Raw genomic sequence first — 243,221 nt, 5'->3', positions numbered from 1 at the left:
TAGAGCTTTGGGATGTTAAGTTTGATAAAAGAAGCCATTCTGTTCACTGTCTGGCTATTTACATTACAGCCTGGCCTCAGCTTGAGCTAATCTTTTGTTAGAGTTTCCAGGGGCTGTTTTTTTTGGAGGGGGGCATAGAGGACAGATAACAAAAAGCAGCCTCTCTTGCAGAAGCAATGCTTTCATATCTAAATCTGAGCTGCTTGCATGTGGATTAAGTAAGTGTGAAGCAGGCCCCCCATGTCTGCATGGGCAGTTATTCTGTGGCACATGAAAATACACTAATAAAAAAGACACTAATAAAAAGTTGCATTTTGGGTCATGCAACCTTGGAAGTGCTAATGTATATGGTGAGATCCATTTGGCTTTGCCTTTTGCCAAAGAGCTTTAGGAACATCTCTTCCACTCTTTGCTTCCTTTGACCATGACCACAGAGTGTGAACAAGACCCCTGTTATCGCAGGATGTAGCGATAGCTGCCAGAGACCTGCAGTGAGCGCAGCTGCAGTGACAGGCAGAAGTTTCTGCGAACAGCCAGGTGAGCAGAGCTGCACGTAATGATGCCACATGAATCTGTGACAAATTTAAGCCCAAGTCAGGCTTGCCCTATAGCTATGGGCTCACTCTCTGCTTCATTCTGCTTTATTCTGCTTTAGACACACGTTTCATGCTCTGCTGCTAATGGCCGTTTCTGTAACACCGAGCCCTGGAACACTTCTCAGCTCCCACACTGTTAGGGCCCTAGGGTACCCCCAGAAAGGGCACGTGCAGGAGCTGCCACCTCCCCAGCAGCTCTTCAGCATCATCCAGCACATCCCACCAGGTCTGTGCGGACATGGATACATTGAGAGGCTTTGCAGCTTGTGTGCTGGTGGGGCACGAACATAAAACACCTCCACTTCTTGCCACGCAGGCCTCCCTGCCTGTCCCCTAGCCCATTAGATAACATCTCCCCATATCCTCTGCATCTGACAACTTATTAAATCACAGAATCACAGAATCATAGCATCATTAAGGTTGGAAAAGACATCCAAGATCATCTGGTCCAACCAAACAGTGCTTTTGATGAGGATGGTGCAGCCCAGCTTTTTGTTTGAGGCTAGAGTGGAGACTTTTTATTTCTACATCTGCAGTCCCATATATTAGGATGAATCAAATGTAAAGCAATGTCTTTCCACTCACCTGCTTAAAACCAGATTGGTCGCAAAAATATCTGTCTTAAATTCCAGATAAAGCATCAGCCAGTGTTTTGGATCCATTTTGTGACTGTGCAGAATAATCTACTCTTTCACTAGAACAGTTAAAGGAGATTTAGAGGGAGGAAAGAGCATGGTGACTTCCAAGGGAAGAGTGAGTGATTCAGTGCAAAAAGGGTAAATTTCATCTGCACATTCTTAACTGCGAGGACATTCTGCACATCTCAGGAGTGCACTAAGTGGTGCAGTAAACCAGTAAATTAGAAGAATGTAAATTCTTTAGTAGGAATTGCACGCAAGGGAAAAATGCTTCCTCATGCTCATATTTGTTTTCATGAAAATAATGTACACTCTTCCTAAAATCATACTGGCACAGAGCTGAGTAAGACATCAAAACCAGTAATAGATATTACACTGGACTAAGAAATGGCAATGACACAATTATCTTTCGTGTTTCTGATGATCACTGTGATAAAGCGAGGAGCTAGCATATTTAGAGCCTGGCACCGAGCACGGAGCATTGTAGCTCCTTTCCCCTCTCACTCTGTCTGTCTTATTTATCTCTCATTAAACTAAATTGTATTCTTATTGGCTGACTGACCTCTGATATTGTTATTAATTGATTTATATAGTGCCTTTTGCAAGCCTCAAGGCACTTCAGAGAATTGCAAAAATATATGGGGATCACTTCGCCAGTCACCTAAGTGCAGCCACCTTTCGGATGGGAACAGTAGCCATTACAACGGCACTGGAAATATTTGGGGTTAGGAGGCAAAGAAGACAGATGGAGCCCTCATTCCTGCAATCCTACTGCCCAGGAGCTGTCTCGAAATCAGACTGGAAGTACAGGAAATCTTTAAGAAAAATGACCAATTCTGGCAAATGATGAGTGACAGAACACAAGCAAAACCAAGCGTGAGGCAGAATATTTTGCTGGTGAATTTGGTGCCTATTGGAGCTCTGGTGAGGCCTTCATTTTCTTCTGGGGGTCCTGATGGCCACAGAAACCTCACAGGCATTGTTCCCACAGAGCTGCACAGTGTAAATATTCCTCACAGCACAGTCTGACTGCCCAGCCCATGCAGAGACACAGCTTTCATCCCAAAAGGTGTCCTTCTGCCAACCCCACCGGGAAGCAGGCCTACTGCAGGTGCTGGCACAAGCAAACACCACTTGCAGGTGTGATGGCTGAAGAGGTGCTAAGATCTGGGCCCACAGCTTTGCGTGCAGGTGCTTCCTCCCATCTCCATGCCAGAAGCTTGGAAAACTGACAGAGATTTCTGTCTGGATACCGTGTTTAGTTCAAGCATCGACAGTGTGTGATGGCTGCTAGTGCCATTTTGTAGTGGGTTTACGTGGCAACATTTTGGTAGCAGGGGGGCCATGGGGGTGAAAAAAAAAAAAAAAAAAAAAAGCTAGTGAACAGCAGCCGGGAGAGAGGAATGAGAAGCAGCCCTGCAGGCCCCCAGCTCAGTGCAGCAGGATGGCAGGAGGTGCTCCAGGCATGCAGCAGCAGTTCCCCTGCGGGCTGTGGAGAGGCCCCTGGTGGAGCAGGCTGTCCCCCTGCAGCCCATGGGTCCCACATGGAGCAGATCTCCACGCTGCAGCCCCCCCGTGCGTGGAGGAGCCCCCGGTGGAGCAGGTGGATGTGGCCTGGAGGAGGCTGCGGCCCATGGAGAGCCCCCACAGGAGCAGGGGGTCTGGGGGGAGCTGCCATCCATGGGGACCCGTGCTGGAGCCATTTGCTCCTGGGGGATGGACCCCATGGTACGGAGCCATGTGGGAGCAGTGCTTGAAGAGCTGCTGCCTGTGGGAAGCCCCCGCAGGCTCAGTTTGGGAAGGACGGCATCCCGTGGGAGGGACCCCACGGGGAGCAGCGGCAGAGAGGGACCGTGAGGGAGTGGTGGAGATGAAGCGTTAGGGACTGGCCACAGCCCCCATTCTCCATTCCCTTGCACTGCTTGGGTGGAGGAGATGGAAGAGGGTGTATGGGGGGAAGGCATTTTTGGTTTCTTTCTTTTGTTTCTCACTTCTCTAGCTTGTTAGTAATAGGTAAACATCTTACTATCTCCCTACTCTGAGTCTGTTTTGCCAGTCACTATAATTGTTGAGTGTTTTCCCTGTCCTTATCTCACCCCTTGAGCCCTTTGCATCGTATTTTCTCCCCCTTTCCCTTTGAGGAGGGAGACTGAGAGAGCAGCTGTAGTGGAGCTCGGCTGCCTACCCAAGTAAACACACCACACATTTATATGTTTTCTTGATCCCCACACCATTTTGAGTATTCTTGGCTGCATTAGGCACAGTACCACCAGCAGCTCAAGAGAGGTGACCCTTCTCCTCTACTCAGAACTGGAGTATTGTGTCCAGTTACGGGTTCCCCAATACAGGAGAGACATTAGGCTACTGGAGGGAGTCCATTGGAGGCCATGAAGATGATGAAGGGATGGCAGCAACTCTCCTATGAGGAGAGGCTGAGAGAACTGGGACTGCTCAGCCTGGAGAAGAGAAGGCTCAGGGGGGAGCTTACCAGTGTCTGTAAATACCTGAAGGGAGGTGCCAAGAGGACAGAGCCAGGCTCTGTTCAGTGGTACCCAGTGCCAAGACAAGAGGCCATGGGCACAAACTGGCCCACAGGAGGCTCCCTCTGAACACCAGGCAGCACTTTAAGTGTGGGTGATGGAGCAATGGCACAGGTTGCCCAGAGAGGCTGTGGATCTCCTCCTTGGAGACTTTCAAAAGCCGCCTGGACATGGGCCTGGGCACCCTGCTCTGGGTGGCCATGACTGAGCCATGGTGGACCAGATAACCTCCAGAGGTCCCTTCCAACCTCAGCGGTTCTGAGATTCTGTGAGCGATGAAGAGAAAGTTTACAATAGGCTAACATGCATGTAGTGGTAGTGGGTGGCCACCAAGAAAGGATGGATCTCACACACCAAAAAAACAGCACCAACCTCCTCCACAGAAGGACAACCCAGTCCTCCCTGTGGGGGTGGCACTCAGCACCTTTCCTCACTCGGCACCGTGACCATACCACAGCTTCAGTCCCTGCACACATCAGTGCCACTTTTTCAAATGTGGGGAGACAGCACTTATGCAGCATAAGGTCTTGAGCATTCACAATAAACATTTTTAAGATTTTTGCCTCAATTATGGATGAGAGGGCTCTGTGTTTTTTCAGATATTATAGTTTTGTCTTCATTTGAAACATTTGAATGCCTCTAATTAAAAAAAAAAAAAAAAAAAAAGGAAGTCTTTCTGAAGGTGCAAACACAGCAAAGAATATCAGAAATATCTTTGTAATGTTAAGTCATTAAAGACACTTAGACCTGAGTGAAATGCACTGTATGTATCTGAAGGTTTTGTACCCTTTCCCATTAAAATGAACCCTGAATATGAAAAAGTGCACCCCTCTTCAAAACAGAATTAATTTCACTGGCTACATTAACAAGCAGGTCTGCACTCGTCTTATCTTTCAAGAATTGTATGCCTGATTGCATTTATGTTCTCATTTAGCATCTCAAAATGGGCACTTTCTTTCAAGAAGGGTTAGTGCATGACTCACCCGCTTAGTTAATCTGACTAATTAGCATACTGTCGCCCATTAACAGCATTAGAACAACAACTGTAGCTCTCACTACCTCAGTGTCTGGAAAACAGACCTCTTCTAGTTTGCAAGGACATTTGTTGCTCCCTGTCTTTTGTTAACCATGGGGTTATTTATCACACCAACATAGGATTTGCTTACAACTTTGGAAGGAGTGATATAATTCTTAATATCCTGCAAGACCTCACAGCTCATAATCTTTCCTGGTGACTTATTGGAAATTATTCTAAAATTAAGTCCTCGACTCTGCAAGAAACCTCTCTGGAATCCAAGCTGCTCTCATGCATCTCTTCAAACTCCACTGAAAAAAAAATGATGGTGGAAATTAAAGAAGTTATTCTTATGTGTGGTGATTTCCAGTAAGTGTATTGATATTAAAACCTTTTGTACCTCAACCAGACACTGTGGTCCTGAACTTATTTTCCACTGATACTCTAGGTGTACCAAGCCATACTCAGAGGCATTCATGTTAGGATGGAAGTAAGATTTGTTGGTCTTTAGAAGAGCAGCCCTCAGGGAAGCATGCACTGCAAGGCAGGAACATTTTTATTCAAGGAGGTGATGCTGGGAACAGCAGGTTAAAAGACTGAATGAGTGAGGCCAAGATAGCGACTGCCAAAGTTCCTTAGGACAAGTGCTGAGTGCCCAAGGTGCTCTAGGAGATTTACACACCTAATTTTCCACTCTCCCATTGAGCCTGCCTCCAAATAGGCTGAAAAAATGTAGGACCAAGATAGGTGTGAATTTCTATTATTTATCTCCAAGGGTTGTTCTCAGGAAGCCTAATTATGACCACTTAAATGCCAGGACAGTTAATCATTTCACTGCGGATCACCATCCCAGAAATACCTATCTAGCTGCTTCCCCAGTGTCACCAGCAGGCAAGTGAAAGACTCTGGTACAACAAGGGAAATATTTCACCTCCCTTGCTCTTAGCATGCAGCTGTCTCCTTTCTGTTACTCGGGAATTGCACAGAGCCAAAGCTGATGATGGCCTTGCTCTGCCTTAGAGCCAGTGCCAGTGGGGTGTGGTCAGAGGTTTTTTAGGTAGCTCTCACCTCCTCCTTGCCACCAGTGAGGATCAGCAGACGTAATACATGAAAATGAAGGCGTACATAATACTGCAGGCCTTAGTGACCTGAAGTGTTAGGGGGTTTTTCCTGAGATAGAGACACTGCTGTTTCATGACAGCAAATCCATTATTTAGAGATGCTCGTGGTGGACAACTGCAGAGCTCACTCTGAACAAAGCTCCCACCTGCTCTGAGCAGAAGCTGAGCAACAAATCCCCTGACCAAAAGCCTCCTGCAGAGCGTGGGTGCCCACTCCGGTGGTGTTGCCATGCCACAGACCCTGCTGCAACTGGTGCTAAAAAGCGAGAGCTCCTAGCAGAGACAGAACAGCACCAGCACAGCTCAGGAAGCCCAGCCTGGCTTCCAAAGCACCCCTGATGGGATAGACAACGATTTTGTCCAACTTACATTAGCAGCTAAACTAGTTTCAGGACCAGTGGAGAGCAATATTGCTTTGGCTTCCTAGAATAGGAGGAGCCAGGCACCAGCCAGGACGCTGAGCTGCTGTGCACAAGGCAAAGCCCTTACTCTGCTCCGCAAAAACAGTCCCCAGGGTGTAGATAGTTGGAGCACCACCACCTCCTCCTTGTGAAATGCCTTGTTCTTCAGGCATCAGCTTGCTGTAGAAACTGATGCTTTTGTTTAGGGACCATCACCCCAGAATGGTGCAAAGGGAAAGACAGGGGTGGAAGCAGCCACAGGATGAAGAAGTCTCTGTGCACCAGCTGCATTGTCCCCACCCAGCCATGCCACAAAACAGCAGTGCTACATCCTCTTTATCATTTACCCCCAGTCTTTACTGTAAGTAAAAGTGAAGTTTTACTGCAAAGGAACAATAAAGAGAACTCTTCCTCTTTACTACTTTTGTTATTTTCCTCATTATGAACTTGACTCAGCACTTAAAATTTTCCTAGTTCTGCATTTAGCACAAGTTCAAGTCTAAATAACTATATAAAAGAGATCAAAATAGTGGTTGTTAGACTGTGTTTTACCAAAATAAAGTCTTGTTAATGCAGGAGCTGATGTGCTTCTTCTGGACTTGAGCTTGTTCAGAAGGTGGAGTCACCAAACTCTCAATGGTACCAGGTGACTTAAAAACTTGCACTGGATTAAATAGCTCCTTAGACTCCTTTCATAATATTAATCCATTACTTTAGCATTAAGAAGGAATGTTTGTATTTTGTGTTGCCTTTCTTTGCAATTTTGAACCAATTTCAGAGCAATATGATTCATTCTGCTTAATTTGTCTCTCCTGCTTGAGATTTTGATTCATTAAGTGTTTCCCTGGAAAGAACAGCTTTGAACTTGTGCTCAGCGAAGAGCTGTGGTGTTGCTCCTTCTCCTACCTTTTGCATAGGTGGAAAGTGATGGCTGCTAATTAGCACCGGCAGAGCAGGCAATCACTGGGTGCCTGCTGCCTGCCTGATGTAGGAGGCATGGTGATTGATAGAAGAAGAGCAATGGGGTTGAAGGCTCCTGCAGACAGAGGCAGCAAGGAGGTTCTACAAACAAGGAGCACAGCTGGGGTGCCAGAGGACTGAGGGCAAATTAAAGCCCAGCAGGGGTTGCAGGTGGGGGAGCAGTGAGCCTTTTCCCTTCCTCTCCCCACTCACCTCCTGCTGCTCTGTCCTTGCCCTGTCCTGCTCCCATCATATCTGGTGGGACTGCAGCCACCACGGGCTCCTCATGGCCCTCCAGAAGGCACCAGCAGCAAGCACTGATGTGTCCTGCCATCCAGTGTGCCCGGGTGCAGAGCCACCAGGAGAAATAGTATCATGCTATTAGTTACTTAGCACGTGATCTGGGTCTGCTGGAAGGAATACTGCTCAAGAGCTGGACTCCTGGGTGTGAAGCACGCACTTCAGATCATCTTTGAATCGTGGACTGTATGTGTTCAACCTTGTATTTATGTGGAACAGAATTTATTTACACAGCACATAAAATGATAGAAGATGGGAACTGAATACTGGAGAGGCTTAACGTGCTCTTGGGGTTCTTTTTGCATGAGTGAAGCATCTATATTATTTACATATAATTATTAATGATGGGACAGCCACAAAGATAAGTGACTCAGTGGAGGCCGAGCAATTTCTCAAAAGCAATGGATTGATAGAAAATATCTCCACTTCATCTTTAGCATGTGACTGTAAAGCACAGGTTGGCAATGTGACAGTCATTCCTCTTATTGATCCATTACATATCCATCTTTCTCAGAGAGTTTTGATGTTAGAAATATTATCCACAGCTTTAGTGAAGACCTGAAATCTTTAATCACCAAGTAGGTACTTCAAAAACTTAAAATTTATTTGGGTTTCAAACTCTTTGTCTTATGATTCCACCAGGGTACCACTAGAACCATGAGCTTCGGATCCCTTTTTATCCCTCTCTGACCCAAGGAGTCCCATATGACTGCAATACAAACATGAACCATGTTTGTGGCTACAGAAGAGAGGAGAGAACTCTGCTGAAAAGCCTCCACTTTATTTAGAGATGAGAGGTGTTCAGATCACAGCTTAGTGATGCTAGACTTTAAGTAAGTTTACTGCACGTATGAAGACTTGCACCTCTGACTAAAAGGGGAAGTGCAAAGGGGCTATATGGCTATACGACTGTTGACACATTACAGGGCACAAGAATGTGCTTACCTTATTGTACTGACACCTGTCAGTGTCCCTTCTAAATCCCCGCCTGCCCATCCACTTAAGACCACATACGTGCCAACAGCTCTGGAAAAGTCAGGTTAAGCATGCAGGCAGGAGTTTGCAGTCTAACTCATCTGTGAAAAACTGAGAAGGAAGATATTATTCTCTTCTATTACACTTAGTGTTATATTACCAAAAATATTGAATTAGAACTTTATTTAGATAGAATTATTAATTGTCACATGGGTCTTCAGCTCATTATATCAGTGCATCCAATTATCTTCAATTCACAATCCAGTTGGCTTATAACAGATGATCACAAGGACTTCATTATACATCCTCAAATTCTCTCTTGAGATGTCTGTATTCCCCAGACAAAGGTGACTTTAGCTAAAGAATTACTAAAATTTGGGCTGTTGAGATAGTCACAGAAAGTTTATTGGGATTGGTATCTCTCTCTTCTGCAAGGATGGCACAGGCTCAAGAGGGTGAGCAGAATACAAGCACAGTCCTACTCCTGCCTCAGAAAAAAAAAAAAAAAAAGAAAAAAATAAAAAGGGAAAGAACAGGGCAGTGCTGGATTGGAGCCAAGGTGTTGCCACTCTCTCTTCTTCCAGAGGATAGAGATGGTGCTCCTGGAAAGGTTTCTTCACCTCAACATGAGCTTGGTCTAATGATCTCACACTCTCCAACCTGACTTTTGAGGCGTAAGCAGGACACAGAGTGGGACCGTGCTGTTTTGCTGGTCTCAGTGATCTGATGGTTTAGACAGGCCCTTATGCCAAGGGCCAGTCCTGACCTGCTTTGTTGAGAACCCAAAAGAACAACATTGAAATTGGGATGCTGAAATCTTATTATCACATCTGTTGGCTGAAGACTATTTTGAGTTGTTTTTATTACACTGATATTTAATCCAACACATTTATAGAGTCATCGTAAACAGGAAGGGATTTGGAAAGGCCATCTATCTACTCATCAGCTGTACCTAATCTTTCCTGAGCAGTTTCTAACCAGGCCCTAACCCCAACAATGATGATGCCAGCATCTGCCTAGATAATGTATAATATTGGCTCATTGCTGTTGCTCTCAGACATTTCCTAATACTGAAAGTAAATCTCTCATGATGCATTGTAGACTCTTTACTACTTGTTGACAGGTTATGTTTGACCTCTTTGAGGTTATTCCTGCCCGCTTCGCTATTTATGTTTCTAAAAATGGTTAATTTGTCTGCTTTCATTTCTCTACTCTTTAGATTGAACAAGCCCAGTTCATTTGTCAGTGAGTCCAGATGAGAGAAAAGGAAAATGGCTGGATCCAGCTCCCTTCACCTGCGTCTTTCTATAAGGGCTTGAAGTGTTGAAAACATTTTGACACCATTCTCCAGCTGACACCACACCTGCACTGAGCAGAGGAAGAAAACTTCATGTATGTTGAAGACAAAATGCCTTATTTTATACAGGCCAGTACAATGTTTAACTTTTTGACTTAACTTTAGATCCAAGATCTTCCCCGTGGCTTTTATGCCTTGTCAGTTATTCCCTTTCTTATGGTTTTGGAGTACAAATTTTCCTTGATAAGAGTAGGGTTTTTCCTTATGAAGTTATACAGTGTTTTGTTCTTATCACATTCCCCAAAATGCCAGGTACAGTCTGGATCCTAATTCTGCCCTTTAGAGCGTTTGCAGCTCCCTCAGCTTGCTGTCTGCTGCAAACTTAGCAAGTATGCTCTTTATTTCACCAACAGTGTTGTTACTGAAATTTATTCTGAATGAATATTCAACTCAGTATTACCAGATCCATGACAGACCTCTGGGACATTCCCCCTTGAACCAGGCTCGAGTTTGACAGTGAACCATTAATAAGCATATCCTTTAGGTTTCAAAATGGATTAGCACTGACTTATCTAGACTATATTTCCCTTACATACTCAAGGGGATTCCATATGCAGCCATTACAAAAGCTTCGGCAAAGTTGTGATTTATGGACTCTATTCCTTCTTTGCTAATACAAAAGTCTTGTTATCCCGTCATAGAAGGAAATTAGGCTGGTTTAGTACAATTTGTATACTTGAATAACCCAATTTGTCTTTGCAGCTAGTTTGATTACTTGTTCTATAAGTCTCTGGCTCTTCCTTTCCCTGCTTTCTAAAGATAAACCTTGTATTTATCATTTTCCAGGCTTATCCCATGTAACTTACCTGCTACGTGTTTCATTACTTGTTTTCCTCTCTAGGTTATTCAGAAGGTGAGATTTGGTCAGCCTCTCTGCAGTACTCTTTTAAGCTGACACACTCTTATGGCCTGCGTGATGTGTGTTACAAATGGCTCCAGAAGAGCACTCCCCCAGTGCTAACTACTCTTATTTCAGTGAAAATACTGTGGACAAACACTTGTGGATAAACTACCACCATACTTGCCTCAGTCTCCACAACCACAGCACCACCATTGACTTGTCAGCACTGCTTTGGTTAGCCACAACCTGAAGCAGTCTGGAGTAATTTTGTTCCTCAACTTAAACAGCCACAAACTCCAAATTTCAAACAAAGTCATCTCTGGGGTATGACACTTCTCAGATCTTGATTTAATTTAAGAAAAGTCATGCCCCTAATCTAGCACAAACAACTCCAGCTTGCAAACAATAGCAGAGTTGGGTTTCACAGTCTGCTTCAGTTCTCCTTCTAACTCACAGTTGTTCCCCATACACGGTGCTGGGGAGCAGGCCTGTGTAGTGGAGGGGAAAAGCAGTGAAGCAGGACAGTGAACAGGTGACAAACCAAGTCTCAGGCAGGAAGACTGGGAATACAAAAGTACAGTCCTGCATGTAGATGTCAGTCCATAATACTCTTACCATGAAGCCCCTGCTCATCCAGAGGAGCACGTCAGGTACCAGTACTGAGGATCCTCCCCTTCCTTCCAGCCCTTATGTCACCCATCCTGGTTTCTTCCACCTCATTGGCCCTGTGAAGCACAATGTTGGCAAGATAAGCAGGGTGGAAACCCCAGGAAGGGTGTTGGGAGATGACGGATGAGGCAGCTGTGAAAACAGTGTAATCAGAGTTGTGCAGAGTAGGAAAGAGGGAATATGCATGTGACTGGACAGCACAAAAAGTAGTTCTTGGCCATTCTACTTTCGGAAAGTCCTAACAGTGACCTCAAAATTCCTGATGTGCAAATAACCACCAAAAGATAACAAAAAAAAAAAAAAGTTTTTCTATCCAAAATCATTAGTTTGATACCATTTGAATATTCTGTGCCAATATTCAAACTTAACAGGCAAACTGCAAAGAGAATCATTTTGGAAAAACAAACTTAGTTCTTTGTTCTATGTTGAAAAGGGAAGTGAGTTAGTCATAAAGTTGCACAATCTGTGCCCCAGTGTAGGAGTTTTGCAGAACAATCCATATGGGCCTTTCTCAACTTTTTTTTGTGTGTGCGTGTTTTTGTTGTTGTTGTTGTTTGTTTGTTTTTTCTCTCCCCAAATACCATTTAATTGTTTGATCAATATTTCAAATGTTGTGCCAAATCACTCTTTTGCCTTTGGGGAGGAGGGGAGGAGTAGGGGGTTGGTGCTTTGTAGACCTAGATGGAAGCTTGATTTGGTTTAACTGCAAATCAAAGCAAATGTTCTTGATTTAAAACAGATCTTGTACTTAAGAGAGTCATGTCTTCAAGATGATGAAGCAGAGTTAGAACTGAGCATTGATCATTTTCACTTTGTGATGTAAATGCATCTTCTGTTATGTGTCTCGTCAAGGGGCAATAAACATTCGTTACATATAGCTTTCCTCCCCTCCATATCTTCCCCCAACATTTTTTTAACTTTTTTTTTTTTTTTTTTTTTTTTAGTGGGGAAGAGGAAGACATCATCTATGTTGCTTAAGAAGCTGTAGAGGCCAAAAGACTATTTATTTATTCCTGCTTGTTCTACAGTTACTGTTCTCATAGCTCATCAGAGGGTGTGAGCTACTTAATTACATTTCACCTTCATAGAGTGTTTTATTTCAAAGAACAGCATGAGAATGTTAATGCTCAAAGTATGGCTAACTGGGTTATTTACCAAATAATAAAAAATGGGATAAATGTTCAATTTTCTCAAGTTTCTTTCTTCTTTCACCTTTGAAGGACATTTCAGACACTGTTACTCCAGATTTGCAAGAAACTGTAACCAAACTCTCAGAATTTGGGACTGTAACTACCCAGCCAGATTTCCACATTCTTCACAGAATCACAGAGTTGTCTAGGTTGGAAGAGACCTCAAAATCATTGAGTCCAACCTCTGACCTAACACTAACAAGTCCTCCACTAAACCATATTGCTAAGTTCAACATCTAAACGTCTTTTAAAGACCTCCAGGGATGGTGACTCCACCACTTCCCTGGACAGCCCATTCCAATGCCTCACAACCCTCTCAGTAAAGAAGTTCTTCCTAATATCCAACCTAAAACACCCCTGGCACAACTTTAGATCATTCCCCCTCATCCTGTCACCAGGCACGTGGGAGAATAGACCAACCCCCACCTCGCTACAGCCTCCTTTAAGGTACCTGTAGAGAGCGATAAGGTCACCCCTGAGCCTCCTTTTCTCCAGGCTGAACAAGCCCAGCTCCCTCAGCCGCTCCTCGTAGGACTTGTTCTCCAGGCCCCTCACCAGCTTCATTGACCTTCTCTGGACTCGCTCGAGCACCTCGATGTCCTTCTTGTAGCGAGGGGCCCAAAACTGAACACAGTACTCGAGGTGCGGCCTCACCAGAGCCGAGTACAGGGGGACGATCACCTCCCTAGCCCTGCTGGCCACACTGCTTCTTATGCAAGCCAGGCTGCTGTTGGCCTTCTTGGCCACCTGAGCACACTGCTGGCTCATATTCAGCCAACTATCCACCAATACTCCCAGGTCCTTCTCTGCCAGACAGCTTTCCAACCACTCATCTCCCAGCCTGTAGCTCTGCTTGGGATTGTTGTGCCCCAGGTGCAGAGCGCTCTCCAGAAACCTCCTAGACTGCTTTCTCTGGGCTGTGTTATGCTTCCAGGATGTATCTGAGAAGTTGAAGTCCCCCACAAGAACAAGCGCTGACAATTTCACAACTTCTGTCAGTTAGAACAGAATTGTAGAACTCCTCATCAGTCTCCTCATCCTGGTTTGGTGGTCTATAACAGACCCCCACCAGGATGCTTCCCTTGTTGGCCATTCTCGCTGATCCTAACACATAGGGACTCAACCTTATCATTCCCAGCCTCACATTTCGCTACATCAAAACTCTCTCTAATATAGAGCGCCACACCACCACCCCTTCCATGCTGCCTGTCCCTTCGGAAGAGCCTATAGCCAGACATTTCAGCACTCCAGTCATGAGAGTGGTCCCACCACCTTTCTATGATGGCAACCAAGTTGTACCCTGCCTGCAACGCGATGGCTTCCAGCTCCTCCTGTTTGTTACCCATGCTGCGTGCATTAGTGTAGATGCACTTCAGCTGGGCCATTGCCTTCTCTCCCAGCCTTGCCATTGTTACCCCTGGCACAGACCAACCCCCACCTCGCTACAGCCTCCTTTGAGGTACCTGTAGAGAGTAATAAGGTCGCCCCTGAGCCTCCTTTTCTCCAGGAGTTCCAAAGCTTCCTCAAGTTCAAAGTTCAGTTCCAAAACTTCCTCTAGGCCTTTCCTGGCTACTTGATTAATAATTTAAAAGCCATCTACAACAAACACTGGCTTGAAAATACTCCTGGGGAAGAGATCTGCTATGAACCATCTGGGACTCAACCTCTCTTCAACGCTGGGGTGGCCACTGGCTCAGCATGGCTGGTGAGCTCAGGCTCCTTGTCCCGTGGGTTTTGTGGCCCACCTGGGCTCCCTCTGATGGCACAGTATGGATCAAAACCCTCAGAACACCATATTGTACAGGGATGCTCCTGCCACCTGCCCTGCCTACTGCAACAGGAGTGGAGCTGATGGTGGCTATCAGAGGCTTTGTGATTGCCTATGGATATATCTGCATGAGAGGACTTTCCCAATCCCTCCAGTAGCACCAGTGCTTCGGGATTGAGCACTTCCTTTCTGTGGGACTGCACTTCATGACCTGAGGAACACCAAGCCTGCAGAACTGGGTTGAGACAGCTCTTTCCCCGTCACTGATAAAACCCTGCAGTCACCGCCGCAATCTTGCTCTTAACTCTGGCAGCATCATTACTGTGTGTCAGAGGTGATGAGTTAGAAAGGGCAAACCCTCTCACTGTAGGCGTATCATTTCTGGTTGTTTTGTTTTGTTTTGTTTCACTTCATTTTCATAAGTACCAGCACAACCCGGCTTGTCACAGAGGTGTCTTGGGGAAGGAACTGGTGGCTGGTGCCCAGGCAGCTCCTGTGGTATCCCTCATGCAAGTTCCACTGTTATCTTAATGTGGTATCCAAATTATCTTGGAAACAGAATCAGAATGAACATGGTTGGTGTAGATGCATGTGGGCAAAATCATCGTCTTTCACCATGGCAAGTTGGAGGTGATCATCAAATCATTAAGGCTGGAAAAGACCTTCATGATCATCTGGTCCAAACATCCCCCTACTACCCATATCACCCACTAAACCATGTCCCTAAGCTCCAGGTCCAACATTTCCTTAAACACCGCCGGGGGCTGATTTATATATATATATAAACTTATCCACCATACTAGGTGGCCTACAGCTGTGTAAGTGAAGGCAAGCAGAAAACACGCTGCAACCACCGCGACCATCTAAGCCCTGAGGAGCACCACATGGGCCCAGCAGTCTGTGACTGGATGCAGGGCCCAGGGCCTTTCATCTTTTCAGAGACTCCAACCACGAGGAAGCCCCTGCACTTTCATTGCTCACCTGAGGTAACACAGTGTTATCTGAGGTACGTAAAGCTTCATCAGATTTTTAAAAATTCTTGGTATATTTAAATTGCTTTTATTTTTTTAAATCGAAACTTTAAGCTATTTCATAAGTTTAAAAAAAAATCTAAGACAAGAGCTGAATATTTTGAAATTATTAATAAATATTTTACATTTTTGAAAGGCTTGAGTGCTATAATTTACTAACTAATTTTATCTGCTTCAAAGGTAGTCTTAAGTAAAAATTACAAAAGAATTGAATAATAACTCGAAAATCAGTAATGTTTCATGACAATTACCTATGACTCAAAGTTGTTTCAGTGGAAATATTATCATATATGTAATAAATAAATTGCATTCATACTAACCAGACACTGTCTCAGAAATATTGGTTATCCAAATGGTGCAGGCAATGATCACAGGGAAAAAAAAAAAAAAAAAAAAAAAAAGACTTCCAATAATCAGACTAAGCCAAAGAAAACTGAGAAAGAAGAGAGACCATACCAAATTAAAAAGTAGAGAAAGACATAAGGAATGAAATATATCCCATACAAATGCCATATTTCAAGGGCTGAAGTCCTCACATCCAGAATCTCTGCTTCAGACCAGTGAGGAATGACTGAGGGATATAACCAGGGGGTTCCAGAAGAGTTAATTTCTGTCTTTCTAGCAGATTATAATTTCATTTTTACAGAACTGTCAAATTCTTCAAATTCTTCTGTGTCGACAAAATATATTTCTGTTTAGCTGAATCATGCAGAACAATCCCAATATGTCTTCTTTTCAGGGCTGGTTTTTGCAGCCAGCGCTTTTATGGGACTTAGATGAGTTTTTGGTGATTCATAGTACTTAAACTACTCAAGAGCACTTTTTCAATTGGAAAATTCACTTGAAGTAAATGCATCATCAGCATGATTGTCCATGCATGAAAGAACTACAAGCAAAACAATGAGCACCATTTTTTAAAACCTACACTTAAGCCAAGAAAAACAGTTATCATGAACTATTAAAAGACCTTATTTTTCAGTTTCCATGAATCTCTCATGGAAAACATGGGTTATCCTTGTCTCTGCATCACTATGCTGAGAATCCTAAATTGCAAATGAAAAAAATATAATGTGCACATTGTTTTGGAGTCGTTAACATGATACATAGCAACATAAATTACATTATCTACCACAGATTTAGCTGATACTGATTTAGCCTTATTCTTACAGCATTCTTTTCTAAGAAGAACCTTGTAAGATCTAGGCATTGAATACTCATATTGTTCTTTACTGTGCTTTCAGAATACTAAATAAGCTGATATTCAAAATTTAAGGATTAATGGAAGATGCACTGCTATCTGCCAGGCACTCTGTGGGTTTGAAGAACATGTCAGTTGGTTATTCAAATGAAAGTGGACTTCTGTGTTTTTGACATTTATCTTAAGGAAAAAATTCTGCAGGTGCTGTGTGTGCATGTGCCTATATTACATTTTCACAGATGATTTGACAGTGGTACTTCCAAAACATTTTTACTCCTAATAGCATCAATGCAATCTCTCACTCTTACTCCATCGTGGCAGTGTTTATTTATTTATTCACTTAAATAGATTTATATGATACATAATGAAGGTCTAGCCACAACTCTGTATGCTTTTGATATACAGCAAAATATGTTCAAACTGGTGAAAACCTGTAAAAACAGCAGCATCCATTAAATCAGAAAACAGTCATATAAAAATAAAACAAAAACTATTCCACCTTTTTTTTTTTCTTTGGCTGATTGTTGTCCCTCCCTCTCTCCCCCCTCCCTTCTCCCCCCCCCCCCCAAATAATAAATATTCCTGTGGCAAAGTCCTCAGCAGACGCTTTCTACAAGAAAAGACTGGGATAGGTGATTGGATGGCTGATGTTTTTGGCTGCATAAGTAAGAACACTCTCAGATTTTGCTTCTCATAGCCAGCATTACCTGGAAGTCAGACATATGAGAATTAGCTAAAAAATAATGAGAGCAGACACGAAGACAGGCAGTGATGCTGTTTACCAGGATACTTTCATTTACTTTATTTAAGGAGATATGGGAGATAAATATGGGTGGTAACTTTCAATGTGCAAACCAAAGTAATGCATAATTTTAGTCCTAAACTATTTTTTATAATACACACACATCAGCATAAACCCAAAATAAACTGAATTGCTGAAATAAATAAATTGCTGTAGTTGTTTGAGTCTAAGGGATTCACATGGTTATAAATTACTCCTACTATACCTTAAATTATTTTCTTAATTTCTCTCTGCCTCGGTTGTCTTTCACTTTGGTTACAGAAATCCTCCTATCTTTCATTTATTCTTATTACTTCTCTTCAGTCAGCTGAAATTGCCTGTCACTGTGATCACTGCACTACTTGTTTTGAACACAAAGAGGAACTCTCCCTTGTTTATCAGCTTTGACTTCTTGACTTTGCCTCCACAGAACTGGTCAGTGCCTCTAACTTGCCCTGTTCTCACAACCCTTTGCATTCTACTGCTAACAGTACTTTCTATGCAAAATATTCTCCTTTCTCCAGTTCATTAAGCCACTCACCTACCAAATCTCTCCTAAAAAAATCACTGCTTTCACTATGGCCAGAGGAACGCGTTAATAACACATGTATATTTTAATAACACTTCCCGGTCCCTCTGAAATAATCAAGGGCAAATAGCCCTTATGGCTTTCTGCTCCACTGAGCTCTCATCTCCCCTGCATCCTTCCCGCAGCTGCGTGTCGGGATGTGTCCAGCGTGCTTCGCTTGGCTCTGACCTGCTCTGCTCCTACACACACGCAGCTCTGTCTCAAATGTACCACAGCCCCTTGTCTCTGGGTTTCAGCCCGTAAACTGTATAATCATGAGAGGTGTTTATATCTTCTTGTAGACCTGAGCATGTTCTAAGCACTGAGGAGACAATATTAATGTGCGCTGCATGCCTGTTACAGAACCAGACTGAATTCCTTGCATTTAACTCTCTTAACTACGCAGATTCATTTGTCTTCCAAATAAACTGTACTTTGTAAAGTTTTGCAGCATTACTTCTGCTAGGAGGTGCCTTTCATTACTTTGGAGCCAATATAATTTATTTAACCATCTAATAAAATTGATATTACAGAGTAAAGAATTGGGCCTGTGATCCTCCCATAAACGTTCTGTGAAAACCTCAACCACTTTTCTATCAATTTATCATGGTAACACAGTTTTATAGGTATGAGTTAAATATTTGTCTGAGTTTTCTCTTGTAGTTGTTTCCTTATTAGAGTAATCATTTTCAAGATGAGTATGATCCTGGAAATACCCAAAGAAGCCCTGCATCAAACAACCATTTTAGCATTTCTCTCTGAAAAGGTATTTTCTCCCACAAAACTAGCACTCACCAAATTTTTGAGGCCTGGTTGTTCCAAGTGAATCCTGTTGTTACTACAATATGTTTTGTTTCAAAGAGTCACAAAATGCTTATTGGGTAATTTTTAACAAAACATTTAATTATTATTAAATACAGAGATCAGAGTGCAGACCTTAGGAGGAACAACCTAACTAACTTCCCTAGAAACTTAGATAAAACAGAAGCTGCTAACTCACATCCCATAGATGGTCAAAGTATGTATCTAAATAAAGACTAAGAGTGAAAATGCCATATTATAGACAATTGACACTTTCAACATCCAAAAAATGGAGATAAATATTTTTTTTAGGGGTAAAAACCTAGTTTTGCCAAGGACAAGTCTTATCAAACACAGTTTCCTTTTCCCGTACAGTAAGTGGCCACTTGAACAGGAAAGCACCCCAGACAACACTCCTTGTATTTTTGTGTGTTTTTACATGCACTCAGATGATATTCCTGGGGGGGGGAGAAAGCAAATATGATATAATATATATGAGACGTACATATATTGCTTGAGACACCTGAAAGACTTATCAGCGGTGCGGTGTGGTGTGGTGTGGGGACTCTGGAGTGTGTAATTGGAAGTGCTCACCAGGGCTGTGCAGCGGCTGCTGGAGCTGCTCACTCCTGACGATGGGCAACTGGCTGCCCTGAGATGCTGCTCCTGCTGCTCAGGGAAGCACCTGCACAGAGATAATTACTGGTAACCTAGCATATGGAAAATTTCAAACATTTCTATCTAATAAAAGTATAGCCATCTCTGGTAACTACATTTTTTAAAGAATTAGTTTCTAATAGGTTATTTTCTAAAGCTGTATGTAGGCAGCAAAATTAATTACAGAATTTCTGAGGATCCAGCAGCTTCCATTTACCATTTGTGCAGCTAGATAACTTCCTAGGTTCCTATAAATTAATTTAGAAATGTAACACTAAACAATGATTTTGAAAATCTTTTGACAGATAATTAACCAATGACCACAGAAAGCACAGTTTAGAGTAACAGGGAAGTCAAAGCCACTCTGGAAGTAGTGTTCATGTTTAAAGCTCTCACTTCTCAGGCTGTTCAATGAGCAAGGCTGACAGTGAGTAAGTGACCGACAGCTGTCCATCACTGAGACACCAGAACTGGTCAGAAGTTTCAGTTTTCACTTACCACGTCCTGATATTTCAATATTAGAGGTGAGGCAGGCTCAAGCTAAGAAAAAAAAAAAAGCATTTGTGCCCCTACCTACCATAACGTTGTGATTTTTTCTGAGTGAACCCCAGTTACAATCAGGGTTTTATTAACTACACAGACAGCAGTCATTATGCTCTCCTAAAACAGCTAGTCCTTCTGCTACTCCAGATTTAAAAAAAAATAAATAATCATACATTGCAAGAGGAGCTGCAGAAGGAAGAGAACTTTTTTTTTTTTTTTTTTCCTAATATGGAAACTATAAAAGCAGTTCTTGAAGTTGTTATTAGCAATTCCCTAAATATCTGTAAGTAACAACTTTTGTGGGCCCAAGAAAAATGGCGTTGAGACAAGACTGAGGGCAACATTATTTTGGTCTCGGTTCTAAGTTTTTGAGGAGGTCAGGACCCCTGATGTAAGGGGGTCTTGCACTATTTTATTTTGTTCTATTAATATCTGTCCTTATCACTAAGTCACAACTGTGACTTTGAACCAGGAGGTATCAAGAGATGGGCTAACTGAGGGTAATAAGCTAACCCAACAAGTAACAATAACTTCTGCTGTTAAGGAAAATAAAATTAAAGACCCTGCAACTCCAAAACAGGACATAAGCAGCTATAAAGAACGTGTATCTCACCGTAATAACTTTTCAACAGTTTTCATCAGTAACCCAACGTTAGAGTCATTCTGACTGAGAGACGTACTGTTCTCTGATGAAATCTTGAACATTATACTCCAGTTATGCTCCAGTATAAGAATGAATCCTGTCTCTGAAATAACTAAGATACTTTACAGTTTGCCCAGAAATTTAATTTAGGGATTAGTGAACCCTGTTTTGCCTAACACGAATAATTTACCTCACTTTTGTCCACTCAGAAGTGATTTTATCTTAACACTAATGAAACCAAAGAGTTTCACTTTTGTCACTTAACAGAATCTATTCACTGAGTAATCTTGGAATGAGCAGTGACTTATAACTGAGGATTTAAAATCCAAATTAAACCTTGCTCTTTCTTCTCATTACCATTTGTAGCTTAGACCTTCAGCTCGGGGAAAAGTACATGAATATGCTGCTAATTTGTTTAATTGAATTAGTATTCTAATATTACACCAAAATAATCTCAAATGGAAAATAATATTTAACCTCTTTGCAATACTTGGTAAGCTTTATTTCATTAAGGAGGCTGTGGCATCTGTAATGGTACCACTAGGTTCCTCCTTACATTCAGAGCAAGTTACAGTTCACTGTAACTGCAGTGAAAAGTTAGCCCACCTTTTGAGGACATTTGGCTATATTAAAAATCAGCTATTGTAACAAGTCTCTGACTCATCATAAGAGACTGGTGTTAGTGCACATTCTGTGTAGTAGGAAACTCTAAGGCAATCTAGGAGGTGAATCCCAACATTTGTATGTAAGCATTCTGAGAATTAAAAAATACGCCAGAAGCCCGCTGTTACAATGGGAGTAAAATAAGATATTCCTAAACCGAACCTTTCCTATAAGAAACAAAGATATAAGTATCATTGTTAGTAATACTAACAATTCATGAGTATTTAATGAGAAATTAAAGTGATGTCATGATAATCTAACACTTTACAAAACTAATTTCTAATAATTCTAGTCATTTTTCTGGGTTAAAATGAAAAGGTCTCCCATTAAAATTCTATTAAAAATCTGCTGATATTATTATTACTATTTATCACATTATAGGGAAGATAGCATCAAAGAAATGCATGTAACCAATCCAAAAAAAGAGATGAATGAGAGGAAAAGACATCTTTTTCCAAGAATATCTCAAAGTACATCACGGCAACTTTATTTTGTGCTTTGCACTGATTGTCTTGTAGCTGTACACTCATTATTTTCAAGTCATTAGGTTCATTAAACTAACTTTACTTATGACTAGTTCGATAAATTCAGTAACTTCATATAGTTGACGAAGATGTGGAACGTTTTATAAGGTATGAATATCTATTTTAAAAGAAATGAGATTCAATTCATTTCATGGTAGCTTTTCAAGGAGCTAACTTTTAAATTGTTTTAGTCGGTGGTAAGAGATGGAAAGACTGTCCCCTTGTGGATAGGAATGTGAGGAAAGCTATAGTGCAGTCCACTGACAGCAATGGTAACCTTGGGCATTAGGCAGATCATTAAGAAATTAATTAGAATTCAGCCTTGTATATTGCTCATAAATCAACACTCGAAAGTGCAAAATTTCTGGAGATACTTTTTAATTTAAATAGGTTGGCATGACAGACAACACAGGGTACAGAATGAGCTAACGTAACATCACCGCTAACACCATCAGTCCACGCTACCACCTAAACCTAGCTGCTTCAGGCAGCGCAGCATTACCCTCCTCTGGAGAAGGCAGTTTTGTGGACAGCTTCAGAGCAGAGAACTGGAGAAGGCTCCACCATAAAAGACAAAGTCTTCAGGTATATCTCTAAACTAATGTGCTGCACACACGGGCGTGTCATGCATCATGTCAGCGCATCAGTCTACATGGCAGAGCACTCACCAGCCTTGTCCTCGCTTCTGCAGCCCCTCCAGCAGCTCTTGGCATGGCTCTGTTCAGTTATTCTTGATTCTCAGGAGGATTTGCCTGGAGGCCCTTAGCACACCACTGAACCGAGGTGCTAGGTAGGCACTGATCCAGAAACCAAAGTGAAAGGCCCCACCGTCCTGCTCTTCTGGGCTGCTCTGTAGAAGCACTTTTAGTCACTCTGACCACTTAGCAGAAGAACTTGTGGTCTTACAGATTCCTCACTTTTGGCCAGTGCTGCTCCTGGCAAGCTATAGATCTAGCACAGGTGGATTAAATTCTTCTGCTTCTGGGCAAATTTGCTGTAATGCAGCAAGGTAGTTTTACTGCAGGATGGCAGGGGAATTCCCTGCCGATCCCTGCCAGACAGGAGGTGGAGGGAGTGAAGTGGTATTGATTCATAGCTGACTGGAGACATAGCTGGTGTTGCAAACGTTAAATTATCCATAAATCATAGAATCATGTTACAGATTCCCTATACACATCACCGTCTCTGGTCCATGAGAGCTACCAGAAGATGCTAGAACCCCACCATAGTTCAGATCTGGGACAATCAACAGTAGCTTCACATCTCTGAATGAAGAAGCAGAACTTTACAAAATTGCTTAGATAGTAGGGGATGTTTCTCATAGGAAGTATTTTGGTTCTTGAAGCCCAGTTTTCCCCTATTGCTGGCAGTTATAACATCCTTTATAGGCTCATCATGTTCCGTCTACCAAGATTTCTCCTGCTTACCTCAGCTGAAAGAATGTTCTGTAATATCATTAGAAACCTCATATTTTTTAGTTCAGCCATTCATGGTCACTGTGGATCTGCTCGTTCTATTACCCTTTTGTTTAAACAGTTTTTTTGTTTGTTTGTTTCATCCTTATTGTTTAATCCCCGATAGACAGTAATCCTGTTCTCCTCAAGTCTTCACTTTGTTGAACAAGTCACATACTTGCAGCTTTATTGCACTGCAAGAGCTCTACAAATGCTTTCATCATATGACCATGCCAGATGAAAGTATCCCATAAAGACTTTTCCCAGAAATGTCATTCAAGAATGTCTTATCAACGCACAGTATTTTTCTGTCCCCCATGGAAACACTTGGACAGATACTTTCTTTGGCACTGGTGGCTTTTTGCAGTCATGTCTCAGAAATGACTCCTGAAAAGGCCAGATAACTCAGCAGTTGTTTTTATCAGTCATTTCCTGCTGATTATTTGCTAATCACAGCAGAAATTCTCATTCTTTTAGCAATCACAGGAACTGCATGCATCGAGAAACAAGCTGTTGCTCCCCTTTAGAAATCTGCTACCACAAAGTCCTAAAGGTTTGTGGCGAACCAGTTTGATTCTGGCTAGCAGAGATACAGGTTTGTATGTGGTTCAGAGAGGGCTGATGGGGCCTTTGATAAGAAGACTTCCCAAACTGTGCTTTATTAATTTGTGTGCTTCATTAATTTGTCCTCCACAAAAAAAGTGAGTATGTTGAATCTGATGTTCGGTGGTATGTGAATTGATTGCAGGTTGCTTGAAGGGGTGAAGATGAAAATGTCTGAGGAGTTATTACAGGCTTAGATAAAGACAAATATTTGTAAACAGCACTTTTAGTCCAGGGCATGTCCCACTCCTCATCTATCACACCCGTGTGCGCATCAGCAAGTGGCTAAGGGCCTTGCTATTAGCACAGTATGTATGGGAGTTGAAACGTCCAGATGTAAACAGCAAATCCACGTGGTAGATAGATGTTTGATCTTTATACCACAAGCCGCCGTGACAGACAAATCAAAAGTGAAAGAGAGGAAATTCTTTAAACGTTATTTCCTCTGTCTCTAACGCTAGGAAGCAAAGACAAACCAGACAGTTTATTTCTGCGCTTCATTGAGGAAGTGTTACGGGGCATTGTGAAAGTTCCTTCTTTCATCCCCTGTGATGAAACCACATGGCAAAACAAATCACAATAACTCTCCAGAATTTCATAATGCTCTTTCAAGGCTGCGTGGCACCGGCAGGAGCTTTAACACAGCCCTGCTCCTCGCGGTGGAGGCACCACCACCCCAATGGCCGGCACCTCGACCCGTCAGAGGAGCCTTTTGGGGGCACGGGGGGCACCCCCGGCCCCTCAGCCCGACCTCCCCGCCTCTCCCGGCCCTCCTCCCGGCCCGGCTCGGCCCCCAGCCGCTGACGGCCTCGGCGGGCGGAGGGACGCCGGTGCCCGCCCCCGTGGCGGCGCCGAGCTGCGGCCGCGGCCCCCGCACGGCCCGGCCGTGCCATGGCGGTGCTGGGGCAGGGGCAGCCGGCGCTGCTGGTCAAAGTGGTGATGGCCGGCGAGTCCTGCGTGGGGAAGACCTCCATCGTGCGGAGCTACACGGAGCCCGGCGCGCCCGCCTGCTCCTCCTCCTACCTGGCCACGATCGGTGAGTGCCCGCCCGCCCGGTTATTAAAGCGGAGCCACCGCTGTAGGCGGCAGCAGTTGGCGCTGGTAGACCCAGGGGATTTGGGGTTGTGTCCCCATGCTGCCAGCCCTATACCCCCACAGAAGCAGGGTGCCAGGAGCCATCCCTTGCCACCGTGGTCCCGGCTCACAGCGCCTGTGGAGCAGCAAAGTTGGCACTCCTCATGCTGCAAGTGGTCATCGGCGCGAAGGCTTGCATGGGGCTGCAGTGGTTTTGTTTTTTACAGAAATTTTACGGGTCCCTTGAGCAGGAAATTTTTGTTTTTAAAAGTCTTCGTGTCCATATTTTATTTTTTTAACCCAGTTTCTGCGTTCTTTAATAGAAAGTTAAAGTGTGCACAAGAAAAGTTTTCTTCCCATATTTCAAACATGCACAGCTCTATATATTTTTCAGTGTGGGAAGGGTTTGCTTAACTCAATAAATAATAGGTAGTATCTGTGGCAGCATTTGGTCCTATTTTGTAACAGGGAATACTGGACTTACATGAAATTACTTGATTTGCCCACATGAGCACTGGCGAAGCTAAACCCACCCTTTATTTTCCTGCATCTTCTTGCAAAGCATCTTCTGAAACCAACACTGACAAAAAGGGAAGGATGCAACTAGCAGAAATGTAGTGAAATTGATCCTTATAACTTACAGGAGGTTTAACAAGAAAGAGTCTCAAGGAATGTCCATGAGAAATATCATGGACATCATAAACATCAGCTTTCTAAATCCATTTTCTATTGGAACTTAGATACCTAACCATGAGATTGTAATTCTGATACAGATTTTTTTGTACTCTTAATCCAATCTATCACAGAGTCAAAAACCCCAGCATATCATGACACTAAGAATATATTTCCCCAGTTGTGGGTTGAAGGACTATAAAGAATAGCAAAGATAAAACAGCTTTGTAACCATTATGGACCAAGATTAACCTTATTTAGTTTTATAGTAATAAAACTTCTTCCTGAAACTTATTCCTGAGTTAAAAACTTCTAAAGCATGTATTTTATCTGAAATATAAATGAATCACCCAAATTTCGTATTTGTTAATTCCACGTGATTTTTCAAGTTATTTCTGAGACATGGCATCCCACTTAATTCTATTTTATGAACCATGTTAGAGTATGGACTTTTAAAATTAATATGATTGTGGGTGAGGGCTATCGAAGTGGTGATGTTGAAGGTGGAAGTTCCTGGCTCACAAGGACAGCTACAACCAAGAAAATCGAGTCTTTGCATCATGGTTGTGGTCAGTAATGGTGTAAAGGAAGAAGACGCATCGCAACATTTCAGATTTTTTTGTTCATGATGTCTTCTTCCTCTTTTTCTATGCTATCAAAATAACTGTTTTCACTTGCATGCCTGTTTCACACAAGCTCAGCCAAATGAACCCTATCTGTCATGCAGCCTGTTGAACGCTCGTCTGATGTTAATTGATACTTCACCCTACCTGTCCAGCTGGAACGCTGGTTAGAGTAGAGGGAAGATTATCCAGGTTGTTCCGTTTCTCAGCCATCTGAGTTTCCTGACAAAATCGTATGTCACCTCCTTCCTGAGCAACAGAGGGTCATACTCACAGAAGTTAAAGGTTGTCGTGGAGCTGCAGAGTCTCATTTCTTTGTCATCATGATTCACGGGTTTGTATTACTAGAAAAAAAAAACAAAAACTACTGTTACTGCAGGGAAACAACATTTCTGGTAGGCTGCAGTAGTGAAATTTTCTAAAATAATGTATTTTATGAAATGAAACAAAAAATGTATCCACAGTAAATTTTCATTGAAAGCAGTTTATGTGGCACTTAAATGCTCAAGGATGGGTGCCCTTCCTCCTCCTCAATTATGCAGTTTGGGTAAATTATAAGCAGTTATAGTTTTCTAATTAAACTTATATGCATCATAAGGCAGATGCATTGTATTATGAATAGTAGGCAATGGTAGACTATAAAGAATAAATGGTTTTGTTTAAACAATGGCATTGCATATAACGGCACAGGGAAAGTTTATGAACAAAAACAAACCCTCTTGTATACAAGTGAACAGGATTGTGATCTCACCAGTTGTAAGGTTTTTATTTTGCTGGATTATAGTGGCTGTGGTCCCACAGGCACAGATTTCCTGTGGGAAAAAACTTCTGTAGAGCTGTGAGTCACTCCAGACTTTCATAGTTGAAAGTGGTTCAACTCCCATTTTAGGATTAAAAAAAAAAAAAGATAATTTCATTTTGAAGTTTTCTTCAAAACACAACTTTTGCTTATATTAAAATGAAAAATGCTCATATTAAAAAAATAAATAAATAAAGATTTGTTATGCCTAAAATACAAGACCTAAGAATGAAATTGCAAATTGAAGTGATTTATGCATTTGTTTTCAATGCACTATGACAGCCAGTTCTGACATGTGTGGATACCCCAATTCTTACTTTACAAGGAAACAAAGTAGAGTTTATCAACAGAAATGAATTACATTGAAGGTAAACACGTTATGTTTATCTCAATGGGAGCTTGGGAGTTGATACCAGCTCCTTATCTCTTCCCAGAGAAAGCTGAAGATGCTGTATGACTGGCTAGGAGCTGCACCGGGGTGTACGCTGCTGTCTCTTTGAGTTGCTCAAACTCACATTTTAATATGTATAAATGTATTTTTGAGCTTTTTATGTCAGGACCTTGCCAGCTATATTGGGATGAAAAGTGTTTTGTAATTTTGTAGGCCAGCTGCAGAAGACGTCTCTGAGGAGGACTTTTGCACATGGTCAAAGACTGTTTCGTAGATGCTGAGGGAGAACATGGGCAATTCACAGCTGAATTCCTACGTGGACAACTATTTTAATGCTTCTTAGACCTAGTTGTCTTCAAGGTCTCTCGGTCCTAATACGTCCACATTTATTATTTTGCAAGTAAAGAAAAGAAATAAATCTCATGGCTATAAAACTTACACGCATATAAAACTTGGAAATAACAACTAGAATTTGAGCTTGTACCCCGTGTACCCATTCTTGGTTTTATTTGACAGCTTAGAAGAAGCAAGTACAAGCTGTTGCATTCAAATAACGTTCATCTCAAGAGCAGTAATCAATGCTAGCTTCGTTATGTTGATCATATTGTATAGTACACGGGCCTAAAAGCATCTGAAATCTGTGAGCTGTCTTTGGCATTTTATTTCTCATTTTTCTTTTTTGTCTTTTCAATTTGCTAAGTTTGCATGAAATTTCATATAAAGACATGAGCAATTCATGCATGCAGAACATATTGACTTCTGTTTTTCACTAACATTCATTGACCTTTTAGGTCAATAAATTTTGAAGTTGACTTAAGAAGTCAATATGCCTTATTTTAATTTAGATTAAGTTTTAGTCTGATTCAGCACTCTGCTTCCCTTTTTATAAATAATAAAAAAAAAATCTTATATCAATTTATTATTAAAGTGTATGTCAAATAAAAACTGTTTCTTATGGGTCTGGGAATCCCTAGGTGGAGTGTAATTTTTTGCACCATTTGAAAGTGACTTTCCAGCCTCCTAGTAAGTGCCTTGTCCCTCTCAAGTGCTCTAACATCAATTGTAGAAAGTGATACAGATAATTAAACAAAACCATGTGAATTTCAGGAGCAAATGTTTTCTGTAACATTTAAATTTCAACTGACATGAGCACATGAGCAAATCTGGCTTAAATTACCTTTCCAGACATCATTATTAATTCCATCAAGGAAGCTTTGTGTAATATTAATTACAGATACCAATTATATTATTTCATCTTCCCTTGCTATTGAAGCTTCAATAAAAATTCATCAAGTGAAGGACATGATTATCATAATAATTTTAAACTCTTTTGCCACATGCACATGAAAATGTTACTACCATTGGAATCTTGCATGTGAACATGTACTCTGCAAAGATTTGCACAAAATGCATTCAGAAATAAAAAGAAGGGAACATTTCCTTCACTGCATTGATATTTTATTACCATGAATGCTTTCCTTTTGTATTGACCTTGTGGATTCCTGGCCATGGAGAATGCAGTTGGGCCAGCTACCACAATGCTACCTTACCTTTACTTAATGTAATTGACTTAATGTAATTGCCTGGTTAATTTTCAGGGAGAAAAAAAAAAAAAAAAAAGTAAAGAGAAATCAGTGAAATGTATTTCAAATTTCAGCAGGATAGTGAGGAAATACATCACTCCAAGGTAGCAGGTGATAGCAAACAGATTCTAATGTTAAGTTTGGAGCTTCATCAAGGCATGAATCCAGGTGTGATTTCCCACACTTGTCATCCTAATTTGATAATATAATAAAGCACTATAAATTATAAGGAAAGTATCTTTGAGGAAGGACATGTAATGTATGTAGAGACAATATTCATCAGTGATTTCAAGTGCTAGTGGCTGGTTTTAGCATTAACACTCTGGATTCGAGATACACAGAGATAAAGACTACAGAGACAATTGTTGATTTGAATGAAATCCAGTGTATGCTTGTCTTCGCATTTAACTGATGCAAATAATTTCTATTCCTGTTCATGTAACCCTAGATTATTTTTTTTTAGGGATTTGGGACTGAAGACTGAGAAATGGTATTGTGCGTGTAACAGCTTTGTAAGCTTTTGTTTCTAACTATATATAGCCTTTTTGATGAAACTGGAAACAACTGAAATCACCGATGTATTTGCCAAGTATTATTGTGCATAAACCATGCAACTGCTGTCCTAGCATTTGTCTAGTAATGGAAATAAGCACATGTCATTTCAGAATATCTGCACCTTTGCTTTGACCTGCCCCTCCATTGTATTTATTGGCACATGGTTGTCTTCACCACTGAATAATTTCCTTTTGCAGCTTCCATTTTGAATGTATATGGTTAGTTTTTCTTCGTTTGATAGAGTTCCTTTTCACCTTCCATTCAAAATTGCATGATTACTAGAGCTAAGAAACATTCTTCAAAAGCAAATCCACGTTACAAGAAATGTTACAGATTTTCTTCTTTCTTCTAGGCATTGATTTTAAAGTAAAGCCTATAACGCTTAATGATACAAGAGTGAAACTTCAAATATGGTAAGTTTTAATTTATATCACAAATGAAAGCCAATTAAATTGCATTATCACATGAAAAATCTCATCTGCTTTTATGTGCATGCCTGCATTTAAGTGCAACTGTTATGTAGCAGGTCATTTTAAAATTTTAATTTCGGATAGGGGAGCATATTTTTTGCGTTAACTAAACTTTTTTTTTTTGCATTAACTTTCTTTTTAACTAAAGTAAGATAAAAAGAGAGTTGTTGCTAGATTGCTTTAGCAATAAAACTTTGCTGTTAACAGCATGCACACAATGCAGATCTACAAACCATATTAAGTATATTTAATTGTATGGGAACATTGAGGGAAGTGACAAAGCAAGAAAATGTTATGTTTCATTACCCAACAAATGCAGGCTCAAATGACTGAAAACTATTCAGACGAATCTTTGGGAGCTTACACTCCTTTTTTGTTTGTTTGTTTTTGAGGCTTTTCTAAATGGTATATAGGAATGCAGACAGCTATGTCTACAGGCATCCAATACAGACAGTTATCTATAGTTATCAGTATTTAATTCTAAGGAGTAACTCTGTATCTGAATTATCTGACCAGTGTTAGATATTCAGTTACTCCATCTCAGCTTCTAATACAAAAGTTTTGAAGGCTTGTTGGCAGCTTTCTTAAGGCATATTTGTGTGTAGGAATCCCTGCATCCCAGTATATTACATTTCTTTCCAAATACCTGTCTTCCATCTAAACCAGATCACTTTCTGTGTCGCAGTTTACAAAGTACTAGTCAGAGTGTAGGATACCATCTGACACCTGCAGTGCTTGTACTTCAGATTTTATTTATTTTTTTGCCACCTGAATTGAACTCATCTTGCTGATTAACTATGTACAAGGTAGTGAACTTGAACTGTGTATAAAGTGGTGAGTTTGAAGTTACACTCAGACTTCAGCCACTGGGTTAGCTTTCCTAGTAGGGCTGTGTTACTCAACCTAAACTTCAGTGTATTTCTTTGACTGCTGAACATACTTGAAACCTGGCATCCAGATTTCCTCCCATCCTTATATTCACTTGTTCCTTTCATACATAGTTCAAAATTTATTCAACTTTGGAAAATAAAGCGATTTTTCTCAAAGGGAGGGGTTCTACAGTTTATTCATTGATTTTAAATTTATTTATGCATTTTTTGGTGACTTTTTATGGTTTCTTTCAGGGATACTGCTGGCCAGGAACGTTTCCATACACTTAGTACTAGCTATTTTCGTGGAGCACAAGGCTTTGTGCTTGTATATGACATCACAAATATGGACAGTTTTCAAGGCATCACAAGCTGGATGAAAGATATCCATGAGGTAAATATATTTCACAGTAGTTGACCTTTTAATGAAGGTAGTTAATGAATTACTGCAGTTAATGTTTTAAATGAATGCACAAAATTTATTGTTGTTCCTGGAGCTGTATGTTTCTAACCACAATTTCTTATATTTAATTCAGCACATGGTATGATAGTAAGCTTAATGTTATGTGAAACTGAAGGACCGTGTAGATTATCCAGAGCAACCCGTTGCTGATACAGGAGTGTTTTCTGAAATACATTTAAAACACATCTTCAAATCCAGTTTCACATACACTATGTTACAGTGCTCTTGTCACCAGTGTGGCTGTTCACAAGACCTACAAGCCAAGCTCCATGAGTTTCTCCCAGGATTTTAATTAGCTTCAATGTCAAAATTCCATATAATAATCAGTGATTGCCCTTTCCTAATTTCATTACTTGTTATGTCATCACCTCATTCCAAAAATCATATTAAGCAAATCAAATGAAACATCCTGTTTTTCCTTGCTGTATATTCCCATGTGAGAATGGGAGGAAATGGGAGAGAGCAGGGTCAGTCCTTTTTTGGTGCAGCGAACTGTTGGTTTAGTTCATCTGCTTGTGGTACTGCAGCCAGAAAAGTCTGTTTGCATGTGACATAGGAAGGGATTCAGCAGCGCATGACTGCCAGGCAGGGAGCATGTTCCTACAAACTTGCCTGCATGTGAAAGTTTGCTCCTGTTGTGCTGCTTCTGGAGCTTGTTAGACCCCTCTGAGCTTCACTCCACCTCACTAATGTGGTGAAAAATTAACACAGCAAAAACAGTTGTGTAGTTTTCCGCTGTGTTAGTGATCTTAAGAGGTTCATAGAAAGGTCTGGCAGTTTATGGAGTTGTCATAAGGGAGAGGAATAGGAAGGCCGGGAGAAGAATGTGTGGGAACAAGGTCAGGAAGGAGTTAAGGAGGAAATTGTCAGGCATCAGATCACTGAGCTGCCTGTAAACCAGTACTGGGAGCCTGTATTCACAGAATCACTGAATTATGGAATGCCTTGGGTCGGAAGGGACCTTAAAGATCACCTTGCTACAACTCCACTGCCATGGGCAGGGATGCCTCCCAGTGGACCAGGTTGCCCAGGGCCTCATCCATCCTTGAACACTTTGAACGCCTCCAGGGATGGGGCATCCACAACATTTCCAGGCAGACTGTTCCAGTGCCTCACTACCTTCTGAGCGAAGAATTTCCTCCTAATTTCCATATAATTTAAATCTTCCCTTCTTTAATTTAAAACCATTCCCCCTTTTCCTGCCATTAGTGGCCTGAGTAATATTGCTCAGTCCCTCTTGATGTGTGCTATTGGGTAGAGATAGGTCTATTTTCTATGTATTGACACAAAAAGTTTATAGTTAGTATGGCTGCGTAAGAATCCAAACAAGATAATGCTCTTTGTTGATTAAAATCAAGTAAACATTTAGGCAGTTTTTTTTTATAATACTTACAGCCTCTGCAAACTGGTAGGAATATGACACGATGGATGGATGGACGGTTGGATGGATGGATGGATGGATGGATGGATGGATGGATGGATGGATGGATGGATGGAAGGAAGAGCTCATCTTGGAAAAGCAGGCTCTGAAAGAAAAACATCAAAGACATCCTTTTCTCTTGTCACACCTTCAGTATACAGATGAATTAATGACCTATGTATGGTCATATATCCCATAATACGTACTTAGGGTATCTTATACTGTTGGTAGGACATTGCATTTACATTGCTTCAGTATTAAGAACATAACTATCTATGATGACCTGGTACAATATTATCCTTGACCTTATGGCTAGCTTAGAAGTCTTACTGTCAACAGAGTGTAACTTCAATAATGTTTTACGAAGGAGACTTGATGAAAATATCCTAAGTGGCTTGTCTGCACACACTTCCAACATATTTTATCATTATGTTAAGAAAAGTGTCTTCCCTTCTGTTAGGCAAACCAACAAAAGTAACAACTGGATACATGACTGGTAGTACAGTTTTATGATGAGCTATGATTTAACTGAGCATACGGTCTGATAGTAGACTTACTGTTACCTGGAGCTGGAAGTGTAGATTATCCATGAGCCAGCAACATGCCCTTGTGGCCAAGAAGGTCAATGGTATCCTGGGCTGCATTCAGAAGGTGAAGGGAGGTGATCCTGCCCCTCTACTTAGCCGTGGTGAGGTCTCACCTGGAGTATTGCATCCAGTTGTGGGCTCCCCAGTACAAGAGGGACATGGAACTGCTGAAGCAAGTCCAGAGGAGGGCTATGAAGACAATGAGAGGCCTGGAGTACCTGTTGTATGAGGACAGGCTGAGAGAACTGGGCCTGTTTAGCCTGAAAAAGAGAAGACTGAGGGCAGACCTCATCAATGTGTATAATTATCTGAGGGGAGAGTGTCGAGAAGATGGAGCCGGTCTCTTTTCAGTTGTGCCCAGCGACTGGATGAGAAGCAACAGGCACAAACCGAAGCACAGGAAATTCTGGCTGAATATGAGAGGGCACTTTGCTGTGAGGGTTACAGCACTGGAACAGATTGCCCAGAGGGGTTTTGGAGTCTCCTTCTCTGGAGATACTCAAAATCAGCCTGGATGCCATCCTGCACAACGTGCTGTAGGTGATCCTGCTCAGCAGAGGTTTGGACTAGATAATCTTCAGAGGTCTCTTCCAACCTCAGCCATTCTGTGATTCTGTGATATACATGTATATATACATATCTATATATATGTATGAAATATTTATCTAACTTCATACTTCCTTCAAAGGGGTCATTTTGCCCTGTCGCCTTTAATTAGATCAACAAGATAGTTGATTCACAGGGGGAGGGAAGGATGGGACTAGCACTTGTAGCCACAGTACTTCAGTGGTAAAGCTTAGATCTGCTTGAGTCCATCTGGAAATCACACCTGCATGAGCCTGCTTTCTGTTCATGACACGTAAAAGTTTTCATGTAAACATGCTAAAGCTATTAATAATTACATTGTTTAATCTTACCCCCAAAATTACTTCCTTATTTTAAAATAAAAAATATATATATATCAAACAATTTCTAGGAATGTAAATTGCATGATTGATTGTACCAATCTTAAAACTAGCAGTTAGTGAGTGTTGTAATGGAGCTAGATAATAATAAAAAATAATTTAATCATAGTGTAGTATCAATTTCTGAACTGTATTGGTGTAAATGTGTGGGACTTTTCATTGTAAAAGAAGTGTTTCTAAGCAATAACTGTTACAACATAGGGCATATCATGAAAATTAATTACTTGCTGGAGGATATCAACATTCCTTGAATTTGCTTTGGTCTGTACATGCAAACCAGTATTTAATTCCCCACAGATGCCCAGTATCAAAGTGGCTGTTACTACAGCATCCTTAAAAATGTGCAAGGGTAAAAAAATAAATAATAAAAAAGGAAACAGGTACAGGTTTTGTTAAAAGACAGATTGTTAGGTAAAGTTTATACCTGAACCAATCAAACAGGATTTTTGAGGTGATTCAGTTATTACAATTGCACTCTTGCTTTTTAATTCTTTGTACATAGAGCTTTTAAATTGAAGGATTTTTAAAAATCTGTTCAGTGTGCTAAGCCATTTTTATTTTCAACTGCTGTAAAAATCTAAGCAGTTTAGCATTCTTAGAAACTCCACTGATTTTAGAAAAACTGGTCAGTCAGTGCTATTGCAATCAGATTGCTAGTAATGTTATCATTGTATTTAAATTATTTTAAGTTTGGAATACAGCAACTCTCCTATTAAAAATGAATTATTGTTTAAGGAAATTCAAGACATAACTATAGTTTTGTACCTGTATTGTTCTAACATTTGTGCTCAGTACTAGAGCAGAACTAAGTAACAGGATTGTATATAAAAAGGTTACTAGAATAATATAGTCACAACTGAGCATTGTAGGACTTCATTGACAAATCCAGTACAGGTATATTGGATTTGTAGTGCACTCCTTAGGAGCATGATCATTGCAGGAAAATTACTTTAGAACCTGCAACCATTCTTTATTCATAGGTGATACCATATTTATTGTGTTGTTTTTTTCCTCTAGACTGCTGAGTTCAGAAAGGCTGATTCTATTTGGCTGTTAAAAATCAAATACAAGTAACTGTGTACCAAATCCATTTGTAGAAAGCAGTTCTTTTCAGGATGTGTTGAAGAAGATCCCAGTTAACATAACAGCAAAAAAATTACTCCCAGTAGTAAATCCTTAAAAAGGTTCTCTGAGAGCATCTGGATCTCTGGAGATGTGTAAAATTCAGTTCCACAGGTCCTTGAGCAACCTCACCACATGACTTCAAAGTTGGGCCAGTTCTGAGCACGGGGTTAGACCAGATGACTTCCAGAAGTCCTTACCAACCTGAATCACTCCATGAGTCACACATGGGGTATGGGTCACCAGAAACTTTGACATAGATGGCAGGCCCTGGTTTTCTTTGTGCTAGTTTCCTGATGTGGCCATGAAGATGGCATTACCAATTCCTAACAATTACCTTTATGCTGGAAATCATGTGCAAGAACTGGTTGATGTAATCTGGTGTTTTTGTAATACACTAGCTTTCTTCTTGTGGTATCTGAAATAAGTGACCCCTCAACCAGGATATTGGATGTATGGGTGTGGTGGGTTGCTGCTGATTCAACATAGTGCCCTTTTCTGGTTCTGTGCAATGTGATGCATCTGAGAGTTAGGATCTTGGAAAGTATATCTGCATCATATTTAAATAAAAGCTCCACAGCAAAATGCTTTGCAAATGTAAATTAGTTTGACTTCAAATTGCTCTGAGTTTTTCTTCTTCAGATGGGAAAGCCTGGTGCCAAAAGGATTGAATTCGTAGATGGGTTTGTTGTTACAACTCTGATTAGAACTGAAAATTTCTTGTCCTTGTCATTTTGCTAAATTGCTCTATCTCTAATCTCAGATTGGTTTGAGGATAAATTGGTTTATGTCCAATGAAGTCTAAGTTTGTTAATAGATAAACCAATTCCACCACTTGTACAATTCCACCAAAAAAACAGAAATGAGGCATTTGTAATTGAGGTCAAAGCATGGCCCTTGGAAAAATATGTGGAAAGAGTTATCTGTAAGAATCATAATTTGAACACTGCAAGTGATGCTGTCAAAGAGAATGTGGGGACAGTGTATTCTTAACAAATTATTCTTCATTAGTAAAAGGGGTAAGTTCTTGATATCGTTGTCTATTAAGTAGGAGGAAGAAACTTCCTTGCTTTATGACCTTCCCCAGCTCTGCCTTCATCTTGCTGTGTGCTGATCTCATCTTCATATCTGAAAAATTACATTAATGCTACTCATTTTCCTTACATACAAACTAATGAAGCATTACTATAGTGTTTTTATCAGATCTGGGTTCTGTTTCACTGTTTGGACCTGCAAGCAAACTTCCATTTCCCTTTCAAGCTGTAATCAGTGATTATCAAAACAGTGCAGCCCTGTACAGCTATGCTGTGGCAACATGGTGGAAGGACAAGGTGGTGATTCTGAGAAAAAAGTAATATTTCACCAGGTAGATACAAGGAGTCAGGATGAGCTTCAGATTAATAATGTTCAGCATGCTGCAGGGGGCAGGCTGAGGCCACCCATTCACGGTAGGGTCTGTGCTCACCATTTAAGTGAAGGGATGGTCTCCCAGTAGGCTGCAAGTACACATGTGATGCCGTTCTCTTTCCAAACAGGTGTTTGTGCTACTTTTGACGTATAAATTCACAACAAGTCTGTGAAAAGTTTCTCTGCAGAATGAGAAAAAGTGCAGAAAAACATCGGGGGAAAAAGAATACATACAAAAAGAATGAGCAAGGCATTCTCCATATTGCACTCTTGGTTTCTCTTACTACCTACATAGGCAAGGTGACTCAGAATATGCATTTACCAGGTTGAACACACAGGTTAGGTAAAAGGTAAGCAGTCCTGTAGTTATTTAGGGCCAGGGATGGATGGCTGCTGCTGGAGCAGGCTGCATGAGCACACGATGGTGTTACCTGATGTGAGCCGTGTTCCTAGTCCGGTCTGTGGCACCACTGAGATTGTGGCTATGGTGCTGCTCCCTCATGTGGCCACCCAACACAGCAGCTGGCAAGCAGCAGCCTGACTCCAGCTTTTGCCAAAACCTGGTGACTCCAAACTCTTCCAAACTAGTCAAAACACTTGGTTGTTCAATAAATCTCACAACTTCAAATTTTGGAGAAAAATAGGGTGTTGGTGTAGCCTTTTTGGACATTAAATACACATATATATATATATATAGGCTAGGTTTTCTCCAAGTTTGTACTTTTTTAATTTGAATTTTCAGTGGAATATAAACTTTGAAATGTTAAAAGCAGAATAAAAACTGAGAGTCAACCAAAACTCTGGATGTATTTTTGAAATACCAAGGCAAAACACTTTTTTTTTCACTGCTCAAAAAAAGAAATTTGCTCTTTTTTTTTTTCTTCTTTTTGCCTTGATTAAATTTTGATAGTACTTTTCCATGACATGGGAGAAATGCTTCCTGACGACGTTAGCTGGCTTACATAATAGCATCTTAACAACTGTAAAATAATCATCCTCTTTTTAGCTATAGATTTTGCATTTGCAAGGCTTATTCCTACGCTATAAATAAAAGAGGATGAAAATACACAGTGAGCTTTTAGAAGCACTGAAGAGCCACATTTTTGGCCGATGGAAATCAGTGTACCTCTGCAGTTTTTATGCCAACTGAGCACATGGTCAAGCTTCTGCCTACTCATATTGAGGTATTTTTTTAAGACTTCATCTGCACAATCAGTTTTCAAAATTTAAAATGAAGGTAATTTTGGTTTATACCCTTTAGTTTTCTAAAATGAAGAAACTTCAAGATGTTAACTTTAAAAAAAATCCAGTCAAAGTGAAAATTCATAATGAAATTGTATTAATGTAGAAATATAGTTATTTATGAAAGTAAATACTGAAAGGCCTGGCATTTAGACCCTTCAGATGTTTTTATTATTTGAAATTGTATAGAAAGAACATTTCCACTTTAAAAAGTTGTGCTGTTTGTGCAGAAATACACAACAGGATGGATTTCATGTTTTTGTACAGAAAGGATGCTAGCATTTTCTTTTGACCTTTTGCTTCAGAGTGAAGTCAAATGTCACTGGTAAAACCCTCAGCTGCATACAGCCTTCTTTCAAATAAAAAGTTGATTACATGATGAGATTAAATTGTCTATTTACCCTATTTTAAGGACTGATGTATGCAATTTTATGTAGGAGAACCATTCACCTTAATGAGTAAAGCTCCAGCGCATTCTGGAACAGCCAACATTTTGGTCTATTAATCCAGGTTAGACTGATTCATTATTTTTGGCCTGTACTTTATACTCTTATGATGAGCTTACTTCATTTTAATACTGCATTGTCTTGAACATCAGCTGTGGTTATGAAATGAGATTAGCTGACTCTAAAATGAGAGTGAATTAAAAAAGTGAAATGGTGTTCCTTAATAATAAATTGTGCCCACTGCTGTACTCTTCAAATGAGGCAACTTAGTTGTAAAAGAGAGGGAAAAAAAAAAGACAAAAAATAACGATTCTGTCATCCTTTAATGAATAGAGATTTTTCTTTAAATTTCTCTATTGGGGGTACTTGTGTCCATGTGCAGTTGTGAGTGCTCAGGGGAAGAGGGTTGTCTGTGCCTGTTTTTGTCTTATGGTACAGATTCTGAGAATCGTGGTTGTGAATGCTCGAAGTGTTTGGCTTCTTCTGATACCGGAATTGTAGTGCAGCTGTAATGATGAATTATCAGTGTTCTCTTGTTGTTGCTTATTTGGAGATGAGGCATCTTCTGTCACATTGGGTAGGTGAATATACTTGCATATATACCTGTTCCTTTCAGTCTTTCCACAGAAAAAATTTCAAGCTATGAGCTTGTTTTAATCCTCTCTGAAAGAGATAGAGACACCCTACAGCTTTATTAGTATTATAAAAATTAAGAATTTATTAGAGATCAGAGATTTAATCAGCATCCTTGTAGAGAGATCTGTAGCATGAGATCAAACTATTTCAATCATCAGAGGAGCTGTGAGAGCATTTACTTTCAGAATATGTCATGGGATCAGATCACATGTGCATTGCCCCTAGACTAAGACCCTCAGCTTCCTCCATTTAAACATCAAAAGTGGTTTTAAATACTGTGTTTTTCACAACAATTGTCAGTTTGCAATTTCCACATTCTGTTGCTGAACTGTTCCGTTTCCCTGTCATTATTCCAGTCATGTAGAGTTACAATGGCTTATCTTAAAATAACACTGATGTAAAGCATCCAGAGTCATCATGTACGTAACTGGATTAGTGGAACGAAGGATGGAGACAAGGTCAAAAAGCTAGATTTTTCTTCCTTCTGAAATCAATGAGGTTTTAAAATTTTTACTTCATTAAAAATCTATTGCCTTCTTCTGAGTGTCTTGGAATAATCAAACTTTTATGTTGAGTTTGAGCACCTTGAATGTAATTTTACTGTCTGTGTGCAAAAGTGAAGTACAGAGAGGTGCTCTTTCAGGTGCAGCAAATTCTTTCCTTTTTTCCCTTTGAGTGCCAGATGTAGACCTGACTAACATGCTAATCCATGAACCCGTTACTTCAGGGAGGGCAGTGTCTGTGACTTTGGGGCATTTCCAGTCACTTTAAAACCTCAAGATCAAGCATTCATCAGAAGACAGCACCCACGCACCATATACTTTATACCATATTGAAAGATGTTCCAAGTTATGCCCTGTGCTTGTAAACGGCTTTTCTCTGCTCTGTGCAGTCTTGATGTTTTCCTCAGAATCCTGTGAACTCATGAAAAATGTTTCCACAGATGAAAAGGTCAGGACAGAATTTAGCCTTTACTTTCAAGGGAATAGTGTTGAAGGTTAGTGTGAGTTGAAGGTGAAAGGTTTACGTTGTTTGCTTTTTTCCTAACATGACACTTACTAATGCTGGTTCTCTTTCAGAAAGCAGGTGATGAAGTGGACGTAATACTGTTGGGCAACAAGTGTGATAAGGAGTCTGAACGTGTAGTTCCAAAACGTAAAGGAGAAAAGGTATCATTGATCATTGGTGCTTTCTTCCACTGAGTATCTTAGTATGTGACTATGAACTACTGCACTGAAAGTGATATAAGGCTCCTGGGTTCCAAAAACTCTGTTAGAAATAGCTCCAGAAGAACAATGTTATTGGTTGTGTTTTGTGTTTTTTTTTTTGTTTTTTTTTTAATATACGTACAGAAATTCATTAAAGATCTCCTAGTTGCTCTCTTCAGAATACTCATTCTTATTTTAAAAGTTAAAATGAACTTAAATAGTTTCAGGCATTATGGTAGAAATTGTATTTTTCAAATTATATTTACAAAGATTTTAGAATCTACATTTCCAGAGCACTGTTGTAATGTGGAATGCTAAAATATAATGCATAGTACATTCTGCATCATTTTTATAGTACCTGATGTACTTATCAATGATTTTTTGCTACAGTCTGACTGTAAAGAGCTATTCTGGCAGCCCGTGCACTGTGATCTTCATTGTTTATAAATAGCTCTAAATAATACTGTACGGATACATTTAGGGGACATCCAGCTACCCTCCTAGTTCTAAGTGCGTGGGTTGTACAGCTGAGATTATAGTTTAATTATAGTATAATGTAGTTTAAACTATAGAAGAACTGGTAAGTGGGGAGTACTGTTTTAAAGGTGATGGCAAATGACCATCACTGAGAACCTGTGAGGAAATCCAGGAGGCATGCAGTGGCAGAAGAAACTGTGCTGCTGACTTAATGTTGCAGTTTAGTTTGGAGTATATACCAGTAATTTTTCCAACTGAAAATTGTAGTCATCTGTTGTACGTATGTTGGAACAAACCCTTCTACTATGCATTTAGGCACAGTGAGTCAGCAGGTTATACTGTGTTTGAGGAAAAGAACACTGATAATTTCTTGCCAATTATATAATTACAGATTAAGAAACTTTAAAAAATAGCATAAGGTATACTGTATCTGTGTACACGGAATAAGGTTGCTGAAAAATACATGTATACTCTAACTCAAGGAATGCACTGTCAGAAGTCTGAAGGCTCACTGGATGCATGTGCACAAGAGGGCAGTATTAGGGTTTTGCATATGGTATTAACAATGACTTTTTCTGACTTCTGCATCCTTAACGATGCAATCAAAATTTCTCTTAATGCAGTCTTTTTGTTGAGAAACAAGTCATTACCCCCTCACCACTGTGTCTGCTTTCCAGATTTCTCCTGTGTTCTGAGGCAGCTCTTCAGTTATACTATTTTTCTTTTAATGTGATGTTAAAATGCTAGAGAATCTGACTGAGCTAGCTGGAGAAAGATTGCATTAGCAGAGGGTAAGCTAATATCCTTCTCTCATTCCAAGGAAGGAAATACCATATTAAGAGGGGAAAATGGTTTAATGCAAACTCTGCCACATAATAATTCGCACTTATATATTTCATATTGCCCTGTGAGTATAAGCTGTAAGCATTGTTCTGCTCAGAATCTTGCACAGATCAAAGGATTCTCTGGGAATTTTACCATGGATTTTGGCATTTCCGTAACAAGCTGTCATAACTGAGTGGTCATGGTATGCCCGTGTAAAAACTAATTTAATACAGAGAAATTATATTTTTAAAGCTTGTTTTTGTAATTGTATCATTTTGGTCACTCATAAATTGACATACTTAAATTTAACACTATGAAGTATTTTCTTAGATTAATAACTTTTATTTATTCATTTTGAGAAAAGTTTGAATTCAACCTTTTTGGGGCTCCTCCTCCAATTCCCCTCTTCCCCAAACCAATACCATTATTTTTCTCTTTGAAAAATAAGTAAAAAAGATGAAAGTTACATAATTTGGTAGAATGTGCCCATTTTTCTTGTCACATCTTTCTAACAGAAATAGACAACTGTGTTTGCTTGTTTGTTTTGCTTTTTGCTCTTCATGTGCCTGACTTCAAAATTGATTTTACAGGTAAATATGCATGAAAAAAAATACTCCACAGTGCTAGGAATATTACAGACAAATCTCTGTGATTCAACACTAAGAAATCATAGCAGCATTTTACTAGGAATTACCATATTTTTAGTTAAAAGAAATTAGCAGTTGGAATTAAACTTAGCTTTGGAAAAGATACTGGCAATTAGTTATTTGCTTGTTTGTTTATTTATTTATTTTGTGAGACATAAGCTTATTTCACTTGAGATCTCCAAACTGTTTTCAAGGATGATATAAAATAATGTTTCCAAGTAGCATTATCACCGTCAGTTTGGTATTTAGTTTTATTTACAGATCTATTCAAGATATTTCTGAAGGTTAAAAAAAAAAAAAAAAAGGTAATTCTTAGAGTGTGCCTTTCCAGGTTGTTTGAGGTAGATTAGCCAAAGCTTATACTTACTGCTGCATTAATACTGGACTGATGGTGTGGTTTTCTTTTTTTTTCATTTATGTACATTTGTAGACAACTTGCTTGCCACTATACTTAGTAGAATTGGAATAATACATACATTAATGCATACATTTGTGGAGTCTCCCTCTTTGGAGATACTCAAAAGCCATTTGGACATGGTCCTGTGCAACCTACTCTAGATGGCCCTGCTTCAGCAAGGAGGTTTGACCAGATGACCTCTAGAGGTCCCTTCCAACCTCAGCCATTCTGTGATTCTCTGATTAATCTTCTCTATTTGGTGTTCTTTGTTCATTCTTCTTGATTTATTAAGTCCTTATCCAACCATTTAAAGGACAAGGAGGTGATCTGAAATGTTCAACAGAGGGCAAATCCTCTGAGCCACCCTGATTGCCTTTTATGATACCAGGAAATGAGGATGTGGATAAGGGAATAGCAGTGGTTTTGATATATTTTGAATTTAATAAGGCTTTTGTCACTTCCTCACGTGGCATTCTCACTTGGAAGCTAGGAAATGTGGGCTAGATGCAAAAGGTAGTAATTGAGGGTGATTGGTAGTAACGAGCAGAGTACATCACAGGTCTGTGGTGGGACTCTGGTTGTTCAACATCTACATCAGTGATCTGATGACAGAAGGAGATTCACATGTGATGTGAGATTTAGGGTTGTGACCGGCACACCAAATGGTAGAACTTCAATTCTCTAGGACCCTGATGAAATTCAGTACAGAGAAGTACAAAGGTTGCCACCTGGAAGGGAATAGTCGCAGGCATCAGTACAAGCAGGGAGTGATTGCCTGAATTACAGCCCTGCTGCAGAGCACTGACAGCGTATAATGAACAGAGCTCAAATAAAAGTCAGTGGTATCCTCGCATTGCAAAAAAAGCATGCTAGACTACAGTTAGGAGGATAATGGATGGCAGATCTGGAGAAATTATTACCCCTGTCTTTTTAGTGCTGGCAAGACCACATGGAATGTTGTGTCAGTTTGGGCTCCCCCGTTTCAAGAATGATGCTGAGATAGTGGAGAAGGTCAGACAAATAACTGAGGTCCAGTGGAAGCAATGCATGAGAGCTGAGGGAGCTGGGTAAAGAGGATGCTGAGGAGCAGTTACTGGTCTACAGCAATTGACGTGTAGTTAAAAGGGCGGCTGAAAAGGACTCTTCTGAATACTGGCAGACTGAAGCAAATGGCAATGGACACAGATCTTGGCTTGGGAAGTTCAGGTTGGAGATGAGGAGAACCAATTTCACTAAAAGGGTGGTCTAGTCATGGAAGAGCGTCCCAGAAAACTTGCAGAATCTCCATCCTTGGGGGATTTCAAGGGTCAGATAAGCAAAGCTATGGTTGACCCTGTGTTATATGGGCAGTAGTCCCATTTCATGTGGGGTTATCTTTCCAAGTGATTTCTGTGATTCAACGATTCAAATGGTGTGCATTTACCAGTGTTTCTACATAGGTAGACTCTAGATGTCTATTACATGACACAAGAAAGAGTAAAGGGATATTTAATAGTAGAACCCATGTACTTTATAAATTTTGAAGCAGTCTTCCCCATTTTATTAGCCCAGCATTTTAACTACCTGTGTTTTTCCTTATGAACCATAATGAATCATTGTTTACCATTGACACTTGCTAACAGTAATGTGATCTTAATTTTTTGTTAATTTTTTGTTGTTAATTTTTTGTTGCTGCAGTATCTAAAACTGTTCATTGCAGTCAGCAGGAGTTTCGAATCTCTCATGAAGCAGTCTGTTTTAAGAAACAGAAATGTTCTTCATTTTCAAAATTATATTTCATTACAGTATTTTGGAAAATAAACCATTTGCTAACCTTTTTCCACCTTTAAAATAGTCTTTATTATATCATTACTAAAATTCTGCACTTCAATTCTTACGCCTTCATGCCTTATTTTTGAATTTTTGTAAGTTAGCTCTAGAGCCCATTGAAAACAATCATAACTGCCAGTATTAGACTTTTTATCTTAATGAAGAACATTACAAATAAATTAAGTGGTCAGTAATTACAGGATTTTGTATACATTATAAGCAGTAGGAGTATTTTCTTTCACTGGGATTGCCTTCTCCAGATGTGTAGTGAGAGATTTTTCATTGCAAAGGGAATAAAATAGGCCTCCTACTACGTTTTTTGTTTTTTTTTTCTGGCAGATATTCTCAACTTAGCCTCCTCCCATGGTCAGCTGTTTTTCTCCATGTATTTGGCAGTATAAATTAGAAGAAGTTCAGGACCTTAAAAAGCTATGAATTTTGTAGTTCATTTTTCCTCATGCCAATATGTATCCATCCAGCTGTAAGCGAGGTATGCTGGAATTAAGGTGACACAAGTAAATTAAATAAAATTAACCAACATAATATCTGTACTGTAGATTTATTCTAAGTATTTTCTTGGTTCTCCTATTACCATAATATATTTTCACATACACATCAGTTCTTTGTATGTCTGTTATCTGTGTGCTTTTCTGCCTCTTTAGTGAAATGCTACATCTCTTTTTTTATTTCATCATGACTGTTTTTATACATATTTGTCACATTTTTATCTATCCTTTTCTGCAGGCATTCCATTAATTTCCTCTAAATAATTGCCTAGGAGATGATTCATTTTCCAAATCAGTCAAAACATTGAGAAGAGACCCACTACAGTTTGTTCTTATTTACAAGATAGATTGAAAAGTTGTTTTGAAAATAGAGAAATTTAAGAAGACTGATTTAAGACTTACCTGAAATTTATGAAATGAGAATGAATACAGTGTACTTCACTGAGCTGACATTTGCTTAATATTTATATAACATGTTAGAAACTGTCAGAAGCATTTACATATCTATTGCTATTGGCATCAGTAAATATTTTATTTTTTCCTAAAGACTCTTTATCCTGTTGCCTACATTTGTTTTTCAGCTTGCTTGGGAACATGGGATTCACTTTTTTGAAACCAGTGCCAAAGATAACGTGAACATTGAGGATGCATTTTCACTCTTGACTAAGGAGATACTGGAAAAGGTAGGCTGAGCAGAAAGAAAAGGGGAGATCGGGTAAACAAGATTGTAAACACAGGATAGCTTTAGCGAAGCACAACCAGGACTGTTTTTGCATTATGTAGTTGTATTTGGGGGGATCCTGTAACTGTAGACATATGGGGAGGATATGGGGAAGAAGAATTGTGGGAGGAGAGAACAGAAGAAGAAGGAAACATGTACAATATTGTTCAAGGAGAAGATGGAAATTCAGGAAATCTGCATTAGTGGTTTTCCTTCCCACCGTTTCCTTCAAGAGAAGCATTAATACTGGAGGGGGGGGTTACACTGTAGTTCCACTTCTGTACCAGGAAGATCCATTTTTTTCTGTAGGTTTCCTCAGAATGTGCATACTGTGAAGAGGTCACATGTAGATGGACAAAGCAGACCTTTTATGTACAGCAATCAAATGTTTTATCCAAAGATCATAGCTGTTTGTTTGGATAATTTACACTAGTGCTTTTGAAGATCTTAGAACTTAAAAGATTTGAGTTAATTAGTGGTAGAATCAATATTGTAGCTGTCAGAGTTGGCATCTCTAACCACTTAGCTTGTGTTGGTGTAAAGGTCCTTGCTACTCAGAGTTGCCATACAAAACTCTTTTGTAGGACTGAATTATTGTTAATTAGCTATGAAAATGTTTTGCATTGCAATTTATTTTTAGACAGTAGAATATTATTTTAGACATTAATGGATGTTCTTCATGCAATGCATTATCATTGCCATTCATCACCAATATTAGTTATACAAAACTAGCCTTCCATTCCGAATACTCTTGAAGGCATAATAAAGATAAATGAGCAAAATTACTGACAAAGTCACAAGTTGCAGTGTTTTGATTAAATAGCCATAGGGGATGGTCAGAATAATAGCTCAGGGCTGCACTGCTTCTAAATCAAGGTCCTGTCCTACTATACAATAACACAAGCTGTTGGTGTTTTTTTTGTTTGTTTGTTTTTGTTTTGTTTTGTTTTTAAAATACATTATTTTGACTCCCTTAGCATGAAAATGAAACGCAACTGCCAAATATCATTTAGAAGAGGAGAATGGCAGGTCTTTGAATAGCTGACAAAAAGTCTCAAGATATCTTTGAATTTCTTGTGAATGAAAAAGACACTTTCTACTGTAAATAAATAGTATATTTGTTAGTATGCAGCATGAAAGATACAAAGCAATAGCTATGATCATAACTGCTGCAAAGACAAATATCTGCAAAGCTAACATTTCTGCATATTGCATTTGGATAAGATCTGAGACAGTTCTCTGCAGCATGCAGAAAAGGTGTTTGGGTATTTCTCACTCCAAGATTGTCTACATTCATTATACTTTAGTTGTAATTTTAGTATTCCTACTAATCTTCATGAAAATCCACGGCTATTATAGTGTGGACATGCAAACAAATTCAGACCATTGTACTCCAGCATGGCTTGAATTAGAACTGCTTGAAAATACAATTGTACAGTCTGTGTACACGTGTTTGGAAAATATCTCCATGAGAATTTGTCAAGTTTGTCTGTAGTAACATTTTGCTCCATCTAGAAATGTTTGCAATCCCTGATGGGGCCTCACTTGCCATTACTTTGGTGTGTCATTTGTTATTTGTAGTGAAAGACATTTGTTGATTTAAACAAGGACTCCTTTAGCCCAATTGGTTTTGCCACTGGCCTGATAAGAAAGAATTCACAGGGAAAAAATAAATAAATCTACCATACAGTCTCATCACGGTTTTCAGGTTCAACAAAATAATTTGCTTGTTCACAAAACTGTGAAATCTGAATGTACTACTTGAATTTTAACTTCCTCTAACTGATGAAATTTTGGAGAAGGAAAAATGTGCTAGGAGGTGTGACTAGTAGCTGTGAAAAATGACATGATAGCTGCCAGTCTGAGATTTCAGTCATACATCCATTCTGCAATGCTAAAAAACATAGTTGCTGATTGTAAAAAGGAGATAAATCATTGCACAGTATTTTGGCCCAAGACACATATACCTGAGGTAGCATCGTATTGGGCCTTGCTTACTTCTGTGGTAGGACCATCTGTCCCAGACTGATGAGATGCTTCAGTGGAAGCATGCCGTTGCTTTACCAGAAAACTTGTTTGAAGGAGCTCTCTTAAAAAGTCTAGTATGGCCATGTCTTTTGGAAGTGGGCTTAGGCCATTCAGAAGTAAGACAGGCAGGCAGGCAGACAATAGACCATTTTCAGATCCATTGTAATAGGCTACATTAATCTTGGGAAATCTAGGATTTTCTGTATACATTCTTGTTCACCATCTACAATCTAGGCATTTCTTTATTAACTAGTTATATAGCAAATACACATGTAGATGGGGAAGATCAATGTCTGGAAATGTAGAGGTCATATAGAAGTAATGAGCTTCTTGATTCTCTTGAAATTTAGAACAAGTTGCAGTTCGAAGGAGTTCCCAATTAAATTTATATATATATATACATTAAAATGTGACAGACCTAAAGGGCAGATTTATATTGTCATTATTTTGTCCTACATTTTCCTATTCGTAGAGTGTGGATTTAAGCCTACAGACTACTTACATAAGACCATGCTATGTCTTCTTTTGTGGCTTTACTTTTATGTGGTTTAGGGGAGGGAGAAGACTTCCATGTCCCAGTGATTCATATAGCTAAAGCACTGGTCAACTTTTCAGATATTTATAATCCATGAAAAACATTCTCTGATGAGTTTCAAACCCACAGCTCTAATTTGCATGGAAAATCTCATTAAAACAATCAGATATTATTTGAAAGCTTACGTTGGTTCCAGGTGTGGAGTCATGACATATTTTTGAGAATAGTTAACTCAGTTTTCAATCGTTCTCAGTTAATAAACATAAAAACATAGAGTCATAGAAACATAGAACAGCTTGGATTGGAAGGGACCTTAAAGATCATCTAGTTCCAAACCCCAAATAATAACTGATTTGATTGTATTGGAAAGGCTGTAGTGGAAACAAATGTTAATGGCACTTACAACTTATTCCAGAGGTTTGCTTAGACATGTTGACAAATAACTTTTATTGTTATTATTCACAATTCTTGCAAGTTTAAGATTTGCCTAAACCTGCTTATTAATTGATGACAGCTGTTCCTTAACAGTGCTTCAGGTTGCCAGTGAACTATTTGTACCTGTGAGTCAGTCCTCAAAAAACAACCAAACCCCCCAAATACCACCCAGAATGCAGTTAGCGTTTGCGCTTTTGTGTTGTTTGGTTTCATGGCTGATGAGCAGTACTCTCTACAACTAGCTTTTAAAAAAATGTAACAAGCCTTTGTGTTTCTGTCTTTGTGGGTGTGGTGGTTGGTATTTTTCTAAACTAGGAGCAGAAGGATGGAAACTGTATTCAACAAAAAGAAAAGAAAAAAAATGCAGTTCTGGCTCTTTTCTGAAGACTGCTATAAAACTATCTGAAACTTATGTTCTGCCTACATCCCAAAATCGATCAACTGCTAAGATTGTTTTAATGTTATATTAAATAAATACATATCTTCTGAGCACAAAACAGCCAAAACCCATTTAAGAACTTTCCTTGTGCTGTTGAGGTTAACACGGTAAGTGTAACAGTTAGATGTAATTTGAGATGAATATTCAAAGATGGTGGGCCTCAACTCTATTCTTCCTTGATCTCTTTAGTTTCCTTTCCAAGGCAACAAGATTTTTGAGATTATACTTCCTTGAAAATAAGGTGCTGGGTGAAGGAGAGTCAGAGCACTCTGTAGAAAGAAGGTCTTCGGCAATAGTTCATACAGTATTAGACAGAGGTAACTACACAGAGAGAGACTGAAAAATGCTTTGACCAGCTACTCCAGCTGGAGCTCGCATTGTAGATATCAAATATAATTCAGTGCAGGACACAAATCCATAGGAAATCAGGCTTCATTATTGCTGAGATTCTGGGAATTGTTAGTGTGTCCTAAAGATCCCTGTGTCTCAAGCAGTGCACATTCAGTGTTTACTTATTATCCTTAGTCATGCATGAAGCCCAAGGCTTTATTTACCCTTTATTTATCTTGTACTGACCACAGAATATTAATTTCTTTGTGAGGTTTTTCATAATGCTCTTAATGCTGTATTCGAGATCTATTTTAGATTTTTATCTTCCTAACCTTCTTAGTAACAGTAGGTAGTATATTCAGCATTGCACACATGGGAACCATGGTACAGATATTAAAGCAAAAAGGATAAATGGTACCAACTCACATAGCATTGGAGCAATGTAAGGACTAATTTTGCTCTACACCTACTTTAATTCAAAAAGGTCTGTTCTGAACATCGAATGAGCCAGATATTCTTCTGGAAACAGTAACATGTAATTAGGTCATGTGAATCAAATGTTGAGTCTTAATCTCTGGATCTTAATCATAATGTTTGAGCATATAGGATGAGATTCATCTTAGTGAGCAACCTTAGGCAGTTGAAATGACTAGTCTGATGTAGTCTAGAATCATGGAGTCACGGAAAGGGTTGGGTTGGAAGGGACCATAAAGATCCCCTAGGTCCAACACCCCTGCCATGGGCAGGGACACCTCCCACTAGACCAGGTTGCTCAAAGGCCAAATCATCTATATTCAATGGAATGAAATACGTCTTCAGATATAATTGTGTTCTGGAGGTGCCTTTCTATCTACATTGAGGACTTTGTAGAGGACTCTGTATCACAACCTTTATGGTTTCATATGATTGAAGTTAAATTCAAGTAAACCAAAGTAAAGTTACACAGTTGGCTTACTTCTGGAATTTGTTGCTTCTGCAAGATCATGACTTTGCAACCTGATTGCTCTCTTAAATAGGGCTTTTGATGTTGGATGATATTAATCCTTACACAGATATCAGTAGGGTTGGGGTTTCTTAGAGTAACAGCATAGTTGTCTTCTTAAGCTTGTGAAATAATTGCAGTACAATGTTGTTAGAGTCTATGTGTTATTAACAGAAGAGGGAGATAGAGATCCACACTTTGCCAGTGGATTAGATGTGTCCTGGACATTGTGGAATAGTAGGATTTGGGAACAAGGACTTCCATTCCCATCTCTTGAAGGTGTTCTGCAGCAGTGGAATCCCATTGTGTCTTATCCTCCCTTGGTCCTCTCCTACTTCTGTCCCTGCCCCAACACTGATTACTCTCCCTGCTAACGTATCTCCAGCTCTTGCTGATACTGCTTGTGCCCTTCCTGTTGGGAGATGACTGTTCTGAATTTTGAACAAGCAATTTCAAATCTAGAATTGCAGAAAAGACAGGTTAAAGAGACAGTAGGACAGATCTTAACAACTGAGCTCTCTCTTTCGGCTGTGTAGGTGCGGAAGTCCCATGAAGTTCATTGCACAAGGTCCTCTGCTATGCTTTGCCAATCTTTGTCAGAATTTCAAGAAGTTACAGTAATAGTAACTTCAATTGCAGTCCCTTCTGTGTATCACAGAATCACAGAATCATCTAGGCTGGAAGAGACCTCCAAGCTCACTTAGTCCAACCTCTAACCTAACACTAACCAGTCCTCCACTAAACCATATCACTAAGCTCTACATCTAAACGTCTTTTAAAGACCTCCAGTGATGGTGACTCCACCACTTCCCTGGGCAGCACATTCCAATGCCTAACAACCCTCCCAGTAAAGAAGTTTTTCTTAATATCCAACCAAACCCCCTCCTCCCCTCCCCCCGGCGCAATTTTAGCCCATTCCCCCTTGTCCTTGTTTCTCTAAAGCCAATAGTTTTCCAGCAGACACACTAGAGGCAATGAAATGTTGAAAAATGTTATCATTCTTCAAACCCATGGTGAACCCCGTCTCCAAAATACCTAAATAAGCATAAAAATATCAAGAACTGGTGCCAAGAGTAGGGGAATCCAACTTGTTTTAGCACTGTTAATCTGAGCAGATTTCCAGCAAGGTCAGGTACTGTAAGTCAGTGAGTGGTACAACCTCTGCTTAGAGTGAGTGAGGAGAGACAGATGGCTGCGGGCAGCACCTGATTATGCCTGATTTTCTCCACTGATTCAGCAGTGAGCTCAAAACACTTAAACAGATGCCTGTCTGTTGGGTGAGACATGTCTGCTATGGTATTTAGCAGGAAAAACTAGTATTTTGTACCAGTAGGTTTCAATGTCTTACTGAAATCACTGTGGAGTAGAATGGCGTCTGTTTCTTTGGTGGTATGTTCGAAAGTTTGTTCTGCCCAAGATGCTGCAGCAGAACCTTGAGCTTCTTGATACCACTTTGGTTATTCTCACCTTTTCACTGTTTTCTGCTGTTTGTTGGCTGCCTTGTAGGGAAGTGAGTTTCAACAGGCTGAGCTGAAATGTGATCTAGGAGGATGTATTGAGAGGGAGGGAGCCCAGAGCAAGGAATGTTGCTTGCCTTGTTCTCTGAGATGGGGGAAATTTGCATACCTGCCCTCCTTAATTTGAGGAGGGTGCCGCACCTCTCACAGAGATTGACTGGATCTCAGCACTACGCAGGACTACTGTCTCTGCTTCAGCTCCTCATGCAGGACTCGTATCTCTTCGGGTTATGAATATGTACTTTTAAAATGTGTGCCTAGCACATTTGCTTAAATGAATCCCAAGCTTGTCTGCTTGATGAAGATCTTTTACGAGTCTTATCAAACTGAAGTGATCCTTAAAGTCTTCAACATTTCAATGACTTTTAAAACAAAATTGTCACCTCTTCTTTATTGGTGGAGAGGCCATTCTTGTCTTTCTGTCCTGGATAATTTGTTGATTAACTACTATCAGGTAATGATTTTACAGGTGGTATGAACAATTTCATTGTGAAATAGGTTTCAACATTATTAATCACCTGAGGATCCTTGCTGTACATATTACTGGCCACCCAAAAGTACTATCCAGCAGTACAGTATTTGCAAATAAGCATTTTCAGTGTTTAAGGAATATGCAAATCACTGCCCTTTAACTGAAAGCATGAAGTTAGATAGAACCCTCAACGCTTCAAAATTATCTGTTTCCTCTAAAGTTAAATAAGTGAAACTTGAATAGTAGAATTGTTCAAATATTTACTTTTCTGGAACACTCTTACTACCTAGACTGATTTTTTTCTTGCAAAGAGAAAGGTGTAAAATGAAACCTCCTTAGCTGTTATCTTCCAGATCTTTTTTTCTCCCTATCTTATCTCTGAACCAGAGTGGTGTCATGTTCTTGAGGTGACAAGTTTATGGTTAGTTACATTAGTTTCTGCCTTGCTCCTTCTTTTGAAAAGGATTTCATACTTTACAGTCTACACATGAAAACTCTCAAATACATTCTCCACCTAGCACAAGACCTAATCGCCACTGTGTGTATTCAAGCAACCTACATAGCAGAAAACAACAAAAAAAAATCATGCATCTTCTCTGGAATTTTAGTTAGTGTTAAATATTCTCAGCTATAGGGGAATAGTACTTATTTTAATATGAGGAAACTTTTTTTTCCCCCTCATTTTGATTCAATTAAATAATTTTAGGTGGACTTTTCTGGATATGGTCAGCCTGCTCTGTGACACTGTATGTGGAATTTCTGGATTGTAAATCATGATTGCCATTGTCTTACATGATGCGATTTTTTTTCTTCTTCCTTTTTTTCCTGTTCTTTGAATTTCATGAATTCCAGCTCAGATATCTGTCCTTTCTGGAACCTTCTTGTTATTGTGAGAAATGGTTGTTTATGGCTGTTGAGTTTGGTTTGAGAGAGGAATGCAGTGATTCCAGTGGTTGCGCTTACTTCTCTGTATATCATTATACACTGGGTAAACCTGCCAAGAAGCATACAGCAGAATGGCAAATAGAAAAGTTTGGACTTTTCTTTTTTCAAAGCATGTGACAGTAATCTCAATGTCTTTGTCCATGAGTTCAGGATTCAATATTCATATTTTTAGAGTCCAAAGTTGCAACATTTACTAGTACTCTATTGCACAACTGGTTTTGATTGTTTCTCTGGTCAGCACTAATTATCTAGTTAAGTTTATTGCCGAAAGGAAGAGTGCTGGTTTTGCTGATTTTATTTTTTTAAATCTGCTTTTGCAATCTGTAAATAAATGTTTTACAAGGGTGGAGTGCTATTTTGATACTTCGATCCTGATAAAGACTAGGTTGCTTCCATTTGGAGCCATTTCTGTTTGTGTTTTTTTTTTGTTTTTTTTTTTTTTTTAAAAAAAGCAGAAGTAACAAAGTAGAGAACTGTAGTGAATTTCATAAACCAGTTCAATACCATTTTTGACAAATAATAATCTATGCCTTTTTCTAATGAGTACTGTTGATCCATATTTCCCTATTCCTTTCAATTGGATTTTTGCACCTCATGCTCAATACTTCAAAGATTAGGGTAGTTAACACCAAATCAGTGAAAATTAGTGCAGTCAACAGAAGAACCTGTACCTCTTAAACAATTCACGTGAGTAAAAATTTACAGGATCAGCTCATATGGTATGTAGTGTCTCCTCAAAAGATGTTTTCTATCCTCTGTCACCTTCAGAATAAGAAGAGACCTTTGAGGCAGCTATAGAATTTAAATACATCGAGCTGTGACTTGCATGGGCATCAGTCTCCCTCTAATTTATTAGAAAACTCCAATCTTTTATTTAAACATTTAAAGGAAAAATATATCTAGTGACCCCATCGAGTCTTTTGCATATTAAAATATGTGAAAATTCAAGTTTTTCAACTATTGTACTGCAGTTATCTTAATTAAATGTTTGCTTTTATTTGTTTTACAGAAGTCCTGTGTATTATATGACTTAGATGTTGTGGATCTAAATGAAAGTAAGAAGAGAACCTGCTGTGCATTCTGAAATATTGTTTATTATTTCATTTCCTCTTCAGAAAATATTAACTATTGCAAAGGAACATAAAAGGTTGTAAAAGGGAGCCTGTAATCACAGAACACAGTATTTAAGCATCTTTTTTATTACACGAATGTTGCTGCCAAATGTTTTGACACATTTATAATATATTTTCATAGTTTTAATATAAAGTTAAAACAATTATCTGACTTTGGAATTATTAGATGCATCTCAGGAGGACTGCATTTGCATACAAATGTTTGTACAAATGAAATCTAAGTGCACTAATTTTCTTGTATTAAAATCATTTACCTTAACATTTTTTGTGTTATTTATATCAGATTCGTAATGTAATGAACATTGACATCACACAGACAAGCTTTTGGTATAAGGACTCACTTATGCTATTCACAAGACAACATCTTTTCAGGCAGCTGATATTTAGTGTAGTCTCCTAAGATAATTTTCTGGAAATTTTTGGCTTGGCTTCTTTTCTGTCCATTTCAGAAATGTATGTGTTACTTGAAAACCCTTGAACAGGGAGGCTGCAAAGATGAGGGCTGAGATAAAAGAATAAACAATTTCTGTATGTTGCAGAACCTTCTTTGGAAAGCAGAAAACACGGAACAATTGAATGAATCCAGTAATAATTATCTTGCCTTATTGTTCTGTTGAATAATTTATGCAGGTTTTAGCAGCATACCTTTATTTCCAAGTTCTTTTGTCGTAAATGATCACTATATTAAAAGGGTACGCAGTGTTTGTTTGATGTGAGGTATTTATGTTATTTTCTTAAAGTATAAATACATCAGGAATCTGATCCTGCTCATGTGGATCTGTGTACACTGGTGTATAATAGCTTTAATTTCAGGGGAGGATACCACATTTTAGTTAAATTTGAATGAGGGCAGAATCATGCCACTTTCTTTTTCTTTAATTAAACGCAAACCGAACACAAATCAAACCTTCTGCAGACACACAAAGCAAATGCTAGCTGGGAAATCTGAAGAACTGTTGGGATTATATTGTCTTTTTTTTGTTGTTGTTGTTCTGGGAGATGGTACTCTTGATGATTATTAAATGTAATTGTTCTACCACCATTTGTGAATGGATAATATTGGTGTGCAAGGTTGTGTGATGAGCCATCCCAGTACATCCGGGAGTACAAACTCCATCAGTTTACAGTTGTGGAATGCCACTACCCTTCTAAAAGGGCTTCTTTTTTGAAGGCTGTCTTCAGATTGTCTCCAATCAAATTTGGTATCGAGACAGGGAGCTTAAATGGAAATTGCTTTCTGAAGCACATGGGATCTAGTATGCGTACTGTTAAGTTACTGTGCCACCAGGCAGTTTAATAGGCTTGCAGAAGGGGCATGAAAGACAAGAAGATTTACGTATTTACAGCTGCTCCTAAGACAACTCTTCATGGCCTGTCGCTAAACCTAGTATTTAGAGCAAAATCTGAAAACAAAGAACAAAGGATAATCCCTGCCTTAGTTACAGCCAGGGCAGATGAAGAAAATAGTGCTGGAAGGGATTTTGAAAGGCTGTCTAGTTCCTCCTCTTATCTCAAGTGCGGATCAGCTGTCCCTGCTGTATTGCAGGAAAATGTTTAAAGACCTGCAGTGACGGGGATTTTGGTCCCTCTGAGTAATGTACAATCCTTACTGAACTGGTTTTGCAAGCAGGAAGTTTCCTAATACCTAACCTAACTGGTAGACATGGAAAGCAGGTTCGTTCTCTCTTTCCTCTTTACGTACATGAAATACCTCTGTCTGCCCTCTCTCTCCTCTTCAGGCCAATGAACACCAGTCCCTTTGACCTTTCCTTGTAGGATGGGTTTCCTAAATCTTTTGCAATTTTTGTTGCTCTCCTCTTTATTTTTGAGCTGGTTTTCAACTATCCTGGAGTGCAGGACTGAAAACTGAGCAAACTATTCCAGTTTAAGTAACAATGGCTGGAGAGATCAAAATGATTATTTCATTATCTTATCTTTGATACTCCTACTTCTGCATTCCAGCATCAGCATAATGTAAGACAGCCTAACGTTGCTAACTGTTCAGCTTGTGATCCGTAATCTCTCCTCGGAAGAACTGCTTTTCCATCCTGGTATTTATGCAGTTGATTATTCCTCTGGATGTGTAGAACCTTCTGTTTCTCCTTATTCAGTGGCATTTCAGCTTCTCTAATTTGCCAGCATCCGTCTGAATTGTAATGCTGTATGCCAGCATAGCTGGAGCCTCTTCCTGTAGATACAGTCTTTGCATGTGAATAAGTACATTCTGTTTAGTCATCCGAGATATTGATGAAAATGCCGAGTAGCTCTGGATTCAAGATGGATCTCCATGAAATCCCATTCAATACATCCTTTCAGCTTGGGAGTACCAATTATTTCCCAATCATTTTGCACTCAAATGATGTATTTCTCTAAACCATTTTTTTTCCCATTCATTTAAGAGCAACTTATATGAAACCCTATGATGCTCACTTTTTCCAGCCTATCCATGACCATGAAGCCTGTTACCATCTGGAAGAAGTGGGCTAGATTGATCTGCTCTTGCTTGTTACTGACAAACCCATGCTGCTACTTATATCTTTATATCTTTATATCTTTATATCTTTATATCTTTATATCTTTATATCTATGTATCTATCTTAATATTTTATGTCTTTACTTTCAATATGCTTAAAAATGGTTGGATTGCCTGTCCAAATCAGTGTTTTTTTTGTTTGTTTCTGGAACCTCCCTCATTCTTTATTCTCAGAGATAAAACAAGCTGCAGCTCTAACACTGCTTGAAACATAAGGGAATTTCATCAGGTCCAGTCTATCCAAAAAGCTTTAACTTATCTAAGTATTTTGCAGGTAGTTTCTTCATTTTCCTTGCCTAAGCTTTTAGTCCTTTGCCAATGGTGCTAGCAGTGAAATCACATCTGCTTTCTTGAATTGAAGACCAAGGTTAAAAAATAACATTAGGAATACCGGTGTCTCAGCATCATCAGTGATTGGGTGATGATGATTAAATAGATTTCTCCTTCTGTGGAATAACAGAACAGTTTTTTCCTTAGTCTTCTCACTTTGCCATTTTCCAGCTTCCTTGCTATCTTTTAATTCCAATGGTTTAACATTTTGGGACTTTATCTTTCTGTGTTGTCCGTACATGTTCTATATGTAATTTGACCTACTTCTTACTTCTTTCATGTCACTGAAGATCATATGATTCAGCCAAGCTAGTCTGTTATTTCACTTCCTCACCTTCCTGTGTGTTTACCAAATTCTGCAGTGTTGCCTTCAGCAGTGCACCTTTGAAAAAACTCTTACGCTGTCCTGAACTCACACAAATTTTGCTACTGGTTCTCCATGTTTAGGTCTCTATTTAATTCCTCCTCCTTTTCCTAACAGTGCAAACAAATACATAGAAGGGGATCAGATTGATCTGTAGGGTTTTATTTGTTTGCTTTTCTGTATAATAGGAATTCCTTCTATACGTTATGCTTTCTTATAGCGTTTTCTATTACTTGTGGCTTAGGTACTATCCAGTCGGTGGCCCACCTTAGGGAGGTGCAGATAGTTAGGTTCCCAGGCAACAAAAAATGTTTCCAGGATGCTCAGATCTCCTTACAATACCCCGCACAAGCAAAGATTGTTTGGATTATACCACTGAGGCAGGAACTGCATTCTCTTTGAAAATGTGAGATGCACAGGTGTCACCTGTACCAAATATATTATTTCAACTTCCCCCCTCACCTGAAAGAAAGGTAGGTATTTAGCATCTGATTCTGAAATGATCACTGCATCTCCTGTCGTTTTCCACTGGACTTGTAAATATTTATTCTGAAAATTAGACCATTCATATAAAGGCAAGTCACATGTGGGAAGAAGGAATGCCAATTCATGGGGGAGTTTAAAGAAATGCTGACTAGAATGGCTTCAGATGAGGCATACTGTATAAGGCTCAGAATTTTATTTGGTGTATGCATTCTACAGTGTAAAGCAAACTAGCAGATTCATACTAAAATTAGTGTGTTTTTTTTTACATACACATCCAGTTCAAATGTTAGCATAGATATGAATTGATGATGATCTGAAATGCTTTAAAAATCATTTTATTAGCAATGGAATAAATATACTGGGGATTTTGCAGCCTGCTGCGTAAATGTGTTGATAAATCAACATGAGACCCAATCAATTCAAAATGCATTTAAGACTAGTTTTAGGAATTATTCTGAGTCCCCCTGCCTATGCTTATGCTTTTATGGCTACAATTTCCTGTAGACATTAAAAAAAAAATGAATGCCACCTGAAACACCCATGCAGAAAAATTATGATATTGCATAACTGAGGTCCTGATCCTGAAGCAGATTTGCTAACTTTAATTTCTCTAGAGGTCTGATGGCTTCATTAGTATTTTGCGCAGGAGGAGACTTTAGTAAGAGATCATACTAAAGGACTGAGGCATCGCTAAACATCAGAGAAATGATTATATCTAAAGTGTTAATTATACATAAGGTACAGTTAAAGTACGAAATAGTCTGCGATTCGCATGTTCTTGTGATTTGAATACTGTGTGTGCAATAATATCTTTCAAAAAGGTTCAGCTATAGTACAGATAGGACACATTACAAAGTCAATTTAAGAGCTCAAGTGAGACATTTAAATAATAATAGGCTTTGTGATGTCTCTTTGCCTGGAAATAACTAAATGAAATTTAGATAGGATCTAGAAATTGCACTTAAAAAAATGTGTCTTGCTCCAATGGAATGGGTTAGAGGAGGCTATACTTCCACTGGTGAGGGAAAACACAAACAGGGTTATATTTGAAGACAGGCTTAAAAGACGTGTGACTACACCGAAGAAGAAGGAACGATTTTTTAATGAAAAATCAGCAGTAACTGTTTCAGGTGTGAAAGACATGTTTCTTCCCAGATAGCAGAACTGCATGATGCCTGGGAGCAGCATACGCCGCGAGGCCATATCTATCCTGGAATTAATGCTGGCTAGGATTGCGTTTAGAAACACATCTCGACAGACTAGTGCTCCAGGTCCTGGTGAATCCCAGTCTGACCTGATCTGCTTTACCTTGCACACTGCGTCCAGTAACCTCATCAAACCTGAACAAGTCAAAACCATTCTTTGGCTTTCCATGTTTCAACAGCAGTGCTTTTAGCTATTATATCACTTTGCACTTCAATAGCTCAGTTCACTGAAGTAGTTCAAAGCATTCTGCAAACTTCATAAAGAGGAATCGACTTTGAAAAAAAAAAAAAAAAAATCATCCACATTGTCTTTTAAAGCTAGCAGTTCTGGTAAGTAGGATCTAACAGCACCATGACTGAGTTCAGAGAATGAAGGTTTTTCATAGGGCTGGGAAATCCCAGAGCCAGACTGCATAGCTGAAGTACGGGCCCACATCAGTATGCAGTTCAAAGCAACCCAGACCCATTTAAAGCAAGCTAACTTGGGCTTGTGTCATCCTCTTTGGCTTCCACAGTCCATTTGAGGCCTGTTTGCAGCAGACCAGAACAAGAGCGGATCTGTCTCGGCCCTCCTCGTGCTGGCACCCGGCGCCACAAAGTAGGCAGCAGCGGTCAGCCCCTTACTAAGGGGCATGAGGAGGCACGGGCGGCTGGACGGCTGCTTGCCACGGCTCCTCACGAGCTCACCGAGCCATCCTGGAGAGAGGTGCCACGGGAGATGGATCCCACAGAGGGACCTCAGCTGGGGATGCCTGCTGTCGTCCTGCAAATCACTGGGAGGCGCCGTTTCTAGTCAGCGGTACAGCCTCACCTAGAGCCATTGAATGTATACGTATGGATAGCCTTAAATACAGTGTTTTACTGCCGTGAAATAGCTTTGACACAAAAGTGAACAAAGTAAACTTGAACACAGCACAGGGCAGCCACCTGTGAGTTACTCGCTCCTGTTTAAGTACCCTCGGTTTCTGTTGGGGATCCTGCATGGCGATAAAAAACGGTGACAGAGAGCGCTTTGTGAGACCTCCTCACGTAAGCCACCTTGCAAGGAGAACCAGCAGCTGGTTTTCGGTTTCCCTATGGCCTGAAGAGCATCAAATAGGGAATATGTTTAATAGTTGCACGTGCAGTAATAGCGGAACAGAGAAACCAAAGATGCTCCTTCCACTGCTCTTCATACCTGCAATATCCGTTTGGTTCATGGGTGAAAACTAAACATAGCAATCAAGGTTGGCTTGTGGTTGGGTTTTTCTGAGGGTAGGGTGGATCTCACAGGTCAATTTCCTAAATTTCCCGAGCAGCCAGGCGACGAGGGGCAGCGCTCCTTAAACGAGAGCCCTGAAACGCGCTTCATCTGCTAGCCCCGAGCGTGCAGGGGGCTTTCCACCAGCCCCAAGGAGGCCACAACCTGCGCTGGGATCGCCCGAAAACACTCCCCCACACCCCAAACCCCCCCCCACACGCACTCCCGGGGCTGCGCCTCGGGGGAGCGCCCGGAGGGTGGAGCGAGAGGGCTGGCCTGGGCTCGGCTGGGCTCAGCTCGGCGGCGGCGATCCGCGCTCCCCGCCGTGCGGCCGGGCCGGCACTTTTTCCTTTCCTTTCCCTTCCTTTCCTTTCCTTTTCGGAGCGGGGAGGAGCGGCAGCTGCGCAGGCGTTGCTCGCACCCTGTTGATTAGTCAGTGCCGGGATGGCGCTTCCTGGGCCAGGCGCGGCGGCGGCGGCGGCAGCGGGCGGCCCCAGCCGGTGCCGAGGGGCGGCGGGAGCAGCGGCAGCCTCCCGGCCGGCCTCCCCCTTCCCCTAGCCCGGCATGTCCCGCATCAAGCGGAGCTGAGCGAGGCGAGCTCCGTCCCCCGTCCCCCCTTCCTTTTTCCCTTCCCGTCCCGCCGGCGCTGCCCGCCCTGCTCCGGGTGGGAAGATGGACCCCGGCCCCTGCCCGGGCTTCAGCCTGAAGGACGTCAAGTGGAGCGCGGTGGCCGTGCCCTTGGACCTGCTCGTCAGCACCTACCGCCTGCCGCAGCTCGCCCGGCTGGACAGCGGTGTGTGGGGCGCCGGGGTCGGGAGCGGGCACCGGGAGCGGGAGCTGGCACCGAGATGGCCGGGGGGGAGCAGCGGGGGGCAGCGGTGCCCGGCAGCCGCCGTGCTGCAGGGGGGATGCTGCAGGGGGGCGGCAGATCCCGCACCGAGGGAGGCTGTGAAGCAGCAGGGGCGGCGTGAGGAGCCCCCGGGAACTTTCTGTCGGCGGTGCTGTGGCTGCCCACCTGCAGTTCCCAAGTCTGCGTGTGTCTCTCTCGCTGCTCCAGGACGTAAGGCAGCAGCCCGGGTGCTTGCCTTAGGAAGCAGCCCGGCCGGGGGGCTAGGGGGCTCTCCCCAAAAACTCAGACGGCCGCTTGGCGATATCACTGCGTGGCGGCTCCCCGAAACCGCTCCGGCCCTCCCGTCTGTGCGGGAAAGCTGACGATAACTCAAAACCGAGATTTTTGGCCGGGTTTGGTAATGGGGTACCCGATGGAGTGGCCCTGGAGGTGCCCGCTGCCGTGGGTCGGTTCCCTGATAAAGTTTTCTCTTCGTTTGCAAAGTGACAGGAGAGTGTGGGCATTGTCCCCTGTCACTGCCCGCTGTGCCAGCGAGCCCTGGGCTGGTTTATTGCCTACCTGCAGCTCCCGTCACCCGCTGGCGATCCCAGCCAGGGCTTTGGTGACTTTGTCCCTGGGTTGTGCAGTACTGGTGTTTCCTCAGAGCTGGTGCTCGGGAGCAGGTTAAAGGAAGGCGTCTTTGCCATCTCAACTGCAGCCGGCTGTTTTGGCACGCCGGTGAGCTTGTGCTGTCCGGTGATAGCGGCCAAGCTGCCGTATCAAGGAGGACCTCCTGGTAAAACCTCCTGTCACTGGAAGCAGCTAAGATGGCCTCCAGTCACTGCACTTCAGGCTGTCAATTCGCTTGAGATTCCTGGCAGTGATTCAGGCTTTGACAGGGTGTATGTGTATTGATGACTTATTAATTTCCCTCTCTGTGTCTTAGACTTCTTCCCAGTCTCCCCACTCCTCTTGAATCCCTTCATTGGGAGGGACCTGGAAGAGCCTTGTGTGGGTTTTGAGGAGAGGAATTTCTCCCCTCTGCCCCTTTCATGGGCTTTTTTTTTTTTTTTTTTTTTTTTTGGGGGGGGGGGTGGTCTAGTGTCAGCCCTGGTGAGAGGAATGTGTCTGAACCGAGACACGATGTTGCTGAGCTTGTGCACAGGCTGTTTGCTCCTGGTGTGCCACACTTAAAGCACGCTTAGCTTTCTTTGGCTGTGTCCTGGGATGGCCAGACGGGTGGCAGCTGTTGGTGAGCTGTCCTGTGAATAAAGTTCGACCCTATGCTAAGCCCTGCTAGGATAGAGCATGGAGCTAGTGTGGCAGAAGGGCTTTGGGCTGGAGCTGGCCGAGGTGTGGCCAGTTCTGAGCACGGGCAGAGGTTCCCGGGTCTGCTTTTACCTACTTGTACAGACATACCTTTATAACCCAAGGGACTACAGACAGCAGACAAATCAATACTTCGTAGAGAACATAGGCGCCGTGGTCTCGGTGGTGCGAAGGGGATGCTTTTCCCATTTCCAAAGGAGGCTGTCTGGCAATAAGAGGCAGCAGCCACGAGTCAGCGCATAGGGTCCCAAAGGAGACAAGTTGGGAATTGCTTGGTGCAGTCCTGAAGGAAACACACGTCAAATCCATTCCAGGTGCATGTCATCCAATGCTTTGGCAGGTTAGGGCCACCCCTATTAACAAAGTAGGGTCTTCTGCGGCTTTTGTCGGGGTACAGCCCTGGTCTCCACCTTTAAGCACTGAATTCCTGCTGAGACCAGCGGAAGCTGCAAGTTCAGTGCTGTTGGAAGTCAAACCACCTGTAGATGTCTGTCTTCAGTCACCTTTCGGCGGTGTGGCTGGCTGCCCTGTCTGCAGCAGCAGGTTGTTTCGAGACTGGTTATTTCAGTCATGGTGAGGTTTTGTGACAGTCAGAACTTATTTCTTGTGGAGGACCAGGGTGTAGACAGGGACTGAAAAACTGGAGATGTATTTTCTTAAGAAGAGGCCAGCCTTGCTGTGGTGTTTCCGTACTTAATGGAGTTTAGCAGTGTAGGGGTAATGTTCTTGGATAATATGCACGCAAGATCTCCATTTTTTCACCGTTGCCTCACCTTCAGGCCTTTCAGCCTGAAGGGGGAGGATGGGTATGATGAATGCAGTTTCATACTTCGAGTCTGGATGTGCAGCTCCTGGAAGAATGCCCTTAAGTAGTTCAGTTTGATTTCTTGACAGAATGAAGTTATGAAATATTTATGTGCACTAAATTTGGTCCTCTGCTAAGAAGGGAGGATTTTTCTTGATGATATGGGGTAAGGGAGGAATGGGAGGAAGTATTCTCTTGTGCTACATGAAGGTACAGTTGGAAGTAATTAGGCAGCAGTGCCTACCTATCTGTATAAATGATAAATACGTGAACTGTTTTTCAGGTGAAATTTTAGGACTGTACAGTTGGATTCCAGGTTATTCTTTTGGATGCCAAGCTAAGTTTCTGAGATGGCCATTTTGAAGACGGCCTGTGCCTCCAAGTTTGTTTTAATCAGCTTTGTGTTTCGCTATTTTGCTGGTGAATACCGTTACGTTAATTGGGCAAAGAGAGTACAGAATGAAAATTCTGTCACTCCTGAGAGGAAGCAAATATTTTTCCAACATATAAACAACTTAAATATTTCCAGGGGACAGCTCAAACACAAAGCTGCTGAAAGAGTACTAAGCACCATCCGAAAGAAAATGAATGAACTTTATGTAACACTGTAATTCAGACAGGGCTGCTGCAGATGAAAAGAAGCAAGATCCAAAGAGTGAGAGGCGAGCGAGCTTTGTGCTGTGTTTTTCCTGCCCTCTTCCCCCGGCTGCCCCGAGTTGCATTGTCACAGCGCAGTCCCACCCCAGTGACACTGAGAGGCTTGTGTCCAGGGTCAGTGGGGAAAGGATTTCACTCTGGGATCCCACAGCAAAAAGAGCTCTTGTCCGAGCTCTTGGCCATTGCAGGAGGGCAGAAGGTGCATGTAGCTGGTCCCTGGGAAGGCATGGACCTGGGTGCAGGCTTGGGCTGGCTGTCTTCAGGATGTTGGCAGGAAAGGCAAAAAGTGAAAACGTGACTGTTTTTTGGTAATTTGTAATGCCGAAATGATGCTGGCTATGATTATCTCAAGGCTTTAAATTTCTGATGATTATTTTTCTAAGGATAACTTTGGAGGGAAAAAGAGAAATGCTATCACAGTTAAGATCTGGAAAATGTCGTTTGCACAGAGCTGACCTTCAGGCCGAACTTTTCTTTGTAAGCTCCCTGCTTCAGGCTCCAAGAGTCTGTTTTCTTGTACTTGGTGGTATTCCCTTTCACCCTGCCACTGCTGCTGTTTCTGTAAGTAGTTGAAAAGCAGACTTTGCTAGAAGATAGTTTTGACCCACAGATTGGCTACGAAGAGTTCAGGCCTTGTGTATGGAGACTAAAGTTTATGGGATTAAGAGGGCATCCTCTGGTATTTTATTTTTTTCACAAGGCTTAAATGTATTTGTACATGCCCTAAAAATGTGCTTGGGAAACCAGTGCTGTAGGGATCAGACGCTGTGGCACTCAGCTGCCTAGGGGAAGACCTCAGCTCATGGAGAAGTGATTCCCTGCTGTGCACTATGAAAAAATGATGGTGAATTTTTCTGGAAGGGAGACTGAGCATCACTGCGAGCCATTAAGACTCAGGAGGAAATTCTTTTCTCTGCGGCATAAATGTGTGCTTGCTTTAAGACAAAATGACAGAAATAGTGGCTATTAAAAAAAAAAAAAAAAAAGGAAAGATCTATACAATAGGTGACAATCTATTTTTTAAAAAGTGGCTTCTTTTTCTTACCCCTCACTAAACTCTTGCAAAGATCAGTGCTGGGGTGAATAGTGAGTTTGTGCTGCTTGCCACAAAGAGATTGTATTTACTGTAGGTATTCAGGTTCCCTTTTTCTCTCCTTTCACTGTGATATCTGTCTACTCCAAGCATTTTCAGTGGCTCGTTGTTCCCTGCAGCATGTTATTGTAGGGCTTATTCCAGTTCTAAATATCTTGAAACCGAGCACCCTTGCAGCTTATCAAAGACATCGTACTACAGAGGACAGCTTGGCTGTGCACATAATGAAAATTTCATATTGCGTCACTCCACAAACGCGGGTTATCTGTGCAGCTGAACAATGCTTGGAAACTACAAAGAATCTTATTCTTTTAAGGTCTGGGTGCTGCTGTCCGTGCTCTGATTGTCTTGAATGACCTCCTTCTTTCGAGAAGCTGTTGCCGAGTGTCTTAGTAAGCCTGCTGTTGATACAAGGGGGTAGGAATCATGCCAGGGTGGGACGAGGCTTTCAAGTAGACCAAAAGGAGGTTTCAGATATGCTCAGACTCGGGGCAGATGCCACGATCTGACTTCCCACTCTGGGTATGTCTGTCTGTTATCTTGGTAGGTGACACTTCTCGTATACTGTGCAGATGGACAAAATATCTATCTGTGTGGTGGTTTTGTGTTGTTGTTGTTTGTTTGTTTTAGCCTTCTGATCTCACAGCATGTTTTATCCATAAGGCTCAATTTCATCCTGTTGTGCTGAGCAGCTTTGAATCTCCACCTGCTTGCTCTGTATGTTCTGCCATTAAAGCATCATTTCGGATCATCATTTTCTTGCTTTCTCTTCTTTCCTACTTTACCTTGTTTGTTGTGTCTCCATCAAGACAATTGAATGAAGAAAACAGTTGACGAGTTGCCACTAACCACTGCTACTGTTTTGTTTTTTTTTTTTCCTTCCCTTTTCTCCGGTTGGCAGAGACGTGTTCCAGAAACATTTTAGTGAAAAAGCTTTTAATTCATTTAAAATCTGCAGCTACTGAACGGTGTCTGAGAAAATTACCGTGCCCTCCTGGAGATGGAGTCCAGTAACTTGGCAACACCCATTCCCAGGAGTAATGCTGGCTTCCAAGTGAGGCAAACAACAGTTCAGCAGCATACCTGTTTTACACCTAAAAATCTGTGGTGTTTTTTGAGATGCTTTCATGTTTGGCACTGGTTTCACGTGTACTTTGTGCTCTCTAGCCAGTGTGCCATTTGCACTGCGCCAGGTCTTTGGTCGTGCTGTAGGGCTGCTAAGATGCAAACAGTTGCCTTCCTCTTGTGGCAGACTTAATAAATGTTCAGATTTCTTACTGATGTGCATGATGATCGTGATTTTGGCTTCTAAATTTCTGACTCTATTAAACAAAGCCTCTGCATATGTACCAGAGAAAATTTTTCCTGGACAGCTAAGTAGTTCAGGTGTTGGATGGTGAAGTGTTGCTCTTCTTTTCCTAACTAGAGTTCAAGACCCGTGTCTTTCAATCCTTGGCTGAAGTCCTAGGGGAAGCTTAGTGTCTTGGCTTTTTGTTGTTTGTTTTTATTTTTCAATTTAAATTACTTGTAGCTTTTAGATAAGGCACAAGATGTACATAAAATGAAAAGAATTAAAGTGTCCTAAATGGTTACTAAAACCCTTAATCTTAAAACAAATGTGGTGCGATGAATCATACGCTGTTGTTACAAAATAAGGTAGTGAGGAATGGTACACGGCTGGTGTAGGAGAGAAGGGCTTTGTTGTGCTTTTTTTTTCTTTCTTATGCTTTGTCTGTAAATGCTGTTCTGGGACTAGGTGTTCCTGCTTCAGTGATTACACGGGTTGGCACTCCCTGTAATGGCCCGGTGAAGGCATCCCAAGGGAGTATGCCAAGAAGCAGTGCTGAGAGATACTGGACAACGTGGTCTGGTGCTCCAGGATTTGATGCGAGCTGGGAGGAGAGCTGCACCGTGTTCCAGTCATTCCTGCAGTGGTTTGTCAGCAGCAAAGGGCATGGGTGTTGCTGCATTTCCTCTTGGCATTAGGAGCAGTAAGTCGGTTGGATTAGGGAAGCTTAAGTCTCTCCCCTATAGGAAAATATTCATCAGCGTAGTGTGCATTGTATATGAGTCAAAAACCAACCTCCATAAAACGCAGTGAGCCAATATTTCATGCCTGAAATTTGGGCTTGGAATGGTGCTCCCCGTTGGAATGAGTTTTATGTGGCGTGTTCAGCCTGCTTTTTTCATACCATTTAGAGTAGGAGCAGCCTGGGGAGCTGACTTCGCTGCACCTTCACCTGTAAGCCAAGGCTGCTCATTAGAGCAGCTGATGCTGGGATCTGAAGGCACGGTGCAGGGGCATGAAATCGAGCTGGATGAGCAGATTGAAGAGTCAGGGCCACGTCTGCCTTGCAGTCTTCGTGGTGGTGCATGCATGTCAGCATAAAATTTTTAATGCTGTGTCTCTGCCAGAGCACCTGAGCTCTTGGGTGAGGCACGGCATCAGCCAGAAGAGCTGCTCTGCCTCCAGACCTGCAGCACCCCACGAGTGCATCTGTTACGGAGGCTGCAGGTGGTGGGGAAGAAATACTGTATCCTACACGATTTGGCTCTGGACCACGTCTCTTGTCTGAGAAGCGATGCCTCCAAGCCCTGCAAAACACACTCGGCATCCAGATCAGGCCCTGGCACAGACCTGATGAGGTTGCTGTGAGGAGTTTTGGTGTGGCAAGGTGTGCAGCAAAGACCTGTGCTCTTTGCTCTCTGGGCTTTCTGGTGCGGAAAGGCGTGTGCCGATTGCTCTCTTGGGGCTGCCTCCGCTCCCTGTTTTATTCCCCTGCGCCCAGACCTTGCTTCTGGGTACGTAGCCAAAAGGGGCAGGTTTGGTCTTGGAAGAACAGCAGGGAAGGTGCTCTGGTGGTAGCGTACAGTTGCTTGGAGCTTCCTCCAAGTGCTCATCTTCAGGAAATGCAAAATTGTTTTAAAAGTGCTTGTTGTTTGTTGGGTTTATCCTTCCTGCTCTAATCTGTGCAAGATGTAATCACGAAGAGCTTGGACTTGTGTGTGTTTCCTTGACCTGTGAGCATGTCATTGGGCTCCATCGAGAAGAGACATGAATCCTTGGTTCTCTTTAGAAGATTTAAATGCTGTCTCAGAGGCTGGAAATGCCTGAGAGCTCGCTTGGTTGCTGAAGTTGATCCTGGAATTGCCTCACAAGTTGGCTGAATCTCAGTGACACAAACATAGATACTATCTAAAACACAGCACACTGCAAGAATACCTGCAAAGAGAGCAGGGGAAGCCTTAGTGGTGGCAGCGAGGGAGCTGGGGGGTTTCTCTTGGCAGCCCAAATGGGGGAACCTAAGCAAACCCAGGGACCGAGATCCCTCAGGATCACGCACTGCTCCGCTTTGTGTCTGCGCAGTCAGGACAAAACTCCCAACTGGTTTGGGCGAGGAAATAACTCGCTAGGCTGCAGCTTTTCCAAAAAGGACCCTGGGTCTGGGGTTGCTTGCTGGCTGAACAGTGGTTGCCCGTGCCGGGGTGCTGTGCAAGGGCATGTGGTGCCGGGTAATGGCTCCGCTCTGCAACTCGGGCAACTGGGATATTTTGGGGAGGATGTGGGCTGATCGGAGAGCATGGGGGAGTAACAGCCCTGAGCTGTTCATTCACAAGATGTTTTCTGCACTGCTGGTACAGGAAAAAAAAAAAAAAAAAAAGAATAAACTGGTCTTTGTAGGATGATGCAGGGAACTGAGAGGGCTTTAGCTGTATTCACATTTAGGTTAAACATTAACCACTTCCAGAAATTCTTTCAAAGTGCTAAAAGGCTGAATCCTGCTGTGCTGGGATGGTGCTCAGGGCACACATGGTGTGCTTCTCCCTCCTCCATGGAGAGGCCGAGCTCTCAGGGTGAGTCTCTGGGTGCACCCCGGGTCCTGCTCTCCCCTGGCCTCTGTCCCAGTGTTGTGAGGCCTTGAGAGTCCCAAAAAGAGAAAAGAACGTGTTTGACCATATTGTTTTTTGTTTCTTTTTTGGAGGTCTTAGGTTGCTGTTTGAGTAGCATGTAATAGGAACCTCTCAGTGATGTGATATTTAAAGGGCTGTCTGCCAAACGAAGCAGGTGAGAAAGTTGCCTGTGGTTTTCTGGACAAGTTCTCTGCTTTAAGAAAAAAAAAAAATGTAATAAAATAAAAGCCGCTCCATAACTGCACAGTAGTTCTCATCCTTTAGGGCAGTTCAAGAACACTTTCTCAACCCTGTAGGAGAGTGGAGAGTGACTGGCTTCCCTGGGTAATGAGTACAGTAAATTAAACTATGCTTGTTGTGGGTCACTGTGGTCCCGGATCAGATTTTTTTTTTTTAATTATTTGTGGACGTGCCATAGTTTTGCACGTGCTGGCCTCTTTACAGGATGGTATGTCCAGAGCTCGCTGGGAATGGAATGAAGAAGTGTTCAGCCTCTGTGAACTGGAAAATCTCCTTGTACTATGAGTCTGCCTTTCAAGAACAATCGCTTTTAAACTTTGTTGGCCTCTTTCCTGAGGAGAAAGACCGTGCATGCCCAAAACTGACCTGAGAGTGCAAGTGGAGAAAGGTAGCTGTGTGTGCCTTCGGCAGCCGTTTCCAAGTTGTGCCTGCTGGCCTTACCGGGAGCCTGTACCCCTCACTCAGCTGCTGAGCATGCTGCTCGGCTGTTGGACCCAAACAGAACGTGGTCTCTTTACATCTAGGTTTGTAAGAATCATATAGTCTAAATATTTAATTACTAGATTACTTCCAGGAACTATTTTAAAGTAATCCATACATCCTCAAATACCCCTGCCATGCATTAGTTTTTCTGTTTAGGACCTTTTTTTTTTTTTTGCCTTTTTTTTTTTCCCCAGTGGCAATTTTCATGTAATTGTCCCAATAAAAGCATGCACTGAATATTTGTGTTGCTTTCTGGCGCTTGAGCATTTTGAGAATGAAAGAGGGAAGGTTGTGTTAGTGGGAAGATGCATAAAGGAAACCTTTTATTTACAAGCAGTATTTTTTTTTTCCTTAATAGGTATTAAGAAAAAAAGCCATATGTGCACAGATCTTTCCTTCTTGTCCAGAGATCCTGTTGCCTCTTCTGATGGCTCCATCTCAGGGCATGGCTGGGTTCCAGGAGCTGCTGGCTTTCCTGTCAGCACCATTCAACCTATGCCCTGCGTTACTGTCCTGCACTGGTGGGCTTCCAGTAGGCGTTAGGAGTTATCTGCGGGCATTTCCAGGGTTGCTGTAAGACAAAACAAGTAGTACAGTCTAGCCGTAGCAGAATGGAGCAGTGCAAGGAGCTGCTGCAGGTTTTCTGTTGTCCTGTCTTGCTTCCAGATAGGACATTCCTCCTCTTCACCTCTTCCAGCAGTACTGGTACTTTGCTGTTGGTCCTGTCCTGTCCTCCAGCTTCTTACAGCTCCTGTGCAAACTCTGCTTCTTATTCCCTCTGTGCCCTCATCTTTTCCTCCAGCTTTGATAAGATCAGGGATGGGAATCCAGGACTTGTTTCCTGGCCCAGGCAGCAGCGTGGTGCTTGGCTGTGGGTGTACCAGGGGCGATAGCTGTGCCTGTGCTACCACAAGTGAGAAAGTGTGCAGGGAAAGTCCTTTCAGACACTGCTAGAAACTTGAAGATTTCTAGTCCCTGTGACCAGAAATTCAACCTTCAACTGGTTGCTGTGGGAAGCAAGCAAGTATTCTGGACTTTGCAGCAGAGAGGCAGTGTGTATCAGTGCAGATAACATGGGATCTCCCTTGGCTTCTACTCTTTTTCATATGTTGACCTGCTGTTTGGTGTAACGTAGTAAAGGCGATTTTGCTGGCAGGACTCAAGCACGAGTTGGAAGGTTTTGCATGTTGTGCTTCCTTTTCTCAGCCAGCACTGGCTGCTTGCTTGACCTGCAGCGAGCGAGTGGAGATAACTGTGTGTTTGTAAGAGCAGTACTAATCCTGGTCCATTTGTTATGTGGTGTGACTGGCTGGAAGGAGAATTTGGTGTGTGTAAGCCATCGCTCTTCGTTGCTGAGAGGCCGGTTACTAAAACATTCAATTATTTCTGCTTCTTTCCTAACAGTTCTGCTCAGACATCTATTTAACAAAAGGTCAAAACGCCCCTTTTGCCCTCTGCAAGAGGCTATCAACATACACACACACTGGCGAATTCCCATGCTCCTATCTGAGATGGGTTTATGTCATTTTTTTATGGTCAGACTATTCCTGCCCTGGTCTCAAAAATATGGATCTGCATTATACTGATGCATCCTGTATTTTCCTGCTGTATATGTGAATCGCAGAGCTGTTGGGGGCTGTGTATGAAAATACAAAATGTGACCAGCTGCATATGCATGGTGTTGCAGTCAGAGACCCAGGATGTGGCTGCAGACAAATAGCAAAGCTGCAGTACCACTGCAGCTGAATGTAGGGCAATCCAGAGGAAAAGATCATCTTTGTTGCGTGCTTTATGGGTTGTATTGTCAAGTATCATTTGTGTTCCTGTCAATACGTAACGAAATATCTTAAGACCGAGTAGCCTGTGGGCAAAGATAAATTTATCCTCAAGGGGAAAGTGAGGCATGATGGGGTTTTCTTCGCTGTCATTTCTGTATGCTGCTCGCCAAACCTAGAAGCTTTCCCTCTTCACGGGAGGTGCATTCTTTCTTTTTGTGCATTGTGAAGATGATCAAGGTATTACCAAAGGGACAGCATTCTCTTATCTCTTATGTTTTATTTAAAAAAAAAAGCCATTCTTTTTATGCCTTACAGTTGGTGTAGGTTTCTCTGACACAGTAAGAATTAATTGTGCTCAGGATTAGGACTGTTCTTGGCTGGGAAAGAAGGAGGTGCAGCTCTGGCTGCCTTTCTCATGTTAGCATTCCCATATCGCTCAGATACTCCTCCTGTACCCGCACGTAACCAAAGCGAGCAGGTGGGTACCTAATTACCCTCAAACACCTACAGTCTCCGCACACTCACATGGTCAGTCCGGGTTTGAAGAGGAGGCATTGCCCTGCTGTTGGTGACTCTTGTGTTTTACCAGGAGGAGCAGGACTGATGGAGCTGAAGCACAGAGATAGAGAGCAGCCCCCGGCGAGTGGGCGCCGCGTCCATGCCCTCGATCGATGCCCGGGGAGACGAGGAGGGCGGCTTGGAGAGCAGCCAGCGGGCAGCCCGGCTTCGGCACGGAGCTGAACTTCTTGCTTGCTTTCTTCCAGCTGGTTTTATTCCTGCCCCTAGCCCGGATGCAGAAATCGGAGGCAAATTGGAAGATGAGTTCTTTCAAAGCCAAAGCAAACTATGCATGAGCAGCTCCTGCGTTTTGGCTACTTGCTTTTTAATTGGGAGTTTGTCCAAGATGCCCGAAGTTCAAACAGGGATCACTGCCGTGCAGCACAAAGAAGCACAGTGTCTCTTTAGGGCTTGGATAGATAATGAGAGGACTGAGCATGCCTACTTGGCTAGTATTTTAAAATATCATCTAATTATAAATAACTGACAATAGGCAGCTCCCTGGCTCTCATGCTGTGCCCAGGAAAAGTCTGAATGAATAGGCTGCTTTTCTGTCTGCCAGGGCAATCTAGAATCACACTCTAGATCTTAAAGCCATGAGGTTGGCAGGGTTAAAGGTCTCTTTGTGGGCACCCTGAACCTAGAGAGCTCTAGCCAGACTTCCCTGACCAGGCTCCAACCATCCCACCTGGGGAGAGACGGCTTCTGCAGCAGCAAAGTTGTGCAGCTGCCTTTGGTTTCTCAATTAAAGCAACCATTTTGTTGCTGTACTTGGAAATAAATAGGAAGCCAGTGAAAGCACGTAGTGCAATGCTAAATGCTGACCTCCCACCTCTAAGTATTAAGCTTCTCCAACTAGGCAGCCGATGTTAAACAGGCACTTGGAAGTGTATCCTCCAGTGGCCCTCTCAATATTTATAGATGCTTCCGAGCAGGAGCTTTCTAGCATGAGGAGTGCTTGCCTCTAGTAAAGGAAAACCTCAGCTCTCTCAATGAGGTATTTAAAGGAGCTGCTTTGGATGGCACCGTGCTGCTCAGATGTCCCATTGCTGCCGTGCTTTGCTTTTGATCAGGTAGTGGTGTCCTTCTCTTAACCATACTGATCAGATCGCTTGTGAAAGTTGCTGTTTGGGGTCTCAATTTCTAGATTGCCCTGATTGCAAAGCAAGTGTTTTAAATCTCCTTTCCTTTGTCAATGAGAATTAAAAAGGGAAAATAAACTAAATGTTATGTCTACGTTTAAATTCCTGTCTCCTTCTCTCTATACTAACACTAAAGTAGGCTGGAGCCTGCCTTGCATGCAGTGAAAAGTTGTTCAGCTTTTTCATTCTCAGTACTATTAACCTGTGAATGTTTTAAGTGTAGTTAAAGCGGGGTTCTCTGCTCTTAGTCTTACAGCTTCAGATTTGTGATCTTAGGTAACTTCAGAAACAGAAAACTTTCTTCCATAAGAATCTTGCTTTTTAATTAATTGGGTAATTCTCAGATCATTTTTTCCCTTCAAGTCTAAAATACAATGATAAATAGTTAGCACTATTCCACATGTTTTCGGGTATTAGAGCATTTTAAAGAATTGCTGAGGCTTTCTACAGTAGTTCATAAGTAATCAGGGTAATGGGCTGCTCTGTTGGATCAATCTTACAGCTAAATCTGTGATGCAGATACAACAAATATACAGTTACGTTTGATGTTCAGCATTAATAAGAGTAATTACGATAGTGACAGAAAGTTACTGTGTTTTGGAATGCACATGTGAAGAAATTGTTGTTCTGAGTGTTGTTTTGTTGTTATTTTTTCCCCCGTGTGGGGGTGGAGAGCAGGCTGTGTTGAAAGATGTGCTTTGGCTTGCTTGGCTGCAGTTCATAAAAAGTAAGGTTTCTTGTTCTGGGATGTTTGCTCTGAAGGCTTGAAACAAACGCAAACAAAACTCGGTGAGATCTGTGGTGTTACCCTTATTCTTTTTTTCCACTGGTTCTTTCTGAACACAAAGAAAGCACGATGCCAAGGTTCAATCTGTGGGAGTGATGAAGTCAGTGGAGCATTCCTCACCAACGGCAGTGCCACCAGCGTTCAGCTTTGTGTTTATTTGAAGTATTTGTGCTCCTCTTCCCTGCAGTAGGTCGAACAGGTTTTCTGAGACTCTCTGAGATGATGTCTCTCTGCATTTGCAGCTAGAGGAAAGCTTGTATTGGAACAAACTGGATTTTTCAGTGGATTAATCTGTCCCGTAGCCTTATAACAAGATTATGGTTTATGCTGATTTGTTGCAACGGTACTGGTATATCTAGTTGTTCCAATAGCAAAATGCTAATCCTGAAGAAATAAATCTGTCTTCTAGCTGGCAGGCATAAAAAGAATAGGGGGATGGGAGTCTCTGCTCTCTTTTGGGGTATTAGTGGATGATAGCCTGAGTTCAGCATCAGTTGGATTGAAGCAATTTGATTGTATCTGTCTTTTGCAGAGGGATTGGAAATTGCAGAAGCAAAGCCTTATCTCCTTTCTCTTGATTGTGAAATATTTAATGGTCACCCAAAGCAGTGTTTGATCACAGTGCTGTGAGGCTGAGGGATTACAGAAACGCAGGAAGCGCTGCGAGAAGTGGTTGGGCAGTCTGAGGGCAAGGCTGTCCTTGCCCCTCGCTTTGCAGGTAGGGTCAGTGAGGCAAACTGGATGCCCTGTTCTTGGGACACCGCCAAAAATTGTTGCAATTCAGCTGCCTGTAGCCAGCAACAGTTGTTCCAGCCAAAGCAAAACTTCTGGGGAGCTTGTCCTAAAGCAGCAGGAAGATGCAGCGCCTGTCCTCCCACAGAGAAGCATCGCTGTGCGGTGCATGTTCACCTTGATGCTGTGTGTTGTGGTGCTTGAAGCCAGGTTGATCCAGCATTAAGAGAGAGACAGAGAGACTTTTGTGGCCTGTTCCCAGCCGTGCTGTGTGTGCAGCCTGCCATGGACAGCTTCGGAGCTGTCTGACTGTGCTGCAGAGGAGCGGTGTGCTGGGAGCACTGACTGAGGGCCGGGCCTTGGCCTGCTGCACTCCCTCCATGGCCTCCCTGGCAGCAAGCACAGTGTTTGAGCTTCGTGGCCTTTGCTAAAATTGGGTTTGGGATTATGGATACCAGGCACTACTTGGCATTCAGCTCATTGAGCACTTGGCTTATTTGTGCCTTGCCTGTGAAACGAACACAGGTTCCCTTCATCCACCATCCGAGGCTGAGGGAAGCATCATTGCTGGTACCGGGCCATGCTGGTCTTGTGCTGTCAGGGGAAGCCTGGAAGAGCTGCTGGAAGATGTGGATCTGTTCAGTTGACGACACTTCAAATCAGCATTGTATTTCTTTTGAGAAAGAGGGGTTTGATAGGAATTTGAATCATGACAGAAATAGTGCTTGGTCCATGTAACAGGAACCAGCACAAATGAATGTGTTGCTGGGATGAAACAGTTGAACAGAAACATCTTCAAAACTACTCAGCAAATTAAGAAAGAAAGCTGAAAAGTGAGGTTGATTATCAACAGTCCTTGATAAAACTGCAATTTTTATTCCAGATCTCTGTGTTGCTTGCTCAGAAGGTTGTGCAGCTGGGGACAGAGACCTCTACTCCCATCCACTGTGCTCAGACACAGATGAGACCACAGTCAGGCTTCCCTAATGAATTGACCCACTTTAAATTAAAAATTTAGTATACTACACTTTATATCCCAGAGATGATTAAATGTTAATGTGTTTTTTTGTTGTTGTTGTGTGGTTTTTTCTCCACCTTGCTCCCAAAAACTACAATATTTACTCTTCTAAGTCACTGGCAGTCTAAGATTACACATGATCCACCCCCATGCACGTTGTTTTGCTTTTCTTTAAACAAAGAAGTTTATCTGATCAGCTAGATAATTCTTACTTTTTTCTTTTCTTTTTTTTTTTTTTTTTTGATGTCTGTATGGAATGACAAAGTGAGACTGATAACATGGAGAGGCTTTCAAGGAAGGTGTGTTTTTGTTTTGTTTTCCCAGTAGTAGTGTTCTCTACAATTCAGTGCTCTTTTACTTTTCTTCCATTACACATTTAATGCAACAGTAACTCTTCCAAGCCTCTGTTCAGTCATAGTGACAAAAAAAGTAACATTTTCAATCCTTGTAGATTTCCTGTTCGCTACTGTTGTTAAAAGTGGAGTTCTTCATGTACCAAAATAGTTGTGAGGTTTTCTTTCATTCCTTTGTTAAGAAAAATTAGAAGGATGTGAAATTTTTCCATACAAAACCCTATTGCTGCTTCAAAATGGAAAATTCAGACGTTGTTCTCATCCTATTGAACTTTTTTTCTCTGACCTACATTTAGACAAGTTTTATTTTTGCGGAAAGAATAGCACTGGCAGGCTGAACAGCTCATTGAGATTTGACTCAGTAACCAAATACACTGCCAAAGTTAAAGCAAGCAAACCACCCTAACTTAACACTTACTGCTCTTTGACATTGAGATATGTCCCTATAGGTGTATTCCCAACAGATAGGCTAGAGTATGATGCAGCACACAGAAAACAAAATGTTTGATTTCCTTCCCCAACCCTCCTTCAAAGTTCAGATAGAAGTTATTTGCCATGAGGAGTATTTTGGTGAGCAGGTTGCATGATCTGGTATTTAAATAACTATATATGTGTATGTATATGTCATTATCCTAATTTGAATATTCAGACTTAACAAGGAGTTTCTGTTTCTTCCCCTAAATGTAAAGACCAAACTCAGCATTACAAAAGAAGAAAGCTTTAACTGTAGGAGAAGAGGCACCTGTTCCAGTAAAGTAATATGACTGAGAGTTGGGGATGAAAGAATATATGCTGTGGTAGCATTGTGGTAGGTTGCAGGTTGGATTGATCTGTCCCATGTGCTGGCACAGCTTCAGTCTGTCTGAAACTGCATGACCATCAGATGACTTCAGGTGAAGTCAGTGCTTTTGAAGCAAAGAGGACATTTGCTCACTTGTTTCGCTCCTCACCTTGATGGTCTGATGACAGCTGCCTTCAGATCGTCATGCACCACAGCACTGTAGGTATTTGGATAACCAGTAGCATGTAGTTTAGTTCGTCTTTTGAGTTGTCATGTCTCATTTCTTTTATTTTTCCTCCATTGCATGTATTTAAACCATCTTTGGAGTGGGAAGCACTGTGCTTGTGTGCTGGGAGGAGCTGCAGCTTTTACCTGCTGTGAATCTGCCAATGACTTAAAAAGAAACCAAGTTCATCTTAGGATGCTGCCTCTGTAGGAGCTATGTGACTAGCAAATATTGGCAGAAACACAAGTTGGCCTTTTCAAAAAACAAGACAACTTTTACTAGTTGACTGGCGTACAGCATTGTAGATTCTTTCTTTTGGAGTGGAAAAGCAGGGCTGGCATTTCTATTTGTGCTAGCAGGGTGACCTCCCTCTGACCTGAAACATCTCTGTGCAGAGCCATGAAGTCAATAATGGTCTCTCTCTCTCTCTCTCTCTCTCTCTCTTTTCTTTTTTTTTTTTTTTTTAATAACAATGGATTATAATTTCATTTTATCCTGGCTGGAGCTATGCTTTGTTTTTCCGTGGTGCTGTAGGATAAAGTTGAGGTGTATATTAACACATGGCTTCTTGTTTGGCCCTCAGCCAGGGAAGGAGTCCCTTCTGCTTGTCCAGTGCAGCAGATACCATGCAAGTAATGCTCCTCAGTGCTATAATAGCATGATAAATAAATAAGCACCTGTCTTCTTTTTTTTTTTTTTTTTTTTTTTTCCAGTTTCTAATCATTCTGCTTTCTGTTAGCTTCCAATTGTGGCAAAATAAGCCTTATTTGCTAGTCTCTCATGAAATTAGCCACAGGTCTTCCTAGTGATTTCATAGAATCATTTGGATTGGAAAAGACCTCTAAGATCGTCAAGTCCTAACATTAACCACATTTCACCAGGCAGCCACCTCTTTGCTTTCCTCAAATTAACCCCTCTGTCCTAGCAATTGCTGGTACAAGCTCCAGCGGGAGACACTTGAAGCTGCTCATTTGCGTGTCTTTTTGTAGTTACCTGGCTGAGCACCCACTGAAGTGATTTTTAATGTTGCTGAGATTTTCCTGTATAATGTTATGTTATGTGATTGTGGAACATTAGATGGGGTAATTAAAACCCACCACCTACTTAACTGACCAAGGCAGCCTGGGTGATGCACTTAATTGTACAGCAGCTGTTACCTGGATGCAGATGGAGTTCACACTTAATGAAAACACATGGCACTAAGTCTTGATGAATTTTCCCTGGGGTTTAGCAGGCATCTTCTTCACCACCTATTTCACAGAAGTGATCTTAAGATTGTCATGAGCTATTTTCTGTAAGCCTTTTTGTTCCAGGAAGAGCAGATTCTGCATGCTTGAACTAATGTGCAAGGGACAGCATTAAGCTCGCTTTACAGTCCTCTGTGATGAATGAGATGAGAGGAATGTCTCCGTAACCGTCTTCCTGGCAGGAGCTGATGGTATCCAGTTCATCTGGCATGTGTAAATGCTATCTGTTATGTTGCTGGAAGCTTGCTTGCATGGACTTCCTCTTTCTTTGAATCGCTCTTTACCTGCTATTCTCATGCCTCCAGATGAAAAGCTTGTGTTTTAAAGGGAGTGATGTCAACTCCCAGCCAGGATGGCAGTGTGTGGCATTATAAAAATGTTTATATTCGTGTAGATTGCTGCTTATTTTTAGAAGTGTAGTTTCTGTGAGTGAATGAGTCATGGTACTCTGCACATTCTGCAGTGACTTAAATGTCAGCCTCTCAATACTAGAATGAGAACCCTAAAAGTTTTTTTTTTTTTTTTTTTTTCCTGGTGTTTTTTGTTTGATGTTTTTCATTTGTTTCATTATTTTATTTTTCTTTAGTGGTTAGTGTTGAAAAGTAACTGCTATCCTTGGCAAATGAGACTATGTGAAACCAGGGTGAATTTTCTTTTATGGGACTTATTTAAAGCTTGGCCCGTTGTTGATCCAGAGGGAGGTGAAGAAGAGATGGGGGTGCTCAGACCCTTCAAAACTGGAGGGTCTTCAGCTCTACCTCAGAGCCTTTACCCTAAACATTTAGAAATTGGGAAATGCCAAAGGAAATAAAAGTGCACATCCTCAGAGGGTAAGTGGTTGCTACAGCTTGCAGGGAGGTCGGTGCTTCCTTGTGTGCCGCAGCATTGCCGCGTACAAGGTCAGGCCCAGCACGTAGCCAGCTACTGTTTCCTCATCTGGTTCTGAAAAACTGCAAGTGAGAACAGAAATTCGTCTCTGAACTTGTAGATTGTAGCAAGACCAGGAGCAGGATAGCTCAGCTTTTAACTGTTCATCTGAGATTGGAGTGTTTACAGTGACAGAGCCAAGCTTTGGCAAACGCGGATGATACCGTTTTGGAACTGGAAAGAATTATGAAAGGTGTATTGGCATTTAATGTAGGTGGTATTTAATAAGCATGGGAATCTAGATTAAGCAATTACCTTTTTTTATTATTATTATTTCGTTTTTCAACTGTACCAACATGTGAACAATTTTCCTTCCGTGGTCAGCATTCCCTCTGCAGTAGCCTTTGAACAGCAGCATGCTTTGCAGTATTTATGGTTTTCAGGAACTGTGCGGAAATGAAGTTTTGCCAATTATATAACTAAAAATGGCAACACGCCTGATTCAGAATGAATAAATGAGCAGCTGTTGCGATGCTGCTTAGGTGATCTGTGATGAAATAGCTTGCATCCTGCTCTCGGTCGCAGCGCTTATAGGATGACAGCTTGTTTAGGAACACCGGCTAACTTCCCGGCTCAGAGGTGTGAGGCTCTTATTGCAAGGCACGGTTGGGTGTCGATGCTTTATTTAGGATTTACACGCTGTTAGCGAATCATGGGTTTCTTAGTCTCGGGCATTATTATGAATAAAGTTGACTCATGTTTTGGAAAGGTAGGGAACTTGAGGAGGGGTGGGGAAATGCATGTGATAATTCATTGCTTCTGACTTTTATTTGGGAGAAGAAAAGCACTCAAGTATTTGCCTGTAGATTCTTTGTAGTGGTTTAATTATATTGCAGGCATTCGGGGTGGGGAGGAGAGGGTGAGGAGATACAGCTAATCCATATTTGATCATAAGAGACAAAACTGTTACTAAAGATGAGTGGCCTGTGCTCTATTTTCTCATGGCGTCTGGCTTTATGTAAGCAGTCGTGTAGGAGGATGTTGAATAGGTGAGAACCGAGTTGCACAGCTTGTGGATGGGAAGGCTGCTGACTTCTCTCCCACATAGCTGAAATGTGATTAATGAAAGGCTTGCATAACCTGCGCTACTGAGACGGGGGAAGATCAGATTGGATGCGTGTGGCTGTTTTGCAAGGTACGGTTTGCTGAGAGAAGTGTAGAGGGCGAAGCCTGGGCTGTGCTTGGGCCAGGACCTGAGCAGCACAGCCTGCTTCAGAGACGTCTCCTGCCTGAAAGGTTCATCTCTCCGGGAGGAGACTGGTCTAAAGGCACTGAGCAAGTCAACGGAAGAAAACAGAAGAGCTTGCACCGCCACGCTCTGTTGTCTCATTCATTTTCGACTCTTCCTTGTACTTGTGGTTTTGCTAGTCCATTAATCCCTACAAGGAGCATCTTTCTCTAAAGCCACCCCAGGCAGCCGGTCCACCCACAGCTACAGGATATCGGGACGTGGTACTGACAGACCTGCCCTTGTGCAGGAGGCTTGCATCCACCCCCCTCCTCCGCTCCAGCTCCGTGGCAAAGTGCAGAACTCGTTTCCGACTTAATCGGCGTGAGCGAATGATTGTTGTAACAGGAATTGTGGTTTCCAGGGTTCAAACAGGAAAAAAAATGCAGCTACTTCCAGCTGCAGACTTCATTAGGTAGTCACTCGTGGGCCTGCCTTGGTAATATCTTTTTAGACTCACCTGTCCCACCCAGTTTTCAGAGTAACCACTTAAGCAGATCATGGCTTGTGAGCCACGGCTGGGAGCTCCTTTTCATAATGGGTATTTTTTTGTTGTTGTTTTTCCTGAGAACGTCTTTCTCAGACTCTCGGAGGATGACCCATACTATAATTATTTCCCTGCAATCCTGGCTGGTACAATTCAGCCTTTCTTTAGGTAATGGCCTGAAATTACAACTACAAATTGTAAGGCATGGAAAAGCATACCAGAGATGCTTTGTATTTTCTTCAAAATTTGTTTACCATTGTCAGTGAAACTAGTAAAATACTAGTTCTTCCCTTAGGTGTCATTGGTTTTGTTTTGTTGTGGGATGGAATAATTACTTGTTGCCATGGATTATAGAAAGCAGGAGCGTAAGTCTCTGAACTGAAACAGGAGTTTGAAGTAACACCATGTATCATTATCATTGTGTTTTCCCCCAGAATTTCGACTGTGCTGCAGTAAGACAAGGAGACTTTTTATATCTATTAAGAGTCGCCTTGTGAGCAGAGAGCAGAAGATGCTCAAAGGCAGGTGATTTGGTGAATTGTAGTGGGTGTGTGACTCCTCTAACAAGTACCTGACCGTCCTTCCAGATACTGGAGGGACTGCAGAGCTTTCCTGTGCTGCCTGGCCCTTCTGTCACTCTGCCCTAGGCTTTCTGAGGTCCCTTCCATGCTCCCAGCATGGTGAGGGTGCTGGCGTGGAGACATGGTCCCAAATAGCTCTTGGAAACCAGCTCATGAAAGACTGTGCTTGTGTTGTTGGAAGCTGCACTGTCAAAAAGGAGAAAAACTGGAAATGGGACCTCCATGGGGCAAAGAGTAACTGGAACTGATGAGCTCCATGTGCCTTGTGGCTGCCCACCCACTTCTTTAAGTTGAAGCCCCACATGTGCAAAATGGGAACAACTTGTTTTAAGGTCTAGCAGAGCCTGGGAAGCCCTGGGACGGGTCTGCCCTTAGGTGAGCACACATCCACGTTGCTGCAGAAATCAGCCAGAACCCGGCGGTCCGCGGGTGGCAGAGCAGCCGGTGGCAGTGGTCTCTCCTGACGTGAAATCCAGCAGTTCTCACACCCGCCAGCTGCCGTGTTTTGATTCGTGTAGGAGGGCGTTTCTTGGTAGAATGAGAGCATGAAATCAGGCAGGAATGGAGGGTGCAGTAACCGGCACACGCGGGGGAAAAGATTGCCTGGTGTGGGCAGAAGGAGCACAATGGGAAGCCTCTCTCCTGATGTCAAGGCCGAGCGGGGAAACGTCTGCTGCTTGAGGCAGAAAGCCTGATTCTTCCTCTGCCTTAAAAACATGGGAGGACAGGGAGGAAGAAGTGCAGTTTGCTGTAGCAGCTGAAGGGAATGGGTTTTGTCCAAATGTGATGCCAGGGCTAAACCGCTTGCTTTATTTCTGTCTGCAACAGCAGAGGGTCGGTGGGGGAGAGCAAAAATGAACCTTAAAGCTTTGTTATTCTTGGCCTGTGGTTAGTGTCTACCAAGTGTTTCTGAAAGTTCATGTGAGTGCTTTCAAGACACCTTGAGGAAGGTGTCCTGTAGGCTGTATGTGTAAGACCAGGAATGCAGGAGAGCATTCTGCTATGGTATCCCCTGCTCTATAAAATTTTGTTCCTGTATCATCCTTGGTATGTATATCTAGTACTTTGAACAGTCTAACGCGGCCCTTGCAGTCACTGGAAAGCCAAGTGAAGCAGTGTTGTCCAGGTCAGGCACTGCAGTCATTGGAAGAGGAGGTGAAGGTGCTTGTGGAAATGCAAAAGATTTGGGACAGATGGGTATAAAGGAGAGCCCTCTGTCTTGTGGTGCTTGGGATGGACTTGGCAGGCACCAGAGCATGAGAAGGGGCATTGCAGGGGTGAGGTAGGCATGATCTGCGGGGGCTCTGGGTTGCATTTATCTCTCATTTATCTCGACTTTGGTGTGTTAACATTTCCCCCTCTGCTCCTCCTTGTCCTATCATTATCTGACCGAGCAAAAAGTTGCCTTCCATCTTTTTTATAAGCCCTCTTAATTCATTTTAGATATATGGGAACAGCTGACTACCTTGTGACAGAGCTGAGATCTCTATATCTGCAGGTTAGGTACCCAATTTCTTAGTAGTGATGAACAAGGTTTGGCTTCAGGTGGCTATAGGTTAGTGTGGTGCTGATCTTTTAACATACAAAAAGGTACTTTCCTCTTGATACCTCCAAAACCTCATAACTGATACGTTTATTTATAGCTTTCCTTTATCTGAAAGTTAAGAAGTCTCGAGTATATGTATTAAGCGAGATAGGCAGACATAAACAGGGATATGAAAAGTCTGTTCATGCAGAAAACTGAAAAAGTAGCCTGAGAGCCACTGCTGAGTAAACAAGAGTACATCTCTGTGGTGCTTGTAGGCAGGCACTGTGTTGTTTTGGGTTTGTTTCTCTTAAGATAAAATGCTTACACTGCAAAATGAATACTGCTTAGAATTAAACTTAATTGGATTTTTAAATATCAAAACGTCTGAAAAATGTGCAGTAATAAGAATATAAAACACTTCTTGTGAAGTTTTCCGAATTCTATATGTAATTAATTAAAAAAAAAATGCATCTGTTTTGCAGGAGAAACTGTAGAAGGCCTTCGAGAGAGTGATTACCTTCTGATTCATTCGTGTCGGCAGTGGACAACAATCACAGCTCACAGCCTGGAGGAGGGCCACTACGTCATAGGGCCAAAGATAGAAATCCCTGTACATTATGCAGGTAAAGTTGTTGTTAACCTGAAATACAAATTCAAAGAGAGTGAATCACCTACCACTTACATTGGTCACTTTAATTGCTGGAGTGAAGCTAAGTCTCTGGTATCGGTGACCATGACCTTTTGATAATGCTACGAAGCTCAAGAGAAACTGATATACTCCCAGGGGTACTAAATAGATGTGTGTCATTGGGCAGCATGCTTAGAGAACATGGCTATGTAATCGGGTTTAATTTGAGCATAACAAATTGCCAGCCTTTTTCATCTGTGAACATGGTAGCAAAAGTATGGAAGTTTGAAAATGCACTGAAATATCAGTCACAGATAGAATGGGGGTTGTGATTAATTACATACTCGAGCTGGAGGAGATTTTTTTTTTTTTTTTTTAATATGTCTGTGTTAAAAGGTAGGGAGCATTCATAACAGTACTGCAGGGCACTCCTTGACATTTCTTTGTTGCTGCCTGCCTTTTTGGATGATGCAATAATACCGTTGTTCCCAGTAGGTAGGTATGGCACCACTGATCAATATTTATTTTACAATTTCAAATTAGTTTTGCTTTCCTAAGAAATTATTTTAATAACTTCCCACTGCTTAATGTCCTTATTGACAAGCTGAATAGAGCAGTACTGTCTGATTGGGATGTACTTATCTTGCCACAATTAAGATGCAAAAATGTAAAAGGCTGGGAAGTGTAAACTCTAAGAGCCATGGCTACAGGGCAAAGGTGTGTGCTTAGTACTGTGCTTTCTCTTTGTCTTCCATATAGCCAGTTGTCAATTGATTAATCAATTCAGTTGTCTTGCTGTTTCTTTTTAGATGTTGGTGTAATGAGGGTGGGATGAGTTGTACAAGAGCTGACTGAGATTTGCTTTAATTGCACCAGTACTGCAACTGCAGTGATGCACTGTATTTCGGTGATGGAACTTGCACTCTTTTTCCTTGGAGCTGGCTTCTGGAAGGTTAAATGTTTTAAGACATATTTAAAAGCTTCGGTCTGTTAGCACACAGCGTCATAATGTACATGGCATTAAAATTCTATGAATTTAACTTTTTTAGTATAAGCAGTTTATAGTGTATGTGCTTAGTAACTGTTCTTTTTCCACACCTCCTGACTCCATAAGCTTCAGTGCCATGGCCAGAGAAACACCTTTCTTCTTTCAGACTGAATGGTGCATTTTAAAATTCTCACTGATTCCTGGAAGAACAGAAGATAAACTGGTTGTTGGTGTAGAAGAAGGCTGGACTTTTAAGAGGTTTACTAAAGCTTGGTTCTTAATTTGTGAAGAACTTAACAAAGATCTGCAAGGCAGGGTTTCCTGGTTCTTCGTGTTTCGTTCATGCTTGGCTTGATTTTGCTGATATCTATGTAAACTCAAAGTCTGTTCCCTAGGATATTGCAAAAGCCATTGATGTGGTTTTCTTCCTGGCTTGTGTTAATGCAGGAAGAGTGTGTTTAGTTGACAGAACACATTTTGCTGTCAAACGATCTCCAGAAAGTTCCCTGCTGTAAACTCCTCGTTTATGAGACAAAAATACAGGAAAACTTCAGAAGTTGCCACGTAGTAAAGGCACATACTAAATAAGTGGTGCTGCCAAAGGAACCTCACAGAAATGCTCAGGGCTAACTTGAGGTATCAGATCATGCAATATAAGTTTGCCTCTGAGAAAGGAGAGATGTGTCTAAGGATGTGAAGGCTGAGCTAGAAGAGCACTGCAACCAGGTGCTTGGGTGCTAACCTCCAAAAGCATTTAGAGGTATCTTCCATACCCTAAAAATGAATTTATGCTGCTGTGGAATATGATACGGGGCTCTGTAAGGTAACGCTAAGTGAGTTGTCAAGGCTGCATTGTGCAGTGCCTCACAGCATGCTTTTGGGATCCAGAACCCCACACGAAAGTGGACACGCTTCATGTTGCTGCTGCAGAAGGCTTCTTAGGCTGGGGACTGCCCTGATACATTTATGCTTCTAGCTCAGGAGCCAGGCTGGGCATCTGCTCTGAGGTAAGCCATGAGAAGGCTGGGCAGTGGGAGTGCTCCAGAATCATGGACAGGATCTGAGCAGGATGTGCTGCTACCAAAAGGCTGGGTGTTCAGCTGGCCAGAGCCTTGTGGCCATAGCCTAGCTGGCACAGCCCTCCGTTTACATGCAAGAACTTCCCATCTTTGCAGAAAACACCACTGGAACAGTTGACAAGCTGTTTTTATGGGGTTCAGCTATTAGTATCTTGTTTTAGAGGTGGGATTTTGTCTTCTTACAACAATACAGTTCACATGCCTTTATCAGTACGTTTTGGATTATGACTGCTGATTTTTTTTTTGCACACTTTCACTATAAACTTCTGTCAAGTAAGACATCAGCTACAAACGTGCAGTTGGCATTGTTGCTTATACTGCCTACCAGAAAGGTCCTTAGACATTGAACATAAACATTTATTAAATGACCTTCCAGGTTTCTTTCATATTTAATACAATAATTTCATTCCCCTCCAGATTTTAAAGTAGCAGATCGTAGCATCATTTTGGTTGCTACTGTTTAGCAGAAAGGGAAGTTGAAACTGATTTTATTCCCCTGAGATTATGGGTTTAAGTACCACAAAGTCATCAGTCTCATATATAAATACTAGTGTAACGTAAATCTTATTTTGCTATTTGCTAAATCGGGTTTTGGTACACTTATTAGACCTAAATATAATAAAGCCTTGTTAAAGAAAGAAAATGCTGTATTTCACATTTATGTGAAATTTCATTAGCAGAACCTCTGTTCTGCAGTCCTGTTACTGGGAAGCTACTACCCCAGTTGTTTCGTTTGGGGGTGACTTACATAAAGTTAATTTTTGCTGTTGCTGTCAGAGAAGACTCATATATGACAGCTGTTAGTCTAAGCATTCCCTCTTGAATACTCTTTCCAGTCTGCTTCTCTTTAGAGTAAAAGCTAAAGTTAATGTAGCATCAAGTTCAATTCTCATGTAATTAAAAACAAATGGCTACTGTGTTTCTGACTCCTAAAACAAAGGAGGTCTTCACGTGTATGCAATATGAAGAGTGGATCAAAATTACTGTCCTGGTAGTCTCCTGCCTTGCTGTAAGAGAGCAGACTTCACAAGAGTCCATGGCAAACCACTGCAGCATACAGGCATTGCTTGGGTGTCCTTTACTTTCCCTCCTCAAGTTCCCGTAATTCACACCTGATACTTCTAACAAGGCCTTACCTGCTCTCTGTTTGAGCTAGCTTTATATCGTTCCTGTTACTATATCCCTAATATTAAATTTCTACTCCAGAAATGTGTGCATCATCTATACCCTCCAGCTGACAACAAATGTTACCACTAGTTCAGGCAGAGGCAGCACTGTGTATCTTTACCTTGATAAACGTCTCCTGTAGTAACCTCAGAAAAATGCTGTTGTATGATCTGAATTTGGTATCTTGCAGAATTAAACTTCGCTGTGCTGCTTCTTGACAAGACAAATGCCTCTTGTCCTCTGTGCAGAGGTAGCTGTGTGGGGAGCTGCAGGCGTTCGTGGCTGCTGCTTGCACGTATTCTGTGATAACTGAAAGTGATTGAAACCACCGTCAGAGGGCTTGAACACCATGGGCCTCAGGTGATATCTGATCCTTCTTGTGTCAGGTTCTGGGGCTATAGAGCTCAAACCAAAAGCTTTGTTGAGGTTTTATCAGCTCAAGCCCCAGATGTCCTCTGCTCTGACTCTAAAGAGCCCAGGTTCAGGCTGTTGTATGTGCCTGTGCTACGTGGCCACAGTTTGTACTGGGTGCAGATCAATGCTTTGGAGTTGGATGGAGCTGGATGTGGTTACCTGAACTTGCTGTACAGGTAAAGCAGCACGGAGGGCTGTGGTACGAGACATGAGCATGTCTGTACTCTTATCTACAGAGCACGGCCTTTTCTTTCAGAGGCCAAACTAGTATTGGTGACCATATGCAGTGAAAGAAGAAATACTGTGGGATGAGCTGGCAGCACTGAGGTTACTTTGCCCTAGATACTCCCATGTTTAATCAAATCATAACAGGGCCTTTACTGTTGTTTTCTAGTGCCTTATCTCTGTCGTTGTAACTGATGGTTCATTTGCCCTCTTGTCCTGTCTGTTAGGGGGTTTTCCCTTCTGTCAATCAAAATGATGACTTTAAAAAAAAAAAAAAAAAGAATCAGCCTCCCTACCACTTATTTTTCTTCTAATCAGCTTTGTCCAGAGTTTGGAGGGAAATAGCTCTTGCATCAGTGCTGCCATCTGTGTGTTCGTACAAGGCAAGTAATAAAGAAAATACTTCTATTAAGACACTAGAAAGTAACACCCTATTCCAGGGTGTGCCGTGTTGTAACATATCCGGGGTGTTGGAAATACTCTTCCTGTGACCTCATGCCTCCCAGCCACAAAGTGAAGGTGTACAATTACTAATACAGAGTAATCACTTGTGCCCTGTCCGGCTGCTTGCCTAAGAATACCGATAGCTTTCTTAATGTCTTTTACATGAAGAAATACACGGCCTCATCGTGTGAGCCTTCCCCAGGTGGGGCAGCTGGTGGGAATGAGTCAGAAATCCCTTCTCTGGTTTTTGAACCAGTGTGAATGAACATCCTACTGAAACCTGTTCCTACTAGTTTGATTTGTTAATCATGGCTGTGCCTCGCTGCATCCTGTTAGCACGGAGGAAGGCTCTCTCTGCAGGTCTTCTCAGGAGTGAACTTGCCTTTGCAGCTGCGGAGCTGCAGGACACCCTGAGATGCTGCAACGTGCAGCAGCAGTTCCTGCCTCCTGTCCCAAGGCATGCCAGCCTCTGAGGCAGTTGTGCAGTGCCACCAAGCCTTCTGCCTGCTCTGGGATGGTCAGGACACAGACACAGGAGAGTGCTGAAGTGTGGTGTGAGTTAGGCATCTCCTAGTTGTCTTGAGGTGTTGACAACAGGTCAACCCTTGAATCTCCTCTGCCCAAGATGTGGAAGAGTGTGGTGATGCCAAACGCTGTTAGGTGTTTAGTGGTATGTTAGTTCTGCTTATTCATGCTCTGCAGCTCTCTTCATGGCTTTGGAGAGAAGAGCAGACTCTAGACTGGTGAACGTTCATTGCTTAATGACTTTAGGGTAGCTATTGGCAGCCTGAATCCCTTTGGGGACAGATGGGGTGTTTTATTGGCCGAATTTCAGTTTGGGTAGTGATGGACAAAGGGCCCTTTTACTCACCTTTGCCTCACTGTAAACAGAAGATGGTGTCAGGAAGAGGTAAGCGTGTTCTTTTGTGTAAGTGGGGGAGTACAGCTCTGATGGGGTAACTTTTAAGTTCAAAGAAGTGGGTGAGAGCTGGAACAGGGAGGGACACTGCTTTGGAGTAGGGAACTTACTCAGGTGAGTCCTCTCCAGCAAACAGGTACACCACTCCCTGATATGAAATGTGTTTTGCATTTTAATTTGTGTTTTGCTTTGAACTTAACCTGGCACCCAACTATCACGTAGTTCTGGGGCTTTTATGCTGTACAACGGCATACGGCTTCTAGAGAACAGGGCCTGAATTCAGCGGCTCTGAAAGAGGCAGGCTGCCATGTGTGTATGGGCTGGTGAATGATTAATGAGTGTGTGTCCTCAGAAGAAAACCAAGACAAAAAACAACCCCCACGTTTAATCCCCCCCCCCCCCCCCCCAGTACTCAAGTTTTGTTTTCGTTTTGTTTTCTTCAAAAAGGTTGTTTGATCTTAAAAGCAGTCAGAGGTATGAAAGCTTTTTTTCACAGGTACTGCTAATAAAAACACTGCCACCAGCATATGGTCTTCATGGGTTTAAAACAGAAATAGGAGGCTTGTAACACTAGATACTTGATTTTGTGAAGTTTCCTGAGAACTGCGACCCTTTTCTCCCCATAACCAAAGAGAAAAATGTATCTTCCTATTCATTTAAAAGTGTCGCTGTAGAATGGTGCCTGGGTATTGCAGTTTGTCTCTTCTGTTGGTTAGTCTGAGAACAGCAGTCTCCAAAACACTGCTCACAGAGCACCATTCCCTGCTTTCTCTGACAGGGCAGTAACTATCTTAATCTGTATTTATCTACTTAGTTTTCTTGTTTAGTTTTTCTCTTCTTTTTCCTTGCCAAAGACTCTGTTTTTCTATTCTAGGGAATCGAGGCCTTGTGGTCTGTCAACTGTTTTCATATTCCTGTTTTTTTTTAAATCTGTCATTGAGGAATAATGGGTGAATTGCTCTTCCATACATGAACAAATCTCTATATTCTTAATTTTTATGGTGTTATTTTTTTTCTTCCATAGACTTACCGTAAAGTTAAGCTGTTGTCAGACTTGCCATGATTCACCACAGCCCTATCTGTTTGTTATTCCACATTTCTGTGCCTTTTAACCTTTGGCAGACGTTTCTCCATTGACCATCAGTGCAATGTCAAGTCACAGGATAAAAAATGCAGGCACAGAAAATGATGGCAAAAATTTCCCATTTCTTTCACACCTCCAGGATCATATTCTCCCTGTCCCATCATCCTTCCCCTGCCCACCAGCACCCAGTCAGATGAAGTAGCTGTATTTTACATAAGTTTTAATGAAATATTCCGCTTTTGTCTGACCACCTTTATTGGAGAATCTTTTTTTTTTTTTTTTTTTTTTAAACCTATTAAGAATATGTACATGTGTTTTAACACTACATTTTCATGCTGGATTGATTTTTGTTGAGCAGTTGTATGTTTTAAGCCCGAGTAGTTAGTTCTAAGCATGTACAGTACTAGCTTTCTAGTATCATGTGCTGGCAGCTTCCCAGGATGCACACAGAGGTATTTCTGTGGATCAGAAATATCTCTTCTGTGTGGGGAGATAGTTCAAATGCAGCTTCTAGTGGAACAGCAGCGTTACTATTCTTCATCAGGATGAACTGCTGATAATCTTCTGAAGTACTTTCAACTTCACATCTCTGAAGTCAGCCAGCCTTTTTTGCAGTGTCCAGTTTCTTTAAAATTATCATCCTTATTAAAATCAGCAGACCGTGACACAGACTGCTTCTCTCTTTCTATATATACGATCTAATTTCTATGAGAGACTTGTGGAGTCTCTCACCTACAGAATCTGTAGATTTCACTTGACTTCCAGGGTGGTTGATGGAAGTATCAAAGTTCATATTCAGCATATTGGTGAAACCCCATTCAGCTCTGCCTAAGCTCCCCTCCACCTCCAGTCCTGCTACCTGGACCAGCTGAAACATCTGAAACTACTGTGGAGTCTGCAGCCATCACAGCCTGCTGCTCTGCAGTGCAATCCGAAAGGTAGAGTTCACGGGGTGGGATCTCTGCCGGGAGAGTCGGATTATGTCCCAGAAGTTCACAGAGAGAAAGCACCTGATTTTTCTGTCCTCCTTTCCAACCTGGGAGAAGAGTTTGTGTTTTGTAGACTCAAGTTTGTATCAAATTTAATTTGTTTCATGGGATTTGCTTTGTGCCTCAAAAGAAACAAAGACTTGTGATGATAGTGATATTTTTCTATAGTGTTTCAGTGGCATATTAGGCAGAAAGAGGTGTTTGTCTTTAGCCGTTTTCCTTTTCTCCATTTTGTCTTCTGAGTGCAACCTTACCCTTTGTAAAAAGCCCGAGGTTTGCCTCGGCATTGAACTTCATGTTTTATTGGTGAGAGGGAAAGGGAGTAGGAGGAGAGAGGAAAACTTGCAGCTTTTACAACTGCTGATTTGAAGTATCACATGTTCTTCTCAGACTTGCACGCTTCTTGGCTGTTACTCCAAGTCTGCAAACTAGCAGCTTGCTGAAATTCAGCTGTGACCTTAGAAGCATTCACTGTGAGGTTTTTGTTTGTTTGCTTCAGATCTCTGGGGGCAGCAAAGAAGCTGATAGGAGCTGCATCAATTAGGAGAGAACTCCAGAGGCTTATACAAAAGAAATTAACTGGGGAGGATGACTTCTTAAAAGATTGCAGTTGAGGGAAGGTTAGAACAGCAGCCAGGAAACTGGTTCCCAGAAGACTGGGAGATGGGCTAAATCACACAGGATTTGCTCAGCATTGCTTGAATTATTTTGCCCTAGCTCTTGGCTGGTACGGTGGAGCACTGGGCTCATCTGCATGGCAACAGAAAGGCTGAAGTGCTCTTAAAAGTTGCCTAACACAACTGCTAGGAAGCTCAGGGGAAAAGGCTAATCCATGCCAAATTTCAGGGTGTATTTAGGGCTATGCTGGAGGTTCCGGTCTGCTCCCACGTTTCCAACCACTTGAGACAACCCGAAGTACTGGCTACAAGGAAGCTGGGAATGTGGCTCCTGAGTTCCCAAGAGGAAGCCTTTCTCTTCTTCCGTGAGCTGTAAATTAAGGCTTTAAAAGGGAGGAGGTACGTGAGCACTGCAGCCTACCTGGTTGTTAACCTCCTGCTGGTTAAGCTGGGGAGGGACAAGCATTTCTGGACGTGCATGGGTTTCCAGATAGGACAGCTGGAGATGGAGATACACCTGCAAAGCAGGACCCTATGTTCTTTGCCAGAATACCTCCCTCCTGCATCCTGGGAGTGGGATAGGTGGAAAAAATGTCTGTTTTAGGTGTCATTTGGGAACTAGACATGAACTAAGTGTGAAGCTGTTTCATCCTTTCCTACCCTGAAGTAGATCTTTAGGCAGGTTTAACCATACTGTTAGAAAACTTGAAGGATAATTAGAAGCTCAAAGAGAGAAGCTAGTCTGTAATTCACACTAGTTTTCCTGAAGTAGAAGAGTGCGTGCACGCGTGTGTGTACATGCCTATATGATATATCACAGAGTCAGAATGGCTGAGGTTGGAAGGGACCCCTGGAAATCATCCAGTCCAACGCCCCTGATCAAGCAGGGTCATCTAGAGCACGTTTCACTGGATCAGGTCCAAGCAGCAGACTTTGAATATCTCCAGAGAAAGAAGCCTTCTGGGCCTCCACAACCTTTCTGGGAAACCTGTGCCTGTGCCCTGTCACCCTCACAGTAAAGTTTTTCCTCATGGTCAGACAGAACTTCTTGTGTTTCAGTTTGTGCCTCTTGTCCTGTCACTGGGCACCACTGAAAAGAGTCTGGCTCCATCCTCTTGATGCAACTCCTTAAGATATTCATATACATCGGTAAGATCCCCTCTCAGTCTTCTCTTCTCCAGGCTAAACAGGCCCAGATTCCTCAGCCTTTCCTCATGAGGGAAATGGTCCACTCCCCTAATCACCTTCATAGCCTTCTGCTGGACTCACTCCAGGAGCTCCCTGTCCCTCCTGTACCAGGGAGCCCACAACTGGACCCAGCACTCCAGGTGAGGCCTCACCAGGGCTGAGTGGAGGGGGGAGGATCACCTGCCTCGACCTGCTGTCAACACTCTTCCGAATGCATCCCAGGATACTGTTGGCATTCTTGGCCACAAGGGCATGTGACTGACTCATGTAGGCACCTAACTTTTCTAGGTTTAATACCATCTACGTGGCCTCAAAGATGGCCCTTGATGAAAGAAGAGAATGAATAGAAGTCAGTTGTAAAGGCACAGTCACAGTTTAATCTGTAAAATGAATTCTGTGCAAAACTTGAATTTTCGTTTAAAAAAAAAACTTTCAGCTGAAAACTGGTATGTTTTGAGTTGATAGTTTGTCTTGATAATGATGTCTTCTGTTAATCTCTTAACTCCAGTGCATGAAGTTGGGTTTTGTGCTTTTGTATGACTAGAGCAGCAGGTGCAGACTGAAGAAAGCAAGCACGCATGACTGCTGTAAAATCCTTGCAAAGAATGATGCAGTCACCATTTCGACTGTCACATGACTCTTAATCTTATCTGGATCGTACTGCATGCTGGTCACAGATTAAAATTTTTGCAGAGAAGTACAATCCTTAATGTTTAGGGGATTGTGATATGGTTTATTGCATACTATTTTTTTTTAAACAAACCAAAAAAAAAACTTTATTTGGCTGTTTCTTCTGCACATAGTTTTACTTTGCCTCAAGTTTGTCCCCTCTTTTTCTTTTGCTGATATTCTGACTGGTTGCACAGTCTAAATCTGCATGGGAATTTGGGATGGAAGAAATTGCCGTCAGGTTTTGCAATTAGTCTAGGAGATCCTATAGACCGAGTGTCCCTTTGCTCCTCAGGCTTGGAGAGGAACTGTTGTAGCGGAGCTAACATGGCAAATAAGCAAGCCAGAAATTATGAATGTCTTTCCCTTCCTTAAATACACAGCCCAGCTGGCAGGAATCTGCAGCAGAGTTCTCGATAGGTTGTGCGCGCTCGGGGGGGAGCAGCAGAGAAAAATGCTGCGCAGGATGATGTCATCTTGTGAATTTTGGGATGCCAAAAGGCATTTATTTTTTTCCCTGGAGCCAGTATTTGCCGCTCAAAACAACTGATAGGAAGTGTGGTAGGAATTCTTCGGTCAGCATCCTCCCCATGGAAACCAGCACACTCCACGTCTGGGAGCGAACGCTGGTCGCGTCAGCGCTGCCTATTAAAGCAACTGACATCACGGGCGGCTTGGGCTTCGGCTGAACTACTGTACCTATTGGTGCCAACAGTAAAATAAAACCGCGCTATTTAAGCCCTGTATAACTCTGTTTACATGGAGAATGTAATTTGTGTGTTTAATTTAGCCTGTGATCCAAGGCGGTAGTTCTGCTGTGTCAGGGAAAGGCACTGCTGTGAGCTCTGACACTTCGAGGAGTGGAAGAACTGGCTTTTTTCTCTGCTGTGAACCGCTGTGCGGAGACTCGCTCTTCTCAGGTGGCAGAGATTAACTTGTTTCCAGGGTGTGCTGGGAGGGGGGAAGCTATTAAAGCTAATAGTAAAGGTGACCGTTTTTACCTAACTGGGAGCAACAGAGGTAATTATCTTCTCCTTCTGAGGGACCTAAGCAACAGCTGGAAGCTGCAGCCTGTGGATTATTCCCTCTGCCATGGGACTTAACTTTTCTTGTGAACCAGAGTGTGCGGTTTGATCCCAAAGGAAGACAAAACCAGGACAAAGAAGGAAACAAGCACCTGTATATTTGGTATGGGGGCTTTCATGAGGGTCCTCAAACTTGGAATGCCCGTCTGGTGAGCCACCGTAGCCTACATGGAGTAAGAAGGACCATCTACCTGAAAGGTTATGTTTTTCAGGGGAGTCACCTTCATTGCAGTCTCTTTGTCACTTGTTCAACCTTTTCTGGTCCATCTCACACGAATTTCATGCTGCAATAGACTGGGAATAGCCAGCCAGGGCTGGCTGCCTTTGGGTGGCTGGAACAATCCAAGGCTGTTTGCTGTTGCCTTGTAGCACCGTGCTCACCTGATCCCTCTCCTAGCAGGTGTGTGGACCAGCTCGCCACGTGAAAGGTCCTGTTTTTGTCACAGTGGCTGCACACGTGCCAAAGAAAAGAAGAGGAACAGGCTATTAGGGTGCACAGTCACACCTGAAGGTTTCTGAAGGTCTTCATCAAAATGATGGGAACCACGGTTGTCATCTTCTGCCGGAAGAGAAAATTTTTTACTTTATTTTTGCATTAATAAACTTTTAAGCAGAAGCGAGTATGGGATGTATATCTGTGGGGGAGAAAGGAAGGAGGAAGTTGCAACAGGGGAAACCATCGCTGATAAAATACAAACCATCTCTGATAAAACACTGCCCAGGCCCCTGCTATGTAAATAAGGGCTGTGTAGGCTCAGTGGGACTTCTGCAAAGCTTGATAGGAAAAACGAAATGTTGGTGAGATGGGCGTGCAGGGGAGCTTGCATAATCCAGTTCTTTAGCTACTGTGTTCCTGCTCATTGCTGGGGTTCAAAGGGGAGTAGGGGTGGGGAATTACGACACTGTGACGCTTGCTGTACAAATGGCATCGCCAAAGAAAAATGAAGCAGTGCTGCCTTTGACCTTGGTATCTGAGTTGAGAGATTACTAGGGGTGTGACATGGAAACCCAGATCCAGCTACTAGGAAGGATGTGCTCCTCACCCAGAGGAGGGGAGGGAGAGCAGCGTATCCTGTGGTGTGCGATGAGAAATACTATGAGTTGGAGTCTCAGTGTGACAATAAATCAGCTCTCGGCTTCTCTAGACATTGCTGAGATGTTAGATGGGTGAGGTGGTCGTTTCTTGTAGCTGTGCATGGTATCGGTTTTCCTGTGAAGCACTTTCAGATCCTCCAGGAGGACAGTTGCTATAGAGACATACCAGGAATTTAGACAAACTTGCTAACTGAAAATTGATGGAGAACCCGAATTTGACTTCAGACTGGCAGTGTCTTAAAACAGTATGTAAATAGAAGAGACTGACATTTATAATAAGATCTAGCGTGCATATGCTCCTATCTGAAAAACTGCCTTGTCTTAATCTAAAAAAGAGGCTTAGAGATGTACTTGAAATCCTAGGGTGGATTTTCTACGCTGTTTCTGTTGTTATTTAATTTTTTGATTTTTCTTTTTGACACTTATTTGTAATAATTGACAGTTGCAGCAATCCTATGGATGCCTCTGAGTTACCCGTGTTTCCCCGCTGCTGTGGTGGTACCCACGCTGCCGGAGATGCACAGGGGGGACCTGAAGGCCCACCAGAGCTGCTCTGGGTGCACGGTTGGGAGCAGATGTGTTTGTGCTGCCTTCCCAAGCCGGGAGCACAGTGTGCAGGCTGCTCGGTGGCAGACAAGCTCAGCTGATCCTTTTGGCTTACACTGCTGCAGTCATCGTGCAGGGTGTGGGAAAGAGCAGGGGAAATGCTACAGCGGTACTGGGGAGGGAGAGGGATGAAAGGGAGGTGGTGGTGGTGGTGGAAAGAGACAAAGCAGCAGTCTGGGTGGCGATGGAGAACAGGAGCAGGAAGAGGTGGTGGGACTGAAGCTCTTTTCTGGTACCGTTTTAACAAAAAGTGGCTTTGCTAATCTCTATTTCTGGTTGGAGCTCTAATGACTAGAATTAGTCTCGTCTAGAAGAAAGAGACATATGGCAAGCAAATGGCCCTTTTTAATGAGCCTCCCACTCAGCAGTTGGCTGCTCATCCAGTTTGTGTGTGGCACTGTTAGAGCAGCATCTTATTGCCAGGAAAAAAAAAAATCCTGCAACCTTTTGGTGGGTTTTCTTTTGGGAAGAGGGGGAACAGATCGTAATACATGTGTTAGAGGGAAACAAAGCCTCATACTAGCTTCTTCCGCAATTTACTACCCAAACTATAAAAAAATAAATAAATAAATAAATAAAAAGATCCAGAGTGTAGTTTAGAGAGCTGGAAAGCACCCATTCTTTACCTCTTACTGATGGTCAGGTACTGTACGTACCTTTTTACAGCACGTGGGGTTTTCTAATGATAAATAAGTAACATAATGCCTGACTTCTGAAAGTCACAGTAGTCCAAAAGGGCTATGTGATTGCAGCTGGTCTATCGAATCATATTAAATCAGTTCATGAAGTACTTAATGGCAAATATGGTATTTGTTAGACAGCAGTGGGTGTGGAAAATTGATGGGACCATTGTTCCTAAACTATAGGTGCCACCAGTATGGGAGAATAAGATTTATGATGACCATTCTTTGCTTTTGGTAATAGCTGCGTGACTGAGCTAAGAGCAATCCACTGCCAAGGTGTAGCTGCATAAGGAGTCATGCAAGTACCGGCGTATTTATTTATTTATGCCAAGCTTCCTCATTCAGCCTTATTACTTTATCTGAACTTGTAGCAAGGTCAGGCTGTCCCTCAATGCTTAACCTTGCCTGGTGAGGAATATTCAGTATGCCACACGCTATGGCAATGGCTTTTAGTGTTGGATCTGAGTTTGTTCTCCAAGTGCAGTGAGTTTGTGTGGAACAAACAGGGAACGCCGTGCTCCATCACCTTGCTGCTGCCTCCGAAGCACTGCTTCATCCAAGGTTCAACAATGTCACTTTTCCTTCTGGTTGTGGTTTCTAACACTTCTCCCTGCCTCTCAAGGATTGTGTTGAAAGTGCAAAGTACTTTGCCACCTTCTGCTTGCAGCTGGGGGCTTCCCAGCCCTCAGCTACAAAGGGAGGGCTTGTTTTGCAGGCTGCAGCTTTGAGCAGTGCCACCACATGGCGGTTCACTTGGGTCCTTTGTCACTGCTAGGAAAGAGCCTGGGAGGGTATTTTTACAAGAAAACAAGAGTTATGGTTCAAACCTGTGTCAGTGGAGCTGCCTGTGAGAAGAAGGAGAGGTGTGGAGTTGAGCTGGGTGACTGGTGAGTACGCGCCATGAATAAAATGCTTTTTGTTCCCTCACGAGAAGATGTGAAGCAATTAACAGCGGTGATTGTGCGCATCCCGCTCCCTTGATAAGATAGGCACTAGCTGTTGCAACTCAAAATAACTTCTCTGAGCCCATCTTATTAGCCGTGTGGTTGTTATCCGAGCAGCCTGCGAACGGAGCCGTGCTGCTGGCCTCAGATGCTGCCAGGGCTAGCGTCTGACAGACCGCTTTGAAAGCTGAGGACGAGATTTCAGCTGGCCAACACCGTCTGGGTATGGTGTCGTTTTTTGTTTATTTGTTTGTTTTCTTGGAGGCTGCTAATCTGCAGCCTCGCAGGCTTTTCTTCTAGCTGCATGTGACTCCTGTGTGCTGCTCAGCTCTGCCTCCCCAGACCTTGCCTGGCTGCGGGCCAGCCGTGCGCGTACTTGCAGCTCTCGCTGCTTCAAACTTCTGGTGACCGATTACAGCAGGGCAGCACGGAGGGGAGGGGGGGAAGGCATTTGACTCCGTCTATTTGCCAAGTCATATTATCATAGTAAGGTGTGAGTAATAGCCACTATATATATACACACACACACAAATGCCAGATCGCGCTGTGATTTGATTTCCAAGGTATCTGTATGCCAGAAAGCGGACTGCTTCCAGATACCTTTTCCTCATGCTTGAGCAGTAAAAAACATCCAGTGTCAGTGGGTTGAGATCTGGGGGACTGAGACGGGGGCAGGTGTTTATAAAAAATAAATAAATAATAATAATAATTTTGTTTTTAAGGAAGTTACGCACTTCCCTCTAAGGGAAAATAATTGACAAAGCAATACATAATATTGCTTGTGTGGCTGAGATGAACTGTGCTTTTTTGCTGGGATGCATGTAAGGATTTTTTTTATTTATTATTAAAAAAATGCTTCTTTTTCCATTGTAAACCATAAAGGGAATGTACACATTGACAGCAAGATAAGTAAAATAAGATCAAGGAGGAGTTGCTACATCCTTACTGTAGACTATGTGGTAGAAAGTCTTAGTAGTGACTGATTCTTTCCTCTCTGGAATAAACTAATCAGGAAGCTTCAGTAGTTTATTTCCACTGCCCTAAATTAATCTGAAAAGGGCAGGATAAACTTAATGCAATACAAAAACAGGCTTTTAAATTTTCTGTATCTGTGGTTACTCAAAAATAACCAGAAGAAGTCTCTTTGATATGCAGTTTTCATTAAAACTACAGTTCTTCAGACTCCTGGAGCTAAATGAAATCCTAAAATTCATTAATGTCAAAAAACTCTAAGAACTTAATTACTGTGTTTGGGGGCTATGGGCATCATAGGAATCAAATGTGTGCCATCTGATATTCACTGTTAACTGTGTTGATGGTTACTACTGCTTGTTTTTAATAGTTCAGCATACTGGATAATGTGGAAGAGAAAAATGACAACTACTGATGGAGGTCTTACCTTGGAAACAAAAAAAGTCTTTAAAATCTGAATTGCAAGTTTCAGCTATTGTATTTGGAAAGGCAGCACTAGAGTAATACTTGATCACAGCCATAGTTTAGTTGGATCAGGTTAAAGCAAACTTTTTAAACGTGGGTTTAGGTGTTTTCAAAGCTCAAAATCTTGCCTGGATAGCTATTTGGAAGACTAAAATGTGGGAACTAATTGGTTAATGTTTGCCTTAGGCTGCAGTGTCATCGACTTCAAAAGAAATTAACAATAGAAATGACTTGGGCTGGTTTTGGCAGATGAAGTTTTTGTTTGTTGTTCTCCTTGGTTGGAGGGATGATCTTGGGAGCTGAGAACACTTGTGACTAGTGTTGCTATAAGTGGTGGTCTCCCCTCCAGGAATTCTCTGTACCAAACAAACAAACAAAAATGTTTTTTTAAAGAAATGTGCCCTTTTATGTGAGGAACCATTAAAACGAATACAAAGATGCGTTGTTACCTGTGTCCTCAAATGTGTTTGTGTTTTTTTGAGACTGATTTTAAAATAACCTTGTGTGCTGATTTCTTTTATTTGAGGTTTGTTCTCTGTATGCAGCCACAGCCCTGTGTTATTGCATGATAGCACATGCCATATCACGGTTTCTTAGACAAGTTTCATGAATGATTTGTCTACAATTAACAAATGCTGTAACTCAGAAATCGAATGATCGTTTTTGTAGTTCTAGGGCTTACTAGCCCTTGTTGGGTAATTCTTCATGAAGTATAATCTTCATTTAAATAGTTCATGTGTCTTTTATCTTGGTCATTCCTCTCTGGAGGAGAAAATTCTTCTTTTTTCTTCTATAGGAAGAGAGTGATTATGGTTCATGCTTCATGGCAGAACTCTTGGATAATATTTGGAGTAAGTGAAAAAATAAGCAGCATTAGGGAGTGATTAGATGAAGCTCTTAGCTGGCTTCTCAGGTCAGAGGAAAGCTCTCTCTATACTCTCTCTCTTGTAAGTAATCTTACAGAAGTATGTTTCCTGAGTTGAGCCATGGATTTTTTTTTTTTCAATAGAGTAAGAAAAGTCTCTCTATTTTCCCTGGGAGCAGAGCTAGGTCACCAGTAAGGGCTCTCAAGAAGAACCTCTTTCTGAGTATCTGAAAATACTTGAATTCTTTGGCATTCTGGTGATACTACTACAGTTCAGAAAGTGAGAAATGTAAGGAAGCAGTGTGGATGCCTTTCAGTTATTTGAACACGCTGCCCTGGATCTGGGGGCTTATTGCCATGAAAGGGGGGCAGAGATTATGAATGAGAAGGTTTTCAAATCTTTTTGAGAAGCTATTAAGATTTGAAACTTAATTGAAGTTTCAGATTATTACTTCAAAGTTTAAAATGATCTAATCTAGAATTTACAAAAGAATGTCCATCTGTATCTATGTAGAAATAAATTGTAGCTAATCAGTGTAATGCATAAGGAAGGGTGTAGCAAATACACATACAGTTGTTCAGCTGATTCCATGCTAAATGCATTTCAGTTATAGCGGCAACAAGAAAAACGTGTGCCTATGAACTAAGTACAATTATTCCTTTTAAATGCACTAAATTAGTGACTCCCCACAACCCACAGTCATGGATTTTTGGGTATTATGTTCTGGAGCACCAAATCTATGTTCCTTACTCTTAGCTCCTGCAGCTTGGAGATGTCTCAGGAGTGAAGAATAAATGTATTTTCCATGGAAAAGAGCAGGTGCAACAGCATGTATAAAGGACTCTTATTATTTAGTAAGAGCACCTCTTCTCATAGGGTTGGGCTGCAGACTAAACCATAACCAATCAAATATTTAGAAACAGATGCACTCCCCTGTTGTGGCTCCTCTCTTCCAGTTGATGCAATTGCACATATTAAAATGAGGTGATAAAGATTATTTCGATGTATCTCTTTAACTGGGGGGGCATGCCAGAATGGTGCTTTACATAAGTAGTCAAATCTGCTTGTTTTCATGGCCATGTAAATTAATACAAATTTTATCATGAAGGGAATGTGTTTGATACAGAAGTCATTAGACAGTAAATGTAAAATCCCACAGTGCTGTTTCCATAGACCTCTTTCAATCTGATGATAGATCTTTGGATGGAGATTTTGGGTTTATATTTTCAGTTTCATTTATGAACTTTTATTATATTAGGAACATCTTTTGGAGTTTCAATTTGTGGACACCTAATAAATACAATGCTTGACTATTCCAGAATGTCTGACTAATAAAGATGACAAATTTGTCTGCAAACAGTCGCAGATGCAGGAGTTCACACTAACATGAAAATCAAGCTTTGGGTGTTGACACCAGTATTCTTTTAAATTGTGTAAACAGACTGACAGATTATTCTTTGTAGTGATTTACAATCCCACCAAAAATTTGATTACATCCAGATTATAATGCAACATACCCCTTTGAGCTGCAAAGTCAGAGTTACTTTATTGCAGAGGTTGTTAGATTATCACTTTTTTTACTGTCATTTTGAGCATGTGTGTGGTATCACGTGAACGTATTTGACTGCGCAACAACCTCATGTTAACTAATACAAAGCTAAAGATGTGAAGAATGGCTAAAAGATTGCTAGACTTTGTATAGAAATTTGATAAAATATCTCGAAAGAAAGAAAGCTTTTCTGTTTGGCACACACTTTTACTAGAATTTTTCCACCTTATGCTATCAGATTGTTTTTTGTTGTTGTTGTTGTTTTTGTTTTGTTTTGTTTTGTTTTCCCTGCAGTTGTATTGCCTTCAGGCATCTGCGACTGACCCGAGTTATATTTGTGGAGTTGCTGTCTGTATTGTATCGATTGTGCTATTCCTAAATATAGCAAAGTCACTTTTAGACTGCTCTCTCCCGTTTGTTTTGAAATCGTTCAGGGATGTATGTTCTGCTGTGATCTCTTAAGCACCACCACCCTGCATGTTCAGTACGTTACTGGTTAGATTTTAAGTAAAGGCATTACCTTGAGAACTGTGAAAGGTCACAGATTAAAGGATATCTTTACGCTGTGGTTGATTAGAGAAGTTTTTAATGATCTTTCTGAATAGCCGTTAGACGTGAGAGTGGTTTCTAGGCCGCTCTCACGTGTAAAAAGATTAAACACTTCCCCCTTTCACTGTGCAGTTAATGAGACCTGTAGGTTATTTGGGCAAAGGTCGTTATTACTTCCCTAATATAAATAAATAAATAAATAAATACAGGGATATGGTCTTAAAGGCTGCTTTGTGTTAGAATAAAACCTGCTCAGGTCCAAGATGTTGTCAGTAGGTTTCCTGTGGCTTGTTCAGTTTTGTCAGGCTTTCCAGTAAGAGACTATTTGTTGGTGCAGCCTTGCAGGGATGGGACAGGGTCGTTCTCGATGCTCTTCGCCGGGTTCATTGCCTCCTGACAGGGAGCCTGCCTTGGAGGTTTGGATGTGGATGTGTCTCAGCCAGTGGGAGGAGATGGAGAACTTCAAGGGGAAGCAGGAGGGTGGACGAAACTGAAATCCCTTAAGGCTGGACTTTTGTAGCAAGGGAGGGTCATAACACATATCTAGAGATGTGACTTCTTGAGGCTGAGAGGCTGTATTTTTGTACAGCAGGTGGTGAAAGAGGAGAAGGAATTTCTGACTTTAAACAGAAGTATTTATGTGTGCTTGTGCTGGAGAGACCCAGAACTAAGGATAGCAACTAAACTAGCCTGATCTGAATGGAGACCTGATGTAGAAGCGCTTAGTCTAGAGCGGAATATTTGTGAGAGCAGTTACAATCTGGCACCGAGTCACAGAGCATTCATGGACACAAATGAAAAACTAGCATTATCATCACGTAGCTGAGAAAGAAAATGTCTGTCCAGCCACCAACATCTCAAAAGCAGCAGCAGCTTTTGGCTGTGCAGCCCCAGGGTCTGGATCGGAGCTCCGTTGGCGCGCCTCATCTCCATCGGCATCCTGCAGCAACTGGTCGGCAGAGGTGCCCAGAGTAGGACACCTGTTACAAAACCTTCGTGTGCTATTTCTGTTTGGTAAACAGAATGTAAATCACTAGAGGAAGTAGTAAAGACAATAATTTATAATCTTGAATTCATGATGTAATCAGGACGCGTACAAGAGGGGATTTTGTAACCGTGCTTCCTGTTTTATTAGTATTATCTTGTATTGCAAAACTGTTCCTATTACAGCATCTGTTTGTAGGTGTGTTTATTCTGAAGGGTTGGAACTTTTCTTTCATCCACAAATTAAACTGTTAATGTCTGGTGTGTTTAGGTTACACCCATTTTGCCATTTCTGAGTTCTTGGAGGATTCCAGTCTGCATTTTAACATTGTCCACCAACCACGTAACATCAGAACTGGTTTGAATCTGATATATACAACATACTGCTTTCAGGATAACAAATAATCTGGACAGTTAATTTCCTCCAAAAATACTTAATTCCAGACCCTTTTCCATCCCTTTCTTCCTCCCGCTGAAGCTGGCCAGTAAAAAGCCTTCGGGTCTGTATGGAGCACTTGCAAAAATAATAAAAAACTGTTTGATGTAGCAGCTAGTTACAGCCTGCCTTACGCCAAACATGTTGACAAAGTTTTTAAGCAGTGCTAAAATCTACCCAACGGGGGCTTAAATCATACAGCTAAAGTATACGAATGTAAAAGCTGTCAAGTTGTAGTCATAATTTTTAAATGACCCTTTAAAAAATGTTGGTGATTCGCTTGCAAGTTTTTCTTGAGGAACTTTTTTATTTCTACAATACAAAGTTCAGGATTTCTTTAATGGGAAAGGTGTTTGGGCTAGATTTTATTCCTCACAGCTTGGAACCTAATACACCCAGGAGTACAAATACAGTGTTGAAAACATTCTAACCTTGTGCTGCAGAAAATTAAGGCTGCCTGGAAAAGTATGGTTATGTACCTTCAGAAACCTCTTTAATTAAACTGTGAGTGGTCTTAATTTGTATGTAGTGGCAATTTTCAAATTAAAATAGTACTTTCACAAGTGGGTTAGAAGATGGAGCTATGAAGCCATTTTTAATGACGTGTGGACCCTTTGTGCTATAATATGTAGTTATTCTTTTTAAAGAGAAGTGAGCATCTGTATCACATCTGATTTCAAACTGGATTTTAGTAGAGAGTTGGACAAAGCTTTATTATTTGTCTTCACAGAGCAGTCATAACATCTTAAGGACCATTTGGATACATGGGCAAATAGTCCTTGTGGAGCAGCCGTATCTCGAGCACCACTCAGATACACAGGCAAATAGTCCTTGTGAGAAATGTCCACCCCACTAAAGGCACATGACATGGAAGAGGAGGTGGCAACAGAGTACATCAACGTAGTGCTCTGGGTGCTGCGCAGATCTTGTTTGAGTGCCTGTATAATTTGATATAAAAAAAAAAAAAAAATTTTTTTTTTTTTTTTTAAAGCTGGCAACCTCTTCAACAACTGAGTGATGCTTCCTGCCTCCCTTTCTTGGTAGGGAATCTGTGTGTTCTGCCAGAAAGCAGCTGTCATTTGACACAATCTGTTCTGTGCTCTGGCGTAGGCTGGGTGCTCAAAGGGGAGCTCTGTTGATTCTTACACATTAGGAGATTAGAGAGTGACTTCAACCTCCCTTGGTTATTAGGGCTTAACGACCAGCTGCAGAGTGAAATATTTGGAGCCTGTTTCACTAGCTTGCTGCAGTGAAGTGGGTCAGGGTTATGTGTTGAAGGAGGGAGGGATATGCTATTCTGACATCTACAGATGCATTAAGCATATCACGGTGGGTGTGGAGGTGGGAAAAATTGGGGGATTTTTTTAAGGGTTTCATGAGGTGGGATTTTTGGTCAAAGGGCTAGATCCGTGTTTTTATATAATTACACGTGTATATGCTTGTGCATATGTAAAAATGTGTATGTTTATATATATATATATATATATATATGCAACTATTATTACTAATTACTGCCACCTCTTTTAGCGATCCTTAGCAGTTTGCAGTTGTGTGATGCTGCTGCTGAAGACCAATTTTTTGTTACAGAGAACTGACAAATAACAGGGTAGTAATACCGAGAGCTTCCTTAATAATAACAAGTGAAGGAAAAAAGTATTTCTGTAAAACAATTAAAGCTGTTGGGAAGGTAATCAGCACCAGAATCACATGCTAAAGCCTCATTGCAGACAGTTTGAGTTACAAAAGACACTTGTATATGAGCTTAATTCTGTAAAGTAAGCCTCAATTAATAATCGGCAGTACGCAGAATTTTGCCATCTACCAGAACTTCTGAGCGTTCTGTCTAAAGTGTTTTTTCAGCACTACTTTGGGAGAGCCATTAGCACTTACCCTATTTGTACAAAATTAATTTAGTTAAAGGTTAAAGGCTGTGTTTCAGTGACTCTTAGAAGAGTCACACCTACAAACAGACTTTCAAGTCTGATATGAAAGTAGCAATTTGGGGGTATATTAGCTAAATTTCTCTGCAAGGCAGCATAGCTGAATGATATAATGAAAACTGATTATTCTTTGGCACTTTTGTCGCTTCTACAGCTGACTGAAGAGGATTTTTTTTTTTTAGTCTTTAGACACCCTTACATTTGCAGTGTATGTGGTCTTAAATTGAAGAAGTCTTGTGATGAAGACACCTTTTTATACTTAACATTTATTTTTCTGTGCAGAGAGAACATAGGTTAAGTGTACTAGTTAAATTGAAATGATTTGAGTAAGTAATGTGAAAAACCATATGTTAGATTGTTTCAAGTTCTCCACTGGTCTTAAAGGTGACTGTATAAAATTTGTCCATTTATTCCATTAGGAAAGCTATTAAAGACAGTGAGCGAATGACTTTTAACTTGGAAAAAAAAGATGGAAAATATACCAAATAATGCAAACAGCTTAACAAAATATAAGTGTTATTTTCATTGACATCCTCATGCCTAAATGACAAACTGTGGCATTTGCTTGACATCTTTCAAAAGAAAAAAAATAATCTTGGTAGTCTTCATCTCCAAGTTGTGAAATTGAAGTTTGTCACAATAATTCGGAAAACTCGTGAGTTCCACAGACATTGTCTGTGAATGGCTCAGCTGTTCAACTTTGTTAGAGATCACGAGATCAAATCCTTCTTGCCTTTCTCCCACCCCCTTCCTTCTCTTCTGTCTGTAAAGACTGTTTTGTTTGTATAGTTTCTTGGAACAAAATCCACTGACAGCAGTCTATGCAGTAGATTTAGTAAGCAAATACAGTGGCTCCTTCTGTAGCTTCCTTTCCTGTATCACGCCTGTGACCCTTGGAGTTTTTCCAAGATAATGTCAGTCCTAAGCATGATAGTTGGATACATTAATTATGCTTATGTGGAACCGGGTGTCTTAGACTTCATTCATTCATTGCTACTCTTCACAAATCTACCAAGTTAACTAGTTCTGGGAGGTGTTGGTTCCAAAGCAAAAGGTTTTTAAGTTACAGCCTGTGGCACCACTGACTTGGTGGTCTCTGGAGAGTTACCAGGTTGGTGACACCATTCTGTTCCTTGTTTCCAAACTTTACCTAACATTTGGAGGTTAATAGTAGATTGTCTCATTACCTGTAAGTGGCAGCTATGCTTGCTGTATTCTACAAGATAGCAATAGGAAACTGGTCTGGGATAATTTTCTACATTCAGCATTACCCATTTTGTGGCATTGGCCCATTTTACCATTGTAAGACCATTGCGCACCATTGCCCAATGTAGCTAGTGAATTGTTTGACTTTCATGCATATCATTTTAATCCTGTGAATCCTTCATGGATGGCCTGTCTTCCCTTCTAAGGAAAAGCATCTTTCATCAAACCCGTGAGGGCCACCCAGGAGGCTGTTTCAGTACAGCAAACTCATTAAGTTGGCGGGCAGGCTTGTGGAGTTGGATATGGTTATTGTAACTTCACCAACATGGCCTGACCTCTTACCTGCTGCTGAAGTTGTACAGGATTCTCCTATTAATGTTCTGTCTTTGTCGACCTATCTGAATATTTTTCAGCAAAGATCCTGGTATTTCTGTGGATAGTTTAGGCCTAATGACACGAAGAAACTGATTTTCACAATTGTCTTAAATGTGGCCAATGGACCATTAAAAGCCTTTGTTGTAAACAGTACAAACTTGGAAATCTTCCCTTTTCCTTAGAACTCACTTGTGTATTGAACTGTTCATGCTCCCATCAAGCATCTTCTCTACGCCTCTGCAGCAGAATATAGGTAATTGGTAGAAAATTAAATACAAAGCAAAAATTAAGGGTCACACCTCACTGATTAAGCATACTTGAAACAAGTATTTTATCGTTAAGCAACATGATACTCATCAGCCCATCCTCAAGCCAGTTAAGTAGGGTATTTTCCCCCCTGTTCTCCTGTGGTAGGTGTGAGCTATTTAGTTTTAGACAGTCCCAAAAACCATCCCCAGCTGTGTCCGTTGGGTATATTTTCACTACAGTACTGTATCAAAGTGAGAATTTAAATGATAATCAAGTTGAGATAGTGATGGAGATGGAGAAAAACTGGCAATACTAAATGTTGACATGGTGAGAATAGGAAGCCTGGCAGAGTAGGAGGACAGAACCAGATTTCACTTGCTAAATATGTTGTTTGCTGTCAAGCTCTCTGCTAGTCTGATTCTTCCTTACTGTGGGAGTAGGATGTAGAGTTCATTCTTCTTTAGAGTATTTAATATATAAAAACTGTAGCTGCTGTGCAGGCTGAAGTGTGCCTGCACCAAGAAAAGGATTACGCTAGTCTTGGATCATGAAACTTTTGTTTATGAGTATTCTTGATTGCATATTGACTCAGTTATGCCTAGCTGATTGAGATGACACTATACCAAATTAAAGTATTTGCATATTACTTCCGGACTAATCAAGGATAGCTTTAACTACCAAGTATTTGATTTTTGTCACGTCAGTACTCTGAAGCATAAAGTTTTTGTAGTGTGTGTGCTAGCTTTTACTTAACAGGAATGGAGAAGGGTACATTTCCTAGCCCAGAGTTTTTCTGGAAAAATCATTTGAGAGGGGTTTTAGCTGAAGGTGGTACTTGTGGATACTGGATTGGCTTTATAACTTTCAAGGTGTAGTTGATGAGGCAGTCTGTGGTGTATGTTGATTGCTGCCAGTAAAAGGAATTGTTGGGGGCCAGCCAAAACACTGTTATCTAGCTTTTTCCAGGTGTGTTTTTGTTTGTGAGTTCTCTTACTTTACTAAATGCTTGCTAAGGGCTTTGCTGGAGACTGAAATGGTGTCTGTAGTCTTATAAATCAGTTTATAAACACATTTAATTAAAATCTGTCTAAGGACCTAAGGTTTATAGGTAATTACAACTGTTTTGCAGCAAATAAGAAAGATGTCTAACACTTTTGCATGGGTGGATAAATATAAGTAGACTTGTTAGAGCATCCACAAGGAGCTTAAATTCACTGATTGTCCTCAGTCTGAATTGAAACTGGGTGGTCATGGCTTGAAAGTGATGCATTGGTTCATGCACTTAGGCTGGAAAACCTGTCCAGGTGAACCAGATTGGGGAATATGTGCCATAGTGAATATTAACAGGAAAATAAGCTTTTGAGGGGTGGCCACCACCTTGTTGGAAGAGGTGAGGAGGTCTTGGCCTGCTGTGGTCACAGGAGAGACTCCAGCCCTGTGTGTGGGGCTGAGACTTCAGGATGCTGACAGGTTACTCTTACTTGGCCTAGTTGTAGGACAAGAGTGATGTCAGTGTGAAAATAAGGCTTAGGGGAGTACATCTGGTCTGGTACCAGTGGTAGGGACCCTACCGTAAGGACCCTCTAAACATTAGGGTCGGCTCCCCCTTCTGAAGGGTCACATAGTTAGGGTTGGCAGACTGCTCACAGGCAGGCCGTGAAATCACTGTGGCTCTGCAGGGAGAGTGCTCCTCCTCTCTGGTATGCAAAGAGATTCCTTGGATTAATGTGGGGGGATAGACTTCTGAAATTTGGAGCATTAACCTGAGCCATTTACTTCCCTGTTCGAGAGCTACATCCCCTAATTACCTCTGTGGAAAACAGAGGTTGGTAACACTTCCCAACAAAATGACCAGGAGAATCATTTGGGTCCTTCTGTAAACTATAGGGTAGTTCTCTGCTGGTCTTTGAGAAGCAGGTGCTACGGTGATGTGATGCTCCACAGTTGCTCAAAGATTTGAACTTTTAATGGCTCAGGTGACTCCTCTCAGCCCCATGTTTCTGTGGATGCTGCATCTAGCTGGTGGATGCCTGAGGTAGCAGCTGGCAGAAGGCCTTTGGGTAGCACTCTGAGCAGCTTTGGTCCATGCTCTCTGGTCAAATAGCTGACAGATTTTTGCATAGCATTCTGAGCCCTAACAAAGTTAAAACGTGGATACCCTGGAACAACTTATTTCTTCTTTCTCTGTGGAAAGAGTGAGAAGGAAGGAAAAATACAAGCAGAAGAGGGCTGGTAGCTGTAGTGTTTGTAGGTACGTTGTTTCTCTGCAACAACAAGTTAGGCAGTGAGGCAAAATATTTTTGTTAGACCAGCTGGAATTGCATAAGATACAGTTGGAAAAAGCAGGCAGATTTTTGGGCACACAGTCCTTAGGGAGGAACAGCTATTTTTGCTGTGCATGGGTGGGATGAGGCACACAGAGTCCTTGGTGGAAGGAAGAAATGGAGGATGGAAGCATTAAGGAGATGGAAAAAGAGGTGCTTGCACATCGCCTCTGATACAGAGGGAAAAGTGGGGGTTTAGGAAGATTAAGAGCTCCTAACAGCCTCTACTGCATGGTTGGGGAGACGAGGAGTACATGGGGGAACTCTGGAAATTTGGGAATGTGCATGCAGAGAGCTGGTGTCAGATAGTGGAGGAATGCGTGGTGGTGCCAGGGGGTACGTACAGCTTGCAGAGGCAATGAAACGTGCCTGCTGCCAATTCAGATACCTAAATTAAATCTCTATTTTAAAGGGTAAGACTTGACGCTGCTTCTGTGTAACTGGTCATTGTTGCTACTGAACAGACAGCAGTTTGGAAAGAGCTCAGGTCAGTGCTCTGCACGCCCCGTTATTTTTGTCGTAGTGCATTATTTAATTTTTTTTTCATTAATTCTAATAGCACTGGGGGAGTGGAGGGGGAACAACCACTAGTGTATCTCTGTACTGTAATATGTCCTGGTCTAACTGGATGTGCCTTCCTAACCTCTAATCTAAACCACTTCCTGCTTCAGAAGGTTGAAGATGGTTGTTTACAGTTTAATTTTACACTTAACCGATTGAGAATGGATTAAAGAGGACTTCTGTTCTTCAAGGACTTCTCAAAAGCATTCATTTACTAGCTACCAGTAAAAGAAGGGCTCATAGAGTGAGCTAGGTGTATGATCTTACACTGCATGCATTCATCATCTCTTGATTAATCTGGATTAAAGAGGCCACAAATGCCAAGAGTTTAATTTAGGTACGTTAACCTTGTGAAAAACCTTATTGGTGTCTTCTAATGAGTCTGAACTTGAATCTACTGTAAGAAAATTTCAGTTCTCTAAATAGCACCCTAGCGCTGTTTTACTTCAGATTGAATTCAAATGGACACTATAGCTGTGATAAGCGTTAGGTACGAGGGAATGAAGGAAATGATGATACATTGGGCACGCAAGAGAAGATGAGTGTGTAAATATGCATTACAGGCATATAGAACTACTTAATGTATCCATACAGGGAAAAAAAAAGCACAGCCATGAGTCTATGCCAGAAAGCAAGTATTTGACCTTTCTAGATTTCTTTCATTAGTCTTTACTGGGAGTCGTAGGTTTAGTCGTATTGAAGTTTAGGCAGCATCCTGAAACATCCGATGAGCCTAAAGCTTCTTAAAGATGCTTGTTGTTGATGGATTTTGAGGGGAAAGAAGGGGGGCTAATCGCTCGATTTACAAGAATATTGGCTAGTCATCTATAAATATTTATAACTCAGAGCACTTTAGTATGTTGTTACTAGAGACGATTGCTGTTGAAATTAGTAAAGTGTTTCTCTTGGTATACTTAGCAAAATAACATTGCTTCCATGAAGGACTCTGAAACCTTAGCTAAAGTTAGGTCATTCCTGTCCTACAGCTGAGCCTGGGAACACAAGAAGCAAACTGGAAAAATTATGTTTGTAGTAGAAAGCAGTGTTTAGTAACATGCAGAAAAACATGTCTGAGGGAAAGGATAAATGACGTTCATTGACAGAAAGTGCAATTCATGTCTGCTGCTCCCACATAAGATAGTAGCATCTTCCATTATGAATGAGTATGGTTTTAATGGGATTTACTATGGTTTAAAATTGCCCTTCCTTGCCCTGTCAGATTTGAATGCTGTTATGAAATACTCTATTTGGAGCTATTCAATGAAGTTTGCCTTAATTAGCCATTCAGAAATCAGCCGGGCTGAACTGTTTCTTAAATGCTGTACCCTTCTAGAATCGAGAGGACTACTACCCTAATTGCTAATATTTGAAAGCAGCCTTGAAGATGCAAGCTGTTTTAAGGATGGCCTCTGCACTCAATGTACCAAGTGCAGAAGTTGGCTCACTTAAACTCCTCCCTGCTACTCTGGCTTACTGCTTTTAAAAGAGAAATACAGGGATTTTATTTCTTTACAGAAAGGAGGCTACAGCCTGGCACAGAGCACCTTCCAAAGCTTCCATAGATACATGAGGCAAGGAAAAGATTAATCATTACTTGGGAGGCATCATTGAGATGTCACATTTTGTAGTTCTTAATTTTCTGGCTCATTTCTGCCTTTTATGGTATTACTTCAGTGTTTATTTCTATAAACTCTTACGTATTCTTAGCGCTGCTTGTGACTTCTTTCCTTAGGGAGGGGAAAAAGAAACATGTTTGCGTGACACCTTTCAGAAGGAGGATATTAGCAGAGCTTTCTTTGTTTTCTTGATTTCTTCTATTAATTTACTTTGTGAAATTCAAGGCCTGTGTCAGAGCTTTAAGTGTATCTTAGGAGGTGACAAGTAAAGACATATATTTCATTACTTCAGGCAACACATTGTCATTCACTACCAGTCTGTCTGTCCAACTGCACTCAGAAAAATTAGGAACCTTTTTATTAAAATTAAGACTTGCCTCCTAGATTTTGTTCATCTGTTCTTTAGGGTCTTAAGGACCCTTGCACTTACAGATGCATAATCTCTCTCCTGCCCAATTGCTTCACATTTTTGGAACATTTCCTTTGACTCCTCCTCAGCTCCCTGCACATCTTGCGTTGCCTTCACTGCTCTTGTGTGTCGGCACCCCATATGGAAAACAATTGTAGTGATATTCATCAAGGATGAATCTATCCTACCAAATAGTTTTGGAGTGAATATTATTTATAAGCTTTTCTAAAAGATGGGCAGTATCTGTGTGATGAAGGCAGTTGTTTTTCTATATAAGGAAGCTGTCTAAACTCAGGAATGTTTTAGGGAGTTGTAGTCTGAGTGCTCCCTGACTGGGTTTTTACAGTCTATTTTTGTATTGCTACAAAGACGGAAATCAATGTGTGCAACTGAGCCTTTTGCTTGTTTACCAGAGTGATCGTTGCAGGTGACTTTTTTCCCAATTATGGTCCAGTTCTCTAAGATGTTCTACCTCATTGAAACTTCAAAGAATAGGGCAAATAACACATTTCTTCTCCTGTTCCATACAACACTTGAGGGTTTTTTTGTTTGTTTGTTTTTAAGCTGTGTTTGCCATCAGCTGCTATGTTATTGGGCTTGTTATTTTTGTTTGTTTGTTTGTTTGTTTTAAATGATAAATTTTCTTGTTTCCTTAAGAAGTGTCAAAGACATTGGCCATGCTGAGCTGACTGGGAGTAACCAAAACTAAATCCTTCCCTTTCACCCATGCAGAGAATTGGGATTCAGGCAAGTAGTATTTCTGGTGTGTGTCTACCACTCTGCTGTGCATTTATTTATTCGGAAAATGACCCTCTGATACGTCTGAAAATCAGCCATCCCAGTCACTGATGGTTGCAGTTGGAAAATTGTTGACAGCTGAGAGGGAATCCACTTTAGAATGAGAGCGTGAAAAAAGGTTGAAAGGCAGGCTTCAAGAACATTGCTGGCAGCAGACTTCAAAGACCTTATTTTAAGCTGGATATTTAAGAATGGAAAACAAATTCAGTAATAGTTTACTTCTGTTTATAAATCTGAACATGAGTCAACGGAGTCGTGATGTTGCCTCAAGGAAAGGGGAGGGGTGACGTGTCTGAGATAAAACTTTTGGTTTGCAGGATGATATCATTCTGCTTTCTTCACTGTTGGCAAGGCATCAGCTCAGTAGCGTGTTCACTGTGCACACTTAACCTCCAGAAAAACGCAGAGAACTGAAAATCCAGAACACAGCAGCAGGGATAATCACAGACTAGGAAATGCAACCTCTGAGGGAGATTTTGGCTTGCTCCTTCTAGAGAAGAAGAAAGTTGTGAAGAGGTTTCAAGGATGTCAGAGGAACTATTCCCCCACCCCTTCCTTTTGCTGTGCGTAAGACAGCACAGAGGACTTAAATTCTAGCAAGGGAGATGGAACTGAGTTATTCCAGGTATTCCAAAACCTTTACCAAATGTGATGATGCAGCATACTGGCATGAATTGTCTAGACAGTTTGAGAAATGCTCCGTACTGGATGTTTTTAAGAAGAGGTCCAACTTTTACCAGAATTAATTTAGAGACAATAAATTCTGCATTGTAAGTGAGAGAAGGGAGGGCAGTGAAAGGATAGAATAGAGAACCTGTAGACATCTGGTCTTCTGTTGTTTAAGAACTGGGGTTCTATAAAGCTGCGTTTATACCCATTCGTTCTCATCTTTGTGTTTTTAGTATTTTTTATGAATGAATTAAATGGCTGGGGAACAGGACGTAGGAAGTAAATGAAATCAGGTTACATATCGATCTGCACTAAAACAGTATTTGCTTCAGTACAGACGAATATAAAAATTATATGTCCAGGAACAAAGAAATGCAAGTTATGCTTACAGAATAGTGGAACGCTATTTTAAGAAGCACCAGTTCCAAAAACGGCTTGATTACCCACTGTGAGATTGTCTGATTTCTGTGGTAAGTGGCCCTAATGTAATCAATGGGTATATAAAACAGAGGCATACACAAATCTCCTTCTCTCTTTAGGACCGATGTGACTGCAACTGGCATACAATTTATTGCTGATTTTCACAGTGGAAGAGACACTGGGGGAAAAGCAGGATTCCTAGAAGAGGCATAAACATGATAGGCTGGAAAATAATACATTGCTTGCAGACTCCAGGGGTTTGGAAGGGAAGTTAGTTTTATTTAGCTGTGGTCTCCAAGTGCTTTCCCTTATCAAAGCTGTGAAATTAAGCTATGTAATGTAAGAGCTGAGTGTGCCTGTTGGACCAAGTCGTGGCAGAACTAGTAGTGAAAGTGAACAAAATGTTAGCAATGAACTTGAAAAAAATGTGACTTTGAGTGTAGAACTTCCTTCCCTGGAAATATTTCAATCAGAATTGAAGGAGGAAATTTTTTTTTTCCACTTTGGAAAAAGCAAAAATCCATAAGCATTAACCCCAAAGAAATAATTCATTGCAATCCTATGGCTTCTGCTATCAAAGAGATTAGACTTAGATGATTACATTGGCTCCTTCTGGTTACATGATTTATTTTGCAAAATGGTGGGGGAGTTAAATGAGAGATTAGGAGCTCTCATGAGAGTAGAAAGAGGGTTTTCCCATGACTGGCATTCTGTAATATCTCTCTAAAAGTGTCTGTTCCAGTCTTTCTGCTTGTACTTTTAAGTAATTTTTTTTTTTTTGATTGCGATGTCAGAGGAGCATCTTTACGCTCTTTTCTTCTTAGAGCAAGGAGGGGATTGTTCAGTTACCATCAAAGAAATTCCTGTCGGCTCTCTTGCTTTATTTATTTTATTTTTAATTTCAACAATTGTTTCATTCTTTACTTTGTCTAACACCACAGTTTCTGGAGTCACGTAACTACCAATACAAGTTTTAAATCATTCTTAATAAAGAAAAGCAAGAAAATACTGTACAAATGCATCATGAAACCTAAAAATAATAATAATAATTAAAAATAAATAAATAAAGAAAACCTGGAACCAAGCAGTCGGTGGTGTGGATATTTCTCATGTTAAATATATATCACGACTTATTTTGGGGTAGAGGAGGCTTGGCTTACATTTCCAGTGTTTGTTAACCATTTATAGATAGAAGCATGAAATTATGACCACTTCATCCTGAGGGAAATGGCAACAACATACTGTATAAAGGAAACTGGGGGATGTCAAGGAAGATTGTTGACTTCGAAACGATCTCGTTGGCAAGCTTCTTTAGCCATGGAGAGCTCTTCACAGATTTTAGTGTGCCTGGGATTAGTGACCCACAGAGTCCAGGACAGTCAGTCGGATAGCCAGGGGCTGTAGCTCGTGAAATTTGAGGAAAGCCAGAGGAAAGTCAGCCTGGAGAAGAGGAAGGTCGGGGGCGGTCTTCCACCCACCAAAGGGGGGTTGTAGAGAAGCCAAGTCAGGCTCCTCTCAGAGGTGCACAGTGAAGAGGCGATGTATGAGAACGTGTCTGTGTTCAGATTCACTTTCTTTCTCTATTTCTGCTAGGAGCTGGGGATTTGTGTGGGAGGTTTCTCTCCCCCTCCCTTCTCTTTCCTTGTATCCCTCCAAAATAGCGCTTTCTAAAGTTTACAAATGCTGCCAGGAGAAAATTTGGCATATGCATATAATTTAGCTGTTCGCTTATTCCTAATTGACAGGAATATGCTTTTAAAAATACTAAGAATGTTCTCATTTTGCAGTTTGTTGTAAGGTTTATTTTCTATGTAATTTGTGACTAATTGGCTATTGCACATGGCGAAACTATTTTGAAATGAGATGCTTTGATTTTTAGTCACTTTTGTTGATGTAAAGGAATTTTTCTGCTTAGCCGTTGGTGTTTTCCAGCCATTTCTATGAATGTTTTAAGCCTAGTATGGGCAGGTCTCGAGTTCATAGCTGAGGTTCACTCAACAGATGGCCTTCCTTGGCTAACTTGCTTGCTCTCCTCCCCCTCCCTCCCCTCCTCTCCAAAAGGTCTCGGTGCTCGTGGCTGCTAACTTGTGAAAGCTGGATCCTGCAGCTTTACATCCTCCGGCGCCCAACTCAGAAACACTCAGGCTCACCCGAGCAGTTGTTCCGATGAGCTTGGTTTTCTTCCTTGCTGTTCTGTATTTCCCTTAAACAGGGACATAACGTAGTTCCTTGGGAGCCTGTCAGTGTCATCTGGCGGCTTGGGGCCTCAGGTAAACGTGGAAGGAGAAGACTCAGTGGCTGTCTGGAAGAGATGCCAAATAGCTTCCTTCCTCTGAGTCCTCACCTCTCTTTTAGCCCTGTCCCTTGGGGTATGATAGATGTACTGCCACCAGGCAGTGTAGACTTCCCTTTTGTAAGCTGAAGGACTGTTATTTCGGAGCTTCATAGTAAAGGTTCTAGTTTGTGAACTTAATTCCTTGCTGGGTATTACCAATAATATCCCCAATCTTGCTTTATCCCCTTTTTTATCTTCCATGATTTCTTTGTTACAGTGCTGGTAACACCACTTACTAAAAATTGTTAGAAAATGAGACAAAATATCTCTCAGTGCAGAATTTCCCAGAAGAGTGAACTCTGGAGTGCTGCCCCCTGTTCCACGTCTATGGGGTCGCTTAGATATACATCCTCCTCTGAGGTGAGTGTGTGGAGTGCCAAAACCATGTTCTGGCACATATGGGCTCTGAAACCTGGAGCTCACAAGCACCACTTTAAGATGACAAGCTTCTTAAGTGAAATCTCGGTGTTCAGGAGGCGTTCACGGGACATGCTTGCTTTAGCATGCTTGAACAGCTCTTCACTGCCTCACACCTGCTTTGTGCACCAAAATCCAGCTTTGCAGCAAATGGCAGAAGTGTGACATCCTGAACTTTTTTGTTGAACAGCACCTTCCATCTTGTTTAATGACGTATGAACAGAGATCTCCTGATAATTATGGTTTTCTTTGCTTGAAATTAAGATTTTTTTTTTTACCTGTTTACTGTATGGTACTTGAAAGCAGTGTCATTTTAGTAAGCTGGCAGTCTAACTTTAGCCTTTACCGTCTAGAAGTGCCCTGAACTATTTAATGTTAACTGAACCATTTTACTAAAAGTCCTATCACAAAACAGATTCAAATATAGCTTTACCCAGCAAAGCCATGGAAACATTTTATTTTTTTGTTCTTCAGCTGGAAACAAATGTTCTGTTCTCGTACCATGTGAAACTGGAATAGGTTCAGGTCAGGCAATGCATTTTCATTCTTGGAGGCTCCTTGACAATTTTAACTACAGGCACTTCCCTCTCCAGCCCACTCCTTTCACTTCCAGCTCTGAGAATGAGAATTCCTTCATCATCTGGGAATTGCGCTCGCATTTCTCTGGGCCTTGATGGATAAAAATCTGCTAAAACTTTATCGAAGTGGAACACATTTAGTATGTGAATTGTGTCCTTGGGCGTTAGATATAAAACTATTGACGTGCACCAGAAATGGATTTTGGTGGGAATTTTTCTCTGGGATCCTGTGGGTGCTTTTACATTTCTCTCTGTATTACTGACTTTGCTATGGGGAATATTAATCTGTGTGAGTCATGGGAGATCAGCAAGCTTCCCTTGACTGTCATCTAAAATGTCACTGATGAACCCTAAAACCTTGTGCTCAGACAAATGCAGCTATCCACTAGGCTGCAGTGGATGCTAATGAGCCCTGTGAAGCAGACCCTTGGTGCCTTCGTCTCCGACCTTCACCCAACGTCTGACTGGGAATCTGTTCGGTATGCTGCTAACTGTCTCTTTCCTGGAAAGTGAAGAAATGCCCATACTGCATGCTTCTACAAACTACCAGGAGTGGAAATAATTAAGTAAAAAGTTTTTACCATCCCTTAGCAGGAACGAGGCGTTATGCCCCAATGGGACTAAGATCAGTTATTTGCTTTATTCCTTTCAAAATTGTCCTTCTCTCGCCTGCGTACAACTTGACAGTTCAAGTGGCAGCGAAGGCCTCAGAAGGCTGTATTGTGCTGAACAAAATGAGGGCTGTTCTCCGGAGCCCGTTCCCTGCTACACAGGGTCCATCTATACTGAACGAAAAAGAATAAGTAACAACAGATTAGTTGTGCAGGGAACCACTAAATACACTGCCTATATGGAAGATTTGGGCCTTTTCTCAACATTGAATTCAGCTACTGCAGCTAAAGCTCTCCCTTCCCCCTCCAGTAGTGCTCTGTGAACCCACACCTTATTTTTTTGCCTTTATAATGTTTGTTACAGAGGCTTTTTGTGGTGGAGGTAGCTGGATATTTTTCTCATTAAAATTTATGTTTTGCATACTTACCAGGTCAGCAAACTGGCTAAATAGAAGCAAGGAGGACTTAGCAGCGTCTGAGCCAGCCATTTACAAATAAATCTCTTGGGGGTCTCTAATCGCTAGTGAATCTAGCCATCACTTTGATTTGAAGGGAGATTAAGGATTATAAATATTATATAAATCTATTTTTAGCTTCAGTGCTACTACACAAAAGCAAAAGATTTGGTGCTGCTTTTTGATCCTTTCAAAAAGGATCCAGACTCAAAAACTTGCTGGTTTCCCCATCTCCTGCCCCCAACCTTTTTGTGGTGTTTGTTTTGTTTTGTTTTTGAGGGATGAGAGTATCAAACGGGTCTAAGATACAGACCTCACACTAATGTGAATGAAAAGGTGGCTAGAATGAAAGAAGGGGAAAATGTGAAGTATTTCTACACTGTTCATACCTAGTGTATGAAAAAACCTGTCAGTGATGTAGCAGGTAATGCATTGTTTGCCTGGTAAACTCTAAATTCATACGATTGCTGGATGGATATTTTCAGCTTTCATAGCTCTTTGTCTTAAAACAAGTCCACAGACTATCGAAAGCCCTTCCCTTTACACATTCTTCTGGCTTCCTCTTGTACCCGGTATGGAAAAATGCCTTGCTGTGGTTTGTCATCACCTTCTTAGGCACAAGGCTTTCAAATGAGTATAGCCATTGCCAGGGTGAGTTTATGTAGGAGGAATTGGAAGAATTAAGTGCTTGGATAAAAGGTGATGGACTTCATGGCTGGACACACTCTCTCCTACTGGAGGTATTTTGCCTTTTCAAAAGTTCCCCCTTGCCTCTTCCTGGCAGCCAGGAACTTTGCAGGGACTCTGTGGAGCACGGTCACACAGAAGCCCTGGGGATGCAGAGCAGCATCCTTTACTTCCACCTTTTACTCTGTTCTCCTCTTTGTCTGTATTTTTCTGCTGTATATTGCTGCTTTTTTCCCTGCAGTTGTGACTGCACTTGGCATGCTCCCTGAACATTTTTCCTCAAAGTTTATAAAATAAATAAATAAATAAAAAGTGTCTCTCCGTGTTTTGCTTCGCCAGGTAAATTTAATTCAGTCACAGAACAAAGTTGGCATGGGGGGAATGTGGCGGTCAGTCACAGTGACCCGTGTTTCTCTGAAACCTTCATTATTTGGTGATTTTAAATATTAGGAATAAAATTCTGGGAAGATATGTAAATGTTAATGAAACTTAACTAGGGTAAAGGCATTGAGGTTAGACTACAAATGCTCTCTGTCAGTGCAGTGCTTGCTCTTTTTATTATTCTTACAGCCTGCTTTAAACTTTTTCGGTGGCTTCTGGATTTCCCCTTGATACACAAATAAATGTTCAGTGCTGTTCCTCCCTTTGATTCTCCATATCAGTTCTGATGCCAAGTGAAAACAAAACTCTGGTGCGTGTAACAGCATAACCGTGTCTCTGCTCCTGCAGGACGAGTCCTGACAGGGTGGGAGACGCAGCCACAGCCCTCTCCTTGCCACCAGCCTTGGGGAGAGTTTGTCGTCCAGTCAGAAGAGCCCAGAAAGTCGAGGACGAGACCTGGTCCTTGAAACCTGTCTCCAAGGCGTCAGCTCTGGCACCCAGAGCAAGGAGAAAAGCAGGGCTGAGGATGAATTGCAGCTTGCCCCTTCCACTGCTTTGTACAAGGCCTTTGAACCCTTGCCCCAAGGGGAGCCAGCGTGCCCCTGCGAGGCAGGGGGGTTCTAACAATGCCACCCTTGTGCTGGCTGCCTGCTCTTCACGCTGCAAAACCGAGGATTATCCTGTACATTGCCTGGTGAGAAGGAACCCCCTTCTGGTTTAAGAGTGATCGCCTACTCTGGATGATGGATGGTGCTGGAATAAAGCAGTTTAATTTTTAGAAAACTGTCAACCCTGAGAGGATTGAACTATTATTTTAATTACTGTAACGAGCAAACACTACTTGAAAGTCATTAAAAGAACATATACATAGCTCTGGATACTGCTGCCTGACATGTATTGATGAAACTTTTCTTTAACCAGAGGGATGCAGGTTAATTTTTTTTTTTTCTGCTAAATCGACAGCATCATGGGTAAGATGTTTTGCTGTTGCTTTGTATTGCATTTCCATCACCAGGAAATTTGTAGTCAAATGCAGGCTATTCGTGTAAGTATGGGTGAATGTTGCGAGTGAACATACATAATGATCTCTTCATAGCAGTTTGAAATCGGAGTTGGCAGAATTAATTTCAGCCACACCATCTTTTTGGGGGCACGCTGGCCTGTTGAAACTATTGAAAGACCATATTGAGTTCAATTTGAAGTTGGGTGGGTGTTTGTTTTTTTTGGTTTGTTTGTTTTGTTTCCATCTTAATCGAAAGGCTTCTCAGATCCATAATGGAAATTCCACACAATAATCAGTGACTGCAAGCTGCATGTAACATGTAAGATGTCTGTACTCAGGCATTTCCTGCCCTGCTGCATTTGAAGCAGTGCCTTGAAATTTGCTTCCCACATTCACGGTTCCCTGACCATAAGGTTGTGTAATCAGCTGCTCTACCCCAAGGATTATTTGGAGCAGTTCTCCCTCCCTATTTGTGTATATACGGTTCTGACTGGGGCAGGAAGATTGGTTCTGTAGCTGGGATGGGAGAGACTAGATTCAAATTGCCATCCATCTCAAAGCAAACAGTACAGGTGTAGTGCGAATGCAACTTGCTTAACAATTTTTAAGGTTATTTAGCCCTACTTGGGGGCACCAAGTGCACATGCAAGTGTGCATCTCTTCTGTGGGGACTGAGAAAGCATCTCAGAATAGTTTGTTTTCTGCAGCAGAACACTAAAACTTCGCATCTGCATGAGGGGCAGAAACATTTAACTGAGTTCCTGAATTTTGTGCATTCAGCAAAATATTTTTCATAGGAAGCTTAAGATCCTTTGGAAGGACACTGCTGAAAAAATGGACAAACAAATTGCCAGAGTAAAGTACAGATGAGATATGCAGGCTTGTTTTCCTCCCTCAGAAAAACATTACTTTTATTGGTGTAGAAACTTTGTAAAAATAATACTTAGAGAAAGAATTTTTGGTTGAATCTACTCATATGGTTCGCCTTAGTGTGGGTGTTCAGCTCGTAGGAGCTGGAGCGCTGTGCGTTGCCCAGACCCTCATGATGGGAAGGCTTCTAAAGCTGGTCAGTGACAGCAGGTCTCGAGGATGACGGGTGAGCTAATCCAGCAGAAATGTTGTCTCTTTCTTGTCTTTACGTTGCAGATGTGCAGTCCTTCTGCATGTTTTTCTTGAGGACACAGCCCAAACTGATGAGCTAGCACTATATAGTGTTGGAGGAATTACTTAATGAGAAATGAGCTCCGAATTGTGAAGGAAGAAGCTGAAGAAAATTTATGATATCGGGGGAAAGAAATTCAGATTATTCTCGCATCACCATAGTGCCTTCGCCTGTACAGAAAGAGTTGTCCTACTCTAACACATTTTTACTATTTAGAGGTTGAACTCTGCTGTAAGGATAGATCAGATGATCCAGCACTTGCTCATTTTCCCTCACGTAATTTCCATCAACCCTGTCTGAGTTCAGTCGTGGAGGTGGGATCAGATTTCATAAGGGAAGTGAAAATCTCATTTTCAGACAGATGTTGGATATCAAAAGCAGAAACATGTTAGAAAGCTTGATCTTATGAGCTATACATATGGTTTAATTTTTCAGTAGAAAGTGTAATTAAATTATTTGGTGTTCCTGGATTAGCCCATAGTGCTTCATGCTATAATCTTGCATAAAGACTTTAATTGTGTGGTTTTGCTATTTCTGTTGTATGTAAGCTGCTAATTCTGTAGGTTTTCTGTTGCAAAGGATTAGTATCTGGCTCAGTTTATTTTTGTTGATCATTACAGGGTGCTTTGGTCATAGATAAACTCATTCTCTATTATTATCTGGGAACAAAGACTTTTAATTTTTATTACTCTCAACAGAAATAATAACTATAAAACTTTTTTAATAGTAGATGAGGAAGAACTTTTTTAGTGGCATAGATTTCTTCACTGTAAATTTCATACTTTTACATACTTTCACTATGAAATTTGTGTCATACCAATTTCCAGATATACACCTTCTAGAGGAGGATCACAGACGGTATTTTCAACATACTCATTTGTTTACTTTTTCATTTTCTTCAGAGGAAAATAATTCTGCATGAGGGAGAGGGGCAACAGGGGCAATTGGCACGTCCCATAATGTCTTTCAGGGAAGAAGTAGCATATAAAAGGCAGTGCTAAGCCTTCAGCTCTGCACAAAGATGTGTGCAGACTTTACAGATCAGCTTTCTGATGTGGCCTTAGACTTTCCCCTGGTAAACCCCAAAAGTGAGGCATTTTGGGTCTGCCCACACAGCACAATGAACGTTGAAGATCACAGCATGTCCTGGCTTGCCTGGTTCACAATAGTGGTGAAGCAGGAGCAGCTCAGCGTGTGGTAGCAACCAGGGTCTGCATGCCTGGAGTCCCTGGAAGACTGACTGCACTGCTGAGGATTAAAGCCCTTGCTGTTGTATCTGCGTTGCTGCTGTCAGGCATGCTAGTTCAGGGAAGCAGATGTCTGTGATAGTGTATGTGACGCTTATATGCCTTCAATCTGTTGAGATACACCAGTCATCTCTGCTGTGGAAAATTGAAAATAGCCACCTTCCTATCACATTGCAGACGTTTGTCACTTTGTGGTGTTGGGCTATCATAAGGCTCGTTTAATGTGAATCAGATGGAAAGTACATAGAGTGGTTTCCTGACTCCTGTCCAAGAAAAATCTTGGGTCAGCTGGCATACAGCTTTGTGAAAGTTGGCTCAGCTGAGCCTTCTTGGAGCTGCCAACTGAGATGCATGGTCAGCCGTGAAGAGCTTGTAGCACAACACCAGGCTATGATGAAGAAAAACCCCTAAGAGTTTAAGTAACTTCAAAGGTGTTTAGTCTCCTGATGACTCGGGCAATTCAGACTAAAAAGTAGCTGGGGAAGCTTGCATAATGTGCACAAAGAGCAAGCGACTGTGAGGAAGAGAGGTGAGGACCCTGGAATTACCCCCTTTGACTTCCCTCAGCCAGAGAGCATCCTGCTCGTAAGATGACACGGGTCCGACTGTACCTGACTTAGCTGAGCTGGTCACTGTCTGTCCAGTGACTGACCTAAATGTGCTGTAAAATTAAATCAATTAAATGGACATCAAAACTGTATGTTGATAAACTTGTTAGCCGTAGGCACAGGCCATTCTAACTGACTACCATGCCTCTGACTACTTTCTGTGAACCCAGCAAGTACTGCTGGCCAAGTTTACGGGTGGTACACTAACTTTCAGTGGCAAGGTTTGGTGCCAAGGCTACTCAGTGTAGTAGGCTGCATCCAGCTCTGGGGCCCTAAGCACAAGACCAACATAAACGTATTAGAGCAGGTCCAGAGGAAGGCCACAAAAAGGATCTGAGGACTGGAGCACTTCTTCCACTAAGAAAGGCTGAGAGAGCTGGGGTTGGTCAATCTGGAGAAGAGAAAGCTCTGAGGAGACCTCATTGCAGCCTTTCAATACTTAAAGGGGGCTTATATGAAAGATGGAGACACTTTTTACAAGGACATGTAGCAACAGGACAAAGTAACAGTTTTAAGATAACAGATTAGACATAAGGAAGAAATTCTTCAGTGGCTAGTGAGACACTGGTTGCCCAGAGAAGTTGTTGATACCCCATCCCTGGATACCTGGTGTTCAAAATCAAGTTGAATGGGGCTCAAAGCCCCATCCTGATCTCGTGGAAGGTGTCCCAGCCCATGGCAGGGGGGTGGGCTAGATGGTCTTTGAAGGTTCCTTCCAACCCAAACCACTCTGTGATTCTATGAAAGTGTGAGAAAAGTGTTGGGGTGCTTTCTCGAAGCAGGTGATCCTTCTCCAAATGATTTTCAGCATGGTAATTTCTGTACTGCTGCACGTCTGTGGAGGCTCAGTGCGTGGGAGGACGTGTGTTGTTGGGCTTTGCTCTTGCTGGGTGTGCAGGAGTGTATTTGAAAAAGAAAGGAAAGGACGTTTTTATGAAATTACTGCTTCAAGGAGTGCAATTCATGTCATTTGAAAGATGGTTTCTTACTGTGTCATTGCAGCTCTGCTCCCTATGTTCAGAAAACTAAACTGAAATAGTCATTTTCCTGAAAGGAGCGTTAAGCTAGTGAGGAAACCATGATACTCTGCGATAACACTAGTAAAGACTGCTCTTTTGACAGTTCCGTGTTTTGAGTTGCTTTTAGCTTGATGTACCAGTCTTTCTGGTCTCTAAACATAACCTGTTCTCTCTTTCTTTCTCACAACACATACAGTAACCAATTCTAAGTGTCTGAAATCCTATTTTTTTTTTCCCTCTGCATTCATGGCTTCTTCACCACTTTAAATCTGTGGGCTCACACAAACTGCCTAGTGTTGGTTTTGTTTCATTGTTCCATGACTAACGTTTTTTGCAATCCAAAGGTATTAATAGTATTTTTCGTAGTCCAAGAGGTAGCTTTAGGATTACCTTGTTTTAAAGGAAAAGTTCTTTCATAGAAATTTAATGCACAGAATTTCTGTAGAGCATTTGCAGCTGCTAATGTTAGCCGGTGTACTTAGAAATTAGTATGTAATAACATATCTCATGATAGTCTAGCAGCTGGGGAAGTCCATGTGATTTCAAAGACAAGTAGGGGACCAGCCACTTTGATAATTACCACTTCACAGCCCTTTCTGGGAAAGGCTACAAAATGGAATTGGTGCAAAAATGGCTTTCAGACAGAGATGCCCCAAGCCAGTATTAATGAAAAGGTTTCATTGGAAATACAGACAAGATAAATATTCAATATTATTTCAGAAAGCATTAGCAAGGCATAGTACAACTCTTAAATCATGAATTATCATTTACATGGAAAAAGCAAAATCACCTGAGTGCTCTTCTAAAAACAATTGTAAAAATTAAAGCACCCAGTGTGTAGTCTGTAGCATTTATTTTCTGTCAAGCAGTTTTAGGCCAGGCTGACTCTGCTCACTGGTTTCATTTGTCTCTCAGCAAGTTGGCAGACATCTTACAAGAAGGAAAAATTTGCTGGGCATCCTGTTTGTAGCTGAACCTTTTGGGTTCAGCTATAATCATGTGAACTGCAAAAGAGAGCTTCAGATGGTAACCAGCTTATTTAAGAAATTTTATTGAACCAAGTAATGAACTAAAATGTGTGTGACGGAATGCATTCAGAAGAGCTGTGGCAGATGCATATCTTGCCTAGATCTGAATTTTAGATTTATTGTCTTCATTGCTTTTTTAAGGAGAAATGGAAATTAAGCGAGGTGACAGTGCTGAAGCAGTATGCTCTTATTCACCATCTCTACACCCATCTTTTCAGCCCATATGAATATTTTTTTTGGTGACACTTTCATACATGCTGTGAACATACGCCAAAATGTTCATTCTTAAAAGCTGCCTTCATTCATCTTGAGCTGCTATTGAGAGCTTTCTTGACTTTGTATATAAATTGTACAACCCTGAATCTGTTATTTTATGCTGGAAACCAGACAAACGATTCTGACAGACTCTACTGCGTTTATACAGAGTGATTGAAAAGATGGCTTACCACATGCAAAATACAAGGTGGCAAAGCACCTTCTGCTTCTCAGCTGAGATGATAAAGTAAATGTGGCTGCTGATTGTAAATAAAAACCTTAGAAATGTTTGCTGTAAGTTACATTGCGTGCTTAATAAATGATATTACAGTTTACGGATAACAAAATATTTGGGGCATAATTTTTATTACATGTATTTCATTACAGTGATTTTCAGATAGTCTATTATTTTGGTTTTACGCTTGTTTAAATTCACTGTAATATAGTTTTAGCTGTAGCATTAGTGTATTTAACACTGAATATTCTCTTTGACAAAAGACTTCAGCTGAATAAACCGGATCTGTTGTGTAAATAAGGAGTTTCTTTGGAAATTGGCTTCCTTTCAGTTTGAAATATTTTGTCTAATTTGTTCCAGAAGTGAAGTGAACTTGTTTTTCAGAGTTTGCTCATGATTGCCGGTGGTCAGAACTATAATAAATTGCATTCTCTCCTATTTCATACACTTTGTAAATATATAAGCTAAGATACAGGCTGTGCTGGGCATTGAAAAATAAAAAGTGATAGTGTCTTTTATAGGAAAATTGCCTAGAAAAAATTGCCTGCCTTCTGTTGTTGATACCCAAATGTTGGTAACTGTTTGAGCAACAGGTTCTCCAGTAATTTGTGTGAAATATTTCAGTAGATTTAAGTTAGGGTCCGGTGGAGGGGGGGGGTGGAATGCAGAGACTCTGCTAGAGATTGTAAACCACATGTGTATTCAGCGAGTAAATGAGATACGAGCTTTGAAACAATAAGCTGCTCTATAATGCACAGACGTTCTTTCAGGCTACCAAGCCCAAGCTCTGAAGTCTCTCTCCACATTGATAAAAAAAAAAGTCTTAACTCTGAATGAAATATGTTTATTCTGCCTCATAAAAAGCCCTGTAAGTTACTAAGAGCTGGAGCTGCTGACTCAGTCATTGTTCCTGGTTTTTAAAACTCCTCCCATTCAGTTAATTAAAAAACCTGTTCCTGAACATGAAACAAAAGCACTTTTTATACGGTACTGGGCTATGTACATTTTCAAGATTTCTGCTCCGTGAATGCAGTTTTTCTTTAGCTTTGTGTCTCTCACTGAACGTGCCTGCCAGAGGCCGGGCTGTTTACATGGCTGTCCTTGTCAGCCGGGAGGCCTTGCTGCGCACCGGCCTACACTTGCGCCACGGCCTGTGTAGAGGGGGACGGGGTCAAAACCTGAAGGGCACAAAAGGCTGCTCAGCAAGCGAGATAGCAATGAATGAAGTTAAAGTCAGGCCACAGAAATGGAGATCCTGGTGTGGGAGTAGCAGGAGGAAAAAGGAGCGGAAAGAGAAGGTGGTGGGCTTGTGACTGCAGGCAGTGTCTTTGCACGGGGGCAGAAACACTCGTAGCAGTGTAGCTGCATGTTGGTGAGCGTTAGCTTTGTAAAATAAATAAAAACCGTTCTTGAGTAACAAGAAGTTAATGATTAAGCTTAGCAGTTGCTGCTGTTACTTCACCAAAAACTTTGACTTGCCAAGAAGATCGTGTATGAGGTTTGGAAAAGCCACTTCAGTTCTGTCAAATGTACAGAGATGGCTACCACATCCTGAAACTTGCGTCTGATGTAAATCCACAAGTTGCTTGTTTAGAGTCTCTCAAATCCATGTTGTGACCAAAAATGTGCTTCTTCATTCCAGCACATCTTAATTTCTTCCTTGTAACTGCAGCTGTGATACAATCCTAAGCAAGCCTCATACAACGACTGGGACCTGGTAGTTTCTATTGCAAAAGTTTGCTCTCCACAGTGCAATAAACTTTTGGTCCTCTAAAATGATTAGCCCTCTTTCCAAACTCAGTTGTTCTTCTGGGAATTATGTCTCTTCTGTATGTCCATATAAGATATCTTCATGGCCAGTGGTGGGCAAAATTCTTTTTTAATGCTGTCTTTTCTCTTAGCCTCAAATAAACATTCTGACTTACTTGTGTCCATTAGTAATAAGGATATACGTTAAACTATTTGTAAGCACAGTCTGTGTTTAAAATACTCCAATTCACTATCAGTACAAAATTCCTCTTTATGCTTTTTAAACAAATTGAGATACCAAAAGTAGAATACTAACAAACTGAGCTCAGGTTGTGAAATACTGCTGCTTTTAAAAACCACTGTAGTTTCTCGTCTTGACACTTCAGTTGCATAAGAAACCAAAGTCCATTATACCAACCAAGATGGTAAGAGTGGAAGGGAAGAAAAACTTCTTCCCCTGTGGGTTTCCCATGAGAAGGTGTCCTCTGAAGGGAAGGAGAGAGCTGGGTTTCTGCACTCGTTTTTTACTTGGAGTCACACAGATTCTGAGCTATGGCTGCACCATTGCTGGTGGCAGTATCAGCTCAAATCAATGTTAATGAGGAAATCTGTGATAAAGGTAGAATTTTTATTTTTTTTTGATGCAGCTGTGATACAAAATCTCCAGCATGCCTGGCTAACTTGTAACAGGTATTCTAATATGGCCTGTTGAAGCCTGCTTGAAACTAGTAATATTCATTTCAAATGTTAACCAGGAGTTTATTCTGTTACTCTCATCTTAGCTTTCTTCTGTGCATTAATTAAATGTTAATCTATTGTAGACAGCCCTGTTCTTTTAATGAATGACTTGAGACTGGTGTATACTGATGACTGGGGAGGAGATCACCTAGCTAAGAACAAGTCTAAAGGGAGATTAAGTCTGTGCTGCCCCTTAACTTTAAATGTAGGTAATTTCTTTCAGTAAAATTGAAAAATCTACTTGGGCAGAATAATGCAAAAAATAGTTTCTGGAGTTACAGTTTCAAAAATCATCCATATTTTCCAATAAATATTAATACAGGGTTTTGGTGGTTTTGTTTTGTTTTGTGTGTTTTGGTGATTTTTCTTCTCTTTCCATTCAGTGTCATATCATGTTCAATTTCCTGAGCCAAGCAAGAGTCTGTTAAGGGACTTGTCTGCCATCCAATGCAAGGTTCGATACTAAACTCCGACTTGACATATGTGAGCTGAGTCACCACTCGTTAGGACTGATCTTTAGCCCTAAATCAGTGTTAATGTATAAACGAAGGATGTATTTGCTAAGTAAGACAAGTGATTCAAAGTACAGTAAGAACTATTCTCACATACTTTTTCACCTTTGGTTCTAAGTCATTTTCCAATCCTTCAAATAAAAGACAGCAATTTTTGGTGGAGGCTTCTGTTAAGTGAGGGACACGTTGTCTTTACCTTCGTTTCACATCTCCTCTGGTGGCAGGCAGTTCCAGCAGACATTCTCATAAAGATTCTGGATGCTGCTGCAGTAATCTGAGCTGTTAGCTTTTGGTGACTTACCATTTTCACAACTGAGATGTAGGTGGGTCTCCACTGCAGCATGGAAGGAGCAGCACTAACAGTCACATAAGAAAAGCTTTTGTCAACAGACATCTGCTTGTAAATAAAGTCATCTCAACACTATGTCACATAAGCTCTGGGTTGTTTCAGTTGGGCTTTCTGAAACTTTTTCTCTTGATGCCTTGTTGTGCTGCAATCTGAGTTCGCCCTGATGTTCACCAGGAGAGCGTGCCATCTTGTGTGTGTACGATCATACTTTTCAACAGGAAACCAGCAACAGCTTTTGTTAGTAACAATTAAGAAAGTCAGACAGTGCAGTAGTCACCAGACTGCTCTGCATGACCACTGGAGTGTGTGAACTCACACGCAGACAGAAAGCTGCCTATGGAGCATTCATGGTGTCTGTTGGCAGCACGTGGGAAAGGAATGAAATTATGTTAATTACAAGTTAGATCGATGCTAACCCAGTGAGTAAGTTGAATTTAGTTAACTTCTTGCAGTCCAGACACTCCAACATGTGGCCCCACAAAATGGAACGTTTCATTGTGGTAATCTAGTATTTGTGATGATAATAACTTACGAAACAAAGGTTAGAGGTTAGACTTGTTTTCCCTGTCTGTCTTTTTACATAATCAGTAACCTAAATTTCCCTCTCATGCAGTATCTGTTAGTTAAATCTACTTTAAAGTGTCATCAGTCATCATTTGAACTGATTTTTCTTTGTTATGCTGCCAATAGAATCAGATTTTTTTGTTGTTGTTATTCCACTTAAGAGTCATAGAAGTAAGATTTGGAAAAAAAAAAAAAAACACTGGACTGTATCATCTCCTTCACTTTAGCAGCACAGGATTAGAGGTTTTGATGGGAAATGCAAGCATTGTGTTGCTGTGTGGGAAACTTGGTTGGATTCCCTCCCTTGATCTCTCAAACTGTGTGCATACGTGCAGGCGATGCGTCAGTGTGCTGATGCTCTGCTTCGACATGTCTCACTAGGTTGTGATGCTTGACTCATTCTGCCATGGTTGAAAGTGTATTTGTACAGCAGACATAACACAGAGAGGAATAAAGGCATTTAAGGCTTCGAAATCTCGATAATACTTCCGAGAAGTAAAACTATTCATCCAATGGTCTCCTTCCCCATTAAGCGTTGCACAATCTCTGACTGAATGTGCCATTGTGCCTTGCCCTCTGCTTTGCAGGGCCATAAGTTTAGCTCCAGTTCTCTTGATGAATTCTAATTGTATTGTGTTTACTTAGATATGGCCCTAGTTCATGTTTCATCTGTTGTTGTTTTTTTTTAATCCATTCCCAACATTTCCAAAAGACTGGGGACAGATGGGGACACAGGAAGTCCTTTGCTACCCCCTCCTCCCCTCAAGAAAAAGTACAGACAGGCAGCTCTTGAAGAACAGAGGCAGTACTTCAAAGCCTGTTGGATAGCTATTTTGTGGTGATTACAAGGGAAGAATCAATTGTAGCTTTCTGGTTTGCGTCCCAGTTGTTACTCTTTGGAAGTTGTGTACCTGAGACTCTTGTTTTGTATTTTCCCACTGTATCCTCTACCCTTCTAAAGCCTCCTGCATGCTTTCAGTAGGCTGCAATACACAAATAAATAAATTCTTATGAATAACTCAGAAAAACTTCTTCCCTCTTTGCACCCTCCCTTCCTGACTTTTTTTATATAGCTCTCAGAACCTGTCAGTGTGGCAGATAGGGATGAATCCATATCATTAGGTTGACTTCCTCTTTTTTTTTTTTTTTTAATTGAGGCAATTAACTTACCATAGCATCATACCTGTGTTAGTTTGCTGGCAGGTCCCCATCTGAGGTGAAGCTGGTAGCTCCTTTGATGGGAACCCCAGGTGAGGCAGCAGGGGATTAGCTTTCCTGTCCTCTCCGTGGGCACTGAGCTTTGAGCCTGTCTGAACAAGTTGACTTGAGGACTACTGTCTGCTCCCGTTGTTGAACAAAGCGTTCTGTAATTCCATTTATACTTGGGGTTCCTTTCCATAATGAATCTTTTCTCCCTCCGCTGTCTCCTCTGCAGTGGGGTCTGGGGGCTCTTCTGCTCCACAACACCTGAACCCAGCAGTAATTTTCTGTCCTGTGGGGAAGAAGCTTTAGAGCTTAGGGATATGGTTTAGTGGGGACTGTTCGTGTTAGGTTAGAGGTTGGACTCGATGATCTTGAGGTCTCTTCCAACCTAGAAATTCTGTGATTCTGTGAACTGTGAACAAGCTCTGGATTACAGCAAGCTGGAAGATGACAGAGTCAAAGAAAGGCATTAATTTCCCACTCACTTCTGCATGTCTGCCAAACCATTTCTCATTTATTTAGTAACACATCCCCAAAAGTGGTACAATACTAACTTTACACTGTGGTTCCAATCACACAATAGCTGCATCACAGATCGAGACAGGTTCTTTTTGTTTCTCCCTTTTCAAAGGTCTAGACACCTACAACTGCTGTCACACCAACGCTCCTTGAAACAACAACATGTGGGCTCTGTGCAGAAGCATTTGGGCAATTGTCAAATTAAATTAAAAAAAAAAAAGGTTTAAAAAAATATATAAGGAGGCTGGAGTGGTTGGGGTTGAGACTGTGTTCAGTCTATTATTTTAGAGTCTTGGTTTGCCATGCTCATTCTTGACCAGCTGCCTTGTCTGAGGATTAGGTAGGGACAAATAACTCTGGCATGTGACAGCTGATGGGGTGAAAAGTGATTAAATAAGCTGACGTTCTCCCTGACATCTAGTGAGCCACCTCTGTGCACCCTCCTTTACCATGTCGTATTTACTCTCTAGCTTTATCCTATTTATATCTGCCGAGTTTTATCAAAGATCACCCTTTTGCAGTGGAAGACAGTTATTTCCTATTATCGTGATGCATGGGAATGCTAAAAGATGCAGACAGAAATTGTCTTTTTCCAAAATGGTGGTATCCTGGCAGGTAGAGAGCCTTTTCTCTTTGAATCAAGTCTGCTATTCTTTGAAATACCGAAATGCAGTCAGCAGTCAACAAATAGTATGAAACATAAACGTCTGCAGTACTTTGGCTACCCTGCTGTGTTGTCTGCACATTCTTGGGAAGCACGGGGCTGTGCGTGTAGTCTCACATAGAGAGATGTGAGACTTGCTAAATAACCAAAGCTGCTGAAAGACAATACAACTCCTGCCTCCTTAGAGAAACATTTACCCGTGAACGCAGCTGAGCAGATGTTTTGGTGACCTTCCATGTTTTCTACAGATGACATGCAGCTACTTTTTTTTTTCTTATTATTTACAGAACAGGGAGATTTTCTTTTTGGATATACGAGTGAGAGCATGTATAACAGCTGGACTGTTTGGGTGTGAAGAGTAGATTGGGGCTAAAACCAGCAGACTTTATGTTACAGAAATACCTGAATGAGATGGATTGCACTTGCAAGAGCCTAAGCAGTGGAAGTGGCAGATGCAAATGAAAGTCTGGAAGAGGCTAGTTAATGACCCAGGGCAGATCCTGCTCACAAATGTCTGACTTGTGGCAAGAACGGAGATGGACTGACCTCCTTCCTCATTTTTAATAAACACTTCCATAAACTGGGGGATAAGCCCCGGTTTAGATCTTTACCCACATTTTATCTTTCCATATTCATTTCCATCAGTAGTGGATTTACCATCTCTGCTGTAAGTACCTTCACACGGAAATAAGATTTCATCATCTGTGCAGATAATATATACTAGAATGAAACTGTTCCAATAACCTGTCTGCCAGAGGCCAGACTGAAAGATAAAGAGATATAAAGCTTGCAGTAGTAGTTCATTACTCCCTTGCACTTGGCTGCAAAGGGGTAGCCATACCTGCTCAGTGGACCATGCAGATATAACAAATCTTTGATCTTTCTGAACCTGCCCAGATTTACTAGAGGAACATTTCATTACTCTTTTTCTACCAGTGAGAGTGGGGGGATGGGGTGCTTCTATAATTGTATAGCTTTAACTTTAGATTTTTCTTATTTTTTTTGTTAAATTCCAAATTGACACAGTTAAATTGTACCGTGATTTGTTTAAGCTTGCTGTCGGTCTTGTAAAGTCTCTTGATGAAACCTTGTCTTTGGTGAAGGATGATAAAATTTCACTTCAGCTTGGAGTCGAGAGAGACTTGTGTCCATTTGACTTGTATTTCAAACAGTTTTATGGCACTTTGAGTAGAGGCTGGGGAGGAACATAATCAGAAATTGTCTCCTTCCTCCCCATTAGTTAGTTACTTGACATCTGGCTTAAATGTGTGTTGCAGGCCCCTCTTCTGCCCTTCTTTCTCTCCTTCCAATAAAAGTCTGCCTTTTTCAGTGAAGATATAAATTTCAAAAAAGCATCTATAGAAAATCTGGAGTTATAAATTATCTTTTCCAAAGGTGAAGCATTTTAACATCCAGTCCTGACAGCTTCCATGCACAGAATGCTTCTTGATTTCATAACAGGAGGAGATTAATGCTGCCCTTCTATTATGTGCTTTGGGATCTGTATGTACTCCTCTGTCGTCAACCCCCTCGTGAACTGCTGCTTATTAGCAGTGAAGGCACAGACAGCTTTGTGTTTGTGCGGCTCAGCTGAAGGAAGGGGAGGATGACACAGATAGCTACATACATGGTTCTGAGCATCTCTTTGTACCGAAGCAAAGCTCCAGCTGATTTTTTTTTTATGAGGACATGTGCAAGTCTGCGGTAGCTAGCAGGCCCTGCTCCCAGTTGCTCACAGCCCTAAAGAGTTTGTTCTGTGGTGAGGAATTTGGGACTTTCTGTAGAGAAGTTTGGGTTGTGATGGCTGACTGCCTTTTTTTTTTTTTGCCACCAAACTATCTATTGTTAAGTACATCACAGTTGTAGTAAAATAATATTAGTATGCTTCCAGACAGAGGAACTAGGAAACCTAGGATTAAAGACCTCATTCAAAGTGCTGTGTGAATATTGCTCGGGTAATACTATTATTCAAGATGATATTTTCCTTCATTATTCATGTGAATTCCTTCTTACTGCACCCAACTCAATTCCAACTTTCAAGTGAGACTTCCTAATTCATTTCTGGACTAGCAAAATGTTATCACCGCAATATCTCACAGTTTCAAAAACTTCTGGAGCTTCCATGCAGTCTCGTATTCAACTCAGCTCTGTCTGTAAGGGTGTTAAATCAGAGGTACCCCACTGGGTTTAGATCTGTCTGAGGTGACTAAAACTTGGAGTGGTGTTGTCTGTGTTTTTCCTCAGGGGACTTTAAATATAAAACACCATTATAAATTGTAATCACAGCTTGCCTTGAATAGTGGCTACAGCTGGGAATCCTGCAAATCAGACTGCCAGATCCCAAACTGGGCAGTCAGTTAGGGTCACAGACAGGTTGTTAGCTGAAGAGGACAACAGTGCTCCCTGAAGAGTAATTCAGAAGTAAGCAGGAAAGAGCAACAGCCTCTGGTCAACCCATGGAGACTGCTATGTGACAACCTCTGTAACATTTAAGAATGTCTTGCCCTTAGTGAGTATCCATGAAATATGGGCTTGGGCTCTGTGCTCTGGTGTGGTTATTTTTCTATGCTATCAGGCTTTCCCTGGTGCAACTCTTAGCCCCTCTGCTGCATGATGTCCTGGATCCATGTAGGTAAAGGTGTGCCTGCACTCGGTTCCCCCACACACCTGAATTTCCTTTGTAGGAAATTCTCCTCCCTCCTGGAGGGAGGAGGACCTGTGGAGCTGGGGAAAGCATCTTCCTCCTAGTTAGGATGTGGCTGACAGGGAAATCCCCAAACCAGGCCTGCCCTGTCTGTATGGTGGCCTGGGGATTAAACAGTGTGGCTCTCCTCTCTTCAACTCTCCCTCTCCATGCCTCCTGCATCAGTCACACCACAAGTTCAGCTTCTCTTGCCAGAGTACCTCCCTGCTTGTTGTCCAGGGGTGCATCTGTACAGCCCCTTGATTGCTCTGCACCAGATCAGGCTCAGAGCAGTGCGCTGAGGAATTCAGCTGGAGGATGCTGACAGATTTCTGCTGAGCATGTGAGGTGTTTTTTTCAAGTGCCCATCTGCTGTAGATTTTCTTGGGCTATCTGGAGTGTCTGCTGGGCAGAATAGCTTTGTCGCTCATGAAGTTTCTGCCCTCTATGTTAGAGGCACTGTAAAGCCTGTGGAAGAAGAGTTTGCAATAATATTTTCAGGTAGAGGGCCTGTGTATGGTGAAAGTTTTAGACACCTTCAGTAAGCAATTAAGCTTACAGGGAAGAAATTTGGAGCTACTAAGCCCAAAGGTAACTATTCCCTGTTCTGGGCATCCTTGAGCCACAGGTTCCTCCTAGAGGCATGAAAGAGGGACTAATTGTTCTCAGAGCCCTCCTTGCACATCTGCTAATGACGTCTGTCAAAGACAGATCTTTCATAAGGCAGACCTTCGGTCTGACCTGGTGAAGCCATTCCTGGCTTTATTACAGCGATGTAGATCACTACAGGAATGGCTTCACCAGGTCAGACCGAAGGTCTGCCTGTTCCTGCTACAGAAGCGTTAGCGTTGGTCTTTGAAGTACTTCAGTTGTCTTGGCTGAACTTCAAATAAAAGCGTGTCCTGAAGCAGACACAGAGTTAGTTAGGAAAACTCCAAGGCAACTGATTTTTGAAGTGTGGTGAAGCTTATTAACATTTGCAAAACAGCAAGTGGGAGATGTCAGCATCTTCAGCTGTTCTATACAGCACCCCAAGCCCTGCTAATAATACCTTAAAGTTACTGTGGTCACTTCAGAAAGAAGTAATGTAGAGAAGGGAATTAAAGGAAGTCTTTTGGCTTAAAAGCTGCTATTCAGGCTACAACCACAGCGTTCAGGCATACCAGTTAAGTGTGCCTCGGCCAGCAAGGTGCTGGAGCTGGGTGAGGAGCAGGGCACTGCTGGCTTGTCTGGGTGCGTGCCTGTGCCCATGCCTGGCAGGGCTGGGACAAGTCTTTCTCATGGGGCTTTGGGACCTGCTGAGCTCCCGAAATCCTTGGGTGTGGGTGAGTCCTCAGGTCTGATGGGGATACGTAGGAGCAGCAGAGTGTGGTGCACAAAAATGCTGAAGGAGCGAGAAGGTATTTCTGTAGGTGGCTGGCATCCTGACGTACTGGGTGGATTTTCATGGAGTTGAACGCTGTGAATAATAATCCAGTGGCTGGGTGCCTTGCTAATTTTAAAACGCAATTTACAGAAGGTGTGCAAACCATAGATTTCAGTCAGACTTTTACTCATTTTCTCAAGTTGTTTCTTACAACGAGTCCTGCTGTGCTTGATCACTGAGATCATCCTTCAGCCTAGTAGTAGTTAATGTCTCTGAGCTTGGGAAGATCCCTCCACTGATTTGTGTCATACAAACAGCAAATGTATCTGCCTGAGCTTTCCATTAACACTGTATTTATAAAAGAAAGTTTTTAAACTTCATGTTCATGACATGCCAGGAGCGATTGAAGTACCTTGCTGTCCCAAGCCCATGGTGCTTCCCTCCCTGCTGGTTCCCAACACTGAGAATATGGCCTTGCTGGGGGGGGGAAGGCAGTGAGGAACACTTTTCCTAACGTTTTTCCAAAGGTGACCACCTGCAAAAGAGTTTTAAGCGTGTAAGGTTTCATTTCTTGCTGTGTTAAAAGTCCTCAAAGGCCTTAGCTCATGACCAAGGAAAGCTCAGTGCTGTTCCAGCGTTAGGGAAAAGGGCTGTAGCCCCACATTTTTTCATAGCAGTTTGATGATGCTAAAATATATATTAAAAAAAAAAAAAAAAGGAATATGTTTACTGTTTTGAGGTTTTATTGTAATGGGTGTGTTTTCTTTCTGTAAAGCTTCTAATGTTTGGGGCCAAAAATGCTATCTGTATAGATACTGTGAGAGGGAATTAAGTACACAAACACAGACGCCTCAATAGTTATTTACTATTTCTAGACAGCATGTGATAGAAGGGCCTTTTTAAATTTGAGTTCAACTCCCACACGCTCTTCTCAGCCTGCCCTGGTGGAACTGGGTGCCTTTCATGGCAGGTTCAGAAGGCTCTTTGCAATCTTTCATTTCGTATTTTGGCTGCTAATAACCGGAAAAATTGACCGAGCAAAATAGTGAAGAAGTTGAGCCAGCAGTTGCCACAGTGACAGTTGTCCAATGTAAATATCTTACAACTCTTCTGTTTATCATCTGTTTTCAGGGCAGTTTAAGCTGCTGGAACAAGACCGAGATATTAAGGAGCCAGTGCAGTATTTTAACAGTGTGGAGGAGGTGGCTAAAGCATTTCCTGAACGAGTTTACGTCATGGAGGAAATAACATTCAACGTTAAGGTAGTCCCTGAATAAATATTTATCTCTGTCTAAATGATTAACTGTTACAACCTTTATATACATGGCAAGTGAGCAACGGCACTGTGTGGGAAGTGTGATTTTTAAGACAAACGAGTCTTTAGTTCTGCCTTCTGCAGTGGTGCTCTTCAGGATCATTTTTGCAGTGCTAAATCAACACGTCCTCTAAGGGCTCTCCTATCCTATGGCACTTCGGGGAGCAGTCCTGATGATCTATCCAATAATTCATCTAATTGGGATGCTGCTGCCAGATTTTAAACAAATGTTGCTTGTTGCCCCTTTTCTCCTCCCCCCTCCAGCAGTCTGAATTTTATTCTCTGCTAGCAGCAGCTGCTCAAATCCCTATCCAGAAAGCCTTATTCTCAGATAGCCTGCAGAGTGAAATGATGGGGTTGCTTCTCTCAAAATCACTGCAGCTAAGTGACATTGTGAATAAAAACAACAACTCCAAAAAAGACAGGCTTATTCTGTGTGTGTGTTTGTGCACACACACCTCTTGGGCTCGTCATAGGGTCAGCAAGACCACGAGAGGGCTTCCCGTCCCCAAACATTGTTGTGAGGTGGCACAAGACAATGACAGAACATGCTCCTCTCCCTATATTTCCAGTAAGACACCACATAAGGTAGGTCAGCTCTGGGAACAGACCAGAGTGGCCTTCAAATTCACCTGTTTTGCTTCTGTTGTTACACCACCTGAGGCTGGTTGAACAGCATCTTAGAGCCAGGATGCACTGGTGCATATCCGCATTGCGTACTCCACGAGGGAAAATGGCTGATGCTGCTGGTGCATAACCAGTACAGAGTTCCTCGTTCCTGTGTAGTGGTGTGGGGTTTTATAACAATCTTTTAATGTCTTTTTCTCTTTCTTGCATTGCTAGAGCTGGGGGACATCAGCTAGTCTGCAATTTTTATAGGTGTGAAACAAGATTGCTGAAGACTGCCGTAACTGTAAAAGCTCATTAGTTAATTCATTTAGTGACACAGACTCGTGCCTTTCATGACAGTAGGTTGTTTTCATTTATGCTGTCAATTAACCTGGAGCCATGTAACGGAGCCTTTCACAAATGAAGACTCCAGGAGAAAGTTAAATTTTGTATTTTAGGATATAATTAGCCAAATCAAGGCAACAAGAAAATTTCATTTCTACCCAGGAAAACAGTATTATCTTGGAGCTGCTAGCTCTATCCAGTGCTGTGCCAATACTTCTCAGTTGATCTATGACCAAATCAAGAGTGTGGCACAATAAAATACACAGCTATGATTTTATAAGGCTGTTTTAAAGTTTAAAACATTGTGTCTTGAGTTTAGCACAAGTGTCCTTAAATCTCTCTCATTTAGCAAGCTCAGGATTAAGCATAGCCTACTGTTAGATATCAAATCCATTTTAAAAGATATTATAGTCATACTCTTTCATGTAAATAACAGCAATAATAATCCAGGTTTAACCTAGTTAAACAGTTATCTTGGCAGTATTTCTCCTGGCAGTTTTTCCAGTTTCATAAAAGTCTATTCCAAGGTTGTCATCTTCCAAAAAATGAATGAACGTAACCAGACTTGTTAAGTGTTTAATAACTCCTTATATGCAACAGAATGACATACACTAAAATTTTAGTATAAGGGAGATGGTGTCAAAGTGATTTGAGCCAAGGGAAGAATACGGAGTGCAGTTGATTTCTGTCCAATGCAGTGTGCTGGTTTAAATTCAGAGAAGCATGTCAGAAGGTAGCTAATCTGATGCAAAAACAAAAAATGTCTAAGGCGTCTAATGAAGCACTTAAGGTGAGGAGGAACCCTGAAGTCTGGGAATTCTTTCTTGTTCTGAAACACTCAAAAATTCCACAGATAGTTTTTGAAGAAAGAGCCTGTAGAGTTGCAGGATGCCACTGGACAGTCACTGTATGATTTTGTCTGTGCTTGTTGAGGTCTGCCTGAACATGGCAATGTGCCACTGCTGTGGTTGACTCTGTGTGAACCTTGCTCTTCCTTGTAAATCCTTTGCTGCTTAGGCAGGATTTTGCAGCAAGCTCTGTAGTTTAGAGACCTACCTTCTCATTATGATGTGCTGTGGCATCTTCTCTATGGGGGTGGTTTTATTTTAATTTGTATATTCATTGTTAAAGGGAAGAATGAGCCACCTTACCCTGGGGGAGGCAGAGATGAATCTCCTTTCCCTCCTTGTTCCCAGCTGGGCAGGCTTTCTGGAAAGTGTGCTGGGGCAGGACGTTTAGGACCTGTGGTATTTTTGAAGGAGTGTTGTAATGGATGCTCAAGCAGAGCTGGGAGTAGAAGGTAGAGCCCCAAGTACTTTTCACAAAAAAAGCAAACAAGAATTTTAAATTAAACCAATGTTTTTGTAACAGCTAGAGCTACTTCTGTTAGTTCCTTTGGATGTGCATATATATCGGTACTGTGCTTGTATACCCAAATAGTTGCCTCAAGTACCTGGTAGCCAGCGGCATCTACAGGCACAGTAATTCAGAGTGATCTGGGGATAAGCTAATGGCACTCGGTCCATAGGTATTTGATCTATTACTGATTGAAAATTAGAGGCATTCTGTCAATTCTTCACTGAACAGATAGCTGATGGCTTTTTTTTGTGTTAATAGTCAATGCATAACTGCAGGGAATTTTGTTTAAATAACAGCATTACGCTACAAAGATGAAGTTTTTCTAATTCATTATGCTTGGAAAAAAAATAGTGAAATAAGGAAGTTGAGCTACCCCAGGGCCCTTGCTTTTGCTGAACCAACAACAGTAGGTTTCTGTGGTTGGATGCTGGGGTCCCATATAGGCAGCAGTCTATGCAGATATCCAGGAAACTATTCATATTAAGACGGGGGCAGAACAAAAACTGCAAATCATACTGAGGTAATTCACAAAAAGTTATCCTAAAAAGGAACTGTATGTCTGACAGAACATCGGACAAGCCATGAAAGATGCTCTCTAAACATCCCACTCAGTGTTCCAGGATCCTTTAAATATTTTGGGATATCATTTTTGTCCTGAAGATACCGCTCCATCTCCTTAGACAGGCTGTGAAACTGTTTGCAGAGCATTTCCAGGATGGAAAAGATACACGAGTTTGAGTTAACTAGCGCTATCATGATTCTTTTCTTTCCTATCAAAGATGTTGTTTGGCTAGTGTAAACTTTGATAGCTGATTTGTTTGATGTGATCCTCTTTTCACACTGGTCTAACTGTGCTGGTCCGTACAGTGTATAGGTGATATCCTGATTTGGTTGCAGTCCTGCTGGCCCTAATAAACTTGCCCTGAGCTTCCAAAGAGCACGTACTCAGAAGGCGTGTAGATACCTACACTGGCGTTTTGAAATGCTGCAACAGTGGCTTGATGAAATCAGCCTGTGTGCAGGTTTGCAGGCATTTAGTAGTACTGCATCTTGGGAATGAGTGCTTTGGTCCCCTCACCACCATATGGCTTCATGCCAGTGTCACGAGCCTACCAACCTCTTTCCTCCAGGGTCTGGTGTATAGTTTGAGTTGAGAGAGAAGCAGAGCTGCTGCCTCCATTGCCTTTTGGTGCCTTGTGCTGGCCTTCCTGACATCCCATGTGGAGAGGTGTGTCATGTCAGAGCTCTGCAGTATTACCTGTCACATTTCAGGTCATTATTTTGGAACATTGATTTATTTGAGACACCCTTAAAACAACACCAAAGCCAGTTTTTAACATAGTAATCAGGGCAAAGTCCTGGCCAGCTGAGAGGGAAGCACACATACACTACCACAGAGAGTTAGTTGTGCTTGCTACTTCTGTCTTGTGAGGCAAACATTTACAAAAGAAAAGAAAATGCTGTCTCAGTGAGTTTAATCATCTTCCTTGAAAAAGTTTGCTTCTCTTTGCTGCTTATAGGTCTTCTGAACACTGTCTATTTTATATTAAACTAAAATCTTTATCCACTTCTTACGCCCTGTAAAAAAAAAATGCTCTAATTGATCCCTTGGCTTTAATAGTAAAAACTGCATGCAGTAACTGTGCATCAGAGGCTTCATAGTTAAAAAAGAAAGAGCTCTAAGAAAAAGTCCTAACTGTGGATTTTTACTGGCAATGTGATGCTTGTGTTGCTCTAATAAGATCTAGCAGGTATAACAAGCTGTATAAAACTACAAATCATTTTTATAAGGAGTTCTTACATGCCCAAGTGATTAAAGACTTCTGCTTCAAACTATAACAAATTAGAACAATTGGAGCTCGAGACAGGATATTGACTCAGGTGTTATCAAAATCTATTTCTGAGTTAACCTTTCCTTAAGCAAAAGAAACAATATGCTTGAGCTTTCCCAAAAGAACATGTTGCCTAAATAATCATTCATCATTTTGCTGATGCCTGTCTTCTGCAGTAGATATAAAATTGGCTTCTGAATGGTTATTGAATTGCAAGTTTAGAGCATCGTAGTGACTGAACCCGACGCTGCTTTGGAACATGTTTGACAAGATGTCTGTAAGCCAGCAACCTTTCTGGTCAGCATCCTGGCATCGGTACAGGACCATTAGTATGGATCAGCATCTGGAAGGCGGAGGGTGAACGTGGTATGGAGTAGGCTGCTTCTGGTTGTGTGGGTCCCCTCTTCTGTTAGGGATTGTTCGATCAGAGTGTCTAGTGATTTCTAAATGGCTTTGCAGAGTAATGTAGCAGACACTGCCTCAGAGCTAGGAGCACTGATTGCTCTCACCTATTACCAGAAAGTGAAGATGGGATGGGAAGGGCAAAAGAGAGGTAAGGGAGGAGTGAAACTAAAAGACTCACTGGTTTGATGTATAAAGCAGCACTTGTAGAGAGAACAACTGGGAAGAGAAGTATGTTTGGGGAAGGGTTTATTCCAGGATGCTCCCAAGGCTAAATTATTAACATCAGGGTGGTCGAACACAGGAAGAGGTTGCCCAGAGAAGATGTGGATTCTCCATCTTTGGAGAAACTGAACATATAACTGGATGTGGCCCTGACCAGCCTGCTGTAACTACACCTGCTTTGAAGAGCAGGTTGGACTAGATGATCTCTGGAGGTCCTGTCTGACCTAGAGGATTCTGCAAGTCTTACCCAATAACCTGTACTGAAGTCCATGGCCCTATTTTTAATAGTTTTGAAAATGTTGTGGCCACCAGTAAATTAAAACGTTTGAGTGAGCAAGACAGATCAAGTTTGATTTTCATATGTCTTTAGATGATTTTCGAGGGTTTGCTATGTATGGTATGAACGAGGGATGTGTTTGTTGCTAATGTTCTGCAACAAATATTTACCTACCGTGTATGGTTTGTAGATGTTAACTAGCATGTGGTAAATATAAAAATGAAAAATTAAACAACCTCGGACAAGAAGAGAGGAGTTAGCTTGCTGGACTTTCAGGACTTACATTTTAAAATATCCTTGGCCTGCTGAGGTGTACCTGCAGCCTTAATTTCAGCAGAGCAAGGCTTTGGGAATCAAAGTGAAATCAGAGTTGTGCACTCGTAGACTTTTGGTTTCACTTTTTCAGTTCTTTGTTACAGATTTGGACAGCAGCTGGCGCCTAACAGATTTTTGTTCATTAAGAAGAGTGCACGACAGTATTTTTCTCATAGTGCAACAGTATTTTTCTACAATAGTGGCACGATTCTTCTTTTGCTCCAGCATGGTAACATTCAACCACATTTTGCTTATTACCCTTTTTTGCATTGCAAAAAAGGCAATAATATTTTCCAGATTTGGGGATGTAGAGTAATTTTGTCTTTAAACATGTCCAATGTAAAAATCCCCATGCTCCCAGCTGGTAGAAATGGATGCCTCTAATAAAGCCCACGCTTGAGGAGCCCTTCGAGGTGAAGCTCTGCTGGTCAATCTGCTCACTGCCTGCGCGGCAGCGTCCTTGTGCAGGGGCTGTTTGTTTGGGGCTTGCTAGGGAACCGCCGGTCGGCAGAGCAGCAGAGCAGCAAAGCTGTAGGTGGTGACACCTCCCTCGCTCCATGCAGGGGGCGAGAAGAAGCCGGGACATTGCTGGCTCGTGTGAAAATTGCAGACGGCGCTGCCCGGAGAAGCCACCTGAGGGGATTTGTAGTTATTAAAAAACACTATTCTTACAGAACGTGCCCTTGCAAGAGGAGAAGAGGGGACTGAATGGGACGTGCACAGAGCCCTGTGTGTCCTCAGCCCCCCGAGGTCAGGGCCACCTCACCAGCAGCAGCGCTCGGTCGTGGTTTTGAGGAGAAAACAGCAATAAGCGTCATCCCGCTGTTATCAGCAAAGACATCCAAGCCCCTTCCTTTCATGTCTCCGCATTTCAATATATTGTCTGACCGGTGGTGTACGCTGTGAATGGGTATTATGTACGATAAAATCCTAGTGGTTTCCTGGATTAGACCAACCAGTGTTTGTTTAGATAATTCAGGGCTTGAATGGCTTCCTGTCAGGAAGCGCTGAAGCTGAACGGCTCGGGAGGCACACCTCTTCTGGCCGTTTGCTTGGCGAGGGCTCCGGAAGATAACCATGACTTTACAAATATGCAGATCATGTCCTTACAAGGGGAAGATTATTTACAGCACTTCTCAATTATTAACTAATTGGAATTACAGCCCCGATTTCATGCAGTGGCTGGCCTGTGATGACATCCAATTCTGAAGGCTGGAATTTGGACTTCACGCAGCTACATGAAGTCTCTAGTGGTGGTGTAGATGAGGAAGGAATATGTTATCCTACCTTATTTTTGCATTTGCATTTTTTTTAATATGGTCAGTATTCCTGAATAAAACAGTCTGTAACAGGCCAGAAGTACTTATCTGACGCACCTTCCTTTATGATTAAGCAGCTGCAGCTGCTGAGGAAGAGCTGGGTGAGTTCTGTTAGGTCCCTGAAAAAGGCCTTTCACATTAAGCCACTCAAATAGGAAGCAGAGCAATCTTGTGCATAAAGAGTTATTCCAGTGTTAAGGAAATAACTTCAGGAGCAAATGAGCCTTGGACATCTGTTTTGCTTTTTTTTTTTTTTCCTTTCCAGTACAATTTCCATAGTAGAAATGCACACACATGGCTGTGCATATGTTGTTTAATCTCTCAAATTGTAATTATGATCAAAAAATGAGGAAGGAAGTCTATGACTGGGAGAGCAAGGCAGAGGGGGAGTTAGGCATGTGGGACAGAACCAATATCTTTCACTTCTCCTTCAGGGACTAGATGTCATCTGTCATTCGCCCTAGCCTGGAAGAGATTATATCAAAGGGATATGCTTCATCTGTAATGATGAGATCACCTTCTCTGCTCCTCAGGGAGCTGAAGATGGTGGAAGAAAAATGTTTGCTTCCCTCAAGAGCCTGGCAAATAAGTTACAGCAAAAACAAGGGGGGTGGAAAAAGATATGCAAGTGAATCCAGACAGGCTCTCTCAAAGCTGTATGATACAAATGAATTTGAATTGCTGGGATATGTCTTTTCTTTAGAAGTTGGTTATGTTTGTTCTCATGCCTTCTTTGACAGTTCCAGGTGGCTGCTTCTCCTAAACTAAAAAGCAAGAAAGTGTAAAACAATAAAAAAGTTACTGGGCCAAGCTTTGGGTTAAACACTTCACACTTGACTACTCAGCTGTTCAAATGAAATTGGTTTCTCCTAAGTCCAGTCTTAGTAGGTTTGATATGATTTGGAATATTGTCTTCAGTGAGGGAAAAACAATTTTTTATTGTTATTTTGCAGGTGGCTTCAGGTGAATGCAATGAAGACACGGAAGTTTACAACATCACCCTTAGCACCGGGGATGAGCTGACTTTAATGGGGCAAGCAGAAATCCTTTATGCAAAATCTTCTAAGGAGAAGTCCCGACTCAACACCATCTTCAAAAAAATTGGGAAACTTAATTCAATTAGCAAGCTCGGCAGAGGCAAAATGCCCTGCCTCATCTGCATGAACCACAGGACCAATGAAAGCATCAGTCTCCCGTTCCAGTGTAAGGGCAAGTTCAGCACCCGCAGCCCGCTGGAGGTGCAGATGCAAGAAGGTGAGCACACCATTCGCAATATAGTAGAAAAAACCAGGCTGCCTGTTAACGTGACTGTGCCGAGTCCTACCCCGAGAAACCCTTACGACCTGCATTTTATCCGTGAAGGGCACAGGTACAAGTTCGTCAACATTCAGACCAAGACTGTGGTGGTTTGTTGCGTGCTTCGTGGCAACAAAATTATTCCCATGCATTTTCCCTTGCACTTGACGCTTCCAAAATTCACTCTACCTGACAGTCTTGTGAAGGGGGAGCTGTGGCACGAGTCCCTCATCCAGCACTGGTTTAATATATGCCAGGAGCAGTTCGACATAGACGAGTATTCCCGGGCCGTGCGCGATGTGAAAGCTGACTGGAACGAGGACTGCAAGAGCCCGAAGAAAAGCCGGTGCAGCGGGCACACCCACGTGCCCAACTCGCTCAGCTATGCACGGGACGAGCTCACGCAGTCCTTCCATCGGCTCTCGGTGTGCGTCTACGGAAACAACCTGCACGGCAATAGCGAGGTAAACCTGCACGGCTGCAGGGATCTGTGTAACGAGTGGGCCCTCTTCTCTCACGATGCTCTTCAGTACCAGGATTCTGGGGACAGTAGCAGCGACTACCTTTTTCCTGAGGTTAGCGAGGAATCGATGTTTCTGCCTACGAAACCGGAGCTTCCTTACGAAGAGCTGTGGTTGGACCAAGGCTCTGGAAAGCCTGGAGAGCAGCCTCTCATTCGCTCGCTAAGTGAGAAGAGCAAATGTGACAATTACAGAGGGTCTTTCCGATCAAAGTGCGGTACTGCATCTCTTCCTGTGCCTGGGACCGTCGGAGCAACAACAAAGTCTTCGGATGTTTCCCTACCTCCACCTCCAGTGCCTCCCAAATCTGAAGCAGTAAGTCAGGGTTGTTTATGTTGGTTTGTTTCTTTTTCAGCAGATGTTTGCTTGGGAATTCTTTGGAGAAGACTTCGATGGGGTTGGGGCACATGCAGGGCAAGGAAATGGTAGGAGATGTGCACTCTCCTACCAACTGTAAGTCCTATAAAGCATCAGATTATATTTAATATAAGTGATCTTGTATCTTAAACTTGATACTTCCAAGTGATATTTACTGCTTTTTTGCTTCTACAAACAAGATCTAAGAATTTTTAGGTCACTGCCTTCCCTTTCTTTCAACATCATCTCTCTACATGTGTTCTGTTTTCTCATATTTTCCATGGATGAAGTGTGTGGGACATGAATATGTGTGTGAGACACGAACCCACTTGGAACTGCCACAGGTTACCTTAGTGTGTGCATCTCTGATTAACAGGCTGTAATAATGACAGCTAGAATTTTTACAGATTTGCAATGTTTGTCAATGAGAGATTGTCTTCCCTGCTAAATTTGAGGAAATACTAAGTGTCGTTACCCTCAACCACATTTTACCAAAACATAGCTAACATAGTCACTCTGTAGTGTTTATTGAAGGAAAGTATGTCTAAATAGGAACTCTGCAGAGTTCAGAAATTAGCCTTATAGAAGACTCAGTTTTAAACAAAATGTGTTTCCTGCCCAAGGGTTTCTAATGAAAACTTGGGAGAAATCACTTTTCCAAACCTGAAATGTTTTGTAGACTTCAGTGGCAAAAATATAAAAATGTTGTGCCTATAGGAGCTTGTGTGGGTTTGGTGGAAAATCCACCCATTGCATTGTCCCTTGGTATTGTCCTACACATCATTTTAAAAGAAAAAAAGAAAAAAAAGAAAAAAAAAAGGAAGAAAACTTCCCCCAGAAAAGAGCATCTAGGGATCTTTAGCAAGATTAAATGATACACACTCAGATCAAATGAATCTTGACAGAAGTTATTATTTAACAAATCGGTAAATCAATTTCGCAGTTTTTTGATGGAGTTTAAATAAAAACATCCCGCTTGCAAATTTCGCAGTATTTCCAAAACCATGGCTGAACAATAAGCTGGGGCTCACCAAACCGCAGCACACTGTGGTGACCCCATCCCTTTGCTGTTGCAATCTCACAGTCTCGGCAGTGCTGGCAGCAGCCTTTCCATCGTGAGGCAGGTCACAGCCAGGCTGAAAACCTGACGTGGCTGAAAACCATTTTATTTCTTTGTGCTGGGTTTGCTTTCAGTGGACGAACGTGCTGCTCCCACCACCAGGCTATGCAGCCGCTGGGGAGCTGCAGTGAGGAGAGGGGAGGCACAAAGGCCAGCACAGGTGGGGAAAGCACAACTGCAGCCCTTCAAAGCTCCCCCAAAAAGCATCCGCAGCAGCTTCAGCAAAGACAGGGAAGTCAAGACACTATGTCTTCTTAGCACAAAGAGCATTTACGTGTTATATCTGAGTGCTGGAGCCCAAAAGTGCTTCCTTGCCTTCGAGGTCAGGTCTGAGCCGAAGCTTTGTCCAGATGGTTTTGGAGCAGCGCCCGCTCGCACCATGTCGGGACGAGGCTCCCCGGCAGCCTGCGCTGATGTGAACCGCCACGGGGCTGATCCCACCCTCCTCCTCCTCCTCCTCCTCCTCCTTTCCCAGCCTCATGGTCCTGGCTTCTGTTTTGCGCTGGCTCTGGCACCCCTGCGCCTGGGCAGGGAGCCAGGTCTGGATCTGGAAAACGATTAGTTCCCCGCTGATTTCTGCGAGATGACCCGCTTCAGTGCAGGGCCACAGGAGCAACACGGCCAGGGCCAAGGAGCAGAGAGGAGTGCGAGGAGGAAGGCCGGCGGCTTGCAGCACAGCGAGCTCTTCTGGGTGGCATTTGGGGTGCACGCCTGTCTCCTACATTTTTGTCGTGTCTGTCTTACCAAAGATGAGGTGATGGCCATGAGTGCTGTCAGCAGTTTCTGCACAGCTTCCTCGCCATGCAGGAGAACTGATTTCTGCTAACGCTATTAAATGGCATTTAGAGGTGGGCAGGGCTGTAACCTCGTAAAATAAAATAAGAATCACGCCTCTGTAGATGGGATAATAATTCAGAATTAGCTCTGTGGCTTCCTGGGACAGCGTTAGAGTGAGTATCAGTGACAGACCGAGTTCATCAGGGGGCTGGGGCTGACAAGATGCTTGCCTGCTTTTCTTGCAGGGTATTTATAGAATAAGTAGATCTCGGTAGCTGCTGGTGAACATGAGGTTTAGTCATCACTCCCTCCAGAATGATATTCCATAGTGTTTCCGTGTAAAGGTTGGCAGGCAATTGTATTCTTGCAATGTACTAAATTTAAAATATGTGTGCAGGAGCTATTTGTAGGAGAAGAGGAGGTTCAGGTGTTTTGGGAGCTCTTCTGTCTTTCTCCTCACCTGCTGGGTGAGGCGGCCTGATACAATGCGTATTTCCGAAATACCTTTCAGAAAATCAAAGTGGCATGAAGCGGGGAGAGAGAACAAAAATGCCCTCTGAATTCAGGCCTGTAAATCAGCAATTGCTGCAGTCCCAAAGCACTAATCTGCATAAAACCAGAGGCTGTTTTCCTGATGGATTTACGGCGTGTCCGGGCTGGAGCGTGCCGTGCCGGAGGTTCACGCTCCCACAGGCGAGTGTCAGCAGCGGGGGGGTCACCCAGACTGCTCCCTGGGGGCTTGTGGCACCCCGGAGGATGAGACGAGCTGCAGTGCTGCCTACAATCCTTGCGGCAGCTTGAGCCATCGGGATGGATCACCATCACTGGGATCGCCGCCGAAAGGAGCATTGGAGGCTGGGAGTGAAAATCCCGGGGCTCTCGTTGCACATGCACTTTCTGTGTGTCTGGCAGCCGCATGGCATCGAGTGCTGCTGGGTGAAAGAGCGTTTTGGTGTAGCAACAGCAGTCACCCAGGCAGTCGTCGTGTCACCCCACCGCTCTTCCCCTCCTCTCCCTCCTCGGTGTCCTTACTTCTCATTTGGACCCTGCAAGCGCGGATCTCCTGCGAAGTTTCCCCTTGCTCTTGTCGGTTTAATCTGCAAAATCTCCTTTTCAATCCTCTGCTGCCTTTCCCGAGGGCTGTGCCTGGCAGCTGTAATTGCAGTCTTGTGACAGGGACCAACTGGGACTGCAAACTGGTATTATTTACGGCCCAGTTCTGATCTGCAATCTAGGTCAGCGGAGGAGCTTGGCACAGTTCGCTCTGCCAGTACCTCTGAATGCCAGTAGTCTTCCCAGGAAAGAATTTCTTTAACCCCTTGACCGTCCGCTCTGCTCCAAGAGCTCCCCTGAACAGTCTCTGTAACCCCACGGGCATATATTCAATAGCATGCCATATTAACTTTGCCTAGTCTGACTTGGGGAGAAAAAAAAAAGTCCTTGGGGCACAGCACTAAAATGGGTGAAGAGTTTTATGCCTGAATTCAATAACAAACATGAATAAAGTTGATTCTTTTTTTTTTTTTTTCTTGAAAGAGCAAATAAGAACCCTCAGAGCAAGATTTATGTCAGTATTTTTTGTTGTCAGGCAGTTCCTCTAATTTTGTCTTGTTCTGAGTTAGGGAAAAATGTACTACAATGTCCCAGTCCCCGATTTTCCATTTTACTTAAGCACTAAATGGGTTGTTGCATTCTGGAAGCACTGAAGTGGATTGCAAAAGGTTCCGCATTTATTTTGTTTTTAAATAAATTAAATCACTTTAATTGCCAATTATGTGTTGCAGAACTGCTAAGATAACTTTTAGTTCTGCAGCGTTGTTAAATTTAAAAATAAACTCTAACTTTCCAACTCAAAGAGAGTTTCCCCGTTCTGGTGCATCTGAGATGATGTCAACCAAGGAGACCGTGGAGATCTGCTGCTGCCTAATTCTCAGTAGCCTCACGCGCCTCTAGCCCTGCTAAGTAAATTTGCTTTCCTTGGTGTGTCCTGACAAGATTAAGGTCTTCATCATTTCTATTGTGGGGATAGATCCTGGCATTTTGTTCCTCCCTAGGCAGGACCAAACTACATTTTCTGTAGTCTGCGGTCATGAGCTGGAAAGTTAGCTGGCTACAGTAAGTAGACCTGTTGGCTCTGTTCCTCGTGTTTAATGTTAAAGTCAGTTCTGAAGGAATGTAGACTGAAGACCTGCTCTATTTTCATAACACAACTCACGAGTAGTTTTTGCTTTATACAGCTTTTCAGCAAAAGTCCTTGTAGTCCCCAATCCATTTTGTTTGCTTTACCAAAGCTATCCACTGCAACCTAGAAGGAAGGTTGGTGTGATCTGAAATGTGGCTGGCAACAAGAGGTCCTTCTGCTTGAAATCCTTTCGGGTGCCTTATTTGAGCAGCCTTTTCCGCTCCGCACCTTTTACCTTGTACAGTTTGTAGTTAACCTTATCCTGGACTGCTTTGACAGTGGCAGAAGGACCGAAGCTCCAGATTTGAATGCCAGCATCCAAATAACTGGAAAACTGCTGTCTCCCACTTTGAGCTCATGATTTATACACACAGAGGAAGGCGAAGGAAAAGGGACATTTTTGTTGTTTTTGTTGTGTGGTGTGTTTATATCACAGAATCACAGAATCACAGAATTTCTAGGTTGGAAGAGACCTCAAGATCATCGAGTCCAACCTCTGACCTAACACTAACAGTCCCCACTAAACCATATCCCTAAGCTCTACATCTAAACGTCTTTTAAAGACTTCCAGGGATGGTGACTCCACCACTTCCCTGGGCAGCCTGTTCCAATGTCTAACAACCCTTTCGGTAAAGAAGTTCATCCTAAGATCCAACCTAAAATATATAATTTACATAGTGAAAAGCAGCTCCACACACCTGCTACATGAGGTTGGCATTAGAAGTATGACGGGGACAGAGAGCACGGCCGGTGGAGCATGCACTGCTCTGCTGGGCAGTGCATGGGAAGGGAGGAGCAGCCCAACCACCGCAGCACTCTCAGGAGGAGCAAAGGGCAAGAATTGGGAGGAACCACCAAGATCAAGTCTGTTTTAGTGCTCTCTTGCAGATAGATTAAGTCCTGGGTGCATCTGGTAAATATGTGATGCGTGTGCTAGTCCTTGGGGAGGGATGCAGGGAGTTATCCTAGAGCTGGATGGCTGGGCATTGCTGGTTAAATAAGTCAGGAAACATCAGAGTCTGCTGAGATCTTTTCATTACGTAAGCTTGGTTTATTACATCTAAATAAACAACACTAATAGAATTTAAGCTTAATGAATTGCTTCTTACAGAATGTAAAATATCTGGAACAGTCTGTCTGGTTTTGTATGTTACTGGAAGGTTTTTTTTATATAGTTTCACTGCTGCTGCTTTTTAAATGAGTGGATATCAAACAACTTCAAAGTACCCAAAAGGACTGTTAGTAGCTCTGCTGGTAATAAGGCATTCTTTTGGTCTTCCTTATGACAGCCACATACTGTTGCAAATGTATATACTTAGCATCATTTTTCTTTTCCTCTCCCTTTTTAATTATTTCCTTTTGTAGAATAAGCCTGAACCAGATGTGCTTCATCTGGCTGAGAGTGCTGTTGCCCAGATTTTCTAGCTGCTTACTTATGTGTCCTTCTTTTGTACAGGTGAAAGAGGAATGCAGGCTCCTGAATGCTCCCCCTGTCCCTCCACGGAGTTCAAAGCCATCCTCCACCAGTCCTTCCATCCCTCCTCGCACAGTCAAACCTGCACGACAACAGACCCGCTCTCCCAGCCCTACTCTGTCCTACTATTCTTCAGGACTGCACAACATGTATGTGTGTGAGCCTCATGCTAGCACTTGGCATTTTGAGAAAGTTACATTTAGCAGTATTGAAACTGGGGTAGTCTTCCTGAAGGCTCTTGCTTATAAGGGCACAGTACTGAGTCAGAGTTGCTGACTGTTCTTGAAATGGGCTAACCTATCATGTTACTTCTAAAAATTGAAGAGGAAGCAGAGCTCCAGCAAAAACTATGTTTTATTACATACGACATAGCAATTTATATTAAATACCTGCACATGCTGCTGTAGCTAATCTCACCATATGATGGCAGAGACTGTTTGAGTGGAAAATCCCTTGCAGTTATGTATATTTTTTGAATGGCATGAATCTTCCAACCAGATCAGCTCAAAGGTAGTTTTCAGGAGGAAATTCAGTCCTATATGCATCCAGTGCAACCAGCTCTTGCTAACTGGTGGCACAGAGGGGCATGGTAATCAGGAAATGTTTAGTGCCAGCTATATGTGAACCTACAGGTGGGTGTGATGGAGTACAGAGAGGTCAGCAGACACCACTGACTGCAAAGCGAGGTAAAGCAAAATGCAGCCATGCAGCCTGTAGATCAAACCCACTTCAGCACAAACTTAAACCACAGACTGGAAAATCCACTCGGGCTAGTCGAAAATTGAGGGTGGATTTTGAATTACATGGCTGCATGTCTTTCCTTACCATTGCAGTGTTCTTCCTTTGCCTTGAGAAAGCGTATATGGCTTTTGAAGCCTTACCTCCTTTTAGACTTTAATGTCTTGCTGCCATTAGTTTTGGTACCTCTTCAATTTTGTCTCTAAGAAAGTAGAAGGATAATGCCTGTCCAAGTATTATGAATTGATCAGAAGTGCCACTGCAGTTGTTTCAGTCTAGATGTAATTGGTATAACAACTTGTACTGGAATTGCCTTTCTAAGCCATACCGCATATTTGCAGCTTAGCGTTGTGTATCTGGCAACGATCACTCTAGATCAAGGCTACTCATTTATTTTTATGAAAGTCTGTTGGGTAGTTCTGTCAAGGTCTACTCCACAGGAGGTTGAGCACAAGACCTCCCTGAATTTGGGGCCCACCAAATGCTGTTTTCTCTCCTCATAGCTAACAATACATCTGCCTCCCAAGAAACCAGGAAAACAATGAGAAGTACGGTTTCACAGGAATGCAGGTGATATTATTTGCCTGAGATTTCACAAAATTTGTATTATGTTCATCTGCAGCTTGGGTCCAGTCCAGTCCAGATATCTCCATTTTGGTTGCACTGACCTAGTGCTGCAGAGGAAGCTGCTAGAAAGTTGCTTTTTAAGTCTTGCCATTTTGATTAGTGATCTTATCCTCTAGATCATGAAGGGTTGCAACCAAAATGCCTGTAAATTTAAGGTTTCTCGTGTCCTTTGGCACTGAGTCCCAGTGGGTTAATTCTGGTGGAGGATGAGTAAGGAAGCACTTTGAAAATGTTATTTATGTTACTTCATCAGTTTTTGGTGATTCCATTAATCTTTTAAATCATTAAATATTCCCAATTCTAGTATCGGATTAGAGAACAGAAGCAGGATCAATCATTTTAATTCCTCTGAATGTGTAGTTGTTTATAACACCTCATTGACTATCTACTCTGAATTGAACAGCCCAATACCCAGATCTGTGAAAAAATGCTTTTGAATGTGCATGTTACACCAACTGGCCTTTAAATGCCAGAGATGACCAGTGGATGGCGTATCCTTCGTAAGAGTTTTAAAAAAAGTCTATTCTTAATGTTCAACTGTTTTTAGCTGGCAGCTTTATGCAAGAAAAAGAGAAAAGTTTGGAGAGCGTGGAGTGGAGAGTGAGTGGTTAGAGAGGGAAACTGCCTATGATGGAGCTGAGTTTAATGACTAATTTTCCAGTGATGAAGATTAGATCTGCTTTTATGTGTCTGTCCTTTGCATTTGAGCTGGGCAAGTCCAGGTTGGCTTCCTCTTTCACTCTCTGAAAGCTGTGGCAATCTATTCAAAACCATGCTCTTTTTTGAAAGCTGCTGCCCTCTTCAAGCAGCTTTCATTGAGCTGTCACAGAATGGCTGCCTAGTTTATTCCTTGAGTAATTAGTTTCCAGGAGAGAGAGGTGAGTAATTAAAACAATTATTTCAACTGTTGTTTTCCCTCTGTTGTGTTAGGTAAGGATTTTATAAGTCTGTTAATTGGTTTTGTGGTGTTCTGGCTTAATTGGCCAGAATTCCAAAGACCAACCAAATCCTTCAGACTCTCTTTTAGAAAGTGGCATAAAGGCAGCAAACATTCGCTTTTGGAGACAGATTGCATGCTTCTGTTAGCATCTAAGTCTTTTGGGAAAACCTGGATATAAACCATCAATTTCCTTGGACAGGCTGAGCTTAATTTACCGCCTGGAAGTAGGTCAGGCGAACTTTCTTTAGGTGCCTTTGAAAAGCAAGTGTTTCTTTGTCATGACTTTTTCAAGATGAGGACAAACAACTTACTGTGGGTTAAGCTTAAAGACTGGTATTTCAGCAAATGCAGCTAGGTCTACTTGCCCTTCTGGGTAAAACTCTTCCTCTGGCAATAAACAACGATGTACTACTCTGTGTTACTGTACTGTACACTGGTGCAATTCCAAATGAAAATGCTGGCCCCAAAATGCTGGTCATCTCTTAGGTTAATCAAGCTTGTGTCTAGCACAATGGTAACCTTCCCCTATGGTGAACTTTTGCCTACTGTGACACATCTGCAGGGTATAAATATAGAATGCAGGATTAAAAAATCTTCAGTATACACGAGGCTGTTACTTTACCGTGGTGATGTCCCTCAGGAGTTCAGCAGCGGAAAAAATATTTGGGAGATGACACAAAACTGAATTGAGACATCTTTTTTTTTTCTTTTTTTTTCTGAGCTTGAAGAAGCAAGACATGAGTCTTCCTCATGAGGCTTTTGGGTACATCAGCATCTTGTCAGGCTTGTAGGAAGAGTAAAAGAACTGTCAGCGTGGAATTCAAACGTATTGTTAATTCAAATCTGGAACATTTTGCCGGAGGAAAAAAGATTCTTTCCTTGTGACAGCCACCCTCTGATTTTGTCAGATGATTTATGAATTTATTCAAATGCAACATTTTATTATTTTTTTTGTACTAACTACATCCTTTCTGCTTTGTTCCTTAAGCAATGTCACAGAGAATGACAACGCGAACCCAGCCGAGAGCAGCACACCTGTTTCCTGCTACCCTTGTACCATGATGAAAACCGAATCCAAAGAGCCTGAGAACACGATGCCTTTTGGAAGCCCTTCAACTGAAGCTCTGCCTTCTAGGTTATCTTGGCCAAACCATTTTTCGGGAACTGCGGAGGGCCTGAATAGGAGCGATTTCCTGCTCGACCCAAGCAGGAGCTACAGTTACCCCAGACAGAAGACTCCAGGCACGCCAAAGAGAAACTGTCCAGCACCTTTGACTTTTGACTTCGATGGGTGTGAGCTCCCTGCGGGGTACTCCCAGCTGACCCCCGCAGAGCTCACTAACACCATCTCCAGCTGCCCAAAGTCAGCAAGTTACTCTCTAGACTGCACTGATGAGAAAACTCTGGGAGTCAGCGACACAAAGCAGAGTCATTCATGTCCTGCCTTACCTCCTCGGGCACCGAAGCCGAGCGAAGAGAAACCAGTTACAGACATGGGTCCTTTGCCACTAAAAATAGATGGTGCCGAGGAGGAATCGAAAACTGGTTCTCCGGACCTGTTGGAAGATCAGTATCTTGTTAAAAAGGGCATGCAGGACACATTCTCTGTGTCCTATCCCTTCTCGTCTCCCCTCCACCTCCAGTTAGCACCAAGGTCTTGCGGGGATGGTTCTCCCTGGCAGCCACCCACAGACCTTTCTGGACTCTCGATAGAGGAAGTGTCTAAATCGCTGAGGTTCATTGGGCTGTCAGAAGATGTCATATCATTTTTTGTTACAGAGAAGATTGATGGCAATTTACTGGTTCAGCTTACAGAAGAAATCCTGTCAGAAGACTTTAAACTAAGCAAATTGCAGGTGAAGAAAATACTGCAGTTCATTAACGGCTGGCGGCCCAAGATGTGATGCTGACTAGTTTTTAGTGGAACTGTACAAGATGTGCTAGATGCACTTCAGCTCATGCATCACTTCCTGTTTTTTGCACTAAAAGCCCCTCCTGTAAATAGTAGTAGAAAAATTCTTACTATGCAGATAAAAGTTTTTGAGTGGTGAACGGATTTTTTTTTTTTTTGGTATGTCGATAATAAAGGTAGAGAATCTGCAGAGGTGTGCCTTGTGCATCCCTGAACATTCAACAGCTGCTAAAAACTGGATACTAAGGGAACTTACTCTGTAGTCTGTTAAGACTTACTTGTATTTATTACTGAACAATTTGATGCTGAAAGACACATACCAATCCAGTTTACAGTTTTGTGTTAACTGCAAAAAAAAATGTATTTCTTACAGGATTGTTTCTGTTCAAATAATATTTGGCAACATGCTGTGACTTTTTTCCTTTTCTGTTAACAAAAAGCATGTTCAGATATACAAAAACATGGTTTTGACACTACATCTGAAAATGTTAAGAATTGCTGTGAAGTGCCACTAATACATTACTCTTGCAGCATATTTTTATTAACAGTATCTTCCTGACTACCTGTAATGTGGACGTTTTCCATGTTACTTTGAACAAAAAGAGTTAATTGTTAAAAAAAAAAAAAAAAGTCTTGCTTAGCTCAGTGCCCAAAGGGGAGGGAGAAGGGGGATTTTCCTACTGAGCCACTCTGCCCTGGCCAATTAAAAGTTTATGACCTGTGGATTTCAAAAGTTGCTTTTGTAGTCAGATGGCTGCAGTCAGCAGCACGACTTCGGGTCGTGCAGCTTTCTCATGGGAAAGGCAGTTCCCTGCACAGACCCTTCCCAGCAGATCCTGCCCCTCGCAGCTGCCAGCACATCCATCAGAGGAGCCTGTTAGTGCGGCCCTTCCACACTGGCCGAAGGAAACCTGTTACGTTTCCTCTGCTGCTGTTACAATCATCTGAAAATGTGCTCCATGTGCTGTGCTATTCTTGGAGTCGGATCTGTGTGGGAAGGTGATAGTACTCCTGTAGGATGCCTTTGAAATAAAACGTTGGAGAGGTGGGAAGGAACAGAAGCAGTACATGCCACGCTGATAAGAAGGGGCCAAGTGAGAGCTTGGGCCATGCCTCGGGAAATGCTTGTGATGTTCACCTGTCTTACTTGCAGTGGGCTAGGAGAACATGGGTGTCAAAGTGGAAGGACTGCAGCATCACTAAGACGTGTCAACTCAATTGCCCAGTTGCAAAAACTCACTGCAATAGACACCAAACAGAAGTAGCAGTCAGAAGTTAGGGCAGGTATGGGAAGGGGGTATGAGGCTGCCCCAGGAGACTTTCTGAATTTACACGCAGAGGGCTAGAAATAGGATTGACTTTTGATAGTCTGTTGCTGTTGGTTGGCAGAGCTCTCAGAAACATGTCTAAATAACCTCAGAACCCCAGGATCCCCTGCCTTTGTAGTGCTGAAGGCAAGGATTTGTGGAGGCCCTCAGGAAAGTCTGCAGAGTCCATCTTCTGCAGCTGCATATCCCAGGTTCTCAGGGGTCAAAGGCAGGGAAGCTGGAGCAGCTTCACCTTGCTCTGGCTCCTTCACCTGCTGCAGATCAGAGCCCTGCCTGGGGTGACACCATCACCTGCTTTTCTTGTTTGAAAGGACAAAGAGTCTCTCTTCCTCCAGGGCACACAGTGGGAGCATCAAGAGAAAATAGAGTTCAGGGACAAAAAAGTCTAATTTTCCCTGTTTTCTCAATTATATGGACTCATTAAAACAAATGTGGAGCAAGTGGAGCTTTCTGTTGCCTGGGCAAATTTCATGTCATGTCTCCATGACGAAGCCAAGACGCATCATTTGTCTTGCAATAATGCAAACCACCAGTTCCCAAGCAGAGAATAAAGCACAACTGGATGTGGGTACTAGAAGGCAGTGAGCCAAAATCTATCCCAATAGAAAAACCCCAAGAGTTCATAATCTTAATCTTTTTGTTAATGTATTGACTTTTAGCAACAGATCGATAGCTTTTTCTGGATGCTTTTTAATTACTGTCCTAAAATATTTTAACTTCAATTAAGACTAAGTCAAATTCAAGTACTGTTCTGATGTGTGTGCTTGTTGGTAGGCACATGCAAGTTAAAGTCAATTTGTTTTTTAACCCTCAGTATGTCTAATGAACATTCCACATGCAAAAAAAAAAGAGCCTTGGTGGAATCTGCATTCATGAGTTTGCTGCACTGACATCCTGTATCCACAGACCAAAATAAAGCTGACCTGTAGAAAGGCACAGAAGTGTACCACGATTTCCGAAGCAGATCCTAGGTACACAACTACAGCTGAAACCTCTAATTGCACACTTGCTATCGATGTCCTCCCAGTAGTCTTGTTCTGGCTTGGCGCTGCATACTTACTTTTATGCATAGTGTGTTAGCATTTGACCTTTACTGTAGCCCTGAGCAGCCCATCAGCTTAACTTTCCAAACCTCTTAAAGCGATTTAGGTGTTCCCAACCTCAATGTGTTGTGTGAATGATGGGACTGCAGCATCGTGCCACCTGCACAAATGCCCAGGCAGGACTGAAGCTTCTGTTCTGGTGCCTTTGGCACTGTAAAAGGTAGCCTGAATACAGGAGCCCAACTTAACTACATCAGTCCCACAGCAAGTCCCTAGCATTAAGGAGAAGGTGGCACTTTGGAGATGGGGGAGGAGCAGAGGAGTCCTTCAGGCCGCAGCAGAGGAGCACGCAGTCTCTTCATAAAGGTGGGGTGTAAAACCTGGAGACTTCAATCTATAAAAGGTACAAAATGCTGCACTACTTACGGTACTTCAAGATGGAAAGTCACTTCAGTGTTCCCACTGTGATTGGAAAGATCTGCAGGCTCTGAGGAATATCCCTGTGGTACGGACTTTCTGCCAGCTGATGCGAGTAGAGGAGACAGCACTCCGCGTTTGATCAGACTCACCTTTGGTGATTGTAGTGTTGGTCGCCTTGTGCTGCTTGTAGCCGATCCGTTTCCTAGTTCCACACGTGCCTTTAAGGGCGCTCGTTGTGATTTTAGAGGCATTTAATGATTTGTGCACTCATGCAAGTTACTGGCGTGTTTTGAGCCTAAACAAGATGCAGGTTGTGGCCTTGTTGGTGTTTAACCTGAATAGCGCACTCAGCCAGGTCTGTGCTTTGAACACAAGTTCATAATGGTATTAATGACTCCAGTTTGTCATTGGCAAGTGGTACTAGCTCTGTTCCTAGCCATCCAGTGGTCTGTAACTCGCCTCAAAGACCAGCAGCACTTCCAGCTTACATCTGTGCCAGTAAACTGAGCGGTACCCTCATGGCAGCTGCTTGCTGTTGAGGTGCTGATACGGGCTCTTGCATGGCTTTGGTGCAAGCCAACCAGCCCATGCACGGGGTGATCCCTGGTAGCACAGCCCCGGGGCTGGCAATCACTGGTCCCTGGGTATGTCTTGCTTTGGAGAGAGTGGAGTTCAACCAGGTCGGTGGGGGAGCTGTGTTGGGTGTCCTCAGGGTCCAAAAGTGGGCTCCGGCCTGTTTTGTCTGCTAGTAGAGGTGTAGCCATTGTGTTCAGAGAATGCCTATCATGCCGCAGTGGGCTGAAAATCCCTCATGTTTTAGAGACATCCTGCCGGTCCTAACTTTGGATTTCTTTCCTCCTTTTAAATAAACACAAGGCCTCTGGTGCTTATTTCGTTAGTGGTGTCTGAAGTTGTGTATTATCATCAGGGTTCTTGCTTGTCTGGGGGGCTTGGTAGCAAAAATTCTGGCCTGTCGTTATGTAAGGAGTTGTCTCGTTATCCCACACCAGGAAACACATCCTTTCTATGCAACATTCTTGTGGCACAAGTACTGATGTCGCCCTCAGCTGCAAAAGCTAGATTCTAGCAAAGGGTTTTTTCTGGATTAGAAACAGAATGGGCAAGGGAAGGAATGGGGAGAAAATTTGAGGGGAAATGCTTGTTTCCTTTAAACACTCGTGCCTAGGATTAAGATTCTTTGTATTGCTGCCTGCCTGGCTAACCAAAGTTGTATTGACATCAACTCAAAATGCCTATTTGCATTCTTGCTGTGTTGTGCAAATTGCCTACGGCTAGAAATTTAGAGACAGAAAACATTTGGTCCATCAAAATTAGAAGGAAAATGTGTTTTGAGGTGTTCTTGCAGCTAGAAGCAAGGGTTTGAAATAAATGTGTATCGCACTTTTTTTTTTTTTTTCAAAACAACAGTTTTATTTGCCATTTTAATTGACTTTATTCCACAACAGCTTCAAGAAAAACAGTGTAAATAGCAATACTGTTTCAAAAACAGCATATTTTCATTCTGTCTGTAAATACTTGAAGTGTTTTCTCCTCTGTCTTCTTCTTGAATCAACTCCTTGACTGCCTCCCTGCTACATAAAGCCTGCTGGCACCAGTTTCTTGTGTGCAGGGGGAGAGTGGAGGCTGTAAGTTCCCAGTGGGGTGCCCATGGGCCAGGCTGCCTAAAATCCAAGCACCAGCCATCTGGGGAAGGACAAGGGCTTTAGCCCCGCTCTCCTGTCTTGTTTCTTTGATGCTCTGCAAGCTGCAGCATTTCCGTGTGCGAACTGGAAGGTACGAATGAAATCTTAATCGAAGCAAGGGGTTGTCCATTTTATTTGCGGTGTTAGGGATGTCAGGGCAGTAAGGAAATTCAGGCCCCTTGTCGAGACCTAGCAATAAGTGACTCTTTGTTTGTTATGTCTTAAGCTTCTGATAATCTGGAAGTTGCTCAGACTTCACCGTTTCTGTGCATAATAACCAAATTCTCAGAGCAAAAATCTGCAGAGTGATTCTCTTGACTTGGACAATCTTCTGAATTATATTAAAATTATCTGTTAGTTCTTAGTTCTTTAGATTCACTTTGGGTAGGTCAAAAAAGTAACATTTGGGAAAAAAAAAAAAGAAAAAAAAAGAACAAAAAGAAAAGAGAAAGCCCCAAAACTTCAGCTTAGTACATTTCCGTTATAAAACAAAGCATGGTTTTTGTGGAATTCTGTGCTGTTTTGGGCTTTTGTGTAAGGCTGAAGGCAGATTATTATTTAAACCAGGTGCAAATAAATATCCCTGTAATGTATATGAACAAATTTAAACCGTGTATTGTAAGTATATAAACTGTATATTAAAGACACTATTTTCATGATACTTTAAACGTGTACTGAGTTTGTTATACTAAATCATTTGGGTTGCACATGCTACTTAAAATGGTGGTTTTTCCTTCAGTAATTTCACTGGCTTATCCTCCTGCTCACCTCAATGTAAGTCAGAAATAACCGCTTCTCAAACACTGAGTTCACAAAGTAGGATGGGGGCAACAGAGAAGTGCAATCAGGCTTCTGCATTTAACCTCTCAAGACACATGGCTGGTTTTCCCTGTCTTGTAATTTCGCTTGATCCCCTGTGCATCAAAAAGAGCTGTGCATTCCCTGAAGGATTTGTTGCCACACAGTTTTCCTGTTTCCAGCAGACACTCACCTAAAACAGTATTTTCCTGAGCCCTAGGTCTATTATCTATATTTTAGAAAATGTATTCATTTGTGGTTTGGATATGCTTTTAAGCACGAGACCATGTACAAGTATTTCTGATTTGCATGGTCTCTAAATCATGTATTGGCTGGGGAGAGAATTAGAGAAAAAGCAATGTTCTCCTCTAGGTTGCCTGTTTACGTTTCCTCCAATATCAGCAACAGGGGAAAACGTCAATTCCACAGCCATCCATGTGTCGTGCGGATAAGCTGCTTGTTGTGCCAAATTCCCCTTCGGCACAAAGCTCACTGATGCTAGGCCAAAAGAAAAGTTTTCTCCAGCACAGCGGTAGTTGTGGAGGGTTTTGTGGTGGGACCCGTTAATATATGTTTATGAGAAATAAAGCAGGGCAGGATCTGCCACGGTGGTTGCCCTCAGATTTGAGGCAGATGGGGTCTGCTTGCCTCCAACCTTCACATCTGGGACAGGCGAGCAGCATGTGTGGAGGCAGGATGCGCGTAGTGCAGGGGCGGGAGGCAGAACTGCTTTCGGAAGTCAACGAAAACCTCTTTGCTCACCAAGAGCAAAGCTGTCTAGGACACATCTCTGAAGAAAGGGAAGAAAAATATTTAGCTTTTTTAATGCTGCCACCAGTTTGCTCCAGGCTTGTGTGAAAGGGTCTGATGGAAAGTGTTCGGTGTGTGAAGTGGAAATGCTCTACCCACTGCATGATGTGGCCGTCTCCCTGTCAGGAAAGTGCTGTTCGGAGGGAGGCATTTTCTGTGTACGTGTGTTATGGCTGTCATCAGCCCTGACGCCAATTTCCCGTCTGCCTCTCATCACTGTGTCTACCTGTAAATACCAGTTGGGATTGTAGGCTGGGGAGCAACCTGAAAATGTGGCCCTCTTCCTTTGGAGAAGTGCAAGCTTAACACCTGTGGGCATACCTCCCCTCTTGGTACAGCACACTCGCTAAGTAAACCTCTTCTAGGTCTCTCAGGAGAGCAGTTACCCCTTGTCCCTCTTGCAGGGGCTCCTATGCTTGAGCTGTGACCCTGTGGCCTTCAGGATGTGGCAGGAGCCAGCCGTCCCATCCTACCACGCCATGACTAGAGGCTCAAGTGCCTTTCTGTGTCTGACTGTGCTCCCTCAGGTCATCGCCAGCCTGGGACACTCATCATCATGCTCTGTTGCCCTGGTACGAAGATGCTGCATACCTCCAGAGGCCCACAGCCTACACAACTGCCTTCTCCTGTGCGACTGATAGCTGCAAGCATGGACACAGTGATCCTTCCCTCTGCTTCTTGGCCCACCTGGCCTAGTGGCGGTGTCCCTGCCCATGGCAGGGGGGTTGGAAATAGGTGATCTTTGAGGTCCCTTCCAACCTGAGTCATTCTATGGTTCTTCCATGCCACGAGCAGATGGTGGGATTTGCAGCTGCTGAATGAACAGAAGAAAATCTGGGCTGCCCAGGCGGCTACCATTAGGTGGTTTTGCCCAGGCCCTCGGTGCTGCTGCACCAGCTCCCTGGCAGCCTTGCTTTCATGCCAGCATGGGTTTTAGGGATTTCCTTGGGATCCCTTGCTAAATGCTGCCTCTGCCTGTATGGTGGGCATTGAAATGGCAACTCCGGTGGATGCTCAAAAAGTCAAGATTAATTTTAATATATTATTTTTCTCCTTTTTTTTTTTCTTCCCCCTCTATGCTCAAATGAGGCCAGTTTTTGTTGAACGTCGTCAGTATTTATATTTTTATTCAGTTGCCAGGAACCAGTGCTTATAGTTTGCCAAGATAAAGCATCATTACCCATTTTCACTCAACGCAGTGAAAAGCTGATATGAAGAGTGGGTTTGACAGAAGGGTGTCTTTCTCCCCATTCTTACTGTGAAATTCAAAGGTAGAAAGCTCAAGATGGGCATCCAGGCCACCACGATGTGAGCAATAGAAATATGACCCAAGTCCTTATGTATTGCTCAACGAGACCTCAAAATGCCCTTGACTCGCGGGCGGGACAAAAGAAATCTAGTGCCAAACACGCTTGGATTAAATGAAAACCATTCCTCTGAGGGAGTCTGGGGTAGGAGGAAGAAGAACAAAAGAACAGAAAACTGGGAGGAAGAAGAAAAAACAATATATGCCAAGTCTTAGGAGGTGGCAAGGAAGTGGAGGGAAGCGTGCTCTTGCTTCATGTATTACTTGTACGTTCCACACAGGGTCAGACCAGCACACGGCTGCCGGGAGATGAAACCTGCGGTAGGGGTGGTGGAAAAAGACAGATGGGGTCAGGGAACTCATCAGGACTCATTGCCAATCCCATAAATGCGCTGCCACAAGAAGGATCTGTTTTAATTGTGCTGCTGCTGTTCCATTACACAGCACCAACAATTATTCTTAATGAATACAGGGGTCAGCGAGGCAGGATGCCAGGGCCGGGTTTCCAGTGGGTTCATGCAAACAGAAAACAGGAGGAAACTCTAATGGGTTGACACTGGCAGAGCCCTGAAGAACTGCATATATCTTGGCTAACTTTATTTGTTTAACTGCAGATCTGCAAACGGGAGAAACATCTGACAGATAGAAATGATCACAAATGCTGGTGCCAGACAGCTTCTGCTCCTGGCAGGCAAAGCATGGGCCATCCTTGTAGCCTCCCATCCAGGTTCCTCCTGAAGACAAAGGGTATATTCTTGTTCCTCAAACAGTTTGGAAATTTGTACTGGATTAGCATTTCTCCCTTTGTTAGCAAATTGATGGGACTGCAATAGGGACTAGCATATATACATCTATGTCATGGATGTCCTCTTGCCTTACTATTGATTACCGGAACGTTTGTCTCTTCTCTTTCCTGCAATGAAAGGCAATGGCAGTTAAGCAGTCTTCTCTAACCTATCCAGTAAGCTTTGCAATAACCATTCCTCCCTTCCTAGAAAAAAAAAAAAAAAAAAAAAAAAATCTTAGGCACATGTTGTTTATTCTTTGATTCTTCTCTAATACAGCTTTATTTTATTTTTCTTGAAAGAAGAAAGTGTGATCTCCCCATGAACTGAGCTTTGAGCTTTACAGAGCTCAATCTGATCTGCTTGTGCAGTGCCAAAAGCTAGGGCTTGGAAACTGAACCTCTGCAGGAGTGCAGTGGACCAAGCATACAAAGCCCTCTGACTGGGAGAGCAACAAAACAGTACAAAACAGTAAAAAAAAAAAAAAAAAAAAAAAAAAAAAGTACTTCTTTCCCATTTCTTCATGTAAAAAATCAACCCATCCCCAAGCCTGCTATATGGCATGATATTTTTGCTCCTACCGCCCTGAAAGCAGTTTGTTTTTTCCCCACTCTGGGGAATATCGAGTCGTCCCCTGCTACCGTCTAGCTGCATGGTGTTCAGTTTCACAAGCACATATCACTTCATTTATCTTTGATAGCTAGCAGCTGGAATTTGATTTTTGTAACTTGGCCAAATAGCTTGTGTTCATATTTCCTTAAACCAGTGTTTTTACAAGAAAAAATATCTACCTGAAGTAAAACCATATAGATGATCCATGAAAATTGATATCATTCCAACTAACGGTTTTAAATAGAAAAATTAAAGGACAAAACATAAATGAAAAGGTTATATTTAGGCCTCAGGTTCTTATTCTTATGCCTGAATCCGTGGGGCTGATCCTGAACCTTCCTGGAGCCATGGACTTCTGTATACAAGGTGCAACTTCGCAATTTCTTTTGGAAAGTCTTATGTGTGAAGTGTGGCAGACCAGCAGTGAGGAGGAACTTCCTGAGAGGGATGAGAGGCCTCTCCGCCACACTGCCACCTCTGAGTGCAAAGGACCCCCACACAGAAGAAAAACAAGCCTAGGAGAAGCAATGGTGGGCCAGCCCGAGATGCATGGACATAGCACTAAGGGACATGGTTTAGTGCTGGGACTCAGTAGGTCAGGTTGATGTTTGGATGATCTTGAAGGTATTTTCCAAACTAGATGATTCTATGATTGTATGACTGGGGAGAAAAAAGCCCTCCCAGTTCTCAAGAGAGGTGCTTTATACCCACTCATTCATGTGGTTCTGAAGGAAAAGTCCCAAATACAAGGATCAATGTAAACGTTGTCCTAGACCCCAACCTCAGCACTTCTCAAGTTGTTTGTGAATCCAAATTTACTGTACGAGTTTCCTCTGACAAAATTCACCCTGAAATGAAATAAGATCTTTTGAAGCTAAAGGGGATTCCAGCCAAGAAGCTAAAACAATGTTCATCAGCAAATTCTGACCCAAGACATTATTGAACCTCTTAGGCCTGTGTTATACATCAGGAAAATTGTTTCCAGAGAGCCATTCTCCATAGCAGCCACTGTTTATTGCTCTCCATTTTGCCGCAAGCCAAGTTCATAAATGCATTTTAATTGATGTAATGGAAGATTTGGATTATTATTTTTTTTTTGAAAAAATGGATTATAATTCCTTCAATTTTGCTGAAATATTATTTCTGATATCGTTTTAAATAGTTTTTGTCTAGAAGGCTTTGCAAGTTCTTAATTTTTAATACTTACCACAAGCTGTTTGACGTGAGAGCTCTTTAAAAGTCAGAGCATCAATAAAAGCTGGCTGGCCCCTGATTAGCTCATTTTCTGCTAAAGCTGTGTTGCATTGCTGACTGCAGGTGTGTGTATGTGTGTGCACCTGAAACTATGTGTGCATATGCATGTAAGTAAAAGAAATGCATGAATAAAAAAAAAATAAAAAATCATCTGCTGCTTGCCTGCTACTTGCTGTGCAGCTCGACCACTTCTGCAATACTGAAAACACGAGTTTTTCTAGTGTGTGAAAGCAAGCAAGTGAACCTGCCTGACAGACAGGAAGCAAAATCTGTTTGTGAAGACAGACTGACAGTTCAAGAGCAGGGGAACAGGAAAGGGCTGATCCAGCCTCCCTTTCAAGTTTGCTTAATAATATTTTTTTCTCTTCTAAGAAATCAAAGATTACATTCACACAGGTAAAGGGCTTTTTAATTTGATTGTTTTAACTGAGCTTCTTCATGCAATTCTCCATTTGATTTAATTCTATTTAGTATGATAAATGCTTTTGAATCTGATTTTTTTTTTTCATTTTCATGTATGAAAAATAGAGATGAAAGATTAGCTTCTGGCGACCTGCGTCAAAATCTAATTTGGCTGGAAACGAAATGAATTTGGATTTAGCTGTATCTCCTGGATAGTTCTGCTGCAACAACAAATCTTCATAAAGTTAAGCTGTCTCTGCTCAGGGAGTGGAAGAGGTGCGTGTAGCTGAGTGGGGAGAAGCTGGCTGCCTGTGCCTGACTGTGCTCAATGCCATCAGATCCTCAAAATGTAAAGGAATTTAGGATTTTAAAGTAAGATTACTGTAGCAGCTTTTCATGGTTTAATTATTTTATATTGGAGGCTGTTGAATGATGCATTCGGTGAGCTGATTGCTTTTCAGAGAGCATTAAAAGATTTAGTCTCTCCCTATTTCAAACATTTGGAAATGGTCGTGTTGGGATTGAAAGAAGCTGTGGAGCAAATCATGTCTCTCCTCCTACGCCAGCAGCTCGCTTCCTTGGTAGCTTGGGCCGTGTGGAAGGAATTGTGACAAAATGTAATTATTTTGGATTTAAGCTTTGTTGTAGCTCCGTCTGTGTTTTTTCTCTCAGCTGTGTAAAGGCAATATGCACCACTTGTCGGGGTTTTTAATCAGCGAGTGTTGGTGTGGCGCTTTCCATCTGCGCTGCTGCTGCCGCTGGTCCTGCCCAGAAGAAGGGAGCTGGCATTTGTCCCTGCAGGAGGGCATCCTACAGGCTTGGGACCATTTTGTTCCTGGGGTGAGTTCCAGATCAGGGTAATGTAGGCATGGAAATAACAACACAGGCAGTTGAAATGCCATCATGTGCTCTGCTCCTTTCCTCGTCGTATGTGTGACCACAACTATAGGAACCGACATCCGCCCTCATTGACACAAGCAGGGAAATATCCGAATATCACCTATCCCAAGAGCAACCAGATCTGCTTACCACACTGCACAGACTGCATGGAAGGTACTGACTTTAAATTTATGTAGGAGAATGTGCAGGAGGAATACACGCTCACAAATATCTCCTTGAGTGCAGGTGCTTTTGGCCGACCAGCCCTTCCCAAGGCACTGCTGGATGGCATCGCAGGTGGGCACGTCAGCAAAGCAGCTTTCCATGAGGACCATGGTGTCAAATAGGTCAATTATTACAAAAAAAACTTGAGAGTTTTATTTTAAGGACCCACTCACAAAGACCCCATATGTTTTGGAGCCAGAAACAGGGCTTGGTTCCTGTTCGAAAGGGTGATGTGCTGGGTCTGGCTGGGACAGCCTGGATGCCAAGAGCCAGGTCCCTCAAGCTCAGTGCCCGAGCAGGCTGATGGTTTCACAAAGCAGAAGCTGAGGTGGCATTTCCCTGTTTTCTGTTTTACAAATTAAATTTCCAAGATTATTTTTTTTCTCACCCTGCGGATTTCACCAGACTTCTCCGATCAGTGTTTAGGAAAGCGTCTGACAAAGCCCAGCAGCCCGATCAACCTTTTGCAAACAGAGCAAAAAATCAGTTGTCTTCTCTCATTCCCTCAAAGTTAACCCCAACCCCAAAATACATCCTTTGGTGGGATGTCCCATGCTTCACTGAATACAGATACCCAATCCGCTAGCATTTAGGGGTACAGAAGGAAGGAAATCGCTTGTACTCTGCAGTTGTGCTGCATCGTTCTGGTTCTTTTGAATTCTGATGTCGAAACTTCATTAAATCCTCTTTTAGTGTGTATTTCACTTGCTAAGCCATAGTGAAATGGATAAACCTAATAATTTCTTTGAATTTGATTCCACTTGTACATTCTCTCTCCTAAGCAGCTTTCAGTGTCATGAAAACAATGGTCCAGTATGTATTTAATAGTTAACCTATATAATAGTTAATCTCATGACATTTCTCTTAATCCGAAGGAAAATACCCGGGACAATAATGCTGGCTAATAATATCAAACTGATGAGCAAAGAAATAGCACCCACATTCTCAGCTGATGATGTGGCAAAGATCAAGAAATTCTGCAAAGCTCAGACTAAAGTAAGTTATAAATTGCACTAATACCAGCTAATGGATAATGAGATTCCACTCTAATGTTGGTAATGTGCAATGTAAGTGTTTGCTGTTTCTTAAATAGGATATCTTTGACCATTTAAGCAAGTCTTTAGCACCAAACATTCATGGCCATGAGTATATTAAAAAAGCTATTTTGTGTATGCTACTTCAGGGTAATGAGAAAGTTCTCAACAATGGGACACGCATTAAAGGAGACATCAATATCTTATTATTAGGTAAGAGCATGTAGAGTTAATAGTGCATTGATAAGTTATTTTATTATCCCCCCTCCTCATCATGCCAGTGTAGTTCTGTTATGCAATATTAGCAAGAAAATAAAAGCCAAACCAGTACAAAGACTCATTTTGTCTCATACAAGAATGTTTGTTAGTGTCTTAGGATCAATTTATTTTATCCTTGGGCACATTTTTACAATTATTTCTGTTTTGTCCCACACTTCCCTATTTACTTGACATCTGTTCTATGTTTCCAGCTAGTGTTGGCATGAAGTGCAATAGAGTCTAATCCTGCACTGTTTATTCGGGCAAGACACCCACTGCTTTCACGAATGGGCTTTGGTTTATTGCTCAAGTTGATGGAACTGTTCTGCTTCTGTCACTTGTAGGCATATTGGCTGTTCAGTTGTGACTTCATTTCTAAATGCTTTGTGTTCAGTACTCATAATTGAGTTGCATTAACCTGTCAATGCTAACCTGCTAACAGAGAAGCTCCTGGCAGATGTACTAGCTTCCCTGCAGAAATCAAGCTCTACTGAGATTCAGTCAAATTTCTGAGAACTTACTTTAAAAAGGGACAAACCTAAACCATAATCCTCTATTTGAATACTCCCTTTCTCTCTTGAAGAGAACAACTTACATGCTGACCTACTGGTAGCACTGAAACAACTCTTTATCCACTCTGCACTACATTTTAGCCATGTCAGTACAGACAGAAATTGCCATGATCTGTTGTTACCCAATGACTTCATGTCAAAAGAGCTCACTGAGTGCCTGAATTACCTTGCCATGTCTCCAAAAATAGTGTGCAGAGAGCCACATTTATAGACTGGCACCCAATGACATGCTGGGCTTTGTAATCCAAAGGACTATCCAGTAAAGCTCAATAAAGCCAAAAGCTCATCCCTTAATAAAACAGATTGTTGGATTGGACACCGACATACCTCTTCAAAATTTGGAATGAGATCTTAAAGAAAAAAGAGGGTAAAATATTATTCTGGGAGGATTTTGAAGCAATAACTTGAAGAAAGCAGAGTTTTATAGAAAGCATTTCTCTCCAATTTATTGAGACAGCAGGATTTCTGAGGAAGTCTGTACTACCTACCTGTATTGCAGTGATGTCTAGAGGGGTGGTAGCCATGTAAAAATAGTGTAGTAATACATATACTTAAGAAAGCAGTTGTGGTTCTTTTAAATATATGTTTACATTCTTTACCTTAGAAATGCCAGCTTCTCCTTCTTTCCTTTTTTTAGTATGAGGCCAAATTGAGCGACTGTAATACTTCTTATACTCCGGTAGTGTTGGTGTAACCTTACAATTAGCTAATGCAATTTAGAAACTAATCAGCAGTGCAAGATTTTCAAGTTTTTTAAAAATTGGGAGTATTCTGGGGGGGAAATGATGGGAAAACAAACTAAAACTTAAACTCTAAATGCAAAGGATTTCTTACAAGAGCCTTTCAGCTTTGGGAACTTTAAGGCTCAAGCATGTATCTCTGTAATACTTTGTCTACTTCCAATGGCCTGAACCTGTGGTTCTGGAGATCCTGGTGGAGCACGGCAGGCTCCTGCACCTGCAGTAATGAAAGGTGCTGATTTAATTTGTTTGCAATTTTCTCCTGTTCTGAAGTTCATCTGGAGTTGAAAATTATACCTCATGATGTTTACATGGAAGCTGTGTTTTCAAATAACATATGAAATAAAAGGCTGCAAGTTGTTTTTTTTTTTTTTTAAAAAAAAAAGTACCAATAATGTTTTATTAACAAGGTTTAAGTGAATGCTTTAAACTTCAGAAGTTTTGATCTTTGTTACTTGAAAAACAGAAAAACTCTGCCACTTCTCAGTATCCATCTCAACATTCAGCTCTCACCTAATACTAATGATGTTCTTACAACACTTTCAGAGTCATAGCCATCTACCTCCTTGCAGGAGGTTGGTTAGAAACGCTAAGTAAAAAATGCTTATGATGAATATCTAGTGGTAGCTTGTCGATGTTGGCTGCCTTAATAACTGCATGCTGGTTGCATCAAACTTGTCTGGAGTTTGCAGGACCAGGGTTAGCATCCCCTGACCCATCTACAGGGACAGAGCCACTGGCCATTGGGATTTAGTGACAAGGGGCAAGAAGTGTTTCAGGGCCAGCCAGGGCCATGTCCCTGCTTGTGCAGGCATGCCTGGGCTGAAAGGCTTTGCTGGGGCAGCAAGGATCAAATGCACAACCAGGCGCTGGTGCGTTGCCTTTTCTCAATCTGAGTTGCTCTGAGCTCTTACTTACATCTCCGAATAGTCCTGACTTAGCTGTCTTTCCAATAAATTGAGGAAACTGATTTCCCTTTTCCCAGGGGCACTTGGACAATTAATTGCAAAAATACTTTGTAAGTGCAAGAACATTTATCTCATTCAAGTCCATTCCTTTCAGAGCTTGAATGTCCCGATTCATGTTTATCAGCGTGTTTAGCCCCTGCCATCATCAGCAAGTGGATAATGATAGCCCCTCACTCCCAGCTGAGAGGTCTGGGCCTGCATCCTGCAGTCCCTGACTAGGATGCTCCTCCCACTCGTGTCTCTTTTGCACATCCACAGAGAGGAGTCGGGGCCCCAGCTGCTGGGACCCACAATGTTTCCCTCTCCATAATAGCTTCCTGTGTGTTTGCATAGGGCATGCTGGGTTGTTAAACATCACCAGAGCTTCAGGTTTGAAGATAAACAGCCCTGCTGCAGCTGGGACAAGACCTTTGGCAGCAGGAGTCCTGCTAATGCGTGGCTCCATCTGAGACTACCCAGGCCCTCAGGAGTTCGTGGCCTCTTTGCACACAGTGACTATTGGTAGGGTGAAAACATGCAAAACATATTTTGACTTCATTGGTGCCTGCTTATATTTCAAATGCTTGCAGCAGCTCTTGTGACAAAAGCCTAACACAGTGGGGAGGGAGGACATGTTGCAACATTTAATGACATAAGGGAAATAAATGGTGCACTCATGGATACTCCACAAGCCATTCAGCAGAAAATAATCATTCGCATATATGCTGAATAAAATGGTAGTAAAGAAAGGAGAGGATTTCTCTACCGCTTACTAGGCTACTCCATTTTTGCAGCACTCTGAGACTAGTGCGCAAAAGGCCTTGACCCTGCAGTTGAGGGATGGCGAAGAGCTTTTTGTTCCCCTTTAAGAGGTGATCTTCGCAGGGCAAAATATTCCCTAAATCACTTCCACTGGCAGCAGGGGGTCCCCAGGAAGGCAGTTGACAGCAGCTGTAACTGCTGATTAAGAAACTGATGCTCAGCCTTGCATTTCCAAAGATAGCAAACTTTCTGTCTTTTGAGCTCTACAGCCCTCCTGTTGTGTGCCAGGCCCCACACTGATGGCTGCACACTTTGGCTCCTGCACCACAAACCTGCCTTGGTGCCACCAGAGTGCCCATCCCTTCCTATGGAGATGTTGCCCAGGAAAAACCTGGGCTACTGCTGCTGTAGGGATGGGTTTGCTGCACCCACAGTGGTGTTTCTGCCCCAACGAAGGAAAGATATAGCTGGGCTCAGCCTCAGATGTCACCAGACCAGACCTGGATGCTAAACTTGTTGGCTATTCTCTGGCAGCGTGTCCTTGGTATTTTGTTGGTATTATTGGTATTTTGTTTGGTATTATTTCAACGCCTTGAAATAGTCCCAGTGCCACCCTATTAAGGAAGATGAAAGGATTTTACAGCCAAAGAATAGCTGTGGAATGGAGCAAAAAAAAAATGTCATTTTTAGCCCAGCCCTATTCTACCAGATCACTGAGATGCTGTGGGAAGCAAGACAAAAAGCAAATGTGCAAGCCCATCCACAGCCAGTCTGAGAGTGATCTGACATGCACTTAGAAAAGTAAGTGGCACCACCACGTCTGGGCACCAGGGCAGGACTGTAGTTAAATGAAGGCATTTATACAGCTCTGCTAGCACAAAGGTCTGGATCTTGCTCATCTGAATCCCAGCCTGCTCATGTATTCAAAGCTATTCTTGTGCTCATCCCGATCACCTTGGGGGAAAAAAAGGTAAGTAAACCTCTGTTCCTCCTTCCCCCACAGCTCAGTTCAGAAGTACCTTTGAGGTTGCTGGGACTGCATTCAAAATGAACGCGTCTGTGGCAATTTGTATTTCTCAGAAATTCAAATCTGTTCCAAAGTTCAGGCTCCATTCTCAGGGGGAAGGCGGCTGCACGCTGGTGCTCTGCCTGCCTGTTGTGGGCAGGGCTGTGGGCAGCACAGGAGGGCTGATGCCAACCCACGCAGGGCTGCCTGTGTGACCACTCAGGGACACAGCCAAGAAAGGCGGACAGCTCAGGGTCTGGCAAGGGGGAGTAGGAGCGGGATGGTGGCTTTCCTCCCACAGAGGACAAATATTTATATCTGCCCCTGCAGCAGCCTGCGGAGGAAAGGGTGCTTCTCAAGGCCAGCAGAGCTGGCAGCACAGGGTGCCACCACTGGCTTTCTCCTCAGCAGAGGCCTTGGAAGGTGTTAGGCTTCCAAGTTTTTCTTCAGTCTTGCAGCTTCCAACGATGAAATATGTTTTTGTGATGCTTGTGCCAGTGCAGCCTTTGAGCCGTGGTGCCTGCAAGCCTGAGAGGTGTGCTTTGCTAGAAGCTAATGGAAATGGGTTTAAAATGGAGGTGCATAGTGTCAATTGCTGTGAGGTGGGAACTTATGGAAAGGGGAGCAAACCAGCAGGCTCCTGAGTAGCAGGAACTGTTTGTGCTCCACAGTGCAAGACAGCATCTGCTTGGGAGAAGTGGCCCATAAACTACCATGCAGTGACCCACAGTGGTGGGTTGCTATCTTAATTTTATCCTCTCTCTCTCTCTCTTTCTCAATGTCTGTCTCTCTTTCTCTGTCTCTCTTTTTCACTTAAGAAAAATCATATTTTCTTTTCCCAGTGGCTTTTCTTTTTCCACATCCATGCAATCACAGATGCCAAACCTTAAGCATGATCACTATTCTTTCGGCCAAGGCAAACCTGCAGTTGTCAGAAGTGCCTGCAGAGATGACCCTTTACCCAGCTGAGGTAATAGATACATTCATTTTCTGCTCCTCTCCTTAATTCCGCCTTACCCAGACAAATCTTTGCTAGGGAAGAAGGCGTAAAAGTAGCAGCCTGACTTTTCCAAGTGGCAACAGAAACTCTTACCACAATTAATAAACTGAAGTTTACCAAACAACGTAATAACTACCAGGCTTAATAAACTAACAGCTTGCTTAACAAACTAAGCTGAAGTCCTGACGTTATTTTGTGTAACTCATCACTCTCTGTTCTGAATGAGCAAACATCATTTACATGAGTGAAAGCTGCAGCCAAGCTCTGGTGTTCACAACATGATGAGATGTATGAAAAAAAAGCAATCACAGATGAAGAGGGAGACGTGTTGCTAACAGGATTTGAGATTTTTTTTTTTTAATTCCAGCATAGATGACATGGATCCAGATGGTGCTAAAATAAAAAAAAAAAAAATCAAGGACAAATGCACACACAGAGCTCTAGCAGAACAAGATGGCTGGTTCTAGTTACATATTAGTAGCCTCTCAGCAGAAATGCTATCATTAAGATGTTAATCAAAATGTTCCATCAAATTGTTCAGAGATAAGATTCAAATCTGATAAAGAGCACACAACTACATTTTTCCCATGAGTATTTCACTGGAAGAGCAATAATGTTTATGTATTGTATGATTAAGCACTGCAACCTTGGGAAACAGTGAAGTTTGGTTTTGTTCTTTTAAGTTCCAGACATTCAAGTTAAACATCTTTGACATTATTTTGTCTTCACAGAAGGTGAAGTCAAAGGCAGAGATCAAGCACAGAACATTTCATCCCAATTGGAGGGAGTTTAGGAATTACGAGCAAGTGAAAATGAAAACCTGTCTGCAACCTTTTTGATACCAGCTACAGTGTGCTTGGTGTAAGTAATGAACTTGACTGGGAAAACAAAATTAAAACATGCAGTTTGAAAAAGAAATAAGGAAAATAGAGAAAGAAGGCACCAGGGATGATTTTGAAGAATTTTAACACAAAGGAGACCGATTTGTGTGTGCTCCAGCAAATTAGTGTGTAGGTGGGTTGATCAGTCTGAATTGGTGTGGTAATAGTTATTTTTACCCAGCTCATTCTGTTGATTCTCAGAAAGAGGAGAATACAAGGATAGCAGCCACATGGAATATGTCTGCTGCAAAGAATTCCTAATCTCCTTGCACAAAGGGAACTACTAATGCTTGACTTTAGCTCTCTCTTTTTGTAATAAACTAGAATATGAAATTGATAGAAGTGGGAAAATGAGATCATCATATATTTAATTTCTTCATAATTTCCAAATAAAATCAGAGCATAATACAGATATTTTGCCATTGCTGCATCAAATGCTACAAAAGTCTCTAAGCAACCACTCTAGACTTAAGAAACAGCAATTGACAGGATGACTGTTCAGAAAAGGCAGGTTGCTTGGCAGTTGTCTTCTTTTGATATCTGACTGTCTGTGCTATTGGCAGTAAAGATATAGACTGAAAATGCAGTCCAAGTAGACAGGAGACTTCAGCTTATATTTAAGAAAATCAAAGTTTTTTTGTTTGTTTTATTGTTTTTAACAGATGGATAGCATCTGTGTCTTAGGGTAAGTCCCTGAGCTCTAACAGCGAAAAAAAATGGAGAAATACCACTTCTCTGTTCTGATATCACTGGCAGTCTGCACCTAAAGAAATGACACCTCCTGACTCCAGCCCTGCATCCTGGAACCTCGACTACCTGATATGTGTGGTGCTAGACACCTGAAATTCCTAGCTGACATAAGATAACTTGTGTCTAGGATCAGTCCCTTTTCTGCATTTAGGCAGGGCAGTGCCAGCCAGAGCATTATGATTCAGTTTTCTTTACTAGTGCAAAAGCTAAACTGAGCAAGCCAATCCATCTGTGTGATGCAAATAGCACTGAAATTGGTCTGGTTTGCCTGTAACAGGAATAGGAGGCTGTGCATAATGTTTTGCACTGATATTAGGTAGCATGACTAGATATTCTGCAATGCTGAGATCCTTGAAGACGGACAAGTAGATAGAGCAACCTACCTTTGCTTTTGTGTATATGTATGCATGTTTTTTTTCCCCTCTAAACCTGAGCCACTGACTAGAAATGTATGTATTTGTATATTTATTTATTTCTAAGCTCATGCTGTAACTCCTGATAGACTCCACACTGGGGGATGAGTCACAAACACAGCTCGAAGTACAACGTGGATATACTCTGCTGGCTTCAGCTGTGCTGACAGCCCTGAGCCCAGAGCATGAGGAGCAGAGAAGAGCAGAGAAGCTACCATTCCTTTAAGCTGGGGTCTCTGCTAGGGGGTTCATCACTGGGTACCAGCTGAGACCTGTACTTGAATGAGGAACAGGAGCAAGGTGGTCAACCTAGGACATCAACATCCACAGCTCAAATACATGATGGGAGCCCAGCAGTAGACTTTTACACAAGTCTTGATGGGTAGAGAGTGGAGTGTGTCTGCTTTGCATGGCTCCAGGGACACAGGCAGAGCAATTCCTTGTTAAAAATTTTAACCTGAATCATCAAAGTTTGAGAAGGATGGGAAAAAAAAGAAGTGGAATTTTATGGATCCTTAATGCTGGTGGGGTTTGGCACCATATTGGTATCTGTCATCTCATTGTTTTCATAAAGAGAAGGTTACAATAAAGATTCTGTGAATTAATCTGCTTTAGGAAAAATAACCACTCAGTCTTTCTGCAAAGGGCTGCTACCTCATGGATGGCTTTCCAACTGGCTGACATAGTATCTGAGTTGTGGTAAATATCCATGTCATCTATAAAGGGGCCATATGTATGTCTCCAAACTTAAGCTGTTACATTAGAAATAATAAACACAGTCCTAATAACCATGTAGGCAAAGTCTCGGTAAAGCACAGAAGTCAGTTCCAGAGGAGGGCATTATGACACAGGCTGGTGAATCTTGTTTTTACATGTGGTGACCTCTACTGGGATATGGTAATGTCAACCAGTTAAATCACAAATCCAAGTAAAACATCAGCTCTTAAAGAAGAGTCCAGCTGAACCACTTCATTTCCCAACACATATGTGGATTTTTAATGTCTCACTTTTCTTCACAGAAAATGCCACCACTGTAATTCAGTTGTGCTACAGCTTTTGTAAGAAACAATGCTGTGTTCAGGAACTTGAGCTAGTAGTATAACTTTTCTGATATACAAAGAAATGCAACGCTGAATCTGATACAAGACTTCCTGAGTATTTTTTCTGCACTGGAAGTGAGAAAAAAAAATGTATTTTTCTTTTGCATATTTTTAGACTTCTTTCTTTTTCACAAAAATCAGAGTCTGATTAAACCCTTAGCTCAGTTAATGCCATTAATAAAATGTCAGTCCTTTTTGGCTCTATGGAATCTGCACAGGAAATAAGTGAAAAGTGAATTGTTATTATTTGGACTTTGAGATTCAATTTCAGTTTGTGCTCTTCACTGATTCCTGTTTGAAATGAATAAGCAGAAGATTAAAGTTCTTTTTTTTTTTTTTCTTTTTTCTTTTTTTTCCATGGAAGTTCACCATTTCAGGATATACTCTATGGAATTTGTATCTTAGACAGCGTGTTGTAATGTATTGTTCTATGTATTAAGCTTTCTTCTTGTGACAGCACTAAAGCCTTTACAATTCAGGTAGTATTTATGCTACTTCATATAATTTGGATTCCAAAAAAAATCAAACAGTCTCTGCAGTCACAAATCCAGTACTTCGTGTTTGAAATGATGAAATGCTCACTGTTTATAATGCTAAGTATTTTAGCCAGGGTTGAATTTATGAACAGTCTCATTTGTGTCTTCTTAACTCCATGTAAATCTATGTGCATATCTTAATTGAAGGCACATTTGGAGAATTATTTGCATGAAAACTGCTGATGAAGACATGTCAAAATAGGAAAGTTATTTTAAGACAGCTATAGTAGGGTATCTCCCTATCCAGGATGTTTGTCAGCTCTGACAAATCTTTGTTAATTTTGTCTGACTGTTTTCATGAATCTTTGGGTTCCAACAAAAGCTAATACAACCAGCTATGAAAGCTTAAAATATAACTACTTTTCACAGAATATTAATCAGAGGACTAGAAAAGTAACGTCAGTACAGAACCATACAATTTGTTGCTTTGTATTGTGCAGTAGCATTCAGAGGAAGACTAGCTCCATATATTCCACATATTTGAACTGCTCTTGCCCAGAGTTAGGGTAAATTACACAATAAATGTTATGATCATCAACATCCATTCTGGGGAATCAAAGTAGCGGCTGACCTTTAAATGTGAACATATTCACATACCAGTCTACCAACCATCTGGTGTGACCTGACATTTCTATCACTAGCACTCCTGTCTCTTGGAGTCCCTTTGAAACTGCTGCAAGTGTGATGATCTTTGTCCATGGTGACTGCTATCTTACCCTGCAAATATCCTTGGAAAGAACAGTTTGCTTCCTCTGTCCCTTCCATTTCCAAGCCTGCCCTGTTCTCAAACTCCCACCTGAATTGCAGACCACCCATTTTAGGGGTGCTAAGGGAGCCAACAAATTTATCAGACCTGGGACCCCTCCTGCCTGGCTGCTCTGCCCAGCCAGGAGCAGTCCCAGACCCAGATGATCTCTCCATCCCAGTCCCAGGGATGCAGCTGCTCTTCCAGCTGGCAGGTCTGCCTATAGCAAGGGTACCGTGCATCCAAGACACATAGTACACATACAGGCAGATCCCTAATGCAGCTGGCCTCACAGACTGCCACACACACAGAGCAGTGTAGGCAGCAGCTCTTAGTCTGCCTAATATCCACGTCTGAACCCTGGACTCCCTAACCTAACCACCGGCTCACACCAAAAGTCTTTCCATATGTGCATTTCCTCCTGCTCGCCAACTAGTCCAGCTTGAGGTTTGCTAACTAATTATACACACACAAATAAAGGCTTGAATTAAATGAGGAAATAAAGCACAGGTCTCTAGTTGCTAGCACTTAAGGTTTCTTACACCCTCACAGGCACCCCAAGCTCTCTGGTTGCTGCCACCTAGAACAACACCCATGGTTCCCATGGCCTTGGCTCCAGCTGCTGGCACTCCAACCTTTTGACACACACACACCAGTCCCTTCAATCACTGGCATTTCAGACCTCCAAGCTCTGCAGCCCACAGTCCTGCATTAACTGGCACACAGACTTCTTGCATTGCCATCCCTCCACATGCTAGCATCCAGACTCATGTGCCCTAAGACCTGTGATCTCGCCTCCAGTTGTTGACACACAGATCTCTTTTGTATGCTGGTCTCTGCAGTTGCTGGCACCATTTTCCCACATGTATACCCCTCTGATCCATCATGATCCTCTCCTTTCCTTTGGACCCTTTTGTTCTTCCCTTAAATGTCCCATAACAAGTTTTACATAAACCCACAATAATCCACTTCTGATAGCCAATATCCCAAGAAGCCTCAAATAAACCATAATACTCATGCAAATTATGTTTTCCCCTTCTTATCAGTTGTGATTTATAGTTCAGGTTCACATTCTTCAGGACTATGCTTGAGTAGTTCCTTCAATGGCCCATCAATCGGTGGCTGAAGAGTTCTGGGTCCTCATTATTGTTTCCTGTGTTTGTGTGTCTGTGCGGTTAATGTAGCACTTTCCTCATTACTTCTTTTTATTTATTTATTTATTTATTTATCTTATTTGGTAGATCAAAACCAAATGACTTCATGAAACAGATGTTCTCACACCCCCCACACTCTCTCACTGCCAACAACTCCTGGGTGTCCCTTGATCACAGAGCCCAGTTCCCTTATATGATGGGCAACTCTAGATGGCAAACTTGGACTTTACTGTGTAGATTCAAAGTCAGGACACAGTTTTACACGCTTCCTTCATGTTCAGATAGACTTAAAGGACAACACAGGCATATCACAAAACACATTTCTATCTTTCTCCATTGCATGGCAAAAACACACAACATCAGAAGTTTCACTGGCATTAGCCCAGTATTTTATCCAGATGATGCATTATCTTCCAGACTTTACAAACCTTTATCATGATGGCTGAGATTAAAACAACAGAAAGAATGATGACATAGTTGGGGTTTTTCAATGATCTTCATCTTGTGTCTTTGATGCTTGTTTGAATTATTTTCAGAAGGATGTTTTATTCTAAATAGGAAAAAAAAAAAAACATATCTTAAAAGACAAGTACATAAGGAAGGGAAGTATGTGTAAAATATTACTTTCAAAGCAAATGAAATAATTTTCTGGAAGACATAAATTAACAGTACAGTATCTGGCATTCCAAAGAGATGGTGTACTTCAACAGGACATCACAGGAACAATGTTAGGACAATATTCAGATTGATCTCTGGAAGGCTATTCTTCATCAATTTGCTCACAAAATTTCTCCTGGGCCCTGTAAGACCCTCTAAGATATGTCATTCTTGCTATTTCCAAGACTAAGTCACTGTTTAAACTAGGGGTCTGGATGCCTGAGACTTTATGTAACTTCCTATTAAAACCAGCCTGGACGTCTTATTCACTTCTGATCCAGTCATTTTTTAACCTGCTCTCTTTATTTTTACCTGTTCTTAAGCCATGATTTCCATGGCTACATTGTTCCTTGTGTACAGAATGTCCATTGAATAAGGAAATTGATATTAATTTGCGTCTTTGTTTTGGCATTTGGGGTTGGTTTCTTTTACTGTTACATCCAGGTGTTTTCAGGGGAGATCTTTAGCAGAAAATGCAGTAATAGATTAAATACTAGTTCACTAAGTGAAAGACATAATTTAGTCACAAGCTGAAAATGAATACATTTGTTCACAATCTCCCACTCGATGTAGGCTCCCATCAGGGCAGTAAGATTGGTGGGGGTGGAGGAGGAGTTTTGAATTAAGTGGCTTTTTGGTGTTTGAAAAATTAGTAGCACTTAGTAGAGCTCTTTAATTCCTAAACTGGAGTCTTCAGACTTCAAAAATGTGACATACTCCAGTTTACATTTTACTGAATTTGACTGTTTACTTTTAATAAATATATATATCATCTTTGTTGAAAAGGCAAAGCACTTACTTCTTCTTCTTCTAGAGCCAGGCTCTCTGCTTTTTCCTTTCCTTTGATGTATTTCTTTTTAAGGCAAACCGCAGTTGTGATAGTGACAATAAGCATAACAACAAATACAGTTATGCTTGAAGAAACAGCAATTATAGTGTTTTCTTGAGTTGAGCCTTTCCTTTCACACTTTTCTCCCATGTACCACCAGTTGTCTCCTGCTGGACATCTAGAAAGTAAAAGAACAAATGCGTGGCTTCACTTAAAGATCGAAGGTATGAAAAGACTACCTAAAATATTGCATATCTGATGCACTGTTTCTATATCCCAAATAATACCCAGATTACATATCTGGATAGACTGTGCCCTTTCTTCAGCTTCCCACTGTTTTACAGGTCATCTCTTCTACAAGACAAAGACTGCCTTTGCTGGAAAGCCTAAGCTTCAGCCTATTTTATTTTACTTTATTTTATTTTTTATCTTTTTCAGGCTTGGCCACAGCTGATCTACAGAGCTGTTGCTACATAATGGTCTTCTTTTGCTACCAACAGACAAGCCCTGTGGATCACTCAGTGCACTCATCTGCTTCCTTTTCCTTTAAGTTTATAGCACTTCTGCTGATAGAAAGCTCATTTTCCGCTCCATGAAATTGATACCTGTCACTAGGACCACTATATTACCACTGTAATATTTGCTTCCACCATACTAATTGCCCTCGTATCCAGATGCAATTCTGCCTTTTGGCACACTCAGCTTTTACACAAAGCCCTTCTATCTATCACTCAGTCAGTTAAGAAAACCTTTATAGGTAGTAGTTGAATAAACTCCAAGGGAAACTGGTCCAGAAGCTTTACACTGCTCTTACCCCATCAGGTCACATCTACCACCCTCCAGGAAATCTCATCCTCCTGATTCCTCTTATGATCTTTGCCTTCTTAAGTCTCATCTCACCTTATGCAGCAATTTGAACTTGCAAGATAAATGGGGTCAAGACCGCAGGCCAGACTCTGCATCATCAATAGTAACTGAAGCAAAATTTAGGTGCAGGAATTCTCCCTTTCTAAGACTGACCCATCACATTGCCCTCTCCCTGCTCAGTACTTCTCTGTCAGTAGATGTGGTAAGTTCTGATCAGACTTTCTCATTGCCAGAAGGGGCTTATTTTCTAAGAACATGTGTGAGCTGTCTCTGCCTTCCCCTAAAGAAGGCAAGATGAACATTCTAGCAATCTTCTGGTTTTGTACTAAACACAGCCTCCAAGCCTTGAGTCCTTCACCTTACTCAGTATGACCTTCAGCTCTGAAACTTTTTATTATGAGCATGTGAGGCTCCCAGTGATGTAACTGAAAAAATATATGTGCAGTACTGCTGAATTCACACCTGAATTCACATCTTTCTAACCCTTTATTGTTCTTTATGTTATTGTTTTTCCATTGTCTGTCTAAATCATTTATTCAGAACTATATGCTCAGCCCTGAAAATGACTCCATTGGACTTTATGTGATCAGGCTTAAAGAGAGTTATCATCACATCCCTTCCAGTTTTCCAGTAGAAAACTAGAGCATAAAGTGACTGCTGGTAACACATTTCTCCAGCATGGCATGTAGGACACATAGGCACTTGAACTTCAAACAGACCACAGATGTCAGAAAATTCTAAAATCAAGCATAACGTTCAGATTTATTTATTTTTTTTCTTGGAACAGCTTCTTGACATTTTCTCACACTCATGACCTGTTTCTGATGTGTTGCACAAGCCCCTTTACAGAATTGTTTTTTAAAAGGTTCCTAAATGGGGAGATACAACAGTGAGTCATACCAGCTCTTGTTGTTCTTGGCCTTTAGACATTTGCCTCACAGCACTCCCCCAGTCTACCTGCCTTGGCACTGCTTCACAGCATGTTGTTACTATCTTCAGCCTTAGAGTTTGTCTGAGAGCAGGAACAATGCTAATCAGCCAGGTGGGTTGCATAAATGAATCCACGGAGGATTAAATAAAAGTTGCTATTCATTTTCTTGCAGGGTAAACAAGAATTTTGGTACTCAGCATTCATCACTGGTTTAAAAGGCAAGCAACTAGAATTGTTTAATTTGTTGTCATAATTTGCTCAATACAATATTTATGAATAAAATTTTAAAATAAAGTTATTTTACTTACACTGCCTGAGAGATATTAAAAATACTTTCTCCTGATACAAATGCTATTTTGTTTCAAGTGCATTTATATTGAACTCCTGATTTTGCTATAGACTTCCGAGGAGAAGTGCAGTCCATTTTATAATATTGGACTAACATATCACTCAAAATAGAAGTACATTCTAAATATAATTTACAGAAAAGTCAAACAAAGTACATCAAAATGGTCAAATGTTAGGGATAGGAATTTTGTTGCCCAAACTGGTCGTAAGTCTCTTGCAGTAATAGATTTTGGATATATATATATTTAATTAGCTGTCTGTCTTTCCTTTCATTAGGAACAAAACAAAACAACAACAAAAACAACAACAACAAAAACTCTACTAGAAGCTTTCATTACTAAAATTGTATTTGAGTAAATAAAAACATTTACCTGCACACTGCTTTTCTATCTACAATAACGCAGACACCGTCATTTTCACATGGGTTGTCTGGACAGGAATCTGGAGTATCTATGTCTGGCTCCTCGGTCTGGCTAGAGATTGTTGGGATGGGTGTTTTGGTGGTGGTAGACTTAGCTGTGGTGGTGGTGGTGGTGGGCTTGGTGGTGGTGGTGGTGGTGGTGGGCTTGGTGGTGGTGGTGGGCTTGGTGGTGGTGGTGGGCTTGGTGGTGGTGGTGGTGGTGGTGGTAGGTCTAACAGTGTTGGCAGTGGAAGTATTCATGACAAAGGTTGGTGAAACACTTGGCTGAGTTGATACTAGATGTGATATATCTGCATGAGAAAACACAAGAAACAAGGCATTTACTTTATGTGTTTTTTTTCTTTTTTTTTGTTTGTTTTTATCCTTCTTATTTTAATTGTAAGTTCTAATAATAAAGAGCAGAGATCCTGCGAACTACCCTACATCTTCCTCTAGTATAATGGATAAAAAGTCTTAACTTTCAAGAGCATGATGTATTTTGGAAATGTCCTAATTTCTTTAATTTTTTAAACAGACAATCTCAAAGTATGCTATTCAAAATAATTGCACAGGAGTAGCATCATTTTATACACTTAGATTTCAACCTACACATGAGATAATGGATTAGAAAAAGGATGTAGCTACCCACACATTTATTTACACATGATTTGACTTTAGATACATAAGAAGCACCAAAATTGCTCTTGTGTAAAGTACATAATGTATTTATATCTACAGTACCTATGACTAGTTAGTATGTGACACTGTGTATCTTCTGTATTATTAAGAATATCAGTTACCATCAATGTTCACATACCTTCCATTGTTAAAAGAATATAAATACCGTCTTCTTTAATAAAGTCGCGACTTCTGAGTCTCTGATGAGTTAAGAATGCACTTGTTCCACTTCCTGGACCTCTCATGAATGCAGTTCCATTGGGAAAGTAAGCTGTTGATCCCACTTTATCTGGCCTATCCCAAAAATAATTTGATGAAGACGCTGAAAAAAAGAAAAAAAAAAAAAGGGAAAAAAAAAAAAGAGTGGGATCACTCTGGATTTTTTTCTCAATAGGGTTCTTTTCTTCTCAGTTAATCTCTGCTGCAAAGTAGTACTAAGTCCTCTCTCAACACTCAAGACAAACCATCCCCTATTTTGCCTGTTCTGCTCATGGATGTCATGAAGAGGGAGATGAGAATAAATTACCTGAAACTCAAGGAGTAGAAACAATGCTGGAACTGCCTACAATTTGTAGATTTTTTTGTTTGAGATTCCACATTGATGAGACACACAAGGCAATGAAGTTTTTCAGTGGGTTGGTCTGAGGTACTGAGAAAAGAGCCTGCTGGAGATGAAGCTATTGGAGTGCTGGTTGAAAACCTACTGTGTTATTTTTTCTTTTAGTCCATTTCAAGTATAGTGGGCAAGAAGATATAAAATGTATTAATTCAGTGATTCTCAAAAAAAAAAAAAAAAAAAAAAAAAGATGAGCATCTGCTGATGTGGATGGAGGACAGAGGGTCCTTGAACAATGCAAGTGGTCACAAACTGCTGATGTCCCAGACATTTAAGATCTTCATCAGACCTTAAATCTAAAATCTCAAAGCTGAGCATGATTGTCTAAGTATCTGACAACGAGATTGAACTGCTTGCTCCAGTAGGTCTACTGGTTAGAGAAAGGGTAAGAGTTACAAGGTTTATCTTGGGAATCTGGGGCTACAAGCAATACATAAATAAACAAGGGATAAGAGGCAGAGCACAAACAGACTGCAAATCCACAGCATCAAAAAGGGCTGAGAGCTGTGGCCATAACAGCAGAGAGCACAGGGAAAATGCGAACCATCTGTGGGGAACCTGGTGTGATCAGGGGAGGTCATTTAGTCTTTCTAGTTTACCCACATTATTTTAATGTAGAAACAGAGTGTCAGAGAATAATGAATGTCATCTATGGCTTATTATTTTTTAAATAATTCCAAGAAATAGAAATTTTAGTGCATTCCTTCCTTTATGAATATTGTAGTCAGAATTAACAGGAAACTAATTCAGGGGTGGAGGTGGTTTCTTTTGGCAAAATCCTTATATTGATGCAGAAAGTCATTTTGGCTTAAATTCAATCTTTATCCAGTGCCGAATATGTGGCTTTAATTTAATATCTCTCTTTATAGAGTTTCCTAACATTTCTCAGAGCTACACCTTTACCTAAACTGCCTCCTTCCCAAGTTATTGTGGGCAATTGCTCCTTATCTTGTCACACCTCAACCAAGTGCAGATTATGTAATATGAATCAGTACTTTGTCCATCTGGTTTCTGGATTTGCGCTGACACCAGTTCCTTTTGCAAGGAGGGAGATGATGTGTTTAATGGCTAAACTTTCATCTGCTATCAACTGTGCATATTGTTAATGCAATATTTTTCTCTTCAAGCCTTCTGGAAGACTTGCATTATCATTAAAGCAGATACAAATGCATCTTCACAGAGCATATGAAAAAACTGTTAGGCTTGGATGCCCCACGTCTTTCTTATGTGAATCTACTTCAAAACCGAGGGTCCCAGCTTAACCTACTTACATGTTCAAATTTTTCTTGCCTGTGGATCAATTGTATTGCTGCTGCAAGGAAATGACCCATTCCAGAAGCTAAAAAAGCTGAACTAATTTACACAAAGAGAAAATTTGACTCCTTGTCTTTTGGCTGTGTTTTAAATGTATTGGATAGAACATCTGAATTCAACTAACCTGTTAATTTCTGAGGGTCTGTTGTTATACTTCTTTGGTTTGACATCCGTTGACGAATATCAGGATGCTGGTCAAGCAGAATCGTGGTACCTTGTTGCCATGCACAGGGCCATTGCAACTGATCATCATTTGCTCCAGAAATCAAATGCAAGTAGATTGCTAAATTAAATGGGCTATCAGCAGTACCATTTACATACAAGCCGACCTGAAAAGCATATCCTTTACTAGAGTAAAAAGGTGGACTGTATATTCGTCCTGCTGTCCCTGCAGGACTCGTGTTGAGGAGATGAGTGAAATTTCTGATATGCCAGACGTGGTGAGGACACTGTGTTTCTGACAAGTTGATGTCATCAATAGAGAGGCCTCCATTTGACAAGCCAGTTCCTCTCACACCTTCAAACACCACCCGGAATTTACTTGTGACATTCAAAGAAACGTGATGGAACTGCCAGTAATTTGCAGGTGCACCTGAAAAACAAGAGTAGGGATTTCTAAGTAAGCGGTACAAACACTGTATGGGTCCAGATAGCCTATCGCAATGCTATGTATGAATTCCTCAGTTCCACTGGTGCTGAAGTGATGAAACATTTTTCTTCTAGATGTTACTTTTTTCAGTGCAAGAATGTATTCTTTCGATTCATTTTTTCACCAGATTTATTATGCATAGCAGCTCTTTAATTAGAGTGAAAACAATGGTAATGTCTTCAGACTTTTTTTTCTTTTATATTATTAAAAAGCATTACATTAAATTAGTCCAAATGTTGTGATAATTAAATTTACAAAGTGTCACCTGTAGTATTGTAAAGAAAAAAATCAGAGCCAAATATATTTAAATAAATGAATAACAACAGATATCAATCAATCAAAAAAAAAAAAAGCTGCAGAGGATTCTTGTACCTAGAACTGCAAGATTTGTTCATTCATTATTACTTTTGTTTTTAATTTTATATATTTTTTTAATATTTAAATAGCTTGCTGGAAATTTGCCTCTGCAGAATCAGTATTCACCCATCAAATGATATTAAGTTCAAATTAGAGCCAGGCAATTGTAAAACCTACTTCATGTGATAAAACCTCAGTGCAAATCTGATGCTGTGTCCAGAAGTACCTGCACTAGTAAATCCCACTTGACTGCAAGACCAGTTTGCACAGCAGCAAAGACTTCTGCACACAGGCCTTTTAAGGCAAGTGAAAGAAGTGAAAGTAGGACATCCTTTGTTAATAGTACGTGCAGCAAAATAATTTCTTTTGCTGACTGATTTCTGTTCACCTGAATGGAAGGATGGAAGGTGAGGCTTTCAGCTACAGTTCTGGACTAGGCAGTGCCAATCCCAAGTACAGAACTCATACTTCACTTTCCTAACAGTTCTAAACACAATATAATTCATCTCCGATACGAATCTCATTTTTTTTTTTGCTGTTTTTCATTATTGTTGTTTTAATTAGGAGGAGAAAAAATAAACCCAGAAATAAGAACAAAACACCCCGCTATTTTCCATCACATTTTCTTCTGCACTAAGTAACACCTATTTGAAGTGCACAGATTATATGCACGACTGGTGTTTCTGACTCATGTTCAATGAGCAAAACAGCTAGTGCAGTGTAAAATGTCCTGCCCCCACTGCCTGCCCTGCTCCTGGCTGAAGGCAACCAAAGCTGCTGCATAACAGCAAAAACTGTTTGGGGTTTGTAAACCAGTATGAGTAGTAGCTGAGCCTAAAGGCACAGAAAGAGGCAGAAGAAGCAGACTTTATATCTACTGTGTAAAAGAGTTCCCCAAGACCTGTGTGTAACTAACAGACTGAATTAGTTGTAGCTGCAGTGGAGATCAAATAATAGTGAAATATCAGAGAATATGGTTTAATCAAAAGGTGACTTTGGATTAAGTTTAAGGACCTCTTATCCATCAACTGACATCTGTTGCTCATTTTGCAGACCATAGGCTCCTAAAACTTCAAGAACTTGATTTTCTTCAAAATACAGTTAAAATGGTCTGCCACCCAAGGAGGTGGTAGACTCGCTATCCCTGGAAGTATTTAAGAGACTTGGATATGGTGCTTAAGGACATGCTTTAGTGGTAGACTTGGTAGTGCTAGGTGATGGTTGGACTTGATGATCTTATGGATCTTTTCCAACTGAAATGATACTATGATTCTGTATTTCAGATAAGTCACTCCAAACTGTGCTTTAAAAGTAAGCTGAATTTTACTTTTTTTTTTTTTTTACTTTTTTTTTTTTTTTTAATCTTTGTATGTTAGGTATTCCAGGGCACTTACACTTTCCATTTCTTTATTACTTCTTTCTTATTCATTGTAATTTAGTCTAATGACCAACTTCATCTGTTGCTATTGATACCAGCAATTCTATAACAGTCAAAATGACTGCTCATGGAATTTTAGCTATTTTGGTGAGAAAACTATCTTCATAATGCAAGAGTTTGTAATTTGTTGTAATTGATTATATTATAGGAGAATGGTTGACTGAGGATCCATCAAGTATAATTTCACCAGCAGAGATTCAATTACATAGTCAGAGAAGAAGCAAAAGAATAAAACTAGGAGATGAGTCACTTTGATACAATATTTTCTCCCAAACTTTGAAAAGGATACTGAGTATAGATTAAACCAAAATGAAACTTTATTCCATACCTTTTATCTGTTCAATGAATCTCAAAGTACCATTTGGATCGGCTGAAGAATACTCCCTGACCCAGACACGGAGCAGATCACTTTCATTTCCACTGTTATAGAAATAGAATTGCAAGCACTGAAAGCCTCTTTTGGGATACAGAATCCGGCTCTCCAGGAAAGCTGTGCTTCCCTGTGTGACAGCACTGGTATTGAAATGCATGAAGTAGCCCGAACCTGTCAAAATTAAATGAGAAATGAAGGGTAGAGGGGAGTGAAAACAAAATTTTCCTTGGTACATGTGTATTGTTAACATCATATTGTAACAGTGCTACAAGACAGTAAAGTTATGGTTATGGTAAGCTAGATTCTGTACAAATCTTCAGAGCGAGGGCTGTTACTTGTTCATGTTCTTCAGAGGCAGAACTGTTCTTCGAACTTTTTTTTTTTTTTTTGGTCTGTCTCTAGAATTTTGTACTCAAAACTTGGGTGCTCTTATTTAACTGTTCACCCAGAGCCAGTGATTCACAGTTGACATTCTCTCTGGAGGACTGGTTTAAGCTCCTCACTCACAGTTTTCTTTGACAAGTTAGGAAATAACTGGTACATTCTTTTCAGCCCCGAGCAGAGCAGGCTGAGGAGAGGCCTCATGGCGGCCTGCAGCTCCCTCACGATGGGAGTGGAGGGGCAGGCGCTGAGCTCTGCTCTCTGGGGACAGCGACAGGACCCAAGGGCACGGCATGGAGCTGGGACAGGGCAGGGTCAGGCTGGGGGTTAGGGAAAGGGTCTGCACCCAGAGGGTGGCCGGGCACTGGGACAGGCTCCTCAGGGCAGTGGTCATGGCACCGAGCTGCTGGAGCTCAAGAAGCATTTGGACAATGCTCTCAGACACATGGTCTGGTTTTGGGTGGTCTTGTGTGGACCAGGAGTTAGACTCAGTGATCCTTATGGGTCCCTTCCACCTCAGGACATTCAGTGGTTCTATGATTCTGTGATTCTCTGTGGATTGCTCAGCTGAGCCCTGATAATATATGTAATTTCTAAATCCCAATCCTTTCCAAAAATTTACTGAGCAATTATTCAGAAAAGCAGCAGTCTTTCTGATGTGCCTGTACCATAGAACACTTTACATAATTCTCTTCTGAGGATGTGACACTAAGACTAAAGAACAGATCAAAAGAGATAAGAGCATTGAATCTTCTCTAATAAGCAGAAAACAGAATGTGTCACATGGTGTCCCTAACTATATAGTTTTATATTGCTTGGTTCAAAAGTTAACTGTAGTCTGTCAACAAATAAACACAGAACAAGGCCAAGAGCAAAGTCAATTCACTCGCCTTTGCAGAAAAAAATTTCCCAGAGAGATAAGAACAGTGTTTTTTCATACCTTCGCACTCTCCCATGTTAGTATGATCAGTATGAGGCCCAGTAGGAACCTGAGACAAACGCTGCCAATCACTGCTATCATTTGAACTTTGAATCATGCCACAAATGTTTTCAAGTTCAAAACTGCATGTGTCCATGAAACTTAGGGAGGAGGCTGTAACATTAAATAAATAAATAAATAAAAGTGTGAATCTCTGTTACATGGCACACATTTAGTACAAGATATTCAAAGTCAAGAGCAGAGACTAAGAAATGCAAATACGAAATAATCACTGGCTTCAGATACCATCAGCATTCATACATATAACGTTCAGGAACTCAAAGCATTTGGCAATTAACATTGACTTTAATAAGATGTCATCGGGACCACTATGGGCACTTAGCAAGCACAGGAGGTTGCCAGCTAATTATCATATGATATCTTTTATTTATAAAAGGAACACTAATACCAGCCATGACATATCGACCCTCACACAGCCAAAAGGTCTAAGGACTTCCCATTCCCTCCTCTGCTTTCTTTAGGCTGTGATACATGGTCACAGCTTTTGGTAAAGCTTCACTAACTTACCTACTGGAGCACTTATTTTGAAATACGGTACAGCAAGAGCTACTTCACTGCAATGGTTAATTGGTCATTCTGCTTGATTTTCAAAATGCTGAATTGGAAAAACATTTGGCAAAGGTACATTTGAGGCTGGTGGATATCTCATCTCATACAATTTTGAAGATCTGGTTTGCATATCAACAAGTCTAAAATAAAGTGATGGAAGACTGCTGTTGACTAGGAAAGAGAAAACACTGTATGAAATGTTTTCTCTGTTTAAATCAAACTCTGAATGAGTAAGGGAAGACACAGACCTACAGTCCAGGTTTATCCCTATTCTTAGATTTGTTCCTGTTGTACTACAGCTGAGTTCTGTGTAACACCAGCTATGGTTTGAAAACAACTAAGTTAATAAAATGTTTCATGATTATTGCTCTTCAGCCTATGTATAGAATATTGTGGCAGGTTTAAAGGTTTCATTGCACCACAAAAAAAAAAAAAAAAAAAAAAAAAAAAAAAGACCTTGAGTATCACAAAAATCAACCTCAATGGCATGCCAAATGTTTCACTTAGACTGTAGCTCAGGGAAGCACTTAAATTTTAATTGCTGCCAAATCACTTGCACTGCTGAGCTATTTTGTACTGTCCTCATAGAAATCTAACAATACTCTGTAAGATAGCAAGGCTATCAGGAGTGTTGTTAACTGATACTTTTTAAGATACAGTATTTATACAAGGCTGTAAAAAAAGGAGGGAGGGGAGAGGTTTTCACAGTAAATGTTATATCGAAGGTTGGAAGAAGAAAATAAATAAAAAAACAGCAAGGATGTCAGCAAGAAAGTAAGAACAATTGGGGATTATTAAATGAAAGAACTCTTTGAAATCAAAACATGAAACAAAACATGAAAACAGTTTGCCCAAACAGGAAAGCTGTGCTGACTGGCATGGCATTGAAGGACAAGAAGAGAGAAAAGCAAGACCCAACAGCATTCGATCCATTTCTTAGATTAATTAATGACACAGGAGAAGGGGGTTTTTGAATGACAACTGCACTAAAAGACAGATACTTTCTCACTGTTTAGTGAAAGGCTGGACTGGAAGACAGTACATGGGGGGATGAGTCCTAGCTTCCAGTGGCTGAGTAACGTCATGATCTTTTCTGTTACTTAATATGCTAGAAAGGGAAAACATTCTGAAATATATCTTTATCATATGTTCTGAAGAAGAAACCAGAGCAGAACTAAAGTACTAGTCAGGAATATTTATGCTGTTGGTTGTAGGTTGTTGTTTTTTGTTTGTTTGTTTCAGTTTAAGAACCAAGTTTTCAATTTTTAATGTCAATTCCTAACCTCAAAGGCATTTATCAGGAATTCAGCTTAAAGTTTTCCTAAAATCCTGTTTTCCTAAAATCCTGCTCAGCAAAAAAAAGCAATCTTTTGATTCCTCTGGAAGAACATTCTTGATCTTTCCTCTAACTTGAAAGTATCAGTTTAGCAGCTGGGTGGATGAGAGCTGGGACCCATGAAAAACCTGTCCTCCATGGCACAAGGGCCACTTGAGTAAACAGTGGGTGTTCTGAAGACCACTTAGGGCTCTGTGAATATCACACACCCTATACTATGCTAAGGGACAGAGCAGGGAGAAGGGTAAATCCTGATTGCCCTGAAGGTGGTGGGAGTTTTGTCACTAGTTCCAGCATGTATGGGGCTTCTTTCACCAAGGAAATATGATTTTTGTTTAAGAATAAAGTTATAATGTCATGAAGCTTTTACATAATATGTGAGAATGATGGAAAGCATATAAGATTAATAGAGAGTAAGAAGGACCCTGTCTGCTATTAAAGACATCCTTAGCTTTAAGCACTTATGTAAGAGCTAATTGACTGTGCATCAAGTGCTGGAAGCTAAGGCTGCGTGTAAGTGTGTGTTTGGTTTAGACCCATGTGAACAGAAATATTTCCATCAGAACCATATACTCATAAAAGTATACTGTTTTAATTAACTGGTTTGATTAATATTTAAAGTATCAGTTGTTTGAGGTTTAAATTGTAATTGCAAGACCTTACTCACTTTTCAGTATACTGAGGTAATGAAGTAAATGTTCTACTCTGAGTGCCAAGGCACAACTGATGCAGTCACAATTCAGAATTATATTCCCCAGTGGAATTATATTCCACTCAACTTTCTAAAAGAAATCTCATGTAAGTAAAACCACTCTTTTGACCACTTTTCTAAGGGGCTGGTTTGAAATTAAGACCAAAAATTTTCAATGCTCACATTTTCTTCATAACAGCATCCATAAGCTGTTTGCATGAACACACATTGTGTCTCATAGACTGCATGAGAGCTGAGTAGGTATGAGAGCCACAGCAAAAACACTCATTTCTGTATGCTGTCTGAACAACAGCTGTGGAATAATGGGGGTGAAGAAAAAAAAAAAAAAAACCCTTTGTTCAGAAGCACATATTTTAAACAGCCACTAAGGGATGAACAAAATCAGCTGCTGAGAGAAGCTGGTTTTTAACTAAAGGTCAAATAGAACTGCACAGAAAACTCAGCTACACAGCAGTGTTTCCACAGGAGGGCTACGTTATTTCTAGCTGTACCATTATTTCTGGTGTTTTTAACACCATTATTTCTGGTGTTTTTCACTTCTCCAAATATGTTTGCATATCTTTAACTTGTGACTGGATGAGTCCAGCACGTAGGTATCACCCTTAGTTCTTTCAACTACCAGAAGCAAAGAATTTATAGGAAATGGAGAAACCTACAGCAATTGTACAGCCGATTCAGTTTCTGGAGATCATAATCGCTGAAATCCATTCGCTGCCCTATTACATCCATGAAGTCTGGAATGTTTGTTACAATTGTTGGTTCAGTCCCGTTCCTGAATGCAGTTTGGCTATAGTGCATCACAGATGTATAGTCATAGGGAACGTTCAGGGAGTCTGATGTTTTATCATCATATTTATTGAAATTATGTTCTTTACCTGAATGGGAAAAATAAAAGGAAAAATTGTTTATTGCTGAAGATGACCAAGTTTTGATGTACATACTTTAAGTGTCAGAGAATCTCCCAAGTGAATTTTGGTAATCATTTGCTTGTACTTACTCTGTAAAACTATATTATTTCTAGCCTAGATTTATTTAGCTTCCCTTTTCAACCACTGGAATGTAACATGATGACATCTGCTGCATGAAGGAAGGATCTTTCCTATCAGAAATCTTTTCACCATGAAGCTACTCATAAACATCAATGGGCTTGCAAGTCCTCTGAGTGTGCCTGAGCCAAGCCAGCACCATGTCCAGACTCAGGCTTGTTTTCAAAGCTGTCTGGACGCCACAGAGGATTGTGGTGTGTTGAAGAAGCAAGCATCGATCACAGCCCTAAGGAACCCTGTGCCACAGGCTGGCTTGTGCCAAATAGGCCACAATGTGCTTGTAACGGGGAGCTGTGTTGCCGAAATAACAGCTTGCATGATGGGAACCCAAAAAGGGTCACTCCAGGCTGCATGCCCTCCCCGGGCACGTAAGCAGGGGAGAAAGAGAAAAGACAACCCCTTCCCTCCAGATTTTCTGCTGGTTTTGGTCACACCAAGTTTTGTAGGGCTGGATTATTTTTTAATTATTTAAAGGCTCCCTCACTAATAGCGATTTTATAGTATCAAACAAAAGAAATTACTCTCTCTGTTGCTTGCCTGTATGGCATTTAGCACAGTAGGCCTCAAATCTCTGGTTAGGATCCTGGGAACTGCCGTGACATGAGTAATAACCACAGCAACAACAAATGAGGCTGTCTGTCCCAGACAGATGCCACTTGACATTTAATTTCTTGATATGCTGGCCTTGAAAAATAAATCAAGGTGGGAAAATATTTCAGCCATGGTATGAAGGCAGGAAGAGGAATTCCACACCCAAAATACATCACACCAGAGCCCAAGTGGGAACTCAGGGGAGTGACTGACCGGACTGAATCCTGTCCCAGATGATGGACACGTAGTCATCCCGATCAGACCGCGACTGCTCGTGCCAGAAGCCCAGCGCGTGAAGGAACTCGTGCTGAATGGTCCCAATCCTGTCACAGTTCTCTCCGATTGAGAGCTGCTGCAAGCCCATCTGGCGGTTTCCCACTGAGGACCAGCAACTAATGTGGAAATAAAATTGAAGATAGATCTGTGAAGCATGCACCACCCCTGTGCCACACGAACTCCAGATTCAGTCTGTTCAACAGGTACATTTTGAGTGCTAAAGTTACATTTTCTACAGTGAGCACTTTTTCATTGATCTTTTCCTTACTGGATCCCTTCCTCCCACACTTAGCTCTGCTTCAATGAATAAGCAGTTCTCCCACTCTGTCTGGATTGCTTTTAATGGGTTTTCTTTAGCAGCAGAAAAAAAGAAAAAGAAAAAAAAAAAAAAAAAGCCTAACTACTTGTAACAGAAAAAAAGCAACAAGGACAATCATCAAAGACTATGGGCACATGACTTAAAAGAATTTATTTACTGCAAATTACCAAGTTGCTGCTACTAAGCTGGACCACCATAACTGACTGCAGGCACACTTTGGGCCTGCCTTATTGCCAGGCAAACCATGGCCATGTCACTTCTCACCCCTGCCATTGCAGCTGCCTCTCCACATTGTGCTGCCCTTCTGCTTTAGTGTTGCGACTGCCAAGCCAGGTCCACCCCAGGGGATCACACTTCTGAAAGGCTGGTGGGTGTGACAGGGCTTTGCATAACCTCTTTTCTTTCCCGCTATTTGTGAGATGTGGTGCTAGGGCACTTGTTGCTGACACACACTCGCAAAACAGTGCAAAACCACAGCTATGCTGGAAGATTTTATTAAGGAATAAAAAAATAAATAAATCTGTGAGCTATCTGCACAAGCCAATAAAATGGCACCCCATGTCCACAAACTAGCAAACACATTTAAATTGATATTTTACGCAGCAAATAAATCAATACCTACCCAATGAAGTCCATAAAATTAATAGGGCACAAAATACACCATAGAATTTGCAGTCCCATCACTCCAGAAATGTAAAAAGCAAGCACACCAGGCACTGTAGGACCCTGCAACTTATTAGTGCAAAATACTCTACGGGATTTCTCTTTCCACAAACCAGCACAGGCCTTAGCTATTGATTACTCATTAAAATCACAGCACGAGGCCTGGGAGGGAGCATATACAGCATACATAATTTCACTGGCTTCCCTTGAACATGGCCTCATATTGATTATGCATTTTTTTCTGATTGTGCAAAAGTCTAAGAAGTCCATTATAGTTCTGGGCCCACCTAGACGCCTCTGGCTTCGCAGCTGCTGTGCAGAGCACAGCAGGCTACAAGCACATCCTGGACACTTGTTAATATCAGCATCCAAACAGCAGAGGATGCAGTATCGCCTTGCCTTCAGTCTGCCAAATGCCCATAACACCATCATTCTGCAACCACAGAAGGAGTAAATGTGCACTCTGCATCACTCAGTGCTGAGAATAAAACCATGCAAGTGGGACAAGGGACACCTGGAGCCGCCCCATGGGAGTGATGTCTTTAGGAAGGGAGAAAATGGTGGAAAATGCCAGTTTCTCCATGCTTGTTAGAGCCTGTTTCACCAATTTGATGCTTTCTGCACTGCTAGTTGCTAGAAGAGCATGGATATAACTGATCACACTAATATCACCAGCCTGCTTTTTGGAAGACACGTGATAAGGTGATACATGCCATCAAGAGTGATGATACTGTCTACAAATTATTAGTATCAGTTATTCCAGGCACATTTTTACACAAACATCCTCCCAGCAAATGACTACCTGTAGCATCACAGATCACCAGGTCAGCACACAGACTCTTTGACTTACCAGCAGCAAGCTGGTTAGCTTCTTACAGATGGTTACCATCTGTATCAATCCCCTTTCGTATGGGTTCCTTTGTCCTGTGCCACAGTGGCAAAGAGCTGAAGTGAACTCCTAGGACAGCTCCATGAAAACCTGATTTCCCATCTGGAAATACTAGAAACAAGGGTTGATCCTCCCTGGTCTGCTAATCATTTGACCAAACCATGCTAGTTTTCTTGCTGAATAAGTCCCGTTTTTCATGAGAAGACTAGAAATGTCACATCCATTGCAATTTTCCAGATGGTTATGTGAGCTTTGTGGGTACATGCCACATCTGATGCTCCTGCATTTCTGTCATTCACAAGCATTCCTCATGTATTTTGCTTACCACAGGGAAGGAAGAAAGAAAAGATCTTTAAATAGATCCATAGTCTAACCTCTGCTGCAAATGCATAGACCTGAATAGAGGGATGAGGTGACAGACTGTATGACAAAAAACCTTACATATAACTCTACTTGCTTAGTGATATAAATATATAAATCTGTAAACATAACAGAAGTGGTAGCCACATGCTACCATATGTTAGATAAACTATGTAGACAAGGGGAGGGCTTTTTATGTAGGGTTTGATGACACTGTGTATATATACCAGAGACTGCAGGATTGTTTTTATACAGGGCAGACAAAAAAATGACAAGTGGTTTCCTTTGTGGCTGACTTCATTTGAATTCAAAAAGATAATCCATAAGAGGATTTTGTGATCTACTAGGAAAGTTCCCTCACCTTCTTCTGTACTTTTCATAGATGCAAGCCAGATCAGAAAGGTGAAAATAATTTATCGTCTTTTTGTTGGTGCAATAAAGCTTTATGAATCTGGCTGTGGTTGCCAGGACCTTTGTGCTTCTATGTGTGCTGTACCCTCTGGACTGAGTTCTTCAGTCTGCAGCCAGGGGAGACAAAAAAAAAACTAGGAATGGCAGAGTGGAAATGGTTTGTTTCATGTATTCTTTACATTGTCCATACCAGACCATAGGAATGGAATGAAATGAAATGTAAGGCAGTTAATGCAGGGTTTGTTCTGGTAATTTCTTTGTACAGCCCAAAGCTAGGTCACTGAAACTGGACAGCCGTTTTCAGGAGTCTGCAGATTTAGCTTCAGGCTTGTAAAAAGTATGGTGACCATGGATAGTTTTAGTGCTATGATAACTGTGGTAACTGAGATAATAGAATCATTTCAGGGCAAGCAACACGCCAGGCAAGAAGGCAAGACACGTTATCCAAATAATGTGACTTGTTTTAATCACCATGACTCATTTACTTCTAATAGGAAATAAATAATAAGTTAATAAATGAACCATAGTGCAGAAGTCTCTGAATTGCCATAGGCTAAATATTGTGGTTCTTTTTTTTTTTTTTTTTTTTTTTTTCATGTACAATTACTAGAAAATGCATGATTTATGTGACAAAGAACTCTAGAGTTTAGCTACATGAGTTTTCCATTTGGCTTAAAGAGCCAAAGAGTAATTAAACAAGGAAAACACATTGCTTCCCAAATCTCCGCTTATACATCTTTGAGGGTTGAGTTTCAATGTCACGTGCATAGCACGAAGAGTAGAAAATGTAAAGAGACAGAGACTGAAGAAATTTTGAAACAATTATCTGCTACAAATAACTCAGAACAAGATAAAGGGAATGGGAAATGTTTCATTTATCAGAAAATCTTTTCCCATTTGTGAATGCATTCTTGTATCAGGAAATTATTTTCTGAAAGTAAATATCCTCACAAGGCTATCAGGATTTCCCTGTTCTCCTTTCTGACATGAGAGAAATATTCCAGCATTACTTGGGGAATATATTTGTTCTGTTGCACTATTTGGTGGAGACTATCTTAGAAACTGAAAAAGTGGATACAATTTTGACACCTTTTCTAGAATCTTATTTTGTAAAACTTGAGGTGAAATAGCATAACTATTGATCAAATAGGTAAATAAACTGAAATCTCCATAAAATGTCTCAATGTTGTGCAGCATTTAAAAATATATGAATGCAGACCTGACATTGTTCAAACACAATTCCATTTGTTATACTGAAACAAATTTGTTGTCCCACAGTTAAAACTATCACATTTCCACTGGGAATATATATATTTTTTTTTTTTCTAAAAACTAAGGTATGCTTTTTATGGCCATGTGAAAGTGACAGTCCATATAGTCAAAGATCAGTCAAGAAAATAATTGGCTTGTCTCAGATCTTTTGTCATGCCAAGAAAATTACCTCTTTAAGGACTTAATTACTTCTTGTATTTAGAAATAAACATCAGCCAGAAATTGTTAATTACCACCAAGGTAATACCTGTTTTGGATGCTACTATGATTTCAAGTTAAAAAAAAAAAAAGAAAAAAAAAGGAAAGGAAAGGAAAGGAAAGGAAAGGAAAGGAAAGGAAAGGAAAGGAAAGGAAAGGAAAGGAAAGGAAAGGAAAGGAAAGGAAAGGAAAGGAAAGGAAAGGAAAGGAAAGGAAAGGAAAGGAAAGGAAAGGAAAGGAAAGGAAAGGAAAGGAAAGGAAAGGAAAGGAAACTAGTAGTAGGACACAACAAAACTAGAAAATAGCAATCAGATGAGTTTTAGAGTGAATATTGGTCATAAAAACAGTCTGTAGCCAAAAAGGATTACAACCATATTATTCCTCTTACCCACTTCCTTTGAACACAGATATATAATTCTCCTCTCCTTCCCAAGGTTTGAAATCAATACAGGTTTTGAGTCGATACTGTTCAAATGCCTTGAGGATGAGTCCCTTAGCATTAATTTCTGCAAAGCAAACAGAGTTCTTGTCAATATTGAGCCAATTGGTTTGTCCTGCTACCCGTATAGAGCAAGTCCTAAGGGTGGATCTTGCTTCAGCAATCTTTGATTAAAATAGCCAAGCTTTTTGCTAGATTAGGACCTGAGTAGGAACCTAAAAAACATAAATTAGTATGTTGTGGCATTTTATCTTTTTCCTGGTTTATTTCTCTGTAATTTTGCTTTGGTACTTCAGTATAAAACATGGTATGTTGGATATATAATACATCATAGCACGCGGATCTTAATTTTGTAAATTCTCTCACTTTGCTGAGATTTATCTGAGCAAGTGTTAAATAAACAGGGAACGAAGACTTTGGATTTCACCTCATGCAAACTGCAAGCTACATATCTGTCAAGGAATCTCCCCAGGACTTGAACATGCTTACTTTGTGTCTTGCTTATCTCCTCTGAGCACCTTGCATGGTTTCAAACCCCTCAGTGTTTTAGCTCCTAACCTAAACTGAGGGTGGGTGATTTATTTTTTTTTCTGACATAGACCAGAAGGATGACCCCACACTATGTAGTGAGGGCACGGTCTCCTCACCTGGTATACAACAAGGACTCGTACTCCCTATCTCACCACTCACCTCTGCCGTGCAATGCCACAGCTGGGTGGAAGTGAAGGGATGGAGACCAGGGTCTCCATCTTGTGATGTGTCCCAGGCCCCACAGCAGGGCGCTCATAAATGTGTCATTGCAAACTTCATTGCAGGCCAGAATACCAAGATGCCATCAGTGCTCTAAGTGATATAAATGACCAAGTGAGCTTCCTGGCTTTAAACAGATCTTCAGTGCCTTTTTATTTCCTCTGCTTAGTATAGTTTCATGTCTTAGACACATGCCTTCAAAAGCAAACCAATCTGCTGGGTTATGGCAGGTTAAGAAGCATCCAGGTTAAGAAAGGAGGTGGAATCCCAGCACAAAGACCAAGATGATATATCCTGCTGGTGCATACAGAGGCCTAATCCTGCAGTGGGAAATGCCCTGCTCTAGACTTACAGCATGGCGGTGGGAAGAGGAAAGGATGCCACAGATCTTTGCGGACCTGTATTTAACATTTCAATCAACATGACTTAAACACATTGTCAAGAGCAAATACTGTACCCAGGCTATCGTCAAGGACATAGGGGATAACGTGGGGCCACCGATAGTTGTCACCAATGATGGAGTTTCGCTCCTGCATATGAGAAAGAAAATAGGCATGCAGTTTTCAGTACAAACTGATCTATGATCCAAGACTAAAACAGTGCTAATGCAAAATGCTAATGCAAAGCATGCATTATGTCTCTTACAAGTCCATTTTAGATATATAAGGAATCAAAGAATTCAAAAAGTTTGACAGATCACTCGGAGGTCTATGACTCGGTTTTGAAGTTCTTTTACTCTCTTCTACCAATGACTCTGATTTCTGCAGCATTTTCTCCATACAGATTTCCTGAGATTTTGATACATTTGAGCAGAACTTTAGCTCCTGTGGGAAGCATTAAGATCTAAAGTCCTGAAATGAGCACAGACATCAATAACTCTCTAATTTTTCATAATGCAAGGGTTTGTTCCTGTGCCCTTAACCAGTGCTTTCTTTGCTTCCATTGATATGCCTGGGCAGAAGCAGTTCACCAAAAGGGAGAGGAAAACTCTACCCCTTTTAGGGGTATAAGACAATTGTCGAGTTTCACTAGGTATTTTTGAGGTATGACTAGCTATGCAAATATTTTTAATGTTATTGATTGGACAGGGATATGGGGCAGATGATTTAAAATGTGGTATTACTCACAGATCTAATTTTCCAATGGCTTTGGTGAATCTACTTATATGATGAAGGTTTTGCAGCACTGGTCTGTAAAGTTAATTGGCTTATAATAAATATTGTGCACATAAATTAAGAATCTTTTACATAACCCTGTCTGGATGTGATCTGTGCTGCTGAATATATTAAAAGTAAAAATATGAAAACCACAGTGAAGAAAACACAATGCTAATAATATTAAGTAATGGCTAGACTGACCTTATTCTGGATAATGTTTCTGCAAATGCACCCAAATCCTTCATTGTCTATGACATTTGTAGAAATCTATCCCCAAACATTTTCAGCTTATTGTAACATAAACAGTATTTACAGTTAGTATGAGCAGGATGCATCAATCATTTTCATGCTACTAACACTTTACATTGCATAAGTTGATGACACAGTTCTTGTTTCATATATATATTTGAACTCACCCGATCAAGTTTGATGTCTCCCTCAAAAAGGTCTAGTCCTAAAGCTAAAGGGAAGAGGAGATTAGCATACAGTTATTCTATTGATCTATAGCTGCCCCCCCCAAAAAAAAATTAAAGAGAAACTGAATTAAAAAAAAAAAAAACCTTCATTGATGTCAAAGATGTCTTGATCAATTCCTCCATCTACGTCTATTTCTGAAAAAGAAAAAGACAAGTGAGGTAGGGTGTTAGCCCTTGCTGTTTTCTTTATGATGTGTGAAAATTAATGCAATAACAATAACAGTAATTATAAATCTGCATCTGTCCTAGTGATGTTTATGACCAGCTGTTTTTTTTTGCCTGCCTCCTATGCATACAAATAGATCTGTAAGCAGAACTCACCAATAGTCTCTGGAGCAGGCTGGGGAGAGGGAAAAAAAAAAAAAAAAAGGCATTATTAGAAAGGTACACAATGAAATGCAACTATTACTCTCTCAACAGTTTAAGAGTATAACAGTATAAGTTTTATGCTCTTAACAGTACTTAACCCATGCTTTGTATTGGGCTGATCAGACCATCTTCTCATTTGACTGGAGATGCTCATTTGCTTGTGACAGCTTTGCACTCTCCTCACTCCAGGTTGCCCAAAAAGCAAGTCACCCAGTACTGATCCTGTGAAGTTTTCTCAACCTATTACTTCTATGAAATCAAATACTGCTGCTAGTCAGGTGCTGTACAGAACCTGTAGAAGTTATGCCTAGAATTCCATTGTAAAGCTGAATTTGGGGGTGAGTGGTCCAGCACCATGCAGCAAGTCTTCAGTGCCTTGAGAAATACCAACTTAAAGACTGTTCCTGCAACATCCAAGCTCCATATTGCAGCAAGACCACAGTGAGATATACATACTGCATTCTTTTTGCCTTACCATGCCCATGGAATATAATTGATATTCTTTTCTTGGACTAAATGCTTTGTTTCGGACTCTTTAACACAACACTATTCAACTATTCCTCATGCGGGTGGTAAGATCATGAATAAACTCTCGAAACGGTTCTTGCTGGGTGGGTTTTCCTGTTTATCATCAAAACTCTTATATTTGTATGTTTGAAAAGAAGTTCACAAACTTAAAATGAACAACACTTAAATTTTAAGACCTGACAATATAGGTTGTGGATACATCAAATAGTAAGTTATAACTGCAGTTCTATATAGCAGGGTGGGATTTTTACATTCATTTTTGCTATAGTTTGACCCCTTACTCCTGACTGATTTCTTTCTCTGTATAAATAATTTTCTACCTTTCCTATATGTATTTTGCATGTAACATTTTTTTAGAATGTATTTTTCCAGTGTGATAAATATCTGCAGCCTCCATTAAAAGCAATGAGCAGTACAAGCTCAGAATATTGAAAAACTTCAAAAATCAAGTCCATGTAGTCCACAAAAACATTAAATTTTGGTCAGTTCTTCCATCTGTATAGTGGATAAGAAAACTGTAGTGCCAGAATATTCAAGAGAGATTTAAATACATGTGTTCTTTTTGACATGAATTTTGGCACATAATGATAGGAACAATTTTGAAGGCAAACATAACTGAGGGCCCTAAAACTGATTTGATTCATATAAAAACAGTAACCAAATGCAGAAAAAATAATCATTTCAATGAATTTTTTTTTTTTTCATTTGGGAATGTTCAGTAAGAAAGCATTGAAATTGCCAGAATGTCCTGTTTTGGCTTTTTAATGAAAGATTCCTTTTTCAATCTGAAATGACTGTCTTGTAAAAATGTCAGTAAATGGCATAAAAATTACTGCAAATACAAAAGCCTGAAATCTCTCTTTATCCTTTTGACTCATCTGAACTAAAATGATTTCAAATTGTTGCTTCACCATTTTTCTCAGATTTTAATCATTTATTTTGATTGCTTAAGAGGGGAAAAACATTTTTTTGGCTAACCAACTGGAGGCTATAATTTAGAAGTTTAAGATTTTTTACCTGGATGTGTCAGTTCCAGAAACCATTGAATAGAATCTGTTTCCTAACCCAATTTCTCCTGAGGCATCCACATTATTAGAGAACAAGTACCTCACAGTTTTGGGTTGTTTCAGATTTTGGTAGGTTTCAATATACCTGACTCTTAAAAACCTAGTGTCATCATGGAAAAGTGAATGAGTCCATTGTAAAACCATTGCTAGAGCTGTGCAAATGCAAAAGCACAAATGCTGAAGGATTGATATTTGATCTCATATTTCACTGAGTTAATTGGTATTATTTGGGTTTACACTGACACATGAGAAATAAGGACACTGACTTTAACAAAAGAATAATCATGTAAATACATATGGATACAGTTCAATAAACCAAAATACATTTTCCAGACAAATCACCCATAAATATGTAATGTCAATAGATGCCTCTTACATTCTGAAATTCTATTGCATTCATATCCTATCATTATGTTCCTCTATCACAAGATATCTGTAAGACAGTATCTAATCCATGTATTTGAGATTTTAAATGAAACTGAAGCTTGTAAAACAAGCTGAAAGTATGCAAGCAAAATGTGTCATGCATGCTTTGAGCAATTTATTTGCTTTTAAACTCCCACTCTCATACAGATTTCCAGGTAATGTGAAAGAAAAACATTGAGAAGTAAACTTTGCAATATTAAAAAATTAAATCACATTGTGGTCTTTTCTGCTAAAGATTGTTGACAGAGGTCATATCAGATCATAGCCATATGTATTGAATAACCTTTTAGCCGTTAGCAGGGAGTAAAATATTTTTACAGTTTCGATAATTACGAGCTACAATGTTCCCATATCTGCTAATCAGAAAACTTAATTGCTCTAAAGGTAAAAACTGGCTAGCTCATGGAAAAGTTCCTCTGTCTGCAGCCAAAGCTCATAAACTGAAGTAACTGTAGCTAAGCCCAGTGGTATTTATGGTGCATAAACCAAAGTATGAGTCCATTACTGAATGTGAATACCACATTCAGCAATCAGCTGAAATCCAGACTGGTCCTCCATATCTGAAAACTGTTGCTGAATGTTTTACGCAGAAGGAATTCCTTTCATCATTCCTTTCTACTTGTTTCTGAACAAAATTAGGTCTTTAGGCATGTGAATCCGAACAGCAAAACACTCAGTTCCCAAAGGAATATCTGTGTATTACTTGTTCGAGTAGTAACAGCTTCAGTCTCAGCACCAGCATGACAACTGAGACCTATACGATGAATTTCTAGTCTCTGAAAATGTTGTGAACAAAAAACAGATTCACAGTTCACAGTCATATACAGGAGGTTACATTAACTGAGGTTTACCAAAGAGGAATCTAATTGAGTCTAACCAATGTTACTTTTAAATCTACCCAGAACATTTTTTTCTGAACATTTATAATATTTCCCTAACTTTGGCAAACAACATGATTCATGTGAATTAAGTTACTTTAAAGGTGGGTCAAACCATGGCTTGTCAGCACATTTAAGTGTTTAATAATTCAAGTGCATCTTGAACAGTTGGGAAAAACACCTCACCTATTTTAGTCATTAAAATTAGACATGTAATCAGTGGAGAAATAAATGGGTAATTGTATATATAATTCATCTCTCCTGAAAATAGGCATGGCACCACCATGATGTCCTGGCATGTCTAAAAGATGATGTACCTCACTGAGCTTCTATTCAAAGATGTGATGAATCACCTGATGAAAATTTCCTGGTCTCACCACAGATTCCAGGTGGGGTATGGTCAGCTAGTTTGGACAAGACATCCTAACTTACTAGTGTTTTCTTCAGACTATATAATTTATAGTATTGGCATGCAGAAATACAAAAGGAGCTCTTCCTGGCCATAATGAACATGGAAACCAAGTAAGTAGCCTTGGTGATATTAAGTTCCTGTCTCACAGAGGAACTGGTTATTAGGAGTCAGCTTGATGTGTTAGCTTGTAGATCTTGGTATCAGTCTGCACTGCCTGTTATATGCTTTACAAAGGCCTTCAGAGGAATCTAAACAAGGCTGAGGGTTGAGTGTCCAAAGATTTGGGAACAGGGGAAGGAGGAGTTGTGATGGGTGGGGAAATAGAAGTGTAGGACTCAGGTAGTGGAAGATACAGGGAGCTATGTGATTTGGGAGTTTGGAGTTAAACTCTTGACTTAGGGAGATATATGAACATCTGTTAATGGAGAGGAAGACTATGTGACCACCACAGCAAGATACTGGAGCTGGATTCACAAAATCAGACAGTTAAGTTGCATAAATTAAAATACATAAGATTATTCCACTTAATGGAACATCTTACTCTGTAAATTACCCTGAAGTTATTAACAGCAGAAATGAGCTTACAAAAACCCACTGTTTTCTGTTGTCCAAACTAATTGATTATGTATCACCAAAACACCTGGCCTCTACAATGAATTATCACAAGATCAGCAAAATACTGCCTTCTCTACAAAAGACAGGAAATACAAAATCTCAAAGCTGTCATTGTTATCTTTTGGCATTAAGTAGTTTAGCTGGACTGGAGGAACAGAGAATGGTGTTTAAAAAGCAAATCCAGCAGCTAAAAATGCACCAATTTCAATACAAAATATATTGTGTTGTAGTTAAAAAAAAAAAATGCACACTGTATTTCTATTCAGATATGGAGTAGCAAAAATAAATTTTAATACTTGTCTTGGCTCTAACTCTGGACTTACCATTCTGGTAAGACTACTTTGAATGCTAATGGAAATTTTGCTCAAATGAGGAGTGCAAATTGGCTCTTCCAATGTATAGCGAAGCCTATAAAAAACAGCAGCTCTAGGATCCCAAGGAAACAGAAATCTTCTTCTGCTCCACACAAAAAAACAACAGAATTCTTATTTTGCAACAGCCATACTTAAGACTTTTCCTCTCAATCTCACCTCAAGCTGCATCATTTACTTGAGCATATAAAGGATATGTATTTGTTTTCTTACCTGGCTCCAGACCACTTGCAGGAGAAGCCACGTTAGGAGCACAGGCACAGAAAACCAGTCCATGTTGTTATCCAGTCAGCAAGCAGGTGCATTGACAGAATTTGAGACCAACTCGGTACTTACGATGACAAATATCATAAATCAAAACCTTTGTCCTTTCATTAATGATTAACTTACCTCCCTCTACGTTGTTTTAAAGATTAAGTCCATCATAAGTACATCAAGGCAACTAGCATATTCTTTAATTGTTTTTAATCACTGCTGTGAGAACACCTATCAGGCACAAACTGAAATACAGGAGGAAATGAACACAAGAAAATGGAAATACAGAGGAAATGGGTACAAACAGAAATATAGAAAATTACATTTAAACATAAGATATTTTTTTTTCTTTTTTCTTTTTTTTTCTTTTTTTTAATTATATGGATTATCAAACACTGGAACAAGCTGCCAAGAGAGGTTGCAGAGCCTCCATCCTTGAAGATATTCAAGACCCAGATGGCCACAGCCCTGAGCATCCTGCTGTAGGTGACCCTGCTTTGAGCGGGGGGGTCAAGGCGATCTCCAGAGGTGCCTTCCCACCATTACATGTCTGAATAAAGCTGGCACTAAAACACTCAGAAAAGCTAAAAGCTAGTAAGACACTTGGCAGGGAAAGCTTTAATGTATGAATTATGTGGTTTGTGACAGAAAGTGAAAATGGTAAATGTGTGCAAGTAAAATAATCTGCCAGTAACATGGTTTCAGAATCTTGCTTTCAGAAAAGGAAATGCTGTTTCTATTGTTGATAAATGTGAGACACTGTACTTGTCAGTAAATCAGGTGGTGACATTCTCCTGTCTTTATGTAAAAATTCCTTACAAATTAATATATATATTTTTAATGTTACTATAGCTATTGTACTATCACCATTGTCACCGCTTGCAGTTTTAGCTTATTCCAACTTCATTCTTCTCTCCTCTCTACTAACTGACAGGGAGGGCTGAAATTGCCACTTAAGTTCCTTCTTATGCTTAAATTTCAGGTACTTGTAGTTATTGTATGATCAGCTTGGCTAGCTGTTTATTTTCCCAGAACAGCTATCTGGCTAGAATTTCATGAAAACTAAAATGGCATTTAGATTTTGTAATGTAAATGGAAAAAAAAAAAAAAAAAAAAAAAGAATTTCACATGATTATATAAAGATTTCTCATACTAGCATCACTAGTATCAGAACTGATAAGAAACAACTAGTTGATGGTAAGCAATTGCCAAGCCAAGCCAGTTTTTAGCTGCCCAGATCCATGCTTATTACACTGTTGATTCACTGGGAAGCAGCAGTTGTTGATATCATTGTTCTTACAGGATTAGCTTTTTTTTTTCTACAAAATTAATACTAAACATTGTAGTTCTCTAGCCATCAACAATGACACTGTCAGTTGTTATCAGTTGTTATCAGATCAGTAGTACCTGGAAGGCTAAAAAGCCTTTTTTTTTTTTTTTTTTTTTCAAGTTCAGCAGTCCTTGAATTCTGCCTGCTGCCTTCTGCAGCTGCTGGGTGAAGCCAGTAATTCTCCTTTTGGAGGCTCTGTGGGTTATACTGGCTATGGCTATAGTAACAACCACTTTGAATCAACTGGAACAGATTTCTAAATCGAAGGATTTGGTGCTAAGAACCTGGCATCTATGCTGTACACATTTCAAAGGGTTTTACTCCAGCCGAGCTCTGATCTGATCTCAAGGATTGCAATTCAGTGGTGGCAACTGGACTGTATTAAGCAAGGATTTGAAGCACATATTCTGGTTTAGTTTCAGACCAAAGGAATTCAGTTTGTATGCTCCTACACTGCTTTGTGATGTGAACTAAAGTATGGTAAGTGAGGATGGTTATGATACTTGTTTAAAAAAATACACTTCTGATCCAAAGTAAAAGACTACCGCCATTACTCCTTGATTATAGTACCTTATAGATGCCTTGCAATGAATTAAAAAAAAAAAAAAAAAAAAAAAAAAAAAAAAAAACAGTTTTTGGTTTGGTCACAGTGTTGGAAAAAAGCCTAGAAGACTGTTTTTCTACTTCTTTGGTCCCTCCTATATGTAACTAATCAAGACAGTCTGCTTTCTGTTCCCACATCCCCACCTGTAAGATGCATCAGCCAGCACCGAGACCTGACACCAACCTCTTTACAATAGGAGATGCAAGGATGATTTTCCGGTCACGAAGAAGGGCTCAATAAACCTCTATGTCATGATGAATCTGCTTGGAGGGCTGGATAAAAAGTGTGCTACCCAAAGAAAACACTACAAAGTGTTGGAGTTGGCATATGATAACATGAAAGAGAGAAGGCACAAAGTGAACCATTGCACACAGTTAACCAGTGCAGCTAACCCTGCATTGTTATACAGCCCATATATATGTTTTTCTTACAGTTCATTCAGATTTTCAACCAGTTATCTAGCATAATAAAACAAGACACAATAGATAAACAATAGATGAACAACAGAGTGTGTGGATTTCTAAGTCAAAAGTTCTGACAATGTAAAGTAGCTAAATGGATTTTTAATACACGCTTTTTAATGGATTTTTAATACATGCTGAGACAATGGTAATAAGTGGGAAGTCTTCATGAAGTTTTTGTTTGTTTGTTTGTTGTTGGTTTTTAATCTAATTGGCAAAATCTTTTCTGTGGAGCTTATCTACTTTTGTGACCATGTTCTTTACAATGACAAACACCTTGCTTTATCATTGACTTCCTGTGTTCAGGCAATATACCTACCCCTTATTTTACATAAGGGTTTTGCTACATGACTCTGTATTTTACTTTAAAGATGAAAAGCACTATGTGCCGTATCATACTTCTAAGACCGAGGTCCACAGTAGGAAGCAACTGAGTATTACTCAGATGAATTAATGAGGGATAGTGAAACTTATTTGAATAGGCGGTGTGAGTTTTCAGATATATAAGAGGAATGGCAGTCTTACATTATGAATTTCTTCTACAATTACCAGGACATATAACAGCCAAAAGTAACACATATCCTTTCTTGACACAGTTGGGGAACTGTGGATTCAAAGGATGTTGTTTCCATCCCATTTTAATCTGCAGGTAGTGTACACTGACTAGAAGCTCTGTATTTGAGGAAGACAAAGAAAACAGAATGACAAGGTCTTTAGCTGGTTGGTTCTAGTCAATTAGATTTTGCCCCATAGACCCACATGCTCCTGTGCTGACAGTACAAGCAGTGACAAGGAAAGACATCAGAAATCAATGTGGAGGTTGCTGCAGAAGTCCTGCAGTGACCTCTTGGATCTCTATCAGCAGGCAGATGGGCATCATCACAGAGCAAGCTGCACATTCCCTTGGACAGGCAGTGTCTCCTGGTGTCTGCAGGGCAGCACCATCACAGGTGGGCACTATTGAACCACAGGTAGTAATGGTAATCCTGCAGTCCTTATCCTGCTGCCTTGTTGCAGAATAAGGAACATTCACCAGGCGTTGTTTGCCCAGTGCAGATGGAAAGCTGCACCTGCTTTAGACTGCTTAGTAAAGCTGTATCTGGGGATAAGGACCCAGGAACAGACAGTAATGATGGTGGACATACTGGAAAAAAAATAAGTGAAGTACAGGAGAGCTATAAAAAGTCCTATTTTGCTTGCAGGTGCTATTTATAAAGCCGAAGGAACTTAATTTCCAAATGCAATCTCAGCTAACTACAAAGAACCATAAAAACAATAAAAAACACCTCTAGATGGACAGATATTTTCGAGCATTTTTGATAGGCCGTTTTATACTTGGTTAGTTTTGTTGATCTGTGTTTCAGCACAGATGCTTTGATAATTTTGCTATCAGTATACTGCTCAGTGAACAACTGTGATTCATGGCTGCTTGTTGACATTTGGGTGAAACTTGACTGACTGTGGGTTTCAATGTGAACTTAAGTGATATGAATTAATTAAGTTATCTTAAAAATTGCTGGCTTGTAGAGCATTTAGCAGTGCTTGTAGAGCTATTGTTAAAGAGCAGGATATTCAAATGGTCTATTACCTTCAGATAGCAGATTGTTCCTTGCCCCATCTCAAACTTCCCGTGTTATCTCGCACAAATTAGCTTCATTTTTTCACTTAAACTCATGAAAGGGGATAACACTGAAAAGCTATCTCCTTGGCTGATGAGGCACAAGTACCAATAAAGATAAGGGCTGTCAGATAAACCTGCAAGATAAGAGACCTTCATCCAAATCCAAAATGTTTCAAGTTGAAGACGTAAGTATTTCGAGTTAAGAAACTCCGATGTCTACAAACCCAGCAGGTGTCTAATGGAAATAAATGTAAGAAAGTGAAAATTACAACAGATACCAAATACAGGTTTTCTGTCTTCTTGCAGGGGAGCAAACCTGGCACAGGCTGCCCAGAGAAGCTGTGGGTGCCCCATCCCTGGAGGTGTTCAAGGCCAGGCTGGATGGGGCTTTGGGCAGCCTGGTCTGGTGAGTGGTGTCCCTGCTCATGGCAGGGGATTGAAACCAGGTGGTCTTTAAGGCCCCTTCTGACCCAAACCTTCCTATGATTCTATGAAATACAATGTTTGCTTTCATTAAGAGTTACCGAGAACATGAAACAAACCTTCAGATTCCTCCCACTACTTAGCTATAGGGGAATTAGAGAGGAACACTAAAAAGCACCCAGATGAAGCTCGGGTGTACACCATTTCATGAGCCACATCTGACATGTTTTCACACACGTGTGTTTTAAGGTAAGCACAAATGATGTTACCATGCAAAGCAAACAGTGAGTGGCGTGCAGCCCTACAGTGGCTGGAGCTGGCCACGAAACATCACGCCACTCGGGGAGACCACTCCAGGGATATTTTGCTCTCTTTCAGATGGCAGACTGTGAGACGTGGCTGGGAGAATTTTTCTCTTCACTCCGGAGGCCTGTGGCAACCCCAAACTATTGAGCGTACAGGCAGAGAGCAGCTTACCAGGCCCAAGTAGTACAAGGGGGTATCAAAGCCTCCCTGCACCTGGCCACCGCAGCAGCTGTGAGCAGCTCAGCCCAGGTGTGATGGGCGAGGTCGATGGCATGGGTGCAGTTTCATAAAGCAAGGAGTCAAAAATCAGCGATATTGCTCATTAGCACAGAAAGCAACAGTCCTCAGATGCCCCCTTGTGATTCCTGGCTGCACTACTACAACGCTTTCATTTTAAACACCTCTAAAAAAGGCATTCGGGGAAGGAGGGGACTTGCAAGGGAAGAGCTTGCATGACCACGCTACTTTCTGTGTCCACTCGTCACCTGGGGAGCACTCAGTTCTTCCCAGGGCACTGTCCTGGGTGAGCACAGCTTACTTGTCCAGGTGATGAAACACACTTTATGAGTTGCAGGATTTCAAGTAAATTAGAAATATTATTAGTGGAATCATTCCAATCTACAGAAAGCCTCTCAACCCCTAAAACGTGTAAAAGATTTATTATGTTTTATGAAATGTCTGGATAGAAATTTATCTAAAAGTGTCGAGGAGTACAGCTACTTAGTGAATTAGCATCGTTAAATCCTACACTTACTCAGAGACAACTCAAAAATATTCAGTGCCCTCTTGTGGCTTGAAATATGAAAGAAGAAAAATTCATAAAAGAAACTATTGAAGTTTGAACAGTCTCACAACTGAGGCGGCACATAAATTGCACCTTCTGTGGCACTGCAGCTTCAACAGCTACCCTGGAGAAGGGCCTGGTGAAGGGCTTGGAGCACCTCTCCTGTGAAGAGAGGCTGGAAGTGCTCAGCCTGGAGAAGAGGAGGCCCAGGGGGAGCTCATCAGTGTCTCTAAATATGTGAAGGAAGGTGCCAAGAGGACGGAGCCAGGCTCTGTTCAGTGGTGCCTAGTGCCAGGACAAGAGGCCATGGGCACAAACTGGCCCCCCAAGGAGAACAACAAAGCAAATACTTTTAGCATGATGAGGGGACAGGATCGACAACTTTGAATATCAAATCTGACTAGTAAGACTTTCTGAGTCTTTCAAACTGCAAACACATTTTGAGAAATAAAAGCTCCAGCCGTAGCAGTAAACGTAGCAGGCTAACTCTGGGAGGTATTGATGTCGAGTTTGCTAGATACTCTATTTACCCCTGAGGCAGACATCAGCCCCAGGATAATGAGGGTAGAGCCACAGGTACTTAGAAAGTATACAGAATATGAGACAACGCTCAGTAGCTAAGTAATATAATCTTAGCTATTTAATTGTTGATTACTTTAAGAGACAGAAAGGAGAGTGGGAGGAATACTGACATGGGGAAAACTTCAGAGAGTTGCTGCAGGGAAAGACACAAGGGAGTAAAAGAGAGAGAGAGACATCCAAGAGCACAGAAAGAGAATATAAAGTAATAGTGAGGAATGCTTTTCCCAGTGACTAAGTGTTCCCACAAGTTTAAGCAAATTCATAAGAACAGTATTTTGTCACTAAGCCCTGGGCAATGACCTGCAGCTTCATGGAGTTGAGAAACGCATCTTGAATGTATACAATTTCCTACAAAGATTTAAAATGGAATTAGGTGGAATGCATTTAACAGTGATGATTTTTTTTTTCTTTCAATCTCCTAACGTCTTAGGGGGTGGGGAGTAAACACATGAATATTTATTTTAATTTTATTTTTTTTTAAAGCTCTTTCCTGTCCACAGAAACAATGTTATAGGACTGGGAAAAGGGAGTGTGTGTGGGGGGGGAAGTGTTACAGACAGAACAATGCTGCTTGGGGAGGGAAAATGAAGAGGTAAAGAGTGGCCCTTTCCAAAGCAGCCTTACAGTTTAAGCACAGTAACACTCCAAGCTTACTTCATGCACGAGGGGAAAAAAATTTCAACCAGAGCCTGGTAATTCACTGGGAAGTGGCAATTTTAATGCTATTGCAAAGCCTTTTTATAGTAGAGGCCCTGAATTTTATCTTCTACATATATTCAATTATACATATAACAGGACATCTAAGAGCTTTTTAAAAGTGAGTTTAAATGTGTTCCATACTGAGAAAAAACTATATAGCGTTTCTGTCCTTTCATTGCTAGAACCTTGAAGATGCTTTCCACAGAGATGGCAGAGGCTGGAGGGGACCTCTGGAGGTCACCTGGTCTGGGCAGGGCCACCCAGAGCAGGGTGCCCAGGCCCATGTCCAGGTGGCTTTGGATGATCTCCAAGGAGGGAGATCCACAGCCTCTCTGGGTAACCTGTGCCAGTGCTCCATCACCCACACATAAAGTAGTGCTGCCTGGTGTTCAGAGGGAGCCTCCTGTGGGCCAGTTTGTGCCCATGGCCTCTTGTCCTGGTGCTGGGCACCGCTGAACAGAGCCTCTGTCCTCTTGGCACCTCCGTTAAGGTATTTACAGACACTGATAAGACACTTAGGGGGGAGGCTTCCCCCTGAGCCTCCTCTTCTCCAGGCTGAGCAGTCCCACCCAGCTTTCCCAGCCTTTCCACACAGAAGTGCTCCAGGCCCTTCAGCACCTTCACAGACCTTTGTTGGACTTTCCAGTATGTCTGTGTCTTGTGCTGGGGAGCCCAGAACTGGACGAAGTGCTCCCGGTGTGGCCTCACCAGTGCCGAGAAGGGAAGGATCACGTCCCTCAGCCCGCTGGCAAGGCGTTGCCTGATGCGGCTCAGGATACTGTCAGCCTTCTTTGCTGCAAGGGCGCATTGCTGGCTCCTGTTCAACTTGGTGTTCACCAGAAATCCCAGATCTTTTTGAGCAAAGTGTTTTCAAGGTTGGTGGCTGCAGCCTTTATATGTACAAGGGATGGTTTCCCCCACAGGTGCAGGACTTTACACCTCTGCTTGTTGAACTTTGAGATTCCTATTGCAAGATATCCTTGTAGCTCTGCTTGTCTGCAATGAAACAACTTTGGCTGCAGGTTCTAGTGTCATTTCACAAAGCGCATAGTATTTGCAAGACCCAGCAAAGAGCATGTGCATTAAAGATCCATGAATTCATGCGTGTGTTTCGGCATAAAACACAGGATATTAAAAAATACTATAGAAATATTTATAGCACACTCGTGTTCAAATATCACTGGTCTCAAAATTAACATCTGAAGAGGGGACTGAAAAATGCCTTCCAAGCACAGAATACATGCTAGCCCTGATGACCTGCCAGAAGACAACCTGGGTACACAACTGATCCCTTCTCTCCTCAGGAATGAAGTCCTGATTTAGGACAAGAGCAGGACAAGGAGGAGTTCTACAGAGCTCACTTATCCTATTATGAACGTGCTGCCAATGAGAACTAAACACACTGAGTACATTCTCTCTACATAATGAAATATACTTTGCTACAGTAAAACAAAATTAAATGGAATCTCTAGCAAAGGGCTTATAACCAGATTTAGGTGGTACAATAATCTGTTTAGAGCTCACAAAACTACATTCTAAGAAGAACGAACAATAAACTAATAAAAACTAAAAGGTATGTATTTTGCCATATTCTATCATTCAAAATAAGATATTAATTCAAATGTCTTAACCATCTTATCATGTGTATGATCCTAGAATGTAAAAACACAAAAAATAACTGAGTTTTTCTGCTCAAAAATACAGGGGCAGAAGGATAAACCACCTGCATGCCACCAAGCTGGTCCAATAAGTCAGCCAGCCCAAACCTATCAACGAGTCGTTCCTCAGAAAAACATTAACTCTTTTCAGTAAATCTACTTTCAGATAACAAGGTTTGCTATCAGTGCCAAGTGTTACGTACATCTTTCCTTCTTTTAGGAGGTTATTTTTCTGTTAACATCACATGGGACAGCAACATACTAATATGAGAGGGAGGAAAAGATGCATGAGTAACAGTTTTGTCCAACCTATCATCATTTTTGCTTCGTGGAAATATCTTATGATGTGATTTAAGGTAGCTTGTCAGCTCATGAGAGGATCATGAGCCAAGGCCAAACTCATTAGTTCAAGCAACATACTATGAAGGCATACGAATGACAATTAACCGAAGTTTAGAAAGCATCTGGAAAGGAAGAAGTAGTGCCAAAGGAAATGATCATCTTTATTATGCAACAAAGAGACAAATAGAAAATAAAATAACTTTAATCGAAAAAAAACAGAAGGTAAAATTCCAACATAATGTAGCATATTGAAACCATACACAAGGCAACATGAACATGAAAAACATTGTTCAACAGCAATGTCCCAGTAAAGGTTTTTTATGTTCTGAGTATAAGCATGACCTATTACAAATACACAGCTTTTTTGTGCACGTTTTAAGTTTCAGTGAGAAAGATCATGACCAGCAGCAGCATATTTAATTAGATCGTTCATTTTCATTAAACGCTTACCTAGTGAATGTACTGGATGCAATATCTTCATATTAGAAGTATAAAACATTAAGCAAGGCAACGCCTACCAGTACAGATCTTAGTATACACAAATAAAGAGGATAAACAGTTTGCAAGTTTTTTATATTGTGTTTGTAGCCTTTTGGTGCTTAAAAATGTGCATTTGAGTCTTTCAGCATTTAAACATGACCAAAATGCTACTTCAGCAACTATGCACCGAGTGACAACTAATTATTGCTATAGAAAAACATGTTTCCCAGAGTTTTAAAGTAGATGTAAATATATTTGCAATTGTCAAGGTTATGTTCAAGTAACAGAAATAACTAGTTCCAGTGTCCAAGAGGTGTTCTGAATCTGTATTGGCTACAGGCATTTTTTGCCAGATCAGATAAATATTTCACTGAATCTAAAAAAAGTTTAATATAACTATTAAATTCCTTAGAACATTTATGCAGCAATAAAAACCAAACACCACGGTCATTTTATCTTTAAAAATTACAACTTTAGTATCAGGCTACCTTGAAATTTCTTTCTGTTTAAGGACACTATTTCACAGCTAGCTTTATAGAGGAAGAGAGAAAAAAAAATCTAAAACTTTTCAGTTAGATCACATTTGGAGTGAACCACACCAAAACAGTATGTGGTCAGAACAAGCACTAGAGCTTACAGAGTGAGAACACTCAGATAGGAATACGAAGGCAAACAAGAAAGGTGGAGCACCAGTTCGAATTCTGGCCTTTTGTCAAAATATCATATCAAGCCAGTAAAAAAATACCACTCATGTTTTATAAAAGGGATGTTAATTTTTAGATAGCTCTGAAATAGCTGGGTTTAGCTATATTTTAGCCAGCTGATTCCTTCAGTGATGTTTTAGACTTTTTGAAAATAGAAGATAGAAATTTCAAGTTACAGTGTATTAGCATTTTAATTCCAACACTCAACATACTATAACTAGGGTTCAGTTTTGAAACCCATTACATTGTAGAATGAGGCATTTCAACCTTAACAGTTTCAGAATAAGAGATGTTTTAGTATTTAAAGAATAATCAAAACCTTGGAGAGCAAATGGGAGAGAGGGTACAAGAAGCAGATTGTACTTCTGCTGCACTACTGATATTATTACATATAACTCATTAACTAGACCAGAAAAATTACTGGGTATGCTCTTCACCACATTTGCAGTACGCATTAAGAACAACAGTTTGCCAATGGATGATAGTAATGCAACATGAAGAGTCAGTCCTAAAGGTACATATTCAGAACTCTCTCTGTCTGAATCTCAAAAAAGTTATCTGTGCAGCTTTATTTCCCATTCCTCCCATCAGTATTAAATATCTGAACATTATTTAAAAAAAATTGATTTTCTATTTAAATTCAAAATTGCCTAGGTAATTTTTTTCCTCTGATTTTAATAACTGTCTTGCTGGGGGTATGGTTATCTAGAATAGGAATATGTTGGTAATTATTTTAAAAGAAGCTTTTCTTCTCAACTGTTTTTTCAAGTCTTTGGATGCAGTAGGTGTTGAAGTTCTCATCAGTTTTACCAAAATAAACAAGTTAATTTCTGAGCACTGGTAGGTCTGAAGCCGATTAGTTCTCTACTTACACAGTCTCCCAAGAAAGGCAGGCCAGAAGCAAACCCAATATATCAGGAGAATGGTCTTCATGAATAGTTGGGAGTACAGAGAAAACTCTTCATCCAGTTTACTAAGTAAGTGTCCTACTTTAGTTATGCTCAAAAAGGGAAAACACATATGTAATTATTCCCAGGCAATGGCATCATCCTTTCTCAGTGAAAGTGAAAGAAACCTCCTCTGCACTGCTGATCTACGCAAAACAAGTATTCTGATTTCTTACATTGGCATTATTTTCATTTACATAGCAATGGTAAAAAACAAACCACAACATCAAATAAAACTTTGTCCTTAGGCAGGAAGAAGAAAAAATTATTATCTCACAGCTATCTTAGTAGATGAAAAATGAACTTAAAAAAAATTCAACAGTGCAACAGAGCATCTTTGCATCGCTTTCCAACATGCTGTTTTCAAATTGTTACTGGTCAGTTAAAATATCTGTCATTAACATAAGAAACTGTGTAATTAACAGAGTAGTAAAAGTTAAAGACAATCATGACAACTGTGAGATGTTTCAAAAAGGTCCCTAATTCCACAGGGACAGATCTCAGTAAAAATGTCTAGTTTGAGTTTTAGTAAAATCACTTACGAAAAGTCCTTATCGGCGTGGAAAAATTAAGCCTGAAAACTAGTTACTGGATTCTATTTTTATTAATATATGCTTCAGATTACCAACAAAATTAATGCATTTTTTTTCTCTCAGTCAGTAGGATGAAGGGGGCCTATACTTTAAAAGTTCACATGACAGGATTCTTGAACTGCGTTTTGGTATTGGGCTTCTTCATCAAGCTGAAGATTCTAAACAAAATGAAAACATCATCAAAATACTCAAATATTCAAATACACAAGAAGCACCAGAGTCTTTACTTTAATCATTCATTTTCCACAGTTTAACACAGGAATTGGCATGTGATACTTGGTGGTACTTGACGGTTTATGTTGCACAGTACCTTTTATTTAATCAAGTAAGTACAAGATCCACGAGACAGGAGAAGAATCAGATGATTGGGACAAGGCTCATTAAACAGAAGGGTCCATCTTCTTTTCCTGGCTCAATTACATTGCAGAAGAGTCAGCTCAGGAAAGCTGACTGTGTCATACAATTCTTATACCAGGGTTTCCAACAAGCAATAACCTTCTCCATTAATAAACACTAAATGTGATCCCCAGACAACAGTAATCACAGGTTGTGAAGAATATACTGCTTAAATTGAGAAAGCAAACCTGTATCACAAAAGATGGGTGGTTAACCTCACTACTTTTGGAGAGCTGTATTCCAAGATGTTAATATGCCAGAGTAATACACCTTTTTAGTGCAATTCTGGCAGCTTCCTCAAATCATAATTCCAACCACCAGTTCTATATCCTCAAACAAGCAAGATGCACTCATGTTGAAGAGCCCAGTCCCAAGTCAATCTCCAAGCTCTTCTTATCTTTGTCGCAGATCACTCAACACAAAGAACATACCTTATCTTTGTGTTCATTAACCTGTAAGGGTGCCTATGCCTCAACTACTATGTTTATCCCACACAAGGCTAAAGCAGTGCACCCCAAAGTCTGTTAAATACTCTAGAAACTACAGCTTGAACTCTCCAGAGACCTGATCCTACATGCAGGACTCATCTGGCTGGCTTGACTTACTATGAGCCCAGTGACTAACAATCTGCTTATGTAGTTTTGCAGCTACTCCAAGGCCCCTTACTCCAAGGGAGCCCTGAAAGAAGGCAACCAGACCAGTGATTTAATGTCACGTCTCTTTTTCATGTTGCAGCCCCTCTCACAACATATTGGAAGAGAGGCTGTAGCAGCACACCAGCTTGTAAAGCTGCACTTTTAAGTCCTGAGAACAATGGTTTAGCCACTTCTGCCACAATAGCTACAAAATGTCAATAAAACAGAGTAGCATCTATGATTCCCTCAGAAGCGAGAGACTGTTATAAAAGAACAAATAGTGAAGACTGAGAACACTAAGCTAAAGACTTGAGTGACCAGTTTGGAGCATAGCTTAACTGTTGACAACACCTACTCCCAATAGCATTCCATGCAGACAGCACAAAGTTAAGAACAGACAGGCCTATTACAGACTTCTGCCCAGAGCAGCAGCATAGTGTGTTACTGCTCTAAAGAAATTTAATTGACATTTGTATTTCTAGAGAAAAAAAAAAAAGTTACTACTTGTTCCCAGACATATCAAAGACAAGAAAGCTTACCACAAATTCTCCATAGTCAAACTGGTGTCTCAGATTTAGATGGCTAACAAGATTTCTGGTAACCTGGTTAGAATCTGCCCAAGGAAGAGATACACAAATAGGACAGATCTGAATTTGGGAGAAAAAGAGAGAATTAAAAAAAAAAAAAAAAAAAAGTTACTGGTAATGCAGAATGCATTAAAAACATGTTCTATAGGAATAACTAGACTATTACTCATCCACTATCAAAATACAGTAAAATTGTTTACAGAAAATATAGTTTGAGGTGTTCCTTTCCTCAGTGGTGTAGCATTCAAAAATTAAATTTTAGCTTGCCAAATTTGTTAGTGTTTCTCTAAGAAGTGAAGGATTATTACTTCTGTCTGTCACTCCCTTTGCCAATTTCCATTACTTTCTTTACTACATTTTAAGCAATCACTGAATCCTACTTACTGTTTGGAAGGATTTTCATAGGGCTGAGATGATCAAGTAGGTGAAAAGAAAAAATAACAGTTCCTAAACAGATGAGAAGACTGGAAAACCAAACAGATTTTTCTCCTCCACTCCTTCTGATAACCTAAGTAACCTTAGATTACTTCCCAAGTAACTGTAGGTTTCACATGAAACAATAACTATGTTACAAATGAGATTCTGTAAAAACAGATCTGAATTACTAAGTGAAAAGGAACTAATGTCAAGCTTAGAAGCTGAGTTTGTTTCAACTTGAGATAAATGAGACAGTCATGTTAGAAATGTCTTTAAAATGACCAGATGGCCAAGTGTTTTGAGTTTAAACACACTGCAGTAAAATACAGTGTTTTTCTGAAGACTACAGCAACCTGTGTAGATATAGACTAGTTATTGCATGCTTAAATTAATTTTCACATAATTAAAATGAAAGTATTAAAGCATTAAACATTAGTAAAAATATATTTTAAAAGGGGGGGTGACTACTTACAACAGGAACTATCTGATAAAGATGTCTATTATTACAGTGATCCAACAAGCGCTGCCTGGTAAAATTGGCTTCCTGACACAGAGGGCATTTGAAGGTTGGATGTCCACTGTAAACAAAAATACACAGCATTAAACAGCAAAAAAAAAATGTTTTGGAAGTAGTGTTATGAAAAGCTTAACTGATCTGTTACAAGAACTTGGGAAAATAATGACAAATCAACAACAAAAAAAATGCCATTAATAACATAACTGTGGACCTAACAGAGCTCCACTGATACTTCCAAACTGCAAATGTAAATCAAATTTATTACTTGTACATCTAAATGCATTCTTTTGAAACTTGGACTTCAGAAAATACATTTATTTATTTTTTTTTGCATTGCAGCTGCATCCTGTTCTTACTGGTAATATCTTTTAGTTCAAATCCTTCAGGAAAGTACTGAAAAATTCTGGTATATGGATGCAAATGAAGAAGAAACAAAAGATTTTTCTTTTTTTTTTTCTGTAGCTTATTTTTTTTAGGTAGTAGAAGCTTACACTGATTGTATGGATCTGTTGTAATATTAACTATCAAAAAAAAAGCAGCCTACCTTGTATCTCCTTGAAGTATTTGATTATTAGCCATCCCTCCGTTATCAGATATTGAATCATTCCTGCTACTTTATATGAAATAAAAAAAAAAAGTTAGGTTATTATTGTCATCCACTATCAAGATTTCTTAAAATTTAGTAATAGCATAGTAATATATAGTTATATATTTATTTATTATATGTAGTTATATACTTATTACTATATTTATATATTTATTACTACATAGTATTAATAATATTTATTTATTTATTATGTATTTATTATGTATTGACTACTAGGTAGTAATAAATATATATGTGGTAATATATAGTTACATATATTTAGTAATATATATTTAGTAATATATATATATCCATATCCATATATATCCATGTATAGTCCCATGAATTTCAAGGCAAAACACACTATGGCACATATGTTAACTTCCACAACTTTTCTTTTGGATCAAAGCATGTCTCAGTATCTAGTTACCATGGTCACCCTTGGTGGACTACCACATAATTTTATAGGAAATTGGTATACCATAAAATAAGCATTTAGTCAACATGAATGGTAGTGGAGTTTACAGCCACATAACTCAAAAGGCATTTTGAACTATAACAGCATAAGACAGATAGCATTTTATAAGTTTTTTGAATTATGTCTATGTAAATAATCATTTAACTATCACGTGTTTGTCCAAGTCATTTAAAATTTTCAACTACAGCAAGAAAAATTTCCTCATGTGGTGCACAATATCAATTTCCTAAAATAAGAGTGACAAACAGGAACATTTTATAAAGTACATTTAACCGTATATGCACCTCAAGTTATGCCAGAAGAAGCTGCTCAGATATACTGAGATATACCACCCTAAGAACATGAATATTTATGATCACAAATCTGGTTACAATACATTTTTTATACTTCTATAATGTTACAGGCACAGGTATTCTACTGTGGCATAATCAATAATTGTATAACAGTATCCAGAAGCTTCAGTTAAACATTGCTACAACTAGTTCTGGTAACAGTTTGAACTTCTGCTTTCAGTATACTGGTGGATTGAAAACCAAACACACAGAAGTTCAGTGTGCTAAAAAGAGGATGTCAACACACACAGTAAATGAAGCACAAGCTACATGCAATAAAAACTCCATGAAACTAGTATGTAAAAATGGTCTTCAAAAAACCTCCCTCCCACTGTCCCTTCCCTCCCCCCCCCAAAAAAAAAGCGTATCAGTCAGAAGGTATGAGGAAGAAAGCTCTTTAGCTTTACTGTCTGAAAGCAAAGTGGTAAATGGCATTTGATTTTATGGTGTGTAACATGCTGGCATTCCTTATACCTCTCATAAGAGATCAGTTCAAAACAAATTCAACCTGAAAACAAAAGCTTGCACAGTAGTGTTTTGAAACAGGATAACCACTAAAACAGACTTATGAAAAGGGAGGGGGGAATAAAAGAAGGGAACTTCCTTGGGGCTAGATATTATCAGATCTGTTGCAAAGCAAGCTGCTCAAATGCTGTCAAAGCAAGGAAAGTAAGTTGGAAATACTACATGTTTTTTGTTGTTGTTGTTTTTTTTTTTTTTTTAAAGAGCCCCTAGAAGACATTCCAAGCCATCATGTAGAAAGGTTTTCTTCTGTGTGCTGAGTAAAGAAAAACATCTGGAAAAACTGTAATTTTTTGAAGTGTAATATAACAGAAGATAATTATTATTAAAAGAAAACATGTCCTGGGGAAAAAAAAAAAAAAAGTCCTTTGGGGGGAAAAAAGATGCATAGTTATACATAAAACACCCTGATTACCTGTTCCCTGTTGAATCTTGGGAAATCTGTAAGTTTGGAATAATAGAAGAAACACCATATTCATCCTGATACTTCTTACACGTTTTATAATGCTGTCTCATCCATGAAAATCTAACCTGTAAATGAAATGCCAAATTATTCATATTATACTGAATAATCCAGGGACAGAAGGAAGAGAATTCTGCCAACAGAAAGCAACGCATGCAGGGATTATTTAGACATGATATGCAGCAAGAACTCTTAACTTGTGCCTCCCCTCTCAGGATGAACATTTTCCTCCCTCGCATAAGATCTTCCACTCCTTTTTTTCCTATAGAGCTTCTATCACTGTGAGACTGGAGAATGTTTCCACTCCCCAAACCTTCTACAGCCAGACAACTGAGAAAGATCTCTCAGGAGTGCAAGATGTGAGTGAACTCCACTTGACTGAAACAAAACCATGGGAACTACACCTCTCACATCCAAGATCAATTACTGATGAGCCACTGTAGGGAGGGGCCCTGAGGATGTCAGCACCACCGCTCCTTGTCTTCTCTGGACCACTGTTACTCTATTCAGAGCGAAATCTTTTTGCATTAGGTGTGTTCTGACAATGTACAACTTTTCTACTTAAGGAGAAAAAAAAAAAACACAACATAAATGGAGGTAGATGAACAACAGCTTATAGCTGCCTATCCACTTTAATGCAAGTAAGACAGTAATGAATTGCCTAGATTTTGTCAGAACAAAAAGCTGCACTGGACATGGCCTAAATCAGAATCTCAGGTCCAGCAGCACTCTGCCTACAGGTTTACAAGCTGAACAAGACCACATCTCATGAGCCTGTGCCTAAATTTCATTAAAGTTCTTCTGAAGATCTGCTTCATTCTTCCTTTTAATTTACCAACTTGTTACTGTTTCTTTCTCCCAGTTGTTCCATCTGGATGTATCAGGTGGAACAGAGCAAAAAGCCCACCTTTGCATACTGGCAGACCCAAGTCCCAGCTGAAACCCAACTAACATAAAGACTACCTGGATCGGGTGAAATCTGATGTAAATAAAATGGGTCACTAAAATCCTGGATCCGGTTATAGCAGAAGGCAGATTATTCTAGATTTCAGTGGGGTCAGGATTTCACACAAAGTTCTGATGATAATGCCCCCATCACAAAATAAACGGCCTGATGTTCTGTGGTGCAGGGAGAAACATCCACATGATTGTATGTTACGTACAGAATTAAATTACAAACAAAAAACACAACTTGAGTAAGTTTTGAAGTAACTCTAAGCACTTTCATTTCCCTACTGAAAGTGTCTGAGGTTTTCCATACATCTCTAACTTTCACTTTCAGTCACCTAACTTTTATTTTGCCAGTTTTATAGCTATATCCAGTTTTCTCATTGTTTTGGAGGAAAAACTGGCACCCCACTCAGGAAGTCACTGTAGACAATACAAGATCTTCTTTCAGTTTACATGTTAAGCATACCTAACAGGTAGCTAATGGTAGGCATCACGTGCCTCATATATACAAGCCAAACAAAACTAAGTCCAAACTACTACAGGCTTTTTTTTTTTTTTAGCTCCCAGACATGAAAGGCACACAGTAAGAGTGTGTCTGTTTAAAAATAAGAACAAGGTTATTCAACTTTTTGTAAAGTTTTACTCTACCTGCTTCTCACAGCATCTACAGCCCCCAGAAGCTTTCTTCATATTGTTTTCAACATCTAGAGCCCTTTTGGGATAAGATCTTTCTTTTTTAGTCACACTCCCCCGGCAGAGAGGACAATGTGTTCCACTTTCTCTGATAGCTGTCAAGAAGCACTTCCTGCAAAATCTAAATTGAAAAGTTACCACAAACACAGATTAGCAAAGTGAAAAAAGTTAGATATTTGTCCTTCAGAAGAAATGAGTGATTATTAGCAAAAAAGTGATACATCACAGACTACTGGACAAAAATCTTTATAAGATAGACATAAGAAAAATGAATGGTGCTTACAAAAGAAGTATATGGAAATTAGGGGAAGCTGGCAATGAATTTCAGGTAAAGATCTTACTATTTTCTGTCTAGTGCTCCCGAGCTCTACACTGGATTGATCATTAATGAGATATTAAATGGTGCAGCAGGCACGTGACACTGGAAAATCTTATCAGAGTAATTCCTGTTTATTGTCCTTAAGTGGAGCCAAAAATACCGCCAAGCCTCATTTCTGTAGTTTTCCCAAAGATTTCAGTTCGTTCACTTCTGCGTTTCTCCTCAGGCTTCTTCGCGAAGCCTTGTACACCAACTATCAAGGGTACCTTGCCTTTCTACTAACCACCCTGTATGGTTAAGTAGAGGAATAAATTGTGATTAAACGTTCCTCTAGCAAGGCATGGATTTCCAGTAGGAACCGACGAAGGGAAAGAGGGAATAACTGACCCACGCTCCCGTTGGGAAAGCGAACAGGGGGGCACAAACAAAGCCCAGAAGTGCGGGGGACACCTCAGCAGGAGCCAGCCTCGCACCGAGCCCTTGTCAACCTGCCTTACCTCGGGGCGCTGCCTGAAAACCGGGCTGGAGGTGGGGGGATGGGGCGAGGGAAAGAAGGAGGGCAGGGAAATAAAGCGCAGCGATACCCACACATGCTGGCAGTTGGCGGTCCTCACGGGCGTTTTGAACACCTCCTGGCACACGGGACAGTAGAAATCATCCTCGTCGAAGCGCTGCGCGGCCGCCTCCCCAGCCATGGCGAGGCGCCGGGGCCTCGCAGCGCGCTGTGGGGGGGGCCAGGAGCCAGCACCCCCCGACCCCCCGCCGCGCCCCCCGCGGGGCCACCAGAAGATGGCGGGCGGGCACCTGGCGCCAGGTGGGCGGCGGCGGAACGGGAACGGGAACGGGGACGGGGACGGGGACGGGCCCGGCACGGCCCGGGCCCGGCTCGGGAAGCGCCGCCGCCGCCGCCACCGCCCCTCAGCGCTCGCTGCCCGCCCCCCGGCCGCGCCGCTCCCCGCCGCTGCAGCCGCCGCCCTCGCCCCCTCCGCGCAGCCTGCGGGCGGCTCAGCCGCGGCTCGCCCGGCCGGGCTCCACGCTGCGCCCAGGCCCCGCTGCCGCCGCCTCCGCCGCCACCACCACGGCTTCGCCCGGGGGACAGGGGCGGGACCGGGGCCTGGGGCGGGCCTGGGTTTCCATGGCGATCGCCTCCCGGCCCGGCGGGACTCTTGTGACACGGCGGGGCCGCCTCGCCTCGCCTCGCCCCGCACGGCACGGCACGGCCGCCCCTTCACCCTTCACCTCTCGCCCCGCGCCCACCGCCGCTGCCGGCCCCTTCCCGGCCCCGGGCTTGGGGACGGCGCCCGTGTCCCCAGGGCGTGCGGCTCCCCCCCACCCAGGGTGCCCGGGCTGTGGTGCCCGCCGCCAGGGGGCTCCGCCGGGCCCCGCTGTGGCCGTGGGTTTGGGCCCCTGGGGTGCTCCTGGCAGGAGAAGGTTGTGCCGCCCACGCGTCCACCCGCTGCGAGCCTCACGTCCCTGTCCTCACCTCTGTTTTGAGTACGGGGCGGCTGCAAACAGCGATGTGGAAAAGCATAAAGCGAGTGCTGGCCCCTCAAATTGCGAGGGGAAGCGCTGCAGGTCTTGTATGGGCACCCTGAGTCTCCGGGAGATAATAAAAACCCACAGCCAACCCAGCTAAGTGCAGACATTTCATCCATGTCATAACATTCAGGAGCTTCAATTATTAACTAGGTGAACGTTTTCCAGTTATGCTGACCAGCACTAATAAATTCGGGACTTTGTGTTAGGAAACTCTTGAGGTATTGAATGTTCTGCAGCTGGTGCAGCACTGTATATTGACAAAGCTGGATTTCGGTAATACCTCTGCCTAATGAAACCCGTAGCCTACGCAAAACAAAAACTATGCGTGTGCCCTTTGCTCCGCTGTAAGGCATTGCTGGTGGAACACTGCCTAGTGCTGAGGGGACTGCGCCAGCAGCATCAGCTGCAGAACAGGGTTCAGAAGATGGCTTATAGAAAGTTGGCCCCATGCGGCCTCACACGGGCTATTCAGGAATGCACCTGACCCCTCACTGTGGCCATCTGGATGTCATCCAGCACGAGAAACACATCAGCTCTTTAGTTTTGAGCAAGAAAGACCATCAGGATAACCAAAAATTAGTTACTTACTTTCTGTGATACTTTACTTCGTGTACGGAGTGCTTTCCATATACACATACCCATCATCATCAAAAAAATAAAAGTAAAAATGCTGTGTTATGTCTAAGAATTAAATTAACTTCTTGTGATAGGAAAGAAATAAATGACAAGTACAAAAAAAATACAAAAAAAAAAACTATAGATTTACTAACACCAGCAGTATTTCTATGTGTAGTTTTACTGGTATTAGTAATATTTAGGTCACAATTTCTACTTACTGAATCATACTGACAGAAACTTCTAGCAGTAAGCCAGCAGTTGTTATTTATTCCACAATAACAAGTTGTAAGAATATAATTATAGTGATACAGCTATGCCAACAAATTACTCTGTATTGAGAAGACTTTGGACCTGCTAAGCCCATCTAGCACTGACCTCCTCTGAACATAACTTTTGGCAGATAAACAGCAAACAAAATGCTGGCAATGTTTTAAAAAAGAAACAGATTAATGGAGATTGTATTTGTTTGAGAATATATTAATTTGTAGATATTACATTAGTTTGTAATAAAACTAAGATTCAGGTTGGGCCTGGTCTCTCTGGGCTGAAGATAAATGTTTCCTTCACCTTCATGTTCCTTTTCTCCTTGGGACTGCAGCTGTCTCTACCACAAGTAGATGTCTAGAAGAAATTGCTAGGTAGGAGCTCTCTCTAGCCTGTGATTAAATTTTTAGGGAAGAGAGAGTACAAAACACTAAGCCTTGTGGTTCACATATGCCTCTAGCTCTTCAAAACAATTTGGGCTTCAGACATCCATCGGAGCTATTTATGTTGTATCTTTTGGTCATCAGCAGTAAGAGGCAATGCCCCTGTTCTCATCTGGGCCCATGGCTTGGAGAGGAAAGAGGGAACCAGAGGAAACAGTAGTTGGTGGCAGTGACCTCTTCGGTAGTGTAAGAACAGCCAGAAGAAGACACCCAACTACACCTTGAGTGGTAAAGAGCCTGCAGAACATTTTTTTATGTGTCTCTGTGCACCTGTTCGGGCTGTACACAGCTGTATAGACAAATTCAGATATGCCTTACTCATGCCATGAAGCTACATTAAACAGGAAGAGTTACAGAAGGCCCAGTTTAGGCACTACAGAGCTGCCCTGTGTTATTTGCTGGGAGGGAGGTAGCATGGCCTTCAGCCTCAGCAGGTGAGGCTTCCACACAGCCATGGGCCTCCCAGCCTTTTTGGTTTCCCTGTAGGACTTCAGGTAAGCATGTCATCAGGCCTCAATTCCTCAATCTGTAAAAGGGGAACAGCTTTTAATCACCAAATAAGTCTGATGTGAAGGTAAATTAATTACCACAGGTAAAGAGGGTTACGTTCTCTGAAGGCAGGTGTTAAACAAAAGCAAAGATTTATTACTAAAGGAACATGATAGGTCCATTTGAACTTTGTTCAGGAGACCGCAGTATTTATTGATCAGTAGCTTTTGGCAGGGGGAGAAATTGTGCTGGTGACCTCAGAGAAGTAAACTACAGGAAGACGTGTCCGAAGGCATTCATGCTGCTGCTAACATTATTGTAAATCTCGATCCTTTAATAAAGCTGTGACCTTGGAGTAGACAACTAGTATGCCACGGAGCGATATATAGCATGGCACCAGCCTTGTAAATCTTACGTAGTTTTTGCCATTGACGTAGACAACATGTAAAAAGAAATCAGGCAGCTGAAGTTTATGAAACACATTTATTTGAAGGAAAGCATTTTAAATCAGAATTTTTAGATTAAATGAAATCAATGATCCTGCCAACTTTTTATTCCTCAAGATAAAGTGTGTTTGTGAAATGAAATTTTGACAGTGAAAACTTATAGAATTGCTCATAAAATTTTGCAGTTTGCTGGGGGCAACTCTCACTGAAAAGGTATGTTTTAAACCACCTTTGCACAGCTGTTTTACAACTTTGTACAACTACTTTTTGTATAGATGTTGCTTTGTGTAACTATTATTTTCTTTGCTTTCCTGGCAATGTTGCTGCTGCAACAGTGCATCTCCTTGTCAGTATGAAAAGGGCAGCTATCTGGAGTTCTGTGGGAGCTGTCAGAGACAAGACATATAAGCAGGAGGGGAAAGAGAAAACTGTGTAGCTGCACAGTGATCAGGAGGTGCCATGTGCAAATCCTTTTCTTTTGCCAGCTGTCTCTGTATTACTACCTACAAAGAATGCTTGCAGCCTCTGACAAAATTAAAAAGAACATTCCTCCAGAGGGAACTTAATTCCTACATACAAAGAATTCTCCATACATAATTCTCCATACATTTTTTTTCGATGTGTAGAAGCTATAAGTCCAATAATTTATATACCAATCAATCTGACTACTTTGCTTCTAGAACAGACTTTTTTTTTGGTTCCCACAATGTTCGTGCTTTGGAGCAGCACTGTCCATCTTTCTGACTGGGAAGTTTTCACACCCAAGGACAGTTCTCAAAGGGAAAGGGAAATAAATTTCTCAAACTCATGAAATGTTGAATCTTTCTCTGCCCAGAAAGAGTCCCTTTCTGATTTCAAGAAGAACTTGCAAGGACCTAAAGCCTGCCAGGCTTTTCCTTGTTAACATATTACCATTGAGCTACTTTAATCACTATACATGCTTCTGTGTGTGAACATGAATTTTAATGTCTTACAGGTCAACTGCATCTGTGAAAGATACTATGTTAAAGTGCACATATAAAAAGAGTGTTATTAATCTTATAGTCTTATTGCCCTGTCAATATCTTGAATGGATTTCTATTTTCTAATCAAATATTCACTTCTTGCTATTCTTTCAAGATGTTTTTCACTTACTTACCTTGCAAGTTGTGAGCCTTATCTTTCATATGCTGGAAATGGAAACTCGTGTACATGCTTACAGGGTCAGCAATGCTGTTCTTGACAGTAGGTAGTATGCCTGATACTTTTTTTTTTTCTGCTTTGTTTAGTGCTATAGCATCTGAAAAGCTGTTGTTTGTCATCTACCTCCAGCATTGCATTGTCACCATCAATATCCAAAAGACCAGCCTGCTCCTTGAATGGTGTTGCAAATAGATAGGTGAGGTCACTGTAAAAGCCAGTGTATCTGTATATTGGACTATCAATGAGTTCATAACCATTTGTTTTCTGTAAAGAAGCTGACAATATTTCTTTTTATCCTTACAGATTTTTTTATTTTTTTTTTTACAAAATTGAAATTTAATTTAAGAAATCGATTTAGAGACAAAACAATGTTTAAGGAAAAAAGAAAACCAACATTTTTAGGTCTAAGCAAGTTGCTAACACACCATTAATTGCAAAAGGATAAATGTTATTTTCCATTTTTATCTACAGAACATGTTCTTCCACTGCTATTCAGTACTCTTTATGTGCTGCTTAGAGTATTGACACACACATATTCTGAGAATGACCCATCCAGCACACTTTCAAAAAGAACTACTCTGACATTGTTTAGAAATAAAGAATAAAGGGATATCATATTGAAAGATACTCCTAATTAATGTTTTAACATATTTCATTTTGACTGTTTGGGTTACCAGTCAACAAAATACTGGTGTCAATGGGTTTACATTCATGTTCAAAGTTTACTGTCTAACTTTCTGCTCTGTAGGCGTAAGCAATGCAACACAGAGCAAGACAAATCATTATGCAACTTGAAATAAATGAGAATGTCAACTGCAGAAACACATGGATTAAGTGATTCTGCAAAAGCAAACAATGCTAACGCTATTTGTTAGAGTCCAATTTGGTGATGCATGTTATATTATTGTGTATATAAATAAATACTCAAGTCATGCGAGCTATCATTAAAATGCTATCATACATAGTTCTGCTTCTGTTATGTGCTTTAATTATAGGTTAAAAGTTTTAAAACGGTTCTTCACTTCTGCCCTCCACTTGGACATCATTTTATTTAATGCTTTTGCCTCATTTTAAAATAAAATATTTATCTCTTCCTTTGGCATTTTGTTTACATGAGTATCAAACACAAATATAGGGAAGCATTAACTAATATTCTTGAGAAATTTTAAGAGCATGTTAATGGTTGTGATGCATTTTCTATCTTACAGCCCGTGCAGCCAACAGCTGAAACTCCTTTCTTAATTCAAGTACAACTGTGTCATGTTTGGTTCTTACAGAATACAAATGGATTGTTTAAACAAGTTTCATTTCAACTATGTAGGGCTTCATTTGAGGATCTCCAAATACTTTATAAACACAAGTAATATTCGTACTTGTTTAAGAAATGAGATAATCAAGAACCTTTGCCTTGCCACACCATTAGGCAACAACAGAACAGAGGACAGAAACCGTATCTTGGTATCTGTGAGTACCTGACTATGCTATCTCTGTAAGCATCTGCCACACTTTTTGACTTCATGGTGCAGTTATCTGCTCAGTACTTTTCATGACCTCTTGTTTGCAAAAGATAAGATATACATACAGAAATGAAGCCCAGTAGCTTCAAAATACGAAGACTCACTATGTAGCCTTCATAATGGAATATATATTTTGGTTGAAGATGCCTTATAAAATTTCTGCTTAAATTACTTGGATCTGTCCCAGGTGTTAAACAATAAATTGGACAACACTCTAAATAAATGGAAGGAAGTATTCAATTTCCATCTTGGAGTTCTTACAAAAGAACATGTCACTGTTTAAAAAACACAAATGTAAAATAAGTGGGTCTGTTATGGCCAAATGGCATTCTCTGAGCAACGTGAATACTGCTAGGGACAATGCACTTTCAGGTCAACATCAATTATGCTAAACTCAGCTGTGTAATTTGTGCCTCCAGACATCCCAGGGATTGCTGTTCTCTACATTTTATGGCTAATGTATTTACTTCCTCTAGCTAACAAGAGATTAGACATGCAAATGCTTTTGTTTTATACCAAACAACATTTGTTTGTCACCCAAACCATTTGTTTATCCATTTGTTTATCATCCATTTGTTTATCATCCCAATAATAAATTAGTAAAAAATAACCCCCATGCTTGTTGAAATGAGTCTGTACTCTCAGTTGGCCTCAATCCTACAAAGACAGTCACAGTAAGACCTTTCAGCCTTCATAAACATTCAGAATTAAGCTATTTATGTGAAGCTATCTCAACCTTTAAAAAACAAACAAACAAACAAAAAAAAACAACTATGAAATACTCCATACATAAGCAGTTCTCAAATTATAACCCCAAAACCCAGATTAGCATGCACAGCAAATGCTGCACAGGAAACTGAGTTAGGTCACTAGAGAGAAATAGCACACACGTGATTTTAAAGCACACAAGTCACTGTAGCTAATAATACTCATTGTATTGGCTGTAAGTAAATATTTTAAATATTATGTGCATCCACGCTTGTCTGTGACAGCAGGGGAAAGGGAAAAGATAGGTGTGGTTTTCCTGCACTGTGTAAAAGGATTAAGTAATTAATATATTTATGCTTGTCTATTTTCTCCTATCAGTAATGGTTGCTAGAATTAATCAGTCTAGCATGTGAATACAGTAAAATATCTACATATGCACATTACCACTGCTCTCCTTTCTGATGTGCAGTGAGATAAAGATCCATTAGATCATCCTCATCTGTGTCACACTGACATAAAGGACAAGAATATCTGGAAATAAGAGGTAGGATAGTGTTAGTGGCAGCAGATACAAGATACATTTTTAGTAGTACAAGTAATAACAAATGTGTTTAGACTTCTTTGGCAAGATATCATTATACATTTCTTTTGCCATCGCTAAAATGTAGCATGGGTGTATGACGTGTAGCTAGGTGTGACGTATGCTATGTTGGCTAAAGGTCAACTTTGCTAATGTACATTGTGCCAGCATATCAGGATGTTGATCCAAAAAAGCATTCTGAACCATGACATTAGTAAAGAATGGGTGAAAATACTGAATACTACAACTATAGACATTTGACAAATGCATCATTTAATTGCTGTGATACACTCGGAGCACGTGTGACCAAACTACCAATTCCCAGGAGCCCATATTAAGCATCAACACTTCCTCTCAGAGGATTTCTATGTCATTTTCTGTAAAAAATATGATTCTGTTTCTTGGTGGAGGCACTGTTTTCAGGTTACTGAAATTGCAAAATGTGTGTGGATTAAACCTCAAGATTTTCTGAGTATCAAAAGAGCAGTAACTGAAGAGCAGATATGTTTTCTTAGCTAGCAACCTAAATAAAGTATCATTTAAGAATTCAAATAACAAAAAAATATAAGGACTTTGAATTCTATAAATCAGAAAAACAGTTTAATGATGATGTCAAAATTGCTCCAAATATATAATAGACAAAACTAAAGCCCTTTGAACTTCAAGACCTCAATCACTCAATCACTCTAGGATTATTACATGTCTGACCTGCTCTAACAGGTCTTACCCTGAAAGAGAATGAATGGGACAAAAAATCTGAACTTTCGACATACATGTGTGTATATAAATATATATACATACGTTTTATAAAAATGTATGCTATAAATATGTAAATAAGAAAAGCTGTCAGTCTTCTATAGGGAATTCCACCAATCTCTCAGTATTTGCTTACTAACAGTGGTTATACTTGAAAACTACTTCTGAGGAACGGATTATTAGAAGTGAACCAATTGCATTTACGTTATTAATGTCTTATTCACTCTGGAAATAACTAACATTTTCAAGGACATTTTGAAAGCAAGCCTATTTTTTCCCAAGAAAAATAACAAAAGGCTACTGACTTGCCAAAACACGGTTGTTTCTACAAAACAGGTCACACCTAAGTTCTATGAAAAAAAACGTAACAACCGCAAACAAAATGTATTGTTTTGGGATCATATGTTAGAAATAACATCCATTTTAAATACCATTTAAATATTATGATTTTAAAATACTAGTAGTTCATCTTGAATTCTACAAAACACAAATAAGTTCTAATAAAAATTAAAATAAATAAAAAAATAGAGAATTCTTCTGCCAGTTTGACTTTACTATATGGGATAATAAACTCAAAAGCACTTTTGCAATGTCTTCATCTTGTTACAGCATCTCCAAGCTCCTGTACAGGTCCATATTTTTCTATACATTGTTCACAAGTTCTCCAATGAACTCTAATTTTACTCAGACATACCAAAGAAATGAGAAGCAGCAGCTTGTTAAGTTTTGTACCATGTGCTATTCATGCATTGCTCTGAATGTTTTTTTGGTTCAAAGCATTATTGTGGCTGTACCTAGGGAAGAATATTCATTTCCTTCTACTACTGCAATTCCTCAAGCATTATGCTATTGGTTCAGTGTTATTCAAATATATTTTCTAATAATAGCATTCAGCTTAAGAGGCTAAAGGGAGTTAGACAGAAATAATTTTTAGTTTGTGGTGATTTTATTTGTTCCTTACGTTGGCCCTTAATATTTTGGAATGAAATTTGGGAGGCAGTAGGGATACCTTTCTAGCTTGCTGAGAGCTCCCGTTTCACATCTTCCTCTGTTTTTAATGGTGAAAATCTAGACCAACTCCGTTAAAACCAAAAGTTTTCCAAAGCAAAAGCCCAGTTCTGACCTCAGTGAAGTTTTTTATTGCTGCTGCTATAAGCTCTCCTGTTTCCTTTAACTCAGAACCTCTATATAACAAATCTTTGAAACACAGTCATGAGGTATTTCCCATGAAGAGAAACAATATGAAATTATGCATACTCACCTTGCTGAGATAATAAATATTAAGTATAATATTGTTATTCTATATTTATAACCTTTAAACATTAATGAATGGCCTTGCTGAATCTCGATGAAGAAGTTTCAAATAACCCTGACCCACATGCTTGTGCCATCTCCTCACTACGGATAATCATTCTGACTCCAGATGCAGCAGAATGAAACATGCTCTTGCCTCAGTCACTTAATTGCAGTTTCCATTCTCCACGCGGAAACTGCAAATGAAATTAGGTTTATACCAAAACAGCAGTCCCTGTGCTGATATGTCTGAGACAACACATGAGCATTTGCCAAGGGTAGTCTGCCAAATATCAGAAACAATACGCAGAGGTACCTTGATGCTATTAAATGCACTCTCCATTTCAACGTACCTTAGTGGCCTCACTGTTGGCTTTACACAAGAAATACAGCCAACACTATCTGCAGCCATAATAAAGATTATGAACCACTGCGAATATCCATACTCAGGTCACTTGTTACACTCTACCACTGACCAGTGAAAAGCAGTGCTCAAACTCTACCAAGTACAGAGAAGCTCAGCTAAGCGATACAGGGCTCAGCACTTCCTAACCCCCCTGTTACATTTGTGTGGTTCTGCCAAACCTGATTTTTAAAGCATTGAAAGCAAAGTCAATATTTAACTACTGTTGATATCAAGGTATTGGAGTTCATGCATTTCATTCTTAGTTTTAAACAAATCTTTCCCTGTTACAAAATCCATGGTAAAGAACCAACAGTGTTAATAACAAAACAAACAAACAAACAAACTCCACATTTTTGCTGCTCTCCTTATGCTCTCTGTTATTCCCCACAACCCTAGAAATAGCAGTCTTCCTGAAGTTCACATGTTTACTTGCTGGTTTACGTTTTGCATTATTTTCACACTGCTGCTGACAGATGAGAAAGATTGAAGGGTATTGTTTCGCAGTTAGCAAGACAAAGGAAATGATAAAAGCCAGACATGAATCCAGTCAGAGAAAAAAAAAAAAAGAGGAAGTAAGATGTAAGCTGCACAATCTCCTCCCACAAAAGAGCCCAGGCATAAAAATAAGAGTGTGAATTAAATCTCAGTTAACTGTTTTTCCTATTGATGTATGCCCTGTCCTCCACCACAAAGTCATCTTTACATTTCTGGTCTGCACCTCATTTTGATGAACCTGTTATTTTCCAGTTCAAAGAGCAGCATTTTCAACTTTGTTTGCATGAGTAAATGAAGTTTCACAGGCCTTAAGAGAAAAGGCTCAGTGTAGGTAGCTTTACAGAAAGGTGGGAATAAAAATAATAAATTAAAAAATAATCACAACATTCTATATCATTATTCCCAATTTTAGCAGATTCACAATTTTAGCAGATTCACAATTTTAGCAGATTCAGGATTTTTACAATTGGGCAATTGAAGTATTAAAAAAAGCCATTTGCCCTTTCTCCAGCCAAGCTAATGAAGTCAAGAAGATTCATTTCCTGTAAGCTTAGGCTTGAGCTTAATATTTGCAGTGGCATTGGCGGTATGCTTTAGAGCACTTTTAGATAAGGATCTTGGTAAGTCTAGCAAAAATCACAACATTTATTCTTCCGTCATCATGCTGGTGGAGATTCTCTGTTTAGACTTGCTTTAAAAGGAGTCATAATAATGTTTGGTTCTTGTGCATGGGTAAATCTCTGGAATTATTTAGTAATTAGTTCAAGGTTGCAAACCTGTGTTTGACATTGGGAGCAATTTTGGTATATTTTCTTCATTTTCTTGGCACTATCAGGAGCTGGAAATTTTTCAGAAGGATATTAAACATGGCAGTAAGGGCATGTCCATGCATTATTCTTTAAACTTACAGAAATAAAGGAGTGACAGAATCTATATAGAAAGAAACAAAACCAAACGTTATAGTCACCCCAAAACACGCTTCAAATCATTGAGTATATATAAAAACAAATCAAAATTTTTCACCACATAATGACAATTCCAGTGTAACATTACAGGATATTTGTTCTTCTTATGAAATGCTGTTAAGAAGACTCCAGGTATTGTTCCTGCAGCAGCTGTGGAACTGGTTACTGCAGCTGCTTTTAGAAAGCTTTTTGTAAGTTATGGACATGACAGATGAGCTTTGGCAAGTCTTCCTGTAGAGATTTAAGACATTACTGCTTTTCACTATCTGAGCACCATTGGAGAGCCCCAGTGCTAATGGGACAGGAGACAATTCTTGCAGTAATTGTCAAGGTGATTTGTATCAAGTCAAGATAGGCATCAGAGGGGTCTCAGGGACTGTCGCAGCCTGGGGCTGCATGGAAAGACAAAGGCAAGCATGCACACTGACTGCCAGCCGCCCTGGCTTTGGTAGAGCTAGAAGATGCTATTATGTCAGACTGCAATCAGCAGCGAGTACATTGTTCAACCTGGATGAGTGTGGGATCGACGAACAGATGAGCAGGGTGGTGGCAGAAGTCCTTATACCTCTGCGATAATTCTTCACGTGTGCTCCAGTAAGATGTTGGCATTGCACAGAACCAGGTTAGAAAGTAAAAAGCAGGAGCATCTCCGGTTTAGGTAGTTCTGCTTGAAGATTTAAATGCAATAGCTTTCAGAAGGCAGCCACCTAAAGCCATAAATCAATGTGCCCATTTGCCATGTACACAAACTAGCCAGTACCAGTGGTCATGTTGAGTCAATTTAAGATGCCGCCACTCCCACCTGCCTGTGCTGCCCCTGTGCTGAAGATCATCCACCTTCTGTCACCTCTCCCCACCTTCTAAAGCAGCAAAAGGTTTCAAGTGCTTCTCTCTCAGATACTCCTACTCAGTTTGGTGTTTTAGTGCAAGTCCACTTGCTTTCGCAGTTAAAGCTAAAATGCTGATCTTTGCACTAGAGCTGCACAGTCACAAGTCTGCCTTCCTCCTGCCAGCCCTGCTGTGTAGACAGCCACTCCAGCAGAGAAGTGAAGCTGGAAGCTGAGGCAAAACCTAAAGCCACTATAAAACAGCTTTCCAAAGCTCGTCTGCCAGTGAAGTCTACAACAGCATTTCTAACATGTCTAACAGCCTGTGATCCACCTCCAGGAGGATTCCAGATGTGATCTCTTCTTTGGAAGCCTTCTTCAAATAGCTCCATGGAGCCCTGTCAAATCCCAAGTCAGACAGAAGGTGGTATTTTGCAATTACCTCGCAGGAGTATAAATGATTACACAAAGTGCAAAGAGAGTACAGCCAAGACCCAACATGCTCTCTGTCCAAGGATAAACTGAATTGTTATACATGGTTTGCCCATGGGCAGGTTTTAACTTGGATTAGTCCTGTACTTTAGACAGGGTTGAAAAGGTTTCCTTGTTTTCCGCCAAATGAAATAGTCTTCTCTAAATACCCTGTACAAGGTTCACTCATGCTGTCTGAGGGCTTTCCCCATTTAATGTCACAAAACAAAATCAGATTACCCTTGTCAATTTGTTCACCCTCCCCCTAAAACACAAAAAAAAAAAAAAAAAGGTAATGTAAAGGATACAAGGAAAGATGAAAGAACACTTGCATCCATGTACTATACACACATAGTCTTTTGTTATTGGTCAGTGATTTGTTCTATTGACTGTAAAAACAATTAGAATGAATTTCAGGACCACCAATGAAAAATTTTCCACCCTTAACCCAGTGTATCTCTCTTCTGTATTTGCTCATTGCATACCTAGAGGTAATAAATAAATAAATAATAATAATACAAAAAAAAAAAAAAAAAAAAAAAAAAACAAAAAACAGTTCAGGAAGAAAAAAACTGAGCCTCTCAGGATATTTTCCCTGAACTATAAAGCCCCACTTTTTCTCCTTCTGTATGGCCTCCAAATAACTGAATCAAGGCTCTATTAGAGGCTGCATGGACACTTCTCAAATCCAATAAAAGCTAATACACTACTAGTTCTTGAAGATACTGAGGGTGTTGTAAATAGCTGCATTTTTAGGCATACAGATGTGTGCATGTCACAGCCCAGAAGCACATAATTTTCCAGGAGCTGTGGCTGGAATAAATAGTAAAAGCAAGCCTTCCCAGATGAATAGTGGAAAAGGTGCTGTTTCTTAAGCTGCATTTCTATATAGAAGGAACTCTGCAAAGTTGCCTGTAATTTCTGGCACAAACAAGTGGCCCTGGAAACCAAGAAGGGGCACAGGAACACAGTAGGATGCCTGTTACAGTTTTTGGAAATTATTCCTAAACACTGGCTTGAGCCTAACTTCTGACTATTATCACCAGAAAGATGTTTGTGTCAGAGGCCACGACTGTAAAGGGAGTCAGTAGCAGATGATTCTGCTGACAAGAGCCTGGCTCCATCCCCTTTGCAGCCTCCCTTCAGGTATTTATAGACATTGATGAGATCCCCAGCCCAACATTTCTGCAGGCTGGACAGTCTCAGCTCTCAGCCTGTCCTCATAGGAGGGGTGCTCCAGTGCCTACCTCATCTTCATGGCCCTTCACTGGACTCACCCCAGTGGCTCCATGTCTCTCTTGTACTGGGGAGCCCAGAACTGGACCTCCACACACTCCAGGTGTGGCCTCACCAATGCTGAATGGAGGGAAGACCTTAAGCAAATAACACTTATCTGGATGAATCTAGACTTATTTCTTGGTATTTAACAGGAAAAATGCGTGGGTGCACCTTCTCTCTGCAGTCAGCGGAGAAGCAAACACAACTTGCTCAATGTAATTCAATGTTAAATGAATCCAGAGCTGCTTACCTGTACTCTGTCCTCATAGGCAAGCGTGCAGTGTTATTACCCTTACATATCTGGAAATTACCTATGACAACAATTACCTGGTCAATTCAAAGTAGGTTTTTCCCCATCTCCCTCCATTATTTATTTATTTTTTTTCCTCAGGCCTCTCTATCCAGTCCAGGTGTCTGCACTCCAAACCATTTCCCTACCACTGACCCCAAATGGCCCTGTTACCTCAGAGAAAATCTGCCTCACCCAAGCCAGGCTGGAGATGTCTGGGGCTGGGATGGGGACACCCAGGGTGGGCTGGAGGCTGCAGGGCTGATGTTGTGCCCGCTGCACCCCGGCCTGCCCTGCTGATGTCCAAGCACAGAGCAAGAGCTCCATAGCCCCAGCTCAGCACCACCCAGAGCAGCGGTGGTGCCAAGGAGAGATGGCTCATCCTTTTACTACCTGCATATGACTGCGTGATTAGTCTCCTGATATGGGCAGGACACTTGAAGTTCTGATGTGCCTTGAAGTCATTGAAGGTCTTAGGTCTTTAGTGTTTTAGAGTGTAGCGAGTGTCAAAATGAAATAGGCCCAGTGTGTTTGTTGTAACTCCTTGTGGTGCACATTTACAAAATAGTAATTTTATAAGGGACTGGAGCACCTCTCCTTTAAGGAGAGGCTGGGAGAGCTGGGAAAACTCAGCCTGGAGAACAGGAGGCTCAGGTGGATCTCGTTGAGGTTTGTGAATAACTGACAAGAGGATGGAGCCAGGCTCTGTTCAGAGGTGGCCAGTGCCAGGGCAAGAGGCCATGGGCACAAATTCGCACACAGGAGAGGAGGCTTGCTCTGATCACCAAGAAGCACTTTACATGTGGGTGATGGAGCACTGGCACAGGTTGCCAAGACAGGCTGTGGATCTTCTTGATCTTTTTGATGATCACTTTGGAGATCTTCCAAAGCTGCATGGAAATGGGCCTGGGCCACCTGCTCTGGGTGGCACTACTTGAGCAGGGTGGTGCAGCAGGTGACTTCCAGAGGTCTCCTCCAACCCCAGCCATTCTGTGATGCTGTGACTTTTTCTGAATTAGAAAGCTTGCAGTGATGCTATATTAACTACTAATTAAGCACAAGTGTAATCCACAATTTTCTTGAAATCGTGGTAGGCAGCAGTAGTTTATCTCAACACTGATAAATCAGACAACTGTTACTATCTAAAACAAATTTCCATTAGCACTGGAGATGGCATTGTCTCAGATGTGGACAGCAATGGTCCAAATTGATTGTTGCTAGCATGATGGACCCTCAAGTATCACTGTCAAAGAAAAAAAAAAAAGGAAATACATGATGGCTAAAAAATATATAGACAATTACAGTAGGTATTTCAGAGAAATGTCTTTTTGCTGTCTCTCTTAATAAAGGTTATGAAAGGCCTTGATTTTCTGTTTTAGCTGTTTGCATCCTATTTCTTTACCTGGTATTCTAGTGATAGCAACACTGAGGATGTCTGTGGCAAATAACATAGGGCAATGGAAGCCATGAGGCATATCCTTGTGTTAGCAATTGCTAGCCAATGGACATGAGCCCACATTCCCCATCAGTGGATTAGTTTCAGTGGAAGCTAAAGTGGTGAAGGAGTGCTGAGTGTAGAAACTAAGCTGTGATTATTCTTGCCATGTTCTCTCACAGATGTGTCCCCATGCATGGAACTTTTCTACTCTTGGTGGAAATGACTGCTGGATGACTTTGAAAGACCCAGGAGAAAATCCTGGTAGGAGCTGAACACCTACAAACATCACACAGTGGCCTTAATACAACTGTCAAAGCAACCTACTAAAGAAACAGGTTATTTTTGCCTGTGATGAGCTAAATTAAACCAGATTTCTTTTAGGTGTCCCCAGTTATGTGAACACTTGAAGAACAGTAGTAGTATTCCCAGTTATTTCCACAAGTATTGGAAAATTTGTAACACATTTGGTAATGCAAATAAATTAATTGGAATCTCTCTAGGTTTTTCTCATTTGGCTAAAAGTTGTACATGCTATATTAAGGACAGTTAGAATGTATTCCAGTATCTTTGGGGCAGTGTTAATCTATTATGACAAATTATTGTTTTTAATATTAAGGAAATCTAAATATTGAGCAAATCTGAATATTACTCAGTTAGAAAGACTGACTGAAGACATCTGTGCATGTCTCAGGATAATTGTATATTTTCCACTATCCAATGCATTTTCTGTAACTTAAATATTTTTTACTGAAGCAAAATCAAGTATGACCCACTTTTGAGTAAGAAATAAAAAAGGAAAGGCAGTAGATTTGGCAACTCCAAGATGAAAGCATCTGCATGTTCAGTATCTTTCGGTTTGTGTCTGGCCTGCAGTAAAACTCGTAATCTTCTGTCAAGTGATTTTCATGGAAATTTCCATCACAGATTTGCTTCTGAAGGAAGATATCACCCTTTTCTGGACCCAGAACCTACAGTGATGATTATCTCCACTGAACATTTAAATATAAACAGCTTTGACAGTCATGTTATTAACTCGCCAAATCAAACATGTAACGGCAGCAGAAGGATAGCAATATTTCCTGTGCATTTTCTATTTACTCCTATGCTACCTACTGATAAGCAATAAAAGCAAATGTAAGAAGAATTGTATTTT

At 41.2% G+C, this 243,221-nt stretch overlaps 5 protein-coding genes across 10 annotated transcripts; 2 read left to right on the top strand and 3 right to left on the bottom strand.

The window, feature by feature from the left end:
• Positions 1-24,629: 24,629 nt before the first annotated feature.
• On the top strand, positions 24,630-54,826 carry LOC101793831 (ras-related protein Rab-10). Of its 3 annotated transcripts, none has more exons than XM_027452173.3 (6): positions 24,630-24,873; positions 29,887-29,947; positions 31,129-31,267; positions 40,241-40,330; positions 45,612-45,713; positions 46,061-53,864. In XM_027452173.3, exons 1-6 carry the CDS (start codon positions 24,729-24,731, stop codon positions 46,172-46,174), a joined length of 651 nt encoding a protein of 216 aa, XP_027307974.1. In that variant the 5' UTR covers positions 24,630-24,728; the 3' UTR covers positions 46,175-53,864. The 3 variants fall into 3 exon arrangements, with proteins under 3 accessions (XP_027307974.1, XP_038029931.1, XP_021127118.2); XM_021271443.4 differs by lacking the exon at positions 46,061-53,864 and adding an exon at positions 54,444-54,826 and having other exon boundaries at positions 24,638-24,873; XM_038174003.2 differs by lacking the exons at positions 45,612-45,713; positions 46,061-53,864 and adding an exon at positions 54,444-54,826 and having other exon boundaries at positions 24,634-24,873.
• Positions 54,827-60,985: 6,159 nt separating this feature from the next.
• GAREM1 (GRB2 associated regulator of MAPK1 subtype 1) lies at positions 60,986-162,123 on the top strand. Of its 2 annotated transcripts, XM_027452172.3 has the most exons (6): positions 60,986-61,518; positions 83,929-84,069; positions 138,158-138,288; positions 145,978-147,156; positions 152,734-152,900; positions 156,045-162,123. In XM_027452172.3, the coding sequence occupies exons 1-6, from the start codon at positions 61,398-61,400 to the stop codon at positions 156,958-156,960; spliced, it is 2,655 nt and encodes an 884-aa protein (XP_027307973.3). In that variant the 5' UTR covers positions 60,986-61,397; the 3' UTR covers positions 156,961-162,123. The 2 variants fall into 2 exon arrangements, with proteins under 2 accessions (XP_027307973.3, XP_038029930.2); XM_038174002.2 differs by lacking the exons at positions 60,986-61,518; positions 138,158-138,288.
• Positions 162,124-180,737: 18,614 nt separating this feature from the next.
• Positions 180,738-207,705, bottom strand: MEP1B (meprin A subunit beta). The gene is made up of 15 exons (XM_027452174.3): positions 207,593-207,705; positions 203,035-203,053; positions 202,798-202,848; positions 202,654-202,697; positions 201,538-201,610; positions 200,280-200,397; positions 195,717-195,895; positions 194,523-194,741; positions 191,210-191,362; positions 189,844-190,059; positions 187,196-187,663; positions 185,281-185,463; positions 184,435-184,774; positions 181,888-182,095; positions 180,738-180,981 (listed from the first exon to the last, which is right to left on the bottom strand). The coding sequence occupies exons 1-15, from the start codon at positions 207,653-207,655 to the stop codon at positions 180,964-180,966; spliced, it is 2,352 nt and encodes a 783-aa protein (XP_027307975.3). The 5' UTR covers positions 207,656-207,705; the 3' UTR covers positions 180,738-180,963.
• An 8,876-nt stretch (positions 207,706-216,581) lies between these two features.
• RNF138 (ring finger protein 138) lies at positions 216,582-227,289 on the bottom strand. 3 transcript variants are annotated; one of them, XM_072034637.1, is made up of 7 exons: positions 226,653-227,289; positions 225,701-225,866; positions 224,054-224,169; positions 222,265-222,330; positions 221,676-221,781; positions 220,739-220,846; positions 216,582-219,326 (listed from the first exon to the last, which is right to left on the bottom strand). In XM_072034637.1, exons 1-7 carry the CDS (start codon positions 226,757-226,759, stop codon positions 219,258-219,260), a joined length of 738 nt encoding a protein of 245 aa, XP_071890738.1. In that variant the 5' UTR covers positions 226,760-227,289; the 3' UTR covers positions 216,582-219,257. The 3 variants fall into 3 exon arrangements, with proteins under 3 accessions (XP_071890738.1, XP_038030869.1, XP_038030868.1); XM_038174941.2 differs by having other exon boundaries at positions 220,739-220,812; positions 222,265-222,333; positions 226,653-227,285; XM_038174940.2 differs by having other exon boundaries at positions 222,265-222,333; positions 226,653-227,280.
• A 7,912-nt stretch (positions 227,290-235,201) lies between these two features.
• On the bottom strand, positions 235,202-239,129 carry RNF125 (ring finger protein 125). The gene is given in 3 exon segments (XM_038173674.1): positions 235,202-235,321; positions 237,577-237,730; positions 239,035-239,129. Coding segments are annotated over 3 exon segments (369 nt in total).
• Positions 239,130-243,221: the final 4,092 nt, after the last annotated feature.

Source organism: Anas platyrhynchos, chromosome 2 (assembly GCF_047663525.1).
Source record: "Anas platyrhynchos isolate ZD024472 breed Pekin duck chromosome 2, IASCAAS_PekinDuck_T2T, whole genome shotgun sequence".
Lineage (NCBI taxonomy): Eukaryota > Metazoa > Chordata > Aves > Anseriformes > Anatidae > Anas > Anas platyrhynchos.
Note: the sequence above shows the minus strand (reverse complement) of the source record. Positions and strands in the feature narration are given on the sequence as shown.

Coding starts and splice junctions, on each gene's coding strand:
- MEP1B (XM_027452174.3), bottom strand. CDS start 207,655: ATGGACTGGTTTTCTGTGCCTGTGCTCCTAACGTGGCTTCTCCTGCAA. Junction 200,398..201,537: donor TGTCCTTGACGATAGCCTGG/GTACAGTATTTG, acceptor TTTGCTTTGCAG/AAATTAATGCTAAGGGACTC. Junction 194,742..195,716: donor CTGGGACAGGATTCAGTCCG/GTCAGTCACTCC, acceptor TTTCCCATTCAG/GTAAAGAACATAATTTCAAT.
- RNF138 (XM_038174940.2), bottom strand. CDS start 226,759: ATGGCTGGGGAGGCGGCCGCGCAGCGCTTCGACGAGGATGATTTCTAC. Junction 225,867..226,652: donor ACCGCCAACTGCCAGCATGT/GTGGGTATCGCT, acceptor TTTTCAATTTAG/ATTTTGCAGGAAGTGCTTCT. Junction 219,327..220,738: donor TTGACTATGGAGAATTTGTG/GTAAGCTTTCTT, acceptor CATTTTGTTTAG/AATCTTCAGCTTGATGAAGA.
- LOC101793831 (XM_027452173.3), top strand. CDS start 24,729: ATGGCGGTGCTGGGGCAGGGGCAGCCGGCGCTGCTGGTCAAAGTGGTG. Junction 29,948..31,128: donor AGAGTGAAACTTCAAATATG/GTAAGTTTTAAT, acceptor GGTTTCTTTCAG/GGATACTGCTGGCCAGGAAC. Junction 31,268..40,240: donor GGATGAAAGATATCCATGAG/GTAAATATATTT, acceptor GTTCTCTTTCAG/AAAGCAGGTGATGAAGTGGA.
- GAREM1 (XM_027452172.3), top strand. CDS start 61,398: ATGGACCCCGGCCCCTGCCCGGGCTTCAGCCTGAAGGACGTCAAGTGG. Junction 84,070..138,157: donor AATCCCTGTACATTATGCAG/GTAAAGTTGTTG, acceptor ATCTGTTTTCAG/GGCAGTTTAAGCTGCTGGAA. Junction 152,901..156,044: donor TCTTCAGGACTGCACAACAT/GTATGTGTGTGA, acceptor TTGTTCCTTAAG/CAATGTCACAGAGAATGACA.